Source organism: Salvelinus fontinalis, chromosome 1 (genome assembly GCF_029448725.1).
Source record: "Salvelinus fontinalis isolate EN_2023a chromosome 1, ASM2944872v1, whole genome shotgun sequence".
Lineage (NCBI taxonomy): Eukaryota > Metazoa > Chordata > Actinopteri > Salmoniformes > Salmonidae > Salvelinus > Salvelinus fontinalis.
In genome coordinates, this window is record NC_074665.1 from 67,214,910 (window position 1) to 67,448,860 (window position 233,951).

Here is a 233,951-nt window from a genome sequence, read left to right on the forward strand (position 1 = left end):
GTTTGCCATTTTGTTCAGGTATTTTATGATGTTTCCATTGGATTTAGGGATACCTGGTGATTATCGAGGGAAAGAGTGATGGAAAGATTTTTCAAATACTGTGAGAAACTATTATCATACACAATAATAAATTAATAAATAAAAATGGATTAAAAAAACGGACTTCATGGACTTACGGTGTGAGGTGAAGAGAAGTTTAAGCTTATTAGTGGTGGTGAGTTAAGACAATCAGAAATCAGACAAATGGGCACTTTCCTACATTTGCCTGCAGCAGGCCAGTTAGCCTACTTCTAGCAGTGCTCAGGCACGCGTTCTGTCAACATTAAGAAGACAGAGAAACCAGACATGCTCATTGCTCACATGCAGCACTCTAAACAAAATACTATGAAAAAATTTACAAAACTTGTAAATGATGGTATGAAATAAACCCAAACTTATTTCTCACAAGTGTAGCAGGTCGTGAACTCTGCAAACAACATTTCCACTGTCACGTTCTGACCTTTATTTCCTTTGTTTTCAGTCTTTGTGTGTCTGCACCAGATAGAACTGTTTCGGTTGTCACTTTTGTTGTTTTGTATTTTGAGTGTTCACCTTTATTAACTTCTTGAGAATACAGGGGGTGCTGTTTTCGCATTAGCATAATTTCCTCTACAGATTAAACTGCCTCTTATTCAATTATTGCTCTTACTATATGCATATAATTAATACCATTGGATAGAAAACAATCTATAGTTTCTAAAACCGTTTCAATTTTGTCTCTGAGTGAAACAGAAGTCATTTGACAGCACTTTCCCTGACCAAGAAGAAGAATGCAAGATGTGTATGCTCGCTTCAACGCTCTGCCTATATATGGTCACGCCACCTATGACCCGAAACACACTTCATTCGTTTTCCTCTGGGTGTCAAGAGGACGTCAGAGGAGAATTTTTTTGTTTATCTTGTACTGACGTGAAATAAGACCTATTTCTTTGGCGTGTCCGACAACTTCCGGTTCTCTGAATCGCGCGATTTGGAGGTGCGATTGTCTACTGTTTTGCTGCCGTTACGGATGAAAACTATCTCCGTCTCGAAGTTTGTTTGATACATGTGACCATATCATCGTAATGTATGTTTTTTCAATATAGTTTAACCTGTTGAGGCTGGGGGCGCTGTTGTCATTATTTATGCTAATCGTGTAATTTTTGAAACGGCTTCCCACAAAATTCTTGATCGTACAATATGCATATTATTATTATTATTGGATAGAAAACAGTCTATAGTTTCTATAGGAGTTGAAATTTTGTCTCTAAGTGGAACAGAACCCATTCTACAGCAATTTCCCTGACATGGAGTCAGATTTCAGAAATGTTGGCCCCTGATCTGGAGTCAGTTAAAAGGCCACTGTTATTGCTATGAGTATACGGACACTGCTTACGTCTTCCCCTGGATGCCTTTACGTGATGACGATTTGAATGGGGTCGATTGCGCGTTCACAGGCACTATAAATTAAAAAACCCTGTAGCTAGCAACTCTTTTCTTGGTGCGTCACGCGTGTGGAGGACACCGACCCGCACCTGTTCCAAGCATTAGTGTTGGGAGTAATCTTTCTCCGGTCATGTTAAGACTCGTTATAGGAGTTAAAAACATCATAAGGTAGTTAATTTAAAGCGTTTTATAGCAATTTATATCCGTTTAGTGCGATTTTGGGACATTTATTTCTGAAACGCTGTGAATTGCTGGGCAAGCTTCCAGTTCATCCCGAACGCAGTTGGCATTTCCACATGGCAAGAGGACAGCTTTCCACCAAAAGACGATTAGACCCAAGAAAGGATCCTTTGCCCAAGATACTGATGGAAGAACAGCTCAAAGTAGGACATTTTTATTATGATAAATCGTGTTTCTGTCGAAAAATGTTAGTGGCTTAGGACGCCATGTTTTTTGACGTAGCTTCGCTTGGCGCAAACTGTATTGAAAAGTAAGGATAATTTAAAAAATGTAAATCCGCGATTGTATTAAGAATTAAATTGTCTATCAATCGCTGTCCACCCTATATTTTTTAGTCACGTTTATGAGTATTTATGTATAAGAGTAGATCACTGTCTAATATGGCGCACCAACATTTTCTCACCAGCTGGGCTACTTTTGTCATTGTGTAACCATGATTTTGGTGGCTAAATATGCACATTTTCGAACAAACTGTATATGTATGTTGTAATGTGATGTTACAGGGGTGTCATCTGAAGAATTCTGAGAAGGTTAGTGAAAAAAATAATATATTTTGGCGATGTTTACGTTATCGCTCTCTTTGGCTAGAATCAATGCTGGGCTGCTATGTGCTATGTGCTATGCTAATATAACGATTTATTGTGTTTTCGCTGTAAGACACTTAGAAAATCTGAAATATTGTCTGTATTCACAGGATCTGTGTCTTTCGATTAGTGTATGCTGTGTATTTTTACGAAATGTTTGATGATTAGTAGTTAGGTAAACACGTTGCTCATTGTAATTATTCTAGTCCATTTGTGACGGTGGGTGCAATTGTAAACTATGCCAGCTACCTGAAATATGCACATTTTTCTAACAAAACCTATTCCATACCATAAATATGTTATCAGACTGTCATCTGATGAGTTTTTTTCTTGGTTAGGGGCTATAAATATCTTAGTTTAGCCGAATTGGTGATAGCTACTGGTGTTGGTGGACAAATAAAATATGGTGGATTATGCTAATGTGTTTTTAGCTAATAGATTTACATCTTTACATATTGTGTCTTCCCTGTAAAACATTTTAAAAATCGGACATGTTGGCTGGATTCACAAGATCTGTGTCTTTCATTAGCTGTATTGGACTTTAATGTGTGAAAGTTAAATATTTTTAAAAAATATTTTTTTTGAATTTCGCGGCACTGGTTTTTCAGTGGGGGTGGGGGGGGATTGCCGCTAGCGGCACCCTCATCCTAGACAGGTTAATCAGTTTATTTGAATTTTTTCGGGAGTTTTGCCGTGTTCCGTTGTGTGAGTTTTTTTACTTTGGATATATCCATGCCAGTCGACCAGTACCTATGCTAAATGAAGAGGGAAAGTTGCCATTATGAATGGATTGAACGACTCATCAGGACTAAGGACACCTTGATCAACATTCTGATGAAAGATCAGCAATAGTAAGACCCAATTTACGATGTTATTTCATATATCTGTCGTGCATGTGAACTGGTCGTGGGCGCCCAGCTGGTTCTGGCTGGCGTGGCTATGCTAATTTAGCGCTACATTTTGTTTTCGCTATAAAACATTTAATAAATCTGAAATATTGTTTGGATTCACCAGATGTTGGGCTTTCAATATCTGTACGCTGTGTATTTTTTCTGAAATGTTTTAAGATAAGTAATTAGTTATATGACGTTGGTCTCTGTAATTGTTCTGGCTGCGTCGGCACTATTTCAGATTGCAGCTGCAATGTAGAACTGTGATTTATACCTGAAAAATGCAAATTTTTCAAAAAAAAACTATGCTATACCATAAATATGTTATCAGACTGTCATTATGAAGTTGTTTCTTGGTTAGTGGCTATATATATTTTTATTTAGTCGAATTAGTGATAGCTACTGGCGCAGGAAAAAACTGTTGGAGTAAAAAAATTGTGTCTTTTGCTAATGTGTTTAGCTAATAGATTTACATATTCCCTGTAAAACATTATAAAAATCTGAAATGGTGGCTTTATTCACAGGATCTGTATCTTTCATTAGGTGTCTTGGACTTGTGATTTAATGATATTTAGATGCTACTATTTAATTGTGACGCTATGCTAGCGATGCTAATCAGTGTGGGGGGAGGTGGGGGGTGCTCCCGAACCCGGGGTAGGTGCTCGGTAGAGGTTAAAGTAAGATGAACAATTACCACGCTGCGCATTGGTCCTCCGATCCTTCTAACTTATCCTCCTCAGACGAGGAAGACGACAGCCGTTACATCCACTCTGAGAATGAGAACGGTAAATTACTCTAGATCTAATTAACCCATGCAATAGCAAAAATGAATGTAACCAAATTACGTGGATTAATGGTAAATGTAATACTGGTGATGTTTGTAATGGGAATTTGATACAAAATTAACAAAGGGCAAACAATTAACACCATAAAACAATGAATGCACAAGAATTTGCAGGAGACAGCTCAGAGCATTCTGGAGAGCTGAGTGCATGCATTCTGGAGAGAGACACCAATACCACAGACCCCTCCCCTTCTTCTTGTTTCAACATTTCAAATAATACTCAAGACACATTATCGTCACACATGTTTTAGATGCATTGCTTTTCACTGACAGCTGCATCTCAATAATCAGTTAGGCCTATTGCCACGCACGCTGCCCAAATTGCGGGCTTTCAAACTAGACATATAGGCCTACACGCTTGGGATTTTAAACAATCCACAACTTTACAATAAGGTAATGGTCCTCTGTGGCCATTTCATGCTCTCTGGTGAAGTATTTTTGAATGATTTTATATATTTATGTGTAGAAAGGGGTAATTACATCATTTTGGCAAATATATTTTAATTTATTTTAGGCTGCAGTGACATTTACCGAATCTTGTCATATGCTTATATCCGGCCCATGTTCAGTCATACTCGGGATCTCAACGTGTGTCCCTCTGTGTGTCCCTCAACATCATTCTCTCTCAGTTGCAGCATTCAAATTGTGGTCATCATGTGTGTCACGGCCGTCATTGGAAGGAGACCAAGGTGCAGCGTGGTGAGCGTACATTTTCTTTTATTATTGTAAATGTCGCCAACAAAACAAGAAACGAAGAAACAACCGTGAAGCTTAACAGTGCTATTGTGCCACTAACAAAGATAACTACCCACAAACACCAAAGGAAAAAAGGCTGGCTAAGTATGATTCCCAATCAGAGACAACGATAGACAGCTGTCCCTGGTTGAGAACCATACCCGGCCAAAACATAGAAATACAAACATAGAAATGAAGAAACTAGAATGCCCACCCTAGTCACACCCTGGCCTAACCAAAATAGAGAATAAAAGCCTCTCTATTGCCAGGGCGTGACAATGTGTCTGTTAATCACAACATTAACCTGTTGAGGACAGAGGGCGCTGTTTTCACTTTGGGGGAAAATCGTGCCCAATTTAAACGGCCTCGTACTCAATTCTTGCTCGTGCAATATGCATATTATTATTACTATTGGATAGAAAACACTCTCTAGTTTCTAAAACCGTTTGAATTATATCTGTGAGTAAAACAGAACTCCTTTTGCAGCAAACCTCCTGACAGGAAGTGGAAAATCTGAAATAGATGCACTGTTCTAGGGCCTGCCTATTAAAGTCCTTGATATTTATTAGTTTAGATGCACTTCATACGTCTTCCACTAGATGTCGACAGGCAGTGAGAGAAGAAATGGAGTGTGTAACTTGATCGGGGGTCGAATAATAGCTCTCGGCATGACGTGTCACCAGTTTCCTGTTTTCTGGAGAGCGCGTGAAGGGACCTGGATTTGCATTCTGATAAGCTGTCGTTATGGACGACTAACATCTCCGGCTTTGATTTTATTTGATACATGTGACAATATCATCGTAAAGTATGTTTTTTCAATATAGTTTAATCAGAATATTGAATTTTTTTTGCCGTGTTCCGTTCTCTGAGTTTGTTGACGATGGAGAGATTCGCGCCACTTGGCAAGTGTGCTTGCTATATCGAGAGGGAAAAAGGCCGTTCTAAAACCAAACAACGATTGTTCCCGACAAAGGACCCCTTGTACAACATTCTGATGGAAGATCAGCAAAAGTAGGACCCATTTTATGATGTTATTTCATATATCTGTCGTACATGTGAACTAGTAGTTTGCGGCCAGGTTTTGGGCACGCTCTCGCCATAACGTAAACTGCATATTGTAATGAAGTTATTTTTTAGAATTCTAACACGGCGATAGCTATTCATAAACATAACTAAAAAATACATGTTGTACAGGAAATGATAGATACACTAGTTCTTAATGCAATCGCAGTGTTAGAATTCTTAAAATAACTTCATTACGACATCCAGCTTAGGTATAGCGAGAGAGTACCCAAAAGCTGGGCGCCAACGACTAGTTCACATGTACGACAGATATATGAAATAGCATTATAAAATGGGTCCTACTTTTGCTGATCTTTCATCAGAATGTAACGTCCTGTAACGTCCTGACCAGAGTTCTTATGTGTTTTGCTTGTTTAGGGTTGGTCAGGACGTGAGCTGGGTGGGAATTTCTATGTTGTGTGTCTAGTTCGTCTGTTTCTGTGTCCAGCCTAATATGGTTCTCAATCAGAGGCAGCTGTCAATCGTTGTCCCTGATTGAGAATCATATATAGGTGGCTTGTTTTGTGTTGGGGATTGTGGGTGGTTGTTTCCTGTCTTTGTGTTTTGTCTGCACCAGCTAGGACTGTGACGGTTAGTTTGTTTTGTCATTTTGTATAGTGTCTTGTTTTGTGTTAATTAAATCATGGAAAATTACCACGCTGCACATTGGTCCTCAGATCCTTCTCGCCTCTCCTCGTCTGAGGAGGAGGACGACTTAGACTGCTGTTACAGTAGCTGTGATTGTAGCTGCAATGTAAAACTGATTTATACCTCAAATATGCACATTTTTCGAACAAAACATAGATTTATTGTATAACATGTTAGAAGACTGTCATCTGATGAAGTTGTTTCTTGGTTAGTTTGGTTGGTTCTTGGTTAGTTAGGTTGGCTTTGTGCATGCTACCTGTGCTGTGAAAAATGTCTATCCTTTTTTGTATTTGGTGGTGAGCTAACATAAATATATGTGGTGTTTTCGCTGTAAAACATTTTAAAAATCGAACATGTTGACTGGATTCACAAGATGTGTATCTTTCATTTGCTGTACTGGACTTGTTAAAGAAGATGAGTGATCACAGAATTTCAACAAATTGAGCCATACACAAGCATTGCATTTTGTTGACAACATGGTGATTTACACTAGGTCTACTGTGTGAATGATGGCAGAATCATACCCCAGCTGTAGACCCATTCGAGTGTGTGTGATCACTTAGACCTGCAAATCAACCGATACTGGGACATTTGGAGACTTGGGATGCTTGCTCTATTCGTCCTAGCAGCTGACGCCTTGGCAGTAGTCAACAAGTTCAACTTCAACTTAAGAGTGGAGCATGCGTTATATATTAATACCATCTAAATACTCCCCCTCCCCTTTTGTTCCAGCCCAGCTCATACATGATTACAAATCATAGTCTATCGCTGTGATTTGTTATACTGATTATTTATTTAAGTCAGGTGTTAGTGACATCTCTGAAACCTCTCAAAAAGACAGACCATAATGATACAGCTAGCTAGGGTAGCTACAAGTACTTGAAGTAGGCAACCCACCCCTCACCCACAGACACAAACAAACATTATCAAAAATACCTAGCTTCACCATCTAAGTTAGCTAGCTAGTTAGCAATCTATATTCATTTATATGAGTATCTCAAGGATTGAAATGGCTAGATAAATAGACGGCTAATGTAACCATATACTGTAGCCAGGCTAAACCATGAGCTAGCTAGCTAGATAACAGGTATTTTGTCAATGTAAAACTTGCACAAGATAGTTCGCAGAACTGTCCAGAGACGAATCCAGAGATTCTTACCTTTGCTTCGATTTGGCAGTCTCGTCCATATCATCATGGCCCTGCTGAGTGACATGAAGCTTGAGACAGGCATTTATAGTTCTGTATGATAGTGAAATTATTTAATATTTAACCTTTCCCTAAGAGCTCAAACTTAAAAAAAAAAAAACAGTTTGGAACTTGTCGTCAATGCTTGCAGTATATTCTAAAACATTTTACTTTGAAATGGCATAGATACTCTGAGAAAGACATAGTGAAAATGTCCTACTGCAGATCCTAATGAGATTAGCAGTGGCAGCCTCTGTGCTGAGCTGCATTGTTCTCTTGCCAGTCCTGCAATCTGAAAACTGTCACACAAGGGGCAGAGCATTCCTGGTGGGCTAGCCGTGGTCGAGAGGAAGCTGCCAGGGTTAATCTGACCAATTCTGCCATGTCAAACCCTTTGGAGTCCCACACAAGATTGGCCCTACTGTGCAGGGTTCAGTGCCATAGTGAATTCAGCCTAATGGAATCATTGGATGAAAATTGGATCAGACTAGAAGATGGGTTTCGAGGAAATATTGATAATCACTTTGGTTTTCTCACCTAGGGCGGGTAGGCCCATGGTGCCCAGTGAATCACATTTCCTATTATGTTTTCCACCTGGATCCATTATCAGTGGACAGCTTGTGATAGGATATGCTTCTGAGCTTTAAATCACTAGTGCTATTTTTTTCATTCTGTCATACCAGGTGTCTGATCTAGCTGTATGACATCCGAATAAGGCTTGGTGACACGTCTTTCTATTCACTTCCTTGTTTGGGGGAGTATGAACTAAACAGCTCAGGAGTTGCTGCTTGGAACCAGCAATGCACTCCTAACTCTGCTGCACATTGTGTGCCTGTGCTCATCAGAATATGGCTTCCAATGCCACGAATCTCAGAGGGTTACTACTGAATACAAAATGTGGTCATTTTGAAGAGACAGATTAAGACAAATAATTTTCAGTGATTTATTTTCAAACCCAATTCAGAAATGACATTGATGTAGAATAAATGTGCTAATGCACTCTGCATAATACTTGTGGTCAGAGGTGGTCAGGAGAGGCACATTTATTATTACCAGAAGCATCCCATCTTCTTTCATTAGGCCCTGATTGGAAAAACCACAAGATATTTATGGCAATGCATCTAGAAATTCAGAGAGAGCTAAATGTAATACAACCCCGTTAGTCAGAGACTCTATATTGCTGATCTACCATTACTTGGCATTCCTTCCAGAGGTATTATAGTGGAAGAATGAGAGCAGGTGATACTCGTGACTGGTGACTTTCAGGCACTGAGGCACAGCGTGATGACTCAATCCCCATTTATGACATGGTTTGGATGGCTGACCATCTGCGGACTATCATAGGGATCAAACATTATCTGTGGCAATCTCGAGGAAGAGACATGGTCGCATACACATATTTAGCAGATGTTATTGCGGGTGTAGCAAAATGCATGTGTCGTAGATCCAACAGTGCAATAATATCTAACAATACACACAAATCAAAAAAGGAAAATAATGGAATTAAGAAATATATAAATATTAGGATGAGTACTGAGTATATATATATATATATATATATATATATATATACACATTACCATTCAAAAGTTTGGGGTCACTTAGAAATGTCCTTGTTTTTGAAAGAAAAGCACATTTTTTGTCCATTAAAATAACATCAAACTGATCAGAAATCCGGTGTAGACATTGTTAATGTTGTAAATGACTATTGTAGCTGGAAACGACAGTTTTTTATGGAATATCTACATAGTTGTACAGAGGCCCATTATTAGCAACCATCACACCTGTGTTCCAATGGCACGTTGTGTTAGCTAATCCATGTTTATAATTTTAAAAGGCTAATTGATCATTAGAAAACAATAGTCTAAAGAAGGCCAGGTTTATTGCTTCTTTAATCAGGACGACAGTTTTCAGCTGTGCTAATATAATTGCCAAAGGGTTTTCTAATGATCAATTAGCCTTTTATAATGATAAACTTGAATTAGCTAACACAACGTGCCATTGGAACACATGAGTGTTGGTTGCTGATAATGGGCCTCTGTACCACATTTACATAAGTATTTAGACCCTTTACTCAGTACTTTGTTGAAGCACCATTGGCAGCAATTACAGCATTGAGTCTTCTTGGGTATGACGCTACAAGCTTGGCACACCTGTATTTTGGGAGTTTCACCCATTCTTCTCTGCAGATCCTCCCAAGCTCTGTCAGGTTGGATAGGGAGCGTCGCTGCACAGCTATTTTCACGTCTCTCCAGAGATGTTCGATCAAGTACATTCAGAGACTTGTCCCGAAGCCACTTCTGCGTTGTCTTGGCTGTGTGCTTAGGGTTGTTGTCCTGTTGAAAGATGAACCTTCACCCCATTCTGAGGTCCTGAGTGCTCTGGAGCAGGTTTTCATCAAGGACCTCTCTGTACTTTGCTCCGTTCATCTTTGTGTTGATCCTGACTAGCCTCCAAGTCCCTGCCACTGAAAAACATCCCCACAGCATGATGCTGCCACCACAATGCTTCACCGTAGGGATGGTGCCAGGATTCCGCTTGGCATTCATGCCAAAGAGTTCAATCATGGTTTCGTCAGACCAGAGAATCTTGTTTCTCATGGTCTGAGAGACTTTAGGTGCCTTTTGGCAATCTCCAAGCAGGCTGTCATTTGCCTTTTACTAAGGAGTGGCTTCTGTCTGGCCCCTCAACCATAAAAGCCTGATTGGTGAAGTGCTGCAAAGATGGTTGTCCTTATGGAAGGTTCTTCCATCTCCACGGAGGAACTCTTGAACTCTGTCAGAGTGACCATCGGGTTCTTGGTCACCTCCCCGACCAAGGCCCTTCTCCCCCGATTAATCAGTTTGGCAGGTAGGCCAGCTCCAGAGCGCTCAGGACCTCAGACTGGGGCAAATGGTCACCTTCCAACTGGACAATAACTTTAAGCTCACAGCTTAAGGAGTGGTTTTGGGACAAGTCTCTGAATGTCCTTGAAATAGCTGTGCAGCGACGCTCCCCATCCAACCTGACAAAGCTTGACGGCTCGTGTACACTAGCATCCTCGCCTACAGTTACCGTGTAGGGCAGTGCAAGGTTGGTTGACCAGGGCCATCTGGGACTGCCTCCTGGGGGAATTCAGGCGTGTGAAGGCCTCCTGTGTCCTGCATAACTTCATGAGGATGGACACGAGGACCAGAAGGGGATCTGGAGCTCGCCGCCATGTGCCAGAGGAGAAGTCTGCTGCTCTGCAGGATGTTTCAAGGATGGGGTCCAACAAAGCAGCAAGAGAGGCAATCCGTGTGCGGGAGATCTTCACCTCCTACTTCTTCGAAGAGGGTGCTGTTCCCTGGCAACACCATAGACTACATTATGCAAAACCAAAGGCTCTTTTAAGAGCCATCCACATTGCAATAAGATTATTATACCATTTACTTAGCTATGTAGTTATTCAATTACCAGTTTCTCTACCTTTGGTTTCTAGTTCTCAGGTGAGGGTGCTGTTTAGGTAAGGGTGTGATATCTGTGCAAAAACAAAACAGGCTATTTTAAGTCACCCATATTGAAAGAAATTAAAACAATTAGACGCCATATAACCCACACCCACACACACATGTATCAATCTGATTGATGAATTGTGTTGTGCAGTAAGCAGGCTCAGGTGTAAACTGTGGCTCTTTCCACCTTCAAAGAATAGGCAACAATGGAGAATAGTAAGACACATCATTATTTCTATAACTATGCTATATTATTTGTCCTTGTGGGTCTGTGCATGTTTTTCAGCATAAAGTACTCTACAGCCACTTAGTGTGGACATCAGGTGAGGCCACACTCACAGATTCCTGTTTAACACTGTCGCTTTAACTACCTTATTTTCTCAATAACAGTCTCTGTCCTTCACTTCATCCCTCTCTCCCCTTCTCCCTAAATCCTCTAGGTTATATCAGCTATGTCGGTGAACCCCTCCCGCATCTGAACTGGCTACATAGAGGGCACAGCATGATCAGAGGTGAGAAGTCACTTGGTCGGGTCAACAAGAAGTATTATACAGATGGAGATGTAGTAGTCGAAAGTTAATGATCCAAGGTCAGTTTTGCATTTCACCTCCTGATGATTATGATGACTGACAGCGTTATAAAAGGCTTAAACATGCTAACTCTCTCTCTCCATCTGTCTCTCGTCTGCAGGTATGTTTTGATGTGAGAGAGGATGCCAACCCCCAGTCCTGTCATCGCCACCTCACGAAGGTTCTTAACCTCTAACGAGCACCTACCCCGGGGCCGGGAGCACCCCCCCCCCCCCCCCCCCCCCCCACACTGATTAGCATCGCTAGCATAGCGTCAAAATTAAATAGTAGCATCTAAATATCATTAAATCACAAGTCCAAGACACCTAATGAAAGATACAGATCCTGTGAATAAAGCCACCATTTCAGATTTTTAAAATGTTTTACAGGGAAGACAAAATATGTAAATCTATTAACTAACCACGTTAGCAAAAGACATCACTTTTCTAACTCCATCAGTTTCTTACTCCATCAGGTGCTATCACCAATTCGGCTAAACTAAGATATTGATAGCCACTAACCAAGAAAAAACCTAATCAGATGACAGTCTGATAACATATTTATGGTATAGGATAGTTTTTTTTTTGAAAAATGTGCATTTTTCAGGTATAAATCACAGTTCTACATTGCAGCTGCAATCTGAAATAGTGCCGACGCAGCCAGAACAATTACAGAGACCAACGTCATATAACTAATTACTTATCTTAAAACATTTCAGAAAAAATACACAGCGTACAGATATTGAAAGCCCAACATCTGGTGAATCCAAACAATATTTCAGATTTATTAAATGTTTTATAGCGAAAACAAAATGTAGCGCTAAATTAGCATAGCCACGCCAGCCAGAACCAGCTGGGCGCCCACGACCAGTTCACATGCACGACAGATATATGAAATAACATCGTAAATTGGGTCTTACTATTGCTGATCTTTCATCAGAATGTTGATCAAGGTGTCCTTAGTCCTGATGAGTCGTTCAATCCATTCATAATGGCAACTTTCCCTCTTCATTTAGCATATGTACTGGTCGACTGGCCAAAGTAAAAAAAAGTCACAGAACGGAACACGGCAAAACTCCCGAAAAAATTCAAATAATCTGATTAAACTATATTGAAAAAACATACATTAAGATGATATGGTCACATGTATCAAACAAACTTCGAGACGGAGATAGTTTTCATCCGTAACGGCAGCAAAACAGTAGACAATCGCACCTCCAAATCGCGCGATTCAGAGAACCGGAAGTTGTCGGTCACGCCAAAGAAATAGGTCTTATTTCACGTCAGTACAAGATAAGCAAAAAATTTCTCCTCTGACGTCCTCTTGACACCCAGAGGAAGACGAATGAAGTGTGTTTCGGGTCATAGGTGGCGTGACCATATATAGGCAGAGCGTTGAAGCGAGCATACACATCTTGCATTCTTCTTCTTGGTCAGGGAAAGTGCTGTCAAATGACTTCTGTTTCACTCAGAGACAAAATTGAAACGGTTTTAGAAACTATAGATTGTTTTCTATCCAATGGTATTAATTATATGCATATAGTAAGAGCAATAATTGAATAAGAGGCAGTTTAATCTGTAGAGGAAATTATGCTAATGCGAAAACAGCACCCCCTGTATTCTCAAGAAGTTAAGATAACCTGGGAGCCAAAGACTGTTTAGGAGACACCACTAGAGACTCTATTATGTAATTGTGATGAACTGAGAGAATATTAGGGTAGCAGTTTTCCCTGCTCCTCCGTTCTAACCTCTTTGCCTTTTACACCTCTCTCGCCACCTCCTCTTTCTTCCTCTGTTTATATAATGCACACGAGATGTGCATTGAAGTACAGATTGAACTTGTATTTATAATATAATATTACAATTATAATATTTATTATGCATGTATTATGTATTTAGAACACTTGCAGAATGAACTTCTTTCAATAAAGCGTTTCACATTCTCTACTGGTTGAAATTAAGTCTATAATTTGATTAAATACTACACCTATCCAGTGTTTATTAGATCAATGCAGATGAAGGAAATGAGATATTGAGATTAACCAGTTTTAGAGTATTTACATGATGCATAGGAATTGTATGGTACTGTTTTTTTTAAATTGTATTTCAGTGTACATGAATTACAAATCAACCATAGTTACAATGTGTTTTAATTTTATTTTTAATTATTTAACCAGTTAAGCCAGTTGAGAACAAGTTCTAATTTACAACTCCCACCTGGCCAAGATAAAGCAAAGCAGTGTGACACAAACAACACAGAGTTGTTTCCCACAAATGGGATAAACAAACATACAGTCAATAACACAATATAAATATATATATACAGTATTTGCAAATGTAGTAAGATTAGGGAGTGTTGGATTCAGGCTAAACTTTGAACATTGAGATATTAAATGCATGATAGAGTGTTGGAGGTTATTTTGTAAATGACATCACCAAAGTCAAGGATCGTTTTACGAGGGTATGTTTGGCAGCATTAGTGAAGGATGCGTTGTTGCGAAATAGGAAGCCGATTCTAGATTTAATGTTGGATTGGAGATGCTTAACCTCTAACGCCTACCAAACCCGGATCCGGGAGCACCCCCATCACAAAAGCTGACTAGCATAGCCTAGCCTAAAGCCACAGGGATATCATATAACAAAATGTTCATGAAATCATAAGTCCAAGACACCAATTGAAAGATACACATCTTGTGAATAAAGCCATCATTTCTGATTTTTAAAATGTTTTACAGGGAAGACACAATATGTAAATCTATTAGCTAACCACGTTAGAAAAAGACACCACTTCCATACTCCACCATTTTTTTACTCCATCAGCAGCTATCACAAATTCGACCAAATAAAGATATAAATAGCCATTAACCAAGAAACAACCTCATCAGATGACAGTCTGATAACATATTTATTGTATAGCATATGTTTTGTTAGAAAAATGTGCATATTTCAGGTATAAATCAGAGTTTACTATTGCAGCCCCATCACAACTCTCACTAAAACGACTAGAATAACTACAGAGACCATCGTGTATTAGCTAATTACTCATCATAAAACATTTCTTAAAAATACTCAGCGTGCAGCAGATGAAAGACACAGATCTTGTGAATCAAGACAATATTTCAGATTTTCTAAGTGTTTTACAGCGAAAACACAATATAGCGTTATATTAGCTTAGCACAATAGCAAACATTACAACAGCATTGATTCAAGCCAAACATAGCAATAACGTATAAACCACCAAAATATATTAATTTTTTCACTAACCTTCTCAGAATTCTTCAGATGACAGTCCTGTAACATCATATTACACAATTCATATAGAGTTTGTTCGAAAATGTGCATATTTAGCGGCACAAATCGTGCTTATACATTGAGAATAGTGTCCAAAATCTCAAGCAATCTGTCCGGCGCCATCTTGGAACGGCACCTATTCTTATCGAAAACTATTCATAAACTTGACTAAAAAAATACAGGTTGGACAGCAATTGAAAGACAAATTAGTTCTTAATGTAATCGCGGAATTACATTTTTTAAATTATCGTTACTGCGCAAAACAGGCTGCGATAACGCAAGGCTACACTGCAAGAAATGGCGTCTCATGCATTTTACTTTTTTCAACAGAACAATGAATTAACAGCATAAAGACTGCTTACTATTAGCTGAGCTTCCATCAGAATCTTGGGCAAGGTGTCCTTTCTTCAAAACAATCGTCTTTTGGCTGAAAGATGTCCTCTTGTCCTGTCGAATTAGCCGCTAAACGTTAGCCACCCACTGGAGAGGTGCCCAACTAGTGGAAGCGCGTCACAAAGAAATCCAGGAAAATCGCAATAAAATGCTATAAACTGCTATAAGTCGGTTTAAATTAACTACCTTATGATGTCTTTAACACCTATAAAGAATAAAAACATGACCGGAGATATAGAACTACTAAAACGAAAGCGTTTGCAGGACGTCATTGTGATGTCTTCTTGGGCCAGGCGCACCGTTGAAAAGGACGGTACTTCCTGTTCCACAGTCTTATATAAGGTCCCAGATTGCGCAATCGACTCCATTCAAATTCTCACCGCTTACTGACATCTAGAGGAAGGCGTATGCAGTGCATGTAGCCCGATGGCTTACATGGGGACTTATAAACTGACCTTAGAACAGGGACCTCGATTTCTGAAATCTCAGTCCCTGACAGGAAATGTGCTGCAGAAAGAGTTCTGTTTCACTCAGAGAAATAATTCAAACGGTTTTAGAAACTAGAGAGTGTTTTCTATCCAATAGTAATAATATGCATATTGTAAGAGCAAGAACTGAGTACAAGGCAGTTTAATTTGGGCACTATTTTTTCCAATGGTGAAACAGCGCCCCCATATTGACAAGAAGTTTTAATGTGAGTCTGGAAGGAGAGTTTACAGTCTAACCAGACACCTAGGTATTTGTAGTTGTCCACATATTCTAAGTCAGAACCGTCCAGAGTAGTGATGGTAGACGGGCGGGCGGGTGCGGGCAGCGATCAGTTGAAGAGCACGCATTTAGTTGTACTTGCATTTAAGAGCAGTTGGAGGCCACGGAAGGAGAGTTGTATGACATTGAAGCTCGTCTGGAGGTTAGTTAACACAGTGTCCAAAGAAGGGCCAGAAGTATGCAGATTGATGTCGTCTGCGTAGAGGTGGATCAGAGAATCACCAGCAGCAAGAGCGACATCATTGATGTATACAGAGAAAAGTGTCAGCCCGAGAATTGAACCCTGTGGCACAGAGACTGCCAGAGGTTCAGACAACAGGCCCTCCAATTTGACACACTGAACTCTATCTGAGAAGTAGTTGATGAACCAGGCGAGGCAGTCATTTGAGAAACCAAGGCTGTTGAGTCTGCCGATAAGAATGTGGGGATAGTCGAAAGCCTTGCCCAGATCGATGAAGACGGCTGCACAGTATTGTCTTTTATCGATGGCGGTTATGATATAATTTAAGACCTTGAGCGTGGCTGAGGTGCACCTATGACTAGCTCAGAAACCAGATTGCATAGTGGAGAAGGTATGGTGGGGTTCGAAATGGTGGGTGATCTGTTTGTTACCTTGGCTTTCGAAGATTTTAGAAAGGCAGGGCAGGATGGATATAGGTCTATAACAATTTGGGTCTAGAGAATCTCCCCCTTTGAAGAGGGGGATGACCGCGGCAGCTTTCCAATCTTTGGGGATCTCAGACGATACGAAAGAGAGGTTGAACTGGCTAGTAATAGGGTTTGCAACAATTTCGGCTGATCATTTTAGAAAGAGAGTGTCCAGATTGTCTAGCCCTGCTGATTTGTAGGGATCCAGATTTTGCAGATCTTTCAGAACATCAGCTGTCTGGATTTGGGTGAAGGAGAAGCGGGGGGAGGCTTGGGCAAGTTGCTGTAGGGGGTGCAGGGGTGTTGACCAAGGAAGGGGTGGCCAAGTGGAAAGCATGGCCAGCCGTAGAGAAATGCTTACTGAAAAATCCAATTATTGTGGATTCATAGGTGGTGACCTTGTTTCCTAGCCTCAGTGCAGTGGGCAGCTGGGAGGAGGTGCTCTTATTCTCCATGGACTTTACAGTGTACCAAAACGTTTGGGAATTAGTGCTACAGGATGCAAATTTCTATTTGAAAAAACTAGCCTTAGCTTGGTTCCTGACTTCCCTGAAAGTTGTATATCATGGGGGCTATTCAATGCTAATGCAGAACACCACAGGATGTTTTTGTGCTGGTCAAGGGCAGTCAAGTCTGGGGTGAACCAAGGAACCATATCTGTTCTTCATTCTAATTTTTTTTAATGGGGCATGCTTAATTAAGATGGTGAGGACAGCACTTTTAAAGAGCAACCAGGCATCCTATACTGACTGGATGAGGTCAATATCCTTCTAGGATACCCGGGCCAGGTCGATTAGAAAGGCCTGCTCGCTGAAGTGTTTTAGGGAGCATTTGACAGTGATGAGGGGTGGTCGTTTGACCACGGACCCATTACGGATGCAGGCAATGAGGCAGAGATCGCTGAGATCCTGGTTGAAGAGGTGTATTTAGAGGGAAAGTGGGTCAGGATGATATCTAAGAGGTTGCCCATGGTTACGGATTTAGGGTTTTACCTGGTAGGTTCCTTGATAATTTGTATGAGATTGAGGGCATCTACACTCTAGTCATGGCTCATCCTACATAACTACTGCTGTACACATATTTTCTATTTATTTACTGTCCAAACTGTGTATACACATGTATGTATATTCAGTGCCAGTCAAAAGTTTTAGAACACCTAGCCATTCAAGGATTTTTCTTTATTTTTACTATGTTCTACATTGTAGAATAATAGTGACGACATCAAAACTATGAAATAACACATATGGAATCATGTGGTCACCAAATCAGTGTTAAACAAATCAAAATATATTTTATATTTGAGATTCTTCAAAAAGACACCGTTTGCCTTGATGACAGCTTTTCACACTCTTGGCATTCTCTCAACCAGCTTCATGAGGTAGTCACCTGGAATGCATTTCAATTAACAGGAGTGCCTTGTTAAAAGTTAATTTGTGGAATTTCTTTCCTTCTAATGCTTTTGATACAATCACTTGTGTTTTGACAAGGTACGGGGGTTATACAGAAGATAGCCCTATTTGGTACAAGACCAAGTCCATATTATGGCAAGAACAGCTTAAATAAGCAAAGAGAAACGACAGTCCATCATTACATTAAGACATGAAGGTCAGTCAATACGGAAAATTTCAAGAACTTTGTAAGCTTCTTCAAGTGCAGCTGCAAAAACCATCAAGTGCTATGATAAAACTGGCTCTCATGCGGACCGCCACAGGAATGGAATGGAAGACCCAGAGTTAACTCTGCTTCAGAGGGTAAGTTCATTAGAGTTACCAACCTCAGAAATGGCAGCCCAAATAAATGCTTCACAGAGTTCAAGTAACAGACAAATCTCAACATCAACTGTTCAGAGGGGACTATGTGATTCAGGCCTTCATGGTTGAACTGCTGCAAAGTAACAACTGCTAAAGGACACCAATAAGAAGGAGAGACTTACTTTGGCCAAGAAACACAAGCAATGGACATTAGACAGGTGGAAATTTGTCCTTTGGTCTGGAGTCCAAATTGGAGATTTTGGTTTCAACCAAAATTGTCCTTGTGAGACGCGGTGTGGGTGAACAGATGATCTCCACATGTAAATCATGGAGGAGGTGTTATGGTGTGATGGTGTTTTGGAGGTGACACTGTCTGTGATTTATTTAGAATTCAAGAAACCTTGAAAGCATTCTGCTGCGATATGCCATCCCATCTGGTTTGGCCTTAGTGGGACTATCATTTGTTTTTCAACAGGACAATGACCCAACACACCTCCATGCTGTGTAAGGGCTATTTGAACAAGAAGGACAGTGATGGTTGGCTGCATCAGATGACCTTGCCTCCACAATCACCCGAGCTCAAACCAATTGAGATGATTTTGGATGAGTTGGACCGCAGAGTGAAGGAAAAGCAGCCAACAAGTGGTCAGCATATGTGGGAACTCCTTCAAGACTGTTGGAAAAGCATTCCAAGTGAAGTTGGTTGAGAGAATGCCAAGACTGTGCAGAGCTGTGATCAATGCAAAGGGTGAATTTGAAGAATCTAAAATAAAATATATATTTAGATTTGTTTAACACTTTTTTGGTTATTACATGATTCCATATGTGTTATTTCATAGTTTTGATGTCTTCGCTATTATTCTACAATGTAGAAAATAGTATAAAATAAAGAAAAACACTTGAATGAGTAGGTGTTCTAAAACTTTTGACCGGTAGTGTATCTTAGATTGTAGGACGGCCGGAGTGTTAAGCATATAACAAGCGGCAACGGTGAGACTTGTTTCTGGAAGGGTGGATTTTTAAAAGTAGAAGCTTGAATTGTTGGGGCACAGACCTGGATAGTATGACAGAACTCTGCAGTAGATTGCAACTCCGCCCCCTTTGGCAGTTCTATCTTGTCGGAAAATGTTGTAGTTGGTCATGGAAAGGTCAGGGTTTTTGGTGGCCTTCCTAAGCCAGGATTCAGACACGGCTAGGACATCAGGGTTGGCGGAGTGTGCTAAAGCAGTGAATAAAACAAACTTAGGGAAGAGGCTTCTAATGTTCATGCATGAAACCAAGGATTTTACGGTTACAGAAGTCAACAAATGAGACTGTCAGGGGAATTGGAGCGGTATTGGGGGCTGCAGGGCCTGGGTTAACCTCTATATCACCAGAGGAACAGAGGAGGAGTAGGATAAGGGTAAGGCTATAAGAACTGGTCGTCTAGTGCATTCGGAACAGATAGTAAAAGGAGCAGATTCCTGGGCGTGGAAGAATAGATTCAAGGCATAATGTACAGACAAGGGTGTGGTAGGATGTGAGTACAGTGGAGATAAACCTACACATTGAGTGACGATGAGAGAGGTTTTGTCTCTTGAAGCACCAGTTAAGCCAGGTGAGGTCACCGCATGTGTGGGGGGTGGAACAAAAGAGCTATCTAAGAATATTGGGCAGGGCTAGGGACTCTACAGTGAAATAAGACAATAATCACTAACCAAAACAGCAATAGACAAGGCATATTGACATTAGGGAGAGGCATGTGTAGCCGAGTGATCATAGGGTCCAACGAGTAGCAATAGATGAGTCAGGGAGCCGATTCAGTAGTCGCCACTACGTTAGGCGAGCTGGAGACAAGGCGATTCAGACAGCTAGCGGGCCGGGGATACCAGATGGGCCTCCGGTGACGTCGCAACGGAAGAGCCTGTTGAAACCACCTCAGACGGTTACGTCGGCAGACCAGTAGTGATGGATCGGCGGGGCTCCGTGTCGTCAGTAAAGGGTCCTGGCCAATTGGAAAAAGAGGTATTGTAGCCCAAGAATTGGCTGGTGGACCTCTTTGGCTAACCGGGAGATGGGCCTAGCTCAAGGCTAGCTCCATGCTAACTGGTGCTTGCTTCGGGACAGCGATGTTAGCCAGGAGTAGCCACTTGGATTGCAGCTAGCTAGCTGCGATGATCCAGTGTAACGGTTCAGAGCTTGCGGTAGGAATCCTGAGATGTAGTAGAGAAAAAGCAGTCCGATATGCTCTGGGTTAATATCGCTGTGCAGACTGACAGATAGTGACTAAGATGAGGCTGGCTGATTTCTAAGTTAATGGTGAATACCGCTAGCAGTGGCTAACTGACTACTAGGTAGTAGCTAGTTAGCTAGCTCCTGATAGGGGTTCAGGTTCTAAAGTATAAAAATAGCAGATCCGTACCACATTGGGTGAGGTGGGTTGCAGGAAAGTATATTCAGTCAGTAGATGGAAAGTGAGATTAAAATATATACGAAATATATACGTAAAAAACGAGGTAAAACGATATTTACACGGGACAGGACGGGACAAGACAAAACACACGTCCGACTGCTACGCCATCTTGGAGAGCGATGTGTCTTAGCTGAATCAGAATTAGTTAGGTAACATAGATAAATAAGATGTTTAACTTCTTGAGAATACAGGGGGTGCTGTTTCGCATTAGCATAATTGCCTCTACAGACTAAACTGCCTCTTATTCAATTATTGCTGTTACTATATGCATATAACCATATAGCATTGGATAGAAAACAAGCTATGGTTTCTAAAACCGTTCCAATTGAGTCTCTGAGTCAAACACAGGTCATTTCACAGCACTTTCCCTGAGCCAGAAAAAGATTGCAAGATGTGTATGCTCGCTTCAAAGCTCTGCCTATATATGGTCACGCGACCTATGACCCGAATGACACTTCCTTCTTCTTCCTCTGGGTGTCTGGAAGACGTCAGAGGAGAAATTTTTTGTTTATCTTGTACTGACGTGAAATAAGACCATATTCTTTAGCGTGACCGACAACTTCCGGTTTCTGAGATGCGCGTTTTCAGAGGTGGCATTGTCTTTTGTTATGCTGACGTTACGGATGAAAACTATCTCCGTGTCGAAGTTTGTTTGATACATGTGACCATATCACCGTAATGTATGTTTTTTCAATATAGTTTAATCAGATTATTAGAATTTTTTCGGGAGTTTTGCCGTGTTCCGTTCTTTGAGTTTTTTAACTTTGGACATGGACCGTGCCAGTCGACCAGTACCCAGGCTAAATGAAGAGGGGAAGTTGCCATTGTGAATGGATTGAACGACTCATCAGGACTAAGGACACCTTGATCAACATTCTGATGAAAGACCAGCAATAGTAAGACCCAATTTACGATGTTATTTCATATATCTGTCGTGCATGTGAACTGGTCGCGCGCGTCCAGCTGGTTTTGGCTGGCCTGGTTATGCTAATTAGCTAGTTATGCTAATTTCGCTATAAAACATTTAAAAAATCTGAAATATTGTTTGGATTCACCAGATGTTGGGCTTTCAATGTCTGTACGCTGTGTATTTTTTCTGAAATGTTTTAAGACAAGTAATTAGTTATATAACGTTGGTCTCTGTAATTGTTCTAGCTGCATCAGCACTATATCAGATTGCAGCTGCAATGTAGAACTGTGATTTATACCTGAAAAATGCACATTTAAAAAAAAAAAACTATGCTATACCATAAATATGTTATCAGACTGTCATCTTAAGAATTTTTTTGTTGGTTAGTGGCTATCAATATCTTAGTTTAGCCGAATTGGTGATAGCACCTGATGGAGTAAGAAACTGTTGGAGTAAGAAAATGGTGTCATTTTGCTGACGTGTTTAGCTAATAGATTTACATATTGTGTCTTCCCTGTAAAACATTTAAAAAATCTGAAATGGTGGTTTTATTCACAAGATCTGTGTCTTTCATTGGGTGTCTTGGACTTGTGATTTAATGATATTTAGATGCTACTATTTAATTGTGACGCTATGCTAGCGATGCTAATCAGTGTGGGGGGTGTGGGGGGTGCTCCCGGATCCGGGTTAGGTACTCTGTAGAGGTTAATCTACTTTCATAATATGCTTATGTGAGATACTTGTCATTAGAAATGTCTCTTTTTGGACTATACTGTCGGCAGTTGCATTTTCCTTTCTTCTCTAGGGAAAAGTCACTTGGGGCCCAGAGAGGGGAAAGGTCAGGCTTGTCTTTTACATGTCTGGTAATTTGCAGAATATCAGAATGGAACATTGTCTGCATATGTGAACAGGTTTGAACATTGTCTTCATATGTGAATGTATCTCTTAAACAGTGTGAAGGGCTCCACAATGTCTGTACTCCAGTCACTCCCTCCTTTTCCCATTGGGGGGAGGAGTATGGCTGTCACGCGGGACTAGGTGGGTGAAAGAATCAGACGCAGAGAGAGAGCCGCTTGGGAAAAATATTCCTTTTTACTACTTCACAAAAAATGATAAGCCCGAACATACAGGGCGCAGAGAAACACTTGCAAAACCCAAAACACTTGCAAAACCCGTAACCAAAAGACAATCCCGCACAAAACAAGGGCGGGTCAAACTCCTAAATATAGGGAAGCGCGCCGCCACCGGCCTCGAGGACGACCCGGAGGGCGAGGTGCCGGGCGATCCGGGTGGAGGCGGTGGAAGTCTCTCAGTAGAGAAGGATCTAAAATGTCCCTTCACCCTCGGCGTCTCGAGTCCAGAATGGCACGTACTGTGTACGCCGGGGACCCCTCGATCTCTATAGGGGGTGGAGGGACCTCAGGCACCTCACCTTCTTGCAGGGGACCAGCCACCACCGGCCTGAGGAGTCACACATGAAATGAGGGGTTAACCTGTCTAGGATCAGCGTGGCGCTAGCGGCACCCCCCCCCCCCCCCCACACTGAAAAACCAGTGCCGCGAAATTCAAAAAATATATATTTTTAAAATATTTAACTTTCACACATTAAAGTCCAATACAGCTAATGAAAGACACAGATCTTGTGAATCCAGTCAACATTTCCGATTTTTAAAATGTTTTACAGGGAAGACACAATATGTAAAGATGTACATCTATTACCTAAAAACACATTAGCATAATCCACCATCTTTTATTTGTCCACCAACACCAGTAGCCATCACCAATTCGGCTAAACTAAGATATTTATAGCCCCTAACCAACAAAAAAACTCATTAGATGACAGTCTGATAACATATTTATGGTATGGGATAGGTTTTGTTAGAAAAAAGTGCATATTTCAGGTAGACTTCATAGTTTACAATTGCACCCACCATCACAAATGGACTAGAATAATTACAATGAGCAACGTGTTTACCTAACTACTAATCATCAAACATTTCGTAAAAATACACAGCATACACGAATCGAAAGACACAGATCCTGTGAATACAGACAATATTTCAGATTTTCTAAGTGTCTTACAGCGAAAACACAATAAATCGTTATATTAGCTTAGCACATAGCAATTAGCAGCCCAGCATTGATTCTAGCCAAAGTGAGCGATAAAAGTCAACATCGCCAAAAGATATTAATTTTTTCACTAACCTTCTCAGAATTCTTCCGATGACACTCCTGTAACATCACATTACAACATGCATATACAGTTTGATCGAAAATGTTTATATTTAGCCACCAAAATCATGGTTAGACAATGTGAAATGTAACTCAGCTGGTCAGAATTTGTCCTTGCGCCACTTAGACAGTGATCTACTCTTATACATAAATACTCATAAACGTGACTAAAAAATATAGGGTGGACAGGGATTGATAGACAATTTAATTCTTAATACAATTGCGTTATTACATTTTTTAATTTATCCTTACTTTTCAATACAGTTTGCGCCAAGCGAAGCTACGTCAAAAAACATGGCGTCCTAAGCCACTAAAATGTTTCGACAGAAACACGATTTATCATAATAAAAATGTCCTACCTTGAGCTGTTCTTCCATCAGTATCTTGGGCAAAGGATCCTTTCTTGGGAGAAATCGTCTTTTGGTGGAAAGCTGTCCTCTTGCCATGTGGAAATGTCAACTGCGTTCGGGATGAACTGAAAAGCGTGCCCAACTTTTCACATCGTTGCAAAAATAAATGTCCCAAAATCGCACTAAACGGATATAAATTGCTATAAAACGCTTTAAATTAACTACTTTATGATGTTTGTAACTCCTATAACGAGTGAAAAGATGACCGGAGAAATATAACAGGCTAAACTAACGCTTGGAACAGGAGAGGGTCGGTGTCTTCCACGCGCGTTACGCAGCAAGAAAAGACTTGCTAGCTAAAGGTTTTTTTCATTTGTAGGGCCTGTGAACGAGCAATCGACCCCGTTGGAATCGTCATCACGTAAAGGCATCCAGGGGAAGACGTAAGAAGTGTCCGTATAGTCATAGCAACGACAGTGCCCTTTTAACTGACTTCAGAAAAGTGGCCAACATTTCTCAAATCTGACTCCATGTCAGGGAAATTGCTGTAGAATGGGCTCTGTTCCACTTAGAGACAAAATTTCAACTCCTATAGAAACTATAGACTGTTTTCTATCCAATAATAATAATAATATGCATATTGTACGATCAAGGATTTTGTGGGAAGCCGTTTAAAAAATTAGCCACATTAGCATAAATAGTCTAAACAGCGCCCCCATCCCCAACAGGTTAATCCGGTAATACCTAGGGAGTTGTAACCTATAACACACCTCGTTTATTCTCCTCAGGCCTTTAAACGGCCCCACACACTGCGGCCCCAGCTTCCGACAGGGCAGGCGGAGAGGCAGGTTTCGGATCGAGAGCCAGACCCTGTCCCCCGGTGTGAACACGGGGGCCTCACTGCGGTGCTGGTCAGCGCTCCTCTTCTGCCGTTGTCCTGCTAACTTTAGCGATTCCTGGACGGCTTTCCAGGTGTCCTTGGAGCGCTGTACCCATTCCTCTACCGCAGGAGCCTCGGTCTGACTCTGATGCCATGGGGCCAGGACCGGCTGGTAACCTAACACACACTCAAACGGGGACATGTTTGTTGAGGAGTGGCAGAGGGAGTTCTGAGCGAGCTCAGCCCAAGGAACATACCTCGCCCACTCACCAGGCCGGTCCCGGCAATATGACCGCAGAAACCTGCCCACATCCTGGTTTACGCGCTCCACCTGCCCATTACTCTCGGGGTGAAAACCCGAGGTCAAGCTGACCGAGACCCCCAGTCTTTCCATAAACACCCTCCAAACTCTGGACGTGAATTGGGGGCCCCGATCAGAAACGATGTCCTCAGGCACCCCATAGTGCCGGAAGACATGGGTAAACAAGGCCTCCGCAGTCTGCAGGGCCGTAGGGAGACCGGGCAACGGGATGAGACGGCAGGACTTAGAAAACCGATCCACAACGACCAAAATCGTAGTACTTCCCTGGGACGGGGGAAGATCGGTAAGAAAGTCCACCGATAAGTGTGTCCACGGCCGTTGTGGAACGGGGAGGGGCTGTAACTTCCCTCTAGGCAAGTGCCGAGGAGCCTTGCTCTGAGCGCACACCGAGCAGGAGGAGACATAAAATCTCACATCCTCAGCCAACGTGGGCCACCAGTATCTCCCTCTAAGACTCCGCACTGTCCTCACGATGCCAGGATGACCCGAGGAGGGGAGAGTATGAGCCCAACGGATTAGCTTATCCCGGACCCCCCCCCCCCCCCCCCGGCACGTACTGAACCCCCGCTGGACAGTTAGGGGGGTTCTGCTCTAACCGTGAGGCTCTCTCTATCTCCGCGTCCACCTCCCATACCACCGGTGCCACGAGACATGAAGGTGGAATGATGGGAGTTGGCTCAACGGACCGCTCCTCGGTATCATAGAGACGGGACAGCGCGTCAGCTTTGGTGTTTTGGGAGCCTGGTCGGTACGAGATGGTGAACTGAAACCGGGTGAAAAACATGGCCCATCTAGCCTGACGCGGATTTAGTCTCCTCGCTTCCCGGATGTACTCGAGATTACGATGGTCAGTCCAGATGAGAAAAGGGTGTTTCGCCCCCTCAAGCCAATGTCTCCACACCTTCAGAGCCTTGACTACAGCTAACAACTCCCGGTCCCCCACGTCATAGTTTCGCTCCGCCGGACCGAGCTTCCTCGAAAAGAAGGCACAAGGGCAGAGCTTGGGTGGTACGCCCGAGCGCTGGGACAGCACGGCCCCGACCCCCGCCTCGGACGTGTCCACCTCCACTATGAACGCTAAAGAGGGGTCCGGATGCGCCAACACGGGCGCATTGGTGAACAGCTCCTTCAGACGACTGAAAGCTCTGTCCGCCTCTGCTGACCAACGCAAGCGCACCGGTCCTCCCTTCAACAGTGAGGTAATGGGAGCAGCCACCTGACCAAAACCCCGGAAAAACCTCCGGTAGTAATTGGCAAACCCTAAAAACTGCTGCACCTCTTTCACCGTGGTCGGAGTCGGCCAATTACGCACGGCTGTAACGCGGTCATCCTCCATCACCACCCCGTGGGTGGAAATACGATAACCCAGGAAGGAAACGGCCTGTTTGAAGAACTCACATTTTTCCGCCTTGCAATACAGGTCATGCTCCAGCAGTCGCCCAAGTACCTTACGCACCAGAGATACATGCGTGTGGCAGAGTAGATCAAGATGTCATCAATGTACACTACCACTCCCTGCTCGAGCAGGTCTCGGAGAATCTCATCTACGAAGGATTGAAAGACAGCTGGAGCATTTTTCAACCCATATGACATGACGCGGTACTCATAATGGCCAGATGTAGTACTAAATGCGGTTTTCCACTCATCTCCTCCCCGGATACGCACCAGATTATACGCACTCCTCAGGTCCAATTTTGTGAAGAAGCGCGCCCCGTGAAATGATTCCACCGCCGTAGCGATGAGAGGTAGTGGGTAACTAACCCCCACTGTGATGGAATTTAGACCTCGATAATCAATGCACGGGCGTAAACCGCCATCCTTCTTCTTCACAAAAAAAGAAGCTCGAGGAGACAGGTGATGCGGAAGGCCGAATGTATCCCTGTCCCAGTGATTCAGTAACATATGTCTCCATAGCCGCTGTCTCCTCCTGAGATAAAGGATACACGTGACTCCTAGGAAGTGCAGCGTTCTCCAGGAGGTTTATCGCGCAGTCCCCTCCACGATGGGGTAGTAATTGGGTCGCCTTCTTTTTACTGAAGGCGATAACCAAATCGGCATATTCAGAGGGAATGCGCACGGTGGAAACCTGGTCTGGAATCTCCACCGTAGTCGCACCAACGGCAACTCCTATACACCTGCCTGAACACTCCTCTGACCACCCCTTAAGAGCCCCCTGTTGCCAGGAAATCACCGGGTTGTGCTGAGCTAGCCAGGGAATTCCCAACACCACTGGAAACGCAGGTGAGTCGATAAGGAACAGACTAATCTGCTCCTTATGACTACCCTGGTTTACCATGTCCAGTGGTACCGTGGCCTCCCTGACCATTCCTGACCCTAATGGTCGGCTATCTAAGGAGTGCACGGGGAAAGGTAGGTCTAACGACACAAGAGGAATCCCTAGCCTTAATGCGAGCCCCCGATCTACGAAATTCCCAGTTGCGCCTGAATCGACTAGCGCCTTATGCTGTAGAGAGGGAGAAAACCCGGGGAAAGAGGTTAACCTGTCTGTTCCGCTAGCGGAACTCCTCCCACATTCCACTGAAAAGGCAGAGCGCGAAATTCCCCCCAAAAATGTTGGAAATATTTTACTTTCACACATTAACAAGTCCAATACAGCAAATGAAAGATAAACATCTTGTGAATCCAGTCAACATGTCTGATTTTTTAAATGTTTTACAGCGAAAACACCACGTATATTTATGTTAGCTCACCACCAAATACAAAAAAGCACAGACATTTTTCACAGCACAGGTAGCATGCACAAAACCAACCAAACTAACCAAGAAACAACTTCATCAGATGACAGTCTTATAACATGTTACACAATAAATCTATGTTTTGTTCAAAAAATTTGCATATTTGAGCTATAAATCAGTTTTACATTGCAGCTACCATCACAGCTACGTCACAAATAGCACCGAAGCAGCCAGAGTAATTACAGACACCAACGTGAAATACCTAAATACTCATCATAAAACAGTTCTGAAAAATACATGGTGTACAGCAAATGAAAGACAAGCATCTTGTGAATCCAGCCAATATTTCCGATTTCTTAAGTGTTTTACAGCGAAAACACAATATAGCATTATATTAGCTTACCACAATAGCCAGAAACACAAGCCATTTACCAGCAGCAAAAGTTAGCGATCGTAACAAACCAGCAAAAGATATATAATTTTTGACTAACCTTGATAAGCTTCATCAGATGACAGTCCTATAACATCAGGTTATACATACACTTATGTTTTGTTCGATAATGTGCATATTTAGAGCTGAAATCAGTGGTTATACATTGTGCTAACGTAGCATCTTTTTCCCGCAACGTCCGGATATTTTTCTGACACTCACATATTCTGACCAAATAACTATTCATAAACATTACTAAAAAATACATGTTGTATAGGAAATGATAGATACACTAGTTCTTAATGCAATCGCCGTGTTAGAATTCTAAAAATAACTTCATTACGACATGCAGTTTACGTTATGGCGAGAGCATGCCCAAAATCTGGGCGCAAACTATTAGTAAACATGTTCCGACAGATATATGAAATAGCATCATAAATGGGTCCTACTTTTGTTGAGCTTCCATCAGAATGTTGTACAAGGGGTCCTTTGTCGGGAACAATCGTTGTTTGGTTTTAGAATGGCATTTTTCCCTCTCGAATGAGCAAGCAAAACTAGCTAAGTGGCGCTAAGCTCTCCTTCGTCACCAAACGCAAAGAACGCAGCATGTCTAAACTCCGGAAAGAATTTCAATAATCTAATAAAACTATATTGAAAAAACATACTTTACGATGATATTTTCACATGTATCAAATAAAATCAAAGCCGGAGATATAAGACGTCTGTAACGATTGCTTTTCAGAAGCCAATACTGGTGACCTTTATGCGCTTCCTGAACAAACGAATTCTGGGGTAATGTCATTCCAAGCTGTCTCTTTTGCCCATAGAAAGAGATTGAGACCCCATTTCACCTCTCACAGCCTATTGACATCTAGTGGAAGGCGTATGAAGTGCATGTATAGTCATAAATCTCAAGCAAAATGATAGGGGGGGCCTGGAACAGAGCCTCGATTTGAGATTTTTCACTTTCTGACAGGAAGTTTGCTGCAAAATGAGTTCTGTTTTACTCACAGATATAATTCAAACGGTTTTAGAAACTTGAGAGTGTTTTCTATCCAATAGTAATAATAATATGCATATTGTACGAGCAAGAATAGAGCACGAGGCCGTTTAAATTGGGCACGATTTTCCCCCAAAGTGGAAATAGCGCCCTCTATCCTCAACAGGTTTTAACTCCATAGGGATAGGAGCAGGAGGGCTGGGAGGTGGAAACGACAGGACCTGTTCCGAACGTCCGCGGGCAGCCAGCAGGTTGTCGAGACGTATGGCCATGTCAATGAGTTCATCCAGCGTGAGTGTGGTGTCCCGACACGCTTGCTCCCTGCGGACGTCCTCCCTAAGGCTACATCGGAAATGGTCTATTAAGGCCCTGTCGTTCCAACCTGCTCCTGCGGCCAAGTTCCTGAACTCCAGGGCAAAGTCCTGTACGCTCCTCGTCTTCTGACGCAGGTGGAACAGCCGTTCACCCGCCGCACGACCCTCTGGTGGGTGGTCAAACACAGCTCGGAATCGGCGGGTGAACTCAGGTGAACTCAGGGTAATGATCCCTCGCCAAGTCTGGGCCATTCCACACTGCGTTGGCCCACTCGAGAGCTCGTCCAGTCAAACAGGAGACGAGGGCGCTCACGCTCTCCTCTCCGGAGGGAGTAGGACGAACGGTCGCCAGGTAAAGCTCCAGCTGGAGAAGGAAACCCTGACACCCGGCCGCCGTTCCATCATACTCCCATGGGAGTGCCAGCCGATGAGCTCCCAGAGCCGGATGCGGTAACAGGAACAAGAGGTGCTGGAGGAGGGGGTGCTGGAGATGAGGTGGGAAGGCCAATCCTCTCCCATCGATCCATCCTCTCCATCATTTGGTCCATCGCTGACCCAATTCTGTGGAGAACACTGGTGTGATGGAGGACCCTTTCCTCCATCGATGGGAGAGGAGACGCGGCTGCTCCTGCTGATTCCATTTGGTGGTGCGGGATTCTGTCACGCGGGACTAGGTGGGTGAAAGAATCAGACGCAGAGAGAGAGTCGCTTGGGAAAAATATTCCTTTTTACTACTTCACAAAAAATGATAAGCCCGAACATACAGGGCGCAGAGAAACACTTGCAAAACCCAAAACACACGCACGTAACCAAAAGACAATCCCGCACAAAACAAGGGCGGGTCAAACTCCTAAATATAGGGAAGCTCATTTACGAAAACCACAGGTGCAACTAATCAGACAAAACAAACAGACAAACAAAAAAGGGATCGGTGGCGGCTAGTAGGGAGGTGACGACGACCGCCGAGCACCGCCCGAACAGGCAGGGGAGCCAACTTCGGCGGAAGTCGCGACAATGGCAGTGTCTGGAACCATTGTATGTTGCTGGAACCATTGTATGTTCCATGATGTTGCATGAATCTTGAGATAGTATATGACCTAGAACTCACTTCCCTCAGGGAGCTTGTCCAGGGGTGGGGTGTATTTGAGATGGGAGGATCTAGAATTGACAATTGATATATGCCATTGGATAAGGTAATGTTTTGGTACTATGAAGTACCAAGAACGAGATTAGAACCTCGTCTTAGAGAGCAAACTGAACGATAATTTATAGCTAATGCTATCTGGCTATGGGATACTCCTCTCTCAAGTAAAAGGCCCTTTGTGAAGTTCCTAAGATCTGTGGTTCGTCATGTGAGTTGAGAGGGGTGTATCTTGGCTATAAAAGATACTAAGTATTATTTTGTAAGCACTCTCAGAATTAATTTATAGACACTGAATTGATCTGAGAGTCAAAGGGCTATGGTGAAGCTCATTTGATTAAAGATGAAGTTTAAATATAACTCTGACTTGTGTGTGGTTTGTAAACTCTCCTCATTTAGTATTACAGGAAATTACCACGACAGATGCCTTCACTATTATTCTACAATGTAGAAAATAGTCAAAATAAAGACAAACCGGGGCCTCCCGGGTGGCGTAGTGGTCTAGGGCACTGCATCGCAGTGCTAACTGCGCCACCAGAGTCTCTGGGTTCGCCCCCAGGCTCTGTCGCAGCCGGCCGCGACCGGGAGGTCCGTGGGGCGACGCACAATTGGGCTAGCGTCATCCGGGTTAGGGAGGGTTTGGCCGGTAGGGATTTCCTTGTCTCATCGCGCTCCAGCGACTCCTGTGGCGGGCTGGGCGCAGTGCTCGCTAACCAAGGGGGCCAGGTGCACGGTGTTTCCTCCGACACATTGGTGCGGCTGGCTTCCGGGTTGGAGGCGCGCTGTGTTAAAGAAGCAGTGCGGCTTGGTTGGGTTGTGCCTCGGAGGACGCATGGCTTTCGACCTTCGTCTCTCCCGAGCCCGTACGGGAGTTGTAGCGATGAGACAAGATAGTAATTACTAGCGATTGGATACCACGAAAATTGGGGAGAAAAGGGGATAAATTTAAAAATAAAAATAAATAAATAAATAAATAAAAATAATATAATAAATAAAGACAAACCCTTGAATGAGTAGGTGTTTAAAACATTTGACCGGAAGTGTACATTCACACAAATGGATACAGATAAAGTACAGCATCTCTATCACGAGTTATCAACAAGAAAACGAGCCTATCTAGCCAACATGACAGTGTAGAAATTATGACAATTTACACCACAGGAATGATGCAACTAAACATATACACACAATCCTAGAGTCCATATAGCTCATGCTAGGGTCTATTTTTCTCCACTTCCTGTCTGACTGATGTGCCCAAAGTAAACTGCCTGTTACTCAGGCCCAGAAGCCAGGATATGCATATAGTTTGTACCACTGGATAGAAAACACTTAGAAGGTTGTAGAAATGTTAAAGTAATGTATGAGACTATAACACCATTGATATGGTAGGAGAAAATCCAAAGAAAAACCAACCGGGGGAAAAAAATGGAAAGCTAATGGTCCTATGCAATTCCAGCTCCCAGATTGCAATTCCTATGGTTTCCATTAGATGTCAACTGTCTTTGTTCAAGGTTTCACGCTTGTTTCTTCCCAAACGAGGAAGAATTTAGAGTTTTGGTACTGGGAGTCAGAGTTGGAAATCAGTCTGTGCGTGCGCGATTAAGAGGACGTGCGGAAGCTAATTTAGCTTTTCTATTAAACATACTTCTTTGCGTATGAAATATTATAGTTTAATTACATTTTATGGTACCTGAGGATTACGTAGAAACATATTTTGACTTGTTTTAACAAAGTTTAGCGGTAGCTTTTTGGATTCCTTTCTCTGCATGTTTAACGAGTGGATTACTCAAATCGATGGTGCCAACTAAACAGACTTTTTGGGATATAAATAAGGATTTTATCTAACAAAACAATCATGCATGTTGTTGCTGGGACCCTTGGGATTGAAAATCAGTAAGATCGCTCAGATAGTTCTGACAGGAAATAGCTCCAAACCGAAAGATAGCAAATTAAAAGCTACAGAACCCAAATTCTCCACTAGATGACAACATAGGACAATATAAAACTTTTACAGAAGTACAGCTATCAGAACACTCCTTGCTTAGCATAATGACCTTTTATGTCACTATGTTTATTTTTGGTGGAGGGTGCCCTGTCTCCTGACTTTTCACATCCATTTTCCTGACTTTGTTGTCACCGTTTGATACAGTTTTGACGATGAGTCATACAGGCCATTCGTTTTGGTGGACTTGTGTGTCTTTTAGTAAGATGACATCTCCAACTTGCAGGTTAGGCTTGCCAACTTAACATTTTCTGCGTGTCACCAGGTATTCTTGTCTCCATCTTTTCCAGAATGTGTCTGCTAGGCTCTGAACTTGTTTCCTTCCATTGCTTGCTGTAGAGATTTTTGAGGTTGACGTTTCCTGGGGGTGCTGTTGTAGTTTCAATCTTTTGTGTCAGAAGCATTGCAGGTGTAAGAACTGCTGACATCTCTGGATCCATGGACACTGGAACTATGGGTCGAGCGTTCATGATTGATTTGACTTCAGCCATGAGTGTGTGAGACGGATAGAACTAACTTCCAGAAGCGTGGCATCCAGAATGTGACGAGTGATTCCAATCATCCTCTCCCAAGCTCCTCCCATATGTGAAAATCCACGTGCATCCTTGGTCTCGAAGGTAAGTACTCATCTCTGAGTCATCTGTTCTGATTTTCAGCTCTTTGCAGGCACCAATGAAGTTTGTTCCACAATCCGAGCGTAGCTGCTTTGCAGGTCCTCGGATAGAGAAGAATCTTCTCAAAGCTTCGATGTGTACCGCTCTTTTACTCATGCAGAAGAACAGGACGGCCCAGCTTTAACTTTCAGCACTGCCTTCAGGGTCCAATGATGTCCTGTCTAACATGAGTGAAGGGAGGATCAGAGGCAAGTCTGTCTCCAGGTAAGTCTGACATATTTTGCTCATCCAGTTTTCCTCTAAGTGGTCTGCATATCACACTTATGAATTATACTGGACACCAGTCTTTTACTTCCAATGATCCACAATCCAGCTGACCGGACTGCGTCTTCAGTGAAGTGACAACCCTGATGTGCAACTTGCTCGTGGTATTGCCTCACCAACAGAGTGGTGACATGGTGGTTCTTGGGCATGATGACAGGGTGTTTCTCTTCCCATGACATATCAGCTGCTGCTGTGCGACCTCTGATTCTTAGCAACCCGTCCGTATCGATGACAGAGTCCAGCTTGTTTAGTGGACTGTGTTTGGTGACCTCTTCTCTTTTGGTGAGGCACTTGATTCCTTTTTTGAAGACTTTTTGCTGTATGCACCTGATGATGGTGGTTTTGGCTTGTTTAAGATGGTAGCCTTTGTCACTGTCTGGAGCCCTGGAGAAGGATTTGGCCATTTGGAGTCGTTTTGTGATTGCTTGGGTGAGCAACTTCCAGCTGGAGAACAGTTCAAACCTGTGTGAGCCAAATAGGACTTCAGTAGCTTCGGTAGTGAAGGTTGTGACTTGCAGTTGGATCTCTGTGTCAGCATCTGATCCCAAAAGTTTGAAAGTTTCTGACTGAGTAATCTCTTCTCTCTCTATCTTTGTTAGGAAGGGTGGGCCTGAGAACCAGGTGGTGTGTTTGAGGACGGCTGCTGGCACAGGCCTAGTTCCACGATCTGCTGGATTTTTCTCTGTACTGACGTGGTGCCACTGGTCTGGCTATGTGGACTTCCTTATGCGAATTACTCTGTTTGACACATAGACGTAGAATCTTCGTGAGGTGTTGTGAATATATCCTAGCATAATCTTGCTGCCTGTGTAGAACTTCACTCCATGAATCTCAATGTCCATCTTATCAATGATCAGTTCTGTCATCTCAACTGCTAAGACAATGGCACAAAGCTCTAGGCGTGGAACAGTGTGAGCAGAACGTGGAGCCAGTTTGGAATTTCCCATAATGAACCTAACATGACTTTTTCCTTTGACATCAGCCATTCTTAGGTAGGCTACAGCTGATATGGCCATATCTGAAAAAATGCACAGTTCTCTTCGCTGTGTGGAAGAATCCAATCAGAGATGACGTAGCAGTCAGACGTTTTTTGTCTTCGTCTTGTCCCGTGTATATATCTTTATATATATCTTTTTATATCATTTTTCTTCGCATATATTTTTAAAATATTTTTCTTAACCCCAAATTCAACATACTCTCCTGCAACCCGCCTCACCCAATGTGGTATGGATCTGCTATTTTCTTTACCTCAGAACCGGAACCCCCAACAGAAGCTAGCCAACTAACTAACTACTAGCTAGCAGTCAGCTAGCCACTGCTAGCGATCATCAGCTAACCTTTAGCCAGGACAACTCCTGCCAGTCTGTACAGCTTGTTTCAACCCAGAGCTTATCGGACTCCTTTTTCTCCATATCACCTGATTCCTACCGCAAGCTCTGAGCCTCTTCACCTGGATCGTTGCAGCTAGCTAGCTGCTATCCGTTTGGCTTCTCCTGGCTAACGTCCCTGTCCCGAAGCAAGCACCAATTAGCCTGGAGCTAGCCTATGCTAGGCTCGTCTCCCTGATAGCTGAAGAGGACCATCAGCCACTCCTTGGGCTACAATACCTATTTTGACAATTGGCCTGGACCCCTTTTATTGCCAATACGGAGCCCTCCGATCCATCACGACTGGGCTACTGACGTAATCCACCCGAGGGGGTATTCAACTGGTCCTTCGTCGCGACGTACCCTGAAGGCCCATCTGCTAGCCTGCTAGCCGCGGCCCACTAGCTATGAGCATACCGGACTGTTAGTTGTAGTGGTCCATCAGTCAATTTCTTTGGCTACTATTAATATTTTGCCAATTGGCCTGGACCCTTTTACTACACGGACACCTGCTGATCCACCACGACTGGTCTGCCTACGTAACCGCATGAGGGGGCTACAACAACAGACTTCTTCCGTCGCGACGTCCCCTGAATGCGCATCTGCTATCCCCGCGTAACAGCTTCCGTCGGTAGAAAGAGAGGAGGACCAAAATGCAGCGTGATGATAATCCATATTTTAATTAGGATATTTAAACGACGAACAAAAACAACAAACTGACAGAAGGAACCGAAAACGCTACAGTCCTGAACATGGGAACACAGAACAGATGAACACACGAACAGGAACAATCACCCACAAACAAACAGTGAAAACAGGCTACCTTAATATTGTTCCCAATCAGAGACAATGACAAACACCTGCCTCTGATTGAGAACCATATTAGGCCAAACAACAAACCCAACATAGAAACACAAAACATAGAATGCCCACCCAGCTCACGTCCTGACCAACTAAACAAAGACTAAACAAAGGAAATAAGGTCAGGAACGTGACACCCCGGCCCACTAGCTGTCTGAAACGCTGTGTCTCCAGCCTGGACCCTATGATCATTCGGCTACGGATTGCCTCTCCCTAATGTCAATATGCCGTGTCCATTGCTGTTTTGGTTAATGATTATTGTCTCACTGTAGAGTCTCCAGCCCTGCTCAATATGCCTCAGCTAACCCTCTTGTCCCACCCCCCACACATGCGGTGATCTCACCTGGTTTATTGATGTGTCTAGAGACAATACCTCTCTCATCGTCACTCAATGCCTAGGGTTACCTCAACTGTATTCACATCCTACCATACCTTTGTCCGTACATTATGCATTGAATCTATTCTATCGTGCCCAGAAACCTGCTCCTTTTACTCTCTGTCCCGAACCTACATGATGACCAGTTCTTATAGCCCTTAGCCATACCCTTATCCTACTCCTCCTCTGATGATGTGGAGTTTAATCCAGGCTCCAGCTCCACTCCCATTCCCCAGGCCCTCTCATTTGTTGACTTCTGTAATCGTAAAAGCTTTGGTTTCATGTATGTTAACATTAGAAGCCTCCTCCCTAAGTACGTTTTATTCATTGCTTTAGCACACTCTGCCAACCCTGATGTCCTGGCTGTGTCTGAAACCTGGCTTAGGAAGGCCACCAAAAACCCTGATATTTCCATCCCTAACTATAACATTTTCCGACAAGATAGAACTGCCAAAGGGGGCGGGGTTGCAATCTACTGCAGAGATAGCCTGCAGAGTTGTGTCTTACTATCCAGGTCCGTGCCCAAACAATTTGATCTTCTACTTTTAAAAATCCACCTTTCCAGAAACAAGTCTCTCACCGTTGCCACCTGCTATAGACCACCTACTGCCCCACCTGTGCCCTGGACACCATATGTGAATTGATTGCCCCCCATCTATCTTCAGAGCTTGTGCTGTTAGGTGACCTAAACTGGGACATGCTTAACAGCCTACAATCCTACAATCTAAGCTTGATGCCCTCAATCTCACACAAATTATCAATGAATATACCAGGTACAACCCCAAATCCGTAAACACAGGCACCCTCATAGATATCATCCTAAGCAACATGCCCTCCAAATACACCTCTGCTGTCTTCAACCAGGATCTCAGCGATCACTGCCTCATTGCTTGCGTCCGTAATGGGTCTGCGTTCAAACGACCACCCCTCATCACTGTCAAACGCTCCTTAAAACTCTTCAGCGAGCAGGCCTTTCTAATTGACCTGGCCCGGGTATCCTGGAAGGATATTGACCTCATTCAGTCAGTAGATGATGCCTGGTTATAATCTTAAATAAGCAAAAGATTTAGAACCAGGAACAGATATAGTCTGGAGTGAACCACGGGTTCACTCCACACCTGACTGCCCTTGACCAGCACAAAAACATCCTGTGGCCTACGGCATTAGCATCAAATAGCCCCCGCGATATGCAACTTTTCAGGGAAGTTAGGAACCAATATACACAGGCAGTTAGGAAAGCAAAGGCTAGCTTTTTCAAACAGAAATTTGCATCCCGCAGCACAAACTCCAAAAAGTTCTGGGACACAGTAAAGTCCCTGGAGAATAAGAGCACCTCCTCTCAGCTGCCCACTGCACTGAGGCTAGGAAACACTGTCACCACCGATAAATCCACAATAATTGGATATTTCAATAAGCATTTTTCTACAGCTGGCCATGCTTTCCACCTGGCCACCCCTTCCCTGGTCAACACCCCTGCAGCCCCACAGCAACTTGCCCAAGCCTCCCCCATTTCTCCTTCACCCAAATCCAGACATCTCTTTCTCTTCTGGTAGAGGGGTGTCCCATTCACATTGTTCGTGTTCTTCTTGTGAATGGCTTCTCTTCTCGGGATACACGAAAGGTGAAGCTGTCTGTTTCCAGATTCCAACTGATGCCTAAGCTTCGCTGAAGAGGTAGTGGATCTACCCCTACCTTTGTGCAATCCTCTGGAAGAAATGCTTCCATGACTTTACTGCTGTTGGAGGCTATCTCGTGCAGCCCCCCAGTTTCACCTTATACCGGAGCCTGTGAATGTATATTTTTATCCTACAAATGGATGAAACTGAGGGGGTACGTGCCCCTTCTGTTTCAATGGGAAGGACACCTCTGAGTTTATTTTCTTGCGCTCTATCACCAGATCATCAAACAGTCATTGCATCTGTATGTGAATATTAGCGTATCTCTTTGAGGAGTTAAAATTACCGGTGCTGCTCTAAATCTCACTTCATAAATGATGGTCAAATACAATTATTTACTCAAGGTGCTTTTTAATCAATCATGCCAGCGCACATGTAATGCATATTTCATCAAGCTTTTATCTGTGATTCTAAGGATTACAAGAGTGGATGATCTAAAAATATACCCCCCCCCCCCTCTGTAGTGGAGTCATATTGATTTTAACCAGGGCTGGGTTGTGCTATTTCCTTGAACTATTGCTTGCTTCCGCATAGCACCGATAAGGAAAGCTTGAAGGGGGAAAAGTCCTTCCCCAAGATCTGTTCAAGGTAATCTGAATCAAGCTGTCAATGGAGTCAATGGAGAATTATCTGCATTGAGATTTTAATCCTTCTGACAACGCAGTGCTTCTAGTTATGCCTCATAACTTTAGGAAGTACATTCTGTCCCCATCAGTTTACAAAGAGAGATAAAGCTGCAGAGTCATGAAAGTATGACGGATTCTTCTTTGACTAAAGACCCACGAACAAGAAGCAGCAGTTCTCAGTCCAGGCCGACCATTTTCAAGGGCATATTGTCCAAGAATGTTAACACATAAAGTAATCACAGGCGATGATTCAGAGAGGAACAAGTAATGGAAATGAAATTTACAGTTTGGCCCAGTATATCACACAGGAGAGCTATCGGGGAATGGAAACTCCAGTGCACGACTGATCCCTGCAAGTTTTTCCAAACTCACATGAGTCACTGTCCTGTAAAAAATGGAGGCCTTCCATCACTTGTCTCTGACATGCTGCCTGTGCTTCTTGCCATTATCTTCCACTTAGCCTCCAGGAAGCTGGCAAATACACAATTAAGTCCAACCGTTGCCCTCCTTGCCTGTCAATGCCACATTTTTTCCACATGACTTCTTCACTTGATTTGGAGTCGATGAAAAGCGATGAACTCTGGGAATTCCAATCCCTGTCTTTCCCACCAAACAGCCCCACAACTTACAGTGCCTTGCAAAATTCTTCAGACCCCTTGGATTTCTTCAGATTTTATTGTGTTACAAATTGGGATTACAATGTATTTAATGTTCATTTTTTGTCAACAATCTACACAAAATACTATGTAATGTCAAAGTGGAAGAAATATGAAAAATGTTTTTAAGATGAATATAAAATAAAATAACTAAAACATAGTTGTTGCAAAAGTATTCAGCTCACTGAGTCAATACATGTTATGAACACCTTTGGCATTCTTAGGTAAGTCCATAAGAGTTTTGCCTTGTGTTGTAGGTTATTGTCCTACTGAAAGGTGAATTATTCTCCCAATCTCTTATGTTAAGGAGACTGGAACAGGTTTTCCTCTAGGATTGTGCCTGTGCTTAGCTCCATTCCATTTCTTTTTATCCTGAAAACCTCCCCAGTATTTTCTGATGTCAAGCATACCCATACCATGACGCAACCACCACCATGCTTGAAAATAAGGAGGCAGATACTCAGTGATGTGTTGTGTTGGATTTGCCCCGAACATAAGGTTTTGCATTTACTGTAGGCCTAAAAGTGTATTGCTTTGCTGTGCTTTTTTGCAGTTTTACTTTAGTGCTTTGTTGCGTACAAGATGCTTGTTTTGTAATATTTTTATTCTGTAGTCTTCTTTCACTCAATGTTATTGATCCATCCTCAGTTTTCTCCCATCACAGCCATTGAACTCTGGTCTTTGTAGTTGAATCTGTGCTTGATATTCAATACTTGACTGAGGGGCTTTACAGATGTTGTATGTATTGGGGACAGAGGAAAGATTAGTCATACATGTTTTTTTTAAATACAACATTCATTGAACTAGGCAAGTCAGTTAAGAACAAATTCTTATTTACAATGACGGACTACCCCAGACGACACTGGGCTAATTGTGCGCCGCCCGATGGGACTCCCAATCACGTCCGGATGTGATGCAGCCTGGATTCAAACCAGGAACTGCAGTGACGCCTCTTGCACTGAGATACAGTGCCTTAGACCGCTGCACCACTCTTCCACTTTGACATTGCAGAGGATTCTTTGCATATTGTTGACAAAAAAAGTACAATTAAATCCCCTTTAATCCCACTTTGTAACACAATAAAATTTGAAGAAATCCAAGGGGTCTGAATAGTTTTGCAAGGCACTGTATATGCTGGCATAATTTCAAAAATATTTCAAAATTCTTGACGTACCTTACCAAAGTCATGTCAACTCCTATTATGTCATTCGGCCAAATTTAACTCCTGAACTAATTTCCAAAACAAAGGGGCTGAATACTTATGCAATGACTATACTTATGATTTGCATTTTTCTTCCACTTTGACATTGCAGAACATGTTTTGTATATTGTTGACAAAAAAAGTACAATTAAATCCCTTTTAATCCCACTTTATAACACAATAAAATGTGAAGAAATCCAAGGGGTCTGAATAGTTTTGCAAGGCACTGTATATGCTGGCCTCATTTAAAAAATGCTTGACGTACCTTACCATCCTTACTTACCAATGATTTGTGTATTAAAATGTTGACAACAGTGCATTGGTTTTTTACTTGGAGATTATAGCATCCTCAATACAATATGAATGACCTCAGAAACAGGTTTGGATGTAAATTGGTTGTATGGTTTAGGTTTTCTAAAGTCCAGGCCCTTTGTTCAGTTGCAAAACTGATCAGTACTCCTACTCTGAGACGTTTTATGAATACAGGCCCTGCTCAGGCTATCCAGTAACTACTTTGGTGTCAGACCATGTTGCTTGCTTGGGGTAGACAAACAGCCAGATCTTCAAATGGACAAGTTTGGTAATGTTTTTTTTACAAATAAACACTGGGCTTTAGAAAACTAATTTTTGGGAGCAAACATCAAGTTTTTGCTGACACAAAAGGCAATCATTACATAGCAGTTTTGCTAATTGTACCCTGCAGCTACTAAGCCATACTTTGTAAGTGCCACTTTGGCTGTGGTTACAGATCTGTGCTTCGGGTGTAGGAAGGGATTTGGTACTGACTGATCATGTAATGTGTCTGAAAACCTCTCTAGGTTGGAGTGTAGACCAGACTGGGAAGTGGGGTTCTCTGTATAACACACCAGACACTTTGAATTGCCTCAGGGCTTTTCCCCTGTCTACTTTGTGTGCACTCAAGCGTTTTGGCATGTTTCAGGGCTCCCCTTGTGTGCCTGTTGCCACTTCTCTCTCAGCTCTCTTGCCTCCAGGTCCTCCTCAGCACTCTTGCCTCCAGGTCCTCCTCAGCACTCTTGCCTCCAGGTCCTCCTCCCTACAAGTTGAGGCCCCTCTGCTCCCTAGAAAAACACTTCTCTAGCCAAACCTCCAGCCAGAATATTACAAGACTGATGATATTTCAAATCAAATATCAAATCAAATCAAATCTTATTGGTCACATACACATGGTTAGCAGATGTTAATGGGAGTGTAGCGAAATGCTTGTGCTTCTAATTCTGAGAGGGCAGTAATATCTAACAAGTAATCTAACCATTCCCCAACAACTACCTAATACAAACAAATCTTAAGCGGTGAATGAGAATATGTACATATAAATATATGGATGAGCGATGGCCGAGCAGCACAGGCAAGGTGCAATAGATGGTATAGAGTACAGTATATACATGTGATATGAGTAACGTAAGATATGGAAACATTATTAAAGTGGCATTATTTATAGAGGCGTTGTTTAAAGTGACTAGTGATCCATTTATTAAAGTGGCCAGTGATTGGGTCTCAATGTAGGCAGCAGAGTTAGTGATGGCTGTTTAGCAGTCTGATGGCCTTGAGATTGAAAAACAGCTTCTGTCTCGGTCCCAGCTTTGATGCACCTGTACTGACCTCGCCTTCTGGATGGTCGCGGTGTGAATAGGCAGTGGCTCGGGTGGTTGTGGCCCTTGATGATCTTTTTAGCTTTCCTGTAACATCGGGTGCTGTAAGTGTCATGGAGAGCAGGTAGTTTGACCCCGGTGATGCATTGTGCAGACCGCACCACCCTCTGGAGAGCCTTGCGGTTGAGAGCGATGCAGTTGCCGTACCAGGCTGTGATACAGCCCGACAGGATTCTCTCGATTGTGCATCTGTAAAAGCTTGTCAGGGTTTTGGGTGACAAGCCAAATTTCTTGCGCCTTCTTTACCACACTGTCTGTGTGGGTGGACCATTTTAGTTTGTCTGTGATGTGTACGCCGAGGAAGTTAAAACTTTCCACCTTCTCCGCTGTTGTCCCTTCGATGTGGATAGAGGGTTGCTCCCTCTGCTGTTTCCTGAAGTCCACGATCATCTCCTTTGTTTTGTTGACGTTGAGTGAAAGGGACCCTTGTGGGACCCCAGTTGACCCCACAGTTGAGGGTTAGCGAAGTGGAGAAGTTGTTTACTACCTTCACCACCTGGGGGCGGCCCGTCAGAAAGTCCAGGACCCAATTGCACAGTGCGGGGTTGAGACCCAGGGCCTCCAGCTTGGTGATGAACTTGGAGGGTGCTATGGTGTTGAATGTTGAGCTGTAGTCAATGAACAACATTCTTACATAGGTATTCCTTTTGTCCAGATGGGATAGGGCAGTGTGCAGTGTGATGGCGATTGCGTCGTCTGTGGACCTGTTGGGGCGGTATGCAAACTGAAGTGGGTCTAGGGTGGCCGGTAAGGTGGAGGTAATATGATCCTTGTCTAGTATCTCAAAGCACTTCATGATGACGGAAGTGAGTGCAAGTGGCGGTAGTCATTTAGTTCAGTTATCTTTGCCTTCTTGGGTACAGGAACAATGGTAGCCATCTTGAAGCATGTGGGGACAACAGATTGGGATAGGAAGCGATTTAATATGTCTGTAAACACACCATCCAGCTGGTCTGCGCATGCTCTGAGGATGCGGCTAGGGATGCCGCCTGGGCCAGCAGCCTTGCGAGGGTTAACACGTTTAAATGTTTTACTCACGTCGGCCACGGAGAAGGAGGGGGGTCAGTCCTTGTTAGCGGGCTACGACGGTGGCACTGTATTATCCTCAAAGCGGGCGAAGAAGGTATTTGTTTTGTTTGTCTGGAAGTATGACATCGGTGTCCGTGACGTGGCTGGTTTTCTTTTTGTAGTCCGTAACAGATTTCTGCAGTATGTACTGTAAATCCTGACACATAAAATGTTTACCAGGTTTCCTCAATGTCATCAGAGATACAGTATATGTTTACCACTTACACTATTGGGTGGTACCATAACCATTAACACACAATGTTGACAACACATTTCCTGATAGTGTTTTCTTACCTAACATTGATTGAAATAACTTTGTTAAATAACTTTGTCCTCGTTTGAAGAGGAGCATGGATCGGACCAAAACGCAGCTTGTGGAGAATACATGCTTGATTTATTTTTAAAGAAGACGAAACAAAGAACACTGAAAAAACTATATAAAACAACAAACGACGTCAACAGACCTGAACATGTGAACTTACATATAACGAAGAACGCACAAACAGGATCAGACTAAACAAACGAAACAGTCCCGTGTGGTAACAAACACCCACAAACAAACGGTGTGAACAGCCTTTATTTAATATGGTTCTCAATCAGAGGAAACGTCAAACACCTGCCCCTGATTGAGAACCATATAAGGCTAATTAACCAATGAACCTAAACAAGAAACAAATAACATAGACTGCCCACCCAGCTCACGTCCTGACCAACTAAACAAAGCTAAACAAAGGAAAAACAGGTCAGGAACGTGACATTCAGCCTGTTTTCAATTGTTGATATCTCTTTAAAGAGACGGCAGCTGAGCTCATCACATCTGATAAATAAAATTCCAATGCCGCAGATATTTTTTTCCATGAAAGAATATCATGCAATGCCACAAAATAAGGTCTTTATACAAGATTATCATATTCTCATATAATTCAATGGGCTTGTAACCAACATTGTTCCTCAAGCTTTGCTACCAACCAACCAGGGGCTAATCACATGATGAAAATCTGTCAATTTGCTCTGGGGGCACCATACTACGATGGCTGACCCTTTGAAACAACACACTTCACTGCACCTATCCGGTGTGTGTAACAATAAAAACATTAATTTAGTTTTTTGGTTAGCACACATGACCATTACTGCTGTATTTCTAATAGAGCGTCAAAGAATACATTCACTAATGGGTGGTAAACCTGCATCTTAAATTGTATCAATATAAATAATTGTACATTTAAAAAACACTAGCCAACATTAGCTTTGTTCCCAAATCAAATCACAGCAAATCAACTGTAAACCTGGTGGATGACTGCAGATAAATAACATTGCTTTAACAGGCCAGAGAAAGAAATGACAGATGTATTATTTCATATTTTGGGGGGTAAGTTCTGCAAATACTACAGTTTGTGAACACAATGCTCCTGTGGTAAATCCCTTGATTCAGCAGCAAATTGTCTGTCAGTCTCTGAACCTGCATTCGATTTCTAGGGTCCCTAGCGTTGTGATTATAATACTGTCCTATAAATTCCAAGGTGTGAAATCATATCCTTAATCTACACACCAATGACCGACGAACGTAAGCCAAACTACAACCCCCACATCCCACCGAGTTACCGCAATTAATGTGTTATGTTGCTCTGTTGGTTAAAGCCTAATCAGATGGGGGGGGGGTATCCAGGGAGACATATTGGAGACCACCGACTGATGTCATTAATTGTCATTTGGCTGCAGTACAAATGCTAATACACTTGATCAGAATAGGATTGAAAAACAGGATGTTTGAGTTTCACTTCCACCATCCAGTCTGCATGAAAACCAATGATGACACAATATATGCTTTTCAGCACCAGAGAAAGAGACACGGAGCCCACTTTGCCTTAACTCTCTGAAATGAACAACTTTGTGGTGTCTGAACTTTCCAGCCACTCAGGGGTAAGTATACAGAGAAAAGCACTACAGTATGTGGACAGCTGTATAAAATCGAGCACACAGCCATGCAATCTCTAGAGACATTGGCAGTAGGATGACCTCACTGAAGAGCTCAATGACATTCAACGTGGCATCATCATAGAATGCCACCTTTCCAACAAGTCAGTTCGTCAAATTTCTACCCTGCTAATGCTGCCCTGGTCAACTGTAAGTGCTGTTATTGTGAAGTGGAAACGTCTAGTAGCAACAACGGCTAAGCTACGAAGTTATAGGCCACACAAACTCACTGAGCGGGACCGCCGAGTGCTGAAGCACGTAGCAACACTCCCCACGAGTTCCAAACTGCCTCTGTAAGCAACGTCAGCACAATAACCGTTAGTCGGGAGCTTCATGAAATGGGTTTCCATGACCGAGCAGCAGGACACAAGCCTAAGATCAACATGCGTAATGCCAAGCGCCGGCTGGAGTGGCGTAAAGCTTGCCGCCATTGGACTCTGGAGCAGTGGAAAAGCGTTCTCTGGAGTGATGAATCACGCTTCACCATCTGGCAGTCTGACAGACGAATCTGGGTTTGGCGGATGCCAGAAGAAAACTACCTGCCTGAATGAATAGTGCCAAATGTAAAGTTTGGTAGAGGAGGAATAATGGTCTGGGGCTGTTTTTCATGGGAAATCTTAACGCTACAGCATGCAATGACATTCTGGACGATTCTGTGCTTCCAACGTTGTGGCAACAGTTTGGAGAAGGCCCTTTCCTGTTTCAGCATGACAATGACCCCGTGCACAAAGCAAGATCCATACAGAAATGGTTTGCTGCGATCGGTGTGGAAGAACTTGACTGGCCTGCACAGAGCCCTGACCTCAACCCCATCAAACACCTTTTGGATGAATTGGAACACCGACTGCGAGCCAGGAATAATAGCCCAACAACAGTGCCCAACCTCACTAATGCTCTTGTGGCTGGATGGAAGCAAGTCCCTGCAGCAATTTTCCAACATCTAGTGGAAAGCCTTCCAAGAAGAGTGGAAGCTGTTATAGCTGCAAAGGGGGGGGGGAAGCTATATTGTAATGCCCATGATTTTAGAATGAGCTGTTTGATGACCAAGTGTCCACATACTTTTGGTCATGTAGTGTACAGTATAGGGGTAAGGGGACAAGGCAACAGAATATAAGATAAACAGAGCAGCAGCAGCTTGTACAGTCCATTCGGAAAGTATTCAGACCCCTTTACCTTTTTCCACATTTTGTTATGTTACAGCCTTATTCTAAAATGGATAAAATAAAACATGTTCCTCATCAATCTACACACAATACCCTATAATGACAAAGTGGAAACAGGTTAATCGAAATGTTTGCTAATTTATAAAAAATACAAAAACAGAAATACATAATTGAAATAAGTATTCAGACCCTATGAGTAAGGCTGTGGTAAATTCTATTGATTGGGCATGATTTGGAAAGGCACACACCTGTGTATATAAGGTCCCACAGTTGACAGTGCATGTCAGAGCAAAAACCAAGCCATGAGATCGAAGGAATTGTCCATAGAGCTCCGAGACAGGATTGTGTCGAGGCACAGATCTAGGGAAGGGTACCAACACATTTCTGCAGCATTGAAGGTCCCCAAGAACACAGTGGCCTCCATCATTCTTAAATGGAAGAAGTTTGGAATCGCCAAGACTCTTCCTAGAGCAGGCTGCCATACCAAACTGAGCAATCGGGGGAAGGGCCTTGGTCAGGGAGGTGACTAGACCTCGATGGTCACTAACAGAGCTCTAGAGTTCTTCTGTTGAGATGGGAGAACCTTCTGACAACCATCTCTGCAGCACTACACCAATCAGGCCTTCATTGTAGTGGCCAGACGGAAGTCACTCCTCAGTAAAAGACACGTGACAGCCCACTTGGAGTTTGCCAAAAGGCACCTAAAGGACTCTCAAACCATGAGAAATAAGCTTCTCTAGTCTGATGAAACCAAGATTGAACTCTTTGCCTGAATACCAGGCGTCACGTATGGGGTGGTGGGGGGGGGGGGGGGTTAGGACGATTCTAAGGACCTGTGACTGACAGGGGCCCTAAAAATATATGATATTTAACAAAGTACTAATAAAACGAACGGTTTCTTTTACTTTTCTTGTTTTTGGCAAGAAGTTAACATCCAGAGAGCCTCTGTACTGCCCCTGCCTGGGGCCAGGCCCAACAGATGTGGCTTCAGGCTCAGCAGCCCTGTCTCCCCATACCCCTGAACCAGCCCTACTCCCAACTGAAGGAGGTGAGCAGCATTGTGTTGAATGACATATCAGTTGGCATAATTGCAGGTACTGCAATGCATTGAGGACAGGAATGTGATTCTCCAGTCAGGAAAAATCTCACTTGACACAAAGACAGCCAATATCAAGGCCATAATACTTCTTATGGATCAAATCCCTTTAGTGGGATCGATTTGACAACATCCGGTGAAATGGCAGAGCGCCAAATTCAAATTAAATTACTGTAAAAATATAACTTTCATGAAATCACACATGCAATACACCAAATTAAAGCTACACTTGTTGTGAATCCAGCCGCAGTGTCGTATTTCAAAAATGCTTTACGGCGAAAGCAAACCGTGCTATTATCTGAGGGCAGCACCCCATCAAACAATGACAGACAATCATAATTCAACCCGCCAGCCGCGACACAAAACTCAGAAATAAAGATATAATTCATGCCTTACCTTTGACGAGCTTCTTCTGTTGGCACTCCAATATGTCCCATAAACATTACAAATGGTCCTTTTGTTCAATTAATTCCGTCGTTATATATCCAAAATGTCGATTTATTTGGCGCGTTTGATCCACAAAAACACCGGTTCCAACCCACGCTACATGACTACAAAATCTCTCATAAGTTACCTGTAATCTTTGTCCAAACAACTTTTGTAATACAACTTTAGGTATTTTTTTACGTAAATAATCGATAATATTTGAGACGGGATAAACAGCGTTCGATACAGGACGAAAACAAAGAAAGCATATTCTAGGTCGCGCGCACCAAATCATTAGAGTGCACCTGGAGTGACAGGAAAATAACAGGGCTACTTCTTAATTTCTCTAAAAAAAAACATCAACCAATTTCTAAATACTGACATCTAGTGGAAGCTATAGGAACTGCAAGGATATTTCAATTAAAAAACGGCCTTGCCATAGAAATACAGTGGAAAACAGATTGACCTCAAAAACAAAATTCGCTGGATGGATTGTGCTCGGGGTTTCGCCAAATCAGTTCTGTTATACTCACAGACTTTATTCAAACAGTTTTAGAAACTTTAGAGTGTTTTCTATCCAAATACACCAATTATATGCATATCCAAGCTTCTGGGCCTGAGTAGCAGGCAGTTTACTTTGGGCACACTTTTCATCCGGACGTGAAAATAGCACCCCCAAGCCATAAGAAGGAAGAGATGCAGGCTTTTAGTTATGGATGGGAGTCTCTCCTGTCAGAGGCAACACTGATTGCTATGCAAATGGATGTTGCACCTCAATTTAGCAAGGAACACAGCCACCAGAGGAAAGAGAAGAGATTCCATGAAGAGACCTCTCAAGAGGAGACAGCTCAGGACAGTGCAGCAACCGTGTTTCAGAACATAGTGTTTTTTACTGCCATGGACAACATCTTAAAGTGACTTGGACACTAGGTTCCACACCACTGCAAAAATTGTAGAAGAATTGTCTACTGTTCCTAAAGTTGCTCCGTTCACCTTTCCCTCAATCCTGACTGGTCTCCCAGTCCTTGCCGCTGAAAAACATCCCCACAGTATGATGCTGCCACCACCATCCTAGGAACAGTCTTGGTGCTTCCAATCTTCTTCCATTTAAGAATGATGGAGGCCACTGTTTTCTTAGGGACCTTCAATGCTGCAGAAATGTGTTGGTACCCAGATCTCTGCCTCGACACAATCCTGTCTCGGAGCTGTACAGACAATTTATTCGACATCATAGCTTGGTTTTTGCTCTGACATACACTTCCAACTGTGGGACCTTATATAGACAGGTGTGTGCCTTTCCAAATCATGTCCAATCAATAGAATTTACCACAGGCGGACACCAATCAAGTTGTAGAAACATCTTAAGGATGATCATTGGAAACAGGATGCACCTGAGCTCAATTTCGAGTCTCAGGGTCTAAATACTTATTTAAATAAGGTATTTCTAAAAACCTGTTTTTGCTTTGTCATTATGGGGTATTGTGTGTAGATCAGTGGCGGTCAGTGCCGTTTCAGATGAAGGAGGATGATTTTATTTTTCATGAACATGGCCTTATCTCTATTACAGCATGTTGGATGACTGACATTCATGTTCCATTCACCCAGTTAAATGTAACAGCGGTAGGTTTAGGCTACTACATGGTACTTGAATTTTCCCTATACCAATCATGAGGTTGCTACAACCTAGCTTATGAATGAAAGTTTACAACGTAGGTGTACACAGGTCGATTGATAAAGTTGATGTGACAGACAGTGACACATGGACAGACAGTGAGGTTTATTTGAACAGTGAGAGACGAATAACAACACAAAAAAATAGAAAAACGCATGTCAAAAATGTTATAAATTGATTTGCATTTTAATGAGGGAAATAAGTATTTGACCCCCTCTCAATTAGAAAGATTTCTGGTAGTTTGTGCCAACAAAACAAGTATCCAAAAATTGCAATAAAGCAAAAATTCTAAATGTAATATCTAGAGGGGTCCTAAAATTCAAAATCAAATAGCTAGATGATCCATCTTAAAACAATTCCATATGTTAGCTTAGTTGAACAGAAATGCAATGGTTCATTGGATCAGACTAAAACTTTGCACATACACTGCTGCCATCTAGTGGCTAGTATCTAAATTGCATCTGGCTGGAATAATTCATTATGGCTTTTCTCTTGCATTTCAAAGATGATGGTACAAAAAAAATATCAAAAAACAGTTGTTTTATTTCTTTGTATTATCTTTTACCAGCTCTAATGCAGGTAGCCTAGTGGCAGGTGGCCTAGTGGGTAAAGCGTTGGGCTAGTAGCTGAAAGGTTCCGAGATCGAATGCCCGAGCTGACAAGGTAAAAAACTGTTGTTCTACCCCTGTACCAAGAAAATGCATACCCTTTTTACAGGCAGTTAGATTTGGGTATGTCATTTTAGGCTAAAATTTTTAAAAGGTGGCTGATCCTTAATTAAGCAAGGTTATAATAGTAAACGAAAACTGAAACTAAACGAAAAATAACGATGGAAAAACAATTTTGTAAAATGAAATACAATAATTAATCAACCTGTTTGAAAAATCAAACTATACTGAAACTATTATCTTTGACTCCAAAACAAAATAAAAACCATGATGAATTATGCTCAGTTTTAGTTTTTTTTTCTTCTAAACTTCTTTTTTTTCTAATTGGGTTTTCAGGCTTCTGAAACTGGTGTGTAAATGCTGCCAGGAGATGGCGATGTTTCAAATTGACCTAGCTTGTGCATCACTATCACTAGCTATCACTAAGAAATTAGGAGATGGGAAACTTGATTAGATTCGTATTAACGCAAATTGTGTATGTTGCCCGTACGTTGTCAATGGGCCTTCTGGGCAATGCTGGGACATGGAGTGCACTCCTTGAAGGAGTGAATTGGGTGCTAGCTCAAAAACCCAACATTCCCATGAATTAGCCTATGTGAACAAGAAGCACTACATTACAAATATTTTCCAAGATGTGAGATAATTAACTTGTTCTCTGTAATATCGTATAGCTTTGAAATTGTGAAATTAAGTACGTTTGAGGATGTTTCAGGTTTCTCAACTCATATCCTGACTTTATACTTTAACTTTCTAAAACTAAAACTGAAACTAAATAATAAAAAAAATCCAGACTTTTACTTTCTGTCCCTAACACTAAAACTGAGACTGATATAACAATTTAATCCACGTTTTTATAAAACTTAAACTTAACAAAAACTAGTAAACCAGGTCTGAAAACTAAACTGAATATCAAGTAAAATTGAAAAATGAATAGAAATAAAAACGAATAGAAAAACACAAAACTATAAAAAACCTTGCTGGTAAGTGCATGGCGCCAAATAGACCACACTTCAAGACCTTTCATCAAATATCAGCCGTGATTGCATTTAGAGTGATTAATTACCCTAATCAAATTCATGAAAGACATGTAATTAGAATAGCTAATTGACATGGCCAGCACAATGGAAGATTTGTGAACCTGACTGTAGCTTGGCTGTCCCACCTCTTTTCCATTGCCCACCTCAAAGACAGGCTGAAATATCGGTGCTAGCATTGTGAAATGGATAGAAAGTGCAGAATGTTTTATTTAGACATTAACAACAGTTCTATATGCTATTGTGTAATGGAAGTGATAAAATCCTAATAGAACCAATTAACACCTTACATTTTCATAAAGGTAATTTATTTAATGACAGGACTTAACAAATAACACTATTAACAGCAAATATCATATTATATTAATACACATATTTTTTCTACTTATTCTTTCTTAACTAGAATGCAGCACTTGTAAGAGTCATCTTGAGAGAGCGTGAGAGATACTCTGCTATACTTGATGTATTTCGGTGTGATGTATTTCCACATCATACTGACAGCTATTTTAAGGTAGTGCCTGTTGTTGATGTTTTTCTGCCAATAGCTCCAGACTCCAGTTTTTGAACTGTCTGTTGGTTGTGTTTTGGAGACAGGAAACAGGCCCATGGGCATGAGTGACTCTAGTAGTCTTCTTGGTCCCCCTTGTCCTCGACAGGGCCAAGCTGCTTCTCCAGCTAGTGAACATCAACATAGCCCAGAGACGTTTGCATGCTCAAAAAATAAATGCTGTAACATAAACAAACCAATTCTACGCTGTGTGTCCTCCCTTTCAAAGCCAAGTTGAACTACCAGTAATTTTAAGTGATCATAAATTGGAGGGTTTGTCTAAACAACTGCTTAACTGTCTGAAGCTTAGACCAGTGTTCAACAGTTGCATTGTTACACCACCAGGATGAGTATTAACTTAACTCCAGCTGTGAAGCTAGAGGGATTGGGAATGTGACTCTCAGTAGTGATATTTGTAGTGACGTTTATGTGAAGGTGATGATAGTGGCCATCACCACCTATATATTTAAATATTTCAGGGATACAAGGGGCATGTATATTTATTGCCCTCGGGGAAAACACAGTTCCCAGTGAAGAATATTCTTGGAAATGTCAATGTTTAGTCGAAGGCCCTGAATGCTTTTCAGGAATTTAGAGACAAAGCGCTCAACCGTAAGATGGAGGTTACTGAGCATGTTGGTGAGGAAGCCTGTACATTATAAAGTGTCTGTAAAAGTGGATGATGCTGCACCCATTTCTCAAGATGAACTCAAACAGTTTAACTTTTAAAAACTACTAAGGTATAAGCATCATGCAGAATAATTGAATGTCAACTGTGATTTGACATTTATATTCCTTTGTTGAATTAATACACAGAGTATATTTTCCCGCCCTATGTTTAATGGGAATGTCTAGCTTTGAGATTCTGACATAAATTAATACTGTTGAGTCGTTCCACAAAAGAGTGCCTTCTGTGTCCCTTTGATATTTTAAGTAGTAATTGTTCATCAATATTAAACATTTTAAGTGAAAAATCTGATTTTTTTATATGAATAAAGACTTTTTTGGCTAAAGTGCCAAAATGCAGCATTTATACATGTCCCTCTGTGACCGTCTGTGACTTCTAGGAAGATTTTAACCCACTACCCCCAAAAAATACTCAGTTTTCACCATCATTTTCTTGCTTTGACAAAGTCATTTCTGAATATTATTATTTATTTCATGTGATTAGTGATTCATTTATGTCTGGTTAATATGTTGAAACTATTCCTTTAAAAATATATGTTTGGAAGCATTGAACATATAATAGTCAAACCATACTGAAAAAGCAGGTGAGCTGATTCTACTCTTTTTGGCCATTTTCTAGTATGTTGTAGTGGAAAACTGAGCGAGTCCAGCGTAACACGTCAACCCTGTTACCCATAGATAGACAGGCAAGAAATGTTTTAACATTAAAAATAAATGTGTGAAGCTTGCATTCAATTGCCACTGCCCATTGCACACAACAAGCTTTCATTCCCCTATCACAAGGGGATTTATGGCTGATTCAAACCTGTTACAGTCAACCCTGTTACTTTATTTGGCACTTCAAATTATGCTCCAGAACTTTTGTATAATTTCAGCCAGTAGTGGTGCTCACAAGCCAAAACAGGTCCCCGTTTTTTGTGTACTATGTCATCAAATTGTGTACTCCATTTCATAAGATAAGTTACGTCTTGCTAAAAAAATATATATATATATAGTTTTGCAATTCACATGATATGTTATGAATTTGTTGTGCGTAAGATCCCGGACTCCATCTTTCATAGACAATTACTATCGTTTATTTACATTTTTATTTAACCTCTAAAAGTCTAACATGCTGACCAAACCGGATGCGCGCGTGCGCCATTGTACCCCTCACACCAGACACGATCAGGACACACAGGTTGAAATATCAAAAGAAACTCTGAACCAATTAATTATATTAATTTGGGGACAGGTCGAAAACCATTAAACATTTATGGCAATTTAGCTAACTATTTTGCTGTTGCTAGCTAATTTGTCCTGGGATATAAACATTGGGTTGTTATTTTACCTGAAATGCACAAGGTCCTCTACTCCGACAATTAATCCACAGATAAAACGGTGAACTGAATTCCTTTCTCGTCATCTCGCCTCCTTCCTCAGGCTTCTTTTGTACTTCTTTGGACTTTATATGGCAGTTGGCAATCAACTTTACGGTGCATTACTACAACCGACTGGAGTGTGGACATCAGTTCATCTTTTAATCACCCACGTGGGTATATGCTCTTAAACTAATGAGGAGATGGGAAAGCGCCTGGCCACGCAGGCGCGTGTGGTCAGCATGCAAGCCTTTGTGGGGGTGGGGGTTCAACTAAGATAACATATGGAATTGTCTTAAGATGGTCATACCAAGGATCATTTAGCTATTTGATTTTGAATTTTAGGACCTGTCTAGATATCAAATGTTGAGTTTGGCCTTTACTGCTGTTTTTTGATACTTTTTTGTTGGCACAAAACTACCTCCATACTTCCATACATTATTTTAACCGGTACGGGTTACCTTCAGATGAGTCCCTTGACACTTGTGAGGGTCTTAGCGCAATCTGGGAGTTGAATCTCATCTTTCCATATCGTGGTCATATTAGTTTATAAGCCAAACTGTTTGGACACTACTTACGTTTTTGTGAGAAGACCAATTCTCGAGACGTCTCATGGTCTGACAAGCACCGCTGTAGCTTGGCAACCTTACCCCGCAGATGCGGAAGGCCGCCATAGGCGGAAGTGGTATATTGAGATGCAGCCCATGCAAAAAATATCAATAACCAACAATAGCTACATAGACTATCTGAGTTAACCTTCTATCTTTATTGACCTTTTATTTCAACAAACACACATAAACTCACTCCACCATTTGCACACATAATTTGCACATACATTTATACTGACTCTACACACACGCACACCCACTCACGTACAAGCTGCCGCTACTTTGCTTATCGTATATCCGGTTGCCTAGCCCCCTTACGCCTATACATGCACTACATTACCAAAAGTATGTGGACACCTCGTCAAACATCTCATTCAAAAAATCATTGTCATGCTGAAACAGGAAAGGGCCTTCCCCAAACTGTTCCCACAAAGTTGGAAGCTCAGAATCGTCTAGAATGTCATTGTATGCTGTAGCGTTAAGATTTCCCGTCACTGGAACTAAGGGGTCTAGCCCGAACCACGAATAACAGCCCCAGACCATTATTCCTACTCCAACAAACTCTACAGTTGGCACTATGCATTGGGGCAGATAGTGTTCTCCTGGCATCCGCCAAACCCAGATTTGTCAATCAGCACTCGGCAGTCCCAGTCTGTGAGCTTGTGTGGCCTACCACTTCAGGGCTGAGCCGTTGTTGCTCCAAGACGTGTTCACTTCACAATATCAGCACTTACAGTTGACCAGGGCAGCTCGAGCAGGGCAGAAATGTTAATTTTACAATCTGTTGGAAAGGTGACAGTGCCACGTTGAAAGTCACTAAGCTCTTCAATTAGGCCATTCTGCTGCCAATGTTTGTCTATGTAGATTGCAAGGATGTGTGCTCGATTTTATACACCTGTCAGCAATGGGTGTAGCTGAAATAGCCGAATCCGTTAATTCGAAGGGGTGTCTACATGCTTTTGTATATATGTATATGTATCTACCTTCATCACTCTAGCACATGTAAATATGGTATTGGGAATGACTTTTTAATTAAATATTTCCTGTATATAGTATGCTTACTTACTTACTTTATTGTGTATTTCATATTTCCAATTCTTATTTCTCATGTGTTTTTTTCTAGTAATATCGTTATTGGTTATTGCATTGTTAGGTTTTGAGTTTGCAAGAAAGGAATTTCACTGTACTTGTGCATGTGACATTACAACTTGAATCTTGAAACTTGAAATATCTCTAGCTTAAACTGATAGATTTTGATAGGGATTTTTTTTATTATGTTACTTAGATATAGACTCTTATTAACCTCTTGAGTTGAACACGTGCTCTTTATGTCAGAATGTTAAAATTAAGTGAAATACATGTTGTTGTTTTTTTTTACCAAGTCACACTTCTCAAAAGGCACCAAATTGGTGAAACGACCCTGTTGTGTTGTTGATCAAAGTGACAATGTATCCAACTCAGGTCAGGCCATTGGAGAACTGCTTCTACACAGTATGCTACTGTATGTGCATGTATTTTCCACTACGATCTTTCTGATGTTTCTACTGGCAAAATGTGTGATTTGATTTATTCGTCAACTGTTACCGTCACTAGGGCCTCCCGAGTGGCGCAGTTGTCTAAAGCATGGCATCGCAGGGCTAGCTGTGCCACTAGAGATTCTGTGTTAGAATCCAGGCTCTTTGCAGCCAGCCGCGACCAGGAGACCCATGGGGCAGTGCACAATTGGCCCAGTGTTGTTAGGGGAGGCTTTGGCCGGCAGGGATGTCCTTGTCCCATCGCACACTAATAACTCCTGTGGTGGTCTGGGTGCAGTGCACGCTGACACAGTCACCAGGTGTACAGCGTTTCCTCCGACACATTGGTGTGGCTGGCTTCCGGGTTACGCGGGCATTGTGTCAAGAAGCGGTACGGCTTGGTTGTGTTTTGGAGGACGCATGGCTCTCGACCTTTGCCTCTCCTGAGTCTGTATGGGAGTTGCAGAGATGAGACAAAACTACCAATTGGATACCATGATAAAGGGGTAAAAAAAGAAACTTTTTCAAAAACTTTTACCATCACTATCTAGTCTTACAGATGGGCATGATGTGTCTGAAGGCATGTAACAAACGTCAGCTAAACTCAAATTAATCATTCCTTTTAAGGCTACACTATTTGCATGTAAAATACAAGAGCTGCAGCATGCTTGTATAGAGGAGGAAAAAAACGGAAAAATGGCAAAACAGGAATTTCAGTGTTCAAACTGTTGCAAAATGACTGGGAACAAGGGCGAGCACGGGGGGGCAGCATGCCACGGTGTGCCTGCCTGCCTCCTGATAAAGCCATTGTCTGTTTATCTTTTGGAATTAGTTCCAAAATGGTCCTGGCTGAGGTGACCAATATACAGTCACAATACAAACTTAACTCCGTGCCCGAGGGCTGCTGGAACAGGAATTCCTCCAGCTGCCACCACACAAGAGTTTCCACTGAGTGTGTGCCAGCCATTACATGGATCCTAATGCTGGGAGTGCTCAAGCGGGATGGAGAGAACAGTAGCATGCTAAAAACAACAGCGTAGGGAATGGCTTTGTGAGAGCTAAGGGTTCAGATCAACTGGGTGTGTGGATATTTCCCCTCATTATTTTGTACATTTTCACAACTTTTCTCCCTGCATTTTTAGTATGTTCAATGCTTCATGGTGCACATCTGTAATAACAGAAATGGAAAATAACAGAAATGTTCACAGTTTGATTAGATACAGCATGTTTTAAATAAACATTTTTAAGAAGCATTACAATTATTTGATTTACTTAAACCTTTCCCTCATTCAGCTGTAGTATTTATCCCCAAACACACCGTTGGTTTAAATGTGGTGCTGCCATACCAAATCCTTATCATTTTTGGGGAGGCTCTGATACTTTGTGGCAAACCTCTCAGTCCAACCTGTGAGTGATCATTATCATTCCTCTGTCAGTAATCCCATGTCAGAGGTCCTTCATCACCACAACAGACTGCCTAGTGGATAATGGGAATCCACTTTGTGACAGAAGATGTAGTCACTCACAAACCTCACACTAAATCTTAGCCCTCTGTTAGCCCTCTGGGCAAATGCAAAGGAATTAGCTTGGAAAGCCACTTCACAAATGATGGCTAAGCATAGCCACTAACAAACTTAACACCTATTCATCATATCACATTGCACCGTGCCTCTTCGCTCTCTGTGATGCTGTTTCACTTGAATCCTATAGTACAAGAGAGACTGCTGTCCAACCATTACTTTACGTTCAATGCACAAAGTGTTCCCCGGATGGTTTCAGGGCCAGCGACAGAAGTGAAAAGCCTTCTAATAAACACATCTGCTTAGTGTCTCCAGAGTGACTCAATGCCAGCCGTGCTCAGGTACAGCTACAGCTGTTCTGCTCAGCTGAAGCAGCAAGTATACACCACCCGACCAAACGTTATGTAACCAGAAGCACAAACACACATGCCTGTGTATTCTGCCATGGTGCAGGGAAGCTTTTGTTTTGGATGTGTAAGTAGGACAACTGTGAACAGATCATTTAAACACAGGTTTTGCTGTCTTTTTCCCCCCTCTGTGTTGCCTAGCTGATAGAGACGATGACCCACATTTTGTAATCCCCTGTATTGTGTAGCGGTGCTGGGAGAATTGGGATAATGGCATCGCAGAGGAAACAATGGCGCAGGACATTCTCCATCTCTAGACTTGTCTTCTCTCCTGCGGCAGATTGTCTCCTCTCACTGCTGAAATGTCTGCTCCACATCATGTCACGTTATTTTCTGGGGATCAAAGTCTGCTTTTCTCATATGAGGGAACGTAAACAAGTGCGAAGCTGAGGCTTTCAGACAGACTGAAGCACTTTGTGATTCTTACATTACATTTTAGTAAAAGCATTTATTACATCATACTACAAAGTTATTTTTCTTTATGATCCCTCAACTGGAGAAGGATTTCCATATTAACATTAGCAAATAATCCTCCTATCCAAAGCCTATTACCACCACAAGGGAAATATCTCTAATAGGGGGAATCCAATTTGGTGCTACAATATTGTTTAAAGCAATTACCATCGCACTTGAAAACAAAGCATATTTGGTTTCTTTCATCAATCTATTGAACTGCGACAGTTTAATCAGTTGGCCTTAAAAAGTGTTGCAGTTGCTAATTCTTGAATTACGCTTCTGAAATATGCACGCTCCCCAAAGCTTAACACACTGTCTCAACGTTGGTGTCACGTTCCTGACCTGTTTTCTGTTGTTTTGTATGTGTGTGATGGTCAGGGCGTGAGTTTTGGGTGGGCAGTCTATGTTTTCTGTTTCTATGTTGGTTTTGGGTTGCCTGGTATGGCTCTTAATTAGAGGCAGGTGTTTTGCGTTTTCCTCTAATTGAGAGTCACATTAAGGTAGGGTGTTCTCACTGTTTGTTTGTGGGTGATTGTCTTCCGTGTCAGTGTATGTGCGCACCATACGGGACTGTTTCATTGTCGTTAGGTATTTGTAGTCTGTTCCTGTACGTGCGTTCTTCACGTTGTATGTAAGTTCGTGTCCACGTCTGTATACTATGTTTTGTTGTTTTTGTAAAGTATCAAGTGTTCTTCGTGTGTTTAGTTTCGTCTTGTTTATTAAAATTCATTATGTATTCACAACCCGCTGCATTTTGGTCTTTCGATCCTTCTCTCCTCTCCTCGTTTGAGGAGGAGGATTACGACACCCGTTACAGTTGGCTTCATAAAATCCTGTAAGGTTCTCTAATACAGGGTCAATATGACTGGCAAAGTGAATGAGCTGATGATAATAAATGATAGAAGAAAACATACACTGTATGTACAAAAGCATGTGGACACCCCTTCAAATTAGTGGATTCGGCTATTTCAGCTACACCGGTTGCTGACAGGTGTATAAAATCGAGCACACACATATGCAATCTATTTAGACAAACATTGGCAGTAGAATGGCCTTACAGAAGAGCTCAGTGACATTCAACGTGGCACCGTCATAGGATGCCACCTTTCCAACAAGTCAGTTTATCAAATTTCTGCCCTGCTATAGCTGCCCCGGGTCAACTATATGTGCTGTTATTGTGAAGTGGAAACGTCTAGGAGCAACAACGGCTCATCCGCAAAGTGGTAGGCCACACAAGCTCACAGAACAGCACCGCCGAGTGCTGAAGCGCGTAGCTTGTAAAAATCATCTACCCTCAGTTACAACACTCACTAGTTCCAAAACTGCCTCTGGAAGCAATGTCAGCAGAAGAACTGTTCATTGGGAACGTCATGAAATGGGTTTACATGGCCGAGCAGCTGCACACAAGCTTAAGATCAACATATACAATGCCAAGCGTCAGCTGGAGTAGTGTAAATCAGCATCTGGCTGTCCGACGGACAAATCTGGGTTTGGCGGATGCCAGGAGAACACTATCTGCCCCAATGCATAGTGCCAACTGTAGAGTTTGTTGGAGTGGGAATAATGGTCTGGGGCTGTTTTTCTTGGTTCGGGCTAGACCCATTAGTTCCAGTGAAGGGAAATCTTAATGCTACAGCATACAATGACATTCCAGACAATTCTATGCTTCAACTTTGTGTTAACAGTTTGGGGAAGGCCCTTTCCTGTTTCAGCATGACAATGCCCCCATGCACAAAACGAGGTCAATGCAGATGTGACTTCCCAGAAGAGTGGATGCTGTTACAGCAGCAAAGGCGGGGACCAACTCCATATTAATGCCCATGATTTTGGAATGAGATGTTCGACGAGCAGTTGTCCACATACTTTTGGTCATGTAGTGTAGCTTTCAGTATGATAATGACTCATTTATATTCCACACAGGATTAATTCAATATCAGATTTAAATAACTACAGGGATATTAACGTCTTCAGCTGTAGCTATTGATTGTCTGGCATCTCATCTCACAGAGGATTCTCACAGAGGATTGCTTTTGTTCCTGTCTTAAATTTGTCTTTTAGCGAGGTCATCCTGTCTGAAGTTGAAGAACACATTTGTCACTGACTCGTCAATTGTTGATAGATTTTTCACAAGAGTAAATTTACCCTGCTGTGCTGTGTTCAACACTTTAATCGGTTGCTCCCACTTCTCAAGTGTCACCTCTGGAGAACTTGGGTAGCCTACACATGGGTCTATTACAATAAGGCTCTCAAGAATAAAATAAAAAACATGTGTGTTTAGCCATTTTAAAGTCATGTGTGTTTAGCCATTTTAAAGCCATTTTAAAGTCAAACAATTTCAAAGTCTTTCAGGAAAAAAACGTATTCTCATCTTTAGATCAGAGTTGTAGTTGTACTGACTTACACAGTGCCTTCAGAAAGTATTCATACCCCTTGACGTATTCCACATTTTGTTGTGTTACAGCCTGAATCAAAAATGGATTAAATAGATGTTTTTTCTCAGCCATTTACACACAATACCCCATAATACAAAGTGAAAACATGTTTTTAGAATTATTAGCTTTAATCCATCTTTATTTGTGGCCTGCTGGAGGTCATTTTGCAGGGCGCTGGCAGTGCACCTCCTTGCACAAAGGCGGAGGTAGCGGTCCTGCTGCTGGGTTGTTGCCCTCCTACGGCCTCCTCCACGTCTCCTGATGTACTGGCCTGTCTCCTGGTAGCGCCTCCATGCTCTGGACCCTACGCTGACAGACACAGCAAACCTTTTTGCCACAGCTCGCATTGATGTGCCATCCTGGATGAACTGCACTACCTGAGCCACTTGTGTGGGTTGTAGACTCCGTCTCATGCTACCACTAGAGTGAGAGCACCGCCAGCATTCAAAAGTGACCAAAACATCAGCCAGGAAGCATAGGAACTGAGAAGTGGTCTGTGGTCACCACCTGCAGAATCACTCCTTTTTGGGGGGGTGTCTTGCTAATTGCCTATAATTTCCACCTTTTGTCTATTCCATTTGCACAACAGCATGTGAAATGTATTGTCAATCAGTGTTGCTTCCTAAGTGGACAGTTTGATTTCACAGAACTGTGATTGACTTGGAGTTACATTGTGTTGTTTAAGTGTTCCCTTTATTTTTTTTAGCAGTGTATATTGAAAATGAAATAAAGAAATATCTCATTTACATAAGTATTCCCACCCCTGAGTCAATACTTTGTAGATGCACCTTTAGCAGCGATTACAGCTGTGAGACTTTCTTGGTAAGTCTCTAAGAGCTTTCCACACCTGGATTGTGCAACATTTACCCATTATTCTTTTCAAAATTCTTCAAGCTCTGTCAAATTGGTTGTTGCTTGGGCCTCCTGAGTGGTGCAATGGTCTAAGGCACTGCATCACAGTGCTAGCTGTGCCACTAGAGATTCTGGGTTTGAGTCCAGGCTCTGTCGCAGCCGGACGCGACCAGGAGACCCATGGGGTGGCGCACAATTGGCCCAGCGTCGTCCGGGTTAAGGGAGGGTTTGGCTGGCAGGGATGTCCTTATCCCATCGTGCACTAGCGACTCCTGTGGTGGGCTGGGTGACATGGTCACCAAGTGTATGGTGTTTCCTCCAACACATTGGTGCGGCTGGCTTCTGGGTTAAGTGGGCAGTGCGGCTTGGTTGGGTTGTGTTTTGGAGGACACACAGAGACAATTGAATACCATGAAAAAGGGGTAAAAAAATATATATCTTTAAATTGGTTGATCATTGATAGACAACCATTTTCAGTTCTTGCCGTGGATTTGACCTGTTTGGGTTGCAGGGGCAGTATTGAGTAGCCAGATAAAAGGTGCCCATTTCAAACGGCCTCGTACTCAATTCTTGCTCGTACAATATGCATATTATTATTTCTATTGGATAGAAAACACTCTCTAGTTTCTAAAACCGTTTGAATTATATCTATGAGTCAAACAGAACTCATTTGGCACAAACCTCCTGACTAGGAAGTAGAAAGTCTGAAATCGAGGCTCTGTTCTACTTCCTGCCTATAAATGGACATGATACGTATTAGTATACGTGCACTTCGTAGACCTTCCCCTGGATGTCAAGAGGCGGTGAGAGAAGATATTTAGTGTTTATCTTGGTCTGAAGTGGAATACAAGCTCTTTGTATGACGTGCCCCCCATTTCCTGTTTTCTGGAGAGCGCGAAGGGGGACCTGGATTTGCCTTCTGTTTAGCTGCCGTTATAGGCGACTAATATCTCCGGCTTTGATTTTATTTGATACATGTGACCATATCATCGTAAAGTATGTTTTTTCAATATAGTTTCATCAGATTATTGAAAATTTGTCGGGAGTTTTGCCGTGTTCCGTTCTCTTCCGTTTGTTGACATGGAGAGCTTTGTGCCACTTGGCTAGTGCGCTTGCTAATTCAAGAGGGAAAATGGACGTTCTAAATCCAAACAACGATTGTTCTTGACAAAGGACACCTTGTCCAACATTCTGATGGAAGATCAGCAAAAGTAAGAAACATTTTTTGATGCTATTTCATATATCTGTCGTGCATGTGAACTAGTCGCCGGCGCCCAACTTTGGGGTACTCTAGCTATACCGAAGCTGGATATCGTAATGAAGTTATTTTTTAGAATTCTAACACTGCGATTTTATTAAGAACTAATGGATCTATCATTTCCTATACAACATGTATTTTTTAGTTATGCTTATGAATAGCTATTTGGTCAGAATCTGTGTGTCAGAAAAAGTGTCAGAAAAATATCGTTGCTGTTTAGACGTTGTGGAAAAAGTAGCTAAGATAGCAACATGTATAACCACTGATTTCAGCTCTAAATATGCACATTTTCGAACAAAACATAAGTGTATGTATAACCTGATGTTATAGGACTGTCATCTGATAAATAATATCAAGGTTAGTCAAAAATTATATATCTTTTACTGGTTTGTTACGATCGCTAACTTTTACTGCTGGGAAATGGCTTGTCTTTCTGGCTATTGTGGTAAGCTAATATAACGCTATATTGTGTTTTCGCTGTAAAACACTTAATAAATCGGAAATATTGGCTGGAATCACAAGGTGCCTGTCTTTCATTTGCTGTACACTATGTATTTTTCAGAAATGTTTTATGATGAGTAATTAGGTATTTGACGTTGGTGTCTGTCACGTTCCTGACCTGTTTCTGTTAGTTTTTGTATGTGTTAGTTGGTCAGGACGTGAGTTTGGGTGGGCAGTCTATGTTTTCTGTTTCTATGTTTGTTTAAGGGTGACCTAATATGGCTCTCAATTAGAGGCAGGTGGTTTTCATTTCCTCTGATTGAGAGTCATATTAAGGTAGGTGTTTTCACACTGTTAGTTTGTGGGTGGTTGTCTCCTGTGTCTGTGTATGTCGTTGCGCCACACGGGACTGTTTTCGGTTTAGTTTGTATGTTCGTTCTTTTATGTAGTCAGTTTTCCCTGTTCATGCGTTCTTCGTGTTTCATGTAAGTTCGTCGTCCAGGTCTGTCTACATCGTTTATTTGTTTTGTAATTATCCAAGTGTATTTCGTTTCGTCTTCGTCTTGTAAAATAAATCATCATGTCATATCACAACGCTGCGTTTTGGTCAAATCCCTGCTCCTCCTCTTCGGATGAAGAGGAGGAGGAAAGCCGTTACAGTGTCTGTAATTATTCTGGCTGCTTTCGGTGCAATTTCTGATTGTAGCTGCAATGTAAACTATGATTTATACCTGAAATATACACATTTTTCGAACAAAACATAGATTCATTGTATAACATGTTATAAGACTGTCATCTGATGAAGTTGTTTGTTGGTTAGTTTGTTTGGTTCTTGGTTAGTTAGGTTGGCTTTGTGCATGCTACCTGTGCTGTGAAAAATGTCTGTCCTTTTTTTATATTTGGTGGTGAGCTAACATAAATATACGTGCTGTTTTCGCTGTAAAACATTTAAAAAATCGGACATGTTGGCTGGATTCACAAGATGTGTACCTTTCATTTGCTGTATTGGACTTGTTAATGTGTGAAAGTTAAATATTTAAAAAATATATATTTTGAATTTCGCGCCCTGCACTTGAGCTGGCTGTTGTCATAAGTGTACCGACGTCGGGCTTGCAGCCAGAAGAAGTTTTAAAGCAGATTTATGTCAAAACTGTACCTTGGCCACTTAGGAACATTCACTGGTTTCTTAGTAAGCAACTCCAATGCGAATTTGGTCTTGTGTTTATTTTTTATTATTTAGCCTTTATTTATCTAGGCAAGCCAGCGAAGAACAAATTCTTATTTACAATGACGGCCTACCCGAGCCAAACCCTAACAACGCTGGGCCAATTGTGCGCCACCCTATGGGATTCCCAATCACAGCCGGTTGTGATACAGCCTGGAATCAAACCAGGGTCTGTAGTGATGCCGCTAGCACTGAGATGCAATACCTTAGACAGCTGCGCCACTTGGGTCCCCCAGGTTATTGTCCTGCTGAAAGGTGAATTAATCTCCCAGTGTCTGGTGGAAAGCAGACTGAGACAGGTTTTCCTATAGGATTTTGCCTGTTCTTAGCTCCATTCCGTTTATTTTTTCAATCTGAAAAACTCCCCAGTCCTTAACGATTACAAGCATACCCATAATATGATGCTTCCATCACTATGCTTGAAAAAATTGAGAGTGGTACTCAGTAATGTGTTTTACTGGATTTTCTCCAAACATAACACTTTGTATTCAGGACATAAAGTTAACTGCTTTGCCACATTTTTTGCAGTATTACTTTAGTACCTTGTTGCAAACAGCATGCATGTTTTAGAATATTTTTTTCTGTACAGGCTTCCTCCTTCTCACTTTGTCAATTCGATCTAGCAACCATTTGGTTACTGGCCCAACACGCTAACCACTAGGCTACCTGCCACCCTGTAAGCAAAGTTCACTGGCCCATCCCTTTAGGCGCTATGTTGCTGCAAAAGCTTGTATACAGCATAATGTTTAAACCATGTTTTAACAATGTTTGAGCAAACTAAAAAAATCTTGATACTTTTTTTTGTGCATTTACTGTATTAACTGTAGCCTAGATCAAATCAAATCAAATCACATTTTATTTGTCATATGCTCCTGTCACGGCTGTTTTCATTCTCCTCATCTGACGAGGAGAAGCGAGAAAGATCGGAGGACCAATACGCAGCGTGGTAAGTGTTTGTCATTTTAATGGAAAAACTGAACACTACAAAAACAACAAAGAAACAACCGTGAAGCTAAATAACAATCGCGCTGACACAAACACTACACATAGACAATCACCCACAACCCACAATGACAAAACAGGCTACCTAACTATGGTTCCCAATCAGAGACAATGACTAACACCTGCCTCTGATTGAGAACCATATCAGGCCAAACACAGAAACAGACAAACTAGACATACAACATAGAATGCCCACTCAGATCACACCCTGACCAAACAAAACATATAAACATACAAAGAAAACTATGGTCAGGGCATGACAACTCCGAAAACAACAGGTTATATTTTCTCTTTTCATTGCACGATTTAAAGGTTCAGGACGATTTTATTTGATCTTATATTTTATGTGGCACTTTTAATTCTTTTTTTGGGGGGGGGGCAGCCAAGATAACAACCAAATGAAACTCACAGCAGGGACTGACAGATGACTGTTAAAATAATAAATGGGCTTACTGTGGTGCCCCTTCTGTTCAGCAGCGGAAGAGTGAGGTTAACAGGGAGGATGCGGCGCCTCAACAACTCTGAGCAACAAAATAACAGCTGAGATAACTGCTCTCACTTCTGATACTGAACTCCATGTCACCAGTGAACTTCTATGACCCCTGGCTGTAGTTTCAGCATCATTTTGTCCTGTCTTCCAATTTATCCAGTCTGGGGGTAAAGATTCAATCTATGGCATTTGGATTAACTGGCAGTGGCTGTACTGTTCGATACTTTATCATCGTCACTATCATCACACACCCCAACTACTGGAAGTTCAACTTTCAGGATAAACTCTCTACAGTAATTGAACCACAGAGATTTTGATAGTTTGTTTGCACCTCATCTTCCTGTTAGGAGCATCTTTTGCTTTTGTGTGAGCGTCTAATTTCTTCTCAAAGGCTTCATAACTGTCTCTGTGCTTTTCAGCTGGTGCTGAGATTGTTCTCCCTGACTACTGAAGTCCTTGTTGCCTCAGTATATCAGTGGTAAAGCTGCAGTATTTGACAATGGTATTGAGAAATGGCTGGGCACGCCATAAATAGTGCATTTCCCTGTTATAAACACCCTCAAAATGTCCTTTACTTGGAGGTAAAATCAGATAGATCTGCACATGAATAAGAGTCTATTGACGCAACCTAAGTAACATTATAAAAAAATCCCCATCAAATTTAGTCGGTTTAAGCTAGAGATATCAGATTTTTGCATGGGCTGCGTCTCAATCCACTGCATCCGCCTATGTCGGCCTTCCGCATCTGCGGTGGAAGTTGGCCGAGCTACAGCAGTATTTGTCAGACCATGAGACATCACAGAAATCTTCTTCTCTCACAAAAAAGTCTGTAATGTACAAACGGTTTTGCTCAACAACCCCCACAGGTGTCACGGGACTCGTCTGAAGTCGGTAATGCTGATGTGCCAACTTCCGTCTGTAGTCTCCGAGCTGTTTGCGCTACAAACTAATGTGACACTATGGAAAGGGGAGACGATTGGAAGTATGGAGGTAGTTTTGTGCCAACAAAAATAAGGGGTTAAACATGTGTCTAAATCAAACCCCTCCCCCCAATGGCTTAGACTTTTAGAGGTTAAATTATCAACAGAACAAAAAACCTGGCAATTAGGTTTGTGTTGCACATAGTGAGTTCTGGGCACCTGGTGTGGGAGGCCTTTATTCCTGGAGAGGAGGCACAGCTAGATTGGAAGTGCAGTAACTGTGGGAGACCGCTCATAATGGGCTCTTTGCCGAGCCAGACATGAAGTCCGCACGTCTCTGGATGAGAGCACTGTTAGAAATCACTAGAGGTGGCCACTCAGAGCACAGGACTGGAGGATGTGTCAGGTTTGATTGGCTCTCCCCTGAAGGGCAATGGTTGTTTGTTATTCCAGCAGGTGCCATTTGCACACAGAAGGGGAGTGTTCTGTTTGCCTCTGCATTGGGGGTCCACAACAGCACTGCCCACCAATAAAGATGGATTAAAGCTTTATTTTGTGTTTATCTGTGCAGGAATCTTTACCCTTTCCCTCCTATAGTGATGGGGAGGTGTTACTCTTTGTTGTCTAACTTTTGAGTAACATTTAAAGTGCAGAAAAAAAGGCTACTGAATCCAGAGATTAATTTATGGAATGATTTACTTTGGACCATTAGAATCAGTATTTCTCCCAAGGTAAAAACAGCATAGGATTAATAGCTGCAAGCTGTAAAGGTATTGTACTCATGATGACTAAATGCCTCAGGCTGGTTAAATGCAGGTACGTCGGCTACTATAGGTTTGGGGAACTGTGAACTCATCTGATGTCATCCTGAGATACAGTCACTACAACAACACATCTTTCTGAACAGGAGTCTCTCAGAGTTAACATACCACAGAGACAGAATATAAGGCATTCCCATATAATATCAATGGTCAACCCAGCAAATTATCTAAATAATCTTGCAGAGAGGAATCATTCTTGTTATGGTGACCAGATGGCCAATTAGTTATGTCTTAATGAGCTAAAACCTGGGCATTTTCTTGGGATATTCAAAAACTCTAGTACTTCAGATGTAACATCTCAATAGTGTTTCATTTATAATGTCACCCTCTCTTGAACATGCTGATTCTAATTTCCCTAAAGAATATCTTAATTGTCTCAACTCTACTCCTGTTATTGTGTGTGTGTGTGTGTGTGTGTGTGTGTGTGTGTGTGTGTGTGTGTGTGTGTGTGTGTGTGTGTGTGTGTGTGTGTGTGTGTGTGTGTGTGTGTGTGTGTGTGTGTGTGTGTGTGTGTGTGTGTGTGTGTGTGTGTGTGTGTGCCATCCAAGGGGCAAGGGTTCCAGTCTAGAAGCATGGTTTCGACTGCTCCAACAGTCTTGCTTTGCTGTTGCAGTTTAACTGATGCCCGGCACAGAAAGACAATTTCCATAGACTGCCACATAGAGAAGTCAGATCTGAAAATTCCTAATAAGACACTTTAGTCAGAACCTTTGTGAACCAACTATCCATTGTATTATTCAAATAATTGTCAATGAGGCAAAACATTTTTTATCACTCACAGCCAAAGATATGAACATTTTGTATTCATCCAATCGCGCTTCCCGGTGTGCACCGATTGCTAGTGCGCATGTGAAGTTGGGACGTGTAAACTGGATGCTTTGCGGCTATAGATGGTCCGTCCATGAATCGGCAAACGAGAATGTGAGTAGATTACGTTGAAAACAATGGTCGGACATCTTGGACACAGACTCCAGTTCTTTTATACCTCAGTGGTGCAGTCCCTAACCTGAAAGGGTTTAGATTCAACAGAAAATATTGCTATTCAAGATTTCATGCTAAACTTGCCAGTATGGTTACAGCCCTGATCCTGTGGTTTTCCAGAAATCTTGGTTGGAGGATCCAGGTTTCCACCTATTTACTTTAGAATTTTCCCTATATTTTACACAGTCAGCTGTCTTTCCTTTTCTGTGAGTTATCTCTATTATTATACATAGTTTCTAGAAATAACACCCCTTCACTACCATTACCTTCATTTATGAGCCCCCTCATATGGCCAATGTAGTCACAGTTTTTTTCCTAACCCATAACAGCCATTGTTTGATACATACTTAAAACATCCTTAAGTCAATTTATATATCATTGATATCAGTATCAATCCCTCCTCAGGAACATATACACAACCTTATGTTCCTCAAAACAAAAATAAATTGATCAAACGAGAAAAAGAGAGAAAAAAAAAAAAAAAAAAAATTATAATAATTACACATTTGCAATAAATTTCCACTATTCGTAATGTAATTAAACCTGGAGAAAACGTCCATCTGTTTCATTCTATGCCCATGTTATTATTGGTCTCTTTCTTCTTCATTCTTGGGTATCATCGCACAACATACTATCTTTTTATTCAATTAAACATTAGATTTTATCATTCCAATTCCAATGACATTATAAAACAAAAAAATAAAAAATAAAAAAAATAACTTTAATCTAATATTCTGTAAGTTTTGTCAACCACCTTGTCTCAGGATTAGTTTCCAGAGCTTCCCTAGGCCTATTAAATTTAAACAGTTCTATATCTAAATAACTAAACAGTTATTTCTTAAATTCATTTTCCAACCCAATATTCAGGATAACAGTCCTTAGTGTTTACTTTAACTCAAATTTGACCTTATCTATTCAATACACAACATCCCTTTAATAATTAACATTTATACTAAACACTTTAAATACCAGTATTATCTATTTTCCAATAGCCCCGTTGTCTCAGTTTTTCTCTCATTTGTGGCCTGATAATAAAAAGATCAGTACCCCAATCCTTTAAGTCATTACTCTCCCTGGCCCATATCATTTCAGCATGTCTTTTTTTTAGATACAGTTCACAGGTCATCAGACACAGTTGTCCCTCACTGTTCAGTCGGTTAGGGTGGGTTTGAGCTCCACACCCACTTGTAGTGATATTCTCTCCCATGCCTTAAAGCATTCTGACGTCACCTTCTTATGATAACTCCCTTATTCCACCAGTGTTCTCTCAGATGAATTACAGATGATGTATTTATCAACAAAAACCCTCACAAACCTACACTCCAATAAACCCGTTGGAATAACTTTCAACACTTTTTATATGCATAATGAACAAAACACATTTGTGTATTTACCCAAAGACCATAACCCCAAGGAACTGATAGTTTTACCTGTGAACCCATGTTATATCAAAAATAAAAAATAAAATAAACCTATTCGAATAACTTATTCAATTTAAGGGTACAACTCTTCATAATTTTCCCAGAGACATAATAGATTTTCAAAGTAATTATACAGTTTGAATAGAGTCTGGTGTCTTAAACATTTTATAAGTAAATCCCACCTGTTCCAACAATTTCTAGTAAAAGGTGATCAGTCTTTCACAGGAAATTCCTAGGATTCAGGGCATTTTGACACCATTAATATGTTTCCACTCCCTCTTTCTTTAGGAGCAACTTAAATACATTTTTCAAAAACATGTTCATCCTTTTGCATACCCAATTTGAAACTGAATTGGAAAAAACCCTTCCAATATATCTACTAATGCATATTCATTCCCAGTACATGGTGTAATAGCAAAGGGACTGAACTCACTCATCCAGAACTCCATGTTTTAGCCTTATCCAGATATTTTTATTTTTAAAGCGGCTGACTTTAATTAACTGCTTTCCACAGTAATGCAGTCTCCAATGACATTTTTGACCAGAGAAGATTAAAAAACCCTTTTTTTTCCCTTATTCTTTCTGGAAAAGAAAGTGTACATATCGTTAATATTCACAATGTTACTTTTTAGTCAGCAAACCAATAATTTTACTTATCCATAGATTTTATTCTAAAGCGTCTTTAACAGTTCCAGAGAATTGTGGTATAGAATGTCTAACAATTAAAATTCCGTCGTTACTCTACTAGATGTCAAGTCAAACGTGATCTAATACTTCTTCTTGACCACATATAAACTGTAATCTCTATGAAACACTCATTGTTCGCTCAGAGACTATACACCGCCAAGTAAAAAATTCCATTCTCACTAACCTCAAACCAATTAGTTGTTTGTTATTTTGACAAGGATATATACTCTTGTATAGCGGCATTTCCTTCTACCGCACTAAGTTCTAATGTCACATTACACTAATTTTTCTCATACCCGATATACCTATATCCAGAACAGAGAGCTATTTTCTTATTGGTTCTTAGATCTTGTCAATAGTTCTGCCAATCACCCGCACGTCTGCGAGGACTAGAGGAACCACACACACAACCCCATCGCAAAGTATTTTCTGATGATAGAATGTTGACATCAGAACGCCTGCAAATCGAGCTTCACATTTTGGTCCCATGTGACTGTTTAATTCCCTTGTCCTATTTATCCTGTTTATCAGGTAATAGTGTCCTTCTCTCCCTATTCTATGGAAACAGTCATTTTGTTGTCATGCCACTAATTATTGTATTTTTTTCCTAAATACTCCCATGTATTATACACCTTTTATTTACTATTTTTCCAAGGTAGAGCGAATCCCCTTTCCAATTAAAAATGCATTTGTCACATCACTTAATTTCTCTTCTCAAACCAAGCTCTATATAGTACAGACATTATTTCTGAATACTACAGATGACTTAATGTCTTATTCTAATACAATACTTCAAATATCACTGTGTTTTTCCCATTACAGATATTATTATTTATTCATTTTATAATTCTAATCAATTTTATGATTACATTTACATTACATTTAAGTCATTTAGCAAATGCTCTTATCCAGAGCGACTTACAAATTGGAAAGTTCATACATATTCATCCTGGTCCCCCATGGGAATTTAACCCTCAACCCTGGCGTTGCAAGCACCATGCTCTACCAACTGAGTCACACCAGTCCACTGCCCGCTCCTTTAAGATCTCTATCTAACGTCTTACGTTTACCTTTATTAATTTATTTTGTCTATACTATCTTACCTCTTCTCTATATTCCTAATATTTCATTGTCTTTTATCCCATTTTACTGTTTAATTCCCGATTCACGGTTTTAGTGAAACAAACCTCTCACATTCTGGTCTCTGTCCTTCAGGCTATTTTTAGACCGCAGTCTCTGTGGGTACAGAGTGATCGACGGCCTCTTTTTTCCTCTTCCTTTGTTACACCGTTCGTGAATCCTTAATCTGTCCTGAATTTCACTATTTATCACTATTTATCTTAACTAACCTAGATTCGTTTTTAACTTTATAGTACAATTTCAATTTATCGACGATTCTACTTTCTGTCTTGTTACACACTATTTGGTTTAATCCTCTTTTATTATCTTTATGGTTATTTATTTTAACACCTTTTTTAGTATTCTACTAGGGTCGCTTATTACTTTATCACATCAGTGTTTTTATCCTTGATTATAACTTATTTTACTTCGATGTTCCTTAATTTCATTCCATCTGCCTAATAGCAGTTAACTGCACTCTCCTTCTCAAATTACACTCAGTTAACTATCAGAGAGGCTTGCGCATGCCTCTTCCTACCAGCAGTTGGTCACAGACACACACACAACCCAACCTGTCCTTTCTTTCTTCCTAATGTTCTATCTCTACACAGATCTACTCATTTCTTACAACATTATCATTCATCCTTTTATGTTTCATCCGTTCATTCAATCCCTTTGTTTTTACCTCAAAACAACTCAGTTCTTTCTTTATTGACTTAATCCCTTTGTTCAACATAAGCCTAGGCTAATAGGATTTCTACGATATGACGAGAGACTACTGTCTAATCGGATCAGCTTGTCTTCATATCCTACCCACCCCCCAATACTGATATTTTCTTCTTTTATTAGAGTAGTATTGTGGCGTGACCTACTGAATTACAAAACCCTGTTAGCTAGACAGAGCGGTTTTTTATTCGCAGGATTTCTTTTGCATTTGAACGCCGCACAATCGGGCAAACGTCCTAAATATTAATCCGTACAGTCCTCCTTTCAGAGCGCTAACCATGAAATATTTATTTAACTACTGATTTATGTTTCGACCGTATAAACTACTTTTGTAGTTGAACGCCGCACAATCGGGCAAACGTTTTTCCTACAACCTAATATTTATAAGCTACTTTTGCAGTTGAACGCCGCACAATCGGGCTAACGTTTTCCTACAACCTAATATTTATAAGCTACTTTTGCAGTTGAACGCCGCACAATCGGGCTAACGTTTTTCCTGCCTTCTAAATATTCATCCGTTCAGTCCCCCGTTCTGGGGCGGTATCCATGAAATATTTATTTACTAAATATCCACCCAATCAGACCTCTTTAAAAATGTTCCTTTTTTAAAGAGCGGTGGCTTTCTAACTACTTATTTATGCAGTTCTCTGTTATCTTTAGAGCCATTATTCATAAGTAACCTGTCCAAGCATTCCTTCTACTAATTTTATTGAAGAGGTATCACAGGATTTTCTACCTACATTATCTGTTTTTACCGTATGGGCTGTCCCACATTATAGCCAGCCATCTCAGCCAGATGGCACAAACAAGCACATCATTTAAGCTACACATTCGAACGGTCTAATCAGAATGAGCGCATGCTCCACTAAACACCTAACACAAGCAAAGTTCACATCGCCTATTCACTCATTCTCTATACATGCGCATGCATTTATATTTAATACAATTCCCCAAATTACACATACATGCAAATTTATTTGAATTCAAAAGTTCTTTCGTTTTTACTGGTTTCTTTTTAGGAAATTTGAAAGAGAGACTTACATGGCGCCCCTCTCGCTGAGACAGGATCTCTGAAGCAATCCATACAAACATTTCAACTATGTAAGAACAAGCTTACCTTTTTATAGTTGTGGCCATAGTGTTTGCAAGATTGTCCAAAGAAACTATCTCCAGCCCTGATCGCCATATCTCAGTCCCTGTCCCTCCTGGCTCAGCTCGCCAAATATGTCGTGGAAAATCATCTCAGAAATATAACGCTTTATCAGAACTTGTGAAATCAAAACATGCTTTTATTTACAATAGTATGACCATCTCGGAAGTCCCATGGAACACACCCACTCCCAGAGCACTAGTTCGCTCTTTATACCCAAATAGCATATGAGTCCACCCCATATGCAAATAAGCATACTTCCCCTATCCTTCCTGCCATCATTATCTTTTTAGTTCAGGCTTCCTGCTTGTTCACACATACTCACGGTCATCATCTGCTTTCAGTTAAATTATAATAGTGGTCAGACCCTCTATCTTAGTGTCAACATACTCTGTGTCCTTCCCCTCACCACTAAATCAATGCACTCTTTGTTCTGTCCCCGCTATCCCTAGGGTATCCAATTGCTTATAGGCATATTTCTCTGGTATGTATGTTTTTCTTTAGTGGAATGAATAGACTATAAATCTAGTGTGTCAAAGCGCCCAGTAGGCGCCCAGTAGTCTGGTCAATCTAACAGAGAAATGGAGAATATAGAAGGATCAGAGGGCCAGAACGTCCCCCAGTAGACTTCCATCACCACGGTCCCATGACCCCTGCCAACATGTGGTCTGTCACTCCAATGCTCAGCCATCCTCCATCTCCACATGTTATCCATGTATCTCATATTACCACCACACCACTACACTTATTACCTCCTAATTCCGTGAATCTTCCAATCGGGATTTTGGGAAAACCAGGGAATCCTCAGCAATCCCAGGGAATTCTCAGCAATCCCAGACACTAAACTCAGACCCAAAGTTCAATTCAGTATTCGTGTGACCTGAACTATTGGGAATTTTTGATTTCCCAATAGGTGTATGTGTGGGGTTTTATTCTTTCAATTGTATCACTTTTAAAAACATTCATTGAGACAGAGGGTGTCACAGGAAGGCCAAGAAGATCAACAAGGATCTCAGCCACCCGAGCAACAGCTTGTACATCCCACTACCATCTAGAAGGCGGAGACAGTACAGGTGCATGAAAGCTGGGACCGAAATACTGATAAACAGCTTCTATTTTCAGGCCATCAGACTGTTAAACATCCATCACTAGCTGGCCTCCTCCTGGTACCCTGCCCAGAACCAAAGACACTGTCACTAGCCAGCTACACCCTGTACCTTAGAGACTGCTACCCTATGTACATAGTCATTGAAGACAGGTCACTTTAATAATGTTTACATACTGTTTTAGCCACTTTATATGTACGGAACATTAGGAACACCTGCTCTTTCCATGAAATAGACTGACCAGGTGAATCAAGGTGAAAGCTATGATCCATTATTCATGTCACTTGTTAAATCCACTTCAATCAGTGTAGATAAATGGAGGAGACAGGTTAAAGAAGGATTTTAAAGCCTTGAGACAAGTGAGTCATAGATTGTGTATGTGTTCCATTCAGATGGTGAATGGGCAAGACAAAAGATTTAAGTGCCTTTGAACGGGATACGGTAGTAGGTACCAGGCGCACCGGTTTGAGTGTGTCAAAAACTGCAATGCTGCTGGGTTTTTCACGCTCAACAGTTTCCCGTGTGTATAAACATCCAGCCAATTTGACACAACTGTGGGAAGCATTGGAGTCAACATGGGCCATCATCCCTGTGGAATGCTTTTGATATCTTGTAGAGTCCACGCCTCGACAAATTTAGGCTGTTGTGAGGGCCAATAGGGGTGCAACTCAATATTAGGAAGGTGTTCCTAGTGTTTTGTACACTCAGTGTGTACAGTATACTGTATTCTAGTCATGGCTCATCCTACATAACTACTGCTGTACACATATTTTCTATTAATTTACTGTCCAAACTGTGTATACACACCATGTATATTCAGTGCCAGTCAAAAGTTTGGACACACCTACTCATTCCAGGTTTTTCTTTATTTTTGCTATTTTCTACATTGTTGAATAATAGTGAAGACATCAAAACAATGAAATAACACATATGGAATCATGTAGTAACCAAAAAAGGGTTCAACAAATCAAAATATATTTTAGATTTGAGGTTCTTCAAAGTAGCGAATCCTTTGCCTTGATGACAGCTTTGCACACTATTGCCATTCTCTCAACCAGCTTCATGAGTTAGTCACCTGGAATGCATTTCAATTAACAGGCGTGCTGTGTTAAAAGTTAATTTGTGGAATTTCTTTCCTTCTTAATGCGTTTTAGCCAATCAGTTGTGTTGTGACAAGGTAGGGGTGGTATACAGAAGATAGCCCTAATTGGTAAAAGTCCAGGTCGATATTATGGCAAGAACAGCCCAAATAAGCAAAGAGAAATGACAGTCCATCATTACTTTAAGACTTAAGTCAGTCAAAGCGGAAAATTTCAAGAACTTTGAACGTTTCTTCAAGTGCAGTCGCAAAAACCATCATGCGCTATGATGAAACTGGTTCTCATGAGGACCGCCACAGGAAAGGAAGTACCAGAGTTACCTCTGCTGCAGAGGATATGTTCATTAGGGTTACCAGCCTCAGAAATTGCAGCCCAAATAAATGCTTCACCGAGTTAAAGTAACATACATATCTGAACATCAACTGTTCAGAGGAGACTGTGTGAATCAGACCTTCATAGTCGAATTCCTGCAAAGAAAACACTACTAATGGACATCAATAAGAAGAGACTTGCTTGGGCTAAGAAACTGTCACACTTTTTCTAAAGTAGAATCCAGAAGCAGACTAGGACAAGGAGAGTAGGACGAAGGTGAGTATTTATTTACAAGTTTAAACGTAGCGGTAGAAAGATCCAGGTGGCGGAGCGGGCAGTGGAGGTGAGTTAATGGGAGTGAATAGGGAGATCCAAGGGAGTAACTGAAGCCACCGACGACCAGGCAGGGATGGGGTGAGTGTTCCGGGTGAATGACTGTAGACAGAACAAACGGAGGTAAGTTCAAGGCAAGCGAGACGTACAAAACAACAAAACAAACTATCAAACTGGAGGCTGATACGCTGGCACAACATACTGTTCATGGCTAACGATCCGGCAGGGAATGGATGTCAGGTCAGCGCTTATGAAGTGGAGGGGTGATGATCAGGAACAGGTGTGCAGATAGCTGATGGGATACAGGTGCGGGTACTCAGAGATCTTCCAACTAGCTACGTCGCCTGGGCAACCAGACAGGGTGCATTCCAGGACACCGGAAAAAACACTCCAGGACAGAACACACGCAAAAACAGACTCAGGAAGCGGGATTCGTGACAGAAACACGAGCAATGGACATTAGACCGGTGGAAATCTGTCCTTTGGTCTGATGAGTCCAAATTTGAGATCTTTGGTTCCAACCGCCGTGTCTATATGAGACGCAGAGTAGGTGAACGGATGATCTGCCCCACCATGAAGCATGGAGAAGGAGGTGTGACGGTGTGGGGGGTGCTTTGCTGGTGACACTGTCTGTGATATATTTAGAATTCAAGGCAGTGATACGCCATCCCATCTGGTTTGTGCTTAGTGGTACTATCATTTGTTTTTCATCAGGACAATGACCCAAACACACCTCCAGGCTGTGTAAGGGTTATTTGACTAAGAAGGAGAATAAGGGAGTGCTGCATCAGTTGACCTGGCCTCCACAATCACCCGACGTCAACCCAATTGAGATGGTTTGGGATGAGTTGGACCGAAGGAAAAGCAGCCAACAAGTGTTCAGCATATGTGGGAACTCCTTCAAGACTGTTGGGAAAGCATTCCAGGTGACTACCTCATGAAGCTGGTTGAGAGAATGCCAAGAGTGTGCAGAGCTGTCATCAAGGCACTAAAGAAAATAAAGAAAAACACTTGAATGAGTAGTTGTGTCGAAACTTTGGACTGGTACTGTACATACAGTCTATTCGGAAAGTATTCAGACCCCTTGACTTTTTTCACGTTGTTACGTTACAGACTTATTCTAAAATGTATTTTTAAAATGTTCCCCTCATCAATCTACACACAATACCCCATAATGAAAAAGTGAGATTTTTTTGTTGTTGAAATGTTAGCAAATTTATCAAAAGTAAAATACTGAAATACCTTATTTACTTGAAATTGAGCTCAGGTGCATCCTCTTTCCATTTATCATCCTTGAGATGTTTCTTCAACTTCATTGGAGTCCACTTGTGTTAAATTCAATTGCTTGGACATGATTTAGAAAGCCACACACCTGTCTATATAAGGTCCCACAGTTGACAGTGCACGTCAGAGCAAAAACCAAGCCATGAGGTTTAAGGAATTTTCCGTAGAGCACCGAGACAGGATTGTGTCGAGGCACAGATCTGGGGAAGAGTACCAAAACCTTTCTGCAGCAATGAAGGTCCACAGAGACACAGTGGCCTCCATCATTCTTAAAAGGAAGAAGTTTGGAACCGCCAAGACTCTCCCTAGAGGTTGACCCAATGGTCACTCTGACATAGCTCCAGAGTTCCTCTGTGGAGATGGGAGAACCGTCCAGAAGGACAACCATCTCTGCAGCATTTCACCAATCACCAATTATTTTTTTAACTGACTTGCCTAGTTAAAATAAAAGGCACATGACAGCCTGCTTGGAGTTTCACAAAAAGGCACCTAAAGGACTCTCAGACCATGAAAAACAAGATTCTCTGGTCTGATGAAACCAAGATTGGTCTCTGGTCTGATGAAACCAAGCCTGAATGCCAAGCGTCACATCTGGAAGAAACCTGGCGCCATCCCTACTGTGACGCATGGTGGTGCCAGCATTATGCTGTGGGGATCTTTTTCAGCCGCAGGGACTGGGAGACTAGTCAGGATTGAGGGAAAAATGAACGGAGCAAAGTACAGAGAGATCCTTGACGAAAACCTGCACCAGAGCACCCAGGACCTCAGACTGGGGTGAAGCTTCGGGACAAGTCTCTGAATGTCCTTGAGTGGCCCAGCCAGAGCCTAGACTTGAACCTGATTAAACATCTCTGGAGAGACTGGAAAATAGCTGTGCAGCGACGCTCTCCATCCAACCTGACAGAGCTTAAGAGGATCTGCAGAGAACAATGGGAGAAACTCCCCAAATACAGGTGTGCCAAGCTTGCAGCGTCATACCCAAGAAGACTCAAGGCTGTAATTGCTGCCAAAGGTGCTTCAACAAAGTACTAAGTAAAGGGTCTGAATACTTATATGTAATTGTGATATTTCAGTTAAATGTTTTTGCAAAAATGTCTAACAACCTGTTTTTGCTTTGTCATTATGGGGTATTGTGTGTAGATTGATGAAGAACAAAAAAGCAATTTAAACAATTTTAGAATAAGGCTGTAACGTAACAAAACGTGAGAAAAGTCAAGGGGTCTGAATACTTTGTAAATGTACCGTATATATTTATATATACAGTACTCCGGACTCTGACATTGCTCATTCTGATATTGCTTGTTCTAATATTGCTTGTTCTAACATTGCTCGTTCTGATACAGTATGTCTCAATTTCTTGTTTGTTTAGTTTTCTGTTATTCACTCATGGATTGTTTGTGTATTGTTATTGTATTGCTAGATATTGCAGCACCGTAAGTGCTAGAGACATACTTAGAGCTAGAGACATGCGTTCATCTTTGCTTCGATCGTGACTAGTCTCCCAGGTTCTGCCGCTGAAAAACACCCCCACAGCATGATGCTGCCACCACCATGCTTCACCGTAGGCATGGTGCCCTTCCCCAGATCTGTGCCTCAACACATTCCTGCCTCGGAGCTCTACGGGTAATTAATTTGACCTCATGGCTTTTGCTCTGACATGTACTGTCAACTGTGGGACTTTACTTTATAGACAGATGTCCAATCAATTTAATTTACCACAGGTGAACTCCAATCAAGTTGTAGAAACATCTCAAGGATGATCAATGGAAACAGGATGCACCTGAGATCAATTTTGAGTCTCATAGCAAAGGGTCTGAATATGTACAGTATGTAAATGTGATATTTCAGTTTTTTATGTTTTATAAATAAGCAAAAATATATAAAAAACAGTTTTTGCTTTGTTATTATTGGGTATTGTGTGTAGATTGCTGAGGATTTTTATTGATTTAACTTCTTATGGCTGCAGGGGCAGTATTGAGTAGCTTGGATGAAAGGTGCACAGAGGTGCCCATAGTAAACTGCCTGCTCCTCATCCCAGTTCCTAATATATGCATATTATTATTAGTATTGGATAGAAAACACTCTGAAGTTTATAAAACTGTTTGAATGATGTCTGTGAGTATAACAGAACTCATATTGCAGGCAAAAACCTGAGAAAAAATCCAAACAGGAAGTGGGAATTCTGAGGCTGGTCGATTTTCAACCAAGATCCTATTGAGTTCACAGCGAGATATGGATGAGTTTGCACTTCCTACGGCTTCCACTAGATGTCAACAGTCTGTAGAACCTTGTCTGATGCCTCTACTGTGAAGGGGGGGGCGAATGAGAGGGGAATTAGTCAGGTCTGCAATGACCTGACCATGCTTTGACCATGCGCGCTCACATGAGAGGGAGCTCTGTTCCATCGCTCATCTGAAGTCAATGTAATTCTCCGGGTGGAACGTTATTCAAGAGTTATGTTAAAAACATTCTAAAGATTGATTCAATAGATCGTTTGACATATTTCTACTGACTGTTACAGAACTTTTGGACATTTCATCAGCTTTTAGTGAACGCGCTTCCTGACGTTGGATTTGTTTACCAAACACGCTAACAAAAATAGCTATTTGGACATAAATGATGGACATTACCGAACAAAACTAACATTTCTTGTGGAAATGGGAGTCCTGGGAGTGCATTCCGACAAAGATCAGCAAAGGTAAGTGAAGATTTATAATGCTTTTTATGAGTTTTGTTGACTGCACAATTTGGCGGGTAACTGTATGGCTTGCTTTTCTGGCTGAATGCTGTTTTCAGATTATTGAATATTGTGTTTTGCCGTAATGCTTTTTGAAATCAGACACAGCGATTGCATTAAGAACAAGTATATCTTTAATTCTATGTAAAACATGTATCTTTCATCAAAGTTTATGATGAGTATTTCTGTTATTTGACGTGGCTCTCTGCAATTTCTCTGGATATTTTGGAGGCATTTCTGAACATGGCGCCAATGTAAACTGAGGTTTTTGAATATAAATATGAACTTAATCGAACAAAACATATATGTATTGTGTAACATGAAGTCCTATGAGTGTCATCTGATAAAGATCATCAAAGGTTAGTGATTCATTTTATCTCTATTTCTGCTTTTTGTGACTCCTGTCTTTGGCTGGAAAAATGACTTGTGTTTGTCTATGAATTTGCGGTGACCTAACATAATTGTTTGTGGTGCTTTCGCTGAAAAGCCTATTTGAAATTGGACACTTTGGTGGGATTAACAACAAGATTACCTTTAAAATTGTATAAGATACATGTATGTTTGAGGAATTTTAATTATGAGATTTCTGTTGTTTGAATTTGGCGCCCTGCACTTTCACTGGCTGTTGTCATATCAATCCCGTTAACGGGATTGCAGCCATAAGAAGTTTAATCAATTTTAGAATATGTGGAAAAAGTCAAGGGGTCTGAATACTTTCAGAAGGCACTGTATGTCCCCTTTTGAGGAATTACATTTCTGAGTGCATGATATTCAGTTTCACTGGCATATAGTACATTCTATAGATGGCCTTAAACTGCAGTAATTTATGTCTGAGATTATATGAACATGACTTGGAATTCAAACATATCTGTATCCATTCATCATCAATAGTGTCTCCCAGGTCTTCCTCACATTTTTGTTTTACATGCTTTGTGCCTCTATCAACCCTTGATGCAGTTTGGAAATCAACTTTAGAGATTTGTCAGACTACCTGAAAATACAGTAGTTTTAATCATTGAAGGTTCTGGCTCGTCCAGTGTTTGCTGTAGAGAGAATAAAGTGTTCATCTGAAACATTTCAACTCAGAGCTGTCACAGACTGGTCTTCCCTGGTTGCCTGACCCTGATGAGACCCCTGTCATCATATGATCCTGCTCAGATGAGGTATGACAAATAATTACCTTGGTGTACATTTATACATTATATTATCCAAGTGTAGAATCAATGGTTCAATTGAAATGACCATTATTCCCAGATCCCAGATTGTAGCCTACCCATCAACTCAAGATGGAACTTTGTATCCATTCACAGATTGTTATAATATACTGCAAAATTCACCTGAGCTCTGTAGACTGGTCTTCCCTGGCTGTCTGACCCTGCTGGGACACCTGTCACAATCTTTTTCTGTTAAGACATGATGAGCATAGTGTTGTGTACTGACTGTGCACTGTCACGATCGTCGTTGGAAGCATACTCGGACCAAAGCGCAGCGCGATATGGGTTCCACATGTTTATTCAATGAAACGCACAAAAAACAATAAAGAAAAAACTAAACGTGATGTTCTGGAGTGCTCACAGGCAACAACACAAAAACAAGATCCCACAAAGCAAGCACAGTGGGGAAATGGCTGCCTAAATATGACCCCCAAAACCTGAAACCAACTGGGGAGGGTAGGGTGGGTGACTAGTGTCGGTGGCGGCTCCGGTGCGGGTCTTTGCCCCCGCCCAGACCACGGGTCCGGCCATGGAGCCGGGTAGAGCGCCATGCCCGGACTGGGCACCGGCGCCGAGGTAGGCTCCGGCCATGGATCTGAGTTGGCCGCCATGCCTGGACTGGGCACCGGCGCAGAGGAAGGCTCCGGCCTTGGAGCTGGAGTGGACGCCGTGCCCGGACTGGGCTCTGACACAGAGGAAGGCTCCGGCCTTGAAGCGGGACTGGAGGCTGTGTCTGGACTGGGCACCGGGGCAGAGGAAGGCTCCTGCCATGGAGCGGGACTAGACGCCGTGCCTGGACTGGGCACCGGCGCAGAGGAAGGCTCTGGCCTTGGAGCTGGACTGGACGCCGTGCTTGGACTGGGGATCGGCGCAGGGGAAGGCTCCGGCCATGGAGCTGGAGGTTCCGGACCGTGGACCGTCGCTGGAGGTTCCAGACTGTTGACCGTCGCTGGAGGTTCCAGACCGTGGACCGTCGCTGGAGGTTCCAGACTGTTGACCGTCGCTGGAGGTTCCAGACCGTGGACCGTCGCTGGAGGTTCCAGACCGTGGACCGTCGCAGGAGGTTCCGGACTGTGGACCGTCGTAGGAGTTCCGGACTGTGGACCGTCGTAGGAGTTTCCGGCCTGTGGACCGTTGCAGGAGGTTCCGGACTGTGAAACGTCGCCGGAAGCTCTGGACTAGGGACCGTCGGCGGAAGCTCTGGGCTAGGAACCGTCGCCAGAAGCTCTGGGGTAGGAACCGTCGCCGGAAGCTCTGGACTGGGGACCGTCGCCGAAAGCTCTGGACTGGGGACCGTCGCCGGAGGCTCTGGACTGGGGATTTGCACTGGAGGCTGAGTGCGTGGAGCCGGTACAGGTGGCACCGGACTGGTGACACGCACTTCAGGGCGAGTGCGGGGAGCAGGCACAGGATGTACCGGACTGGGAAGGGGCACTGGAGGCCTAGTGCGTGGAGCCGGTACAAGTGGCACCGGACTGGTGACACACACTTCAGGGCGAGTGCGGGGAGCAGGCACCCCCGAGTGCGGAGAGCTGACTCAGGTGGCATCAAACAGATAACACGCTCCTTAGGGCGAATATCGTGCATCATACACCAACACAACAACTCTCTCATTTCTCTATCCTCCAATTTCTCCATCAACTCACTGACAGTCTCTGACTCTCTCCGTTCACTCTCCTCCAATTTCTCCCTCTTCTCCCAGATTGGCTCTGGTTTACTCCCCGGCTCTGCCGACCACCCCTTGTGCCCCCCCCCCCCCCCCCCCAAAAAAAAAAAATGGGGTCTGTATTTTGGACTTTCTATGTGGCCGTGAACCCCGGCATCGTCGCTGTCCTCCCTTCTCTCCTTGCGTCTGCCGCCAAGGAAGGCTTTCGTCTCCTGCCATAATTTCCTCCCAAGTCCAGAGTATCTTCTCCTCCTTGATCTCATCCCAAGCCCAGGATGCCTTCAACCTCCTGGGCACGCTGCTTGGTCCTGTTGTGGTGGGATCTTCTGTCACGATCGTCGTTGGAAGCATACTCGGAACAAAGCGCAGCGCGATATGGGTTACACATGTTTATTCAATGAAACGCACAAAAAACTATAAAAAACTATACTATACAAAACGTGATGTTCTGGAGTGCTCACAGGCAACAACACAAAAACAAGATCCCACAAAGCACAGTGGGGAAATGGCTGCCTAAATATGATCCCCAATCAGAGACAACGACAAACAGCTGCCTCTGATTGGGAACCATACCAGGCCAACATAGACATAAACAACCTAGATTAGAACACCCCCCTAGTCACACCCCGACCGAACCAAAATAGAGAATAAAAAAGGCTCTCTATGGTCAGGGCGTGACATGCACCATGACAGTGAAGCCTGTAGAGCTGTTTATACCGTGTCAGTGTGAAAAGTAGGGAATTAGATTGGGAAACTGACAGCTCAATAACGTTACATTGTAGAATAGAGAAAATTCATTTTGTCTGAGGATGACAGAGAATTGTAGAGGGACCCTAATATATGATGTACTATCTGACTCCACCATAATTCGAAGGCTAAAGGCCCATAATCGTATCCAGTGGGTATAGCCAAGGTTGCGAGCCTTGCGTCACCACTCAGAATACTATAAGATGCACATGTCTAGGTTTACCGTTATGCAATTATTAAGAGGCTAAGGAACAAAGAGCTAATATCTAGCAATCAATGTCCTAGCATTAAATTATTGAGTTAACCTTAGCTCAGAGATGCACAGTTAGAGACAGAGCATATGTGCTATGTATATTGTGAATAACATTTACCATTAAACATTTCACCAAATAATAATTCAAGGAATATTACACAGAAATGTGATGACTACGGTTCGTATCCATTTAAAAATAATCCGATTTATTACAGTTTCGCAATAAGAATAGAATTAACAAATGGTACATACCAGAAATCTTCATGATGAAAAGAATACAAAAATATAAGTCTTTTAACAACGTATAAACTTCACCACTCTGACATACAAGCGTATTGTATATCAGGATATCGGTTTACCAATGACTCCATTTAAACCGAGCTAATATTCTTCCAAGAGCGCCAAATCTCAGTATCTTCCATCGTCTAATTAACATCACTTTGCATGGCCCAAAACATTTTTAAATAGGCATGAAAACAACACAAAGATTCTTGGATCTAATCATCACAACATTTATCTAAATTATACGGATTCACCCCTGTATCACTCTTCTTTTAACTATTCCCTGTCTGACCAACAGAATAACACAGTTTCTCTGTAACAATAAATCCATAGCTCTTACAGTACAATGAAACGTATTAAATGTCATAGCTCTTCGTGAACTCTTGAAACAATCCAAACATGACAATTGAATTCACACAGTGACATTCATTTAGTCGATTCAAGTTTCATCAGTCTTCACCTCTCCTGACTTCTTTGGAAATGTATCTTCATCAAGATTGCCACAGATAAGGTGTGTTTGACCGCTGTGATAGCCCACAGACGGTCTGTCATGCAAACATTGCCAAAAATCGTGATTGTGTCATCACGCTGGCCCTCGGTGCCAGCAAGTCGCTAGATGCATCTTCATCACTGGCCTTCATCATCTTTCACATTTGTTTACTCTCTTTAGTTTTCCACTGCAACATTGCTATACTGACTCTAATAAAAACTCATATTGTGTTGTCAAAAAACTTCAGAAAATCAGTCTTCAATCATTTGGCCGGTGGTTTCATCATTTCATTCATGTTTAGTGTGATTGAGACACAAATAATAGCTAACGTTAGCCAACTTTTGGTACATCAACTGGCGAAAAACGACCAAGTTAATTTACTTCCGTTGAAACAGAACAAAGCAAAGGCTACAAAACATTTCCATACACACAACAGCTGTTAGATACAGATAGCTAGAAGCTAGAGCTGAACTGTCTATGTTAGCTGCTAACTAGTTCATTCACTTCAGACAGAACTTCAGTTGAGAGGGGATTCAAATTAGCTAAAGTTACATGTCAGTTACACTACTAGCTCAGCACTGGGAATAGATACTTTTTTTCTGTTAAGTCAAACAGCAGTTAACTTGCCAGCTACATCAGTCAAATAAAGAGTAGTCAGTTTCTGCTCTGCTTGCTTTTACAACTGAGAAAAAGCACAACACAGACAGACAACAGCTGCTTCTTTTCGAAGGCTCTGTGGTGTCCTAAATCCAGCCGTCTGAAACTTCAAAACAGCCTATCCGAACGCTCGGAGGCTTCCGCATGGTCCTAAAGCACACTGATACCACTTTTTGTATCACAGTGCAATGATAAAACTGGGGGGGACAAAAATGCAATTTCAGAATATGGGGGAGGGTCATGTCTATCAGGCAACACATGTTCTAGCACCCCTTGAAATCGCTTACATTTTGTTAACAAAAAGGATAAAAGCATTTTCGTAATACTTCACTTGAATTGGTCTGAAAGAAGGCATTTATAGCAACCTGACATGAACCTCTTATGTTAATTCAAAGCGTTTGTTTTCCTATGAGCTTCACAATGGTTGATGTCATGTTCTGGTATTTTACAGTCCATTAAATCTATTATAACGGTGAAGCAAAACTGAACAGAATCCCATTAGTTGTACCTTCTTCTGCATCTCTTCATAAGTCAATTTAGCTTCTGTCAATATTTTGTCTTGAACAGTAACTTTCAGCAAAGACAACAAACTTACTCAGGTCTGGTGCCACGTGGGGCCTAAACAGGGCTTAGCCCCCTCAGTTCCAACTTTATTTTTGTCCCTATATAAAAATTGCAACAAAAACAAAAGTTTAAAAAAAAGTTAAAATGATTGAGTGACAGGTTGGCACCAAAAAATATGTATCTCCGCTGCACTGTGTCAACACAATGGACAGGGCTGGCTACCATGTGTGTAGGCAGCCTGGTCTCATAGACTAGACGTAACATAGTAAATGTAAATCCGGGACACTCAATAAGAAAGACAGAACTATAACTCAACTTTTCTATGCAGCGTTAAGGCAAAAACTTATTGTACGTTTTGTAAATTCATAACATATTGTAGTACATTTTGCAGGACGTAACATATTATACATATTTAAAATTGTAACATATCATACAAAAGTGTATCAGTATGTATCATATTAAATGGAGTGCCACAGATTTACGTACAGAATAAACCAAAATACTCTGAGACCAGGTTGCAGCAGGGGTACTATGAAAACCATTGGGTGGTTAGGTATGACTCCTTTGGATTTATGTAAAAAGCGGGGAAAATGCTCCTCATTTCTCCTCGCTGTGGTAGGCTAAGTGAATAACGTGATACACCTCTGCCTGTAATATTTGATTTTGATTTAAAAGGGTTAAGTATATCATTGAAGCTGCTTCACTCTTAGCTATAGCTGTAAAAAGCATTAGTGTTATAAGCCTTAGCCTATTTAGTTAGCACGAACCAGCTAATCTGCCTAGTTGGATATCAGAAATTATTAGTGTTATAAGCCTTAGCCTATTTAGTTAGCACGAACCAGCTAATCTGCCTAGTTGGATATCAGAAATTGGCTTCGCCAAAGTACCCAAACAAAGGAGGAGATCAATGAGCAGCAGCAGCTGGAAAACATTTTGCCTGCGCTGCAGACGGCTATATTGGTCCGCTAATACAGCACTATTAAAGGCCCAAAATATTATTTTCAAATAAGAATATTTATTTACTTGTTTTTTTATTCCGATTTTTCAGGGGGTGCTAACTGTATCCACTGTAGAATATACTATATTCACTGGACAGTACAGTAGGCCAGCAGGACAGAGGAGAAGAGACTTTGTGTAAAATTCTGTTCTTCAGCATGATGGATGCTGTCATTGGTGAAATGTCAGAACGATTCAACAAACGCAACAATCAATTGGTGGAGGCCCTGTGTGCCCTTGACCCAGAGAGCCATTGCTTTCTAGATGTGAAAAAGGTGAAGCCACTGCTGGATCTAAGTAAAACAGATTTAGTGGAAGCTGAGTTTAGTGTCGCTCGCCAGTTTTTGCAGATTTAACTTGCCTGCTCTGGCTCCAATGAGGACAAATGGACCCCACTTGATATCCTGCAACGATTCTCTGGGCCTCTCTCCGCTATGCTGACCGTGCTTACTGCACTGAAACATGGACTGACTTTTGGGACATCCACAGCTACGTGCAATAACTAATTTTCCACTTTGACAAACGTGTTCAGTCAGCACAGAAGAAGCATGCAACACCAGAGGAAAGCTCAACTAATCCAACTGGTATTTGATGGGGATCTTACAAGAACATTTTGGGGAAAATGAAATGATTGATTACTCAGGAAGTTCAACAGAGCATCAAGGAAGCTGCAACTCTTTTGAAAAGGTAAGATTTAAACAAGCTAGCTGGTTGGTTGCTTTATTGTGTATGGCGCTGTCCATGGTGCTGATAGAGCGCAGCGAGATTTTGAGCCATTGAACCTGTCACTTCTTGGTCAAAATACTGTTAAAAAAGTTTTATGTGTATTGTGGTATAGCGTGATATAAGCATAATTCAGTATAATTCCAATGCAAGAACCCAAGTGACGCCCCTGGGTATAGCTGTATATCGGTATGTTTCATCATAGAAATTGATAACCATAATATAACGTAGGCTTTCTTGGTAGCCTATTGGTTTTCATTGCTATAAATAACTGTACGTATTGAAAACGTGTTTATGGTAGGCTGGCATTGCTTAATTGATTTCGTAGGTCAAATTTGATTCACAGAAATGTATTGTGCCATATCACAACGTGTTGCTGAACTCAAGAGCGAGCGGCATGATTTTCCATGTTTGAAGTGGGCCTGTATAGGCCTATTTATTTGTCAAGACAGCTGTGCATGGCTGCATCTCACTGTAGCAGGTTGTAGGCTATGTTTTGGTTTTGGATCTCCATTAGCCTTTAGTTTACTGTGTTTTATTGCTGTTAATGTAACTAGCCTACATATAGATTGTGTCATACCTTTATTTATCTGATATTTAGTTTACTAGGCCCACTACTTGGTACCGCTGTTCTGTTCGCATTTATTCATTCATTCGCATTCGCAGTTGTGTCGGTATTCTAAGCCAAACTGCTATTCAGTATTTCTGTTTGTATGCATGAATAACTAGGCTACTACATTCAGCATTTAGTTTGCATTATTTTGTCAAGACAGCTGTGTGTACGGATGCATTCACATGGGCTATTTGCAATAGGGTAATTGCCCATCTAAACCGCATTGCTATAGGGTGCTGTTCAATGTGCTGATACAGCGCAGCAGAGATTGGCTACCGATTTCAAAAGCACTCAATGATCTCGGAATCTCGGCATTTGAACTTTATGTTTATTATTGCATAGCGTGGTAATATACGCAGAATTCAATATCATTCCAATGCAAGAACCTGAAAATGTTTTGCCCCCCTGCGATTTCAGCTGCCCCCCGAGTCACTTTATCCTGGCGCCAGGTCTGAACTGACTGTATGATAAACTGTTGAGATAGCAGTCCATTTTTGGTAGTGTGCTAGTGTCGATTGGAGTGCAGAGATGTCACACTAGTCTCTCTAGACATCTGGGTTGCTTTCCACAGTTTTTAAATGTTCTGGCTTAACACGTCTGTATGTAATAGAACGTCCGTTTGGCATAGAGGAACTACGCCACTGCTTACATCACTACCTTGTCTGCTTGAAAAAAATGCTAAATAGTAGCTAGCAAGATGGAGATCACATAGGTTATTTTTAATGAGTGCATTTTGGCTAGCTGGCATCAACTACCTTCACTAAAACCACTGCAAAGGTTTTGTCTGCAGACTTTGTTTTCAAATCGCAACGTTCTGGCTTGTCTCCTGTGATTTGTTGGGAGAGTTGTCTGTCTGAAGAGGACCTACCCTGGAATATTTTTTCCCTTTATGGAAATTGCCAAAGGAGTCGGTTATTGAAACCAGCTGTTGCCTAGGGTCAGGTTTACAAGACTAGTGTCACGCACATATTGAAACCCAGGGGCACAGGACCTTCAACTTGAAACTGTACATTTTAAGATAATAAAATATAAATGTACAGACTTTGGCCATCAGTGCTCCCTGAAACATTTTGGTGAGGGGGAACAACGTAATAACTATATACCTGTAATAGAGGCATTGCCATGTAATTTCACGGGGCAGAGTGGACCGGCTTCAAAACATTTAATGTGATTGCCATCATCCCTGGACTATCATTAAAGCCCCTTGGAAGTATATGTTAGAATATTAACTGTAGCCAAAGTAAAAACCCCAAAAATGAAGATGGCACCTCAGTGAACACCATGAAACACTGACTTTTCAAACATGACGCACCAAATGACGCACCGAAACCAACACTCTTTGTTACCCTCATTCACAAAATGATATGTGGTCAATTGGTATGAATCATCTTCTACCCAATCTTCATCTTGGAATGCCACTCCATCCTATAGTAATCCTGATGGTCTGGTCTGGTCGGTGAATAAGTGACTAGTTATTTGGACGTTTAACCTGCAGATTGAAGGTCCACATTCCGAGTAAATTTTGTATAACGTGTTTCTGGCCTGAATTGAATTATAGGATGTTTATCAGTTGTTTATCAAATAGATTCTTTTCACCAAAGATTTGTTTTAAAGGTGTGCACGGGAACCCTGGATGACCCTAGCGAACACATTTGGAGCATGAACTGAAATGTAGAAAGAGCTTTAAGCATAAAAAAGTAAACAATTGCTGTCTATTTTATAAAATGTCTGCAAAATGATGCACTTTCCTATAACACACACAACATGTTTAAGTAAAATTGCATGGCCTCAGAAAGTAACCTGTCTCAGACTTGTGCAGTATTACAAAATTAACACTGACATGATTTGTCTTCTTTATAAAGTATCAGTTCTGTAAGCCTGTTATTATCAAATAACACAGATGTATTTCTTGGCATGTGACAAATCCTTCATTGTCTGGATCTATCCATCGCTATGGATATTATAAAAGGTTCTGGGGCACTTATCGTAGGAGGTAAAGGTATTGACCCTCATGTCCTGGAGATATTCCAAACCAGATGTATTTCACTTTCTGACCAGATAGTCATTCTCTGTGACGACTACACACAGTATAGCCAACTCCCCAGTGGCCAGGTGAACAATACCTTGGATATTGCAGACCGGAGAAATACATTTCACGTTTAGATACAATACATTGTGATTTACAGCATAGCATTGAATTAGCTTTTACTTTATTCAGAGAAAAAATAGCTGGTAAAGTTCACAATATTACAAGACTTATCATTTCAAAATGTTGTATTTATGAGAGAGACTCAGAAATGTCTGTTGGCACCATTCCTTTGTTCTGTATAGAGAAAGCTAACATTTCTTCAAAGGGATTTCACCCACACTCACTTTATCTGAAAGTGAAAAATGCCTTGTGCCTCCAATGATAACAATGGCAGTTTCTACTTCAAAGTAATCTAAAATCCGACTTTTTTTACTCTCATACACCGAGAACCAAGATATTTCTGTTCTAAAACAAATTGTATCACAGACTCAGGGCTCTATTCAATCTGTATCACTGAAGCATTCCAGATTGCGCGATCAAAATGTAAAGGTAAATTCTGATTGTGCCAACCTATGCAGTGTTTAACCGTAAATTTCAATCACGCTGTAACGTTGAACTTTCCCGATACGGATTGAATAGAGCCCTCTATTCAAGTAACTACAGTAGTAGTGCTCTCTTTGTTTTGGGTTATTAAGTCAATGAACACATGCAACTATTTTTTAATCACTGATAATGATCAGCAGAGGCGTCATGCCCATAGGAGGCACAAGGGCATGTGCCCCTTAAGATTTGTTGTGTTTTTAAATTTGTCAGTTAGATGAATTTCTAAACTTTATTAAGCCCACGTTTTATCATAATTCTTGATGAAATTGTATTTTGCAGATTATGCACACTGACTGGACAGAGTAAAGAGGACCCCCCCTCTTCCCCCTAGTAAGTGGTTCCTTCCAATGTGCACCAAAGAGAAAAGATACTTTAGGATGCTAGATACTTTAGTGTTTGCAGACAGTATCCTCAATGGAGGAGGAGAGAGGGTGTAGTGACACACCCAGCGTTTTATTTGATTTTAGCTGCCGGTGATGGGCAGGGCTCGCAGGAGGTATATTTGTAAATTAATTTGATCAAGCTACGTAGCCTATTGATTCCTTCTTGATGAATAAATAAAACACAAATCGTTTTTTTCTCTCTGTAATATTAGCCACATAGCGATTTTATGAAGTTGGCTTTAGCTAGACAACTAGATAGGTTCCCAATCTCCCAAACTCATAACTCTCCACCAAGACATTTCAGGCTATCAAGTTAGAGTAGCTTGTGTAAATAAATATCTAAACTGGTATGGCTGCTGGTAAGGTCACTAGACTTTAGAAAAGCAAGCAATTACCAAATGTACTGAATAAAACTCACATTCCTTTCAATCTTCAACCCAGATTTTAGCAGAGATGTAGAGAAGCATATTACATTTCTTTATAAAAAGAACTACAGGTCAAGAGGATACAGACAGCTAAAAAGGTATAGATATTCAGAAAAATACTTGATTTAAATCGTGATATTTGTGTATTCATTATTATGCCATGATGTGCCTGTATTGATGATGTGTGTTATGATCTCATGTACTGTGTTATAATTTTGATGTAATAGCCTAGGCATGTTAGTGCAGTACATTGAGATGTGTGATTTACAACAGTCAGAATGACACCCTCATTAAAATGACAATTGTAAGGGCTGTAGTCCTCCTCTTCCTCGTACGAGGAGAGGAGAGAAGGATCAGTGGACCAATACGCAGCATTAGGGAAATATGCCATCTCTTTATTTGACACGACGGCACACGAAAACAAAACACTTACAAATTTACAAAACAAGAAAACGACGTAGACGAAAACCTGAACATGAACTTACATAACTAAAACGTAAAACTCACGGACAGGAACAGACTACATCAAAACGAACGAACAACCAAACAGTCCCGTATGGTACATACATCGACGACACAGGAGACAATCACCCACAAACAAACAGTGAGAACACCCTACCTAAATATGACTCTTAATTAGAGGAAAAAGCAAAACACCTGCCTCTAATTAAGAGCCATACCAGGCAACCCAAAACCAACATAGAAACAGAAAACATAGACTGCCCACCCAAAACACACGCCCTGACCATATACACATACAAAAACAACATAAAACAGGTCAGGAACGTTACAGAACCCCCCCCTCAAGGTGCGAACGCCGGGCGCACCAGCACAAAGTCCAGGGGAGGGTCTGGGTGGGCAGTTGACCACGGTGGTGGCTCAGGCTCCGGACGCTGTCCCCACACCACCATAGTCACTCCCCGCTTCTGTCTTCCCCTCCCAATGACCACCCTCAAACTAACATCCCCTAAATGAACGGCCAGCACCGGGACAAGGGGCAGCACCGGGACAAGGGGCAGCACCGGGACAAGGGGCAGCACCGGGACAAGGGGCAGCACCGGGACAAGGGGCAGCACCGGGACAAGGGGCAGCACCGGGATAAGGGGCAGCACCGGGATAAGGGGCAGCACCGGGATAAGGACCAGCACCGGGACAAGGGGCAGGTCCTGGCTGAGGGACTCTGGCAGATCCCGGCTGAGGGACTCTGGCAGGTCCCGGCTGAGGGACTCTGGCAGGTCCCGGCTGAGGGACTCTGGCAGGTCCCGGCTGAGGGACTCTGGCAGGTCCCGGCTGAGGGACTCTGGCAGGTCCCGGCTGAGGGACTCTGGCAGGTCCCGGCTGGACGGCTCTGGCAGGTCCCGGCTGGACGGCTCTGGCAGGTCCCGGCTGGACGGCTCTGGCAGGTCCCGGCTGGACGGCTCTGGCAGGTCCCGGCTGGACGGCTCTGGCAGGTCCCGGCTGGACGGCTCTGGCAGGTCCCGGCTGGACGGCTCTGGCAGGTCATGGCAGGACGGCTCTGGCTGGTCATGGCAGGACGGCTCTGGCTGGTCATGGCAGGACGGCTCTGGCTGGTCATGGCAGGACGGCTCTGGCTGGTCATGGCAGGACGGCTCTGTAGGGAGGAGAAGGAGAGACAGCCTGGTGCGTGGTCTAGGCACTGGCTGCGCTGGAGAGGAGGAAACAGCTGGAGAGAGAACCCGGAGAGACAGCCTGGTACGGGGGGCTGCCACCGGAGGACTGGTACATGGAGGTGGCACCGGGTATACCGGACCGTGAAGGAGGACACGTGCTCTTGAGCACCGAGCCTGCCCAACCTTACCATGTTGAATGGTGCCCGTAGCCCTGCCAGTGCGGCGAGGTGGAATAGCCCGCACTGGGCTATACTGGCAAACCGGGGACACCACTCGTAAGGCTGGTGCCATGTATGCCGGCCCGAGGAGACGCACTGGTGGCCAGATGCGTTGAGCCGGCTTCATGACATCCAGCTCGATGCCCAACTTAGCCCTCCCAGTGCGGCAAGGTGGAATAGCCCGCACTGGGCTAAGCACGCGTACTGGGGACACCGTGCGCTTTACCGCATAACACGGTGTCTTACCAGTACGACGTCTTCTACCTCCACGGTAAGCACGGGGAGTTGGCTCGGGTATCCTACCCGGCTTTGCCACACTTCTCGTGTGCCCCCCCCCCCCCAAGAAATTTTTGGGTCTGACTCACGGGCTCCCAACCGCGTCGCCGCGCTGCCTCCTCATACCAGCGCCTCTCAGCCTTCGCTGCTTCCAACTCCTCCTTGGGACGGCGATATTCCCCTGGCTGAGCCCAGGGTCCTCTACCGTCCAGGATCTCCTCCCAAGTCCAGGAGTCCTTGTTGCTCTGTTGAGCATTCCCTTGCCGCTTGGTCCTCGTGAGGTGGGTGATTCTGTAAGGGCTGTAGTCCTCCTCTTCCTCGGACGAGGAGAGGAGAGAAGGATCAGTGGACCAATACGCAGCATTAGGGAAATATGCCATCTCTTTATTTGACACGACGGCACACGAAAACAAAACACTTACAAATTTACAAAACAAGAAAACGACGTAGACGAAAACCTGAACATGAACTTACATAACTAAAACGTAAAACTCACGGACAGGAACAGCCTACATCAAAACGAACGAACAACCAAACAGTCCCGTATGGTACATACATCGACGACACAGGAGACAATCACCCACAAACAAACAGTGAGAACACCCTACCTAAATATGACTCTTAATTAGAGGAAAACGCAAAACACCTGCCTCTAATTAAGAGCCATACCAGGCAACCCAAAACCAACATAGAAACAGAAAACATAGACTGCCCACCCAAAACACACGCCCTGACCATATACACATACAAAAACAACATAAAACAGGTCAGGAACATTACAACAATTGAACAGCTAAAGAGGTATGCTTAGATAACCTATGTAGAAAAATATACACCACATGACCAAAAGTATGTGGACACCTGCTTGTCGAACATCTCATTCTCCATTCCAAAGTTAAATCTAGAATCGGCTTCCTATTTCGCAACAAAGCCTCCTTCACTCATGCTGCCAAACTTGCCGTCGTGAAACGGACTATCCTACCAATCCTTGACTTTGGCGATGTCCTTTACAAATTAGCCTCCAACACTCTACTCAGCAAATTGGATACAGTCTATCAGAGTGCCATCCGTTTTGTCACCAAAGCCCCATATACTACCCACCACTGCGACCTGTATGCTCTCGTTGGCTGGTCCTCGCTACATATTCATTGCCAAACCCACTGGCTCCAGGTCATCTATAAGTCTTTGCTAGGTATAGCTCCGCCTTATCTCAGCTCACTGGTCACCATAGCAACACCCACCCGTAACATGCGCTCCAGCAGGTATATTTCACTGGTCATCCCCAGAGCCAACACCTGCTTTGGCCGCCTTTCCTTCCAGTTCTCTGCTGCCAATGACTGGAACAAATTGCAAAAATCACTGAAGTTGGAGACATATCTCCCTCACTAACTTTAAGTGTCAGCTGTCAGAGCAGCTTACCGATCGATGCAGCTGTACACAACCCATCTGTATATAGCCCATCCAACCAACTACCTACCTCATCTCCATATTTGTTTTTGTTTTTCTGCTCTTTTGCACACCAGTATTTCTACTTGCACATCCTCATCTGCACATATATCACTCCAGTGTAAATTGCTAAATTTTAATTACTTCGCCACTATTGGCCTATTTATTGCCTTACCTCCTTACTTCATTTGCACACACTGTATACAGATTTTCTATTGTGTTATTGACTGTACGTTTGTTTATCCCATGTGTAACTCTGTGTTGTTGCTTTTGTCGCACTGCTTTGCTTTATCTTGGCCAGGTTGCAGTTGTAAATGAGAACGTGTTCTCAACTGGCCTACCTGGTTAAATAAAGGTGAAATAAAAAATGTCAATTCAATTCCAGAATCATGGGCATTAATATGGAGTTGGTCCCCACTTTGCTGCTATAGAAGCCTCCACTCTTCTGGGAAGGCTTTCCACTAGATGTTGGAACATTGCTGCAGGGACTTGCTTCCATTCAAGTCACAAGAGCATTAGTGAGGTAGGGCACAGATGTTGGGCGATTAGGCCTGGCTCGCAGTCGGAATTCCAATTCATCCCAAAGATGTTCAATGGGGTTGAGTTCAGGGCTCTGTGCAGGCCAGTCATATTCTTCCCCACCGATCTCGAAAAACCATTTCTGTATGGACCTCACTTTGTGCATGGGGGCATAGTCCTGCTGAAACAGGAAATGACCTTCCCCAAACTGTTTGCACAAATTTGAATCGTCTAAAATGGCATTGCGGGCTGTAGAGTTAACATTTCCCTTCACTGGAACTAAGAGGCCTAGCCCGAACCATGAAAAACAGCCCCAGACCTATTACTCCTCCTCCACCAAACTTTACAGTTGGCACTATGCATTCGGGCAGGTAGCATACTCCTGGCATCCGCCAAACCCAGATTCGTCCGTCGGACTGCCAGATCGTGAAGCATGATTCATCACAGAGAACGCGTTTTCCACCTCTCCAGAGTACAATGGCAGCGAGCTTTACACCACTCCAGCCGATGCTTGGCGTTGCGCTTAGGGATCTTAGGCTTGTGTACGGCTGCTCAGCCATGGAAACCCATTTCATGAATATCCCGACTAACAGTTCTTGTGCTGACGTTGCTTCCAGAGGCAGTTTGGAACTTGGTAGTGAGTGTTGCAACCGATGACAGACTATTTTTACATGTTACACGATTCAGCACTCGGCGGTCCCGTTCTGTGAGCTTGTGTGGTCTACCACTTTGCGGGTGAAACATTGTTGCTCCTAATCATTTCCACTTCACAATAACAGCACTTACAGTTGACCGGTGCAGCTATAGCAGGGCAGAAATTTGACAAACTGACTTGTTGGAAAGATGGTATCCTATGACGGTGCCAAGTTGAAGTCACTAAGCTCTTCAGTAAGGCCAGTCTACTGCCAATGTTTGTCTATGGAGATTGCATGGCTGTGTGCGTGATTTTATACACCTGTCAGCAACCGGTGTGGCTGAAATAGTCAAATTGATTGATTTGAAGGGGTATCCACATACTTTTGTATATATAGTGTACATTTTTTTTACATAAAATTAGGCATAATGATTATGGCTCTAGATTGCAGGAAATAGTTTCAGGTGTTTAAAAAATTCATCCTCATACTTTGTGTTCTAAAAACAATGGGTGCATGACGCCTCTGATGATCAGTCATCAAAATATTTAATAACGCCATATCTTATGGTACATTATACATTAATAACATGGATTATATATTTGTTTATTTGGGATTCACCCAGCATTGATTGGTACCAGGTACTAGTTGCCAATTGTGTTGTAAAAGTACCCAGAAACAACCCAGTGGTAACACATAATTTCCTAGTAAACACTTGATAAAAACCAAATGTAAGCAGAACCATAGTGAGACCTACAATTATAATAGATCATTCCCATATTACAGTATTATTGGTCAGCAATCACTTGTGGTTGATGATTGTTTCTGTTGAATATACCTTGGAGATATTAGAACCATTCCAAATGTAGAAATGTATAATTTATTAGCACTGAATATCCTCCTTTTTCAGCCATGTTCTTATCTTCATATTTGTTGAATAGCCCCTTTGGGAGCAGTAAGTAGATAAATCCCTTGCTTTTGTGTGTATTTGGGGTGGTATTTTGTCCACAATGTAGTTTTGTGATTCATCCTCCCACAGCAAATCGATGTGTAAAAGTAAGCCACATGATTCAGTGACTGGTGGCTCCCATCGGGTTTAGTGGCTGTACATGGGAGGTGTCTGTATGAAGCACCAGTGCCACCATGTGGTCAGAGGAAATGGAATACGTGTTCAAAACTGCATTTCAAGGAATGGATCCAATATTATACTGTATTTGAGTTGAAATGCACATTTAGGCTATTGATGGGGGGGGATTACAAATACAGCTCTACAGCTTTTCTATTTAGAGCCTGTTTGCAAGTAGCAATAATCCATATGTATGAACATTTTTCAGGGGACGACTGTTGAGAGATAGATGGGAACTAGGACCAATATTTACATAATTGATTGATATAAGTTGCTATTGAAAACGATGATTTATATAGACAATTATTTTCAGTGATTAAATATGTATGATTTAATTACATTTACATTTATAATTATTTCAAAAGCTAAATAAGATCATTTTCCTTAATTTGAATTATTCCAATCAAATCCCAACTACAGTGTAATGATTACTAGAGACAGTTTATCAGTGAAATGAGGAAAAACTGTGACGTTGCAAAATTACTTCAAGGGCTAGGGCTTTGAAGTGTATCAAGCTGAAACAGTTTATCAACTACCCAGAAAGTGTATGACGCAAATAGTTAATTGGCTTGTGCTTGACATGTCTCATATTTGGCTTTTTGAATTGAACACACTCAATTAGGTTAGGAGAATGCAACATGAATACAGTTATTTCCTTTCCCATCAAAAGTAGATGTGTGATTGTGTATATTAATGATATCCTTGTGGAGATACTTTACTTTCAACTCCCAATGAATAGTGGTGAATCTGGTGGCAAGTTTGCATTGTGCAAACAGCCATACATGAAGTGATTTGTCGATTTGAAAATGAGAGTGGACAAAGAGGCTGTGAAAAGTGCTGATGCGATTCAGATATGCCTGTAGCCACTCTAATTGCTTACATATTTTACACTGCATTCAGACACCTTGGGTGAGTGTGCGCTGGAACCCAACAGTAAACAGCTCAGGGACGACACAGTGGGAAGTGATTTTGGCTCTTTTTTATTAACACAAAAGCAGGGGGAGACACGCAGCGGCGAGGAGGGTAACATGATTTATTTGGGGCAGTGACTAGAAACGCCACACCTGCCACTATGGGCTAAGTGGAGGTCCAGCAGGGTTATCCATCCGTAGGGAGAGCCAATTCCTCAAGATTCCACCAGCTAATTGAAAATGCAGCTTTTAAAACAGAGATTTAATAAACTAAATATCAAAGCTGGTCATTTTTCACCAAAGCGCCTTAAGGAAGACAGAGCCAAGTTCATTAAAAGGCTCATTCAGCTTTGTAAACATTGGTGACAAACTCTCTGTTTTTTGTGGCACAACTTCCAACACACTAAATATCTCTTGGCTTCCCGTTCCCAAACCCCCTTTCTTTCTCTCCGAGACATTGGCTCTATCATAAGAAGAAAAAGAGTAAGAGAGCTCAACTGCATCTTCAGTGAAAAACGACAGATATCTACTGTTAAATAACTTTCTATTTGATGACTCATGCTAACAGATTAATAATTTTTTATTTTCCTTTCTCTCTTTGGAATTGAAATGCTTTTGTTGTTTACTTTCTCTTTGTTGGGGTAGGGGACTTCATGCCACGAGCTGGGGTGGGGGACTTAAGTCCCCTAGGAGGGGTGGGGGACTTGGCACCGGCTGGAGAAGAGACATGAGCAGGGGCTGGGGAAGGAGTGACAACCTTGGGACCTGGGATCTCAATAGGACGTTTAGGTGGGATAATCGACTTGGGCGTTAGAGTTGGTTTGGCCTGAGGAATCGTATCACCGTGCTTGTAGATGCTCACAACGATATCCACAGACTCTCCTCCATATTTGTTCTGCACCGTCATGGTGTACCTGCCAGAGTTTTCCAGGGACACACCTTTGATGGTGAGACTGGCAAACTTTCCGGACTCGAGGGACACCAAGTACTGGTCATCGGGATACACCTCTGCACCATTTTTGAACCAGGTGACTTGAGGTTTTGGGTCGCCGCACACTGTGCAGGTCAAACTCAGGGTCTACCAAGCGGGGCAAAGGAATTGAAGGAATGGAAAGACCTTGGTTACCAACACAGATATAACAGAAGAACATAGAATGTTGCTTGTGTTGTTCTCACCTAAGCAGTGCTGTTCTTTAATTGAATCAGAGTTTACTATGTTTATAATGTCCTATTTCCCTAGTCTCTTGTCTTTGCCTTACTGAGATGAGCATGTTTCTCAATCCGCTAGAAGAATCCCCTCTTGTAGCATCAAGGTAAAATAACCAATCACACTACAAACAAGTGTGTGTAGTCACTTTGGAGAGACGTGCCGGTTACATTGACCTTTACAAGTAGCTCTATTCTGCCATTATGTAAACCATATACCTCTATGACATGTCTACAGAATACTCCTAGCACATACATCACACTGTATTTCTTTCATAAGGACCCCAGTTTATGCTTACCCCACAATATTTCATATGCTGTGTGAAACCAGACATGAGTTGCTGTAAAAGGCAATATATCTGCACAATCTTTGCCCTATGGGTGATTCTCTAGTGCGGTGTATAATGCAACTGTAGGCTACAATGGACTCAATCAGAAGGCTCTCCAGATTGAATGGAAATTGGGAGCATAGACATCAGCTGCATCCACCTGGTTATGATAGTTGACACTGACTTTCCCAATGTGTTAAATCATGTCTGGTTACCTGTTCTAGCGTTAAATATATTCCCATAATTGTATTCAATCGCTAAATAAAATGTAAATTACCTTCTTCTCCATGATGGTAACAACATCAGGCAGACCGCCCAGCACTTTGCCACGGTCTAAAAATGTAGATATCATATAATCACAAAATTGTCTGAATCAAAAGATTTCCCACAGAGCCACGATCTAGCATTATGACAAGAGAAGGTACTCACTGGCTTCAGCATATGCTTCCTCTCTGGAAAACAATAGAAGAATGGCATTGTTAGTGAGTTCATTAGCACAGTGAGGCGTGCTATATTTCACCCCAAGACTGTGACTCCGTACACATGTTCTGCTTTGCCAAATACTTTAACACTATGTAGGAATCCGAGCTGCATTTTAGCTGTAGGAACGTGGCATTTATACAGTACTGATGCCCTACATATATGTGCATGAAATGAACACTGAACAGAATTATGACGTGATTATCTTACTTTAGTGTTGTGAATTCCGCAAAGGCTTTATCGTAGGCTGTGAACGAAGAAAGAAAAGAGAGGCTACAGTTGGGCTTTTCATAACGTTTCATTAATGTTACACCATACGAAACCAATTTTGAAGTATAGATGGAGTAGCCTACTTTCTTTCTTTTTGTTGCTGTACTTACTGCTACTTGTCTTGGAGACACAACAGCAGTGTGGCAGAGACATATCGTACCTCAATATTGTAATGTTGTTCTGTTTTGCCTGAAATAGCTCATCCTCGCTCACTCATTACTGTTTCCAGACCACAAAATCGCATCACCTGTCAGGGACCAGCCCTTGATTATGTTTGCCATCAAACAGTATGTTGACTAACTGAAGTATGAGCCAGGATTGCACCTTTAATATTGTTGTTCCTGTTATTTCATCCCCTGGATTTGCCTAAATATGCAGCTTGCTTCTGTGTACCCAGCTGCAGAGATGCTAGTCTAAGACTGTGGCAGGACAACAGTCGTGTGGGCAATAGTTAGAGATGGTATGCAAAACTGCAACAGTGTTTAGTAGTTGGTCATTTTAATAAAGATGTGCAGTGATCTCATTACTGTGGTCCAACTGAAGACTCCACCTCATTGATATACTGCCAGAGCAATGATAATGATATACAACCTCTGCTTTTTCTACATTCAGATGTTATGTACACATACTAAGATGTTATGTACACATACTAAGATGTTACGTACACATATTAAGATGTTATGTACACGTACTAAGATGTTATGTACACGTACTAAGATGTTATGTAGACATATTAAGATGTTATGTACACATACTAAGATGTTATGTACACATACTAAGATGTTATGTACACATACTAATGAAGACAACTACAAATGCATGTGAACATTAAAAAAAAGGAACTTCATTTATCAGGTTTATCATTTCCAGGTTACCATTATCCTGGTATTGTCATTGAGGTTCATACATGCTGAATGTGCTAATATCACTCTTTGAATTCATGTATTATGCTATTTGCAAGACTGACGGAGAAGTAGGTTGTTAAAGTATAGCTACAACAGCATACATACTCAATATCAGATATCGTCTGACTTACCATCTCCAGAAAGGTCAATGGTGCGACTGTAGGTGTTCTCCGTATCTATTATCTGGATGTGGTACAGACCCTTATCCTTGTCTGTGGGTTCAAGGATCTCCATAATGGCCATGGCAGGGGTACCTCCAATATGCACCTTCTCAGAGTGAGAGAGTTTACTTTCCCTGAAAGGGTAAAAGGGGAGGAACCGATGGAGCATAAGTATTGTTTTTGGAATCAATTGTGTTGGATTGAGTAGGTCCCTACTGGTTTACTCAAAGAGCAGTCAATGAAACATGGTATCAACTGAAATTCACAGGTAGCTCGATAAGGAATTTTTTAGGATAACATTAAAAAAAAACATAATATGAAATTGTGATTGATTCTAATGAAAATAGTCAAATGTCCAAATTTCTCACATTATAAGTGTAACTTTCTAGTAGTTTATCAAATATTGACCTGCTACAATTGCTGTGCTGGACCATTTGAGCATCATCATTATCTTATTTATGTGCCATTGCCCTCTTGGCAGTCAGGGAGGCCCTGAAATTTGCCCAGCTCAAATTTGTGAGGAATCATGGGAAATGGTAGGCTTTGTTCATTCATTGTGTGTGAAATTGTTGCCATGCTGAAACATGCTCCCCCTGTCAGTGCCATGCACACTGGAAGAAAGTAAAGACCTGAAGCAGCTACTTCAAAATGTTCATACAGGGATTAGAAGACCCACGCATGGTTTAGCTGAAACTGGTTTGCCTTACACAAGCTGCTGTAACCAATGACTTCCCACAAGCCTGAGGGAGTGTTTTTTTTAAAATCCTGTAGCTATTCTACTAGGTACAGTAGGCCTGTATAATTGTTTCCAAAAAAACAGATCATTTGGGAAAATTGCAAATATGATAGATTTGTTTTGTATAGATAGTGTGTGAAGATAGGCTCCCTTTTGTGTTACTCATTTTCAATATCCACCTTTTTATAATAATCTCAAATCATGTTTACATGCCTGGCTCATGTCAAGCCTTGGAATAAAACCTTGTGCGGATTCTATTTCCATAAACATTTCCATAATTTCTAATTATCTGCATAATTTAATAAAAAAGCACCCCCCAAAAAACGTTGCATATGCTTACGCATGCAGCCAATGGATTTTCATCTCCTCTGTGTAGTATTTCATGTGGCAGTGGAGCTGAATGCCTGTTGCAGTGCAGTGAATTGCCAGCTCCGCTGCAGAGGATCCTGGAGAGAAAAAAAGGAAAAACCATGCGTTCTTTAGTGTACATATGCTGACATTTATGTTCTATACTTATCTTAAGCTAACATATCTTCTTAGATATATACAACTTGGGTATTTGCTGTGGTTTACTAATTGGTTGGCCAGTGCTGGGAATCGGAATCAGTGCAATAAATGCCGTAATGGAGATACGACTTCTGGCTAGGATGACAGATACTGTACAGATGTTACTTGCAGCCCAGTTCATGAGGGTATAGTAACAGGACCCTTGGTATGCCCAATGGCTGTGCAATCCTCCTCATTAGTTGTGCTGTACTGATTTAGCTGAACTGAGCAAAACCACAGAACTGTGTGAGGAACAAATTATCTGCAATCTAATGATCAAGTGAGTCTAACTGATTTCTTGCACTGGTTGAATAACAAGCAGAATAAACTGATAAACAAATTTGTTTTAATACTAAAAAGAGAAGTGACAATCAAGAGGATATTAGTACCTACCAGCAAGTTTAGAAAGCTTCTCGATTATTTCATCAAAGGCTGTAAGAGAGATGTTGATAAAACAAAATTATGTTCAAAGTATGTTTCCAGTAAGACAATATTTCAGATACAACATAATATAGTTTTCATATTAATATTTATATTTACCATGGCCGGATATTTCAATTTGGGACTGATCCTTTCCTCTGTCATCACTGATAGTAGCTTTGTAAATGCCAGTGGAAGCCTTGGAGAACTAGGTTGGATAAAAAACAAAGCACAATTTCAGGGATCAAAATAGAATGCAGTCGATAGGCCCACTCTCTGCAATAGTAGCAGAGACCATGTAAGCTACATTAGCTGCCTTACATTGAGAATAATTGTTTTAACTTAGTAATTTCCTGTTCATATAATTGAAAACAATTGTCCCAATTTCATATAATTTTCTCAGCTCTTCTGGGACTTACACTGCCTTCAGAAAGTATTCACACCCCTTGACTTTTTCCACATTTTGTTGTGTTACAGTCTGAATTTAAAATAGATTTAATTGAGATTGTGTCATTTTTTATGAATAATTAAAAGCTGAAACGTCAATAAGTATTCAAACCCCTTTGTTATGACAAGCCTAAATAAGTTCAGGAGTAAATTTTTACTTAACAATTCACATAAGTTGCATTGACTCACTTAACATGATTTTTGAATGACTACCTCATCTCTGTACACCACACATACAATTATTTGTAAGGTCCCTCAGTCGAGTAGTGAATTTACAACACAGATTCAACCACAAAGACCAGGGAGGTTTTCCAATGCCTCACAAAGAATGGCTCCTATTGGTAGATGGGGAAAAAATGTAAAAAGCAGACACTGAATATCCCTTTGAGCATGGTGAATTTATTTACACTTTGGATGGTGTATCAATACACCCAGTCACAACTAGCATACAGGTGTCCTTCCTAACTCCGTCGCTGGAGAGGAAGGACACCACTCAGGGATTTCACCATGTGGCCAATGGTGACTTTAAAACAGTTACAGAGTTTAATGGCTGTGATAGGAGAAAACTGAGGATGGATCAACAACATTGTAGTTACTCCACAATACTAACCTAAATGAAGGGTGAAAAGAAGGAAGTCTGTACAGAATAAAAATATTCCAAAATTTGCATCCTGTTTCCAATAAAGCACTAAAGTAAAACTGCAAAAAAATGTGGCTAAGAAATTTACTTTATGTCCTGAATACAAAGTGTTATGTTTGGGGCAAATCGAACACAACACATCACTGATTACCACTCTATATATTTTCAAGCATGGTGGTGGCTGCATCATGTTATGGGTATCTTGTCATCGGCAAGGACTAGGGATTTTTTTGATATAAAAATAAACGTAATAAAGCTAAGCACAGGCAAACTCCTAGAGGAAAACCTGGTTTGTATTTATATTTGTATTTATTATGAATCCCCATTAGCTGCTGTTAAGGCAAAATTAAGGCAAGTATACAATTTTAAAAACATGACAAGGCATTCATAACAGATTTCACAACACACTACGTGTGTGCCCTCAGGCCCCTACTCCACTACCACGTATCTACAACACAAAATCCATGTGTACGTATGTGTATAATGCACATGTTATCATGTGTGTGCATTCATGTGTCTGCGCCTATGTTTGTGTTGCTTCACAGTCCCCATAAGGTGTATTTTTATCAGTTTTTAAAATCGGATTCTACTTCTTGCATCAGTTACCTGATGTGGAATAGAGTTCCATGTAGTCATGGCTCTATGTAGTACTGTGCGCCTCCCATAGACTGTGAAGAGACCTCTGGTGGCAAGTCTTGTGGGGTATGCATGGGTGTCTGAGCTGTGTGCTAATCGTTTAAACAGACAGCACGTGCTTTCAACACGTCAGTACCTCACACAAACACAAGTAGTGATGAAGTCAATCTCTCCTCCACTTTCAGCCAGAAGATATCGACATGCTTATTATGAATGTTTGCTCTCTGTGTACATCCAAGGGCCAGCCGTGCTGCCTTGTTCTGAGCCAATTGCAATTTTCCTAAGTCCCTCTTTGAGGCACCTAACCAAACGACTGAACAGTAGTCCAGATGCGACAAAACTAGAGCCTGTAGGACCTTCCTTGTTGATAGTGCTTTTAAGAAGGTAAAGTAGTGCTTTATTACGGACAGACTTCTCCCCTTCTTAGCTACTGTTGTATCAATATGTTTTGACCATGACAGTTTACAATCCAGGGTTACTCCAAGCAGTTTAGTCACCTCAACATGCTCAATTTCCACCTTATTTATTACAAGATTTAGTTGAGGTCTAGGGTTTAGTGAATGATTTGTCCCAAACATAATGCTTTTAGTTTTTGAAATATTTTTGACTAACTTATTCCATGCCACCCATTCTGAAACTAACTGCAGCTCTTTGTTAAGTGTTTCAGTCATTTCAGTTGCTGTAGTAGCTGACGTGTATAGTGTTGAGTCATCCGCATACATAAACACTCTGGGTTTACTCAAAATCAGTGGCATGTCGTTAGTAAAGATTGAAATAAGCAAGGGGCCTAAACAGCTTCCCTGGGGAATTCCTGAATCTACCTGGATTATGTTGGACAGGCTTCCATTATAGAACACCCTCTGTGTTCTATTAGACAGGTAACTCTTTATCCAAAATATAGCAGGGGGTGTAAAGCCATAACACATACATTTTTCCAGCAGCAGACTATGATCGATAATGTCAAAAGCCGCACTGAAGTATAATAAAACCGTCACCACCATCTTTTTTTAATAAATTTCTCTCAACAAATCATCAGTCATTTGTGTAGGTGCTGTGCTTGTTTAATGTCCTTCCCTATAAGCGTGCTGAAAGTCTGTTGTCAATTTGTTTACTGTAAAATAGCATTCTAGACACTGGGAGACAAATTCACCTTTTAGCAGGTTAATAACTTAAAACCCAAGTCCAAATATACACTGGAGTTGCTTACCAAGATGTTCCTGAGTGGCCTAGTTAGTTTTAACTTAACTCGGCTTAAAAATCTATGGCAAGACTTGAAAATGGCTGTCTAGCAATGATTAACATCCAACTTGACAGAGCTTGAAGAATTTTAAACAGAATAATGTGCAAATACTGTACAATACAGAGACTTACCCAGAAAGACTCACAGCTGTAATTTCTGCCAAAGGTGATTCTAACATAACAGGGGTGTGAATACTTATGTAAATTATATATTTCTGTATTTCATTTTCAATACATTTTCAAACATTTTGAAAAACATGTTTACACTTTATCATTATGGGGTATTGTAGGTTGTTGAGTGAGAAAGAAAATCAATTTAATACATTTTGACTGTAACACAACAAAATGTGGAATAAGTCAAGGGGTACGAATACTTTCTGAAGGCACTGTACATGTGGCCACTTGATGAGCAATATCAAACATGTGACTTTATGTCAAGCACAGGATCAGAGTATTCTTTTTCCATCTCATAGCTTTGTGAGGACATAGTATGAATAAGAAAGCAAGATTGCAGGGTGTGATTATTTCTAATGACATCATTGGATGTGGCTGGTTTCTATGACAGCGGTGCTCTACTGAGGAAAGAGGCATTCGTCTTCTTCCCTTCAGGGTTATTCCTCTTGTTTCCTATAAATGGCTGGTGTTCCTAGGACCGAGAGTCAAAACTCGCCTTGACTGCATCAGTGTCCGCTTCTCTGACTTCTCTTACATGATCACCAAATGTTTTGGTGGCTGTGTTTTGTCTTGTCTTATTGTATAAAGCCAACCGTTCCTCTAGGAACTGACTGCATGAGCGTGTAGGCGGATAATACCCTCCTTCAACACAAACAATAGCGATATATTGTAGTACTAGCGACAAAGATGTCTGTCTGACTCTTGCTTGGCCTGATTGTGTCTAGATGTTTGCTGATGATATGGAAAGCCATACCTCTTCAATGGCTGCCTTGAGATTTCCAGCAATGGAGGTCATAGTATGAATGCACCTAACCCTGTTTAACTGGAATCCAGACGGTAAGGTCCTTCACTGTAGCCTATTAATAAAACTACAGGGTTTTAAGAACTCCATTGTGCTTCTGCCTATTGTCCACATAACAACTGCTATTATATGTAGTTTGTTCAATCTGTGTGTTTGTGTGATAAAATTACCAGGGAAATAGGAAGCTTGCAGGCTCCAGATGCCAGATTGGCTGGCCCTTCAGGGGTAATCTCAACGTCATCCTTGAACCAGTGCAGCACTGTTTCTTTCTTCAGATTATCCACCTGCATTATGAAACAATAGACCCGTGACCCACAGAGAGGTGGACCAGCCCAAACAAAGAGGCATGACTGCACTACAACAACACCATCTGTCATCATGCCTCTCAACAGAGGGGAACAACGACTAAACTGAATCATGCTGACTGTGTTTGTCGTTTAGATTGGCATTAGCGATAACTCACGCCATAATTTCCATTTAATCTCTTGGCCTAATCTAATTGTACTTAAGGTGAATGTTTAATTACCTTGCAGACGAGTGCAACAGAACAGTCGTCCCCAACATGGACTGACAAAAACTCACTGAAGTGGGGGCCTGGAAATAGGGCAATAGACAGAAAGTGGGAGAGGGGGGATGTGAGGGAGAGCGGTGGGGGAGGGGGGATTTGGAGGGAGGGGGAGGGGGTCAAAAAGGTCAGATTTGAATGCATTGTTTTGCTAATAACATCCTTGTATCCTTATAATATCCTTCTTGTAATATCCTTGTAACAATGGGTGGCTTATGGATTTGCAGGTGCGATAACAGTGTGTGGTTTCCATAAATAATGTGAACCTTAATAATTCATTATGATACCTAATCATCATCTGAGTGTACTGGCTGTTTGAAATTAATATTTCATTCAAATATTACTCAAATAATGTCATAAATGTTTTACTTTTACCTTCTTTCACTCTGATGTACTCGCTCCTTTGGTGTTCTGCGTCTGCAAGAGCTGCCTTGAAATCTACAACCCAAACAAAGTGATACATGGGATAAATCCTGGATACCTCATGGACCCCTACCCTGGATTAGAGCACAACAACTCCCCCACAGCAGACAGGCTCTCACCATCTCCGATTAGCACCAGAGAGGACTGGCCTCTGGCTTTGCCATCTTCGATCTGAACAGTAAAGGTACCCTCGCTATCCTCTGTGAAATGATCCAGCACAAACTCAATGATACCAGTCTCCACGTTGTGACTCGCATGATTTGGCTGAGAACACAGAGAAGAAGACACCAAGAAAGTTTACAGGAGAGGACTTTACTGAGGGAATATTGTGAATCCAATAATGTGGTTATGTTGTGTGATCTACTCTAGTCTTGGCTTAAAAAGGCTATTCATGCCATACATTGTGATGAGAGTAGAATGTCTAGTTCAAAGACAAAAAAAATTGTCTGTGCATGTTTTGTCTGAAACGACACCTCCTGTGTAGTGCACTACTTTTGACCAGAGCCCCATAGGGTTAGCCTCCTAGGGCCCTGGCCAGAAGTTGTGCACTTTATCGGAAAAGGGTTTCTAAAGAAGTGCACTAAATAAGGAATGTTTGTCAAAAGTGCACTAGGAAATAGGGTACCATTTTGGACAAAGACAATGTGTCCGTTTAGTGTTGACAGGAATAAGGAAGTGACTCTTACATCATTTGCTGAGAGCTCCTTGTTGTTAGCAAAGAACTTGTAGGTGACAGCAGAGGAGATGTGCTCAGCCTGTAGCCAGAAGCACATGCGACCACGCTCCAGAATCTTGTAGGCCAGTTGAGTCTTTAGAGGGATCACTGTGGAAGCAGGATAAAGGGAGGAAGAAGGTGATGCAAATAGAGGTAAGTTTTGTGATAGAAATTACATTTGCTCATGAAAGAAATGTAATTTGTTCAATAGGTATACATTTTCCTCTTCAGAAAATTAGAATAGGCTGTGATGAACCACATGCTAAAAAGTTGATGGAGCAAGGGCTGACAAAAACTATTTTCTGGGATTAACAGTTGTCTCCTTTATGTGGTTTACACGGATCTTACCTCATCACCAGTCTACAACGGCGCACACCCCCATACAGTATATGCAGATTATTCAAGCCAAATCCCCAAAAATGTAATCTTCCTTTTACCATGAGCTGTGTATTTCAAAATATAATTTGATGGGGACCAGAATGAATGAGATTGAAAATAAAAAATCCATATTGAATAATTCCGAACAAAACCTACCCGGGTGTCTGATACCATAGCTCTTTGCCAGCATTTTCTCCAGCTCTGTAATAGAGGTAAATAAGGGGAAATGCATTTCAGTATTCCAATGATCCAATATCTGTTTCGCAAATTGATTTCAGGAAACAGCCTTCCTTCACAGCAAAGCCTTTTTACATGAAACGTCATCGTATACTTCCACAGTAACAGTTATCTGCACTGCACAAGACCAGACATGCATGTACTGTATCACTAGATCATATCATATTTATGAATGACTGTGATAGGTGCCATTATTGTTTGCCGTATAATGAAGTGCTGTTGTGTTGATTTAGATGTACTAGTACAGTATGCATGCATGTATGGACAAAATCTATTTTATACCATGATATGTCCAGAATGAGGGTTGTAAATAAGTAACCTCCTATTTATGATCCACTCCCCAGCCAGGGCCTACCTTCGGCATGGATTTCATGGCTGGCAGAAACACCATCAGTGTTAGTTACAGAAACAGAGAAGCAACCCACATCCCCGTGGTCAGGGTGCTTGAAAATAAGCTTGGAGCTAGAATGTAATAAAAGAAAAGACACACCATTGAATATAGAGTCCAGGAGATATTTAGCACATCAATTGAAGTATATATTTTTATTTAACTAGGCAAGTCAGTCAAGAACAAATTCTTATTTACAATGACGGCCTGGGAACAGTGGGTTAACTGCCTTGTTCAGGAAGCAGAACGACCAATTTTTACCTTGTTAGTCAGGTATTCGATCTACTAACCACTTGGCTACCTGCTACCTATTACACATTTCTGAATCACTACTGAGAAGTTTTATTTAGATAAAATATATTTGATCTGTTGACAAGTTTTGTGCATAGCTTACGTGCTGCCCTCTGTTTTGATGACAATTTCTTTAGAGAAGTCAGTGATTTCCTTGTAGAATTTCTTCCACACAAAGTGGGAGCTCTCCGTAATTTGACAGCTTTCAAATGACAGGATGATGTCACCTGACTCTTTGTCCACTGTGCAGGTCATCTCCTGGGCACCTTTTGGATTGACAAAGCAAAGAGTGAAGTTGACAGGCAACAGCAATAAAAATCTGGCACTGCAAGTACAGCATGTCCTCGAGATGGGTGTTTAGGTGCAGTCATACAGTACTAGCGTAGTATGCTCATTATATGTCCACAGTGTATTTGTGTCTGTATGTTCTGCATCCTCTGTTGAATTAATATCAAAAGAATTGTGAGAATGACTTTTCCCTGATCTCACCCAGTGCTTGAGTTGCTGAGGTCCCTGCAGAATACAACACTGCTCTCTGCTGGTTGCCTGATGCTCTCATTCCAACCACTTTACAGAGCTCAATATGAGTCATCTATTTTTCTCTCCTCCCACGTCCTCCCAATGTTCCTTATCAACAGAAGAACAGACAACCCCTCCCTAGGCTCCTCCTCAACATCCCTGTCTAGTGTACCCCACACTTTGTGGTGTTACTCTCCTACATTTCAGCTAATCTAACTCCCATTTTAATGGGAATCCTGACCCAAATAAACATTCTCCGTGGAACGCACTGAATGAATGCTGCTCTGTACTAAGCCACATTGAAGCTCAGCATGGGGAATTGTGTCTGTCCAACAGTACCTTCCACTGCTTTGGCAACTACAGGGTTAGAAGCCAAGGAAGGCTTGCCGGCACCTTCAGAGTTCGCGGCACGCACTCTGAACACATATGACACTCCGGCTTCCAGCCCAGTCACCTGAAAACAACAAGGACTATAAAATGTGCCAGACAGGGTACATTGTCATAACTCATAGGTATTCTAGGAATACTCTGTACCTTGTGGTAGCGGTGACTGACAGCATGGCTCTCATTGGAACAGTGCCATTCATCTGAGCCTTTCTTGGCAAAGTCCACAAAGTAGCCTGTGATTGGGCTGGTGCCGGTGTAGACGGGAGCCTTCCACTCCACCACCACAGAGTCATCACGGATCTCGCAGAAGGTCATGTCATAAGCTGGACCTGAAATTCAGAGTGCAGTAAATGTAGAAAATTACAGCCAAGCAGTTCTTTAAGTCAGACACACAGAGCATAGAGGTCAGACTGTGTAATGTGTACGTGCTGCTATCTTAATGATTGATGTTGGAAGTGGCACTGCCGATAAGCTTGAATGCACCTCTTCCAGAATTCATCATCACATAAAAAGGATGAGATATGCATTACGGTTTAAATATGCAACGGTATTTGCATGTAAAATGGCATTCGCTTCTTTGAACAATGCACACTTTGTTTCATCTTTAAAATATCAACTTGTTTCAGAGAGGTTTTCGGTACTGTACCTGGCTCTGGCATGGTCCAGGCATCACAGTGAAAAGCCTTGCTAGGGGCAGAGGGGGCACCAAGACCAGCAAGACTTCCACCATAAACCATGAACTCATAGACTGCACCTGCACTTAGATGTTCAACCTGTAGTTGATAGGGAAAGTATTAAAACTGTTAAAACTGTTTGAATCATTGCACAATTGATTCATTATGATCCAATGACCCTAACTGTAACAGCAAAAAAAAAATTGACTAAGGTCAATCAGATTTATACCTTGAACAGCCTCTCTTTGATGGGTGGGATGTTGACCTCTCTCCATGTGTGTTCTCCGTGCCTGCGTTTGTTGATGTAGTATTCAGCCACCGGAGAGCCACCAGAGTGGACGGGCCGCTTCCAGTTCAGAACCATGGACTCTCCATCACAAGCGAGCAGAGCAATGTCATATGGAGCAGAGGGAATAGCTGCAAACAGAGTTTAAAAGTGTCTAAACATGTATCATGGTGGATATATAGCAGGGGTCCCTAACTCCTGGTGAAATACTGGTTGTGCTTTAAGTAGCATGTATACAGTGCATGCTTTCCAAATCCACATCATGGAGTAAACTAGCATGTTAAATATGATCATTGTTCACTACAAACTACAAAATACTGCCATCCACATAGTTTGGAGCATCACCAATAAATGAGTTTAAAAATGTATGGTGTGATGAAACAATCTGCAGTTGTTGGTTGAATGTCCCAAAGGAACTCTGAGCCAATGGTTGGTTTTTGACTCATATTGCCTAAATTATTCACATTATTTGGACGAGAAAAGTACATGACGATTGGCTAAATCAAATAGGCTCCCAGTCTGTCCTGCTGAAACTTTTGAATTGGAAGGATAATGGTGCTCTTTTATTGGAGACATTGATTTTAGATATTCGGGCCAAGTTAAGGCATCAAAGTTAGATGTCTTTGTTTGTCATACTTCTGGACAGCTACCAACAGACTTGTTAAACAGTCTTGATAACCTTCCTACAATTGAATCACTATGATCATTCACAGAGAAAAGAGTCTCCAGCTAAGCACAGTGGGTCGCTAAAATCGTGTATTTGCATTTTTCTTCTGCTGTTACTTTTGCTACTGCCAGATTGAACCCAGCACTTTTTACGCCTGGTTGGAACCTTGACTAATGACAATTATATCCTGTGCGTGTGCGTGTGTGTGTGTGTGTGTGTGTGTGTGTGTGTGTGTGTGTGTGTGTGTGTGTGTGTGTGTGTGTGTGTGTGTGTGTGTGTGTGTGTGTGTGCGCAAACTCACTGAGGGCAGCTTTGACAGAGAGGGGGGACGACTCCTGTGATTCATCACTAAGACCCAGCTCATTGATGGCTTGCACACGGAAGACATACGTCTCACCAGTGGTCAGGCCTTGAACCACAAATCTAATCAAAAATAGCAGATGAAGTAAAATGTCAACATATTATGATGAATGAAATCACACTCTTTAAATAATAAGTCTATGACTGAATACATACTTGTTGCTCTTGTGAGGCTTGTGGTTAGCTGAATCCCAGTCCTTGGAGCCTTTTACACAGACATCAATGTAGTAGCCAATAAGGTTATTAGGCTCCTTGGGTTCAGCCCATTGGATAACAAGAGATGTGTCAGTTTGCCTTGTGGCAACCACCTGACCAGGAGCGGAGGGGACACCTACAGTAGATCAATAGGGCATGGTTAGGCTCCTTAAGTTCAGGCCATTGGATAACAAGAGACGTGTCAGTCTCCCTTGTGGCAACCATTTAACCAGAAGCGTAGGGTTCACCTACAGCAGATTAACAGGGTTAATGTCTAGTGGAAAATGTCAACTATCTACTTACTTTGATTGAAGGACTATTATTTCTTAGCAAAATCTACAATATGAATTACTTTTTACATTTTTTCAAATTCCACCCTTGACTATTGTTGTGATTTGCAGGGAGTTTGACTTTTAGAGAGAATACTTGAGCACAACCTTGGGGAGGACTCTAAGAGATAGCTATAAAGCCATTGAAGAGGACACTCTTACCACGCAGCTCTTGAGTCTGAATGGGCTCAGTAGGCTCAGAGGCTTCACTGCTGCCGTACATGTTTGCAGCCAGTACGCGGAACAAGTACTGTTTTCCCTCAGCCAAGTCAAACACGGCATAACGAGGAGATCTCACAGGCACCTGAGTGTTCACCCTCTGCCATGCACCGGTCTCAGCTAGGCACTGTGAGGGAAGAACCCCAAAAACAAGATTTACACCCTGTTACAACATCCACAGAAACAGGCAAATGAAATGGAGAGAAAGATAGAAACCTAAATCTTTTTTTATTAATTCGGGTGGTGACCCTGATTGTTTTTGCCCTCGATTATACTATTGAACGCATCTTAAGAAAGATTCCATCTGTTTTAGAGCAGAGTTTCTCAAACTTGTTGGGCCCGCTGAACTCATAATCAGAACACAACTTGAGTGAGATAAAAAAAAACATTTTGCATACAAGGAATTTTGTGCAGTTTTCAAGCTAATTTCCAGCAATTCTACACCTTTTGTCATGTGGCACAGATATGTTGTTGCAGCTTTAAAGCTAATGTCCTGCAATTCTACAAATGTCGTATGAGGCAGAGAGATATTACAGTGCATTTATATGAATACATTTTTTTTAATCTGTTCTTGTTAGTAATAATCCTAAAAATAAATGAGACATTTGGATTTTGGATTTTTTTTTGTTGATATTTTGAGATCTGGCCACAGACCCCACTTTGAGAACCCTGTTTTAGAGGACACAAATATATCAATTCCATGTTGAAATGTGTCTCTATTCTGTAGCTGCAAAATTTGTGAAAAAAAATTAACCTGGTGGAGAACAGTGAGAGACCAACCTTCTCAATATAGTACCACACTGGGGCCCGGCCGTGATAGGGGGCAGGTTTCCAGCTGAGGACAACATATGTTCGGTCGGTCTCTGGGGCATGCAACTTTGAGGGGGTTCCTGGCACCTTCTTCTCGTCTACGGACACAAGACATCAGAGATTTACTGTCTTTAGCCCAAGTGGGAACATTCACCCGAGTTGACAAAAATATTTCCACAATAACAAATGTTTTCAAGGTTATGAAATTGTAGTACTAAAGTCTTTTTCTCTAGCCTGTCTATGCACATCGATCTGTTGCTAGTATAGATGTGTTACGTTCAGTCTGAAGAAGGTGCCACAGATGGTTGGATCTCAGCATCCTGATGGAATTCTCATCAAAAACTAATCAGCAGCTCTCTGATGAGCCCAAATTTAGGCTGTATAATTATTGCTAATTATTGAGACGGGAGAATCGTGAAAAGAAAAATGTGAAATGTGACAGTTGTTATTGGTGTTTTATTATACAGATGGAAGACATGGTACAATGTGAGGGGCTAATGATATCTCAATATTCTAAATGGGTAGTTTACCCTCATTATTCTTCTTAGTGCTACTGACACTGATGAAGTGTAAAGAAATAAGCCTAAAAAAGTAATAGTATGACTGCTTAGAAGAACGTCAAAGATTTTTGTATCAAACTAGTTATCGAGTTTCAAGGACCCCCATACATCATAGAAAACCATTTAGTACCTTCAACGTCATCGTAGTAAGTTACAACGTCAAGTTTACCACCCAACTTGATGGCTGTCAAACAAAGATAAAAACAGAAGATTATATACATTCATTTGATTCTAGGGAATACATGACCTCACAAGTTAAAGTTTACGAATTCATCCTCACATTACCATGGAGCCTTTCAAATTCAGTTGGGTCCAGGGCGGCAATGGGGTCAGACATTCTGGAGGGCTTGCTGATACCTTTTGAGTTTATCGCCCGCACACGGAAGTAATAGGAGTGGCCCTCAAAAAGGCCAGGCACAGGGTATTTACAGATCTTAATGGGGGAGTCGTTGCACTGCACCCAATTTTCTGTTCCAGTTTCGCATCTGCAAAAAAAATTGGAAAACTGGTACATCTCCAATATATAGCTACATTATCCTGTCACAAGATACGAACAGTGGTGGGAGATTATAGCTTGTAATTTACAGATTTGCCTCCCATTTTCAGCCTAGAATGATATGTGATTTTAAGAAAAAAAATACCAGAATGTATATAACGAGGGCCTGGAGTTTTTCCTGGTCAGGTAATGGCATCAGGGAAAAAGTAGCTGGATATATTCACATTTGATTCCCATTTTAACACCTTCCGTTACCTATCTACAAAGTATCCAATAATGGGGCCTTCAGTAGTGGTGTTGGGAGGCTTCCAGGACACGATGACATAATCTCTGTTGGCGTCATGGATCTTGATGTCCATAGGGGCACCTGGAGACCCAGGTACTGGGGGTGGACCATCTGGCATAGGGACACAAAGCACGTCACATCATCACAGTCTGTCATAGTACATCACGCTATACTTGAAATGCCCTGTGAACAGAATTATTCAAGGACCAAAGAGCTTAGAAAAATAGAAGAATATGACTCATACTAGTTTTCAAAGTAGATGCATTGCTGGTACACACAGAGGTGGGATACAATTCTCAAAGTTAGCAGATTTTTTACCGGCACAGGAGACGAATGCACTGTGCGCAGCATCTCCCCCCTTTGTCACCATACGGAGAGTGTAGACGCCCTCATCATCCTTGTTCAGGTGAGGCAGGTTCAGCTTGGTCTCGCCTCTACCAGACTCTATCTTCACCCACTTGGAGTCTGACAGCCGATGATCTAAAACAAAACAAAAACGCCAACATTATAAGTGAACAACTGTCCATGGCTGAAGTTACAAAAATGGTCTTGTAAATCGTCTGTTATTGAAAGCAGTAAGAGAAAATGTGTTACCATCTCTGAACCATTGAGCTTCAGGCTGCAGATTGGCTAGGTTGGGGCTAATGTTCATTGTGGCTGCCAATGTGACCGTGTCTCCTTCTGTTCCAAAGACCGAGCCAAAAGTCTCCAGGAAGGTGATGTTGATCTTGGTGTATTTGATCTCCGGCAACATGGGAACTGCAGAAGATAGTAAAACAGGATAGACTTACAGTATTATGACTCTATTTTAGTAATATAATTATAGATGACCATGATCAGAAGTATATTCAGCAATGATGTATGTAATTACATACACTTTAAAAGAGAGAAAGCACTGAATTATTTGGAAGACTTTGTGGTTTTCTTTAAAAAAAAATCCATACAAAGGTGCAATTCATGTTGTGATTAGTATAGAAGTTTCATCAGATAATGTCTCTGTCAATTCTTACAGGGATAAATAAAAACTAACATTATTCTCATATGTTGAGAATGCATGTTTGAGTTGATATACCATCTACAGCAGTTTATGTTTGTCTCTCACAATAGTATAAACATTGTTTATATGTAGGCTACATCCTTGCAACGCAAGAAGAATGTTGCCATATTCAAACAATCCCCAGTTACTGGATTTGACTCAACAGTGGTCAAGATCTACTCAGAGGATAAATGTATCAGGAAGAATACACAGGACAGTGGTGTTGGGTGGACTTTTTATTTTATTTATTTTTTACCTTTATTTAACTAGGCAAGTCAGTTAAGAACAAATTCTTATTTTCAATGACGGCCTAGGAACAGTGGGTTAACTGCCTGTTCAGGGGCAGACGACAGATTTGTACCTTGTCAGCTCGGGGATTTGAACTTGCAACCTTCCGGTTACTAGTCCAACGCTCTAACCACTAGGGTGTGCAGGCCGACTTACTTGTGTAAGGAAGCCATGCATAGGAAGATAAATGCCCTTCTTCTCTGAATCCTGCAAAACAGACATATTACACACATACAATCACTACACAACAACAAAATACATTACAATATAATATTGTATCGTGGTATAAATCAAGTATATAAACATACCGTTTAAATAAGCCATATCATGAAAATCAATGCATTAACAAAACGTACATACTGTATGTTTGCTTTGCCAAACTTACTCTTGACAATGACAGAGGCCTGAGTAGAGACCTGTCCATGAATGTTACTAGCTACTGCAGTGTACTGCGCAGTGTCATCGGTTTCACACCTATAGGGAATACCAGAAGAATACATTGTTGATAATGTACATGAACACATAAAAACATCTCAGCAATACCTAAGGCTTAGACTTTGTCTCCATCTATAGTTTGTGTGGGTATATTTTTGTATGTAGGACTTTGATTAATTGACTAACCACCAAACATAATTTCCTGAGTTGAATTTACAGGATGGTAAACTTTCAAATGATGACAAATTATGCAGATTATGCAAATTGCTGTTGACAAAATGATTACTGGGAAATATCAAGCCATGATCCTCATTTGAAATGGTGCTATGACTTTATGAATGCACAGTAAATTAATACTGCAAATATACATCATTTTCTAGCTTGTAAGGGAAAGGAAAGGGAAAGGGGGATACCTAGTCAGTTGTACAACTGAATGCATTCAACTGAAAAGTGTCTTCTACATTTAACCCAACCCCTCTGAATCAGAGAGGTGCGGGGGGCTGCCTTAATCGACATCCTCGTCATCTGCGCCCGGGGAACAGCGGGTTAACTGTCTTTCTCAGGGGTAGAACAACAGACTTTTACCTTGTCAGCTCAGGAATTCGATCCAGCAACCTTTCGGTTACTAGCCCAACGCTCCTACCCACAAGGCTACAGTACCTTCCGCCCCAAGGGTCTCCTCTACAGTATAACCACACACTCAAGGTCAGATATTATCAAATCTTTGGAACTTAAGACAGGAGAATAATGCTATGCAGGAAAAAAAAACTATGCATGAATTATTCATGAGATATTCATGAGAGGCTCTAAGACATGAATGGCAAACATCTGAAGCTGCAAGGAGAGAGGAGGTTGAAAATAGTGACAGATATAAGACCTTGACCCCGCATATAACATTTTAAAGCTGTCCATGCTCACTTTGCCTCACTGTTTCCAAACCATGGTTGTTTTCTTTTGAGTGTGAAAGAGTTTGAACCCAGGGAGAATACAGTGGCATTTCTTTATTGAGACCCTTCACTTTGATTTGGAGAAGCAAAAAGGGCTTTGAGACTTAAGGTGCGAGTTAGCGTTGGTGCTCCTGACACTGACAGCGAGCGTATACAGTGCTCTTTAAGGAGCTCCAGGATCAAATGACAAAGAGCTCAGCACTTTGCTATGAACAGCTGATGAGTCCTCAAGACGAGGGCAGTGCCCAGGGGGGCTTTGGACTAAATTGGAAAAGCTCCACTGCTACGGTTCCACCATTCACAAGGGTCCCTTTTGTGGACACTTGCGTGTTAATTAAGTTAACAGTAAACAATGTGATTGTGAGTGAAATGCAGGGAGGCCACAATGAAAATCTCAGATGGTCCAGGAGCAAAGTCATGATATTGTATAAGACTTTTTAAATGGGGGTGATAAGCTATCATGAGAGGATAATGTTTTCCGGACAAATGGATCTAAATAATATAAAAACCTGTGATTTCCCATAATATAAAAACCTGTGATTTCCCATAATATAAAAACCTGTGATTGTTTCACCACTGAATGTGTGTATCCATTGTGCAGCCTAAGGTTTTTCCTCCCGTGAGAATAACTTACTTGACGATCTCCAGGTTATGAATTCCAACATTGTCCTGCACATTGTATTTCATTGACGATAAGTCAATGCTGACACCATCTTTATACCTGGATAGAAATCAATTAGAAATGGTTAAGGTGAAGTCTTTCAAGTGGCTGTGGTAACACAGGAAAAAAGTATTAACAGTATGCAGACTATTGTGATGTGACTGTGTATAAGCAGTCTGTACCTTTGTCATAACGTATACCTTTAGTGTAAAACTATAAGACGCAAATCTCAAGAATGGGGAAAAAAACATTATTACAGAGACAGTAACAGGTTAAGATTAGCAATGCTGACTTCTAAATCCAACACCATCAATCATCCGTAAAACTTTGACCACTATTTCAATCTAACAGAGTGTATGAAAGCAAAACACTAGCATTAAGCAGTTCTCCCTTTGTGCTACACCAGTACAATAACATTCTGCACCGATAGATAAGCCGCTAAATGCTGCTGTTGAACTTGCTGAATGACTGTTTTGGACACAGATGTAGGATATTAATTTGATCACGCTTTTGTAACTGAGAATTTGCTTGCAAACTTGTAGTGTATTCTAGGTTTAAAAATGTCAGACTTGATTTGCCATAACAAAATAATTTACCACCCCTACCAAAAATGTCCATTCATTATTATCCACATAAGAATTCACATTTCTTGTTGCTGCAGGCTTATTTTACTGCTGTAGCAAACTGGCTCAAATGACGATCCTACATCTGTATTTAGACTGAATCCTCACCATTTCACAAAAGGGGTTGGGTAGCCCTCGACCGTGCAGTATAGCTTCACGGGAGTGTGCTCCCAAACAGTATGGGATCGGAGTGTGGTCAGGAACTTAGGGCCCCTGATCATAGACTCCTCACGGACGTACTTCTCAACCATCTTCTTCCTCACCTGAAGGCAAAATGGACATTTTACATTTTTCTTCAATACCCTTTTCAAACTACTAAGCCAAGCCAAGCTGAGGCGACCTGTACTGCCCTGGCCAGGTAATGCATCCATCATAGTTACTGGAACTGTGCTAGACAGGATAATGCAAAAAGTAAATATGAGAGCCTGCACAATATGGTTTGGCTTGGCTCAAACGTGTGAAAAGTGTACTTGTGCAGATCTGATACTTAATATTTTCGCTCATCTTTTTCAAATGACATCTTTAATTATGGTGACATGCTGAAATCTCCCAACATGACAGATGAGGACCTTACCACTCCCTGGATTCTTGTTTCTTGTTTGTGATGATAATCGTCCTCCACCACCTCAGAGCTATATGAGCAAAACAAACCTAGTTATTAAAGGATAATTTACAAAAAGTCAACAAGCATAACAAGCATTTACGAACTAATATAAGAAAGGCCCAACACAGTGAAAAACTAAGCACCACAAAAAACATCTATGTTAAGTCTAACCATAACAATCATTATTTGCTATACATACAGTAAGCATCTTATTTGCATTTTAATCATTGGCTTATTGCTGAGTAAATGTAGTCATAGAGCTACAGAGCACTTCGTTAGCATCAAAAGACCTCTAACAGCATCATGTTGACAGTATTCTCATGCCCTTTTTTTGTCAGATTACTTAATGTACTATTTCTTGCGGATGAATCATCAATCTATACATACCTGACAGAATGATCATAGAAGTGTGTACATGTAATATAGATTACGTGATCGGAGATGACACAGATGAAACTGGGTACAATCCATAGAATGTATGGTGCAAACTAATATGAGTGTCCTGTCTCTACTCCTGACGTCAACAAACACAAGTAAACACACCCTTCTTTAAAGGCAAATCAGTCCAAGGTGTATTACAGAGGAAAATGTTAATGGTATTATAATCATACCCAAACAAATATGACAATTAGTCACCATACAAGACAGTAAAGCATATGTGTCCCCAGTTTATAGAAGAGAATGTGATCCAGTGATGTAGTAGCAATAGGATGGCTGCATAGTTACATGAGATTTGACAATTAGCAGGGAACCAACCTATTAGTGGGTTACAAGTGCTCTCTCTAGGTGTAAACTTAGCCACTGTTAAATGCCAAGCTGAAAACATTACCTACCATTTGAAACTGTACACCGAGGGCCAGATTTACGTGATGTATTTACACCAGTTCTTTATTTTCAGAGGAGAATAAAGACTGGTAAAAAATGTGTTAACTGTCTTAATTTACATTTAATCTAACTATGCTAAATAAGCTCTATACAGTTGAAATGCTTAATTTACTCTGGTAGATAGCAGGTGCAATTTATACTCCTGTGCAAACAATTGTAAATCTGGCCACCAGTTTCCAAACCACTAGTATGTTTCAAATGAAGCATAGGATTCCAATGGGCCCATCTCCTTACCTTGTGTACTGCTTTGCTACCACCTTAGACTGTGCACTGTGGTAGTCATGGCTGACGTGCACGTGCTTGTGTCTGGCAACTGTCGCAGCCATAGTTGATAACATTTAATGACCTGTGATTCAAATGAGGAACACACTTACTGTATTCTATTGGCAAACAGCAATATAATGGCAACCATAGAAATACAATATAATAGTTGTATCTCGATGATGACAACAAACCATGTTAATGTAGAATTACTACAATGCAATGCAACGGATGCATGGCTCTTCGGGCTCTTTGATCCATTGATGCATTTCAGGGCACAATATGCAGTACGGTACAGTATGTCCTTCAACATCAAATTATATGTCTTAGGTATTAGTGCCTGTAAGATTACAGACACTGGGGATAGAATTCCATCAAACCTGCACTGCGGGAGAAAGATTGGGCTTGTTCTTATGTAATGGAAGAGTCTGAGTTATGGGCAGAAGAAATGGAAAGCAAATTCATTGGAGGTTTGAATTAGATGGTGGGGGGGTTGAGGCTTAGAGCTAGTTAATGGCTTAAGTATTCATCTATGAAAGTTCAGTTATTACCAGTTATTCTCACAATACAGCAATCTAAATGTAATTCAGACACCTATTAAATATGAATGAGTTATATATAGCCTATATTCACAGGTGATGTGGTGATAAATAAGAACATACAAAACCATATAGCCTTTAACAGATTGAATATTAACAGACACAAGAACAGTCAGAGCACTTGGAAGTTATTTTTAATTGCAGTAAATAATATGGGAATAAAGTCAAAACTTAGTTTAAAGTAACTGTCCAGTGTTTGCAGATTTCTATGAAATACGACCTATAATTAATTACAATATGAGTGAAATAGTTTTCCTTCCAAAAATGTTTAGTTATGTATGCTAATTTAAAAGCAGCTTTTCTTTGTTGGAATGATGCGGGCGAACCCCAACAACAGAATGGTGTGGGCGTAAACCGGTCATAAAAAATATTCACATCAGTAGACCGCTGATTGGCCAGCTCAGCCAACGAGCCAACATGACATCATTTTCTGTGAGGAAATAGCAAGCATTTTTTAAACGGTCTGTTTGGGATACAAGTTTGAGGTGGAGTTTTTGAAGTGTTTTTCACCACTGTATGCTTTGGCCACAAATACGAGTAAAGGACAACGTTATTTGGGTGTCAGTTAACAGAATATTAACTTTTAAAAGTGAGATTTTCACTGGACAGTTACTTTAAAACTTACTGTAGCTTTGAAAATGTTCTCTGAATATGGAAATAGTTTAAATGTTCTATAGGCCTATGGCAGCCTTAAATTCCCACAGTCGTACAAAGTTGCATATTGCCTCTCAATGTGTATTGGAATAGGTTTACAAACAAATAACAGCTTTTTGACTCTATTCTTTTCCTTTTCTATCTTATTCGCTCATTCATTTATCAGTCAGGTTCAGCTAATTCTCAAGTGCAGCAAAAGTGCTTAACATCAGAGATTCAAGTACCAGAAATATCAACCGCTTGACACTTGAACTCCTGAGCCACATTTCTCTGCATATAGAAGACCAAGTAAACTGTCTTTTTATAGAATTAATTTTAAAAGTATATATAAGCTGATGCCTCCATTTATCAACATGCCATCAGAGCAATATTCTCATATCAATCATTTGTGTCCAAAAACTCTTAAAATTAATATTGCTAGATAATATCCTTATTATGTCAAGGTCTAGGCAGTAGCCTAGGCCCTAATTAGGTAACTGGACTAATCAATCTCAACATTCTGATATAACCAAGAACCAAGCATGCATCTCTCAATTCAACACCTTTCTGAAAAATCCAATAATCTGAAAAGGAAGGGAGTAATAGGCCTGACTTACCCCAAGAGATTACACGAGCGCAAAGCAGAGGTGGGTCAGCCTAAAACCACTTGGGAGTCACTGGCTGATGAAAACCAAAGATTACCCACACAGAGTGCAGCAACTCTTGCATCCCATTTATGGATAGGCATATGACTATATATAGCTTTTACATCAACCCTTAACATAATTTCTTACTTGCGGTAGGCTAGGCACATATCACGTAGTGTTAGTTATTCTTTGATCACTGAATAGGTCATAAAAACTGTATCCAGTTTGCAATATTTACCAAATTTGGACTGAGCACAATGTTCAGTTTACATCATTTAAATAATGTCATACTTTCTTTTTATTCAACTCTATCCATGAAATTGAGGATAATTTTAATATAGCCTATATTTGTGTTTATATTTATTAGCTTTAGGCTATGTTAATATAATATTGCTTAGCTCTATGCTCAACTGAAGGAACCTTAAGACAGAATATTAAGATGACCTCCTGAAACCTGAACTGTAGCCAAGCACTATTTTTAACAAGAGATTGGGTTAACAGACACAGCAGTGTGATATGCCTAGGCTACGGCTATTCCTGCCAATAGCCTGAGGCAATGTCACACAGTTTGCTAGCTTCATGCAAGCAAATTCCTCCATTACTTATCTACAAGGCCTAAATGATACAATAACATAGCCTACTGTCTAAAATAACATTGTAAAACATTTTGCAATGTCTGACCATTTTTTTTATAGAAGGATTACAGATAAATGCAATTGCAATAAAGATTCAACACATTTGTCTTATTTTTATTAAACTGTATGTGGCACCGTGGAATATCATCGTATGTGTGCGCGCCTGTGCGGTACAGTTGCCTACAGTACACGTTTCACATGATCTCACGTGACTTACATTTTCTGAGCATGTGACGCTCAGTTCAGCTGTTGCGGGAAACAATTTCACGGTATTGTTGTTGTAGGCTTCTACCAGACGTCTAATCGGACGGAGTGTGGCTGTCTCATTTTAAACCATAATAAGTGATACTAGTGGAATCTTCATATTGCTAATCTATCAAACGACATCTCTGTTGCCTCATCTAAATGGCCCTTTCAAACGTATAGTTGTATATACGAGTTTATTTTTAACCACAGGAACAAAACACGGGTAAGAACTTATTGTATACGTCGTAGGTTACATTTAAATCTTACCCACACAGTCTACGTTAGCCAGGTGGCAGGCCCAGGTGATACTGGAGACCTTGTATTTGTAAAATAATGTACGTATGTAACCTTTTATGCAAACTGAAGTTGCGCTCCCCTACATCCACGTCAGGTTTGGTGGTTGGCTACAGAGTTGCGAAAAGCGTTCCATTATTTGACTGCGGTGTTGATGGGCGCAAATATAAGCTCAATAGTATTTGACAGGCACCAAAATAACAATCACGTCATGCCAACCATTATATAACTGTTTGTTACACAAGCTATCTATAAACTAAAATTGAAATTATTTATATTAGGCTTGTAATTATAATTGGCCTATAATTGTAAGAGTAATACTTCTACTTATAATAGGCTTAATAATTGTAAGTTTGCCTACCATCACATATTAGACCAGCTAAAATCAGATCATCTATGACCCAAAATCTACTTCTCCTAATTGTAAGTTTTCTTTATTTCAGTGTAAATATGAAGTCATTAGCATTTGTTGTCCTGCTGTGCCTTGGCTGCGGTCTGATGACTTCCTCATTCGTACTCGAACCGCCGTAAGTAACGTTACTGGTTATATCTGTTTGGTTAATGTCAGATGCCAACCATGGCCTCTGCATCAAGCCCTTAACTGTGTCTGTCATTCCAAAGTAAGTAAGTGGCCTTTTTCAAGCCACAATGGCCCATAGGGCAGCTTGATGTACAAGTACACACCCTGGACAGGAGGTTACCTCCAATCCATCTCCTTAATGTTGAATGCCAAGTAGCAGGATCATGTCCTGTTTTTAGAGCTTTGTGTTGACCAGGGAACCTTCCAATCTCGGGAGGACACTAACCACAAGACCACTGAGTTGGTGTCATTCCATAGTCGGCCTCTGTGCGAATTGAAGGCCATTAAATTAGTGAGGCACTATTTCACCTTTATTTAACCAGGTAGGCTAGTTGAGAACAAGTTTTCATTTACAACTGCGACCTGGCCAAGATAAAGCATAGCAGTGTGAACAGACAACAACACAGAGTTACACATGGAGTAAACAATAAACAAGTCAATAACACAGTAGGGGGGGGGAATGAGTTTATATACATTGTGTGCAAAAGGCATGAGGAGGTAGGCAATAAATAGGCCATATGAGCGAATAACAATTTAGCAGATTAACACTGGAGTGATAAATCATCAGATGATCATGTGCAAGTAGAGATACTGGTGTGCAAAAGAGCAGAAAAGTAAATAAATAAAAACAGTAAGGGATGAGGTAGGTAAATTGGGTGGGCTGTTTACAGATGGACTATGTACAGCTGCAGTGATCGGTTAGCTGCTCAGATAGCAGATGTTTAAAGTTGGTGAGGGAAATAAAAGTCTCCAACTTCAGCGATTTTTGCAATTCGTCCAGTCACAGGCAGCAGAGAACTGGAAGGAAAGGCGGTCAAATGAGGTGTTGGCTTTTGGGATGATCAGTGAGATATACCCGCTGGAGCGCGTGCTACGGGTGGGTGTTGTTATCGTGACCAGTGAACTGAGATAAGGCGGAGCTTTACCTAGCATGGACTTATAGATGACCTGGAGCCAGTGGGTCTGGCGACGAATATGTAGCGAGGGCCAGCCAACTAGAGCATACAGGTCGCAGTGGTGGGTGGTATAAGGTGTTTTAGTAACAAAACGGATGGCACTATGATAAACTGCATCTAGTTTGCTGAGTAGAGTATTGGAAGCGATTTTGTAGATGACATCGCCGAAGTCGAGGATCGGTAGGATTATCCTAATGTTACACTTCAATTTAACTTTATTGCAGGCATATGTGGAGTAAGCTGATCCTGACTCACCACTGGCCGAGTACATTTTGCAGTGTAAGTTACTTTATTATATGGTTTCATGGCATAATAAACTCAACGTATCATGTGATGATCTGATCGTATGATTGATACGGTGGCCCTTAATTGCCAGATTTGCCAACTTGTATGACCAAATTAACATTTCTATTTGCAGATGGAACACTGTCATTCCAAATTTGACTACTGGACTTTGCATGGACTGTGGTAAGGAAGGACTTCCAACAAATTCAGTAGGAAAGTGCTTTTTTTTGACTGACCAGATAACATAACATAAACTGTTTTGCATTCTATCTTTGTACACATTTGACCAATGTCTGTCTTACAGGCCAGATAAAGGCCAGGAATGCAATTCATCTTTGCACTTCAATGAAACTCTAATCCAGGTATGTTCTGCTGGGGGAAAAAAACATTTCAAATACAAACATTTACGAAAGGCAGATTGATCTTATTCATGACAAAATATCATTTTGATGGTAAAAGTAAACGTGTTTATATATTTTGAAATTAAGATAAATATCTGATAATGAATATGTTTTACAGGACCTACTTCCAGAGATGCAGAAGTGGTGGCCGGATCTTAAAATTCCAGAATCCTCTAGATTCTGGTCTGTTCCAGTTTTCTATTTTGTATTAATACTTTATTCCAGGTAATTGTTATATTTTCAGGTAACAATATTTTTCTAAACAAATGTTAGTGTTTGATCTTCTATTTACAGGAAATATGAATGGCAAAAACATGGAACATGTGCTGCAAAAGCGGAGTCCCTAAACAGTCAACACAAATACTTTGGCAAAGCCCTGGAGCTGTATCACAAGTTAGACCTTGATGGGTAAGTGTACTGAATTAACAATAAAGTACCCTCATGAAACATATGGGATAATGTATGGTTTCAATACCCTGAACCCTAATTTATGTTTTCTACTAGTTATTTATAAATTCTTTGTATGTTTTCAGGGTGATGAAGAAATGTAACATTGTGCCCTCTGAGACTTACTACACGGTAAGTACATGAAATCAATATTACTACATTACCAAGGACAATGTAATTTCACAGAGTAAATAGTTGCATGTTTAAACTTCAAGCATTACCGCATCGTATCAAACAACACACTATACAACACACTGTGTTTTGGGAAGATGGACAATTTTAATGTGCGAGTATGTTATGTCAACAGTCGGTTAGGACATCTACTTTGTGTATGACAAGTCATTTTTCCAACAATTGTTTACAGACAGGTTATTTCACTTATAATTCACTGTATCACATTTCCAGGGGGTCAGAAGTGTACATACACTAACTTGACTGTGCCTTTAAACAGCTTGGAAAATTCCAGAAAATGATGTCATGGTTTTAGAAGCTTGTGATAGGCTCATTGTCGTCATTTGAGTCAATTGGAGGTGTACCTGTGGATGTATTTCAAGGCCTACCATCAAACTCAGTGCCTCTTTGCTTGACATCATGGGAAAATCAAAAGAAATCAGCCAAGACCTTTGTAGACCTGTAGACCTCCACAAGGCTGGTTCATCCTTGGGAGCAATTTCCAAACGCCTGAAGGTACCACGTTCAGCTGTACAAAAAATAGTACGCAGGTATAAACACCATGGGACCACGCAGCCCTCATACCGCTCAGGAAGGAGACGCGTTCTGTCTCCTAGAGAGGAACATACTTTGATGTGAAAAGTACAAATCAATCACAGAACAACAGCAAAGGACCTTGTGAAGATGCTGGAGGAAGCAGGTACAAAAGTATCTATATCCACAGTAAAACGAGTCCTATATCGACATAACTGCCATAAAAAAGCCAGACTATGGTTTGCAACTGCACATGGGGACAAAGATTGTAATTTTTGGAGATGTCCTCTAATGTCCTCTGGTCTGATGAAACAAAAATAGAACTGTTTGGTCATAATGGCCATCGTTATGTTTGGAGGAAAAAGGGGGAGGCTTGCAAGCCGAAGAACACCAACCGCAAACGTGAAGCACAGGGGTGGCAGCATCATGTTGTGGGGGTGCTTTGCTGCAGGAGGGACTGGTGCACTTCACAAAATAGATGGCATCATGAGGGAGGAAAATTATGTGGATATATTGAAGCAACATCTCAAGACATCAGTCAGGAAGTTAAAGCTTGGTTGCAAATGGGTCTTCCAAATGGACAATGACCCCAAGCATACTTCCAAAGTTGTGGCAAAATGGCTTAAGTACAACAAATTCAAGGTATTGGAGTGGCCATCACAAAGCCTTGACCTCAATCCCATAGAAAATGTGTGGGCAGAACTGAAAAAGATTGTGCGAGCAAGGAGGCCTACAAACCTGACTCAGTCACACCAGCTCTGTCAGGAGGAATGGGCCAAAATTCACCCAATTTATTGTGGGAAGCTTGTGGAAGGATACCCGAAACGTTTGACCCAAGTTAAACAATTTAAAGGCAATGCTACCAAATACTAATTGAGTGTATGTAAACTTCTGACCCACTGGGAATGTGATGAAAGAAAAAAAGCTGAAATAAATAATTCTCTACTATTATTCTGACATTTCACATTCTTAACATAAAGTGGTGATCCTAACTGACATAAGACAGATAATTGTTACTAGGATTAAATGTCAGGAATTGTGAAAAACTGAATTTAAATGTATTTGGCTAAGATGTATGTAAACTTCCGACTTCAACTGTATATCATCAGATACTTTCAGAAGGCACTGTATTCATACCCCTTTACTTATTCCACATTTTGTTGTGTTACAGCCTGAATCCAAAATGGATTAAATATTATTTTTTTTCACCAACAATACCCCATAATGACAAAGGGAAAACATGTTTTTAGAAATTTGGGCAAATTTATTGAAAATTAAATATAGAAATATCTAATTTACATAAGTATTCACACCCCTGAGTCAATACTTTGCAGACGCACCTTTGGCAGCGATTACAGCTGTGAGTTCTTCTGGATAAGTCTCTAAGACAGGGGTGGGGGCCACAAAAAATCTGAACATGCAGTTGCTCATGGTTCTGCGTACCCACGAGGGGCTGCAGTTGCTCGTGGTTCTGCGCACCCACATGTGCATAGTTGTTACACAGCTAATGTCCTCAATTTTACACATTTTGCCATGGGGTGGAGATAAGATTTTGTGATTTTATATCTAATTTCATGCAATTCTACTCATTTTGCCATGGGGCTGAGAGGAAAATTAGCTATTAATAGTGACATAACAAAAGAAAAACTGCTAATTCACAACCAAATTTCGAAATTGCACCTCGTGTATTGCACTTTCTACTATTCTAACTTGAAACAGTAAGTTGAGACCCTAGCTCTTTATTTTTTTTTTTATGATCCGAGGACCGGCCAGTTGCCCATCCCTGCTCTAAGAGCTTTCCACACCTGGATTGTGCAACATTTGCCCATTTTATTCTATTAAATTCTTCAAGCTCTGTTAAATTAGTTGTTGATCATTGCGAGACAACCATTTTAAGGTATTGCTATAGATTTCCAAGTAGATTTAAGTCAAAACTGTAACTGGGCCACTCAGGAACATTTTGTCTTCTTGGTCAGCAACTTGTGTTTTAAGTCATTGTCCTGCTGGAAGGTGAATTCATCTCTCAGTGTCTGGTGGAAAGCACACTGCACCAGATTTTCCTTTAGGATTTTGCCTGTGCTTCTTTTTTATCCTGAAACACTCCCTATTCTAAGAATTACAAGCATACCCATAACATGATGCCACCACCACTATGCTTGAAAATATGGAGTTTGGTACTCTGTAGTGTGTTGTATTGGATTTGCCCCAAACATAACACTTTGCATTCAGGACAAAACATTTTTTTTGCCACAGCAGTATTATGTGCCTTGTTGCAAACAGGATGTATGTTTTGCAATATTTTTATTCTGTACAGGCTTCCTTCTTTTCACTCAGTCAAATAGATTAGATTTTTTTGATTTATATAACGCTTTTGTACCAACTGAGGTACTCAAAGGACTTTACATAGTAAATGGTGACCATTTTTGTGCCACAGCGCTCACCACCCATCAGGTGAGGAGTGATATGCCAATTAGAAATTAGGGGGATGATTAGGTGGCCTTGATGGAATGGGGCTAGGTTGGGAATTTAGCCAGGACACCAGGGTTAACACCCCTACTCTTAAGATAAGTGCCATTTTTAATGACCAGAGTGTCAGGACAACCATTTAACATCCCATCCGAAAGACTGCACCCTACACAGGGCAAGGGTGGTATAATGCTAGCAATTGTCTCAAGTCAAACTCATCACAGCCTTTTTACCATTTTTGAATTTACTACAAACACTTACATCAAACTTCCAAATTATATTTATTGACAATAAGAAAACATATCCTTTTAAAATACATATTTACAGATGTAGAAACCTGAGGAAGGGACCAGTCACTGGTTTATATTGCCCATCGTGAAATACATTTAACATGTATATCATTAGAAATAGGCCTAGAACAAGTCTGAGGTTTATACAGTCCATCATAACAGGCTAGACCAACTAATCAATCAGTTCTTCAACACAATGCTAACCTGTGGAGATCAGGACCAGTATCCACAAAGCAGAGTAGGAGTGCTGATCTAGGACCTGTCTACATAATCTTATTCACTATGATTTAAAAAGGCAAAACTGATTCTAGATCAGCATTCCCACTCGGATATGCTTTGTGGATACGGACCCAGAGATCCACAGCTGTAGTTCTGAGGGGTAAAAGTAAATAAAAAGTCCCCTTGCTATCGACACGTTATACTGGCACAATGTTAAAAACGGGAAACATTAACATATGATAAAAAGGTACACATACAGACTATATATGTATTAAACTAGCCTGCAAATGGATCAAATAAATTCACTAAAGAATTTTGAGTATAAATCATTCCCTGTTTGGTTTTAGTATGTTGCCATTGCCCTGAAATTGAGAGGTCTCACAATCAGGTTTAAAAAGTAACGATGTGATCAAGGTGTGCTGGAAAAGAGCATCAGATGGTGGACAGTCTGTGTCCACTAACAATTGCTGGTGAATCCTCTGACATCTTCAAAGACTGCTGTACTATAGGCTGTGTTACAGGCAACTTTACCATACATCAATGGTTTTGGTAATGGTCCGAAACAAAGAAAGAACAGGGCAAATATGAAAGGATAGGGTTGAGGCCTCATCCGCATGGTTTTTGAGGGGAAAGTCCCAGTTGAAATACCTCTGGCCTGCCTGTATGGTTAGTATTGTGGAGTAACTACAGTGTTGTTGATCCATCCGCATTGAATAACAACTTTATACATATTTTCTTTTAAACAACCTCTATACAGAAGTTTGTTCTGGAGTGTCTGTCCTATATCTGAGCGATAAAGATCAGAAACTATTTAGTTTTTTCTTTTTATACATGTATTTAACCCCTTATTTTAGGCATTAAACTAATCTACATATATATACTGCCATTTGTTTTTTAAACTGGTACCTGGCTACCTTCAGACTAGTTTCGTGAGGCTTGTAGGTGTCCTAGAGCAAAACAACTGACATGTATGTGTTAGTGAGAGAATCACCTTTCCATATTAGTGTGTAGCCCAAACTGTGCTGGGCTGTACACACAGATGCTGGCAGATTGGCTGTACCGATTTCAGACAAGTCCCGTGACACTTGTGGGGGTCGTAGAGCAAAACCGTTCGGTCACTACATATGTTGTGACAGGACCGATTTTCGGGATGTCTCATGGTCTGACAAACACCACTCAAGCTCTGCCACCTTTCACCGCCAATGCGGAACAGGATCCGGTAGATTGAGTCGCAGCCCATGCAACAAAAAAACTATCTCTAGTTTAAACTGACGGATGAAAAAATAAATAATTGAATTAGATTTCCACGGGGGTGTGGACATTGACTCTAGGGGGTTTTAAACTCAGTAACTGTTTTAAAGTTACCATTGGAGCGGTTTCCTTCCTCTCCGGCAACTGAGTTAGGAAGAACACCTGTATCTTTGTAGTGACATTGATGCACCATCCAAAGTGTAATTAATAACTCCATGCTCAAAGGGATATTTATTGTATGCTTTTTTTTTTACCCATCTACCAATTGGTGAACTTCTTTGTGAGTCATTGGAAAACCTCACTGGTCTTTGTGGTTGAATCTGTGTTGGAAATTCACTGCTTGACTGAGGGACCTTACAGATAATTGTATGTGTGAGGTACAGAGATGAGGTAATCATTCAAAAATCATGCTACACACTATTATTATACAGAGTCAGTCCATGCAACTTATTATTTGACATGTTAAGCAAATCTTTACTCCTGAACTTATGGCTAGCCATAGCAAGAGTTGAATACTTATTGACTGAAGACATTTAGGATTTTTAGTTTTTATTTGTTTGTAATAAATACATAAATAAAAATGTAATCCATTTTAAATTCAGGCTATAACACAACAAAATGTGGAAAAAGTCCGGAATCGGACCCCAAAAACCCATGTCGGTCAGGTTCTAATAGCATGTGATGAGTGCTCGTGGTAAAATTGATTACGTCTGTTTTTTAGTTTGACCTCATTGAAGGAAACATTCTCAACTTCTACAACGTGAAACCAAAGATTCAGTGTATTCATCCAAAGGTATCATGTTTTTTATATTTTGTCTTTGGGTAAAATGCAAACTCAAGCACAACTGGTTAATGGATATGCTACAGGTTTTCATTGGAGAGTATAGGATAACAAGAATTGCGTACCATTTTGTATTTAGAATACGTTTCTCTAATCGTTCTACATGAAGAATAGTCATTGCACACAACTTAAAGAAAAAAATCATGAATCCTAACCCTAAATCTAGAATGTATCATTAAGTTATTTATTGTTTACAGGAAGGGAAGGTGCAAATCTTGGGGCAGATCGAGATCTGCTTCAACTCAGACTTTCAACTGGACGACTGTGAGCATTCTGAGACAGACACAGTGAACTTCAATGTTAAGGGTGCAGGGTTTAGTGTGTGTGATCATGCCACACCAGTCTACTACCCTCCCCTGAAGGGGAAACTGTTAGTGTAGTGGCTAGTGCGGTATGGTCACACATCCCTTTATAATCAGTGCCATATCTCACATGGAACATAGATACAGGAAGGTTCCACTTGGTGTGAGTTCGCACAGAAATACTCTATCTGAAAAAGCCTACCAGTTTTGAATTTAATGTGTCTACTGCTATTTGGATCTGTTTGCTGGCATTCAAACTTCAAGTTGTTCTGCTTGATTCTTGGAAACAGGGTGGTCATGTTGTACCTCAAGGAACAAATCAGCTTTTTTTGTTTATATATATATAATACTTTGCAAATCATAACAAAATGTACTAAATAACAAGTTCCCCACAGAGCATCTTAGATGTGGCAGAGAAAGAGGGGAATATATGACACCAGGCATCGTAGCCGAGTGGCGGATGCTACATGTGATCGTCAGTCATGTGCATTATATCCTGTAGAAGGGAGGAACGTCCATGTTTGAGCCTGTTGATGTATAATGTGAGTTTGTGGAATGTAACACTAATGCCACCTGTAATATAGGATGACATTTGCTTTCAAGCGATTTGTGAGTCATTTTAAATAGGCCTTATTTTTTTATTTAAAGTATGGTCCTACATTTTGTTAAACATAACATTTAAAGTTTGATGCACAGTTTATGAAGAGGTCTGATGACTGCATTCATTAATTTTGTCTTTCAATATGTTTTTCATTTTGTTGTAAACTGTGTTGAGTAATTATGGTAAGAATGTGTGTGGTGGTGGTTAAAATACATTGGTTAACATAAGTTATGGAGATGGCATTACTAAAGTCAAGATTTTCTGCGCACAGTTTAACAAGGCTATGATGATCATGATTTAACCAGATATAGGTATTATATTTAACAATGTAATTTCTGCTGTTTAGTTGGTTTGATTTCATTGAATTGTGGGATAAGCTTTGGTTTTTAAATGGTGGCCTTATTTTGATAGGTTCCAATCCTCTGTAATGTTTATGTACAATTCATTAAAGTAATTGTTCTATTGCAGCAGTTTGTACGTACTATTTATCCTGCAATTTGCTTTTTAGTGAATCCAGTTAACAAGCTTAAGTATGCACATTCAACTAAATGCCACAAGAGGTCAGAAAACCTCAACAGAACGCCAATGGCCAAAAGAGGCAGTATCCCTGTCTAACACTGAGTGGCATTGTTCAGTCTAACAAATTACACATTTTAAAGAAATTTTATATCCATAAAAAGTATACAATTATATAAAACTCCATGTCCAGGAACGCTGATGATTTTGACTTAAAATGCTGTATTTATATTGTAACCCTCTCTTAATTTTAACACCATGTCAACTGCAGATGTATAGCCAGATGTATATTAGAACAAAGATGATGATTACTCCTGAGCAATTTTTAAGACATAAAAAAAAGTAAAGCTATTTACTATAGTGTTCACGAGTGGTAGAATAATAATGCTGGTGGTGTATACGCTAGTTGTACCCTACAGGCATGCCATTGATCTATCCTCATGACACCTTGTGTGTAAGAGATTTATAGGCTGTTGGAGTACATGGAACATTGTGCTTTTTAGACCTCATGTAAGTCATGTCAGCACACTGAAGAGATTTGTCTGTTGGTGACTGGTGGTAAGTAAAGCTTATTTTTGCAACAAGTATTTTAAATTTCATATAAAGGGGTTTTATCAAAAATATGACATGTGTATCTGTCCTGGGCACAATAACTTGTCTACTTATATTTCAGCATAGTTTAATATTCCCCTTGTGAACTGCATTTGAATCCCTGTCGCCAAAATAATTTTTTTATTATGGGCCTTGGCTGTCGGTAAAATGGATATTATGTCTGGTGCAATCAGTTTTATGTAAGCTGTCATCGTAGGATAAGAGGAAAGAGGTTATAGTGTCAATGTGAAATCTCATTTGCCAAGAACAGGCAGAACCAAATAGTTGTAGGGAGGCAACGGTTGCCTCAGTGGGTATTACACACATACACACAGTGAGATCCATGCACTACTCTTAATGTGCTTATTGAAGCTTATCAGTGAGTGAAGTAGTCAGGTTGATTCTTCCTGACTAAAAAAACTCTGGCTCGCAGCCATTCCCGAGGGCTGAACAATGGCTCGGCTACATCACTGCTTCCTAATTGGTGACAAGGCCCATTAGAAATGCATTTCACTCTTCTTCCCTCCCTCTCCTTTTGGAGAGAGTTAAATGTCTTATGTCCTCAAGTCAACAGAGACAGCATGGGATAGTCACTGCACACGAGCACTCATGGCCTTATACCTCAGCTCCTCTATAGCCAGGGTAGTTTCCTCTTGGTGGAGGTTGTAAGTCAGATCCAGCCAACTGGCTTTTAAGCAGTGTGAATTAATAGGACCTGGTCCCAGAGATAATGGTTATGGCTGAGAGCAATTCTGGATGCCCTTGAAAGCAATCGTTTTGTCATTCACTCATATCTGTGGTAGAGGAGAGCAGAGATTCTGTGTTGGTTCTGCCCTTCTTCCTGTAAGGGTGACGGGCCGAAAAGGAAGTAACTTCACCATGAGTCATCGCCAGTACTCCCTGACTGGAGTGAGCGGGAATGTAAGGCTGAGTTTGGATTTGCAATGTGCAGACGTGGAGACGTTGTCTATCGACAGTGCCTTCGCCTCGTTGACCGAAGACGAGGGTCCTTATGAAGAGCTCCTGAATATAGCGCAGGTTAGTATACTAAAGCAGTATCTGTGTTTTACATGTTCAGTATCTGATATCCTTCATTACAACTTCCTGTAGTATAGCAGTAAGAATAGCCAGTGGATACAGAGGACACATACTGGAAAGGGGGATACCTAGTCAGTTGTACAACTGAATGCATTCAACTGAAATGTGTCTTCTGCATTTAACCCAACCCCTCTGAATCAGAGAGATGCGCTGTAGTTAGAGTATCCAGCTATCTTATGTGTTGATCTCTAAAATGCTTCAATAGAAGGGAGGAGTTTGGAAGACATACAAATAACTATGATATACCGGCTAACTCAGGAATACATGAGTTGTTAGCAATACTACAGAGGCGATGCATGCAGAGTTCCTATATATTCCATTCGGTGCCTGTGTAGTCCTCAAAACCACAGAGCCTAGAAATACATTAATTCTCGGTGCTCAGTCTGTCCTCCAAAATGTTGTTAAAGACGGGTAATCATTCAGTGATGCACCGGTCAGGGACAATAAGAGAGATCTGTAGACTTTCAAACAAAGGCATTTTATGGTAGTAAGATGGTTAAATCTATCATTGCTACTCACCTATGTGGTGATTAGAATTGTGTAGTTATATGTTAGGCCACTGTGTTCTTGGGGACCTTCAATGCTGGAGAAAAGTTTTGGTACCCTTCCCCAGATCTGTGCCTCGACACAATCCTGTCTAGGAGCTCTACAGACAATTCCTTCGACCTCATGGCTTGGTGTTTGCTCTGACATGTACTGTCAACTGTGGGACCTTAAATAGACAGTGTGCCTTTCCAAATCATGTCCAATCCATTGAATTTTCCACAGGTGGACTCCAATCAAGTTGTAGAAACATCTCAAGGATGATCAATTGAAACCGGATGCACCTGAGCTCAATTTTGAGTCTCATAGCAAAGGGTCTGAATACTAATGTTAATAAGGTATTTCTGTTTATTTTTAATACATTTACAAAAATGTCTAAACCTGTTTTCGCTTTGTCATTATGGGGTATTGTGTGTAGATTGATGAGGGGGAAAAACAATTTAATCCATTTGAGACTTTAATGTGACAATGTGGAAAAATACAAAGGGTCTGAATACTTTCTGAATGCATCAGTCATCTAAGGAATCACAACTTTTCAAGGAAATTAATAAATCCACAATAAGATCATGTCAACTGCAGATGTCTACCTCTATCAAGGAACAGTGTTATGATCAGGTATTTTAATACTACTTAGTTAAGTGTAAAAACCTCTGTAGGATATTTAAAATCCTTTTCCTGCAGTTGCATAACCAAAGCGCCCTCTAGTGGCCTCATGGATGGAATATTAATATTTTAAATCATTGCATAATTAATAAAATAAATATAAACGTCCGAAAAGCCTGTGTTTCTAGCTCAAACGGTTTTGTAATAGATGCTGTTTTGAACATGTGCATCTGCACAGGTGAGTTGAAAGCAGACAAGGAGACCTATCTTTTCACAGCAGACCTATAAACACCACCAGGGTTACCACTATGCCCTGTGACTCTCCAGAGAGTGGAGAGAACAGGAGACAGACGTGTGGCTGACAGTCTGGGTCCTAATGGATTGCTCTCTATATGAATCACAACACACCTGGCTTTGGGCAAGATAACTCTAATCAGCCACAGGTCAGACCTGGCTGCAAGTCAGATACTTCTCCACTTCGGTATCTCTGCCTTCAAGCCCTCTATAGCTTGTATGTTCCTGCCTAACTATAGTTCTTCCAGCCATTTAGACACAGCAAAGCAAAGCAGTCCCTACCTAAGCAAGGGTTTGGACTGCACTGACAACCATGCCATTTCTCATTAATGTACATTATGATATTTGAGGGGTAATGTGGAATGGACAGTTTTTCAGGAGGATGTTTTGCTGACGTGAAATACATTACTTTTTCACATGATTGAGCATGAACAATGGCTCAAATTATGTGCTCAGTGAATCTATTCCAGTACCTTCTTAAAAAAGAGAAATGTTTGCCATACTGTGTCTCAATTTCATTAAGCAAGACACATTTATTTTAATGAATGTCTACCTCTATCAAGGAACAGTGTTATGATCAGGTATTTTAATACTACTTAGGTAAGTGTAAAAACCTCTGTAGGGATATTTAAAATCCCTTTCCTGCAGTAGAATAACCAGTGAAATGCTTACTTACAAGCTCTTAACTACTTTGAAATAATAGTATACACCTCACACACACATGGTTCAGTTTTTTTTTTAAAGAAGACACCTGTACCATGTCAGATATAGAGTTGAAATGCATTCAGTTTTGAGTTTGCGTCCCAATATTACACTTCATAGACGACTGAAATATTACACAACCGTTTGACATAGAAACACAGGATTTTCTGAGGTTTATATTTGTTTTATTAATTATGAAAAATATGAATATTCCATCCATGAGGGAGCCTGTTATATTCGGCGCATGTAACAAATACAATTTGATTTGTTTGACTACCAAGAAACACTCTGTGTGACCCTGATTTAGCCCACTGCATTAAAAGGTTAAGGAATGCAGTAATATGGATACACTACTACCAACCTTGCATTTCATAGAAGTTCATTTATTGTATGACTTGAACATAAATGTAAGGTTCTGATATACTGTATGAAATATCTGCATTAGACATATCATAAGCTTATACCTGCAGGCTAAGGTTCAGATCTACTACTGTATTTAGACAGTTATTAATTTTCAGCTCCATGGGGACCAGTGCTGTGTGAGAGGTTTACATAATCTGCTTGAAAGATCACTCGAAATTAGCTAATTTCATTGTGCTAATTGGCTTTTTTATTGTTCTGTAATAATATAGATATGTTCCTTTCAGTGGCGGTTGGTGCCATTTAAGAGGTTGGAGGACGATAATTGTTTTTATGAGCATGGCCTTATTTCTATTACAGCATATTGGATGACTGTCATTCATATTCCGTTCACTCAGTTCAATGTAATATCAATAGGTTTAGGCTACTACATAATACTCAAATTTTCCCTATTCCCATCATGAGGTTACTACAACCTTACCTATAAATGAAAGTTTACAACGTAGGTGCACACAGGTCGAGAGGAAGATTTGAGGTGACAGTGACACATGGACAGACAGTGACACATTCTATACTGCCTTGCCCACTCTTGCCTGCATCTAGCTGATAGAGGGTGTAATGTAATCATTAGTCCAACAGTTGCAAACGAGAGTTTCTATTGGACAAATTCAGGTATGTTTATCCCCGTTTGCTTCCGTTTTAAGAAATGTTTTTCAACGGAATCAGCTGAATGAATGCACCCTTGATCACAAGCAAACAGTTCACTTTAATAGCCACATACTAAACAGCTTGTGTGTTCCTTCTCTCATCTACACGCTCTTCTCCTCGTCCTTTCCCTTCGTTTGTGAACTTCAATTTTCACCACATCAGCTGTCTGTTGACCAGGTGAAAACCTTTCCAAGCCAACCCGTCATACCATAACCGTTAAACACATCGTTGTCACCATTTTAGCTAAAGTAACGTCCTAGTCAACATAGCTAATAGAACTAACGCGTTAGTAAACCCGCTACAATCATGCAGTACAGTGTAGTAAGCAGTTTAGCAGTTACACCGATGGGCCCTGGTGGCAATACATTTGTGAAACCAAAAGCTTACCTTGACTTGGAAGAGTTCCAGTGTTGGATAGTGATATCCAACTAGCTAACATAGCATCCCTCTGTTTGAGCCAAGTGTTTGAGTCAGCTAAACTAGCTACCTGCATTTGCTAGCTGTGAAAGTGAGGGAAAAAAACGAAATATAGCTATCTCTCTCTCCCTCTCTCTTGTTCCTCCTTCCCTTTAGAATAAATGAATTTGTTCAAAACTTTTCAGCTATGATCTTTTTCTCTCTTTGAGTCAACTTCTCACCACATTTTATGCACTGCAGTGCTAGCTAGCTGTAGCTTATGCTTTCAGTACTAGATTCATTTTCTGATCCTTTGATTGGGTGGACAACATGTCAGTTCATGCTGCAAGAGCTCTGATAGGTTGGAGGATACCCACCGGAAGTTGTCATAATTACTATGTAAGTCTATGAAAGGGGGTGAGAACCATGAGCCTTCTAGGTTTTGTATGGAAGTTAATGTACTCAGAGGAGGACGGAAGCTAGCTGTCCTCCAACAACACAATAGTGGTACCCTACAGAGTGCTGTTGGGGCTACAGTGGACCTTCATTGCAAAGGTCAAAATATAAATATAAACAAAATATAAATATAAACAAAATATAAATGCAACATGTAAAGTGTTGGTACCATGTTTCATGAGCTGAAATAAAAGATCCCAGAAATGTTCCATATGCTAATGTGGATCCGAATAAACCGAAAGGTTGCTAGTTCGAATCCCCGAGCCGACTAGGTGAAAAATATGTCTATGCCCTTGAGCAAGGCACTCAACCCTAATTGTGCCAGGGTCGCTGTTGATAATGCTAGGCCCTGGCCATGACCCCACTCGGAAGGAGTCTCAGGGAAAAGTGTGCAAAAACAAAATCTGTATTAATACACACTTGTACATGTGAAATAGGAAAAATATAAGCACACCAAATTATTATTATTATTATTATGGACTGTACTTGCCTTATGTGATGTGCTCAATATGTCAATGTAGGTAGTTAGAACCTACTGGTGTTGTACAGAACTATGAGGAAATATTTGCATGATTACTCCCACCTTCCATCTGTGTTCTCAGAGTGGGATCATGTCCAGTACAATTATGTTCAGTCCATATGACTGCTATACAAACTGAAGTGATGACGGAATTTTTTTTCGCACCCTGTGAATCTAAAATAAAGAAATTGCCTATAGACATGTCTTATACATCTTGAACAGATTCTAAGGACATTATTGCAACTAGGAAAATGTACTTTAATGGGGGAACAGCTCTGTATCATGAATCCCAGTCAGATATAAGATGGTTCAATCCCTTCCAGGTAAATTACTGTATGGAAAGCGGGCATGTCAAGAAAGACACGGTAAAGCTTTTTGAATGAAATCCTTTCTGATGTTTGTTTTGAGAAACAGGCCGCAACACTTTTGCTGTACGGTTGCTCCAAAGGGGAACATTTTTAGTTGCTTATATCCACTAAAGCATCCACTTTGAAGTCTTGACATTATCATTGCAAAGTAGGGTGTTGACTTTTTAAAGTGGGTTTACATGTCAAATCCTGACATTCTTTTGAAGTCACACCAATATGGAATATATTCACAGCAGTGACTCTTCAAAGATATGAAAGATTGGTTTTGAGACCTTTATTACCTTTGTCAGACAGTACTCCATGAAATTCCAATCTAAAGTCTGTCTTTGGCTTTTTCTAGGTATGATATTTTGTGCAATTACCACCTTTGTGGATGACTCGTTATCTCGTTATTTGTAGTATTTCAAAGATATTAGCATATGGACATTTACATTACATTTAAGTCATTTAGCAGACGCTCTTATCCAGATCGACTTACATTTTTAACCTTTTTTTATTTTTATTTAACTAGGCAAGTCAGTTAAGAACAAACTCTAATTTTCAATGATGGCCTAGGAACAGTGGGTTAACTGCCTTGTTCAGGGGCAGAACGGCAGATTTGTACCTTGTCAGCTTGGGGATTTGAACTTGCAACCTTTCGGTTACTAGCCCAACGCTCTAACCACTAGGCTACCCTGCCGCCCCATGGACAGATTCTCATAGAATCACTCAGATGTTTCTGTTTTTTATTTGCAAATATAAAACCCACCAGGGTGTAAATTTATTTGTCACGCTTCGTAGACAACAGGTGTAGACTAACCATGAAATGCTTTTTACGGGTCCTTTTCCAACAATGCAGAGTTAAAGATAATAAATACAATAAAATAGAAATAGTGACAGTGAATAACAAACAAAAATAAGGAGTAAAATAAGATGGCCATATATAGGAAGTAGAAAATAACATGCTATATACAGGGAGTACCAGTACCGAGTTGATATGCAGGGGTATGAGGTAATTGAGGTAGCTATGTACTGAGCATGTAGGTAAGGATAAAATAAGTATCGGCAGCGTGTGTTTGGGTGTCAGTGTAAGTATGTGTGACTGTGTGGGTAGAGTCCAGTATGTGTGTCCATAGTCAGTGCAAGAGAGTTCGTTTTTTTTTAAATGGTCAATGCAGATAGTCCGGGTAGCCAGTTGATTAGCTATTTAGCAGTCTTGTTTAGGAATTTAAAACCCACCAGGGTGTAATAAATTGCAGTCTGTCCCACAGATGGCCAGAGCCAGAAATAATTTATGCCTTGTGTTGTCCAAAGGAATGAGGTATTAGGGAAATGTTCACATTTACTGAAGATTCACCACATACAGTGTATGCAGGCCTTTTAATGACTACAAAGTACTGCTCTGCTTTAAACAAACAACTGTAGAGGCTTCTGGAAAATAGTGACACATTTTTCACAAGATTTGGTGAAAATATCATTATCCTTATTAACTTACAGGTGTATGAAAAGTTGTTTATGCCCCCTGACAACGTCTGGTGTCCTGTCCTCCCCGTAGCCTCTGGATCAGGCTTAGATCAGACGGTGACCTGGTGAGTCTGGGACTGGGTCATTGCTAATTATAAGCTTGTTATTCTTAGAGGCATTGTCCCCTTTGTGAGAACAGAAGCAAGCGTCCCTATAGGGCTGGTAACAACTGTTACCACTGTTTGATTGTACTGGTACAAGTGCAATCTATTCCCAACAGTCCCTGACATAAACTATGTCTGGATGTTCATATACTGTAAGCATGCTCTGATGAATGTGGAACATTTGAGTGTGAAAAAAAATCTGATCCACTGCAATGGGTATTTCTCACCTCACTACCTCTAAGCTGCACATGCAGAAGGAGAAAATATGTTCTATCTGAAGGTTTCAGTGTGGCTCTGTATGCAACATCAGATTTGTACATTTGTACAAAGCATTGGCTTAGGTACCACTTTAACCAGTTACAACGATACTTTCACTGTATTGTAGGCCTAATACATCATTGCATAAATTATCTAAGTGTGTGCATAATTTCATTAACAATCTCTACACAGTAAACCTATTCAAAGTTGTTTATGTATTTGTAGCTGCGCTGTGACGAGCCTCTACGGTATAGACTGACAGAGGTCATGGGGTTAGATGGTAGGCCTAATGGAGTTCTCCTCATAATGGCTCCCATATTGATAAACTAATGTACATTATATAATGAGCTACTCGTAAGAGGTCAAGTTAGGATTCTTAGTGCACACTATCAAGATTAATTGTACATTTCAATTGAGTACATGGGTTATACATTTCAAATGAGTGATTTACCAGGTTATATTACAGGCATTCTAATTTTGTAAAGGTTGTTTGCTTTTTATCTTAATCATCTTCCTGGGGACGTTCGAAATTTACTGGGGTGGGTGGGGGGGTGGTCAAAAAAAGGGGAGGGTTGTCTAACTTTATTTATTTATTTATTTTTGCTTTGGGGCGGTTGTGTTTCTTTTTATTGGGCACCGTGGAGGGTAGTGCGTTTTTTCCCAGGTTAACATTCGCTCATTTGCAGGGTTTACTCTATATAATTTCTTACATCCTAGCCAAATTTCCTCATGTGCTTGCATGCACCTCCCCGATAGCAAGATGTATTGTTACTTCCCTTATGCACTACACTTTTCCAGACGCCAACTTTTACTATACCACAGGTCAATATAGTTTACCAGTCTAAGTATCTATCCTGCCCCTCTGTCCACCATTCTTAGTGACAATAGTGGTAGGTGGATCATTTGTCCAGATCTGCAATAGGCTAACTACCAATCATACCACACATAAAAGCATTCAAAGCTGCATCAATGTTCAATATGAATCCACAAGAACAAATAAGAATAGTTTGATAGGTAGCGGGGAGGCCAGGTGCACCATTGTGCATGAAAGAACAGTCAAGACGAGACGTTCAGCTCAAAAAGCTCCCCTATTGATCTTGTTTAGGGACAATAGAATTATCCTACCTAGACTAGCCGACAACACCATAATACTATGAATAATAGCATTATTATTTTTAAGTGAGAACATGTTTTTACTTTAGGCTGCAGTGAAATGTCATTTGAATATTGGCGCAAAAGCTCTGTGATTCTAGTGTTTAATTCTATTTGGATCAATTGTGGGTCTACTCTCGACAGTTTACAAGGGTTAGAAACGCAGAGTAGCAGGCCAGTCTGGCTGTATTTTTACTTCTGATACTGAGATGTGCTTCCTGTTGCAGATCATTATTCTCCCAAGTCGTCCTACAATAATGTGACCACATATGTTCCCGGCAGACCCAGTTATTCAGGAAAGCTTAACGTGCGCTCTGCCTCCTCCAATCTGGGCAGCTATTCCTCGCACACCTAGAACCTAACGCTTCAATATAGCCTAAATAGTTGTCATTTAACTTTTAAAATGTATTACCTTTTATATGTAGCATAAACACAACCAGTCACAATATTTTAATATGATTAGGTTACTGCAAAAGTCTGATGTAGGCATGGGCACGTTCATCCAAAATATAATTTCAGCATCCTCAAAATGGCTTGACATTAACCAGGTTTCCATTAACCAGGTTTCCATAACGTACATGTCGGATATTTTTTTTTTTACAACATCATGGGAAAGCATGCAATTTCTTACAGATTAAACAAATTATGATTAACTTCACAGGGTGGTGAAAGTCCATAGTGATGAGCTTGATGCTCCTTTCAATAAATATCGATGGTCTTACTCTGGTGACATGATGATCAATGCTTGACTGCCGTTTGACAATAAAAATTGATCTCTCACCTTTGTCCATAATAATCTCATCATGTAAACTATACCCGCACTGTATCTGTGCGCTGTTGACTAGAGTGCATGTGCAAATACCAGAGTGGGCACATTCACTATACCTAAGCAACATTATCAGTACCTGGGAATTTAACCGCAAAAGTGATTTTTATGCGCGCTACGTATTTACACACAGACTTTTATCTGCAACAAGTCAATTTGACGGAAAATGTGCATATTGTTTTTATACAGATTTTAGAATATTGCCATGAAAATATTTTGCCAATTGGATGGAAACCTAGCTATAGACACAGTTAAGATGCTGGCAAGTGTGCTAGTCCAGTGTCACTTTGATCATGACTGCACATCATGATTCACCAGCAGCCCCAAACATCTAAAGAATAAACTACAAATCAGCCAAAACAAGCTTGTAAGAATTGTACTTAAACCCCCCCTCATAGCATCTGAAGGTCGAGCATTTTAACCAGATAGGCTGGCTATCTGTGGAAAAAAATGTGTAGTATTAATTACACTTGGTCTGGTCTACAGAATTATCACAGACTCAGTCCCCTAGCTTCTGTCCAACTATTTTTCATTTGTTAGAGATGTCCACCAGTATAATACCATAGCCAGAGTCTCTAAAATGCACTGTTTTAAATAAGAATATGTAGTAAGAACATTTTTATATACTGGTGCTGTTGTGTGGAAACTACCACAGCAACTCAAACCCATACCAACCATAACAACTTTTTAAAAGAATGTCAAAAGCTGGTTAATGTGTGAACAGTATAACCTTTCTTTCAGGTATCTCTGTAATGTGTCTGTATCCATGTAATTGTATATGTATTTATGTAAAAAATAGGACCTCAGTGGAAATAATTCCCTCACTTTATTGTACAATTAGTTGGATATATTTTATAGAATTATAAATATGGCATCAATGTTTAAAATCGGATTTCCTCTTAGCTGATCCTTGTTTGAAGCAGACACTAATCAGCCGACACTCCAACCTTAATTTATTCTGAGGTTGGGAGGATGTACATATTTGGGCTACCTGTGTAAACACAGCCTTAAAAACACCACAACATTCACCTGTGATCCATGCATCCGTAACATGCCTGACAACAGATGAGACGTCTCATAATTTCACTGGGCTTCATACCAACATTGCATGCTGCTCTCTGAGTCTGTGTCCACCCTCCTTGATATCTACATGAGGTAGGGGTGTATCATGAACATGTGGATTAGTTGCTCTCTGTTGTCAGAGAAGGGGGAGTTCTCTACTATCAACGGTGAGAGTCCTGTTTGATTGGGCGCAAAAAGAAGAAGCTGAATGTTGGGGAGGAGGGGAGCCCTCGCTTGCTTCACATTGCATGACTGCACCGTGCTGATTCAGCCGGACAAAAGGGATAGCGGCGGGTGCTGAGGACCGTAATCGCCAGAATCACTGCTGCTTGGATGGCACTGTCAAATCAAATCAAATCGTATTGGTCACATACACGTGTTTAGCAGATGTTATTGCGGGTGTAGCGAAATGCTTGTGCATATCAAAGCATTGCGCTGTAGCAAGGACGTACGGACACTGCAGTGGTGTCAACAGTGACCAAATCGCTGGTTTTCCTGGTGGTTGTTTATCTGCCATATAGGAAGTGGATTAGAAGAGAGTGGCTGGGAGGAAACTAAATCCTTCTCTATTGTTGTGTACTGATCTGGATTTAGGTGTTGAGCAAAGGCAAACTGCCAATGCAGATCTGAAGCGGGGCACACAATGGACACGAACATGCAGAAATTTACAGTTAGGAGATGGTTTTCCATCTACCTTCAGAAGAAGTCACGGTCCAAAAATGCGAACCTCTGCAGATTAGAGGTAAGTGTATTGTTGTTTACTGCCCAACTACTTTGTGTCTGTGTGTGCCATAACGCAGAATAATTGTTTGCTAAAGGTGTGATTCAGCTGCCACTCAATGATGTTGTGGTAGGCTGTTGTGGAACCTTGTGTCGGTCTTGTTTGTTACCCGATATTAGGCTATACTTGCCAGTACAATTTCAGCATTTTGACAAGCTTTGTAGACTACCATTGCCCAACATTTTCATTAAAAATCATGTTGAATTCTGTCAACCTGCTCAACTACAGCTTTATTTTTTGCTTGTAAGCAGGAATTGGGAGGATAGCATTGTGGTCAGATTTGAGAAATGGAGGGCGAGGGAGAGCTTTGTATGCGACTCTGTGTATGGAGTACAGGTGATCTATATTTTGTCCCCCTCTGGTTGTGCATTTAACATGCTGATAGAAATGAGGTACAACTGATTTAAGTTTCCCTGCATTAAAGTCCCCGGCCACTAGAAGCGCCGCCTCTGGGTGAGCGGTTTCTGGTTTCCTGTTTGCTTATTTCCTTATACAGCTGACTGAGTGCGGTCTTAGTGCCAGCATCTGTCTGTGGTGGTAAATAAAAAGCCATAAAAAATATAGGTAACTCTCTTGGCAAATAGTGTTGTCTACAGCTTATCATGAGATACACTACTTCAGGCGAGCAAAATCTAGACACTTCCTTAGATTTTGTGTGTGCTGTTCTATCTAGCCGGTGCAGCATATATTCCGCAAACTGAATGTCCATGTCGTCATTCAGCCATAATTCTGTGAAACATAAGATGTTACAGTTTTTGATGTCCCGTTGGTAGGATATTCTTGATCGTATCTCGTCTAATTTATTGTCCAATGATTGTACGTTGGCAAGTAATACTGACGGTAAAGGCAGATTTCCCACTCAGATTTCCCACACCCGCCATCAGCGGATCCTTATGAGGCACCCCACTCTGTGTTCTCTGTACCTGCGTCTCTTGCCATTGACAGGGACTTTGGCCTTGTCGGGTGTCTGAAGTACATCCTATACATCCTGCTTGTTGAAGAAAAAATCTTAGTCTAATCCGAGGTGAATGATCGCTGTCCTGATATCCAGAAGCTCTTTTTTGCCATAAATATGGTGGCAGAAACATTATGTACAAAATAAGTTACAAATAACATGAGAAAAAACACATAGCACAATTGGTTAGGCACCTGTAAAACGGCTGCCATTTCTTCCGGCGCTGATAAATGTACTAAAATAGGAAAACAATTTGAAATTTTAACTTTCAAATGGTACATCAAAAGTTTGAGGTCCAGACATCAGAGAATGTTGATGTGAATATCTGTTTTATATTATACTGTCAATTCTCCATAGGAAACCTATTGAAATCATAGAAATGTACTGTATATTGAAGAAAAATATAAACTCAACATGCGAAGTGTTGGTTTCATGAGCTGAAATAAAATATCCCAGACATTTTCAATACACACAAGAAGATTATTTCTCTCAAATGTTGTGCACAAATTTGTTTACGTCCCTGTTAGTGAGAATTTCTCCTTTGCCAAGATAATCCATCCACCTGACAGGTGTGGCATATCAAGAATCTGACTAAACAGCATGATCATTACACAGGTGCACCTTGTGCTAGGGACAATAAAAGGCCATTCTAAAATGTGCAGTTTTGTCACACAACACAATGCCACAGATGTGTGCAATTGGCATGCTGACTGCAGAAATGTCCACCAGAGCAGTTGCCAGATAATTTTATGTCCATTTCTCTACCATAAGACACCAATGTCAATTTAGAGAATTTGGCAGTACGTCTAACCGCAGACCACATGTAACCACGCCAGCCCAGGACCTCCACATCTGGCTTCTTCACCTGCGGGATCGTCTGAGACCAATCTCCCAGAGAGCTGATGAAACTGAGTATTTCTGACTGTTATAAAGCCATTGTGTGGGGAAAAACCCATTCAGCCAGTCTCCCCCAATGGATGGACCTGGCTCCCAAGTGGGTGGGCCTATGCCCACCCATGGCCGCGCCCCTGCCCAGTCATGTGAAATGCATAGATTGGGGCCTAATAAATTTATTTAAATTGACTGATTTCCTTATATGATCTGTAACTCGGTAGAATCATTGAAATTGTTGCATGTTGTGTTTTTTTTATTTTTGTTCAGTAGGTAATAGAATGGACATGACCATATAAGTTGACATTCGACGGTGGGTGGACCGGCGGCCATCTTTGTGGTAGTAATTTAGAAGTTACAATTTCAATTCAATTAAAATGTCAATTGTGGACCAGATCAATTCCAGTGGTCCTAAGAGACTGGTCCGTTCTATGAATTATGTTTCTGATTAAAATGACACCCTCCCTGTATTCAAGAGCATGTTGTGTCTCAACCGATGGCGGACACAACACAAAAATCTCAGATTATGTAAAATAGGGTCTAAGCTACAACGTATGCAAATATGATTTGTTTTATTTTGTTCACACGTTTTACGATAGTTGACGTTTTTTTTTCTTCCATCAAGACATTTTAAATAGTTTGACAACCCTGTTGTAAGCTTTTAAATTATATCAAACTCAACCATTTATCTTTTCCAGTGATGAAGACATGGATGTCTCATGGTAGGGTGGGGTATGCAAAATGGGTCAACTTTGAGCACCTTTATCTCCTGAATGTTTGGCATTCAGGTCCAAAAAGTAACAATCTGACAACTTCTTCAATGGGCAAACAATAATGCAAAGTTGTCTTTTAAATCAAAAGGGATGCTGTGAAAAAGTCAGTGGTGTTTAGGTAAAAATACTTTAATGTACTACTGAAGTAGTTTTTTGGTATCTGTACTTTACTATTTATATTTTTTAACAACTTTTATTTTTACTTCACTACATTCCTAAACAAAATAATGTACATTTGACTTTGTACATTTTCCCTGACACCCAAAAGCAAGACAGGAAAATGGTCCAATTCGTGCACTTATCAAGAGAACATCCCTGGTCATCCCTACTGCCTCTGAACTGCCGGACTCGCGAAACACACATGCTTCATTTATAAATGAAGTCTGACTGTTGTAGTGTGTCCCTGGCTATCCATAAATAAAAAAAACAAGAGAATTGTTCTGTCTGCTTTGCTTAATATAAGCAATTTGAAGTGATTTTTACTTTTGATACTTAAGTACATTTTTGCAAATACATTTACTTTTGATCCTTAAGTATATTTAAAACAAAATACTTTTAGACTTTTACTCAAGCACTATTTTACTGGGTGACTTTCACTTTTACTTGAGTCATTTTCTATTAACATATCTTTACTTTTACTTAAGTATGACAATTGGGTACTTTTTCCACTACTGCAAAAAGTGATTGCATTCAAATGGATTTTTCCCTAAACCACGTTTCCCCAATACCAAATACAGCTTGGGGGTGATTTTATTTGGCCACCCAAGTTATCTGAGGAAAAACAATGTTTATATATAGTACCAATCAAATGTTTGGACACCTACTCATTAAAGGGTATTTATTTATTTGTACTAGTTTCTATATTGTAGAATAATAGTCGAGACATCAAAACTATTAAATAACACATGGAATCATGTAGTAACAAAAAAAGTCTTCAACAAATCTAAATATATTTTATATTTGAGATTCTTCAAAGTAGCCACTCTTTGCCTTGATAACAGCTTTGCACACTATTGGTATTCTCTCAACCAGCTTCATGAGGTAGTCACCAGAAATGCATTTCAATGAACAGGTTTGGAATTTCTTTCCTTAATGAGTTTGAGCCAATCAGTTGTGTTGTGACATGGTAGGGGTGGTATACAGGAGATAGCCCTATTTGGTAAAAGACCAAGTCCATATTATGGCAAAAACAGCTCAAAAAAGCAAAGAGAAACGACAGTCCATCATTACTTTAAGACATGAAGGTCAGTCAATCCGGAAAATTTCAAGGACTTTGAAAGTTTCTTCAAGTGCAGTTGCAAAAAGCATCAAGCGCAATGATGAAACTGGCTCTCATGAGGACCGCCACAAGAAAGGAATACCCAAAGTTGCCTCTGCTGCAGAGGATAAGTTCATTAGCGTTACCAGCCTCAGAAATTGCAACCTAACTAAATGCTACAGAGTTCAAGTAACAGACACATCTCAACATCAACTGTTCAGAGGAGATTGTGTGAATCAGGCCTTCATGGTCAAATTGCTGCAAAGAAACCACTACTAAAGGACATTAATAAGAAGAAGAGACTTGCTTGGGCCAAGAAACACGAGCAATGGACATTAGACCGGTGGAAATCTGTCCTTTTGGTCGGAGTCAAAATTTGAGAGTTTTGGTTCCAGCCGCCGTGTCTTTGAGACGCGGAGTAGGTGAACGGATGAACTCTGCATTTGTGGTTCCCACCATGAAACATGGAGGGGGAGGTGTGATGGTATGCGGGTGCTTTGCTGGTGACACTGTCTGTGATTTATTTAGAATTCAATGCACCCTTAACCAGCAGAGCTACAACAGCATTCTGCAGCGATACGCCATCCCCATCTGGTTTGCACTTAGTGGGACCATCATTTGTTTTTCAACAGGACAATGACCCAAAACACCTCCAGGCTGTATAATGGCTATTTGACCAAGAAAGAGAGTGATGGTGCTGCATCAGATGACCTGGCTTCCACAATCACGCAACCTCAACCCAGTTGAGATGGTTTGGGATGAGTTGGACTGCAGAGTGAAGGAAAATCAGCCAACAAGTGTTCAGCATATGTGGGACCTTCTTCATGACTGTTGGAAAAGCATTCCTCGTGAAACTGGTTGAGAGAATGCCAAGAGTGTGCAAATCTGTCATCAAGGCAAAGGGTGACAACTTTGAAGAATCTCAAATATAAAATATGTTTAACACTTTTTTGGTTACTACATGATTCCATATGTGTTATTTCATAGTCTTCACTATGGCTGGCACTGTAATTGGGGACCCCTGCCCTAAATGTATTCAGTACTTGGTCTTATTGCAACTGTTACTGAGATGCATGCATTGGAGGCTGCTGAGGGAAGGACGGCTCATAATGGCTGAACGGAGCGAATGGACTGGCATCAAGCACATGGAAACCATGTTTGATGTATTTGATACAATTCCGCTCCAGCCATTACCACGAGTCCGTTCTCCCAAATTAAGGTACACATGATTAAGCATAGCCTAATGCGGGCTGGATTTGGTGTACCTAGGTCTATTTGCTCATTTGTTTATTAGGGACTATAATATTTTAAGAGGCTACTTATATTGATTCTTGAAAAATACAACTTGTTTTTGCTTATTGAGCTTAGTTTAACAGTTTAACCCAATCAGAACCCAAAATATAAACTTGTTCTACTCCATTGTTTGTAAACAATCTAATTGTAAACAAACATTGTATAGCTTCAAAACATGGTTACAACTATCGTATTGATCAAATGGATGGTCAGTCCTTGCATTTATATGCCAGTCTATGAATTTGATAGAGGTTACATTTCTCCAGCCCCATCAGTAAGCTGTTTACCCAGAGCGGTGGCCGGATGAGTGCTTTATTGTTTGAACTGCAGATTGACCCTTTCAAATTATTAATTCTTTATTAGATTTGGACTGAAAAATGTAAGCATGAAACCAAGATCTTCAACGTATTCTCTAGGCCTAGTTTTACAATTGTAAGTTTCGGGGGGAATGAGAATTGGAACAGTAGACAAACATGTCAAACCCAACCACTACACAGGTGATTGCAATCTTCACCTTTTTCTCCGCCACACTGCAAAGCTACCTGGGCATGGCGCTGTTCAGCAGCCGTGGTGCTGAATCGAGGATTAGTCTTTTGTTCATTCGAAATTTCAAATTGATCCCAATGCTATCCATGGTGCTGCCCATGGTGCTGAATGTTGTGCGATGGTTAAAGGCACAAGTTATTCCTGCATGTTTGGAATGCCTTCTAAAGTGGTGGAACCACAGATATCCTATTAAATTACTATGTGTGGAACTCTGTACGATAAAAAACGATATACTACACTGAGTGTACAAAACATTAGGAACATCTGCTCTTTCCATGACAGACTGACCAGGTGAATCCAGGTGAAAGCCGTGATCCCTTATTGATGTCACTTGTTAAATCCAGTTCACTTCAGTGTACATGAAGGGGAGGAGACAGGCTAACAAAGGATTTTTAACCTCTACGGGATCAGTGTCCCTATACCTGGACGGTTGTTGCTAAAGTGCTCTGTGACTAGAATGACGTTGTAAGTAACAGCCATCTTTCCAGGACATATACATTTTTATATGTGCAGAATGCTTAAAATCTTGTTAATCTAACTGCACTGTCCAATTTTACAGTAGCTATTACAGTGAAAAAAGACCATGCTATTGTTTGAGGAGAGTGCACAGCAAAAAACTTTTATCACAGCAACTGTTTTGATACATTCACCTCTGAAGGTAAATAATGTACTTACATTCAGTAATCTTGCTCTGATTTGTCATCCTGAGGATCCCAGACACAAAATGTAGCATAGTTTTGTTTGATAAAATCAATTTTTATTTTCAAATGTAGGAACTGACTTCTACAGTTTTCCTTTCAAATGGTATCAAGAATATGGATATCCTTGCATCAGGTCCTGATCTACAGGCAGTTAGATTTGGGTATGTAATTATTTTTTTTAAAGGGTCAGATACTTTTTTGAGGTTTTAAGCCTCGAAACAATTGAGACATGGATTGTGAATGGGCAAGACAAAATATTTAAGTATGGTAGTAGGTGCCAGGCGCACTGGTTTGTGTCAAGAGCTGCAACGCTGCTGGGTTTTTAACACTCAACAGTTTCTCATGTATATCAAGAATGGTCCACCACCCATAGGACATCCAGCTAACTTGACACAACTGTGGGAAGCATTGGATTAAACATGGGCCAGCATCCCTGTGGAACGCTTTCGACACCTTGTAGAGGCCATGCCCCGGCAAATTGAGGCTGTTACCCCACTCACAACATATTTCTCTGTATAGCATGCACCTCAATTACCTCGACTAACCTGTGCCCCCACTTGTTGACCTTGTGTACCAGTACCGTCCTGTATATAGCCTTGTTACTGTTATTTTATTGTTGCTCTCTTAATTATTTTTTATTTTTCAACAAAAAAAATGAATTACTATCTTTACACAATTGTTTCTTAACTGCGTTGTTGGTTAAGGGCTTGTAAAGTAAGCATTTCACTGTTGTATTCGGTGCAAATGTTTTCAGACTAGTTGGGATCTAAGTGTTAGCTAATGGTACTGTTTGTGTGAACATTGCTGGGGAGTTATAGACATGTCACTGCTTGTGACTGTTTGTCTTACAGAATGCTGTGTGCAGTTATCAGTAGAAATCACATTCACTTTGACGTCTCTTTGTAATCCTTCCTGAGTGTCTCAAAGCAAGATGTTCAGACAGACCAGCCTCTCTGAGATAATATGTAGTCATCATGTACCAAACCACAATCCCTTCACCAGGAAACAGACATTCACATCACACACTAGACATAGGGGATTTAATATTACATGCTAGACGTAGGGGATTTAACATCACACGCTAGACGTAGGAGATTTAATATTACACGCTAGACGTAGGGGATTTAATATTGCACGCTAGACGTAGGGGATTTAATATTGCACGCTAGACGTAGGGGATTTAATATTGCACGCTAGACGTAGGGGATTTAATATTGCACGCTAGACGTAGGGGATTTAATATTACACGCTAGACGTAGGGGATTTAATATTGCACGCTAGACGTAGGGGATTTAATATTGCACGCTAGACGTAGGGGATTTAGTATTGCACGCTAGACGTAGGGGATTTAATATTGCACGCTAGACGTAGGGGATTTAATATTGCACGCTAGACGTAGGGGATTTAATATTGCACATTTGCAATACACTGAGCAATGCTAAGCATGACTAACATAATGCATACAAATTACAGGTCGACCGATTATGATTTTTCAACGCCGATACCGATTATTGGAGGACCAAAAAAAGCCAATACCGATTAATCGGCCGACTTTTTAAAATTGTATTTATTTGTAATAATGAAAATTACAACAATACTGAATGAACACTTATTTTAACTTAATATAATACATCAATAAAATCAATTTAGCCTCAAATAAATAATGAAACATGTTCAATTTGGTTTAAATAATGCAAAAACAAAGTGTTGGAGAAGAAAGTAAAAGTGCAATATGTGCCATGTAAGAAAGCTAACGTTTAAGTTCCTTGCTCAGAACATGAGAACATATGAAAGCTGGTGATTCCTTTTAACATGAGTCTTCAATATTCCCAGGTAAGAAGTTTTAGGTTGTAGTTATTATAGGAATTATAGGACTATTTCTCTCTATACGATTTGTATTTCATATACCTTTGACTATTGGATGTTCTTATAGGCACTTTAGTATTGCCAGTGTAACAGTATAGCTTCCGTCCCTCTCCTCGCTCCTACCTGGGCTCGAACCAGGAACACATCGACAACAGCCACCCTCGAAGCAGCGTTACCCATGCAGAGCAAGGGGAACAACTACTCCAAGTCTCAGAGCGAGTGATGTTTGAAACGCTATTAGCGTGCACCCCGCTAACTAGCTAGCCATTTCACATCGGTTACACCAGCCTAATCTCGGGAGTTGATAGGCTTGAAGTCATAAACAACGCAATGCTTGAAGCATTGCGAAGAGCTGCTGGCAAAACGCACGGAAGTGCTGTTTGAATGAATGCTTACGAGCCTGCTGGTGCCTACCATCACTCAGTCAGACTGCTCTATCAAATCATAGACTTAATTATAACATAATAACACACAGAAATACGAGCCATAGGTCATTAATTATTCTTGCAGTGAAATACGGAACCGTTCCGTATTTTATCTAACGGGTGGCATCCATAAGTCTAAATATTCCTGTTACATTGCACAACCTTCAATGTTATGTCATAACTACGTAAAATTCTGGAAAATTAGTTTGCAACAAGTCAGGCGGCCACAAACTGTTGAATATACCTTGACTCGGCGTGCAATGAACGCAAGAGAAGTGACACAATTTCACCTGGTTAATATTGCCTGCTAACCTGGATTTCTTTTAGCTAAATATGCAGGTTTAAAAATATATACTTCTGTGTATTGATTTTAAATCAAATCAAATTAAATTAAATTGTATTTGTCACATACACATGGTTAGCAGATGTTAATGCGAGTGTAGCGAAATGCTTGTGCTTCTAGTTCCGACAATGCAGTAATAACCAACAAGTAATCTAACCTAACAATTCCACAACTACTACCGTATACACACAAGTGTAAAGGGATAAAGAATATGTACATAAAGATATATGAATGAGTGATGGTACAGAACGGCATAGGCAAGAGGCAGTAGATGGTATAGAGTACAGTATATACATTTTAAGAAAGGCATTGATGTTTATGGTTAGGTACAGTCGTGCAACGATTGTGCTTTTTTTGCAAATGCGCTTTTGTTAAATCATCCCGTTTGGCGAAGTTGGCTGTCTTTGTTAGGAAGAAATAGTCTTCACGCAGTTCGCAATGAGCCAGGTGGCCCAAACTGCTGCATATACCCTGACTCTGTTGCAAGAGAAGTGACAAAATTTCCCTAGTTAAAAGATATTCATGGTAGCAGGCAATATTAACTAAATATGCAGGTTTAAATATATATATACTTGTGTATTGATTTTAACAAAGGCATTGATGTTTATGGTTAGTTACACGTTGGAGCAACGACGGTCCTTTTTCGCGAATGCGCACCGCATCGATTATATGCAACGCAGGACACACTAGATAAACTAGTAATATCATCAACCATGTGTAGTTAACTAGTGATTAGGATTGATTGTTTTTTATAAGATAAGTTTACTGCTAGCTAGCAACTTATCTTGGCTTCTTACTGCATTCGCGTAACAGGCAGGCTCCTCGTGGAGTGCAATGTAAAGCAGCGTTGGACTAGTTAACCGTAAGGTTGCAAGATTGAATCCCCGAGCTGACAAGGTAAAAATCTGTCGTTCTGCCCCTGAACAAGGCAGTTAACCCACCGTTCCTAGGCCGTCATTGAAAATAAGAATGTGTTCTTAACTGACTTGCCTATTTAAATAAAGGTGTAAAAATATATATATATACCTACAGTATACTGTAGGTCATCAGCCTTTACAAACAGCATGCACAGAATGATCAGCCTTTACAATACGGCATGCACGGAATGATCAGTCTTTACAAACGGCATGCACGGAATGATCAGCCTTTACAGACGGCATGCACGGAATGCATGATGATGATGGTTTGGAATAGTAAACTGGTATAGCTGCTATCAGAGTTGACATTAGAACTACCAAGCTACCATTGAGATGCATAAACATGAAGTCATGGTCAAATAGCTGAATATGAAAACGGCAGTTTTTATCCAGGTGGCCCATGCAGGAATCATACCCAAAATGATTGTATTGCAAGCACCATTGTCCAACCGACTGAGACATTTTGTCAAGTTGACTTTTTAAATCAAAGAGATTATTTTGAAATACACACCATCAACAGCTGTTGACCCAGATAACAAATCTTGGTGTTCAGAATACAGTACGCATGTCACTATGTCATCCATGTTTATTGGTAAAGAGTAATAGTTGGACAAGGGTTGTTTATTATTTTGATTCAATAAGATAATCTGCACTGGTGTCTTTTAAAAAATACTGATTTAACAACAGACTGATTGGGTACTGTGAAAACCTACTAGTACTACCAGGTTGACTCCCTCCACAGGTAAATGTTTTCTTTTCCATTCCAGTATTTTAGAACAATGTGAAAGGCTGTTAAGTGGAACTGAGCTAAATCCATTCTCGCTTTCTTTCTGATGTGTAGTAGTAATGTATATATTTTTTTTTAATTCCCCACAGACTTAACATTAGTTTGATCTTTAGGATAATAGAGCAATTCTCTGTAATCTAAAATGGTATAGTTTTCTTCCAATTATTCTATTTCAAAAACAGGCCTCGTTTGGAAAACAAAACTGATGCTTTAACTAAACTCAGCAAAAAAAGAAAGTCCTCTCACTGTCAACCTCATTTATTTTCTGCAAACTTAACATGTGTAAATATTTGTATGAACATAACAAGATTCAACAACTGAGACATAAACTGAACAAGTTCCACAGACATGTGACTAACAGCTGCATTAAGTACTGAAGTGCATCTCCTCCTCATGGACTGCACCATATTTGCCAGTTCTTGCTGTGAGATGTTACCCCACTCTTCCACCAAGGCACCTGTAAGTTCCCGGACATTTCTGGGGGGAATGGACCTAGCCCTCACCCTCCGATCCAACAGGTCCCAGACATGCTCAATGGGATTGAGATCTTCACTGGCCATGGCAGAACACTGATATTCCTGTCTTGCAGGAAATCACGCACAGAGCGAGCAGTATGGCTGGTGGCATTGTCATGCTGGAGGGTCATGTCAGGATGAGCCTGCAGGAAGGGTACCACATGAGGGAGGAGGATGTCTTCCCTGTAACGCACAGCGGTGAGATTGCCTGCAATGACAACAAGCTCAGTCCGATGATGCTGTGACACACCGCCCCAGACCATGACGGACCCTCTACCTCCAAATTGATCCCGCTCCAGAGTACAGGCCACGGTGTAATACTCATTCCTTCGACGATAAACGTGAATCCGACCATCACCCCTGGTGAGAGAAAACCGCGACTCGTCAGTGAAGAGCACATTTTGCCAGTTCTGTCTGGTCCAGCGACGGTGGGTTTGTGCCCATATGTGACGTTGTTGCCGGTGATGTCTGGTGAGGACCTGCCTTACAACAGGCCTACAAGTCCTCAGTCCAGCCTCTCTCAGCCTATTGCGAACAGTCTGAGCACTGATGGAGGGATTGTGCGTTCCTGGTGTAACTTCGGCAGTTGTTGTTGCCATCCTGTACCTGTCCCGCAGGTGTGATGTTCGGATGTACCGATCCTGTGAAGGTGTTGTTACACGTGGTCTGCCACTGCGAGGACGATCAGCTGTCCATCCTGTCTCCCTGTAGCGCTGTCTTAGTGTTACGAGAATTTTGTTCTCAGTTGTTCATAATACCAAATTGAATTAATTACTCAGCCTGAAACCCATAATTTGTAAGAAACTGGTTGAAATGAATCAGGCGGAGGCCCAGCTACAATTGTCAGGAATGTTTATTTAGAGAGCTCTGCTGTGTATATACAAAAACGTTCCTTTAATACCTTCTCTAACCTACGCACATACATACACACTAAACTTTGGATTCTCTCTTATCCTGGAGTCTCACCAAAGTGTATTACCACACAGCTGACAGTTCCAGTCTCCTCCAGATACGGGAAATCTGGAGGGGCTCTCCATGTCTTATCTTATCTCCCCAGAGTTATAGCCCGGTCGGTTCAAACATAGTTTAATGATCCACTTTGTTTTCTTTAGGCACACACATACCTTCCTCTCTTCCCATGTACATGCTACATGACCTCTTTCTTATGAACTAACATTATTTATCAATACAGAAAAACAGGGTAGAATTCAATTAGTTCTAGTTAAATGTATACATAATTTAGTCATTATTCATAAAATTCATAACACTTAGGGGTCTTACAGTACGGACATTTCAATGTATTGCCCTGGCAACATCTGCAGTCCTCATGCCTCCTTGCAGCATGCCTAAGACACATTCACACAGATGAGCAGGGACCCTGGGCATCTTTCTTTTGGTGTTTTTCAGAGTAAGTAGAAAGGCCTCTTTGGTGTCCTACGTTTTAATAATTGTGACCTTAATTGCCTACCGTCTGTAAGCTGTTAGTGTCTTAACGACCGTTCCACAGGTGCATGTTCATTAATTGTTTATGGTTCATTGAACAAGCATGGGAAACAGTGTTTAAACCCTTTACAATGAAGATCTGTGAAGTTATTTGGATTTTTATGAATTATCTTTGGAAGACAAGGTCCTGAAAAAGGGACGTTTATTTTTTTGCAGAGTTTAGTATTAATGGATGGTGTACTGGTTACTGTGGAGTATCACTGTTTGTACAAGGCATCATGACTCATTTCTTTGTTAACTTTTAGACAGCGGACTGTTGAGGTGTTAGAGGTTTGAAAATATAAAAAGCCCATGGGACTGACACCTTGGATAGCTACAGAGCATTTGTAATCCCATTGTTTGATTTATTTGCCTTTATTATCTAGAGCCCCTACAGAGGTCATCCTTAACCCATTGATTCTTCATCTACATGATACATGATTTTCTTCCTATTCAATGCTGTGTTCAACATGATATAGTGAAGGAGAAGTTATAGGTTAACGTAAACCATAAGGGACAAATCGGCATATGGATTTGAAAAGCATCCTTTTTTATTTCATCCCAATGATATATTGTATGCAAAGGGTTATGTAACTGTTTGTTGTACTTGTATGTATTGAGGGAGATAAACAGGTTTAACCATGCTCTCTGATGTGTCAGCGTGGCAGATTCTGCATCAATCAGCGACAGTCAGGGCAGGACTCTCACATGCCTGGGTCGGCATATTTCAGAGGCACGTCATGAAGACAGCATTAATAGCCGGAGTGTTCCCTTTTAAGATCTCCCGTTTGGCAGCCACATAGCCCCACTCACGCAAAACATGGTCACACTAATCTCCCCTGATAAGAGGGGAACAGGATGGACTACTGGCTGGTTCTGTAGCCAAGGTCACACTCTGACTGTTAGCCTGCAACATCTGTTTCAAATCCTCCTATTGTCACCAGTTAACGTGGATATGTTTGGAGATTGAGAATACTAAGGGAAAAAAGTGTAATAGCAATGTGCATGTTCTATCCTTCGATGTAATAATGCTGAGTTTCCTCTGATACTTGTATACTCATGATACTAGCTGTAACATCTCAATTCATGATTATGTTGAGTAGTCTCCGTTTGCCCTGATCAAATTTGACTTCTCTAAATTGGACATCTGACTAAATCCCTCTTTCTGGCTCTCCCTGTGTCTCTGGAACGACATGGGTGTTCTTGGTATTCCTATAATCACCTGATTGATTTGATATGAGGGCCATCTGTTTCCCTGCAGGACGATGGCATCCTGAAAGAGATCGACATCAGCCAGCACACCAAAGAGGGCTTTGAAAAGGCAGACCCCTCCCAGTTTGAGCTGCTGAAAGTGCTAGGCCAAGGCTCCTATGGAAAGGTAAACATATAGCTACCTGAATTAAGGTGTTCGCATCTATATTACACCTACTGTGTATGTACTATGCATTCGTCACATTTCCCCTACTGTTCAATCTGATATGAATCTCCTCCATAGGTGTTCCTGGTGAGAAAAATCAAAGGCTCTGACAGAGGACAGCTTTATGCCATGAAAGTGTTAAGGAAAGCAACGCTAAAAGGTACTTATTCTGATACTTTCGATGTTTTTCATTGGACCAATCTTACTAAGAGCGTAATATTATTACAGTAAACAGACATGATATGGGTATGATTTAATTCCCTATCCAGCCAAACTGGTTTTCCGGCATAAGTAATAAAATATATATTCATTTTTTTATTATTATTTTTTTTTACATCTCACGTTTCCTATACTCATCAAATCTCAGTCAAAAACATTTTACGTTTCCTATACTCATCAAATCTCAGTCAAAAACATCTTGCGTTTCCTGTACTCAACAAATCTCAGTCAAACGCTTTACATTTAAAAAAAATCTGCTCTAGATAATGAAATGCAGCCTTTTGGCCCTGTCTCAGGAAATGGAGATGATGTTCTCCTTGCTTACATAATACAGGCACAGCTGCAGGAATGTCCTCTGCAAAGCAGAGAGCCACTGCAAGAGGAAGCTGGCATAATATTCTGCATTGCAGCACAGGTGCTTGAGGGGATTATGATTTTGATTATTATTGATAACGAAGTAGCTGACCTCCATTTCTCAGGTGACATAGGGAGAAGGCTTAGGTAATGCAGATAGATGAGCATAATGCAGCAAGTCATTGCATTAGCTCACTCTGTCTCGATTATGCGATGACATTCCCAATGCACTGATTAGGTAAGTGGCTGACTAGTGAGGGAGACGTTACATATGCATGGTTGAGTGGTTTACAGATTTTCATAGTATCAACAGTTTTGACAGTATAGAAATTTATACCTGAGGTATTTTATACAGTATCGTCAGACACCGGCCCAACTCTAATGGGTTGTATATGTATAGCTTTTGTCCACATCTGTTCAGTTCTACAAGTATCTTAATTCATTACCACTATTTTGATAAGCTTTGTCTGTTTTTCAGTTCGGGATCGGGTGCGGTCCAAAATGGAGAGAGACATTCTGGCTGAAGTCAACCACCCCTTCATAGTCAAACTCCATTATGGTGAGCGTATTTCCCAAGTGCTGTCTTTCTCATCCATGCAACCATGTTCTGACTGGCACACATACATACAACAAACATTGAGACATGAAAACCCTCTTGTTAAGACAGCCAAATAATTATGTGATGAGATTGTCTTTAGCCATCAGTTGTTAGAATGGTTCTGCCATTAGGCAGCAGGCAGAAACACATTGTGATATCAAATGGAGTAGGTTCTTGCATTGAATAACTCTCCAAGCGTTTTATAAGACTTGGCACGTCCCTCTAAACATTTCAGTGACGTCTGGAGCCCTTCAGACAGCGTAAGTCATCACTCCGTCTCAAAGCACCTTACCTCCTTATTTATTAGCATGCTCTGAGTATTGCCACAGCAGCACCAGGCAAACAGATGCACTCAACAAAGCAGATAATAGGAATACACGAGAAGACTATATTATCAAAATTATACCAGGAAAAAAGATTTGCCTTGACATGTACCTTTTTAAGCAGAGCCGGATTACTGAACGGGCACATAGGGCACATGCCCCGGGGCCCCCCGAACTCCAGGTGGTACCCAACCAAATTGATTCATTTTGGGTTGTGGTCCCCCTGGTTGTGGGCCCCCCAGATAGCATATGATAGCTAAATGTGTAGAATTGCAGGAAATTGGCTATACAACTGCCAAATCGTCTGAGCCTCATTGTAAAAAATATATATATATATATATATATATATATTTACTTAACCTTTATTTAAACTAGGCAAGTCATTTAAGAACAAATTCTTATTTACAATGACGGCCTACCCCGGCCAAACCCGGACGACGCTGGGCCAATTGTGCGCCGCCCTATGGGACTCCCAATCATGGCCAGATGTGATACAGCCTGGAATCGAACCATGAACTGTAGTGATGCCTCTTGCACTTTGGAGTGTTTTCATTTTATTGCATGTCATGAGCGAAGGAGAATATGTATTTTGCGTGACCATTTATGTTGTTTTTATGGCCCAGCCTTTCAGACGGAGGGGAAGCTATATCTGATTCTAGACTTCCTCAGAGGGGGAGACCTCTTCACACGGCTTTCTAAAGAGGTCAGTCATCATGTTACTCACTGTGATGGCTTACTGCTCATTCACTGTTTTATTAATACATTCAATCACCACATGCATATGTTTAAAAATATAAATACTTTTATTTCCAATAATTTGTTTTCTTGGTGCAGATGTCCCTTTTTGATTGAATAGGTACAGTATATTTCGAGGTATTCTCAATTTGCGTGATATTACTTTTTTGGTCAACTCAACAGCAATTGGTAATTTGGCTTATAGAGTAAAAACTCCCAAGTAAAAACCCTTGCAATGCGTTATTTTTATGTCATGACCCTTGAACTATCTCTTTAGATTTGTTTGCCTTTATTGGCAACAGCAACAAACAAGCACATTCCAAAAGAGCTGTAGATGAATGGTATTCTGCCCTCATGAAAATCTGTTTTGATGGCCAATTGAATGTTCAATGCCGAGCTATTAATGGTGTCACGATCGTGTGGCGGATTGACGGACCAAAATGCAGCTTTTGGAAAATAAGCCATCTTCTTTATTAAACACAACACGAAGATGAACACGACACAAAAACTCTATACAAAATAACAAAACGACCGTGAAGCTACAAACGTTGTGCACATACAAACAGGCTACAAACGTTCTTACATAGACAATTACCCACAACCAATGAGAGCCTATGGCTACCCTAAATAAGGCTCCCAATCAGAGACAACCGAAATCAGCTGTCTCTAATTGGGAACTCATTCAGGCAACCATAGACTCTCCTAGATAACTAACCAACATAGACAACACTAGACATATACACTCAACACAAAACCATCTACTACACCCCATAACCCCTTTACCAAATAAACACCCAAAACCAACAAAACATAAACATTACCCATGTCACACCCTGACCTAACTAAAATAATAAAGAAAACAAAGAATAATAAGGCCAGGGCGTGACAAATGGATCTTTGACACTTCTTAGTAGTACACGGATTCATCATGCCACTTTGGGGCCCATCACTGTGCAGCACAATGGCCAATTTATAACTGCCTCTCTGCCACCACCATAGTTAGCTTTCCTGTGAAGGGATTTCAGAGCTTGAGCCAAGTAGGACGTTCATTCATCACACGTGCACGTTCCAAAGCTTCAAGACTCATTCTGTGACTAAAAATAGGTCCGTCCTCCCCACTGATTCAATCGATATGTATAAACACCCTGCCATTGACCAGACCCCATCAGGAATAGGTCCCTATATTGCAAATGTTCATTCCTAATTGGTTTGGCTTTAATCTTGTACTTCAGCATCTCTGAATGTCCATGCATTCATAGTGAGTTGAAATGAGTAGGCTACTTCAGTAATAAAGTGTAGCTCTTTCAAGTGCTCACTTCCAATTACCAGCACAGGTTTATTTCAAACCACAGACATAATGGCTTGTGTGGTATGTCTAGCATGGGCTTTCGATGCAAACATTTTCAAGTGCTCACTGCCAATGAACAGCCCAGACCTCATCAGTCAGATTACAATATATCCTTCTTTGCATTGATTAATTACTCCTGAATCCAAGTAACTAACCCAGGGTTGGGGGGGGAATTATTATTTTGGGTTAAATAACACTCCGGGTCACATTTGAACATCTAAAACTAGATAGAAATTATGTAGAAATTATTTTCAAATAACTGCCCTTTTTCTGGCCTGCAAAATTATTTTGACGAGTAAATCGGTCCCCAAAAAATTGTGGCCCTTCGTTGAATTTTGAAATCCCGATGTGGCCCTCGAGCCAAAATTATTCCCCACCCCTTCAATAGCCTGTATTGTAATACTGCTATTATGAAGAAATTATAGATAACGACTCAATTGATGAAACCATTGACTCATAGAGTTCCTTTGGGACATTCAGCTAACAACTGCAGATTGTTTCATCACACCATACTTTTTTTTACTCATTATTTGGCAATACGCCAAGCTATGTGGATTGCAATAGTTTGTGTTTGTAACGAACAATGGTCATATTTAACATGATACTTGACTCCATGATGAACTAAGATGCATGTATCATATACAGTGCATTCGGAAGGGATTCAGACCCCCTTGACTTTTTCTACATTTTGTTACATTCCAGCCTTATTCTAAAATGTATTAAATTGTTTTTCCCCCTCATCAATTTACACACAATACCCCATAATGACAAAGCAAAAACAGGTTTTTAGAAATGTTTGCAAAAAATGTAAACAATAAAACTGAAATATCACAATTACATAAGTATTCAGACCCTTTACTCAGTACTTTGTTGAAGCACCTTTGGCAGCTATTACAATCTCGAGTCTTCTTGGGTATGATGCTGCAAGCTTGGCACACCTGTATTTGGGGAGTTTCTCCCATTCTTCTCTACAGATACTTTCAAGCTCTGTCAGGTATGATTGGGAGCGTCTCTCCAGAGATGTTTGATTGGGTTCAAGGCGGGCTCTGTCTGGGCCACTCAAGGACATTCAGAGACTTGTCTCGAAGCCACTCCAGCATTGTCTTGGCTGTGAGCTTAGGGTCGTTGTCCTGTTGGAAGGTGAACCGGTCCTGAGCGCTCTGGAGCAGGTTTTCATCAAGGATCTCTCTGTACTTTGTTCCATTAATCTTTCCCTCAATCCTGACTAGTCTACCAGTACATGCCGCTGAAAAACATCCCAAAAGCATGATGCTGCCACCACCATGCTTCAACATGGGGATGGTGCCAGATTTCCTCCAGACGTGACGCTTGGCATTCAGGCCAAAGAGTTCAATCTTGGTTTCATCAGTTTCTCATGGTCTGAGAGTCCTTTACGTGCCCTTTGGCAAACTCCAAGGGGGCTGTCGTGCCTTTTATTGAGGAGTGGCTTCCATCTGGCCACTCTACCATAAAGGCCTGATTGGTAGAGTGCTGCAGAGATGGTTGTCCTTCTGGAAATTTCTCCCATCTCCACAGAGGAACTCTAGAGCTCTGTCAGAGTGACCATCATGTTTTTTCCCTGACCAGGGCCCTTTTCCCCCGATTGCTCAATTTGGCTGGGAGGCAAGCTCTAGGAAAAGTCTTGGTGGTTCCAAACCTTTTGGTACCCTTCCCCAGATCTCTGCCTCGAAACAATCCTGTCTCGGAGATCTACGGACAATTCCTTCAACCTCATGGCTTGGTTTTTGCTTTGACATGCACTGTCAACTGTGGGACCTCATATAGACAGGTTTATGCCTTTCCAAATCATGTCCAGGCAATTGAATTTACCACAGATTGAGTCCTATCAAGTTGTATAAACATCTCAAGGATGATCAATGGAAACAGGATGCACCTGAGCTCAATTTTGAGTATCACAGTAAAGGGTCTGAATACTTATGTAAATATTTAAGATGTTTTCATTTTTAATACATTTTAGAATAAGCCTGGAGCGTAACAAAATGTGGGAAAAGTGAAGGGGTCTGAATACTTTCCCGAATGCACTGTATATGAATGTTATCAGATGTTAGCAAGTTATTGATTTCATGAACCTTATTTCTAAGGTTACATATATTAATATTCTTAGCCCTATCCTGGGTAGCTTATCGTAGATAAATATGGAGAGAAAAATGTACTTGTGAGTGTCAGTTGGTGTGTGTGATGTTGGGCTGAAACAACTGAACATGAAGCTTGGCTCTCTCACTCCTCCCAGGCTTTTGGGACAATGTGCTTTGCTTGTTGTAGCGGATGTAAGCAATGTCCCAACGCTCTCTGGCAGCTTTTATAGCTTGGATAAGTTATTTCCAGCTCTGGCGCACAGCTTCAAAGAAGTCCTCGTTGAGGTAGATGTTGGTTTCTCTCAAGTTCTTGGCTCTCTCCAGAACAGCCGTCTTGTCCTTGAACCTCAGGAACTTGACCACTATCGGCCTGGGTCTATCATCTGGGCTGGTTACAGGTTTTCCAGACCTGTGGGCGTGCTCCACTTTTTCCTCAGACTCCGTCCAGGCCTCATGTGGAGACTGGTATGCCATCCACAACAATGTTATTCCTCCTGGATTGTCTCTCTAGTCTAGATAGTAGGGCCGGGAATTGCCAGGGACCTTACTATACGATATTATCACTATACTTAGGTGCCGAAACGATATGTATTGCGATTCGATACTGTGATTTTATTGCGATTCGATGTTCCAAACATATTGCACACCATATGTCTGCTGTAGAGGGACAAGACAGAGCCATGATAAAATCAGTCATGGAAATAAAAGTTCTCAAGACAAATTGGAGTTGTGGTGTAGGTACAGCCAATTAGGACAAAAATAATATTCCTATATTGTCAAAACGATATGATATATCGTCAAAAATAATATCCTAATTTCACTACTGTTTTCCCAGTCATCTGAAATAATGATCCACAGACTGCTGTCATCTCACGTGGGCTTACAGTTTGTTGTCATCTTGCTGCAAGACATCCACCTCTCCCTGGGAGAACTGAAATACTATTCCTATGTTCTTGGACTTTTCTGATCAGATTGCCCATTATTTTGTTCGTTGAGTCCACCAGTATTTGGACAAAGCTCTTGAAGCTATTTTCCTGTTGTTGTAACAATTGCTTGTTGACATATTTTTGTTGATTTTAAAAGACCACGCACCAGTGATAGTGAAACACTGTCCTCTCCATTTCTCCAAACTTCTTTAACTTTGGGCGGCATGACGGTAGCAACGTGCGCTAATGCTGGTTAACCACGGAATTCCAGCCAGCACAGCTCACAGGGCTGATATGAACAGCAACAAACAGCAGAGATTTAAACTGCCACTAGGCCTGGGACAATATCAGTATCGCGATACTCATTAGTATCGTGGCAAGGAAACAAAACTTGAAGCAGATTTAACTTTAGGAAAACAGACCTAATGTTGGAACCAAACATCATTATGTTGTCATCCAGAGTCACATTTATTTCTTTGTCCAGCTATAGCACACTATATTTTACATACAGCAGGTTTTTAAAGGACCAAAGAATTTGTTCTGCTTTGTGTTTTAATTTTTGCCATGGAAAAAATTGTGCAATACTGGTATCGTCACAGCCCTACTGAGCACACACTCCTGGGGGCCCCTGTGTTGAGGGTCATGGTGGCGGAGGTGTTGTTGCCTACTCTTACCACCTGGGGTCGGCCCGTCAGGAGTCCAGGATCCAGTTGCAGAGGGAGGTGTTCAGTCTCAGGGTACCGAGCTTGGAGGGCACTATGGTGTTTGAAAACTGAGTTGTAGTCAATGAATAGCATCCTCACATAGGTATTCCTCTTTTCTAGGTGAGAGAAGGCAGAATGGAGTGCACTTTAGATTGCATTGTCTGTGGATTTGTTGGGGCAATAGGCAAATTGGAGTGGGTCCAGGGTGTCTGGGATAACGGAGTTGATGTGTGCCATGACCAGCCTTTCAAAACATTTCATTACAGATGTGAGTGTTATAGGGTGGTGGTCATTGTGGCACGATGCCTTAGTGTTTTTGGAACAGGAATGATGATAGTCAGCTTGAAACATGTGGGGATTACAGACTGGGAGAGGTTGAAAATGTCTGGAAAGACACCTGCCAGCTGGTCTGTACATGCCCGGAGGACACGCCCTGGAATACCGTCTGGCCTTACAGACAGAGAGATATAACCTAGTCCTCCGGATCAGCGGGGGGCCTCATGCAGGGCTCTGTGTTGTTTCCAAACCTCTCATTGAGTACCCCAGCCATTCTTATTTGTTCAATTCCAACTAGCATACCTGCTCCAACTAATCATCAAGCCCCTGATAGTCCCATCAAGCCCCTGGTATTCGAGGGGAGGTTTACTCAAAGAAGTGATTAAATGGATGGAGACCTTGATTATTATTGAATAATAAAAACAACCTGCAGTCCGGATAATAGACCACCAATTTTGGAAATGCGTTCATCCATTCACCCATGTTTCCTAAAACTACTGCCTCCTATGTGTCATCGTGACTACTACCAATCCTTTTGTGAATAATAACTGGAATGAAATTGAGCAAACAATTTGTCTCTAGATTTAAATTTGCTCTTCTGGGCCGACAGACAAGTGGGAATTGAAATATGAATGAATTACTGCTGGTTTTGGAAATCACTCATCTGGAACAGCTAGCAGATGCCCTAATGCTGGTAGCAACTTGTTACTTTCACCGCAATTAAATGCTCTCCTTGGCACCGCAGTTTTTATTCCCCACACATATTCCATTTGGGAGCTAAAGTAATCTTTCTGTGGTTAAAATGATCTATTTAGTAAACAAAGAAATACAACAATCCATGCTCTACCTGAGGAAACTCAGCAAAGTTTTTATTAAGATGAATGCAACTCGCTCTGGATAAGAGTGTCTGCTAAATTACTCAAATGTAAATGTGTAACATCCTTGATGCAAATATTTTGGTTGAGGTTCCAAACAGCTGGCTTTGTGATCAAGTTAATGCATTTCAGTAGTGTTCAATCTGTGGGTAGTGCTCTTGTTTTGCTCAGGCTACCTGACATTGGAATTATGGAAAGCTGTCTGTTTCTTTTTTATATGTTTAAAACACATCAATGTAGGCTACTCTGTGAAAATAAAAGCTGTGTTTTTAAAATCGTAATCATAAATCACACATGTACTGTTTGCATCTTGTCAATGACTGTTACTTTATCTTTCACCTTTCTCCATCTGCAGGTGATGTTTACTGAAGAGGATGTGAAGTTCTATCTGGCTGAGCTGGCCTTGGCCTTAGATCACCTTCACAGTCTGGGCATCATCTACAGAGACCTCAAACCAGAGAAGTAAAGCCTCACTGACTGTACTGTGCCATAGACTACTTCCTTATTCAAAGAGCATCTTGCATATCCATTCTCCGCAGCTATAAAATGTTTACCCATATGAGTACTCCTACACATTGTTTCTTTATCTCCGAGACTTATGAATATTCTGATCGGGAATGACTAAGTACATAACTGTCGGATTTGATATCATATAATTCCGATCCATGAGTTCAAACAAGGTTGCGTTACTGCTCCGTGGTGCTGCCTGTGACAGGTCTATCAAAACAATAACAGGTCTCTGGTGCAATCAATGCTGCATCTATTCTGCATCTTTTTCCTCCTAGACTTGTAAATTGGCTCTCGGGTATTTGATGAGAGAAAATAAACAAGGAACTCTCAGCATGGGAATAATTGACGTTTGAAGGTCTCGCGTAATTCCTGGTTTCAGTGGTTCTGCTTTTTTTGTCTTTGAAGGACAAGCTATTCCCAACTTTACTGTTGATGATTAATGACACCAACCCAAGGGCAAAAGTATGCTGTGCACAGATCCATTAGTTCTAACAAACAAACACTCAATAAATGTATGGGTGTGCAGTGCTGAGAGGTGTATAAGATGTGAAGATTTTATATAAATTATTTATATTATACAGATAGTTTATTAGGTACACACATCTAGTACTGGGTCAGACCCCCCTTTGCCTCCAGTACAGCGTGAATTCTTCAGGGCATGGAAACGTTGTTCAGTTGGTATCAAGAAACCTAACATGTTTCAGGAAAACATTCCCCACACCATTACACCCCCACCATTACACCACCGCTACATCATGACTGGATGTTTTTTGTTGCACCATTCTCTGTAAACCCTAGACACTGTTGTGCTTGAAAAGCCCAGGAGGCTGGACGTTTCTGACATACTGAAACCGGCTCGCCTGTCACTGGCGATCATACCACGCTCAGTGGCTTAGGTTACTCGTTTTGCCCATTCTAAGGTTCAATAGAACAGTAACAATGCTTCAATGCCTTACTGCCTGCTTTATATATCAAGCCACATCCACGTGACTCACTGTCTGTAGGAGCAAACTATTTCCGTGAACTCTCTGTGTGTGTGTGTGTGTGTGTGTGTGTGTGTGTGTGTGTGTGTGTGTGTGTGTGTGTGTGTGTGTGTGTGTGTGTGTGTGTGTGTGTGTGTGTGTGTGTGTGTGTGTGTGTGTGTGTGTGTGTGTATATATATATATATATATATATATATATAAAAAATACAGTACCAGTCAAAAGTTTCGACACACGGACTCATTCCAGGGTTTTTATTTATTTTTACTATTTTCTAATAGAATAATAGTGAAGATAACACATATGGAATAATGTAGTAACCAAAGAAGTGTTAAACAAATCAAAATATATTTGAGATTCTTCAAAGTAGCCACCCTTTGCCTTGATGACAGCTTTGCACACTCTTGGCATTCTCTCAACCAGATTCATGAGGTAGTCACCTGGAATGCATTTCAATTAAAAGTTAATTTGTGGAATTTATTTCCTTCTTAATGCCTTTGAGCCAATCAGTTGTGTTGTGACAAGGTAGGGGTGGGATACAGAAGGTAGCCATATTTGATAAAAGACCAAATCCATATTATGGCAAGAACAGCTCAAATAAGCAAAGAGAAACGACAGTCCATCATTACTTTAATACATGAAGGTCAGTCAATCTGGAACATTTCAAGGACTTTGAAAGTTTCTTCAAGTGCAGTCGCAAAAACCCTCAAGCCCTATGATGGAACTGGCTTTCATGAGGACCGCCACAGGAACGGAAGACCCAGAGTTACCTCTGCTTCAGAGGATAAGTTTATTCGAGTTAACTGCACCTCAGATTGCAGCCCAACTAAATGCTTCACAGAGTTTAAGTAACAGACACATCTCAACATCAACTGTTCAGAGGAGACTGCGTGAATCAGGCTTTCAAGGTCGAATTGCTGCAAAGAAACCACTACTAAAGTACACCAATAAGAAGAGACTTGCTTGGGCCAAGAAACATGAGCAATGGACATTAGACTGGTGGAACTCTTTCCTTTTGGTCTGATTAGTCCAAATTTGAGATTTTTAGTTCCAAACGGTGTGTCTTTTGAGACACAGAGTAGGTGAACAGATTATCTCTGCATGTGTGGTTTCCACCACGAAGCATGGAGGAGGAGGTGTGATGGTGCTTTGCTGGTGACACTGTCTGTGATTTATTTAGAATTCAAGGCACACTTAACCAGCATGGCTACCACAGCATTTGGTGGCAATACACCATCCCTTCTAGTTTGCGCTTAGTGGGACTATCGTTCGTTTTCAACAGGACAATGACCCAACACGCCTCCTGGCTGCGGAAGTGCTATTTGACCAAGAAGAGGAGTGAAGGAGTGCTGCATCAGATGACCTGGCCTCCACAATCACCCGACCTCAACCCAATTTGAGATGAGTTGGACCGCACAGTGAAGGAAAATCAGCCAACAAGTGCTCAGCATATGTGCTCAGCCCTTCAAGACTGTTGTGAAAGCATTCCAGGTAAAGCTGGTTGAGAGAATGCCAAGACTGTGCAAAGCTGTCTTCAAGGCAAAGGGGTGGCTACTTTGATGAATCAAAAATATATTTAACACTTTTTTTGGTTACTACGTGATTCCATGTGTTATTTCATAGTTTTGATGTCTTCACTATTATTCTACAATGTAGATAATAGTAAAGATAAAGAAAGACTCTTGAATAGGTGTGTCTAAACTTTTGACTGGTACTGTATATATATTGATGTCGCATTCCTTCCCTCTACAGTATTCTTCTTGATGAGGAGGGCCACATCAAGATAACAGGTGACTAAAGACTGTTTTAAAAACATACAGCAGTGGTAGTAGTAGTTTGAACAGATATAGCAGTAGTCTCTCTTTTTTATATGGAATCCATTAAGCCCATAGCTGGTGGCTGTTTTGCTCTGTCTTTGACATCAATCCCTTTTATCAAATGTATTTTAGATTTCGGGCTGAGTAAAGAGGCAATAGACCATGACAAGCGAGCGTACTCCTTCTGCGGGACGATAGAGTACATGGCCCCTGAGGTGGTCAACAGAAGAGGACATACACATAGTGCTGACTGGTGGTCATTTGGCGTCTTAATGGTGTGGACCTCCCTCCCTTTCTTTTTGATAATGCGTTACAGACATACTATAGCTATTGGTTGGCTGCAATGTTATTGAAACACAATCTCTAGGTCAGAGTTTCATATAATGAAATTGTTTGCATACAGTATATGGACGTGCAGCACTATGCATACAGCCTGTTAGACCAGGTCACTAATGGTCCAACCTAAAGTCAAAATGTGGATCTTAATGCAGAGACATCATAATGACGATGCATACTGGTATGGTAGTAGTCCACTACTTCTACACCATACACTAGTCTCACCTCTTCAATCCTCTTATATTAAAAGATGAATGCTGATTGAATAGAGCCAGACCTGTTATAATAAGGTTGCTGCTGACTAATCCACACATTACTCCACCACCTCTAAAGAACAAAGGACTCCCTAATGGTTTCTAAGCTCAGTGCTTTAGCCTCACGTTAAAAGCAGATCAATACAAACCTTGCCAAATATATCCCTTTAGGGCCAGAATTTATAACGCAAGCTTTGCTCTCTCCAAAAGAAACCCGCCTAGACACTCTCACTGATATCACCTTGAAGACACATTTCAGTTGAATGCATTCAGTTGTACAACTGACTAGGTATCCCCCTTTTCCTTTCTCTTTGCTCTGCAGTGTTAGAACAAGTGCATGTGTAGTAACTGGAAAATATTATTTTCCTATATCATGCCATAATATAGTGAGTTTGTCATCCAAGAAACTGTCAAAATTGTGGTGGAATACATTATATTGTTTTGTAAAGAGATTTAGAGGATTGGCACTGACATTGTTTGTCTTTATTTTCAGTTTGAAATGCTGACAGGATCTCTACCATTTCAAGGCAAAGATCGCAAGGAAACAATGGCCCTCATACTAAAGTAAGATATGACAATTTGTATGGCAAATATATATGAAATTATACTTTGTGAAATAATTTTCTTTTTTTGTTTTGTTTTGTAGGGCAAAACTTGGCATGCCGCAATTCTTAAGCCCAGAAGTGCAAAGTTTAATACGGGCCCTCTTCAAAAGAAATCCTACCAATAGATTAGGTATGTAGTCAAGAGAATTAATCGTGTGTGTCATTTCACATGCTCCTCTAATTGGAAGACTAATTCACAGCATTAGATAAGCCATTTCTCATTTATTAAATGTGACACAGACAGCATTGAAATCGGAATTTTACATTTGACATCATCGCATTGAGGGTTTAGGGACAGTGCAGGCTAGAAAGCACAGTTACTGCATGTCCTCTCTTACCCCTCGGTGGAAGCTGGTTGACCAGTGTTGGGATTGAATATAACCACATGAATCACTTCCTCCATGATTTATAAGATGGAGAGTAATGTCAAGCTAAATTTCAACTGTACCAGGCATCACTAGTGTGGTACCTGTGGTGCAGTCAGAATAAAGCCGGAAGTCATTCTGTTTGTATGATTGCGTTAAATATTAGTAACAATTTACCTAAAGTATTTTTTTTTTTAAATATATATTTCACCTTTATTTAACCAGGTAGGCCAGTTGAGAACAAGTTCTCATTTACAACTGTGACCTGGCCAAGATAAAGCAAAGCAGTGCGACAAAAACAACAACACAGAGTTACACATAAACAAACGTACAGTCAATAACACAAAATAAAGGAAAAATCGAAAAATCTATGTACAGTGTGTGCAAATGTAGGGTGGTAGGCCTAAATAGGCCCTAGAGGTGAAAATAATTACAATTTAGCATTAATACTCTAGTGATAGATGTGCAAGTAGAGATTCTGAGCAAGAGGGTAAGTAATAGAGCAAGAGGGTAAGTAATAATATGGGGATGAGGTAGACGGGTGTGCTATTTACAGATTGGCTGTGTACAGGTACAGTAATCGGTAAGCTGCTCAGACAGCTGATGCTTAAAGTTAGTGAGGGAGATATAAGACTCCAGCTTCAGTGATTTTTGCAATTCGTTCCAGTCATTGGCAGCAGAGAACTGGAAGGAAAGGCAGCCAAAGGAAGTGTTGGCTTTGGAGAGGACCAGTGTAATATACCTGCGGGAGCGCGTGCTACGGGTGGGTGTTGCTATGGTGACTAGTGAGCTAAGGCAGGGCTTTACCTAGCAAAGACTTATAGATGACCTGGAGCCATTGGGTTTGGCGACGGATATGTAGTGAGGGCCAGCCAACGAGAGCATACAGGTTGCAATGGTGGGTACTATATCAGGCTTTGGTGATAAAGCAGATGGCACTGTGATAGACTACATCCAGTTTGCTGAGTAGAGTGTTGGGGGCTATTTTGTAAATGACATCGCTGAAGTCAAGGTTCGGTAGGATAGTCAGTTTTACAAGGGTATGTTTGGCGGCATGAGTGAAAGAGGCTTTGTTGTGAAGTAGGAAGCCGATTCTAGATTTCCTTTTGGATTGGAGATGCTTAATGTGAGTCTGGAAAGTTTACAGTCTAACCAGACACCTAGATATTTGTAGTTGTCCACATATTCTAGGTCAGAACCGTCCAGTCAGAACCTTCCAGAGTAGTGATGCTAGTCGGGCGGGAGGGTACGGGCAGCAATCAGTTGAAGAGCATGCACTTTGTTTTACTAGCATTTAAAAGCAGTTGGAGGCCACGGAAGGAGAGTTGTATGGCGTTGAAGCTCGTTTTGGAGGTTTGTTAGCACAGTGTCCAAAGAAGGATCAGAATGGTGTCGTCTGCGTAGAGGTGGATCAGAGAATCACCAGCAGCTAGAGCGACATCATATATATATATATAGAAAAGAGTCGGCCCGAGAATTGAACCCTGTGGCACCCCCATAGAGACTGCCAGAGGTCCGGACAACAGGCCCTTCGATTTGACACACTGAACTCTATCTGATAAGTAGTTGGTGAACCAGGTGAGGCAGTCATTTGAGAAGCCAAGGCTATTGAGTCTGCCGATAAGAAGGAGTCGAAAGCCTTGGCCAAGTTGATGAAGACGGCTGCACAGTACTGTCTTTTATCGATGGCGGTTATGATAAAGTAGAGAGGTTTAATGCTTTATTACGTGTTATACAATGGGTTGGTCTACGGGTGGCATTCCAGCTGGTGTCTATTCCACAAGTTACCACCGGCTAAATCTGATATTAAAATGCCTATTTACTCCGTTCCATCTGACTGTGCAAGCTACTGTCTCATCAGTCCAGCCAGGCAATTTATAAACTTGATCTCCACTATAAAAAGCATCTAGACATTATCTCACATTTCTTTTAGATTAACCTTTAGTTTTCAACAGCGGAGATTTATATAAACCTTGCTGTCTGTCTCTCTGACATTTGCAACATTGTTTCAGTATTCAAATTCCATCTCCAGCTTTCCCATAGTAATGAACATGTCGGGAGTCAGGACGAAACAGACAGGCAGGCAGCGTTTCTCAGCCAGTCGAAATCATTAATCAGATGGCATAATTTTTATGGATATATACAAAGAAATGTCAATTGAAAAAAGGTCAAACAAAATGAAGTGCAGCTACTTTGCTGTCTTTCCATCTTCAGTTTGAAGTGATTGTGTTCGCTGTGTTGTTGGCTAGCTCCTCTGAACAGCACTGTCCTGACGAGTGAGTGAGCGCATTTTCTATGCCAGGTGAAATCACGTATCATTAGCTCATTGTTATGGATGTATCCAAATAAATGTCACTAGAAAACAGCTTAAACAAATTCAAAGGTGGCTACTTTGTTGTTATTCTAGCTGCACTTTTTGACGTGACTGTAAGTTAGCCGTAGTTGGCTAGCTAGCGAGCAAGGGATAAGAACATTGCCAGCCAGTATGGCTATGAAACATTTAGTACGAAATACTGAGTCGCGTCCATAGATACAGAACAAAAAGACTGAACGGCTGGGTCCCGTCTCTGGCAACTGAACTGATAGAACGAACGACCAGCCGGCTTGGGCAGCAACCCTAGATTTGTGTCGGGACTATATCTTGTGGAAGGATGAAATAGTATTAATAAATGAATCTAATTAACGTGTTAACATGAAAATATGGAAATAATTTTTTGAATATGTTGGTAACCCGTTGTAGAAAAGTGATAATGCCCTCGAAGCCGGTGTTTGGAGGATATATGGGCATGGTTTGCTGGCCCTTGACGAACAACACCAGTGGCAATATATCCTCCAAACACCGGCTTCTCGGGCATTATCACTTAATTATATGCATGTATATGAGCCTTTATGTATTACTGCATAGGGCTTGTATTTTACCACCCTAGACCCTTGTTTAAAAATCATGTTTAGAGAGTGTAGCCTAATATTCCCCATAATACCCCATATTCTCACTGAATAATATGGTGGAGCAGAGATACTTGAGATAGAATTTTAGTAAGTGAGCAATTACAGCCCAGTGAAGCTAAAAAGAGTATTCAATCTAAATGTTCTGGTGCATTTTACTGTTAGGTGCTGGACCAGATGGAGTCGAGGAGATTAAAAGGCATAATTTCTTTGGAAATATAGATTGGAATGTGAGTATAAAGCTCTTCATAACCCTTTCTAAAAATCATTAAAGGCATTGCTTCGGATATGTCCTCGTGAGGATTTGATTGTCATACCTTCAGAATAGAAGTAAAGGTATTTTACCCCAGAGCTTGTACTTACAGATGTAGGACCTTACATTTGAGCCAGTTTTCTACAGCAGTACAATAATCCTGCAGCAACAGGATTAACAGTAAATTAATATGTGGATTATAATTAATAGACATTTTTGTAGGTGTTGATACATTTTTGTAAGGGGGGAAAAAGTCTGACATTTATAAGTGGAAATTACAAACTTCAGAAGCCTTTTTAAACCTCAAATACTCTAGAAGTTTTACATTTCCCGCATTGCAAGACAGTTCATCTGCAACAGGGTCCTTCTCGTGCAACAGGATCCTACATCTGTAGCTCAAATACTAAATGGAAAAATACAAGTTTTATTTTTCCTTTTCCCCTCATGGTGAAACCACAGAAACTTTACAGAAGAGAGATCAAGCCTCCATTCAAACCAGCAGTGGGCAGGCCAGATGACACCTTCCACTTTGACCCTGAATTCACCTCCCGCACACCAACAGGTGATTGGTAATTGTAGGTGAAGTAGTTCATCTGTGCGTGCGTGCCTGTGTACGTGCTTACATTCCTGTCGCATCAAAATTTCATGAATCATGTTATGTTTTACTTCATACTGTTTGCTTCATTGTTATGCTCAGAATAATAATTTCTCCATGCATCTGGGTTACCCTCACACTGACATAAAATTGCCACTCAATTACTGACAAACAACCCCCTCTTATAATGTCCACATAAACTCACACTTATATATCTGCATAAAGTCACCCAGCTGCAACTTTAAATCTTGAATTTTGAATCCTCTGAAATTATTATATCCTTCAATGGATCATAGTCCATGGGCAAAGGAAATGTGGGACAAAAGTGCCAATATTTAGTCTCCTATATCAGCTGCTAGTTTGCAAAGTCAGAGCTGGGCAGTTGCCTTTCGACAAGACCCTCTAGGCCACAGCTGTACAGTACAATGGGACTAACCTTTTCAAATGTCAATTTAATGATAACTGACATTCAATCAACTGTGATGTATTTCCAGTTGCCAATGTGTCCTAGTTCCCATGTTTGTTTTGTGCCTGCCTGTTAGACAGTAGTGGTTGTAACATTTTCTGTACCTTTCTCCCATCAGACTCGCCGGGCATCCCTCCCAGTGCCAACACACACCAGCTCTTCAGAGGGTTCAGCTTCGTGGCAACTAATCTGGACCAGGAGCAGTCCATTGCTGAAATACGGCAAAGCTCAACTGTCAACACTATTGTCCAAGTGAGAATGATAGACTAGACTGAGAGGACTAATCATCTCTGTTATTCAGCTCTATCAACCATACTCTATTTAAATACTTGAAATAATCTAAAAATATCTCTATTTTTAGATATGACACTGCCTTCAGGCTATTGTCTTTTATTTTTTTATATGTATATATATATAGTATATATATCTCTAGAGAAAGAGAGAGATTTTTTTCCCATTAATTAAACGTAACCACCAGACAAGAGTATCAACATCGAGGGGAATGTCAATCCTTGTTTCTGTATGGAAGAAGAATAAATCAATATGATATCAGGAAGGAACCTCATGGGGATGTCATGGCATTACATCAGAATACAATGGATTAACCACTTTTGATACTGTATTCAGAAAGTGTTGAGTAAAGAAAGTAAAGACCCCTGTCAATTATCAAAATTCATATTCAAAGGTAATTTCTGGTGATTTTGTAATTGTGTGGGGCATAAAAGATTCAATTAAATACATTTTCTCTGTACATAATTCATACCTTTTTGCTACCTTCGTCCTCTTACTTACACATTGGACACATAACATGAAAGGTGGGAGCTTAAGGAAGATAAGATTGTAGCCCAACTGTACTACCAAGCTGCCACTAGAGACCTCTGTCTTTTTGTGTATGGTGCTGTTACTAACATGACTGTAAGCTTACCTATAGTACAGCACAAACATCGAAGGAATTTGTCTTTTGACTAATTCAATTTATTTTAAGTGGACACATGACAGTCAGGTCAAAGTGACCCTCTTCTTTAAGGCTGACCCCTGATCTTTTGATCTAACCGCAACACACATCTTAGCCACTGCTCCAGAGAGGCCCTCTTGTGTGTCCTGCAGCACACACAAAAACAGATCAACTTACATAACCACCCGGACTGATTCTTACCAGTTGGTTCATACCTGAGTGAGCATTTCATTGAAGTCACTCACCAGAGAGGCCTCCCAGTGCCCTCAGCAAAGCATATTGATTTGTGAGAACACTTAGTTCCCTCTGACATCATGGCCATGGGTGCTCTGCAGTGGCAGCGTTCTGAGAACATTTGGATCCTCTGCTGCGGCAGTGCAGAGATCAACGGTGAACATTTTCATTGTATTGAACAAGTGAGATTAGATGCCGCTGCAGTGTGGATGAATATGAATGAGCCAACATATGTGCAGACAAGGTCTCTCAGCGAACACAATAGAATAGCATGGACTATACTGCAGACTGCAAGGTGGATGTGTGAACCCAAGATGGACTATTACTGTGAACATTTTCAATTCACCTTTCTTGCTCTTATTTTTGTTTTGACATACTGTACAGCAATAAAGAAACACGTCCAAAATCTCCACATATGAAGCATTACATCACAAGAGAAAGGAGAAATGCCACCAAAGTGCACTCTCGCTGGAACACTGTTCGCATAGAATGTTCTTCAAGGACAATTCTTACTAGGGGAATAATTTGATAGCTACAGTAGATCTGTTTTGAATAACAGTGTGCTACCCCTGAATATGTCTGAGGATTATAGGAAGACTGATGGATTCCCTAGTCTGCCTGAGCAGGATTATGACATGAGCGAATAGTAAGGAAATCAGATGACAAGCTTAGAGCATAAATATGAGCAGAGGCTTAAACGTTTTCATGATGACTGGATATGTTTGTCATTTCAGCAACTTCATGGGACCAACATCCATTTCACTGATGGGTATGAGATGAAGGAGGATGTGGGCTTGGGGGCGTACTCCGTCTGCAAACGCTGCATCCACAAAATCACCAGTGTTGAATATGCTGTCAAAGTAAGTGAACCGTATAGGTAGATTTTTCAAGAGGAATAGTTTTTATAGGTACTTTATCATTCTTGGAGAGAAATTATTTTCACGGCCAATCAGTTATAAGAAACGGCATCATACGCAGCAAGGGGACGTTATGATCAGTACAAGGATTCCAGAATGATATATCATCTTTAATTATAGTAGCTTTGTGATATACTGTATGTAGTTTACACATTTCACTTCCTTGAATCCTGGAACAATTACAAGCCTTTCAACTATAATATAGTCTCTCTCAGGATGATTCATGCAGCAACAATGATTCTGTATTTTGTGCAGATGATGCTCTGTCACACATTTTATCATAAGAGGATACCAAGCAGGGGGACCAGTACGAATATGTATGCACTACTGTAAGTCGCTTGATAAGAGCGTCTGCTAAATACAATTTTTAATAAAAAAACAGTTCTAATCTAACAGGGGTTGTGGTGTGTCTCTTTCAGATCATCGACAGAGCCAAAAAAGATCCATCTGAGGAAATTGAGATTCTGTTGAGATATGGGCAGCATCCAAACATTATCACGCTGAAGGATGTAAGTAATCATTCAATGACTCAAACACATGCCCATGCTGACAGCCCTCCATAAGGACAGAGAACCTTGTGAGTTTGCATGACTAATGAAAAATGTGTCCTGCAAACTTGAGTTTTCACTGACCATCATATTTGACTGCATCTTCTCTTGTCCATTTGTATCTCTATTAGATTTTCACTAGCCACTTTTTGTGGGCTCTGAGGACTAGACTAATGTACTCTTGGTTCATAAATAACTCCATGTGGTATTAAACTGTCTTTTTGGCCCCTAGGTCTATGACGATGGGAAGTATGTGTACCTTGTGATGGAGCTGATGAGAGGTGGAGAGCTGCTGGACAGAATCCTCCATCAGAAGAGTTTCTCTGAGCGAGAGACCTCTGCTGTGCTCTGCACTATTACCAAGACAGTGGAGTACCTTCACTCACAGGGGGTCAGTATCATGAATGTATATGTCCAACTAAAATCTGTATCAAAGTGAAAGGAGTAGTGCTCCTAGCTAGGACATATTCATACTGGCAATTTATTTTATTTATTTTGTCATAGGTTGTACATCGTGACCTTAAACCAAGCAACATCCTCTACGTGGATGAAACGGGAGATCCGGAATCGATCCGAATTTGTGATTTTGGGTTCGCCAAACAATTAAGGGCAGAAAATGGTCTCCTCATGACGCCCTGTTACACAGCAAACTTTGTGGCTCCAGAGGTAAGGAGTGGTTTGATAAGCTCTTATTTATTTCAAGTGCTGTATATCTCTATATTGTGATATGACACAGATTCTTCATGTCTTTCATAGGTCCTGAAGAAGCAGGGGTATGATGCTGCTTGTGACATCTGGAGTTTGGGAATCCTACTCTACACTATGCTCGCAGGGTAATCCTAATTCGCTGGTTTATTTAAACCTCAAGAAGACTGAACACGCAGGGTCAGACCATTTATATCCCAATTTCCCTTTGCTAAGTGACAGTTTACCTTTGCTAGAAACCTGGTTAGACCAGTTGCACAGTAACAAACAAAAAACAATGAATTCTGGACTGCGCTACCTCTCCTGGCAACCAATGATTCAGGACTCATTTTTGGAACGGTGAGAGGGACAGTGGACAACGGATTACTTTCTAAGCTGAGGTTGAGTCTGCGGTAGAGTCATTTTAATTGTACTCTGCACAATGCCAAATCTCTCAGGACCTGCTCTGACAATTTAATGTCCCAGCCTGTGGCTCATATTTTAAATCTCTGTAATCAGGGCATTAGAAAAAAAGCTGAATTCTTTCATAGATGTCAAACACTGTTTAGATGCCATTATTATTATTTTTTTTTTTCAGCTCAATAAGGGTGTTGGAGAAATGGCCTAAAAATAGCACCTCACATATAGCCCATACTCACAAAGACACGCACACTCACACACACCAACAGCCAATGCTGCTGTCCCATGTATATAGAGACATTAAACAATGGACACTTCCTGTTTCTTTTATACTGTTTTTCACACTGTGTGTGTATACTGTATTCTCGACATAGCTCATTCTGACCTACTGTATCTACTACTGTACATTGCATTTTCTGTTACACTGTTTATACCCACCGCGTATTTATACTGGATTCTTGACATAGCTAATAGTGCCTTCAGAAAGTATTCAACCCTCTTTACTTTTTCCACATTTTGTTGTGTTACAAAGTTTGATTAAAATGGATTTAATTGTAATTTAAGAAAAGTTGAAGAAAAATTCTAAAAAATAAATGACAAATAACTAATATATTTGTTAGAAACACCTTTGGCAGCTGTGAGTCTTTTGGGGGAAGTCTCTTAAAGCTTAGCTCACCTGGATTGTACATAAAAAAAAATATTTAAAAATAAATAAAATAATTGTTGTTGGTTGTTGATCATTGCTAAACAGCCATTTTCAGGTTTTGCCATAGTTTATAAAGCCGATTTAAGTCAAAACTGTAACTGGGCCACTCAGAAACATTCAATGCCGTCTTGGTAAGCAACTCCAGTGTATATTTGGCCTTGAGGTTTAGGTGAACTTTTCTCCCTGTCTCTGTTGGAAAGCAGACTGAACCAGGTTGTCCTCTAGAATTTTTCCTGAGCTTAGCTCTATTATGTTTATTTTTATCCTGAAACTCCCCAGTCCTTATCGATGAAAAGCATATCTATAAATGATGCAGCCACCACCATGCTTGAAAATATAAATAGTGTTACTCAGTGATGTGTTGGATTTGCCCCAAGCATAAGGCTTTGTATTCAGGACAAAAATGTTGTTTCTTTGCCTCATTTTTTGCAGTATTACTTTAGTGCCTTATTGCAAACAGGATGCATGTTTTGGAATATTTGTATTCTGTATAGGCTTCCTTCTTTTCACTGTCATTTAGTTTAGTATTGTGGAGTAACTACAATGTTCTTGATCCATCCTCAATTTGATCCTATCATAGCCATTTATACTCTAACTGTTTTAATGTCACCATTGGCCTCATGGTGAAATCCCTGAGCAGTTTCTTTCCTCTCCAGAAACTGAGTTAGTACGCCTGTATCGTCATAGTGACTGGGTGTATTGATACACTATCTAAAGTGTAATTAATTTATTCACCAAGCTCAAAGGGATATTCAGTGTCTGCTTTTTTATTTGTACCCATCTACCAATAGGTGCCCTTCTTTGCGAGGCTTTGGAAACGTCCCTGGTCTTTGTAGTTGAATCTGTGCTTGAAATTCGCTACTCGACTGAGGGACCTTACAGAGAATTGTATGTGTGGTGTACAGAGATGGGGTAGTCATTTGAAAATCATGTTAACCTCTATTATTGCACACAGAGTGAGTCCATGAAATGTATTATGTGACTTGTTAAGCTAATTTTTACTCCTGAACTTATTTAGGCTTGTCATAACAAACGGTTTGAATACTCATGACATTGAATACTCATGACTCATGAAATTTCAACTTTTCATTTGTAATTCATTTGTAAAACATTCTACATACAAATTTCTACTTTAACATTATGGGGTATAGTGTGTAGATCAGTGACACAACATTTTACTGCACTATTAGGAGCTAGTAACACAAGCATTTTGCTACACCCTCTATAACATCTGCTAAACTGTGTATGCGACCAATTAAATTTGATTTTGATTTGAGATCCTAAAAGAAATACAAGACCCCCAATTCAAACAAACCCAGATACATAATTATTTGTGCAACAGGAAAGCACATTCATTATGGTAGAGCAGGGTGAAAAAGGTTAACTCAGTTACCTAAAGTATTTTTGAAAAGTGTTTGATTGTTTTGTCCTTCCCCACACTTGTGCTTACAGCTTCACCCCTTTTGCCAATGGTCCTAATGACACCCCGGAGGAAATACTGGCTCGCATTGGTAGTGGAAAATATGCCCTCATCGGAGGAAACTGGGATACAGTTTCTGATGCTGCAAAGGTGAGGTTACTTGGCTTTTATTAATGACACATCACTGTTAAATTTGATTAATAAATGCAATTCACATCCAACTGTTGTACATGAAAGTCTGAAATAAAATCCCACCCACATTTGTTTAGCTGCAATGCTGCATTTCATACTAGTCCTAACTGGACTATTTCTTTATTGGGTTCCAAAAGGACATTGTGACTAAGATGCTTCATGTGGATCCACACCAACGGCTGACGGCCCCCCAGGTTCTCAGACACCAGTGGATAGTCAACCGAGAACAACTGTCTCAGAGTCAGCTCATCAGACAAGATGTACAGCTTGTGAAGGTAAGGAGGAAAACCTAAGAAAAACACTAAACCTGACATAGTGTAAGAAGCACCATCATCTGCATGTTGTGCCAATCTCTAGCCTCGTAAACCAGACTGACCACATTGTTTCACTTCAGCCCAGCGGTTTGACTGATTGACCAGGCTAGTCGATTTGTCCCTGAGCAAATTATGTTAGCTAATTGTGATAGTTATTTTTTAGCATCACAAGCATTTTTGCCTGCTAAAGCTCACTGACTTAGGTCTCTCACAAATTAATTTGTCCTCTGTAGAAATGACATTTTTGTATTCACTGACATTCTACTGCCACCCTGTGTACAGGTCTGCCATTACATGTAGACCTTTTGCGTTCTACTATGTGTCAGCAAAAGTCATTTGAAACCTGCTCAAAGTTTCACATACTGTGCTTGCTTTGCCCGCTTAAAAAGGTCCAATGCAGCCTTTTTTTTATCTCAATATCAAATCATTTCTGGGTAGCAATTAAATACCTTACTGGGATTGTTTTCAATTAAAATTGTCAAATAATAGCTACTTAGCAATTTCTCAAGTAAGAATTTTGCTAAGTCTGTCTGGTAATGGTCTGAGTGGTGAGGTGAAAACTGAAAACTAGCTGTTATTGGCAGAGAAGTTTGGAATGCTCTTTCATATTGGTCTATTAACTAATTTACCGCCTGAGGATATCACCGGCTGGGCAAAACTATCCCACCAAAACAGGCAGAAATTTCAGGCCGTCTTTCCAAACAGCTCTTACGCTAAAAGAACATTATCATAATTTTCACAATTTCACAGTATTATTCCAACATCATAGTATGGAAATAAAACACAGATACATCCTGTTTTGGACTGTACTGGGCCTTTAAATATGCAGGTTTTTTTCCCTGAGCAATTTTTCCAGCTTTATATCATTTAAAGACGTTTTTCTCTGTCATTCTAGGGCGCAATGGCTGCAACATACTTGGCTTTGAATTGTTTGCCTCTGGCCCCAAAGCTGGAGCCTGTGGAGTCTTCAAGTTTGGCGCAGAGAAGAGGAATGAAGAGACTCACATCCACTGGTTTATAGCACCCTCATAGATGATTCAGGGACAGAGCTTCAAAAGGGGTCAAAGTGCAATGACTTACATCAGACACTGGTTTAAGTGCCCGTCCAAAATACCAGGAAGTCCACAGTAGTGGGAGCAAGGAGGAGCAACTTATCAGAAGAAAAAATGTGGAGAAGATACATCCGGTTGTTGCACTAAGAAAGAAATCTTTACGGATTTTAGATGCACTAGAAACAAATGGTGGTATTAAAAGACCAACCAGAATGATGTTCAAATGTTCATTGGTATTGAAGATATGTAATGTTCATATATTTTATTCATTCATTTTTGCCTTTTCCTTTCGGTGCCATCTGCTACTATTTAATTATTTGACACCTTTGTATTATGTAGAGTATGTTTCATATGATATTATCTAGGAGACCAAGTAATCTTACAGAACCTCAAGTTGACACTGTCATAAAAGCTGTAACAGAGAAGTTGAGAACAGTTTATAACTACATGATGACTACAGATAACTAACTACATTTACGGGATTTTATCAACATCGGACATCTGTATTTTTCGCTGTGGCAGGTGGGAATGTTACTTTTATTAGTCTTCATCTGGGAGAATAATTGCTGACAGATTGTTGTAAATGTTCAGCTGCTAAGGATACGTTGGTACATTTTTGTAACAAAAACTGAAATGGCTAAATGAGCACAAAGAGTATATGTAAGCATCTGTAGTTGATTTTCAGGTTGGTTCATAAGGTTCGATATGCTGTAGTGTACAATATTTATTTTCTGTAGATTACAAATTCACTCTTGTTTAAAAAAAATCTAGTGAGCATTATTTTGGATGCTTTTGATAGTTTTGGCAATTTATAACAGCATTCTATGTGTTTTTGGAGGGTTTACTGAAAACAGACCCATTTATAAATTTCCATTGTAAGTTATATTTATTTTAAATGTGACTTATTTGATCAAACAAATGTATTTTTTTCTACTCTATCCATTATTTTTGTGTATTAATTTATGTAAATGTCTATTTATTTTATTTTTAATACACAACAGATTTAAGTGTTTTATACCTGATCTGAAGTGACTTTGGAAGGAAGTATTTGTTGTATTAGCAAATACATTGCCTTTATCGGCATTACCTTGTTTTGCCGTCTGTAAAATTACTTATTTATTTTTTCAGAAAATATACCATTCATCTCTAAACAGTATGGAACCAATATGAATGCACATGAGTATTTACATGTATTGTTCATATTTTGAACAGGGACAACAAAAAACACCTACAGTAGAATGCCACCTTGGATGCCTTTGTTTCTGATTTATGTGCAAGTCAAGTAGTAAAGAAGCTATGTGAAACAAACAAGAAATCTCAACAGTATTCAGTGTACTCACACATTGAGATATCATAGAATTACAGGTAGAAAGCACACAGGATTCAGGAATGGTTTATCAACCTAAGCCCACAATGACGCTTTAGTTGCTCCATAAAAAGAATATGGGATACACACCAATATGACAAAACAGGTTACATAGGGTAAATACTACAGACTTATCTTTAGAATATATTCATCATTTTGACAGTACAACTTGCTAAATTGGGGCAGAGAAAATTAAAAGCATTATAGCTGATTGCACAGTGAGCCTTAATTTCTGTTTTCACAAAGCTTCATTGAATAACTACTAAAATACACGATGTAAAGAGAGATCCCCCATAGAATAACACAATAGAGTACCAATGCCTCTCCTTGTGCTGCTGTGGCTTGTATAGATCTTAAGTGTTTTGTGCATACTGAAGGTATTTCTGCAAAGATAATCGATTCAAAGTCTTCAGCTCTGTGTTGTTCAGTCAAAAAGCCCTCAAGTGAGCACACACTGTCTCATAACCGCTAAAAAGTAACATTGTGAAACGAGTACATTTACATTGACATTTTAATCATTTAGCAGATGCTCTTATCCAGAGTGACTTACAGTTAGTTAGTGCATTCATCTTAAGACAGCTAGGTGGGGCAACCACATATCTCAGTCATAGTAAGTACATTTTCCTCAAAGTAGCTATTTGTAAAGTCAGTGCGAGTGTTAGGATCTGTGCTAGTAGGACTGTACATACTGTATAGGCAAAATTTTACAAATAAATCAAGTGTGGAAGAAACTCTTGTGTTGATATTTTGTGATGATTGTGTCAGGCATACACACAGTGACTGGTCAGTCTGGTTTACGAGGCTAGAGATTGGCACAACATGCAGATGATGGTGCTTCTTACACTATGTCAGGTTTAGTGTTTTTCTTAGGTTTTCCTCCTTACCTTCACAAGCTGTACATCCTATCTTATAAGATGACTCTGAGACAGCTGTTCTTAGTTGACTATTCACTGGTGTCTGAGAACCTGGGGGGGGGGGGGGGTGGTTAGCCATTGGTGTGGATCCACATGGAGCATCTTAATCACAATGTCTTATTGGAAACCATTAGAGAAATAGTCCAGTTAGGACCCGTATGAAATTCAGAATTGCAGCATAAATCGCATATGGGTCAGGCATACACACGTTGACTCTTGGCAGTTTGTTGACAATTTGTGGTCCTGTGTGGCTCAGTTTGTAGAGCATGGTGCTTGCAACACAAGGGTCGTGGGTTTTGACTTCCACTGGTGCCACTAGTAAAAAAATGTGATGCATACACTACTGTATGTTGCTTTGGATAAAAGTGTCTGCTAAATGGCATGTTATTCATTATTATAATACTATGCAAATAGTTGAAATCAGCCTAATTGAATGGAAGTGTGGTCAGTCTAGAACGGTTGCTCATTGTTTCCTGGTTCTACATGTTTTATAGGTGGTGGCTATATGTTTGAGCCAGTAAGTGATAGCTAAAGGGACACCTCCTTCTGAGAATTGTGGTGTAACCAGTTCAGCCACTATTCTTGAGCAGTATGTGTATTGGGCTCCCGAGTGGCGCAGTGGTCTAAGGCACTGCATCTCAGTGCTAGAGGTGTCACTACAGACCCTGGTTTGATCCTGGGATGTATCACAACCGGATGTGATTGGGAGTTCCATAGGGCGGCACACAATTGACTCAGCGTCGTACGGGGTAGGCTGTCATTGTAAATAAGAATATGTTCTTAACTGACTTGCCTAGTTAAATAAAGTAAAGTTAAATAATGAAAAATAATTATACCAAGAGAGAAGATGCTGATCCTTGATCCGTGGCACAATCTCAGAAAGTAGATGCACAGATAGACAAATGAGACAGATATTTCCCCAGATGCCTAAATGTGAAGCACCCGCTTGGCGTTTCCAAATATGGTAGTGATAGGAAACTCACTGGTCAGCAGTGGGAGATGGAACGAGATGGAATTTAGCCGACATTCTGCAAATTTTCTCATCGATGAAACATTTGATTTCAATACAGTTTTCTGTTCCCAAAACTAGAATATTTAATGCACAGAGTGGACAAGTTTTGTAGACTTTACCCGTGGCAAAAGTTTGTTTTAAATCTCGTTGTTTCGAAAGAGTGCAAAGGTGAATTGAGTTATTGCACACGCGCATTTCACAGCGTAGGCGTTCCCTAACGGAAATATGCAGATATACTACAACGCGCCAATAGGATCTCGCTAGCTCGTGCTTGGTTCTGCCCTCCTCCTTGCTTGTTCTGCCCACTATGACTCATTTGTTCCCATTGGAAACGACAGGCTTTGGTCTATCTTGGTTTAGTTGTAAACAATCTTTGGTAAAGGCGAGTCATCACCATGAGGCCGGAAATCGTGAAATTGCATAGCAACACCAATGAGAGCCGTCCTAACTGAGTGATCGCGATACTGTCGTAAATATGTTTTGGTGACGAGCTGTGACCACCAGTGTCCTCTACGCTAAGCTGCATTTATCCAGCTTGTACATTCTCATAGTTATAATTTCCTCTGCACTGCTAACCACCACAGTCATGGCAAGTACTTTGGCACGTAAAGCTATTGACCATCTTAAAAGCAAGGAGTTCAGAGAGTATCTCATGAGGTATGACACATTTGCAAGATCTGGAAGATAGCTAACTACAGTAACACTTACTTTACCAACTAGCCAGCTAACGTACCTAATATAGCAATGCAATTAATTATCAAACGTATCGAGCTAACGTTAGTTGTAAATTGTAGCTACCACCGTTAACTTAAAAAAAAATTTTTTTTTACAAATATTGTGTCCGGTCTGAAGGACATTTGTTCTTGAATGTTTTTGGCATCACTCAAGCTAGCCCTTGTCGTCATGACCCCAATTACAATGCTGTTTCATTGCACGTCCCCTTTTGCGGGAAACATTTCGAACTTAACTTTTACGAGTTAGAAATAATTGTACAAATACAAAAGATACACTTAACGTACTTAGTTTAGCAAAGTTGCACCCAGCTGTGCTCTGAGTAACACTTGCTTTGAAACCCGACGTTGAATTGCATGGAATTTGAATCAGGAACGTTTCCTCTTGTGACCTCTATAAGCCAGAATGTTGAATGAAATTATATTTTAAAGTACGGGTTGTCCATGTGGTTGGTCCTTATGGCGGTAGAAATACGAGACAATACATCCACCTGAAAGTTTAATTACATCACCTTTTCAAAGCGCTGGTAGTGCGTTCAGATTTCTATCACCTGAAACATGTGCAGAACCATGTAAACACGAGCTCGGCAAGTATGCATGCTTCTCATGCATGTATTTTTATTTTTTTGTATCTTGTGCGAATGTTTCAGGCGATATCAAATGTGAATGCACAACCAGCGCTTTGAAAAGTTGCTATAATTATACGTTCCTATGGATATATTGTCTCGCATTCTTACCGCCAAAAAGGACCAACCGCACGGACAACCGGTATAGTATGTTAAAATATCATTTTATTTAACATTCTGACTTGTAGAGGTCATGAGTGTTCCTTATGCAATTCATCGTGAGTTTTCAGGCAAGAGTAACACAATAGAAATGCTAGAGCAAGTTGAGAGGTTGTGTGGTACCTCGGCTGGAGGCTGTGTCGTACCTCTTTTGTATTTAAAGATTGTTTCTCGTTGGTGTGAAAGTTCAGGTTTACAAAACCGTATCACAAGCGAGGATTATTAAAGGTGCAATATGCAGAAATCACTCCGCCATTTCTTGGTTGCTAGAATTCTAATAGTTTGCCTAATTTCGGTTTGTGACAACAAGCAAGTTGAGAATCATCGTCCCCTTTAAATCATTGAAGTAATTTTCAGTAACCAAAAATATTGTGTTTGAAGCTGGTGTGGGGGGGGTAAGACACAAAAACAAAATTTAAGACAGGAAGCATAGAAATAGCGCACATAGAAATTATTCACAAGCATTTCGCTACACCTGCAATAACATCTGCTAAACACGTGTATGTGACCAATACGATTTGATTTACCACTTCAGTGAGAATGACACATCTATAACTCATATTTCTAGGTGAGTTTGGTCGGGTCGCCCCAAAAGGTTTGATATTGCAGCTTTAACGTTTCTAAATGTCAAAACAGAGTGTCAGGACACCGTCAGCTGAACCCAAAAGGGGGCCGGCGGCTGTAAGCCCTTGTGGGCCCCCTTGGGTTCTCGAGAGCTAGCTGTCAAACTAGCCTACTGCTGATGTGTTGCTGGTGATGTCAGCCCTATATTAGTATTATGCCGTGTTTACGCCATGTCGGCGTAATCAGAGGAACAACTTGGGAGTGTTGACATTGGTTCTTGCATCTTTCCTTTCTCAACATTGACAGCCGAAAACACGGCCATGTTTGTGGCCATTTTCAGTGATGTGTGACGTCATAGTTCAGCATGTGGGAAAGATCGGGGTCCAGAGATCATACCGGAGTTTCCTAGTCGTAATTATGAGTTGGAGGGGCGTTCACATGCAATGTTTCCTGGTAGGAAGGTCATATTCACGCGTTCCCGACATGACTTGAACGGTGCATTATTAGTTTGTCAGGCATGATGCAATGTGTTGGTTGTTTTCCTGAAGTATAGGCATATCTCCTAACCAAAACTCCTTTGTCTTATGTCTGTCATCTTGGTGTCCTCCCGGGAACGTTCAAAATAAGCACAGTAAGTATTGTTTTTGTCTACTCAAAAGGCACTCGCACATCTGAGCTATCTGTGTTACTGGTACATGGTAACAATTGAATAACGAGGAAAAAAGAAGAAATCCCACACACTGCGTTTGTTAGCATCACTACTCTTTATTTAGCTTTACGTATCGGCCTCAAGGCCTTCATCAGAGCTTTTTGTATACTAAAAAAATCACAGAATGTTTTGGCTTCATTGAACATAGCAGATAGACTCCTCGCTTAGGTAGTTACAGTTAAGTCATTTAGCAGACGCTCTTATCCAGAGCTAGTCGGCAAGACTGTATAATTGCTATGGCAGCTTGAATACATTTGACCCTTACAGTAACCTTGTTGCTCTCTACATGAATTGTTCCTTGAAATGTTGTTTTCTACTTCTATTCCAGCACTTCTGGGGACCTGTGGCAAACTGGGGTCTGCCCATAGCTGCCATCAGTGACATGAAGAAAAGCCCTGAGATTATCAGTGGCAGAATGACCTTTGGTGAGACGATTGGAAAACAGACACAACACAATTGCTGCCATTTAGCTAGCTTATAACATTAGGGACTTTCTGCCAGGGATTGATCACCTGTTCACTATAATACCAGCAGCAGTCTCACGCTTGTTGAATAACTCCATGCTTTGATAAAGTAGAATTCCAATAGGTTAACATTATTCTTTGAACATCAACAATCCTTTCCTGCTATAGAATAACTATCTTCAAAGTAATGACTCGGGACGTCGGGTTTGATATGAAAGCTTCTTTTAGTAATAATTCTTGATCACGTTACATTTAACAACTTTAGATTCTACAGAGCAATGCAAATAAGATGCTAGCGCAAAGGAGCTATCAATCACCTGTTAATTGAAATATCTTTAGATACAGCTCAATGAATTAACTTAAACATTAACTCTGTAACACATTAAAGTTACAACACCTGCAGTCTGACACACGAGGCAAGAACATTTAGTTTTTTTCTGATAAGGATGTCTGAAGGATATGAATAAAGTTTCAAGTTCTTATTTATTCAGTGTTCTTTGTTGTTGCCCCCCTCCCCCCCCCCCCCCCTCCCCGGCAGCTCTGACCTGCTACTCACTCCTGTTTATGAGGTTTGCATACAAAGTTCAGCCAAGGAATTGGCTCCTCTTTGCTTGCCACCTAACCAATGAGACAGCCCAGCTCATTCAAGGATCACGACTTATCAAATACAAGTAAGCTCACATTTTACTATACTGCATGATTTGCTTATTTCAATGCCAAACTCATTTTATTTTATACCAGTTTTCCATTTTGGTTACAAAGCACCGTGCAACAACAGCACCGTGCAACAATTGGCCCAGGGTTGTCCAGCTTTGACCGGTGTATGTCATTATTGTAAATCAGAATTTGTTCTTAACTGACTTGCCTAGTTAAATAAATAAAATAAAAACACATACAGTACCAGTCAAATGTTTGAACACACCTACTCATTCAAGGGTTTTCTATATTTTTACAATTTTCTACATTGTAGAATAATATTGAAGACATCAAAACTATGAAATAACACATATGGAATCATGTAGTAACCAAAAAAGTGTGAAATCTCAAATATATTTTGAATTGTTTGTCAAATAGCCACCCTTTGCCTTGATGACAGCTTTGCACACTCTTGGTATCTCTCAACCAGCTTCATGAGGAATGCTTTTTCAACAGTCTTGAAGGAGTTCCCACATATGCTGAGCACTTGTTGGCTGCTTTTCCTTCACTCTGCGGTCCAACTCCTCCCAAACTATCAATTGGGTTGAGGTCGGGTGATTGTGGAGGCCAGGTCATCTGATGCAGCACTCCATCACTCTCATTCTTGGTCAAATAGCCTTTACACAGCCTGGAGGTGTGTTTTGGTTATTGACCTGTTGAAAAACAAATGATAGTCCCACTAAGCGCAAATCAGATGGGATGGCGTATTGTTGCAGAATGATGTTTTAGCCATGCTGGTTAAGTGTGCCTTGAATTCTAAATAAATCCCTGACAGTGTCACTAGCAAAGCACCATCACACCACCTCCTCCATGCTTCACGATGGGAACCACACATGCGGAGTTCATCCAAAAAACCAAAAATCTCAAATTTGGACTCATCAGACCAAAGTACAGATTTCCACCGGTCTAATGTCCATTGCTCGTGTTTCTTGGCCCAAGCAAGTCTCTTCTTCTTATTGGTGTTCTTTAGTAGTGGTTTCTTTGCGGCAATTAGACCATAAAGGACTGATTCATGCCGTCTCCTCGGGAACAGTTGATGTGTCTGTTACTTGAACTCTGTGAAGCATTTATTTGGGCTGCAATCTGAAGTGCAGTTGATTTCTGAGGCTGGTAACTCAAATAAACTTATCCTCTGCAGCAGAGGTATCTCTGGGTCTTCCTTTCCTGTGGTGGTCCTCATGAGAGTCAGTATCATCATAGCGCTTCATGGTTTTTGCAACTGCACTTGAAGAAACTTTTTTTTAAATGTTCTGCATTGATTGACATTCATGTCTTAAAGTAATGATGGACTGTCGGTTTCTTTTCTTATTTGAGCTGTTCTTTCCATAATATTAACTTGGTCTTTTACCAAATAGTGCTATCTTCTGTATACCAACCCTCCCAAGTTGCGCAGCGGTCTAAGGCACTGCATGTCAGTGCTAGAGGCGTCACAACAGACCCTGGTTCGATTCCAGGCTGTATCACAACCGGCTGTGGTTGGAGTCCCATAGGGCGGCGCACAATTGGCCCAGTGTCGTCCCGGGTAGGGTTTAGCCGGGGTAGGCCGTCAATGTAAATAATAATTTGTTCTTAACTGACTTGCCTAGTTAAATAAACAATTCCTTGTTACAACAACTGATTGACTCAAACACATTAAAAAGGACAGAAATTCCACAAATTAACTTTTTAAGAAGGTACACCTGTTAATTGAAATGCATTCCAGGAGTACCTCATGAAGCTGGTTGAGAGAATGCCAAGCGTGTGCAAAGCTGTGAAGGCAAAGGATGGCTACATTGAAGAATCACAAATATAAAATATATTTTGATTTATTTAACACTTTTTTTGGTTACTACATGGTTCCATATGTGTTCTTTCATAGTTTTGATGTCTTCTTTGTGGCACTTGTTAGGGTATAATAGATGGATATTTCAAGGAGGCCACAGCCTTGAAGCCCAAACATCTTTTGGGATTTCTCCGTACAAGAACATGTTGAAAGTTACCATCAAATTAACAAAAAATGTACAACATGGAAGCACAGTACTTTATGGCATTAATTTTATCCATATCCATGAAAGCATCTTAACCACAGTCTCTGTCTTTCTCTCTTCTTTAAAAAAAAATATATATACAGTTGAAGTTTACATACATCTTAGCCAAATACGTTTGAACTCAGTTTTTCACAATTCCTGACGTTTAATCCTAGTAAAAAATGCCCTGTCTTAGGTCAGTTAGAATCACCACTTTATTTTAAGAATGTGAAATGTCAATAATAGAGTGCTTTATTTCAGATGTTATTTCTTTCATCACATTCCCAGTGGGTCAGAAGTTTACATACACTCAATTAGTATTTGGTAGCATTGCCTTTAAATTGTTTAAATTGGGTCAAATGTTTCGGGTAGCCTTCCACAAGCTTCCCACAATATGTTTGGTGATTTTTTTTGGCTCATTCCTCCTGACAGAGCTGGTGTAAGTCAGGTTTGTAGGCCTCCTTGCTCGCACACGCTTTTTCAGTTCTGCCCACATATTTTCTATAGGATTGAGGTCAGGGCTTTGTGATGGCCACTCCAATACCTTGACTTTGTTGTCCTTAAGCCATTTTGCCACAACTTTGGAAGTATGCTTGGGGTCCATTTGGAAGACCCATTTGCGACCAAGCTTTAACTTCCTGACTGATGTCTTGAGATGTTGCTTCAACATATCCACATCATTTTCCTACCTCATGATGCCATCTATTTTGTGAAGTGTACCAGTCCCTCCTGTAGCAAAGCACCCCCACAACATGATGCTTCCACCCCCGTGCTTCACGGTTGAGATGGTGTTCTTCGGCTTGCAAGCCTCCCCCTTTTTCCTCCAAACATAACAATGGTCAGTATGGCCAAACAGTTCTATTTTTGTTTCATCAGACCTGGGGACATTTTTCCAAAAAGTACGATCTTTGTCCCCATGTGCAGTTGCAAACCGTAGTCTGGCTTTTTTATGGCGGTTTTGGAGCAGTGGCTTCTTCCTTGTCCTTTTAGGTTATGTCGATATAGGACTTCACAGGGTCCTTTGCTGTTGTTCTGGGATTGATTTGCAGTTTTTGCACCAAAGGACGTTCATCTCTAGGAGACAAAACGCGTCTCCTTCCTGAGCGGTATGATGGCTGCGTGGTCCCATGGTGTTTATACTTGAGTAGTATTGTTTGTACAGATGAACGTGGCACCTTCAGGCGTTTGGAAATTGCTCCCAAGGATGAACCAGACTTGTGGAGGTCTACATTTTTTTGGGGGGGGGGTCTTGGCTGACTTCTTTTGATTTTCCCATGATCTCAAGCAAAGAGGCACTGCGTTTGATGGTAGGTCTTGAAATACATCCACAGGTACACCTCCAAATGACTCAAATTATGTCAATTCGCCTATCAGAAGCTTCTAAAGCCATGACATTTTCTGGAATTTTCCAAGCTGTTTAGGCACAGTCAACTTAGTGTATGTAAACTGCTGACCCACTGGAATTGTGATATAGTGAAATAATCTCTGTAAAAAATTACTTGTCATGCACAAAGTAGATGTCCTAACCGACTTGCCAAAACTAAGGTTTGTTAACAAGAAATTTGTGGAGTGGTTGAAAAACAAGTTTTAATGACACCTACCAAAGTGTATGTAAACTTCTGACTTCAACTGTGTATATGTGTGTGTATATATATATAAATTACACACACACACACACTGTACCCACATAGATATTGAAACATAGTCACTGGTTATAATTTAAGACTAAATGCTATTCTACAGAATGTGTATCTACAGTAATGCTGATGGATTTTTCCCCCTTCTTTCCAGCATGGAGAAGAAGTCATCTTAGGGGTGGAATTGCAGAATATTTAGTTTAATTAGAAACCAGCATCGTTTGGCTGTATGGGTTTCAGGTGTATGGCAATTTTATCTTATCATTGCATACCTATGTAAAACTCTTAACTTAATTAACAATTTTTAAGTTTCAACTTATGTTGAAGATCGCCATGTCTGTTTCTTCAGGTATATAAATGAGGTCAATGAATAGATTGATTTTGCACCAATTATCATGCACAAACTAATGAAATGGAATCTGTAGAGGCCCTTTTACAGATGTCTTTTAAAGAGATGGTCGGTAACACATGCACTCTAGGTTACGTCCTCATTTTGGTAAATGTATTAGCTACCAATAACACAATCTTTATCAGAATGTACAGGCAATACAAGTGGTACTCTGTTGTGTTGCCATGGCAGTGTTATTTCTGAAGATAATTAATAAACCGTTATCTATTTCCCATAAATGAAACTTCCTCTTACACTGATCAAACTACATGCTCATAATGTCTAATAAACTGTCTGATATCCATTGAGTGGCTGATTAACTTTTACATTCATGAAGACAGAACTCTTCCAGGAAGGCTGCATTCTGAATGACCTTGATGAAAGGCATCAGTGAACATTCTGCCTTAGTTATGTGTACTGCAATGTCTTTTTGAAGTTGTATCTTGCTCTCAACATGCTTTTTATTTTAAATGTCTTGTTAATTTTAGTAATGATACTTGAGGTGAAGTAGCTAGACATATCTTCTTATAGACAGACGCATGCAGTGGCCATTGAATGTTATGACTCGTAATACAGTATCTGTTAAAAATATTCATTTTTTTATTTGAGTTTAGCATAAGCAGTCACACATTTACATCATAAACATAGCAGTATAAATACTAGTAAAATTACCTAATGTTTTACATTGTCTGTTGAAAATTGCAAAACCCACTTTTAATTTTATTTTTTTATCAAGAAACTGCCTTTTATGGTCAGGCTTTTCTTCAGTTGGATAGGTTCAGTGCAATACATTTAGAAAGGGTAATTTTCCCTTGAAAAATGTATGTTAGTGTATTAGTAGAAAGAAGTATGTGTTTTAATGATTTTATTTATTGTCTGATCATAATACTGTCTTGTTTCCCAGTTAGTAATTACAATCTGTCTGAATTACAATTATTTTCAATACACATCTTATCACTCATATTGTTATTCAATAGATAGTTTATTTTTTACTGAGGCATTGGACAACTGCTTTAATCCTAGTATACCATTTCCTATTTCACTGCTGCAGTATCATAAGCTTTCCCTGCTAGGTATATCTGAATTATGTTAACACATAAAGGTGCAATACACTTCACAAAGTCACCCTTTTTATTGATGGAACACTTGGTTAAAAAAAGTCGCCCCCAAAAAGCCTGTTTCACAAGTCATCACTGGTGATCACAAGGCCATTGGCTATCTGGTTCTCAAGAATCAGCCCCTCCTCGTCTTCCTGCACAAACATTGGAGATAATTAAAATGATCAACAACAAGCATTTTAGGTCTGCACAATGTTTTTTCATACAAGGTCTAGGAAATGTATTAACCTATTAGATATATTTGCACCATAATTACACAAAGGATTCATTGTCTACTAAAGTGCATAGTGATCAAGTACACTTTATTCTTCCTATTGTTTGGATTAACAGGTCACTCACCTCGTCTCTGGGAATGTAGTCTTTTTCTGTGCTTCTGTACGACACTACATGGATAAGAGTATATACTCTGAAAAGAGAAACCGCACAGTGTACTTTTAGGTTGAGGTTGTAATCATATTCTATTTGTCTTTCTGTCTTTTATTTGGAAATGTCTGTCTTATGCATGTTTGGAAGGTGGTGTTATGTTGATATATCATGTATCAAATTATTATATATCATGTATCATATTGTGTTTGAGAAAAGTTTGCCCACCTGTGGTAAAGCATAGCCAGGAACTGCACCACTAGAAGCACAGCAAATGACAAGAGGAACATCAGACTGAGAGGCTCCACCTTCAGGTATTCTCCAGATGATGTGCCATTTGGCCAGACTTTTTCAATCTTGATACTAATCACATCATTTCCAATGGCTTGTAAAAAGAAAGTGGCCACAATCCACAAAACGTTGACGATGAAATACAGAAACACTGCCTGTAAAACAGCAAAAAATAAAATATCATTCTACAAGCCATGTGAGTAGACAAATAGATGGATTTAGAAGAAATTAATATAAAAGCCCACCTTGTTCCGTAGTGACTTCAGTTCCCTTGTCACTTCCTCTTTATGTGCTTTATCATCAACAATAGGTGCAAGGTATCTCTCAAGCAGTTTCTTCCAAAAGTCATGTTCTTCCTGCCAAAATGCATAGGGAAACATGGTAGCTATATTTGCCCATTTGTAATATTCACAATCCCTACCAAGATGAGAACAAACACATTGTTGCGCAACACTCATTTATTCAGGTCAGGGGCAGACTCAGAAATCAGCCCTGGCATTTATAACACACCTGGCGATTATTTTCCTTGCGGGAACCATTATTAGCCAGATATTTATAATTTTGCGCTAAAATCCCAGGTTAGACAGGCACATTGGGCTAAAAATGGACCAGCCCAACTGTCATTTCAGCCGCCCCTGATTCATATTATACACTGCTCAAAAAAATAAAGGGAACACTTAAACAGCACAATGTAACTCCAAGTCAATCACACTTCTGTGAAATCAAACTGTCCACTTAGGAAGCAACACTGATTGACAATAAATTTCACATGCTGTTGTGCAAATGGAATAGACAAAAGGTGGAAATTATAGGCAATTAGCAAGACACCCCCAAAAAAGGAGTGATTCTGCAGGTGGTGACCACAGACCACTTCTCAGTTCCTATGCTTCCTGGCTGATGTTTTGGTCACTTTTGAATGCTGGCGGTGCTCTCACTCTAATGGTAGCATGAGACGGAGTCTACAACCCACACAAGTGGCTCAGGTATTGCAGCTCATCCAGGATGGCACATCAATGCGAGCTGTGGCAAAAAGGTTTGCTGTGTCTGTCAGCGTAGTGTCCAGAGCATGGAGGCGCTACCAGGAGACAGGAGAGTACATCAGGAGATGTGGAGGAGGCCGTAGGAGGGCAACAACCCAGCAGCAGGACCGCTACCTCCGCCTTTGTGCAAGGAGGAGCACTACCAGAGCCCTGCAAAATGACCTCCAGCAGGCCACAAATGTGCATGTGTCAGCATATGGTCTCACAAGGGCTCTGAGGATCTCATCTCGGTACCTAATGGCAGTCAGGCTACCTCTGGCGAGCACATGGAGGGCTGTGCGGCCACACAAAGAAATGCCACCCCACACCATGACTGACCCACCGCCAAACCGGTCATGCTGGAGGATGGTGCAGGCAGCAGAACGTTCTCCACGGCATCTCCAGACTCTGTCACGTCTGTCACATGTGCTCAGTGTGAACCTGCTGTCATCTGTGAAGAGCACAGGGCGCCAGTGGCGAATTTGCCAATCTTGGTGTTCTCTGGCAAATGCCAAACATCCTGCACGGTGTTGGGCTGTAAGCACAACCCCCACCTGTGGACGTCGGGCCCTCATACCACCCTCATGGAGTCTGTTTCTGACCGTTTGAGCAGACACATGCACATTTGTGGCCTGCTGTAGGTCATTTTGCAGGGCTCTGGTAGTGCTCCTCCTTGCACAAAGGCGGAGGTAGCGGTCCTGCTGCTGGGTTGTTGCCCTCCTACGGCCTCCTCCACGTCTCTTGATGTACTGGCCTGTCTCCTGGTAGCGCCTCCATGCTCTGGACACTACGCTGACAGACACAGCAAACCTTCTTGCCACAGCTCGCATTGATGTGCCATCCTGGATGAGCTGCACTACCTGAGCCACTTGTGTGGGTTGTAGACTCCATCTCATGCTACCACTAGAGTGACAGCACCGCCAGCATTCAAAAGTGACCAAAACATCAGCCAGGAAGCATAGGAACTGAGAAATGGTCTGTGGTCACCACCTGCAGAATCACTCCTTTATTGGGGGTGTCTTGCTAATTGCCTATAATTTCCACCTTTTGTCTATTCCATTTGCACAACAGCATGTGAAATTTATTGTCAATCAGTGTTGCTTCCTAAGTGGACAGTTTGATTTCACAGAAGTGTGATTGACTTGGAGTTACATTGTGTTGTTTAAGTGTTCCCTTTATTTTTTTTAGCAGTGTAATTCAAAGGGTGGTTCTAGAGTACTGAGTCTACTTGTTGCTGAAGTCCATCCCAGGCCATATGTAGAGAAAACAATGCCTGGAGCTGCATTGATAAAACACCAGGCGATACAATATAACATAGAAATACAATATGAATGGCATGTGGCACTCAAGCAAATACCTCGGTCAGTTTCTCCACCTGTGGGGCAATGAGGGTCTTCTCTATGGCTCTTTTCACCCTCCTCTCCAGCCTCTCCATGCGGTTGGTCTTTAGGATCCTCCTGGCGGCCTCGTTAAGGGCGTACTGCAGCTCTTCTAGCTGGCTGTCGCTCAGCACGTCCTCTGGGCCCACCTTGTCCTTCAGCTCTCCGTTCACCGTGTCGGTTAGCATCATCACCAGCTCTTCACACACATCCTCCTGGTTCTTGTTCCTCAGGTTGTAGCGGATCTGCTCCTGAAGGTTCCTTTTCATGTTGGCGTAGGTCAATTTCTTCAGGAACTCTTCCTTGACAGGCTGAACCCAATCTATTTATTGAAAGCAAATTGTGTAGAGATGAGGGTGCTGTTGAGTATAATTCAACTTGCAGTTACATACTGACTTTTTGTATGTTGGCAGTTACAGCTATACTCTTTTATTGACGTGATCCTTTATCAATAATCATGTCTACAGGTTGAGCATTATTTCACAGGATGTTTCTATTGGTATTTACCTGGTATTGTATGTAGGAAATTAGTGGGTACTTTGATACCAGATGGTGGCTTGTGGTACTTGATTTAATTAAACGTTTTTAATGAATTGGTAATTATGATGTAACTACAATTTTACCTTGTAGGTTTTCAATAAATGCCTAGTCATTTATGTACTGTAAGATTAAGTGCTTTCAATTGAAAAGGGTTATCAAGAAGCAGGTTAGCAAATGGATGGTAAAGATTAGACTTTCATGTACTAAAACACCTACTACTTTGAGGTAGTATTTCTCTTTCTTCCTCGGTGAAGCCACTATAAAGCGAACCATCATAAAGCATATTATCATCATCTTCGTTGTCATCTTCAATGCTGGAATAAGCACTCTCCTTTTTAGCAATGCTGTCAACACTGTCATCACTGCTGTGAACAAGATTATGAAAAGTTACAACAGATATAGCACTTCATTTGATAAAAGTTTGCATTTAACAGTATAATGAGCAACATCCTTTGGGCCTTTGTGAAATGCTTTGTACATGCCTTGTATCAGATTTTGAGTCGCTGTCTTTCTTGGCCAATTTGCTGTCTGAAGACTTTGAAAGTATTCCCTTGTTGTTTTCTTCATTCGGTGCATTGTTTATCTCTTTCTTAGTGTTGGCCTGTTGTTCTTTCACCACCTGTTCGGTGACTTGCGTGTTTGGATTGACTGCCTGCTGGAGTTGCTGGAGTAGCAAGTTATCGGTCTCTTGAGTAACTTGTAGTTTCATATCCCAACAGCAGAGTTTGCAGTTGCGATCACAGAGAACATTCTGGGTCATCTTTTCTTCTTTTTCCTTGTTTGTCTCTCGGGTCCCCCATGTGACAATGTGCATGTTCACCAGTGAGTAGATTGTGAGCAAGAGATAACCACTGGGGATACAGATGAAGTACATCAGACCATAGATGATCATGCTGAACTCCTGGGGATGAAGGATGGCAGTTACCAGGTACATGACAGCCATTGACACCAGGAAGAGGCCAGTTGGGGTGATAAATGTGCCCTGCATAGCCATGTCACCTGGGGAACGAATGAAATTAAATGTGACTCATAACAGTCTGACTTGGCACCAATCAACAATAGTGATGTAAGAGTTAGTGGTAAACTACAGTTTAATCTCAGAACACAGAACTAAATCAGTTACTTAGGCTGTCATGAGAGACTAAACACAGCTCAATGTCATACAGTATGTTTGGGTGAAAATAAACTAGAACAAAGTCTACCTGTGGCATACTGATGATAGTTAACCGACAATGTCAAAATATAGAAATAGTTATGATGATGGGACAGGCAATAACATATTATTTATCACCAGCCCCCACCCTTTAAATGATAAGAGGTGACTTCTATCTTTGCATAAATAACTTGTGGTATGTAGTGAAAAGTCATTGCCAAAGCTTACCGATGATGGCGAAGAATGATGCTAACATCAGAAAGGCGTATAACACACTCATAATGGCTGCAATGATGATCTGGGCGTTTGGTTTTGCCAAAAAGCAAATGAACATGTAGAAAATAGGTGGGATGACTGCTATGATTATGGACAGGGTTCCTTTAATTTGGAACACAAACTGGAAAGCACCTAAAAGGAAGACAGAAAAAGGGTGAATACTTCCTGGAATGGAGATCTGTATATCCTATCATATAAGAACAATACCATTTGAACTCATCTTCGCCACATTACTTTTATGGTTTTATTGAACCAAAGCAAAAGTCATACAGTGCTGTGAAAAACTATTTGCCCCCTTTCTCTACTTTTGCATATTTTTGATACTGAATGTTATCAGATCTTCAACCAAAACCTATTAATAGGTAAAGGGAACCTGAGTAAACAAATAACACAACAATGAAATACTTACTTAATTTATTTCATAAACAAAGTTATACAACACTGAATGCCCCTGTGTGATAAAGTAATTGCCTCGTTACACTCAATAACTGGTTGTGCCACCTTTAGCTGCAATGACTCCAACCAAACATTTCCTGTGGTTGTTGATCAGTAATTTTGTCCCACCCTTCCCATTTTGTCCCATGCAGAACTGCTTTAACTCAGCGACATTTGTGGGTTTTCAAGCATGAACTGCTCGTTTCAAGTCCTGCCACAACATCTCAACTGGAATTAGGTCTGGTCTTTGACTAGGCCATTCCAAAACTTCAAATGTGTTGCTTTTTAGCCATTTTCATATAAACTTGATTGTGTGTTTTGGATCATTGTCTTGCTGCTGCATTGTCTTCCAGCTGCGCTTCAGCTTCAACTCACAGACGGATGACCTGACATTCTCCTGTAGAATTCTGATACAGAGCAGAATTCATGGTTCCTTCTATTAACGCAACTCGTCCAGGTCCTGAGGCAGCAAAGTATTCCCAAACCATCACACTACCACTGCATGCTTGACTGTTGATGTAAGGTTCTGACTGTGGAATGCAGTTTTTGGTTTTTGCCAGGCATAATGGGACTGATGTTGTCCAAAAGGTTATACTTTTCACTCATCTGTCCATAGAACATTCTTCCAAGAGTCTTGATGATCATCATTCCAGCTGCTTTTTGGCAAACTTGAGTCAACCTTTTGGGTGTTGCATGACTTTGTTAATTAATTAAATAAAATTAGTTTCCATTTTTTTTGTTATTTGTAAACTCAGGTACCCTTTATCTAATATTAGGTTTTGGTGGACATTCAGTGTCAAACATACGCAAAAAATAGAGAAAATCAGAAAGGGGCCAAAAGCTTTTTCACTGCACTGTATACTGTAACTCTGTCATGCTTGTGATAATGGACGGACCAAGGCGCAGCGTGATTTGAGTTCCACATCCTTTTATTAAGTGAAAACTTCTCAACAAAACAATAAACGGAACGTGACTTACGTGGTGCAACAAGCACAAACACAAACAATATCCCACAAAAGCAGGTGGGAACAGGGACACCTTAAGTATGATCCCCAATTAGAGACAACGATAATCAGCTGCCTCTAATTGGGAACCATACTCAATCCCAAACATAGAAATAAATCGACTAGAACACCCCCTAGTCACACCCTGACCTACAACACCATAGAGAACCAAGGGCTCTCTATGGTCAGGCGTGACAGTACCCCCCTCCCCCCCAAAGATGAGCCCAGGGACCCAGTGACCTCCATCATGAATTAGCACCAAAAAAAATGTAAATAAACTAAATAGATTTGGGAGACAGTTACTTTTGTTTTGACCTCCCCAATGTTCATTGGAAGAGGAAGTGTAAAGTCTAACATGGTCTATTAACTAGAAAGGTATCTTGGCGGCATAGGAAACATTTTGCTTTTGTAAAGCACATTTTTTGCAATTCTCCAAATTATTTCATGGAGCTAAGAGAAAATGTTGCAGTTTTAAAGCTGCATTTCTATGCATTTTGCCATGGCTAATGCTGTGTTCCTCTGCTCAAGCATTATAACAAAATCAATGGTCATGTGTCCTGAATGCCCGGTTTTAAAACATTTCTATTCTACCTAACTGTCTGACTGTGTTTGATTGTTAGTTCTTTTCTGCATGCTTTCTATTTGTTTTTGGTCATCTGTTTTTGGTCACCTAAGTTAACACTGAAACTTTTTTTCCATCCCAAAATGTAATTTTCTATATCAGTAATTAACTCCAATGGCTGTAATTTCCTCCATATTAAAGGGATAGTTCGAGATTTTGACAATGAAGCATTTGATCTACTTCCCCAGAGTTGGATGAACAGGAACAGCTAGCATGTTAACTGTTCATTGTGCTAATGCTAGTTAGAATTGGCTCATGAAACTACCTCCTCATGAAACTAACTTCCTTCATGCTGGACGCAGACGTAAAAATGGTATCTAAGGTGATATTCTGTTGCAGCTAGCGATATTCATAAAATAATAATTTTTCACAAAAAATCGCCCAAAATATTTTTTATAACAAATAAACTAAATCGCAGACCCCTGCAGTACCTCCGCGGACCCCAGTTTGAAAAGCCCTGCTTTAACTGATGGGTAGACATACTTTATGGTTATACCTTTAGCCCTGTGCCCTGTGCCCTAAAATGTTAAAGTCATATGTAATCTCATCCACCCAGTCAGTCGACGCTCTGCCTGAAGTTGAGATTTTGAATTTTCTGACAATTAGAAATACTTAACTTTACTTAATTATTTAGAGTGTAAGATGTTGGGGGGTGTTAAGCTGACATATGGATTGTTTTAAGATGGTCATACTATGGATCATTTAAATATTGATTTTGGCCTTTACTACTAAAGCCCATAGAAACGCATTGAATAACACATTCATAAATGTTTGTGAGAGTGTCCCTTTCCATAGAGTGGTTATAATAGTGTGTAGGTCAAACCGCAGGTGCGGAAGTGCGACACTGGCGGATGCGGTGGATTTAGACGCATTCAATGCAAAAAAACAGATATCTCTAGTTTAAGCTGACAGATTTTGACGGGTATTTTTTTGTTATGTAATTTAGATTGACGCACCAGTTTTTAAGGGAATAAGTGGTACATCTGCTTTTACCACAGCTCTAGTTATTCTAGGTCATACAGTATAATCGGTATTCATAAATATTAATTTTCAAGAAATAACCGAACAAGTACAGTGTGAGATTGGTGCCCACCTGCTATCATCAGAGAAACAGAGGCAGGGCCAAGAATGGAGGAGCTGACAGTGAATATCTGGTAGAAGATGTAGAGCCTGGAGATAGAAGAGTTCCTCTTGACTGTCTCATTGCCGCTGTGCAGAAGGTCCAGGGTGTTGGCTAGAGTGGAGGGCCCCCAGCGACGCCTCTGGTTATAGAACTCTTTGAACTCCTGAGGGGAGTTGGTGTAGGCGTCTGATGCAGCGTTGTACTCCACTCTCCAGCCCTGCTGGAGGAGCAGGGTGCACAGCCAGCGGTCCTCACCTGGCCAGCAGGAAGAGGGAAGATTCATGAAAGTCAATGTACGAATCAGGTCCTAGGACAGGTGCGCACTATAATGATTATCTCTAGGGAACACTTAAGCAGCTTGCAAATATGTATGGCACCCTTGGTCGACTGAAGCCAACAGAGATAGTTCAAGGAACTGTGATAATAATACTTTCTATGAACCCCCTGTGTAAAGGCTGATATCGACAATCAAGTTTTGTTGATGAGAGAATAAGAAAGTAGTCACCTTGATCATATTGAACGTACTCAGAAGCTCTAGTTGCAGTGGTTGTATATCTCTTGAGCACATTGTCATCCATCAGAGCTGATCCCCTGAACAAGCTGAAGCATCCAGGACTGCAGAGGACTGAACCAAAAACGTGCTCAGCTGTTTTCTGGAGCCAGTGACCAACAGCGTACTCAAATTTCTGATACCACACCATTGGACCTACAATAGAATAAAATGCACGTTAAATATTTTGTCTTGCCCATTCACCCTCTAAATGACACACATACACAATCCATGCCACAATTTATTGTCTCAAGGCTTAAAAATCCTTCTACCTGTCTCTTCCTCTTTATCTACAGTGATTGAAGTGGATTTAACAAGTGACATCAATAAGGGATCATAGCTTTCACCTGGATTCACCTGGTCAGTCTGTGTCATGGAAGAGCAGGTGTTCCTAATGTTTTGTACACTCAGTGTATATGCTAGACATAGCAATGTCTGAGTGGACCACCTAAATATTTGGTAAAGCTTTACTCACCCATTCCTGTTGGATGGATTCTTCCGCATGCAGCACCCACATTGCCGTACTTCCGAAGTCGATCCACCAGTAAGATCAGAGCTGCGGGGTGGAAGTCTGTATCCCCATCCAGAGCCATGATGTAGGTATTGTCATCAGATATGTGTTTTCTCTTACTGTCATTGTCATGCTGTGGCAACAGGAAACTCTCCCCATCCAGTGATATTAGACTGGCACGGCAAGGATTATTCTGTCTCTGTACAAGACACACAAAAAATATCATACACATTCATTTAGGAAAACCATGGAAACCATGGCTGTCTACTGATTTAAATTAGCATTAAATGTATTACATACCGTTATCTTTTGAGGATTCTTGACAATGTATCCTTTCCACCCAAGCAGATAGTACAGGTACATGATCTGAAAGACATGTCAGATGCAAACCTATAACCATTTGATTTTCCTGAAGTGTTTCCATTCTAAAACCAGAAAGCAATAACAAGATATACATATATTCTTCAAGAAATGTAATTAAAGTATGTTAACATACAGGAATATTGAAAATATTGAATATTGAAAATCATCCCACCCACCTGTGACCATCTCTTCTTGTTTCGGATCAGCTGTTTGTCTTTCAGATGGAAATACAGCATGTTTCCCTCTGGCATCACAAACATTAATCGCCCACCATAGGGAGTCTCAATAATTGAGACATCATCAGGCTCCTTATTGGTGAATACCCTGAAATACACAAACATTCAAGATTCATTATAATACAGTTTGCAGTCTTTGGATTAATAGAATTGTCAGTTGTAGTGAATGCATCATTACGCGTGCTTGTGCTCATTAATTGACACTATTGGTTCGGTTATATGGAACAAAGAGCAAAGAAAAACAAAATATCCACTTACCTGTATACCTCTATGACCACATGAATGAGATCGGTCACATATTCGTTGACAAACTTTTTGCCTGTCTCCTTTTCTATCATGAATGCGTCATCTACAAATATGTGGCATTCAAAGTCAAAAACATCTTTATGTTCCTCTTTTGGGTCACCTCTGTACCGGTCCAACCTGAAACCATCAAGACACATATGATTACGTAAAGTCAGATTTTTCTGCTTAACATTGTGATCACCTCCTTATCATTCGTTCTATTTTCTGAAAGTCTTTTGGCCCCGTACAACTGATATGCAACGCATTTTACACAATGTTTGTGATACAAATTATATCTTGTGATAAAACAGAGAGTTTGTCTGTACAAACATGTTTACACAAACATTTTACGGTGTCACAACAACTCTTGTGTACTTATTTTTGTTCAGAACAACTCTCTGTTGTATCACAACCGTTTGTGCCAAATGTGTTTGTGCCAAAATGCTTCATGAGTTATACAACTTGAGTGTGTACGGGGCCATTGTTTTGTGTTGTATACAAGAGGCCTCTGCTTTACCTGAACATGGATGTCAGGATCTTCAACATCTCATCATAGGTCTCATGCCACATTGTTGCACAGAGGTAAATTACACAATTTTCCACGTCATCAACAACACTACTGTAGAAGGAAAAACATTGGGAAAGTGTGAGAACTTGTTTGGATGGATGGGGAGAGAGAACTGTTTCTAATCATGTTAATGTCAGTGAGTATATTTCAGCACAATACCACTGAGTCTCTGTGTTATATAGTGCACTGTCGGTAAAACTAAACAATAAGTGAACAAATGTCTATTTGCACTGTTGCAATGTGAAGTATTGGACCACATGGACTTAATCAATTAAATAGTAGAATCTTGCCTCTCTTGGTTCCTCGTTCGTACAACCTTCATCTTGGTGTTCAGAAGCAGAGACAGGTCGATGAAGGCAGACTCGTATAGGCGTCGCACAAACAGCTCAGTTGTGCGCTCGATCCTCTGGACCCTGAAGTTCCACACGTAGTAGGTGCATGTGATGAGACCGAGCCACATGCAAATCCCCTCCAGCGCAAGTAGGGAGAAAGGCCAGGTCCAGTAATGGCTGCTCAAAGAAGTCCTGCAGATGCTCTTGGTGATCTCCAGCATCACAACTGCGCTAGTGTTCTTTGTGCTTAGTTCAACTAGGCTCGAGCAAAAGTCTGTGATAGAAGTTGTGTCGGCCCCAGCTAGGTCTTCAGATTGCGTTAGGAAAAGGATCATGCCGAGGATAAGAACGGCAGGCCCAGTGAAACAGACAGGGAAGGCGAAGCTCATTCGCACAGAGTGGATCTTACAAGCCACCACCCCAAACCAATGGCATGCAGCAGAAAAAAAGGCTTGGAGGAAAAGGACAATAAGACCAATATCAAGTGTTTCTCTATGCCTTGCAATTGTATTTTCATCGTCATCCGCCTTAGCAGTGAAATCAAAATCTGACCATACAATGTTTTCCTGTATCAACACGTGGTAGATGAGGTACACAGCCGCAATGACTACTATCCTTAAGAGGCTGGATATCACAAACACAAAGTCTCTGAAGGTGTCCAACTCAGTCAGCATTTCTTGCATGTTGTTGCTCGCCTGCACTGGGTTTTCCCACCAGGTCAGAGAAACCAAAAAGGATGCAAAAACTGCAATGCCAACATACCAATAACAGTCATCTTCCTGGCCTGACACATAAGAGGATACCCGAACGTAATAGTCTGCCCCAAGGAGAAAGTAGCCAGTCAAGACAAGCATAAGAGAACAAATGGGGAAGATGATCTTCCAGTTCTCTCTCTGCAGGCGAAATGCTATCTGTAGGACAGAGGAAAGCATGCAGACTCCCCCAGAGATGAACAGATTTGTGAGTACATCAAACTGGGGCATCACTACCAGCACCAGGATGGAGGTCCCAAGAGACACCAGGCATTCAATGCCACACACCTGAAAGATATAGATTTCAATTTGTATTGACAGCAAGCAATTCAAGGAGCAATTAAGAGTTACAAAGATCACCAAGGAGTCAAATTGTGTAGTATTTCACAGTGTCAACTTACAATTCCCAGAGTTCTCATGTTTGGCGGAACAAAGTTCTTGAAAGCGCATTTCCACAGTGACTTGAGGAACACGAGCAGGTTGGGCACCACCAAAGAGCACACCAACATGAGCACGTAGTATTGTCTTTCCTTGGGAGTCCTAGTCGATGTGGGGCTTGAGAGCGTGGATAGAACGAGCAGAGAGCCCTGCAGATTGGATGTAACACAACTGACATCAGACTTCTTATATTATAAAATCAAAGGTGACTGAATTAATTCATTTAGACACTGATCTACACAGGGTTGGGTAATAGCTGATTACATGTAATCATTTTTTTTTTAAATAACACTGGAATCCATTATGTTACTATCAAAAATATTGTAATCAGATTACATATACAAAAAAAAAAGATGATTACTTCTTGGATTACTTTTAAATTCAGAAATGACATAGGCAAAAATACATTATGACACCTTTCTGTTTTCTCAATGACATTAAATTCAGCACTGAAACAAGGCTCAAGTTTAAGTTTGTTCCATCTGAGTGAGTCTGACCACAAGTCAGAGACCACTATGATGACACATCAAATGCGTTTGATGGGCTCTATTTGTCTTCTTCTAACGCCTCTTAAGAGGAAAGTAATTGAAAAGTAAATTAATGTAATCAGATTACGTTACTGAGTTTGGGTAATCCAAAAGTTATATTACTGATTACAATTTTGGACAGGTAACTAGTAACTGTAAAGGATTACATTTAGAAAGTAACTTACTCAACCCTGAAACTACATAGTACATAGTAAATGTGAACATTTCCTTCATAGTATTTTGACCTCACAAGGAGAATGTTTGCAGCGTACATGTTAGAGAGAAAAACAGATAGGAGAGTACAAAGTGTCTAGGGTACAGTCATGTCATAAATTCTCTTGCTCCACATGAGCCCATGGAGATGGCAATACCAGCTGAGACGGTAAGGGGAAACGTACAAGAGGCTTTAATTAGTATCACTTCTGTCAATGGAAACATTATTAATTTAGTTAGAAAAAATCGATTGCTCAGTCGTTGTCATGCATGGCCTACAGTATCACATAAATAATATATGTGGATATAGACCAGTGGAGGCTGCTGAGGGGAGAACGGCTCATAATAATGGCTGGAACGAAGCGAATGAATGGCAACAAAACCATGTGTTTGATGTATTTGATACCATTCAACTTATTCCATTCCAGCCATTACCACAAGCCCGTCCTCCCCAATTAAGATGCCACCAACCTTCTATGATATAGACATAACATATTTCTATATGCCCTCTCATTAAAGACAGTCATGAGTTTTGTCTCATATAGAACCTATACCGCTTCCCTTGTGAATTATTAATCAATGCTGATGTGGGTAAGGGAACGATGGGCCCAGTGAAGCAGACAGGGAAGGCGAAGCTCATTCGCACAGAGTGGATCATTCAAGCCACCACCCCAAACCAATGGCATGCAGCAGAAAAAAAGGCTTGGAGGAAAAGGACAATAAGACCAATATCAAGTGTTTCTCTATGCCTTGCAATTGTATTTTCATCGTCATCCGCCTTAGCAGTGAAATCAAAATCTGACCATACAATGTTTTCCTGTATCAACACGTGGTAGATGAGGTACACAGCCGCAATGACTACTATCCTTAAGAGGCTGGATATCACAAACACAAAGTCTCTGAAGGTGTCCAACTCAGTCAGCATTTCTTGCATGTTGTTGCTCGCCTGCACTGGGTTTTCCCACCAGGTCAGAGAAACCAAAAAGGATGCAAAAACTGCAATGCCAACATACCAATAACAGACTTTTTCCACATTTTGTTACAGATGATTCTAAAATGTTTTTTAAATTTTTATTCCTCATCAATCTACACACAATACCCCATAAGGACAAAGCAAAAACAGGTTTTTGCTAATTTATAAAATGTTTTAAAAAAATTATAATAACATTTACATAAGTATTCAGACCCTTTACTCAGAACTATTGAAGCACCTATGGCAGTGATTACAGCATCAAGTCTTCTTGGGTATGATGCTACAAGCTTGGCACACCTGTATTTGGGGAGTTTCTCCCATTCTTCTCTGCAGATCCTCTCAAGCTTTGTCAGGTTGGATGGTGGTCTCCCACAGCTATTTTTATTTTATTTATTTTACCTTTATTTAACTAGGCAAGTCAGTTAAGAACAAATTCTTATTTTCAATGACGGCCTAGGAACAGTGGGTTAACTGCCTTGTTCAGGGGCAGAATGACAGATTTGTACCTTGTCAGCTCGGGGATTCGAACTTGCAACCTTTCGGTTACTAGCCCAACGCACTAGGCTACCCTGCCGCTACCCTGCCGCCCCTATTTTCAGGTCTCTCCAGAGATGTTCGATCAAGTTCTAGTCCAGGCTCTGGATGGGCCACTCAAGGACATTCGGTACAAAGACTTGTACCGAAGCCACTCCTACATTGTCTTAGCTGTATGCTTAGGGTCGTTGTCCTGTTGGAAGGTAAATCTTTGAGTTCCTGAGTGCTCTGGAGCAGGTTTTCATCAAGGATCTCGCTGTATTCTGCTCCGTTCATCTTTCCCTCGATCCTGACTGGTCTCCCAGTCCCTGCCGCTGAAAAACATCCCCACAGCATGACACTGCCACCACCATGCTTCACCGTAGGGATAGTGCCAAGTTTCCTCCTGATGTGGCGCTTGGCATTCAGGCCAAAGAGTTCAAACTTGTTTTCATCAGACCAAATAATCTTGTTTCTCATGGTCTGAGAGCCTTTAGGTGCCTTTTGGCAAACTCCAAGAAGGCTGTCATGTGCCTTTTGCTGAGGAGTGGCTTCTGTCTGGCCACTCTACCATAAACGCCTGATTGTGCTGCAGAGATGGTTGTCCTTCAGGAAGGTTCTCCCATCTCCACAGAGGAACTCTAGAGCTTTGTCCGAGTTACCATTGGGTTCTTGGTCACCTCTCTGACAAATTAAGTTGTAGAAACATCTCAAGAATTATCAATGGAAGCAGGATGCACCTGAGCTCAATTTTGAGTCTCATAGCAAAGGGTCTGAATACTTTTGTAAATCTTTTTTTTCAGTTTTTTTTTTACAAAAATGTAGATAAAACTGTTTTCACTTTGCCATTATGGGGTATTGTGTGTAGATTGCTGAGAAAAAAATATATCTAATCCATTTTAGAATAAGGCTGTAACGTAACAAAATGTGGAAGAAAAGGGGTCTGAATACTTTCCCGAAGGCACTGTATCTGATACTGTATGGATTCGATATACATTACAGGGATAGTTTACCCAAATTACACAATTACATATTGGTTTCCTTACCCTATAAGCAGTCTATGTAAGCAGTCTATGGACAAGGTAGATCTATGGAGTCTATGGATAAGGTCTGACAGCAAACCATGATTTGTTTTAATTTCCCTGGCACTGTTCCACATGCTAACATTTTAGCATTTGTAGCACAAATCCCATTAAATCATTCAAGTCATGGGACCGATATTTGGCCATGATGTGCGAAAAAATGCTAATATCTGTTCCATTACTTAAATGGGATTTCTGCCGCAAATGCTAAAACGTTAGCATATGGAAACAGTGCCAGGGAAACTAAGCCAAATCATGTATTGCTGTCATACTTTATCCATAGACTGATTACAGGATAAGGCAACCAATGTGTTATTTTGTAATTTGGGTGAACTATTCCTTTAAAATATGATTATAAGATGATGGTATTACGCTTGAATGTGCTGATCCAGTAGTTGCCAGGTTCAGGGAGCTGGTCCCTAATTGTGGCTCACCTTGCTGATGACAGCACTGGACAGGACCATTATCCCCACGAACCCTGCCACCAGGTGCTGGAACAACTCAAAGCATCTTCTCTTCTCCTCTTTCTCAGCACCAATGGGATTCAACTGGAATGGATCCCAGGTGTCCCTATGACAGTATTAAAAACAATTTCAAACATTTAGTTAAAACTGTTTTTACTGACTCATAAACCATCCTTAAAACATGAACTGTAAGTCTTTATAAACCCTTTATAAACTGTTACTTTAATATCTAACTTGAAGATATGTTATATCAAAGGAAGTCCAGTGGCACAAGTGAGTCACAAGTGGCATCAAACAACATCCATTTTCAAGTGTGTGGCAGGCAAAGATGACACTATATTAGGCACTATTGAATCAATGGAAATGGGACTGTAGATGGGGTACAGTAGATACTGACACATTCCTACCCCAGTCTACATATATCTAATGGGCTTTGCCTTTGAAACATCCAAACACACCCAACCCAATTGTGACCCGCCCTACAAGTTGAATCACCCTAATTAAGATAAGACCGTTATCCATTATATTAACCTTATGTAAACTATCGCTTATACAAGCTTTGTGGGTTAAGTGTCATCTCTACCATGCTTACTGAAAGAAACTGATTTGAAGAGGGAACCAAATGTTGATAATCGTGTCTCAAATAATTAATCTGAATAGACTGTTGATTATGATCTAGCTCAGTGGTTCTCAACCTGGCCACCTATAACATAGCCTGCCTAATCATAAGCCTTACACCTATATTTGTAGGCTATTATTCACCCTGAAACATGAATGTATTGCAATGCATCTGTCATGCTCGTTCGAATGAGTCTCAAAACACTTATTGTAAGCATAATGTAGTAATGAATAATACATTGTCAGATATCTTTGTTTTTTCATTCCTTTTGATAGGCTTATCAGAACAAAAGGTCATAAGAAGCATTTGGGAAGGAATTAAACTTTGCTTCCTTCCCACTGGGCAAAAACTGGTTCCACGTCATTTCAACAACAAAAACAACAATAAATGTGATGAGGTTGAATCAACATGGAACATGGATTTGCAAAAAGTCATCAGCGTAAGCAATTTTTGTCTGTTTTTCACCCAACTTGCAACCTAAATCCAATGACATGGTGAAATTTGTTGTGGATTTCAAATTTAATTCACACGAGTTGACAACTCAACCAAACGTAAATCAAAACTAGTGGGTTGTAATGTACACTGAGTGCACAAAACATTAGGAACACCTTCCTAACATTGAGTTACACCCTCTTTTGCCCTCAGAACAGCCCCAATTCATCGGGACATGCACTCTACAATGTGTCGAAAATGTTCCACAAGGATGCTGGCCCATGTTGACTCCAATGCTTATCACAGTTGTGTCAAGTTGGCTGGATGTCCTTTGTTTGGTAGACCATTCTTGATACACACAGCTGTTGGTCGTTAAAAACCCAGCAGCATTGCAGTTCTTGACACACTCAAACCAGTGCGCCTGGCACCTACTACCATACCCCGCTCAAAGGCACTTAAATATTTTGTCTTGCCCATTCACCCTCTGAATGGCACACACACAATCCATGTCTCAAGGCCTAAAAATCCTTCTTTAACCCATCTCCTCCCCTTCATCTACACTGATTGAAGTGGGTTTGTTTCCTATGCATAGTCACTTCGCCCCCACCTACATGTACAGATTACCTCAACTAGCCTGTACCCCCGCACACTGACTCGGTACCGGTGCCCCCTGTATATAGCCTCGTTATTGTTATTGTGTTACTTTTTATTATTACTTTTTATTTTAGCCTACTTGGTAAATATCTTCTCATTCTTGAACTGCACTGTTGGTTAAGGTCTTGTAAGTAAGCATTTCACGGTAAAGTCTACACTTGTTGTATTCGGCGCATGTGGCAAATAAAGTTTGATTTGATTTAACAAATGACATCAATAAGGGATCATAGCTTTCACCTGGATTCACCTGGTCAGTCTGTGTCATGTTCCTAGTGTTTTGCGCACTCAGTGTATATCTTCAAAACAAAATGCTCATTACCGTCCAAATAATGGTCAATTATATCTGTCATTGTACATGGTATAGTTGTATCATGATATGTTGTATTACCTCTATTTACTATGATTTCAGTATAGGTAGAATATTTTCAATTTATGGAATTATTTCATTTTTTTCTACAGAGCTAATTATTTTCAGGATCAGGCCCTGTGAATCCTAACAGTTTTGCCTGAAATTATTCCCACATTTCATCTGAATTTATTTATTTTAAATGACTAAAACTTACCTGTGCCTCCCTTCCCTTTTCCGCCCTCTGAATTTGAGCTCCTCCATGTTTCACCGTCCTTAGTGGTAGAGCTTAGTAGTCCTTAGTAGCAGTCCATTTACTGAGGTACTAAGGTATTGATATGCGTACGTTTACTTTAATCAACTACCACTGTCTGCAACGCCTCGCCCCTCCCTCGTTTACTGCTCATTAACCATAAAGAGGTACAAGGATCATACATAAGACACTTTAACATTTTTATTATCGCTCACGGAAATGAATGAAACAAGAAATGTGGCATTATGAGGTGTCTTTTTGTTTGCCTTTATGATAGTGTACATGTGATAGGTTGATTTACATGTTGTATGTACAAAATGAACCACCTCAAACATTTACATGTCTTCAGTGGGGCAATTTCTTTACCAAGATGAGTTACATAGCAACAATGTTTTGAGAATATGTTTGATATTCTAGTTATATTGTTACAGAGCATAAATGAACAGTGATTCAGTGCAAGGTGATGAAGGACCTCATAGATGAAAATCCACCACTCACACAATCTTAAACACTTTTAGATGTGATTTTTCTTTCAGGCCTTCTTTAACTATGGTTTTATTGGATTACAAATTATGAATTTGTTCGAAATATCCCTCAGTATATGTAAATCCTCCGTTTTGTACTTGTTGCCTATGTGTACAAAAATAAGATATACAAATCTCCACTGCTGTAACGGTCGTCGTTGCATGAAGTAGGATCGGACCAAAGCGCAGCGTGGTAAGTGTTCATGATATTTATTAAATCAACAAACACTCGAACAAAATAAACAAAGTGAGAAACGAAACCGAAACAGTCCTGTCAGGTGCAGAACACTAAACAGAAAACAACTACCCACAAAACACAGGTGGGAAAATGCTACCTAAGTATGGTTCCCAATCAGAGACAATGATAGACAGCTGTCCCTGATTGAGAACCATACCCGGCCAAAACAAAGAAATACAACACATAGAAAAATTAACATAGAATGCCCACCCAAATCACACCCTGACCAAACCAAAATAGAGACATAAAAGCTCTCTAAGGTCAGGGCATAACTGCATGAGGAGCCAAGTTTTTCCAACGGTTTAAGAGAGAGTTCAGAGGGGTTATTTCCTTGTTAATGTGTACAGTAATCAATTATAAAAATATATATATATAAAAATCTTGCCAAGGATGTAGGACATGAGGAAGTGAAGACCTTTTTGATTTAACAAAACAATTTAAGTTATTAGAGCAATCAAAATGTCTGAATTGACTTTATCCATTACACCCAGACATGCCAAAGTTGATTTTCTTCTATACTTGACTGGCCAAGGCTAAGCATTCAACCTCAGGGATAGTTACAGTTTTTTCCAACTGCTTACACACAAAATCTTTTCATGTCACACGATTTTTGAAACCTCTCACTCAAAGTGCAAAACTACACACCAAATATCCAAAACCATAAGCTAATTCTCAGCCTTAGACTCAGTTGTCAATTGCATAAAACACTTTTTTCAAACACTACACACAATTCTCTACCTGAAACACAAAAATCTAACAGGAAGTGACTTGCTTTCCTTTTCCAAACACAACCAATCAAAATGCTACACTTATTCACCAGGTCACACACACACTCCTCACATGTGCAAACACTAATAGCTTAAGTGATCACTAACCAATCACTGCTTTACTGTAGTATAGGCCTATAAATAGGTCAAAGGTCAGATTACCTGTTTTGAACAATGGATGCCAACAATGGACAGAGAGCAAGAGGAGTAGGAGGGAGAGGTAGAGGAAGAAGAGGACGAGGGCAAAGAAGAGAAGGAAGGAGAGCCATCTCTGATGAGAGGGCAACACTTGTTGATCATGTGATCAACCACGGTTTGACCATGAGAGAGGCTGGACTGAGAGTCCAGCCCAACTTGAGTCGATTTACAGTGGCGTCCATAATTCGAACCTTCAGAAATGAGAACAGGTATGCAACTATCTAATGACTATTTTTGCATTACAGTAATGTACTGTAAAATACGTATGACTGCATAGTATTGCATAAACATTTGTAACTCTAAGCCATCCATATACTGCACTGCATTGAATGAATGAGGTTGGTTATCATGCTGTACTACCTTTTTTTGTACAGTGTTTACAGTTCCTATGCTGAACACATACTGTGTTTGAATTCTGTACAGAGTGGAAAGGCAAAGACATCATGGAGGACGAGGACGCTTGTTTACAGATGTACAAGAGACTGCAATTATAAATATGGTTTTGGCCAACAATGCAATTAGGATTCGAGAGATAAGAGAGCATATCTTGAATAATGACACCATATTTAACAACATCAATGCTGTAAGCCTGTCGACCATACAACGCATCCTCCAACGGCACCGAGTGACGATGAAACAACTTTACAAGGTGCCATTTGAGAGAAACTCTGACAGAGTCAAGAATATGCGACATGACTTTGTAGAGGTATGTATGCAACACTACTTCCAGTACTTCAGACATACCATATTTACTCATCTGTATATCGTTTTGTCTGTTACAGAGAGTATTGGAGCTGGATGCCCATGTAATTCGCCATTAATTTATTTATGTGGATGAGGTTGGCTTCAACCTCACCAAAACCAGGCGCCGCGGAAGAAATGTAATAGGACAGAGGGCAATTACCAATGTCCCTGGACAGCGTGGGGGTAATATAACTATGTGTGCTGCCATCACTCAAAACGGGGTCCTCCATCACAATGCCACACTGGGTCCGTACAACACTGGCCATATGCTCACTTTTCTGGATGCAATTTACACAATGCTTGTCCCTGATCCAGATCAGGAGCCTGCTAGATTTGTGGTTTTATGGGACAATGTTAGTTTTCACCGGGCTGTTCTGGTCCAAAACTGGTTTGCCACCCATTCACAATTTGTAGTTTTGTACCTACCCCCATATTCACCTTTTCTAAATCCCATAGAGGAATTCTTCTCAGCCTGGCGCTGGAAAGTGTATGATCGCCAACCCTATGCCCGCATGCCGCTTCTCCAGGCAATGGAGGACGCATGTGGGGACATAGAGGTTGCCTCTGTCCAAGGTTGGATACGCCCTGCTAGGAGATACTTCCCTCGATGTTTGGCAAGAGAAAACGTATCTTGTGATGTGGACGAAGTATTGTGGCCAGACCCAGGCCGGTGAAGAGATGAAGCGTAGCTTAGCACTGGTGACTGCCCTACCAATTCCTGGACTGCCCCCCCGGGAACCCACACACACAATTGTGTTCTTTACTGTATTCTAAAGAATATACTTTTGGTTTACATGTGTTTATGGTTTTGTTGTATGCTACTGTATACAACAGTAATGTTTGGCCTAATAAATATCTTCTGTTTCTACATTGCATTAGTGTTTACAGGGTACTTGTTAACCCTCTCAGCAGATTACTTTCACTGTAGAACATTGTATTGAAATGTAGATATAAGCCTATGAAAGACCAAAGAGCTTTAGATTTAGAACAACAGTGTTTACATGGTATATCCAAAAATGTACTATTATGAAAGCAGTGTTTGCCATTTGATGCAAATGCTTCATTCTGACATGTGTTTATGGCATTTTGAATGCAGTGTTACATTTTGAAGGAGATGTGAGGCATTTTTCATTTTGTGTGTGCAGTTTTGGGAATTGTGTGTAGTTTTGAAAAAAGGAGACCGTTTTGAAAACGTGTGTAAGCAGTTGGAAAAAACTGTAATATAGTTAGTTATAGTCATTCCTTTTTTTATAAATAGATTTTATGTAGTTTATTTCACATTTATTCATCCAAGTTAGACTCTTTAGGTATATTCTTTTTAAAGGTTTTTGTGATTTTCAACTGAGTTACAAATACAGGGACGCACTTTACAAACTTACTAGGGTATCACAGATCATTAGTATGGAACCCAAAATATCCCTGTTCACTCAGAAGAATTTGAGAGGGCAATATGACCCCTTGGCCGATGTGCCAGGTTTAGCTGATACTATTACAGCAAACCACAGCCATCCATTCAACTTGAACTTTGATATGACACACTATTACACTGACTATCATAACAAGCAAGCAAACCCAACCCTAACTCATACTCAACTGTTTTCAATGCAATAGACTGGCAAATTAATAACATTTAATTGGATATGTTGGTTGCATGGTTACCTGATATTTCTGTTTATTCTTTGACAAATGATAATCAATAAACCTACAGAAGCACTGATAGAACAAACATCTGAGACAGCTCTTACTATTTGACCACTTTCTATGTGTGTGTGTGTGTGTGGAGAGAGAGAGATGTTACACTAGGTTGGGCAAAGATAATTATTTACTCCACAGCTGTTTTGGGGAAGAGGGGGGTAGGGGTTGAAGCTTGGTCTGGAAGTGGGTGGGTAGGTGGGCTGAGGTGGTATCATGAAATTCGAGGATACTTGTACATTGCTAGAAAAGCGTATTTACGAGCCGTCAGATAAGAGGGCTTCAGTGATGAGGAAATGGCCAAAGTTTAAGTTTGTTGAAAAGTTCAGATTAATGACCTCTTGATTTAGTCAACTGATCAGGTCTCTAAAGTTTGGTAAGCTATAATTTTATCTTGATCCTTATATGTCTTGATCTCTCCCCGTGTTCAGTAGCTCAGAAAGCATCTCTGCATGGAGCATTTTCTGAATCCTGAATATATAGGATGTTACACACAGACATTGCTTCAAGCCATTCCTTTATACCCTTTATGATCCATCTCCTTCACCTTCTCCCCTCTCCTCCCTCTCCTCATTCTTCTGAAATACTGTAACAATCTCAACCACCGCCAAATAGAAGTAGACATTGTGTAAAACTTTTTCTTTCTCTCCCTCCCACTCCCTTAGCTTTCTGTTAACCCCCTACCGCCTCTCCCCTACCCCACTGCTCCTCTCTATGGTCTCTCTCTCTATTCATCTCTCATGTTGCAAAACAGCTGGGGTTACAGAACAAAACCAGCTATGTCATTTCTCTAAGTTCAACTGACGGACATTCAACATGAAAAAACAAAATAAACCTGTAGTGCATGTTGGCAACATTCTACTCTGCTCTGTCTTTTTTCTACCTTTCTCAAACGTGTTCAGTTCCTTTTAATGATTCAGGACAGATTCATTGTAAAAACATTTCTGTGGCACTATCATCTGCCCGCCCGCCCAACCACCCCCACACCCACCCGTCTCCCTCGTGTCAATATCTCCCTCCATTGTGTAATATTTGTTCATCTACAAGGTTCTGTTCTGTTTCAAGCCAGGTCTGTAACTATTTTAGCACTTTCTATGCTATACATGTACAGTATCTATCTGTTAAATATTCTACAATTCAATTATTTGTGCATTTGTAACAGGTTAGGTTCTCTTATCAACACAACGGACATCCTTATCTTTACATATGTCACCAAAAGTAGTCAAAGTCCATTTGAACATGACGACCATATTATGTCATAGGTTCTGTGGTGCTCTATGCAATTCTAGTGCTGTTTTTGTTGGTGATGAACTATTTGGTGAATATTGCAGTTCTCTTCAAACAAATACAGTATAATACATTATTTATGACATTTGTTCGTTTTGATTTATAGATTCAGACCTAGTACTTAATCTCAGCCTTACTCTTTTCAAAACACTAAAAAGTTAGGCTATCTTGGTTTGATGAGGCATATAGAAACTGGCTATACATTATAATCGGCTTATCAGTATGGCCTATGATGATTGTCACACGTAGAAAAGATGAGCTCAGTGGGTTTTTTCAAATGGTTCATTTGTTGCTAGATTGTTTTTGTGTGATGCATACCATAGCATATTTATGAACTTTCACCAAGTTCTAGACCCCTGTGATTGGCTCTGGCCCTTTACAAAAGTATTTTCAATGTTGGCTGCTCTGAGGTTTGCTTTGCCACTGTTCTTATACTGTTCCCACATAGTTTAAAGTTTAAATAAAACCACACGGGTTCAATTATTTTAATCAAAGCTGATCTTGCTGTTTATGGCACTCTTCTGTTTCTCTGTCATGGTGTTATCAGTGTTGTCATGGTGTTATTGTTGTTATTGTGTTACTGTGTTATTAGTGTTGTGTTGTTAAGCCTATAGATCTTATCAGGTCTGTATCCTTCAACAGATGATGTCGGTGAACATGGTGTCTGACATCAGTCCAGCAGGGGGAGGAAGAGAGCCATATTCTGCCACAGTGGGAGGTAGTAAACCCCTGCACCGCTTCATAAGAGGGGAGCCGAAGAGTATTGGGGTGAGACTGGAAAACAGAGAACTGATGTATTCATTGTTAACAAATACTCCAAGATATCATTGCAGACAAAAATGTAAACTTTGAATTTGAGGATTTACCGTTAATTTAGTGGTAGCACTTTACATTACAGTACACAATAAAGTGGTAATAACATGGTAATAGCATGGTAACAGTCTACAGTTACTCATAATGAAAAAATTATATGCCCAGATACCCCATCAGTTATGTGTAAATATATAATTTCTCTGTCTGGTTGGTTAGATTGTAATGCTGTTCATGGGCTCATCACTCTTCATCTTGGCAATTCCCATGAGAATGGATCCACTGGAGTCCTCTGCGGAGAATTTCACCTCTTTTTGGCTAGGAATCCTGGTATGCATTTCTTGCGTGTGTCTATATAAATCTATCATATTGACAATCCAAATGTCATACCATAACATCTAACTTACAGTAACACATAACTTCGAGTCTTAAGCCCGCATTTTCAAATCTTCCAATCAATGATATCTTTCTCCCATGACAGTTTGTGTTTTTGAATTTATAAACCCGCTCCCTCCACTGTTTTGCAGTTTATCATCTGTGGGCTGTTATACGTGCTCACAGAGAAGAATACTTCAAAACAATTGGTGAGTAACATGAATTGGAATTCAGTGTAAAGGCATTACAGATGTAAGATCTTAATTTGATCACCCTGTTCCAGGATAGCTTTCCTGCAGGAAATGTAATTCTCTTGAGTATAAGACGTTTGGTTAGAATTTTATGACCCCTTTAGGTATATATATAAAAATAAAATACTGATTTTATAAAATATTGAATTCGAACTTTAGTACCAAATCCCAGAGAAACGCATTGAATAACACATTCACAAATGGCAAAAAAGACAGTCAAAAAATAAATCATAAGGAATAAGGCTTTGAAGTATCTGTCCTATGTGTAGGCGATATAAGAAAGCTCAGGAGGAAAAAAACATATACAGTAGCAGTCAAAAGTTTGGACACACCACTCATTCAAAGGTTTTTCTTTATTTTGAATATTTTCTACATTGTAGGATAATAGTGAAGACATAAAAATTATGAAATAACACATATGGAATCATGTAACCTGAGCAAAAAAAGAAACGTCCCTTTTCAGGACCCTGTCTTTCAAAGATAATTAGTAAAAATCCAAATAACTTTGCAGATCTTCATTGTAAAGGGTTTAAACACTGTTTCACATGCTTGTTCAATGAACCATAAACAATTAATGAACATGCACCTGTGCAATGGTCGTTAAGACACTAACAGCTTACAGACGGTAGGCAATTAAGGTCATAGTTATGAAAAAGTAGGACACTAAAAAGGCCTTTCTACTGACTCTGAAAAACACCATAATAAATATGCCCAGGGTTCCTGCTCATCTGTGTGAATGTGCCTTAGGCATGCTGCAAGGAGGCATGAGGACTGCAGATGTTGCCAGGGGAATTAATTGCAATGTCCATACTGTGAGATGCCTAAGACAGCGCTACAGGGAGACAGGACGGACAGCTGATCGTCCTCGCAGTGGCAGACCACGTGTAACAACACCTGTACAGGATCAGTACATCCGAACATCACACCTGCGGGACAGGTACAGGATGGCAACAACAACGGCTCGAGTTACACCAGGAATGCACAATCCCTCCATCAGTGCTCAGACTGTCCGCAATAGGCTGAGAGAGGCTGGACTGAGGGCTTGTAGGCCTGTTGTAAGTCAGGTCCTCACCAGACATCACCGGCAACAACGTCGCCTATGGCCACAAACCCTGTCCGTCCTGTCTCCCTGTAGCGCTCTCTTAGGCGTCTCACAGTACGGACATTGCAATTTATTACCCTGGCCACATCTGCAGTCCTCATGCCTCCTTGCAGCATGCCTAAGGCACATTCACGCAGATGAGCAGGGACCCTGGGCATCTTTCTTATGGTGTTTGCGGTCCAACTAATCCCAAACCATCTGTTGATTGTGGAGGCCAGGTCATCTGATGCAGCACTCCATCACTCTCCTTCTTGGTCAAATAGCCCTTACACAGTCTGGAGGTGTTTGGGGTCATTGGCCTGCTGAAAAACAAATGATAGTCCCAGATAGGATATCGTATCGTTGCAGAATGCTGTGGTAGCAATGCTGGTTAAGTGTGCCTTGATTTCTAAATAAATCACTGACAGTGTCACCAGCAAAGCACCCCCACACTATCACACCTCCTCCTCCATGCTCCATGCAATGGTCTATTTGCATATAGGCCTACTGCAGCTCTGATCGATTATGCTACGCAGGTCTGTGTAGAGTATGGCTTGTCAATGCAATAGAATCCTACTCCGATGCGTGCCTTGAAAGAGGCTTTGTCACAAAGTGCTTGCTGTTTTTTCACCATTTTCTTTGTTCTCACCCTCCAGGTGACAGCAAGCCTGGCCCTTAGCATCATCTCTATATTGGGGGTCACAGTGGCTTTCTTTGAATTCCTTAAAGGCATCCTGAGCATGCAGTATTACCATTACCACTATTATAATTCCTACTATGATGACATCACAAACTCTACCAGAGTTGATGTCCCCTGGCGTAAACATCATATGGTAAATGTTGTTGTTGTTGTTGTTTTTGTTGTTGTTGCTGTTGTTGTTGTGAAACTGGATCACTGCTATGTGGAAAAATTATTATTGGCACTCTTCTCTTGGGTATTTGGTTTGTGACAATCTCTTTAAAATCCCATCCAGTAAATGGAATAAAGAAAGGATAAACATCTTATAACACAGCTTTAAACTGTAAACTTTCTCATTCTTTCTAAATAAAGAAACCCTTAATTTTGCTTTCTCCTGACAGGGCCAGTTGCTCAGCCTTGAGGCTGTATTCATGTATCAGAGCTTAGTGGGAATGGTGTTCCTAATAATGATGACAGCATTTGCCAGGGCTGCCTTGCGGTCCAGTAAGACACAGGTAAAGTACTGTGGCAGTGATATACTTTATAACCTCATATTTATCCTAGCCTGGGGCTTGTAGACTGTGGTAAGTATGCCAGTGCAATTAATCAAATACATTTAGATTTTTAAGTGCCCTAAAGAATCTGACATAATCTTATCTGTAAATTATGTTATTACAGTGTATGTTTCAGTGAAGGCTGGTGAGGGGAGTACGACTCATAATAATGGCTGGAACAGAGCAATTGGAATGGCATCAAACACAGAAACCATGTGTTTGATACCATTCCACTCAACCGCTCCAGCCATTACCCCAAGCCTGTCCTCCCCAATTAAGGTTCCACCAACCTCCTGTGGTATGTTTGTACTGTATAGAGTGTACATAATGTTTTTTTTGTTTTTGTCTTGCAAGGTGAATATCTAAGATAAACTCGGTCCTTTTTCTTCTTTACAGGCAATTGTTGTAATGAACAATCTACCATCAGCAGACTGAATGAAGAAAAAGCAAGCATTTTATGACTGTCTCTGCCATGAAGGATGGATAGAAAACTTGGATTTATTGATATAAAATAAATGTATTCAATGTGTAGAACATTTCATTAAATCCACATATAGAAATTGTCTTTGTATACACTTTTCATTTCTACTTTGAAATAAATGTAATAAAATAAAATAACACATCCATGTAATACAATAGACAATTAACATGATCATTGTATGCCACTCACAGCATTATCATTTCATAGAACACTGTCGGCTTGTTTACTCATTATTGAAAAATCACCTTTTGCTCAAGTATGAGTAAAGCACTCAGTTAAGTGCATACAAATGTCCACTAGACATTTGTTTTGCTCATCTTGATGGTCCAAAATATCATTGCCTTTCTCTTATGCCAGAAACAAGAGCCAGAGAACTCTCTTTCACTGCTTTTATGTTTCTACAAAGGAGGTCACGTCACTCTACACACAATTTATGATGCCTCATTGCCTACTTTAGATATGCGATTTACAAAGATGGTCACTTGTACAGTATAAGACCACTTGAATTAGAGTTGAAGAGAAATCCATCTTAATGATGCATGGTTCATTTTCAGACAATCTATTAATATATCATACAAATCTGAGTCGTCTTCACTTCATCAAACGACATTGCACAATAGACTAATGCCAAAAAGTGCTTTCCCAAATTGTTTTAGTGAGAGAGAACATCTGAAAGCATTTCCTTTTCATCAAATGGCTGTTAGCACAGACTATATTACCAAAAGTGTTTTATTCTTATACGATTGAAATAATTAACAGAAGGATTATTTACCTGCAACAGAGCAGTCTGACTTAGATGATGTGTCCAGTTGGCTCCTTAATAAAGTCTGCTTTAGTTCCTCCATTTGCAAATAAGTAGCAGCTGCAGCAGAGAGAAGAGATTCATCCTGATCGGTGGGCGTAGTGCCCCAATGTAGATCAATACCAACAGAGACCCCATAATTTCAGTGGGAGGGAATGGAAACTGCAAGTCTAACAGTGCACCTTTACTATGGAAAAGAGAAGCCTGGACGGGACTATAAACTGCCAGGACATTTTGTGGGCCAGATAGAGTTTCCCCGGTTTCAGATTTTGTGGAATCACACAGTCACAAATTTTTAGCTCTATTCTCTGAAAAAATTGTTTCCTCAGCACGACCACAGCATGTGCCCCACAGCTTTCATCTAGGTTACAGAGTGTTTTAATTACTTGTTTTAATCTAACTCTTTAGAGTGTGGAGTCTTTTGTTCAATATATGTGAAGAGATCTGTAGGCTAGCTAGACAATTGCAAATATTATGACAATTTAAAACATTTTTCAATGATTCTAGAGGGCTTCTGTGCAACAATAAACACTTTTTCAAACCTGTAGAACTGATTTTGAGTTTCATGCACACAACAGGTCGATTTGGTTTTGCATTTATAAAATACAATTAACATCCCAACACGGCTGTGTGGTCTCAAGTCTAAGATTAATGGTCTCTTTTCCTAGTTTTTCGTGTGCAAGTCGGAACTCTGACATTTCCGACTTGCTTACTGGTTGTAGTTAAACAAGTGCTCACCTTGGGTGCTGCTATGGTGACCAGTGAGCTGAGATGAGGCGGGGCTTTACCTAGCAAAGACTTATAGATGACCTGGAGCCAGTGGGTTTGGCGACGAGTATGAAGCGAGGGCCAGCCAATGAGAGCATACAGGTCGCAGTGGTGGGTAGTATATGGGGCTTTGGTGACAAAACGGATGGCACTGTGATAGATTGCATCCAATTTGCTGAATAGAGTGTTGGAGGCTATTTTGTAAATGACATCGCAGAGGTCAAGGATCGGTAGGATAGTCAGTTTTACGAGGGTATGTTTGGCAGCATGAGTGAAGGATGCTTTGTTGCGAAATAGGAAGCCGATTCTAGATTTAATTTTGGATTGGAGATGCTGAATGTGAGTCTGGAAGGAGAGTTTACAGTCTAACCAGACACCTAGGTATTTGTAATTGTCCACATATTCTAAGTCAGAACCGTCCAGAGTAGTGATGATGGACGGGCGGGCAGGTGGGGGCAGCGATCGGTTGAAGAGCATGCATTTAGATTTACTTGCATTTAAGAGCAGTTGGAGGCCATGGAAGGAGAGTTGTATGGCATTGAAGCTCGTCTGAAGGTTAGTTAACAGTGTCTAAAGAAGGGCCAGAAGTATACAGAACGGTGTTGTCTGCATAGAGGTGGATCAGAGAATCACCAGCAGCAAGAGCAAAGTTTACATACACTTAGGTTGGAGTCATTAAACTCGTTTTTCAACCACTCCACAAATTCCTTGTTAACAAACTATAGTTTTGGCAAGTCGGTTAGGACATCTACTTTGTGCATGACACAAGTAATTTTTCCAACAATTGTTTACAGACAGATTATTTAACTTATAATTCACTGTATCACAATTCCAGTGGGTCAGAAGTTTACATACACTGAGCTGACTGTGGATTTAAACAGCTTGGAAAATTCCAGAAAATGATGTCATGGCTTTAGAAGCTTCTGCTAATTGAGATCATTTGAGTCAATTGGAGGTGTACCTGTGGATGTATTTCAAGGCCTACCTTCAAACTCAGTGCCTCTTTGCTTGACATCATGGGAAAATCAAAAGAAATCAGCCAAGGCCTTGGAAAAGTCTGTTTCATCCTTGGGAGCAATTTCCAAAAGCCTGAAGGTACCACGTTCATCTGTACAAACAATAGCACGCAAGTATAAACACCATGGGACCACGCAGCCATCATATCGCTCAGAAAGGAGACGTGTTCTGTCTCCTAGGGATGAACGTACTTTGGTGCGAAAAGTCCAAATCAATCACAGAACAACAGCACCAGACCATGTGAAGATGCTGGAGGAAACAGGTACAAAAGTATCTATATCCACAGTAAAACGAGTCCTATATCGACATAACCTGAAAGGCCACTGCTCCAAAACCGCCATAAAAAAGCCAGACTACGGTTTGCAACTGCACATGGGGATAAAGATTGTACTTTTTGGAGAAATGTCCCCTGGTCTGATGAATCAAAAATAGAAATGTTTGGCCATAGTGACCATCGTTATGTTTGGATGAAAAGTGGGGAGGCTTGTAAGCCACAGAACACCATCCCAACCTTGAAGCACGGGGCTGGCAGCATCATGCTGCAGGAAAGAGTGGTGCACTTCACAAAATAGATGGCATCATGAGGTAGGTAAATTATGTAGATATATTGAAGCAACATCTCAAAACATCGGTCAGGAAGTTAAAGCTTGGCTGCAAATGGGTCTTCCAAATGGACAATGACCCCAAGCATACTTCCAAAGTTGTGGCAAAATGGCTTAAGGACAACTAAGTCAAGGTATTGGAGTGGCCATCACAAAGCCCTGACCTCAATTCTATAGAAATTTGGTTGGCAGAACTGAAAAATCGTGTGCGAGCAAGGAGGCCTACAAACCTGACTCAGTTACACCAGCTCTGTCAGGAGGAATGGGCCAAAATTCACCCAACTTATTGTGGGAAGCTTGTGGAAGGCTACCCAAAATGTTTAACCCAAGTTAAACTATTTAAAGGCAATGCTACCAAATACTAGTTGAGTGTTTGTAAACTTCTGACCCAATGGGAATGTGATGAAATAAATAAAAGCTGAAATAAATCATTCTCTCTACTATTATTCTCACATTTCACATTCTTAAAATAAAGTGGTGATCCTAACTGACCTAAGACAGGGATTTTTTTACAAGGATTAAGTGTCAGGAATTGTGAAAAACTGAGTTTAAATGTATTTGGCTAAGGTGTATGTAAACTTCCGACTTCAACTGTATATATACAATATGGGCTCCCTACTGGCGCAGCGGTCTAAGGCAGTGCTAGAGGCATCACTACAGACCCTAGTTCAATCCTGAGGCTGTATCACAACCGGATGTGATCGGGAGTCCCATGGGGCGGCGCACAATTGCGCCCAGACCTCACAACCGTAAAGGGCAATGTGTTCTATAACTGATTCAAGTATTGTTAGCCAGATCCTAATTGGTGTCAAATTTTCTGTTCCTTTTGATGACATAGAAGGCCTTTCTTGCCTTGTCTCTCAGCTCGTTCACAGCTTTATGGAAGTTACCTGTGGTGCTTATGTTTAGGCTGAGGTATGTATGTCTAGATGGAATTTGTATTTGTGGTCCTGGCAACTGGACACTTTTTGGAACACAATTTTTTTGTCTTACTGAGATGTACTGTCAGGGCCCTATTTACTGTCTCTCTCTCTCTCTCTCCCTCCGCTGAGACTAATGCCGTGTTCAAAACAACTGGGAACTCGGAAATCTCAGACTTCCGACTTCAGTGTTTTCAAGACGACTGGGAAAAATAGGAAAGGAAACTCAAGCATCTTTCTAGAGCCCCGACTTTCCGACCTGAAGATCACTGACTTCAAATCAAACTTTATTTGTAACGCGCCGAATACAACAGGTATTCCTTACCGAGGAATGCTTACTTACAAGCCCTTAACCAACAGTTCAGTTCAAGAAGGAGTTAAGAAAGTATTTACCAAATAAACTAAAGTAAAAAATAAAGTAACACAATAAAATAATAATAACGAGGTTATATACACAGGGTACCGCCTCATTATTGTTATTTTATTATGTAAATTTGTCATTCTTTTTTACTTTAGTTTATTTGGAAAATATTTTCTTAACTCATGATTCAGTCTTGTTTCTATTCCAAGTTCCCATTTGTCTTGAAAGCACCTTAACCATCAGTCCAGTAAAATAAAAAGCAAATTATTTCAATTTATGCTGAGCTATGCTTTGCAAGTGATACACGAACTGATCTATTTTGTTGTCAAAGCTTGAGTTTTGAAAGATAATATGGTCTGAGAATACAATATTGGTAGGCAAGGTATATAGCCAATATGCTGTGATAATGTATTAGGCCTACTGCACAAACCTCATTCTTACAGAACTGTTTTTATTAGGTTAATGTAAAAAAATTGTTATGTCATGTTTAAAAAAAAACAAAGGTTGAGACGAGCACGCAAATGCTGATTGGCTGACAGCCATGATATATCAGACAGTATACCACGGGTATGACAAAACATTTATTTTACTGCTCTAATTACATTGGTAACCAGTTTATAATAGCAATAAGGTACCTCTGAAGTTTGTGGTATATGGCCAATATACCACAGCTAGGGGCTGTATCCAGACACCAAGCATTGCATTGTGCGTAAGAACAGCCCTTAGCCATGGTATATTGACCATATACCACACCCCATCGGCACAGAATATCATTGTGTTTGTCTGGTGTGGACGCCAGGTAGGCTAGAGGTTGGTCAGCAGTCCCAGGATTGCCAGTTCGAATCTTAAGTCAGTGAGTAAACTGTCAACTGGAGGGTTGCTGCCAACCTCTAGTATCAGTTGCAACCAATGACATACATTGTGTGTACAAAATATATTTTCTATAACCAAAAATATTGTATTTTCAGCTGTTTGAAGCTGGTGTACAAAACTGAAAGTATAAGATGCAAAAACGAAACTGAAGAACAGAAAGCAAAGAAATCACACACATAGAACAAATCTACGCTTCTTAGACTTAATTTCAATGGGAATGAGAGATCTATAGCTCAAAAGTCTATGTGAATTTGGTCAGGTGCCCCAAAGATTTAACAACTTCTTAGGGATAGCCCCCTTAAAAAAAAAAAATGTGCCTAAAATGACATATCCAAATCTAACTGCCTGTAGCTCAGGCCCTGAAGCAAGAATATGCATATTCTTGGTACCATTTGAAAGGAAACACTTTGAAGTTTGTGGAAATGTGAATTGAATGTAGGAGAATATAACACAATAGATCTGGTAGAAGAAAATACAACAAAAAATAATAATAATAAATAACTTTTTTCTACCACCATCTTTGAAATGCAACAGAACAGTCCTAATTCTAGCCATCACTCTAATTTCGATGGTGTCCACAAGATGGCAGCAGTGTACAGTATATGCATAGTTTCAGACGGATAACTTGC

At 40.8% G+C, this 233,951-nt stretch overlaps 6 protein-coding genes across 9 annotated transcripts; 4 read left to right on the forward strand and 2 right to left on the reverse strand.

The window, feature by feature from the left end:
• Nucleotides 1–99,697: 99,697 nt before the first annotated feature.
• LOC129860211 (myomesin-2-like) lies at nt 99,698–125,103 on the reverse strand. Its single transcript, XM_055930602.1, has 36 exons — nt 125,010–125,103; nt 123,134–123,245; nt 121,985–122,042; nt 121,519–121,673; nt 120,761–120,847; nt 119,130–119,218; nt 118,901–118,951; nt 118,015–118,179; nt 117,739–117,900; nt 117,390–117,531; nt 116,924–117,123; nt 116,769–116,822; nt 116,049–116,176; nt 115,212–115,395; nt 114,682–114,856; nt 114,467–114,588; nt 113,442–113,629; nt 113,185–113,311; nt 112,686–112,867; nt 112,491–112,605; nt 111,736–111,898; nt 111,309–111,415; nt 110,873–110,917; nt 110,310–110,446; nt 109,743–109,887; nt 109,576–109,638; nt 109,162–109,229; nt 108,806–108,919; nt 104,818–104,905; nt 104,671–104,709; nt 104,072–104,177; nt 102,966–103,129; nt 101,870–101,906; nt 101,609–101,631; nt 101,457–101,512; nt 99,698–100,722 (listed from the first exon to the last, which is right to left on the reverse strand). Exons 2-36 carry the CDS (start codon nt 123,235–123,237, stop codon nt 100,267–100,269), a joined length of 4,299 nt encoding a protein of 1,432 aa, XP_055786577.1. The 5' UTR covers nt 123,238–123,245; nt 125,010–125,103; the 3' UTR covers nt 99,698–100,266.
• A 792-nt stretch (nt 125,104–125,895) lies between these two features.
• Nucleotides 125,896–136,025, forward strand: LOC129860217 (ribonuclease T2-like). Its single transcript, XM_055930609.1, has 10 exons — nt 125,896–126,143; nt 126,658–126,741; nt 127,975–128,029; nt 128,169–128,218; nt 128,340–128,397; nt 128,555–128,619; nt 128,731–128,844; nt 128,970–129,015; nt 134,536–134,607; nt 134,853–136,025. The coding sequence occupies exons 2-10, from the start codon at nt 126,665–126,667 to the stop codon at nt 135,033–135,035; spliced, it is 720 nt and encodes a 239-aa protein (XP_055786584.1). The 5' UTR covers nt 125,896–126,143; nt 126,658–126,664; the 3' UTR covers nt 135,036–136,025.
• Nucleotides 136,026–137,510: 1,485 nt separating this feature from the next.
• On the forward strand, nt 137,511–189,689 carry LOC129860230 (ribosomal protein S6 kinase alpha-2-like). Of its 2 annotated transcripts, none has more exons than XM_055930611.1 (21): nt 137,511–137,703; nt 162,413–162,529; nt 162,647–162,728; nt 163,620–163,700; nt 164,686–164,765; nt 171,378–171,484; nt 174,266–174,303; nt 174,463–174,605; nt 175,414–175,484; nt 175,567–175,655; nt 179,002–179,066; nt 179,549–179,651; nt 180,269–180,402; nt 182,074–182,199; nt 182,676–182,765; nt 183,037–183,195; nt 183,309–183,470; nt 183,561–183,637; nt 186,067–186,184; nt 186,364–186,501; nt 187,436–189,689. In XM_055930611.1, the coding sequence occupies exons 1-21, from the start codon at nt 137,545–137,547 to the stop codon at nt 187,559–187,561; spliced, it is 2,265 nt and encodes a 754-aa protein (XP_055786586.1). In that variant the 5' UTR covers nt 137,511–137,544; the 3' UTR covers nt 187,562–189,689. The 2 variants fall into 2 exon arrangements, with proteins under 2 accessions (XP_055786586.1, XP_055786587.1); XM_055930612.1 differs by lacking the exon at nt 137,511–137,703 and adding an exon at nt 147,610–148,360.
• A 1,657-nt stretch (nt 189,690–191,346) lies between these two features.
• Nucleotides 191,347–199,168, forward strand: LOC129860272 (mitochondrial pyruvate carrier 1-like). Its single transcript, XM_055930614.1, has 5 exons — nt 191,347–191,541; nt 193,592–193,595; nt 194,002–194,098; nt 194,676–194,808; nt 198,631–199,168. Exons 1-5 carry the CDS (start codon nt 191,471–191,473, stop codon nt 198,650–198,652), a joined length of 327 nt encoding a protein of 108 aa, XP_055786589.1. The 5' UTR covers nt 191,347–191,470; the 3' UTR covers nt 198,653–199,168.
• Nucleotides 199,169–199,543: 375 nt separating this feature from the next.
• On the reverse strand, nt 199,544–218,351 carry LOC129860256 (chitin synthase chs-2-like). Its single transcript, XM_055930613.1, has 19 exons — nt 218,263–218,351; nt 215,965–216,100; nt 212,186–212,371; nt 210,991–212,072; nt 210,650–210,751; nt 210,106–210,270; nt 209,788–209,935; nt 209,549–209,614; nt 209,213–209,447; nt 208,693–208,893; nt 208,158–208,442; nt 204,956–205,135; nt 204,057–204,573; nt 203,791–203,936; nt 203,013–203,356; nt 200,882–200,992; nt 200,574–200,791; nt 200,322–200,388; nt 199,544–200,116 (listed from the first exon to the last, which is right to left on the reverse strand). The coding sequence occupies exons 1-19, from the start codon at nt 218,307–218,309 to the stop codon at nt 200,045–200,047; spliced, it is 4,308 nt and encodes a 1,435-aa protein (XP_055786588.1). The 5' UTR covers nt 218,310–218,351; the 3' UTR covers nt 199,544–200,044.
• A 4,400-nt stretch (nt 218,352–222,751) lies between these two features.
• On the forward strand, nt 222,752–228,061 carry LOC129860288 (membrane-spanning 4-domains subfamily A member 15-like). 3 transcript variants are annotated; one of them, XM_055930630.1, is made up of 7 exons: nt 222,752–222,837; nt 224,391–224,516; nt 224,778–224,888; nt 225,086–225,142; nt 226,922–227,098; nt 227,346–227,459; nt 227,895–228,061. In XM_055930630.1, exons 2-7 carry the CDS (start codon nt 224,391–224,393, stop codon nt 227,931–227,933), a joined length of 624 nt encoding a protein of 207 aa, XP_055786605.1. In that variant the 5' UTR covers nt 222,752–222,837; the 3' UTR covers nt 227,934–228,061. The 3 variants fall into 3 exon arrangements, with proteins under 3 accessions (XP_055786605.1, XP_055786597.1, XP_055786590.1); XM_055930622.1 differs by lacking the exon at nt 222,752–222,837 and adding an exon at nt 223,436–223,530; XM_055930615.1 differs by lacking the exon at nt 222,752–222,837 and adding an exon at nt 223,695–223,779.
• Nucleotides 228,062–233,951: the final 5,890 nt, after the last annotated feature.

Excerpts from the sequence above, each read along its gene's own strand:
- LOC129860272 (XM_055930614.1), top strand. The coding sequence starts at position 191,471 with ATGGCAAGTACTTTGGCACGTAAAGCTATTGACCATCTTAAAAGCAAG. Across the intron at positions 194,099-194,675 it reads CAGTGGCAGAATGACCTTTG|CTCTGACCTGCTACTCACTC; the intron begins GTGAGACGATTG and ends CCTCCCCGGCAG. Across the intron at positions 194,809-198,630 it reads TCACGACTTATCAAATACAA|CATGGAGAAGAAGTCATCTT; the intron begins GTAAGCTCACAT and ends CCTTCTTTCCAG.
- LOC129860217 (XM_055930609.1), top strand. The coding sequence starts at position 126,665 with ATGAAGTCATTAGCATTTGTTGTCCTGCTGTGCCTTGGCTGCGGTCTG. Across the intron at positions 126,742-127,974 it reads TCATTCGTACTCGAACCGCC|GCATATGTGGAGTAAGCTGA; the intron begins GTAAGTAACGTT and ends ACTTTATTGCAG. Across the intron at positions 128,398-128,554 it reads TCAATGAAACTCTAATCCAG|GACCTACTTCCAGAGATGCA; the intron begins GTATGTTCTGCT and ends TATGTTTTACAG.
- LOC129860256 (XM_055930613.1), bottom strand. The coding sequence starts at position 218,309 with ATGGAGGAGCTCAAATTCAGAGGGCGGAAAAGGGAAGGGAGGCACAG. Across the intron at positions 208,443-208,692 it reads GTACGTTCAATATGATCAAG|GTGAGGACCGCTGGCTGTGC; the intron begins GTGACTACTTTC and ends CCTGCTGGCCAG. Across the intron at positions 203,357-203,790 it reads AGAAATACTACCTCAAAGTA|ATTGGGTTCAGCCTGTCAAG; the intron begins GTAGGTGTTTTA and ends TTCAATAAATAG.
- LOC129860211 (XM_055930602.1), bottom strand. The coding sequence starts at position 123,237 with ATGTTATCAACTATGGCTGCGACAGTTGCCAGACACAAGCACGTGCAC. Across the intron at positions 114,589-114,681 it reads AAGCCTCACAAGAGCAACAA|ATTTGTGGTTCAAGGCCTGA; the intron begins GTATGTATTCAG and ends ATTTTTGATTAG. Across the intron at positions 103,130-104,071 it reads AAAATCCATTGGCTGCATGC|GGAAAGTAAACTCTCTCACT; the intron begins GTAAGCATATGC and ends TTACCCTTTCAG.
- LOC129860288 (XM_055930615.1), top strand. Across the intron at positions 224,889-225,085 it reads CTTTTTGGCTAGGAATCCTG|TTTATCATCTGTGGGCTGTT; the intron begins GTATGCATTTCT and ends ACTGTTTTGCAG. Across the intron at positions 227,460-227,894 it reads TGCGGTCCAGTAAGACACAG|GCAATTGTTGTAATGAACAA; the intron begins GTAAAGTACTGT and ends TCTTCTTTACAG.
- LOC129860230 (XM_055930611.1), top strand. The coding sequence starts at position 137,545 with ATGAGTCATCGCCAGTACTCCCTGACTGGAGTGAGCGGGAATGTAAGG. Across the intron at positions 180,403-182,073 it reads CTGTCAACACTATTGTCCAA|CAACTTCATGGGACCAACAT; the intron begins GTGAGAATGATA and ends TTGTCATTTCAG. Across the intron at positions 186,185-186,363 it reads CAGTTTCTGATGCTGCAAAG|GACATTGTGACTAAGATGCT; the intron begins GTGAGGTTACTT and ends GGGTTCCAAAAG.